Here is a 288,358-nt window from a genome sequence, read left to right on the forward strand (position 1 = left end):
AGGGAAGCAAAAGATTCTTAGGCAAAACAGTCTACTGTAAGTATCTTAATAATGTTTTTAGTTGCTGAAGTTCAAAAGATGACTAAGCATATTTCTACATTTTGTTTGCTGGCTAATCCAGAAAAAGAGATGGAAAACAAAGAAAACGAAGATAAAATATATAATGTCTTAGGCACTAAATTTTGTATGATTACAACTTCTTCCCATTGTTCCAAAGACACATATTAAAATTAATATCATTATTCATAGATTTATATAATGCAAAATGCAAATGAATAAAATTAAGGGGGAGGGAGAAAAGAAATGATTTCTGGAAAGCTTTTCTTGAAATTATGATATTTCTTCATTGTGTATCAGATTAATTTATTATACAGGTAATATAGTATTAATTTTAACTAAATTTGATTGAAGAAAATGCATAGCTTCATTTCCTCTCCTATGAATTCCTAAATGGTACAGGAAAATTAAATTAGTATGGACTCAAACAGGACACATATACAAACCAGTGGTGGGATTCAAATTTTTTTACTATTGGTTCTATGGGCATGGCTTGATGGGCGTGGCAGGGGAAGGATATTGTAAAATCTCCAGTCAGAGGTGGTATTTGCCAGTTCTCCGAACTACTCAAAATTTCCGCTACTGGTTCTCCAGAACTGGTCAGAACCTGCTGAATACCACCTCTGCTACAAACTGGGTAATGCTATAGGCCAAGAAATGTGTGCTGTCATGATGCTAAAAATGAAGGATAAGAATGCTTTTTGCTAGCATAATAACAGCAGAATATCTATGTATGACTTAAGTGTACATGATAAATGTGACTGATTAACTATCTTTTACATAGTAATATTCAAAGTGATAGTTAATCAGTTAATTTGAATAGCATTTAAGTACTGGTAAAGAATCAGTATCACTTTAAAGTCTTTTCTCTCAATTGAAACTGGATGCTGCTAGTATATTTTTTATGATAAATAAAATTGTATTCTGTCTCAAGGAGACCTTATAAATAATTACACTAGGATGGGGGAGAAATTTCTCTCCTCCACCCGGATTTTCTGTATGGAATCTCTAATCCATTTCTCTTTTTCTGGTATTCTTGCTTCTTCATCTCTCCCAATTTTTCCCTCTCCCAATCATGCTTTATTGATTCTTTTGTGGTACTAAAAGCTGCAGTAAGCTATATATACTCAAGAATTGAACTTTCCTTTGTCAGTCAAGCTGTTTTCATGTTATATCCTGCAAGACTAAGCTATGGCATCAGCCACTGTGAAGTGTACCGTCATCGGGTATTTAAAGCAAAACAGAGCAATTACAGTGTGTGTATAATCAAATTAAAAAATGATACTGTACATAGAGCCTGATATTGATTTTTCAGATTTTTGCCTTGCTCCTGTGTTACTTCTTGCACTGGAGTGGAAAGGTGATTTTTTTTTGGATGGAAGCTTCTCCTTTCTGAATAATTGCTTCACATTTGCATCCAGAGGGAATTGGCTAGAGGCAGAATGACAACTTGAAATGTGCTTATAGATTTCAGTTTCTTTATCATTGTGCTTAAATGTTAAATCTAGGATTTTCTGCAGGCCAGTTGAATGTTAACAGGTTCCAGATGATGGAAGCAGATTTGCCATTTATGTTAGGCAGAGAAGCAGGATGATGATAGGGATTTGCAAGTGACAAAGGTGAACAGAAGATTTGAATAAAGGATTGCACCATTAAAGTAGCAATGCCTTGGAAAACTTGGTAAATATACTTGATGATAATAAGTCAGCAAAGGAAAATACTGTTAATATAGTGTACCTGCTGTTTTGCATTTATTAGGGAATCTGCCTGTTTTTCTCCAAGAATAGAAACCGATAGAATATATATCTGTGAAAGATGAAAGACCAATAATTATTTGCTATTCCTTTATGATAGAAATCTGAGTGAACCCTCGATGCAACCAAATACAATTTCCACAATCAGTAAGAACTAATTTTCAAATATATATACCATCTCAATGGTCCATCTTAGATTCACTGGGTGCATCCATGACTTGATGCTAGCTTTGTTCTTTGTATCTCACTTTCATTTCTCACTGTTTTGTTAAACTTCTCCATTACTTTTGTTTGTGTTTGGGAAAAGAACAGAGCAAGAACAATAATTTGTACAGAAGAGATGCTTGCTTGTATTTTTGGTCCTCAGTTAATAATTGGAAGAGGACAAGGCTTAATTTGCTTACTTTCAATGAATACTTTCTTGGTAGTTTGTGGAAGCTGATGATTCCCTCAATTTGTCCATATCAGGGCTCAGTAAATTAATTCTTTCCTTTATTTCTGTTCCTTGGTTCTCCCCAGCAATTCTACTACTAGTCTGCATGCATATTAGGCTTAACCACATGAATGAAATACTGGAATTGCCCAGCATACTAAATTTGGATGGTTAATCTTGGGCTATTTCTTTTTGTGTAACCTGTTAATGCAAACCCAGGCCTTTTAGTGATTTCAACAACTTTTATCATGCATTTAAAGAAGTGAAGTGTGTTGGCAAAAGCAAAATACTTCTTAAAGTTGAGATAACTGCATTCTCTCCATATGGCTCTCCATGTGGCTGTTTTGGGGGCTTTTCTAAGTTGCTAGCATGTGCAGGCACAGACAAGTTTCCCCTGGGCCTTCACATACAACCTGTGAAACCTTCAGGCAGCCTTCTGGAGGATATAGCTGCCTCAGAGCTTCAAGAAGGGGACTCACTTACTCCAACATGCTTCACCAAGTACCTTTGCATGCTTATACAATCCTGCTCAGATTTTTATGTATGGCACACCCCAAAGAGTTACAAATATAACAAACAAATTGAGTAGGGAATAGCTGTGAATACAAGATGTCCTAGTGCATGGATTATTAATAATGAGCAAACAAGTCATTATTCCTATTTGAGCTCTGTATGTTCTTTTTCACGGGGGTTTTAAGTGTGTCTAAAGGGTACATTCTTTTTAAAGCCAGTGAAATTATATATTTTATTGCTCTTTCCTGGAAGCTTTCTTCTGTCAGAGTTATGGCTGAATTGTTAGTAGTCTTAACAGATTCCCAGAGTTTCTGATATAAAAGCATGATAGTAATTTACATATTGATACAATTTATTTATTCTCCTACAAAATACTTTTGTGGTATAATATAGATGAATATGAAAAATTCAATTGATTTCAGATATTGGAGAAATACCAAAAAAATCTTCCTTCTCTCAAATTCATCATCTTATATAGTTGTTATATACTTTCTATAATCTTTTTTTTTCAATACGTTTTTTATTTTTATATTTTAAAAAACATCTCTTTTGGTGAACAATGTGGTTCCGGGTTTTTACATTTCAGTACAAACATGACCATAGTTACATATTCATCTTTCATATTCAATTTCATATCGTATTATTACTTATTTCATTTTCTTTTAAATATTCTCAAATATTCTTATATTCATTGCACTTATTTTATCCAATTCATATCATAATGTATTTCATTTTTCTTTAAATATTCTCATATCTTCTTTTACAATATTATCTAAGATTCTTATTTCATTTCTATATTCATTACACATATTTACTTTTATCTGTCACATTTGCAATTTTATCACACTATTATTCCATTCAATAGGTTCCATCCTAATTCTAATAATCCAAAAGTTGTCTCCTTTAATTGTCAATTCGAGTTTGCAACCCTTTGCTTTGTACATTCCCCCAATTTATTCTCTTTAAATACTTATAAAGATTTACCATAATATGGTCACTTTCTAATTCTACATTAATAATAATAATCTCCTAACTACTAAATATATGCATATATATATTTGAGTCAGATTCTGCATAGTATTCTTTTACTTAATTACATTCTAAATAATCTATTTATTTCAAAAATATTACTCTATTCAATTAATTTTAGAAACTGATAATAGTCTTTCCATTACAATTCTCATAGTTCATTTTAACTTTATTCATCGCTTTATTAAATAATAATTAATATACTTATAATAAATTCCCATTACCATATCTATTTAAAATAAACCTATATCGGGTTTAACAATAATCCTTAAGAAAAAAAATCAGTTTCATTCTTTTATATTTTTAAATCTATGTTCTTATGTCACCACATCTTACCTTGCAGAATCCCCTTTCCTATTCTTCTTCTACCCATTGTCTCTCATCCTCCTGACTATATAATTTCTTTTCATTTTTGTTTGCTTTCTGCTTTTCATCATTTTCTGGTCCTTTCTCTTAATTCCTCTTTTTTTCCTTTATTATTTCCTTCCATTTCTTATTCCAATTATTTATTTTATTTCCCTCCCTCTCTTGATTTTTTTCTCTCTGTATTTCCCTCTTTGGCTGTTTCCTTTTCCTATGTTTAACTTTCCAACCAATTCTCCCTTTAAGTATCACATCAAACCTCAAACTTTTAGCTTTAATTCTTTCCCCCCCCATTATAATTTTTGTTGTTTCACTTGTTCTTTAAGGCTGATTTTCTCTTTATTTAACTCCTTCCCCTCTGGTTCTCTTTGTTCTTCTTCAATCTGAATAGCCATTTCTAATTTTTGTAGCACATTTCTAAGTTTTCTTTCATCAGTTCCTTCATATTTTGTAGTTCCAATTTTATTTCCACATTCTACAATCTTTCATTAAAAAATTCTTCATTTCTTAATTCCAGGGTACCTTAATTTCCATGTATTTCACCTGGTTCACACACTGCTCACAGCTTCAACAGTCCAGCACAATCTTAGTTTCCCAGATTGCTTCCCTTCTTCATGGTGGCCATTTTTGACCACTGCTGCAACTTGTCTTCAGAGGAGGTTTACCTTGTCAGGGAGGGAAGATGCAGCTCCCCTTGACCCACCAAGTGGTTCCCCCCTTTCTTCACCACCCCTCCAGGGTGGTTCTGGTCTCAATCGGGACCCTCCAACAAATGAGCACAGAGTGAAACCATGCAGGATCACGGATTCTGCTCCGATGCAATGGAAGCACAACCAGATTATACGTTCTATAATCTTATCCAACATAAAACTGCAGCTGAGGTTTTTAAGAAATATTTGGATTAGTTCAACATATTATTATTGTTGCTCAGTATTGGTATGCAAACTTCATTGAAATACAGAATAATTATATATGGAGCAAGAATATATTTTTCCTTGATTTTTTTGGGCATGTTCTAATAACTCTTTTCTGTGTTTTCATGCTAGGTTAATTACACACTAACAAATTATGATGGAGTGGGGCCACACATTCTGTAAACTAAAAGCTGTACTTTATAGACATGAGTAACTTGGCATGTTGGGCTATGTAATGTAATATTTACCCTGTTGCATAGATGGGAATGTTCATTTCTCATAATTCTGGGTCATGTAATCTCACCATTTGTCAAAGCCTTTTAAGGCTGGGATTTATTTTAAAGCAGTTAAACAATTTTACTGAGGAATGCTTCTGTCAGATTACAGATAGTCTTTACTTAATGACTGCTCATTCAGCAATGATTCAACCTTGCAACCGTATTGAACCAGTGATAGTTCCAACAAGTGTTCAAAATTCCAGCCATTGCAGAGTCTGTGATCACATGATCACAATCTGGATGCTCAGAACCCTACTTGTGATGATGGCAGCATCCCATGCATAGTCACACATGATATCGTCGCTTAATGGTGCATTGTGATTTGCTTAACAGATCAGTACTTTAAAATGTTGACATTTGTGGAGCATACAGATTATTTATAATTTTAGTTTTTCAGATAATAGGCATTTGAAAAAAAGTGGTCCAGATAATGAATGGCAATCAGGAATTAAAGCTTAGCCAACATCCTCTCTAACAGAAAAGAATAACAAGGGGTAAGTTTGCCCAAGAAATTTTGAATGGTATTTTATTCTGTTTCCAAACTGGGGGGAAAAATATCCTAATCCTTTGCCTCAGTGAGGTTAATGTTTCTGTAATGTTTGTACACCAATCAAAATCCATTTGTTATTGTACAGCAATAACAAAATTATTGGGGGTTGGTAGCCAATAATTTTTAATGAATAAATAAATGATATTTACTAATTATACAATGTTGTGATAAATAACAATAGCCCTGTAGGAAGGCAATCCTGAAATTTATAATACATTTCTTCAAGCAGATTTTTCCTGGTAGGTATATTTTTCGTTCTTGTAGTTGGTATCTAAGTATTCCCCCATTCTTTTATTATAATTTCATCTGAATCATACCTGTCATGACTGAGTCAAGGACTTGTTAATAAAACATGTTAGAAATATAATTTTAATTGACTGCTATCTCCCAAGACAAACAGAATAATTGTGCAGCTTCTTATACATTTATGATTCTATGATGTGCTGTTAAAAGCAGCAGTGTTGATGTTATTGTTCTTTTATTGTTCCTATTTTCCACATGTCATATTAATTCTGATATATACAGATTCTTAATTACATTTATCTTTCCATAGAATATTGTTTCTTGAAAGGGAACTGAGTAATATTAATTAGAAATCCTTTGCTTGTTCCAAGGAGAGCAATGTGTACATGGGACAAAATTTCTCTTATTCTTCTTGTGTGGTTCCTATACAATTTTGTGATTGTTGTTCTTGATGGTAATGATGATATTCCCAGGATTTCTTGAGCTAATGGTTTTGGATATTATTGGCAGTGGATATTATTAGAAATGCAGTTCTAGAAGCACCAACTTTATATCTTCTATTTTATTGATCTCTAGAGAATTAGCAGAACCACCAGCAAGCAATTACTATTTTAGCTCTTTTCATCTCTGATATGCTGTTTCCTGAATGGTAGGCAAATAGTTCTGTGGAAAAATATTTGACAACTTTGGGGTTTTCTGAATTTTCATGTCTTTTGATCATCATCGGAGTTTCATGTAGATCATAATGATGTATAAAGGGAATCTGAGTGCATAAATAATACTAAATTCTGGGATATGTTTTCTTTATATCAAACATCATCCAACATCCACAGCATTGATAACTATGAAAAAGTAATTGCTTCTTTAATTCAATCAATTCAATGAATGGACTAATTATATGAATACTCAATTAAATAAGCAAGGCTGATTTGAATCAGCCTTGTTGTGCTGTCCCAGCCAGTCTATGGGAATTGGATAGTTACTTAGGAATTATGAGCTGTCCCGCTAAGGGAATGCATCTTGGTAAATGTAGTTAAAGGTATCCTGGGAAATGTAGTCCATGTCACGTGACCACATCTATAATCCTGATTGGTCACTAGTTTGACCCTTGAGGGGTTGGGGGAAGTTTTCCTCTTTCTTTGTCTGAACTCTCTTACTCATGGGACCTTCTTTCTATCGCTACGAGATAGATTAGGAGATAACCATCTTTTACTACAAGGCTACAAGGCAGATATACAAAGGATTGGTCATAAAAGAAGAACTTCATCACAAACGTGAGTTATGAGGATACCTGATGAACCAATAAATGTAATTTGTTATGGACGTCTTGTTGAGTTATCTATCTGCATCTGTACAGCTTCAAATCCACCTCTGTACAGGATACAGAAAACTTGTCGTTTATACATTTCACAACCTTTGACTCTCCTCATCAGTGAAATTCTTTAGGCAAATTCTAGAGGCATATTATGCTTAAAAGAAATTCCTGGTGACTTATCAAATGTAATTTGATATCAGTTCAGTTCAGGAAGTCACAGAGAACCTCAGAAACATATTCATATACTTGCATGTCTCAAATCCGTGTTCATATTAGGAAAAATATCAACACGGCAAAAGCCATTTCTTGCTAAGAAGAATATTGATGTTCATCTCAAGCTTGCAAAAATATTGTGGCAGCCTGAAATGGATAGTTTATGCTAGAAAATGCACTGGGTGTTACTGGGTTGAAGCAATTCAGCATTGAAGCAATGGGCTCAAATTCTCACACAGTGATCACCCATTACAGGAAACATTTACTTTTAACTGAAGTTGTGGCCGAGATCTGGCTCAGTAGAGCAATCAAATCATTTTGAAGATGCAACATAGTTTTATTAGCGTGCATGCTATAATGCAGTACAGATTGGGCTCCAGGAAAGCATTGGCAATTTGTTGAGCAATGTTGAACAAAGACAGTTGTAGCTTATATTGTCTTGGCTGAAGGAAGGATTAAAACAAGGGTAGACAATGTAAATTATAGCACAAAGGAAAGATAAAAATAAATGTAGAGAATGTAAATTACAGCACACCATTGGAATACTTTTGATAAACCATCCATGTGACCCCCCCCCCCTCCTTTCTTAGATCAGCATGCTAGCCATACCATCTTTGAGATATGGCCAGTGAATATAAACAATTTACTTTACTGGATCACAGGTTCTTGACTGATTTTAATTTAGTTTGCTGTAAATATTTTCTTATAAGGACACTTTAGTTTACATGTAAGAAGGGGCATCTCAGAGGTTTGATAGTGAATATAGTTTATATTTTAGTTATATATAAACTAATATAATAGTGATAGTGAATATAGTTTATATATTAGTTATCAGTACATTTACTTCAAAGATGGTATAATCAATTACTGTATCTAAAGGTATGACTACTTTTCCACACTGTCACAAGTTAGATTATTTTTTACAGTAATAATTATACAGGAAAGTACTGAATATAAAGGGTATTTGATTACGGAGTCCCCTAAACTCTATATGGAGTTCTTGGTAACTTTCAGTGGCAAAGGTATGTTACATTCAGAAAATCCATAAGAGCTATAATAATTTACACAAATCTGTAGGTTTTCCCCTTCAACCTGTTTCTTACAATATTTCTAGAGTTTTCCATGTTTTCCTTTCCTCAGTCATGAAGAAAGAAAGTTTAAAAATGGTCAGTTTTTAAAGAAAGCTGACATAGTGACTAGCAAAGCACCAGATTCTGGCATCCTATTTTCTTGTAAGAAAGCCTTTATATTATTTCAATTATGTAGAGTAGAGCAAGAAATAAACTCCATGGAAGTCTAAAACTCAGCTTAGGTACCTCAGCTAAGATGGACTATAGTAACAGAATCTTGCAAGATTGATTATGCTTTATCTCCTTCCCCTCTTATACTGATGTGAATTAGAGGGCTATTTGTCTAAGATGTAGCTTTGGTAATGGAACTCTCCTATCTTGTCAAGGACATTTTCCTTTCCCTCTATACTTTGGCTAAGATAATAGTGTTCTCAGTCATCTAGATTACCTTTTGGTAACTGGATATTTTATGACTTGCCATATCCACTAGGGCAGCCATTTCGTAGACAGGTAAATGTCTCTTGCCATTTATTTTTAGAATGTACCTTTTACATGGTCTTAAATTGCAATATGCTTCCTAGCTGCAGAGTAATGAAGCCATTCTAGCCCCCACCCCCAAATAATATATACTCCAAGATGGGAAGGGAGGAGGATCAGTAGAACTTTAGTTTTATCAGTCCAGTGCAAATATACTTTACTTGCCCCAATCTGTTTTGGAAATTTGATTTTATCGTGGTAAAGAATTTTTTTGGGGGGGTAAAGAAATTTCTGTTTCTGTGATAATAATGTGTTTTTTGTCTTCAGAATGATAGACCACAAGATACTTGTGCCTTTTAGAAAAGTAAATATTCGACAAGAGTTGTATTCTTTACCTAAGCTGAATTCATGTATAAATCTAGATATTGGAGGCAATAAATCAACCATTTGCTCTTCGGTTCAGTATAACATTTTTCTATTACTGTAAGCTTTGGTCAATTTAGAACTATATCTGTAAAGTTTTAGAATAATACAAATGTAGCCAATTGTGTATATACTTTATTTTAATATTTCAAAAAATTAGGTTATTTGGTCCTTCTCTTCTACAAGAAGAAAATACCATGTAAAGCAAAATCAAGCATTTGTAATGCCAGCTGACTTGCATATATCTGTGCTTGGGATATATTAAAATGTATGTTATGCTCCTTCTTGGAGCAGGATGTAAATCTCCATTATTAATTTTGGCAGCTTCCATGTATTTAAATATCTGGAACTCTTGCAGATATACTCCCGATGATTATTTAGCTTACCAACTGCACTGTTGAAAGAGATGGTTTACTGTGGGAGAATATTGTGCTTATTCTGGGAAAGCTAGAGAGATCACTACAACATAACAGAATAACAGAGCTGGAAGGGACCTTCTAATCCAACCCCTGTTCAAACAGGAAACCATTTCAGACAAATAGTTGTTCCAATCTCTTCTTAAAAACCTGCAATGTTGGATCACCAACAACTTCTGGAGAAAAGTCTTTCCACTATATTATATTATATAATTAACAATATACTTATTATATTAATATATTAAATAAATTAATTTTAAAAATTAATAAAGGTATGTCATGATTGTTCACAGATGGCTTTATGGAACAGTAAACTAAAAACAATATTGTCAAGATTTAATGGGCTTTGAAAAAGTATGAATTACAGCTATGAGAAGAAAGAGATATATTTTTCCTCTCTCCCCCTCCAACTCTATTATTCTCCTGTACATTCTCAGTATTTTGAATGCAATTGTAAATACATCTTATGTATCTTATTTACTTATGGCCATGAGTGAGTTAAATCTTAGTTCTGTAACAATGACATTTCAAATTGCCTGTTTCTTTTGCACATTTGGACCAAAAATGGTAGAGAAACTCAAAAGTGACTTGCATAAAATTGTTTTGGCTATTGCTACACCAAAGTCAATGGCTTCCTGTTGTCATTTTGTCTTTTTTGTTTTCAGAAGTTCAAGATAGTTTTAAATCAAGGTCAACTTTTTGATATCTTTAATTTGAAGTTTTGAATTGTTAGCGTTCATGAGGGAGAATTCCTTGAAGAGCTATAAGCTTAAAGTTTTTGATTTGTTTCTGTTAAAAGAAGATTTTTTAAAAAATGCAAAAAAGGACACACCAGAGAACATATTAAGTAATTAATTTGTAAAGGTGTTCCAGAGGATAATCAGTACATTCATTTTTATTATTTTATGAAGCAATTTTCTTTAGGAAAGCTTAATGGGTCTTCAGTTGAATCTTTTTTGTTCTGTTTTACAAAGCAATTGGCCTCTCTTTTTAATAGAAAATCAATATGTGTTGTATGTTCCTTCAGTGGAACAGACTGCACTTCAATGGAACACCAAAAGTACCAGAATCAATATTTGGTATCTTTAACTAAAAAGACTGTCAGCAAAGGTCGGAACAGATAGTGGCCTTAACTATCAAAGTAGTGAGTCCCAGTTCAGTTTACTGATCTGAGACAAATGGGGACTTACACATTTCCTTTCCATGTTCTGTACGGTCTGCCTTTCACAAATTACTGCATATTTCAGGCACAGAAACACCTAATCTATGTCTCTGATTATTACCATGAGGCTTGAAACACTGTCACTGTGTAGTTGAACAGATAAGGGGAAATGACTTATGTCCACTAATCATATCTTTATGCCTCAGTGTTTCCAGATGAGGAAGAGGAGGAGAAGGAGGAGTAGGAGTAAGAAGACAGGATGTCACAGGCAATATACCTGGTAGCCATTACAATTGTGCAGAACTTCAAAGGAAAGCTTGCTTTGATGAAGACTTGAGCAAAATAACCTTTTGAAAGACTTCGATCCATCATTTGCAACACTTGAAAGTGACTAATTTCCACAATTTGGTTCCTCCTTCCAACATTTATTAAGAATAGAATAGAATAGAATAGAATAGAATAGAATAGAATAGAACAGAATAGAATAGAATAGAATCACTAGTTGATAAAAGAGGAAGTGATTTTTGTGGATGGATTTCCAATATAAAATCTTGTATCTCCAGTTCCAGATGAACCAGCTATTCCCCCCACCCCCCACCAATTTCATAGCTGTAGAAGAAATATCAGTTCATTCCCCAGGCCATTTTAACCAGTATCACAAGGCTGAGATGAAAATGCCTTTTTTTCTAGGCTTCCCTTTTTTTTCCAAATCATACTTTCTTTCCATCTTCATTTCCAGCTATTTACAGACATGAATTTTGGATTATTTGTTCATTATTTACAGCACTGCAAAAATCATTAAAAAAAACCTTTACGATAATATTTTCCCTTTCCCCTCCCTGAAATGCTAGAATTGAACCTTAGACCTTTTACAGGCAAGCTATATACTCTCTGATTGCATTGTGAGTACAAGATAGTGGCATTAATCATGGTAACTTTTTGATCATTCAGTGCTCCATATAATATTTATTTTGGGATAACTTTTTCCACTCTGGTGCCCTCCAAGCTTGAGAAATACTTTTTTAAAATACAACATCACTTTGTTATGCACTGTAGGTGAATTTATTTTGCAAATGATCCTTTGGGTGGCACTATTCAGTAAGAAGATAAAGGGCTGACTGCATTGAAGGTTTTGAAAAAGTCTGTTGGTTTGTTCAGTAAGTAGATTGTAAGGCTGTCTTTAAAACTTCCTCAAATGTCCTCTGTTTCTTTCCAAGCCTGATCAAAAATATGAACAATTTTCTCTGAATTTATATATATTGAGTATCACATATAATTTTATTAATTTTTATTTGTAAGGTATGCTTTTTTCATCAGCCTTACCTTGATGCATATGCTTTAGTATGTAAAGTACATGAATGACTCTGTGTGGGTGTGTACATATCATTTTTCAAAGCAGCCTTACCAACATTATGAAACATGCTTTTCTCTGATAAAGACTTTTAAAAAAAAATTACCCAGGGATGCTTTTGTCTTCTTAAGTTCCCAATGTTTTATGAAGTCCATATCATCTTTGGGTGAGTATGATCCATTAAATTCAGTGAGACCTCTCCTTTAGTAGACATATAAAGGGTTGTGTTATTGTGATTCCTGTCTGTTGTTTTTCATTATGTTTTACTTTATTTTCATTATATTATTTGAGTTTTTAATTTACTTTGAGGGTAGCTCTCTGTATAACCCCAAATCCCACAAAACATAGTATTTGTGATACAATAGAAGAGAATACATGTAGCTCAGGATTCAACTATGGAATCCTTGTGCTGTCTGAGCTTTGTTTTCCTGCAGATGTTTAATTACCTATTTAGGTGAGCAGGAAAAGCAACAGCCTAACCAAGGAACTACCAAGGAGAAAATAGCACTCCAATCAACACTGAGAAGGAAAGCTATTGTTATACAGAGAACAAAGCCTGCTCTTTTCTAGCACTGAAGGTGTTACCTAGATATTAATCTAGCACTGAAGGTGTTACCTTGGTAAAGAAATGTCTGCAGAAAACAAGCTCAGACAACACTATGGAGTCCACAGTATTTGTGTTCACACTGAATGCATTGAGAATGGAGAAAGTAGAGGAGAAAAGAAGTTGCAAGTGTTGGATGGTACAGTCTAAGAAGACAGTTGCCTATATAGTGATAATGGTGAGACATCTAAGGCATTTTTAAACTAAGACTTTCAGCTTGTAAGACAAGCTGTAAAACAAGTGAAAACCTGTGGAACTTGATTGTCTAATCCAAATATTGTGCCTGGCTCTTCTAGAATTATTCAGACAAAAATAATCAAAACCTGAGATGAGTGACCTGCTTAATTGAAGGAAGCAGGTCAAGTGTTACTTGACTTTAACCAAAGTGTTTTACAATAGTACCTTGGTTCTCAACTGCTTTGAAACTATCGAATTTGGTACTCAACGCATTTTGATGCAAAAAAATTATCTCGGTACTCATTGTTTGGTACTCAGTGCACAAGCTAGAACTTGTTGGTGTCGGCTGCCTTGGTGTTGATTCACTACACTATTCCTTATGGGAAAAAATTGTTTGGTACTCAGAGTTTTTGGTACTTATTGTTCTCTCCGGGACCAATTAATGATGAGTACCAAGGTGCCATTGTACTGTAAAATAATTTAAAGTATAAACTATTTTACAACAATAATATGGTACAATTAAATATACAAACAAATATTTATAATAACATATTAAAATTCTGTAAGGCTGAAATTATTTGGGATAACTGATAAAACTGATGGAAAAATGCCACAAACATATTTAATTGATGAGAGTATTCATTATTAAAAGTCTTCTAAATAACATCACATGGAGGATAACATCACACAGTGAATGCCACAACAGAGAATGACTTTCTCTGCATTTTTAGAAGTAAGTTGTGGCACAATAAGGCTTTTTTGTGTGTGCAATAACAACAGAATTGTTTTGAGGAAGATGGTTGCTTGAATAACTTGTAAGAACATGGACGTGTATTGTTGTCTAAATGCAGACTTCAAAACAGTGTTACAAGGTGTTCCATTGAGCAATCCAGCTTCTGTGTTAGGCAGTTGGCTACAGTTACTAAACAGCCAGTAACTATACAAAAAGGAATGGCTGAGAATGCTAAAATATTCGAGTATTGGAACATAGAATATTGGATCTTTTTCACCTTGTAGTAGTTTGCTTCTTTATGTCCACTTAAGACACAGTGGAGAAGAAATTTCATAGGAGCCTGAGTAAAAAAATCTATTTTGAAAAAAAAAATTAAAACAGATTTTTCTTCTCTGTGTCCATCTACACATAAAGTGTATAAATCATTCAAATAATTAACCAAACTATTAAATAGTAATGTTGTGTTTGTAATTCAACTACATATGCTTTGCATATATGACCTTTACATATTAAAAATTAAAAAGTATATAAAATCATGCTTTGTCATCCACACAAACTTGCAAAATACATTGGACTTTCCTTTTTTTGGTTTACAAACATTTTTACTGATTTTCCTGAGAATCATTTCTTTCTAAACAGGCTATTTTTGAAAGCATTTCCTCATCAGTCTTATTTTATCTGCATCACTTCTGCTGTCCATGATTCTGCCTTTGTTCATCTAATCATCTTTTTTTCTGTCTAGTTGCTTTAGTGATGCAAAATTAAAAACAAAATACCCAAATCTAAACAGAAATCAAGTTTGCAATAGTAAAAAAGAAAAAAAAATACATTGAAATCTGCCTGTTCAAAGGTTGCCATCATTGTTTGCATCTGTTTGAATATTGTGTGTAGAAATTGGAGTATTTTGTAATCCTGAAGTTCAAATTTTAATAAGATCAAAAGTAAGCTGCAGAACTATAAAGCAAGGCATGAACTCAGTTAAACAGTTCCAGATGGGTCTTGCAAGACAGACTTTTTTTTCCAGAGGGTAATGCATACATTCAGTTTCAAGAAAATTATATGTTCTGTGCCACATTCCACTTTTGTTGCTAGCTGAGGAAATAAAATCATGTTCCGTTATCCTGATGACATTCATTAATGAAATGCTAAAATATTTAGTCATCCACTCGCTCATCATTCTTCATCGTGATTTTAGATCCTGTTATTTCTAACCTAATTATATTCTGTTCATGTCTAGTTTGGTTGGCAATTTCTCCAATGAAACAAGTTAGAGCATCTGGAGCTTTTGATCTTCTTTTTCTTCTCTGGTGCATCCGGGATGGGTGGGAAGCTTGCCTTACATTTTAATTATACTATTGTATGTGGGTGCCTATGCACTGCGCATAACTAAGCGGTTGCAGAACATAATTTGGTCAAGGAATGGCCATATTGTATATTTAAATAGGGATTAGGAAACAAAATATTGAAAGATGTTTTTACATTTAGAGACTACAACCTGTATATAAAGAATATCAGGGACCTTTGCAAGTAGAATACAAATGGAATCAAAGACTGAGGGAGCTTTCAGGCTTGTGGTGATCACACCTGCTAAGCTAACTATCCACTGTTCTGCTATTAAGATCAGCCATCAGCCATGGTGGATAGTACAGAAGAGCTATCATAGTGTACTATAGTGTGTTTCCTCCTTAGAATTGTATGAATAGCCTCATTTTAGATTCAAACATGCACTTGTTACCCTTTTTTAATTGAATAGTTCATATTATGTTGCCTGTTGATAGATACGTTCAATCTCTAGCCTCTTGGGTTCAATTAAAATAGTTGGCAATATGTAATATTTATGAATATGTTTTTGATACAGTACTGCATTGTTGCAGGCTGCCATAGGAGGAGGATTGTCTTGAGTGACAGTTGAGTAATTTAGTGTCTAAACAAACAAAAAAATAAAAACAGTGTAAAAGAATAAATATAATAGGTGTGGTATGCGATTTGACGAATTCACACATTTTTCTAGTTCTTTATCCAGACCTTACATTTTCCCCACAAATTAAATATTTTTCAATACATTTGAAATATGAAGCTTAAAAAGTGTATCATTGAAATAGAGCTAGATTTGACTTTTCTCTAATTCTTATTTCACTTTAATTGCAGTTACCTTTTATGCCTTCTGAACTTGTATTGCGCTTTTGAGCTTTCATGGTCTTCCTTGCTTCTTTGAACATCTGAATTATATTCTCCCTCTGGGTTATACTTCTTCTCCAAGCCATATTAAAAATAAAAAAATAAAAACAAAAACAGAGGCTAGTGATTAGTAGCTTAATAGAGCATCCCTTTCCATTGTTCTTCATTAGGCAACAATGTATTTGCCTTGTGTTTCTCAAAATGCTTTAACAATGTCCTTCCAAGAGCAAGTATTTTCTCATTTGTGTTTCTAACACGATTAGTTTTCCTGACAAATATAATAAATGAAGGTTCAGAAAGGGCTTTCTCTATTTCAAATTCCCATTTTATTTTTCTCTTCACTAGTACCCTTGAGAATGCATTGAATTTGATTTCAGTGATTGATCTAACTTTTTTTATATAATTTACTTTGCCAAAAATGTTATGAGAACTGATTCCTGCCATTGTTAATCGACAACAGTAAGTATTTAATTAAGAATTAAGTACTTAATGTTGCTTTCACTACATGATTGGTTAAAATAAAAAAAATATCAAGGTTTTAATTTTATCCTTTTTTAGACTGTATCCACAATGGACAATTCCTCTATAATATTTTTTAATCCTAGGACATATTAGTCTATAAGTCATGCTATATCCTGTGGCAGTCTGACTTCTACTTCTAAGTTTCAATATTTTTTGGATGAGAAATATATAATAAACTATCTCTATAGTCATGCTTCGCTATGAAACTATGTGATCGGGCTTAGTTTCTGGGAAGGAAAATAAGGGGGAAAATTGTGTATCTGTCTACTAGCATCCATCGATATTCATCCGGCTAGCGTCCTGTCATTGTATGAGAGAGTTGACGGCTGTTTGAAAACTGAAACAGTATTTGCTGTGTGAGCAAAAAGGAGACAGCAGGGAGCCTAGGTTTGGCTTAGCTCATCTGTTCTATACTAGAGCTGGTTGCTGCTGTGAAAGTAAAACTGAAACTGAAACTCGTCTCCTCTATTTGTATTTTGCATTTGGAACATATTTCTTTTCAGGTGGGGAGGGGAATAGAACTCCTTAGCATCCGAATGTGTTAATAATAATATATGAAATGATGGTCATTTCAGAAAATCCTTTCTTAGTGAGCACCTAGAAGCCAAGAGGAACATGCGTGCCAAATTTCAAGTTAGTAGGCTTTACAGTTCTGGAGATTTTGTGATGATGCATGAGTTGTATTTTGTTTTTATATTTATAGATTGATTTAAGTGACAAGCTTCCAAGAGCACTTTTCAAGTATGACATCCCTTCTCTAGAAAACACTACTGAAAGAAAGCATGCCCTGTTTTTAATTACAGTTTATATACAAGTTTAAAGCATACCTTTGTATTTGAGACCTCATGACTCTGCAGCCAAACTAACTATAGACACCTTTATATTCTTTGTTCTTCTGTTATATGTTGCAAAATTTACATTGTTGTATTGCAATAAAATGTACTTTTACTTTGTCTAAAAATGCAATGTATGATTCAGAATTCATACATATTTTAAACATACAAACAAAAGACTACCATGAACCTTAAGGCATCATGGTTCATCTGGTGGCTTTTTCATTGTCTACTCTAGTCAATGTACCTTTTGGTACTATCCCACCTAAATTAGGAGTTTTAAAATAATTCTATTCTAAGCTTATCAGCTGGGTCTTTTTTTGTTGCCCTGCACAGGAGAACAGAACTGGAAAGCAGGTTAGTGGGGGGGGGGGAGGGAATGGGATTTTGCAGTATCCTTCCCCTGGAGTGGGGTGGGAATGGAGATTTTGCAGCATCCTTCCCTTGCCATGCCCACCAAGCCACGCCCACCACACCACACCACACCACATGCACCACGCCATACTCACAGAACCGATATTACAATTTTTTGAATCCCACCACTAAAAAGACTGATAGCTGTAGGACAGAGGTGTCAAACCCAAGGCCCATGAGCCAGATCTGGCCCATGGGGTGCTTAGATCTGGACCACAGGGCTGCCCTAGAAACACTGAAGGACTGGCCTATGATGCCTCTGCCGGCAAAAATGAAGCTGGTGATATCAGGCTGGTCACCCACAAGCTGGCCAGCCTCCCCGAGGTCAAACACAACCCTGGTATGACTCTCAATGAAATCAAGTTTGACACCGTTGCTGTAGGAGATGACTGAGCTGAGCCCAAGTGAGAGGTCAAACACATCAATGGCAAATGTAATTGTTTCAGGGTTCATTTTATTTGCATCAAATATAATTCATTTCAGAAATTGGAGAGCATATCCTGTACTGGTTGCAGATTCTAGTCTTTCTTCAAAGATATTTATGGTGGGATGTAATATGCTGAAGGCAACAGTGGCAATGGAATGCATTTGTGGCTCATGGGGACAACCAGAAAATAAAAATGTGTGAGTCAGAAAAGAATTTTTAACCCAGGTATGTTGTACATGCATAAAGTTGGACAAACTTTGGAGAAATCTCATCTCTTTTAAGTTTTATTTGGTATCATTCAATAGAGCAAAGTTTGAAAATCAATCTGTGTGCTACTGTAGGAGTCCAACAGTTTAGCAAATAAAACAGGAACTTAGTGTTCCAGGGAGATGAATTTAAACTGTATGGAGATGATGAAAGGCTGTGCAGATTTTCCTTTGGAGTGTCACAAAGGCATTTAGGGAGCGTGCTACAAACTGTGAGCAGTACAATATTTGTCAAATAATAGCTGGATAAAATGGTGGGGGAAAAAATAATTCCAACTTCAGTGAAAACTTCAGGTTGGCACAAACATTTTCTGGTGTGTATTGTGATTGAGATTAGCCTTCAGAGAAATGCACTGAATGAAAAAGTGAATTGAAACCCAGCATAAAATAACACTACATCTTTAGAGGTTACAAGCGGCAATCCTAGTTTCCCAAGAAAGACTATTAACTCTTCTAATGTAATCTTCAGTCAGAGTTCTCTCTCTGCAGGCATGGAAGCATTCATGGCATTCAATAATAGGAAGCTTTGTTACTATTGCACGTACTGTCTGTCTGTCTTCTATGCCACTTCCATCATTCCAATTCTGAGCAATTTACAGCAGATGTGATAAAATGAGATATTTCCAAAATATTGTCCTGATAACCTGAGACATCTGTGAATAACGTAAATCCAACTTGTCATAAGAATCAATAAAATATATCCATATCATAGACGCATCTTTCCCCATTCTAGCACCCCTAACACTTTTTTTAAAAAAAATTTTTTAACGACATTCTAAAAATCAAAAGCAACAGCACAAATCTTATTTTTGTTGGCAGAGAATTCAGCTGAAGGAAATTCCTGTATAAAAAGTTTGCCTTTCATGAAACTTATGTGGTTTCAGCAGGCATTCTCTGCAGGGGTGACTTGAAATAGATTCCATTTGCGTTAAGCAAGATTGTCAATTAATAGAACACAAGCCATGTAGGATTTTGTAACTTACCACCAGCATATTTGGGGTAAATATAAATCCACGTCATAGAGTTATGTTGCGTAAACAATTTTAAGTAAACTTTCTTGCGTGTAAGATTCCTTTTATAAGAATGTTTAATGCAGATTTCCAGAAGTTTTTTTTCAATTAGGTAACCTAATTAATTGTAAATGTTTACACAATTTTAAAAAATAACGTGGATTTTTAAGAACTTTTCTCAAGATATGCTGATTTTTGTGAACCCTTCCAGGAAAGAATGGCAGTCAGCAGCATACTCTATGCGGTCATTTATGCTGTAGCAGAATCCACTTTAGCAAATCACAACATTTCAGGCTAAAAGAAAGCTATGATGGATTCCCACCCACCCACCCCCAATATAATTCACAACTGCCATGATGCCATGATCCACATTCAAATATGGAGCAGTAGTCTGAGTTTGCGTACATACCCTAACAACTATACACACGTAGATATTGGATGCAAAAATGGACTTGGTGGCTTTCTCATACACGTTCCTTGCAGTTCTTTGAAATATTTGAGTTAAGAACTGTGATTATGAATAAACAGTTACTGGATCATTTCACACTGATGCGAGCTAGAAATTGTAGCAAAGATGCAAATCCAATTATAGTGACATAATTTGTGTTCCTTTGCCTTGTTTCGGTTTACTAAACTCATCTGTGTATACTTGATTATTTAATTATTTTTTAGCTGCTGCCATTGTCATATCTTTGAAATGCCAAGAAAAATTACTAATTTGTGGACTTTGAATTAATGCACTTCAGGCAGTAATTTTATATAATTATGTGTTTGTGTGCCAATTTCTGATTTTAAGCGATCTGGTTAATCACCACTATATTTTTTTTTGATGCTGTCATATTCTATTAAACTATTAATATGAAAACACCTGGAAATATTTTGTAGCTTTATTGTCGTGCATTGTGGCATCAGTAACACTTCTGATATTTCACAATGAATACATATCAGTTAAACATGTTTTCTTTTTAGTTCTTAAATTTTCGTCTCTGGTTTCCATTGTGTTTCATGTGTAAAGTACATTATCATAATTTCTCTCCTCCATACCTTTCTCTCTGTCTTATACTGACTCAGTTCATTGTTTAAATGAGTTTATTGTATAGTGTAGTTCTACGTTTCTTCTCCCTTTCTGCAGTTGTACAGATAGGGCCACAACCTGTCTATCCTTTGTTCAGGTAATTGCTTAAACCAAAGTGCTACTTATCTCACACTTTCGGTTGACAAAAATGTAATCTGTCTGAAATAATGAAATATTATAATTAGGAGTAATAAGATGGAAATATAATAACCTATACATCCATGTCTATAATTTTGAATAGCAAATATAAAAATCTGATATCAAGTTGGCAAATTCTTATAAGAGGGCAAAGCATGGGAAATATCAATGGCATTAGACTTTCTGTGCTTTAAATGATTCAGCTACCGTTCAAAATTATGATAGTGCTGAACAAAGGGTATTTCTGATGGGTTTTTATAGTGGTAACTGTCTCCGTAGTGGCCCCATGGTCACATGATAGCAATTTGGGCACTTGGCAGGCAGTTTGCAATTATGCTGTTGCAGCATCCCACAGTCAAAGATTCACCATTTGTGACGATCACTGCCAGCTTCCAACAAGCAAAGTCAGTTTACAACTGCCATTGTAAATTGACACAGTCATGTGACTGCATCGCTTAGCAATGGAATTGTTGGTCCAAATTACTATGTTAAGTGAGGATTAGCTGCACTTATTTCAGGATGGTACAGCATGACTTTTAATACGATGCTTACAGTTCTATGCAATGGAATTATACGCTTTTCTCTGGAACTTTCATGGCAAAATTGGTTTCAAACATTGTTCCAAGCAATTTGTAAGGAATGGAATCACCAACTGTTGGTCCCAACTGTTATTGTATACCAATGCAGATTCTTCGGCAAACCTGAAAAGGGAAACATTATTCTTGCACACTATTATTCATTACACACCGTCTGAGGGGTAGGTCCAGTGAGACTGCCAGTTCTAGAAGCCTTTGTGTGAAAGGATATGATCCCCAAACACAACGTGATCCCCATGAAATTAATGACCATTTTGATCAAGAGCATTTTCATGGAATATTTGAACCTTAGAGAGTAGACCGACCAGAAAGAATGAGGCTGGTAGAATGTTTTGCTGTGATGTGTACTTTGCCTTGATGGAATGAGTTTAATTGCTTTATAATAACAGATAAAGCTGCTGCCTTGTTTTTCCAATTAGTGGTGTCTGTCTCCGCATTCAAAAAATCCTCCTGGCAAGGTAAATAGGACCAGCAGTGAGCATTACTGAAAGCTGCAGCTGGCTGACAGTTGTAATTTTATGAAAACAATTTTTTTGCCCTTCAGTGTTTCTGGGAGGTGGAGTGGAGAAGAGGATATGAGCTTTGGTAGTAGCTGCCTGCAGCTTCCTTCAACTTCCCCTTTTAATTAAAAAGCTTAATTGGGAGTAATAAAAACTTCCAATTAAGCTTTTTAAATAAAAACTAAAAGCTTAAAATGGCTATGTAAGAAGATAGTTGCAGTTGAAATCCATAACTGGCAATTTCATTAGTAATAAGTGGTGCTTTACCAAGTGAAATGTAGTTTATGTTTCTTGACTGCCCACAATCAGAAAAGGGGATTATAAATCATCTAAGTAGGAGAGAGTGAGCCTGTCTCTTGGGGATATCCTAACCTATTAGAAAACAAGAGAATATTTTTCTTCTCTTTTAAATAATTTGGTTCCTTTTAAATTCATAATCTTATGATTTGTCATAGAAATGGGTTGATAAATTGCTAAGACTCATTAGACAACAAATTTCAGCCTGATATAATTGGAATTTGATCACAAGTACTTAGATATACTGCAGAGATTGTACAGACGTATATTTCTGCCTGTTTACAGTATCCTGCTTTGGAAGTTGAACCATTTTTAAATTTCAGCAACAAATTCAGCAATTTGTTCAGCAACTGTTTCCTTTTTTCCATTCTGTCAATACTAGCCTCCAAGACTGGAACTTTTCTCCACAATATCGGTCCTATAGTAGAAAAAAAAACAATAGTATGCACTGTGTAGTATCACACTCTCTGATAATTGCCTTTTTATTTTTCTCTTAACCTAAGTCAGATATATTGTTGGGAAACAAAATGATGGATGCCAGTTGGCTCATATCCACAGACGTTCTTCTCCTTAGAATTATTTTTAAAAAGTAAAGTGGTTGGGGGAAGTTTGTTTCTTTATTGGATGACCTAGCAAGAATTTGGGCACATACATATTAGATGGACCCTCTGGAAAGTACTTGACTCCCCTAAGGTTTTTGTTTATTTGTTTTGTTTCCCTACTGCAGTGCTGATGTTGTTTTTATGAGTGAATGCCAACAGCTCTATGCAGCAGTATCTTCTAATGCGCAAAATGGAGTTATTGATTAGTTTATATCACTTCACACACAATAATGTGCTACAGTGCATAAATTAGAAATTCTCCTGGCATTAATTTGGAACAACCTAATGTGATCTGCACTTTAATAATCTCTTAGCTGGATTGTAGCAATGCTGTCTACATATAGCAACCCTTTAAGATATTCTAGAATTGGGCAGAATGCAGCTAAATCGAATCTCATAACACTGTTTCTGAAAATGCCGTTGCTCTATTATGAATGTCTGTGAACTGATGGCTCAATTTAAGGTGATTTTATCAGACTATAAAGCCAGACCTAAAGCTTAGGCAAACATAGTTTGAGTGCTTTGAAAGTGGTGTCCTCGGTAACTATTCCCCTGAAGAAAAGATTTTCACTAGAAAAATGTCAGCTCTGAGACAGACATAATACGCACCATACTTTTTTATTTAGCATATTATGTGAACTTGGCCATCTGCAAAACTATGGTTAAATAAATTAAGATTTAGCATGATATATGAACCCATTCTTTTTTGCAAAATTTGAATAAAGTTATTTATTTTTAGATTTGGAGCATACATATTAATTATTTCCCTTGCATAGTTTTTGCCAGGAATAAAGATTGCAGTACTGGCAGGTGAAATGCTTTATAAAGAATTATAGAATTCCTTGCAGAAAGTTTAAGAGACACCATTTTGTGAGAGCCATAGAGCTCCTCAATTTATGTATCTTAATTGTCTCCTGGATTATAATGATACACTGTGACTTTTGCATTTGATTTTCTTTAGCTGTATCTGAGGAAGTCATGACTGTTTTTGAAAGATTGTGCTCTTTGGCATCATCTTCTCATGAAGTCAGCATTGCAGCTATTCATCAACTGAAATTCAATTCCCATTGTCCTTTGATGATACCACGGCCTTTATTTTCTGCTCTAGCTGTTTCTGACAGAAGTAGTTAGATCACTAGATTCTAAAAAAAGAATATTTAAAGCAAGGAAGTAATAAGTAAAAGATAACGGTTCCCCTGTACATACGTGCTAGTCGTTCCTGACTCTAGGGAGCGGTGCTCATCTCTGTTTCAAAGCCGAAGAGCCAGTGCTGTCCAAAGACATCTCTGTGGTCATGTGGCCAGCATGACTAAATGCCAAAGGCGCACAGAATGCTGTTACCTTCCCACCAAAGTGGTCCCTATTTTTCTAATTGCATTTTTACATGCTTTCAAACTGCTAGATTGGCAGAAACTTGGACAAGTAACAGGATCTCACTCCATTATGCATGCTAGGGATTCGAACCACTGAACTGCCCACCTTTCTGATCAACAAGCTCAGCGTCTTAGCCGCTGAGCCACCGCGTCCTTTCAAACAGAGATGGTATTCAGCAGATTCTGACCAGTTCTGGAAAACCGGTAGCAGAAATTTTGAGTAGCTCGGATAACCAGCAAATACCATAACTAACTAGAGATTTTACAGTATCCTTCCCCTGCCACGCCCACCAAGCCACGCCCACAGAACCAGTAGTAAAAAAAGATTGAATCCCACCACTGACTTCCAGTAATAAGTAGTTATTGGTTAATAAGCTAAGATTTTGAATATTAAAGGAACAGTACATATTTATTTATCAAATTTAAATGGCCTCCCTATCTTACAAGAAGTGACTCTGGGCAATGTAGTGAAAAAAGTATAAAAACAATGAATATCTCAAACAGAGTTATCTTTTTAAAAAAGTACATAGAAGATTGATCAGTAATGGAGTTTCATAAGTCTTCTGAAACCCCTCAGGTTTAATGACAAAGCCAGGTCTTTCAATTCATTTTCAGTTCATTTGGACAGGAAATTGTGTAAACAAGAGTGTGAGATATGTATCTATCATATAATAATGCAAAGCAGTTTGAGCAGTCTTTAATATCATTTCAGATATTACAATACTACAATTCTAGCTTTAAAGCATCCCAAGATATTCAGCTGAAAATTGTACAGTCTAAGGTTGAATAGTGTGCTGGGTATACTTCATGAAGTTTTATTTTCTCCTAGATAGTAAAAGCAGAGCTTCCCTTTCATTGCATCAGCTTTTGATGTATCTTTGAACCTTAATTCTGTCCGGAGCTTTCATTTCTGCTGTGCTGATATGTTAAATTACAAGAAAGGAAGAAACAGTCATTTTAAGACATGGCTTTTTCAGCGTGCTATGTTCCTTCTTATAAAGCTTATCCATAATAAAATAAATTTAACAACGGAGGGAGACTTTAAACTGATTTTTTAAAGTATCAAGGTCTTACTGAACAGTATTATCTTCTAGTTCAAATCCCCTTCAAGTCACAGACAAAGAATAATATCTATATTTAGCCTTCATGAGAAGTCTAGAGAGTTTGCTGACTTTCGGTTAATGAAAAGATTTTCCTGCTATCAGAGTTTAAGCTTCATTTCTCAGTCAGTCATTCCTGACAAGACCAAAATAAGGTGCTAATAGCGATCCATGTAAAAAGAGTTCTTTTCCCCATTGGATGCCCACTTTAAAGGGTTTGAAATAAAGTTAACAGGCCCCTAATAAATTTAGAATTCTTCACTGATTATCAGAAAGGCAATATATACTATAGATCCTTTTTCTTGGGAAATAAATTAGTCTAAGCAAATCCCTCTTTCTTTATAGCTTATGAAAATGCCTGCTCCTCCCACCTCCCAACTGATTGTTATGTTTTAAAGCTGCATAGCTTCAAGAATTTTGGAAAAGTTTGTTACTGTTGTTAATCAAGAACCCACAAGATTGCAATAAAATCAGTGGTAGGATTCAAATTGATTTCCCACCGGTTTGGTGGGTGTGGCTTGATGGGCATGTTATGCGTGCATACATGTGCTTTGCGCATGCACAGAGGCTTTCCTACAGACCTTCTCCTGCACTCTTGCACTCTCCCTGTCTCTTCAACAGCTGATGCATGGCAACCCGCTGTGCCGCACAATGTAGCTGAGCGTCAAAAGCAGGAATATAAAGGTCAGTATGGGGCCAGGGCGGGCAGGTGGATCCAGCAGCTGATTGTCAGAGCGAACCGATTCTCTCCTAGATGATCTTCGGAGATATCGGTTCGGCCGGGTTCGGCCGAACCGGTAGAATCCCACCCCTGAATAAAATGTTACTTAAATAGAGTGGTAGACCTTATTGTTTAGGGTTATTACTCATATAAAAATTAGCTTCTAATAGTTAGATAAAATATATAATATTTAATAATATTCTTACTGTATATTGTGATATTTATTCAGTCTGCTACAAGGTAGAGGTAGTATAAGCTACAGCTCTCCTATCTGTTGCCAAGGATCATATGTGATCCCCAGAGATTTTTGTATTGTTTACAGCTCTCTTCTCAATTGCCAGTAATTTTCAGTGTGCAAAATAAAATTAAACTTAATTGCTGTAAGAAAAGATAAGGAGAAAACATGATGAATATAAGTAGTCAATGCAATGTAATCTAAGAAAGTGAAATTCTGAATAACATTCTGTTTTGACCCTCCTCATTTTCCTTCCTTGTCTTGCCCTTACATACACGGTTCTCAACCTGAAAAAGGAGTCTGGACAATTACTATGGCATTTTTGTTACCATAAAAAGCTGCTCTTATGAGCATGACACAGTCTGAAATCCATTGCTCTGTTTAACAGTGTGTGGTTCACATGTGGTAGGGCATTGTATAAACCAGTTCTTTAGAAAACTATGGACAATGTATAGATTAGGATGCAAAATGGAAGTCTCTGCATTAGGGTTGTCAACTACTGGTTTTAAATCAATTATGCCATAAATAGATTTATAGTATCCTTTTCTATAATGGCCACATTCTAGCAGCAAAGAGATGATTAAAGAACCACTTTCCTTTTCTTGCCAAATATTTTCTTCTTGATTATGCAAACATTCAATAGACAAATATAGGAAGGAAGGAAGTGTGATGACCCAGGGCATGGCACAAAGGCAACACAGTAACATAAGTAAGAAAAGTTGGCGGTAGCCAACTTTGCCCCGAAAGTCTAGTTACCTTCGGCTGGAGAAAAAACTCTCTCAAGAACAGTCTTTAAGTGGAGTAAATTCAGTCTGAAAACAAAGTACATACAAACTGAAAATAAAAATCCCCACAAACCACACTGCAGCAATTAACTGGACAGGGCAGGATAAGGAATTGCAGACTTCAAAGGCCAACAAAACACATACAGTTGGGAAGATGCCAGGAACCCAGATAAGCCTCGACAAAACAAGATAATATATGATTTGTTTCCAACAAGTTGCTATGTGCAAACTCCTCTTTTAAACACTGTGTTCCCAGCTGTAGCTAATGAAGGGAATCAGGGCCCTTTCCTCCCCCATAAGCCATTCAACTCATGTTGCTCCCTTCTCTGTTCCTCCCTGCATGCCCTAGGATGAAGAGAGGATGGACCTGGATCTTCCTCTGAACTCTGCCTTGCTCTACCTCTCCTCTGCTCTGCCCAGCCGGACTATGCCCTTCTCCAGTTTCTTCCAAGCCAACAGAGCCACACTTCCACTCCCTGTCAGCTGTTCAGCCTCCCTCTTGGAATCAGATTCCAACAGGGGCATGACAGGAAGCTTGAGAATAACATACTACTTCAGAAGAAGGGCAATGGTACCCTTTTTAGTTGGGGGCAATTTGCTGACTCTGTAAATTGCTTAGAGAGGGCTGTAAAGCACTGTGAAGCAATATATAGGTCTAAGTGCTATTGCTATTTCACTTGCTTATGATTTCTCCACCTGGAGACTAAAAAGCCCAATAATGATTAGTTAGGATACTGAAGATTACAAAGAAGAAAGAGGGAAAGAATACTGCTTAAGTCAATCTTACTCCTGTCCAGCACATCTTTATTAGGGATAACAACAAAATTCCTCTGACACTGCAGAAACTACCCCATTTATGATGGAAATGTTTTCATAAACCATGAAAATTAATACTTATGATTATAAAAAAGATACAAGTTGAGAACATAATTCTCTTTATTTGGGAGTTCATTAGCTACTGATAGACAAGTTCTTTATGTTTATGCACCATGGATGCAAGAATACCATTAATTACCACTAAGCCTTCACCTATATGCAAAACTGAGCTTGAATATACTCCCTTCCTTTAAAAAACTTACTTGAATGCCCCTACTTAGGATTTGGAAACTTTGATCCAACTATATCAAGTGACCTCTTGGCAGTGATGAAAGTAGGATTAATGGGCTTCATGAACTCTTATACTCAAAACTAGCTTCTGTAAAAAGAAAAATGTTTTTGGTACTCACAATTGACAATTCATATGAAGACAGGTTGGGGAAAGCAATTGATACTTTATAGGTCTGTGCAATTGATATGTCAGATCCTGTTATGAAGAACATTGTAGTGTGTGCATATTGTAGTGTGTGTGTGTGTGTGTCCGATATTTTGACAAATAATCATTAGAGTTTGAACTGACAGAAGCAAACGAATGATAATATGCAGTTTTACCTAGCATAAACTTGGGAAGGGGACAACTAATTTTTTCTAATTCATATGTTTTTTACTATTCATTTTGTATGCACTTTTTAAAATTACAGACTCTAGTACAAAAAAGTTAAAGGTGTAAAAGCAACCTCCTATATCTGTGTTTGTTCATGGAAGTATGAATTAGATTAATTAATATTAAATGTAAACAAAACACTTGGTTCCTGTCTTTACTGTGTTCTACGTAAGAAAAAGACTTCTCAATTAGGTACATTGTAAGTATATGGAATCATGGGTGGATTCTGGATAATTTGTTTGAGGATCTAATATCTGTTGATACTCTTTAGGCACAATTATTGCTATGCTATAGGGATCTATCTACATATTTGATTTGATCCAACTATATCAAGCGACTTGGTGTCTCTAGACACCAAGTTATACAGAATTCCAATCTTTGCTGATTATTTTCAGGTGAACTCCAGTACTGACGATTGCTTGAAAGCTTATAAATATTCTTTCTATGTTACCTTGAAGAATGTTGATTTTTACATGATGTGATTTATTAAAATCATCAAACCAGGCTTGCCTACATTTTCATTACCCGATCTTTGGAATGGATTGTTTTCAGAAATAAAGACATTAATCACACAGCTGGCATTTTTTTTATTTCAGGTTGTCAGTCTCTTTCTTTGGCTGGCAAGATACAGTCTTCCTGTTTTCTGGCTGTCATATCACACCTCTTCTTCCTTCTGTGGGTCTTCAGATACCTTCCAGAGCCAATATGTCATAGAATCTATAACAATCTATTAACCATTATATTTCCTTCATCTCAGAAATCTTTCTTTTAGCCCCCAGCATTCACTTTTTCTTGCCAGGTCTGCTGCAACCATCTTTCCTAAGAGATTGTTATGAAAAACAGAACTATTTTTCCTTTCCTCAGGTTCTGCTATAAGATAAAAAGAAGAACATGCTTGGCTGGGTATATACATGAAAGATGCTAGAGAACCAAGGCCTTTTTCAATTGCGTGTAAATTCCAAACTGCCTTGAGATCTTTGGCAGGTAAAGAACAATAAATAGTTTAATAAATTAATCCATTAATTTTAAAAATCTGGTTCTTGTCCAAAGATGAATATATTCTCTCTATAAAATTCAGACATTCTTCCACAACATCACCAGCAACCAGTCTTGCCAATGACAAAATTACATTTTAGCTACAGTTATAGAAATGTATAATTTTAACGTTAAATTTCAAATAAGATTGGGTTTTGCCTCCACCATTTAGAATTCATATTCAAAGAATTAGAAGATTCCAGTGTCCTTAATTGTTCCCTTAACGTTCTTTCAGTTAAATCAGAAAGTGGTGGGCAGAAGTATTTAAGCCAGGAGTGGGATTCTACCAGTTCGCACCTATTCGCTAGAACTGGTTGTTAACATTCTAAGCAGTTCGGAGAACTGGTTGTTAGAAGAAATTACTGGCCTAATCCTGTAAGGAAGGCAGGAAGGAAACATTCTGGTGTTGCTTACAGAACCTGCCTCTCCATTAACCCTTATTACATTCTTGTCAGGACTAGACTTCCTGTCTCAGGAACATCTCTTGAGGTTTTTTTTCCCCTCCTTTGCTGGTACTTTGCTTGTGTGGAGTGACCATTCCAAATTACAATGGCACTGAAAAAAGTGACTTATGACCATTTTTCACACTTATGACTGTTGCAGCATCCTCACAGTCATGAGAGGCCAGGTGAAGAGATGCGTGCCTCAATGTGAGTGATATTGAGTTGGCCAGGCCCAGCCAATAACATGACCACCAAGCCACACCCACCACCTTAGCCACGCCCACAGAACCAGTTGTTAAAAAATTTGAATCCCACCCCTGATCTAAGCCATAATAAGCATACAGTTGTAATGACAAGAGATCTAGGTTAGCACATCTGCATCTATTATGTTGTCGTTTTACATTTCCCATGAGACAATGCAGTAAATATTAGAGCAGGCCTGGTTTGAACAATCTGCCTCTTTATGATCTTACTGAGGAAGCCAAGTCTTAGCAGAGGGCCTAATTCAATATGTGTTTCAGCCCTACAGATTAAGAAACACAACAATGTTTCCTTCTATTTGATTAAGTTGTGACATCTTTTGTGAACACTATAGATTTTCTTGCATAGAAAGCTTTGAGTGTGATTCCTTCAGAACAAGAGGTAAAAATATCTCCATTAAACTTGACAAACAAATATTCTGCCCATTGCCTGTGGGATACTCTTCCTGAAATGTATCAGCCACCTTTTTGTTTCATTTCTATTCTGTTTGTACTTGCTGACAGGGAAAAGGGGCATTATTCTATTTTAAATAGCCTTTCCACCAGCTGAAGTGAATTACATGCCTTCAGAGCAAATGTGGATTCATTGGCGCTGTTATACTCAGTCTTAATACAGCCACAACTTTTCAGCACTCAGTACTGATGAATGAATTGTAGCGTATTTTGATAAATACACTGCCTGGAGGCCAATGTTATTGGTGCAGATACTAACCCCCTAGTTATCTTGTAATATTTGTTCACAGAACTGGCCTTAGACATTTTGCAGCCTTGGGCAAAGGGCAAACTAGTGTCTCTCTTAAATTCCACCTACAGCTGCCCAGCTCTGCAGATGAATGCTGCTTCAACACTGAGAAAATATTATATTCAAGACAAATACTAAACAAGTTTTAAACCCATGTCCAAAATAGCCAAGCAGGATACTGTCCAGCACACTCAGCTTTCCTCTCAAAGAAAAGTTGCTTGCTTGGGTCATGGGGGAATGAAGGAAGGGGTATGTGTGTCCAAAAATTAATTTTTGAAATTGATTATATGGCATCAAGCTGTTGTCAAATCTTGGAGACTACATGGATAGATTTTCTTTTTGATGAACTATGTGTGATCGATCTTTCATGGAATTTCAATGTTGCACTCATTGCAGTGTAACTAAGTGTTTCCACCTTGTTGTCTTCTCTTTCCTTCCATGTTTCCCAGTATTAGCATCTTCTCTAGATGCATTTGAAATGCATACTGCATTTGAAGTAGGTGTTGTGGTTCACCAGCAGCGGGTATGGATGGCAGAGGTATCTGACAGTGAGGATGAAAGGGAACCAATCAGGGAGTCTGGTGAGGATTTTGATGAGGGTCCTGCATCTGATGCAGAGATGGGGCCAGGACTATCTGAGAGTGGGGTGCTGCCTTTGGAGTCTGGCAGCAGAGAAGCAGAGGACCCCGAGAGCCTGTTCCCAGTGTACCTGTGTGCAGGCTGTTAGAAGGAGAGAGCAGCTGAAGCAGCAGGGGCGACTCGGAAGTAAGGCTGGGAGATAATTGCCCCTCCCATAAGGGATAAAAAACCAGCTCTCGGAGATGTGCTCTTTGCAGGAAGCAAAGAAGTTCATTAGACTCTGATTCCTCATTGAAGCCCTGCGAACTCTGGTTTGTCTTTGCTGGAACTTCTGTCGGTTGATACTTCTTAGTAATGAGACTTCTGTTTTTTGGCAGCCATTTACAACCTTAAAAGGTATGCTCTTATCTCAGACAATTGTGTTTAATAAGTTTTGGCTGGGAATGCAAAGAATTCCCAGTGTTGCATTAAAAAAGGTTTGTTTTTGCACACAGTTCGTGTTTTCTTAATTTGAATGAAGCCTGGGTCAGAACAGTAGGATAATTCAAGCCAGGCCATTTGTGCCTTACATGAAAAAACACAGGATTGGTGTATTGGTTTGTTTTCTTGGTCGTTCATGGTATTATCCAAGTCTTGTCCAACGCCAAAGTTCAAAAGCATTAATGCTCTTGAAGTCTTCCTTTCAAAGTTCAATTTCACTTCCATAGAGTGTCATCAGGCTTGTATAATTCTGATCTACATAGGTATAGATAAATCATGTCTATAGTTTCCAAGGCCTTCATGGCTGCTCTATCAAGTATTAGTCTGTGGGATATGTTTTGACTGCTTGTTCTTTTACTCTTAATTTAGAAACCATCCATCACTTTAGTGTCTTCAGTTTTCAATTCTAACATTGGTTGTTCTACCTATTCTCATTACAGGTAGTTCTTGGGTTACAATCAGTCAGTCAGTGACTGAATACATGTATTTATGATTGGATCCTTCAAGTTCTGGATATTGCAGTGCTCCTGAAGTCATGTGAGCTTGCATTTATAAGTGGCAGCATTTTCCTGCTTTGAACAAACTGCATTGCTTCAACTTCCCTCATCTATCTATCTTCTTCCCACCACCTCTGTCCTTTTGGCTGCCTTGCATTCTGACACATAACCTTACTGCACCCCCCGCACTGCCAACCTCTTCCCATTGCTGTTTCAGGATCCAGACACTGAAAATGCAGCCCTGGAATACACGCAGCAAGCACAGCATGATGGTGGAGTCTTCTTGTCTGCCAAAGTGCCAACAGCTTCCATCTCTTCTCCCAATCTTTGCTGTTTTTTGCTTACCTCTGCCATTTCCTCACAGCCCTGCCCTGTTGTTATGCAAAGATCATGAGTTTTACGTGACTTATGACTTGCAATGTTCTTCTGACTTCCAGCAAGAAAAGTCAGTGAAGAAACCAGAAGGATGTTATATATCCTAGATGCAAGAAAACATTTCCTTAGGCAGCTTACAAGCAGGTTAATGGGAGAGTGAGTGCTGTAGAGCAGTGGTCGCCAATTGGTGGGCTGGGGAGCACTGGTGGTCCTTGAGAAAATTTTGGTGGTCCTCAGAGAAATGTCCCACCCCAAAGCACTCCCCGCAAAGCAATTAATCCAGGCTGTGTGGGAACACAAGGCTGTGCTGCCCACATGGCCTGCCCACCTGCTGGCCCCCACCCTTTGGCCGACTGCAAACCTTACCTTGAGTAGAGTCACACAGGCTGGAACTGGAAGGTAAGACCAACAGTGGGGAAGGGAAATCCGCCCCAGGGCAGCTTGCTGACGTTGGTGGGAAAGTTGGTCCCATATTCCAGACATGAAGTAATCACAAAACTGGCCCTTTGGTCATCCTGGAGCAGCTCCTCCAGTCCATGGCAGGCTAGTGCACCTGCATGAAGGAGCAGCTGCTCCAAGATGACCGAAGGGCCAGTCCTGTGACTACTGCAGCTATGGAATATGGGACTGACTTTCCCACCAATGTCAGCTAGCCACCGTCAGTCAAAATTCATATTAGTGGTCCGTGGGATTTAAAATTATGAGTTTGGTGGTCCCTGAGGTCCCAAAAGTTGGCGACCCCTGCCAACCTTTTGTTGGTGTATTTGTGTTTTTTGTTATAGAGGGCATGTGAGTATTGCAGTACTGCACAAATGCAGACAAGCAGGCAGCTGCTGGTTTCTCGCAGGCCTGCACTCACTCTTCCACCTGGGACTCCAAAAGAAAAAGCAGTGTGAATAAGAGCAGGGGTGGGATTCAATTTTTTAACAACCAGTTCTATGGGCATGGCTTAGTTGGTGGGTGTGGCTTGGTGGTCATGTGACTGGGTGGGTGTGGCCAACTCGACATCACTCATGTCAAGGAGAGCTTCTCCTCGCCTGGCCTCATGACAGTGGGGATGCTGCAATGGTCGTAAGTGTGAAAAATGGTCATGTCACTTTTTCAGTGCCATTGTAACTTTGAATGATCACGAAATGAACTGTTGTAAGTCAAGGATTACCTGTACAAAAATACAAAAAGCTTCTTTGCTTGCAAAAAGCTGCCCTAAATACCAATCATTAGATTAAAAATACCTGCAAGCCGGAGTTACAAATCAGGCAGGATGCCAGAGCACCTTGAGGAATTAAAATTGTTAAAATGCAATGATAACTATCAGCAGCCAACTCTTGCTCATAATGTGAAACCCTTTAGCAGAGAGGTCATTTAAGCTCTCCAGAAAGAGCACACTCAGGAGAAGCAATCCTTAGATCCATTTGCACTTCTTAAAAATACCAGCTGGTCTCACTCACCTCACAAGATATCCTAAGGAATTCATCCAGATTTAAAGAAAGGTCACATGTCCCCAAGAAAGGCAGTAAAAAAATCAATGCCAAGCTTGCATCCTGCCTCTTGGAAGTACACTCCAAAAGGACAGTGCCAGATACCACAGTGAAGGAAGACCCCCTCCCCAGATAAAAAAAGAAACCATGAGGCAGGAAAAAATTCAAACACAATACAAATAATTAAATCACAATAGTAGCTGTTGCTTGTTAAACCAGTTACCAAAACAAATAGACCAGGAACTAGCAGATTTCTCAAACCAGTTTCTTTTCAGGAACCAATATTAATCTTTTTCCTTCCAAACAAAGCTGAATAGGGAAAATTATCAATAAACACAGGATTAAATGTCACCAAGCACAGAATTAAACTTCACCAAAAACCAGTTTTAGACCAAAACTCAGAAAGAGTATGTAAACTCACGTTTGAATGTCAATCTTTGTAGGTAGCCAAGAAGTATTTGCAAGGGAGTATTTCTTCCCAATAGCAGTGTAAAAAACTTAAAATAACCCTTTCCCTTTAAGAAAAAAAAAACCTCCTTCAGTAAGTCTAGGCTGTCTGCCAAGAATGTAATAAGGGTGGAAAAAAACAAAAGATTTCTTCTAACTACCAGTTCTCAGAACTGTTTAGAAAGTTAACAAGGAGTTCTATAGAACCAGTCAGAACTGGTAGAATCCCACCCCTGAATAGGAGTGTCCAATCAGAGCCACTTCAGATTTTTCCACTAACTTTGTCTTTAGGAAGTTGCCAGGGAAAGTTGCAAAGGCTGATCACATGACTGGGGGTTGTTGCAATCATTGTAAATTTGATCTGATTACAAAGGCTTGAATCATGAACATGTAACTGTGGCTGCAGCTTCAAGGGCTACTTGTACGTTTCCCCTGTTTAGCACTGTTGTAACTTTGAGCAGTCACTGAATGAGTGATTGTAACCCAAGGACTTACCTGTAGAAGGAAATTAAGGACATTGGTTTTTATTCTATACTTCCAGCTTTGACCATAGTTGGCCTGCCTTTATGCAAATCTCTGTCCATTCTACAGGATTAGGAATGCCCAAGACTCAATTTTGGAAATTAAAAGGAAGACCAAAATGTAGGATGTATAACATCATATAATTGTTTTTGGTTGATTGAAATTCTGAGATGAAAATCAGAATTCAGAAATATCGTAATAACGATGTTTTAGTGTTGTCTGAAAAAAGCTACTAAGAGTTTTTGAGAAAATAAGTTTGTGAATATGAAAGACATGTTTGCTGTAGGAGTAATGGAAATAATATAAGAATGCTAACAGCATGTAATGGCTCATTAACAAAACCATATTCTGTTCCTTCGAAAAAGAGGCCAATTTACGTTTTGATGTATCATTTGAATAGGAGTACAGATTCACCCGTGAAATAGTAGTCTTCATAATAATACATGTGTGTTGGGTCTTTTTTTCTCTCTTTCCTTATCTGAGTTTTAATGTAGGTATATAGATAAAGATACATACACATACAAATATATTGTAAGACAATACTGGATAATTATTTATTTATTTAATAATCTGTGTTTATTGCCACCAGCGAAAACCTGCTACCTGTCACAATTCAGAAGAATATGTTCATTTTGTATTTTTAACTTTTATTTTCAAAAAATGAGCAGATTGCTTGCATTGTTTTTTTTTTTTAAAGAGTCCCATTTTATCTATCTTTTTGTAGTGTGCTCTTAATGAATCTGTGCCTGCTTGTACTTTTTTTAAAAAAAAGCAAAACACTGTTAGTGCTTCTTTAATGAGCCATTGAATACAAATGGAAGTTCAAATGCAAACCATAAATGGGTTGTTAATTGAGAAAAGTGGAATAGCAAGAACATATGTTATATAAGACAACTTAAGAAATTTAGACCAGGAGTCTCCAACCTTTTCGACCTCAGAGACCACCAAACTCATAATTTTAGATCTCAGGGACCACTAACTGGTTCTGTGGGTGTGGCCTAATTTGTGAGTGTGGCTTGGTGGTCATGTGACTGGCTGGGCATGGCTTGTGTGTAAATATTATAAATATTTATATAAATATTGATTTTTTTTATTAAAAAAGAGCAAGTTTTACCCAAAATCAGACAAAGCAGGCAGGCAGATTGAGTTGCTCACAGAATCACAGATTCATTCAGGGATCTATCTATCTGCCATTGGCTAGCTTCGTCTGTCACATAGTCTGTCACATTTGCAAGCAAACTCACAAAATTAACTCACAACATACCATGCATGTAAATATTAAATTTTTTATTTAAAAAGAAGAGCAACTTTTACTCAAAATCAGGCAAAGCAGGCAGGCAGATTGAGTTGATCAAAGAATCACATGTAGGCAGCGCAGCCTTGTGTTTCTGTGCAGCCTGGATTAATTGCTTTGGGGAGTGGTGGTCTGGGGGTGAGATTTCTCTGCGGCCCACCAAAATTTTCTCATGGCCCACCAGTGGGCCGCGGCTCACCGGTTGGAGACTGCTGATTTAGACAATAGCATTCTCAGATTGTGAGTGTTTATGTCCTTTGGCTGAAATATATTTTTAACATAATTGTATTAAACTGAACAACATACTTTTGCTATCAAAATGTAGCCTTTGCTTTATAGAAAAATTCAAACTCTTATCATTTATGATCTTTCAATTCCATTTTTTCCTAAAAAGTTATATAATAGAAAGACTTAGTAGCTCTGATTAAGAATGGTAAAAAAGACAAGAATGTTCAATACTTTCTCCACCTAGCAAAACACCCTCTTTTTTCTAGTTCCAGAAATAGTTTCTTTAGAGGTGGAACAATTTTGCATCCACTTAGTTACTGCCTTTTGCACTCTTTCTTAGTTACTGCCTTTTGAGACTGCTTTTGATTACCATATATTAAGAATGCTTGAGAAAAGAAGCAGAACTGCGTCACCTAAAATAGAAAAGATACATTTTTGAAGTTTGTATTATTACTTTGAAAAAATAACTACCCATTATTTTTTTCTAAAAAGTTGCTAGATGTAGGGTATGAAATAGTGAGAGAAGGTAAGTCAGGTTTTGCATGAATTGTAGATGTTGTGAACTAATTATGCAATTTGGAGATTCTGTGGACTTATGGCTCTTTTTGGAAGAGCAACTATGGCCTGGAGAGTTTTTGCATAGATCTATTTTGTGTATGAACTGTGTCTATTCTTAGACTGGTAGATCTTGTTCATGGTCTTTCATACTTTAGTGACCTGTTACTTCGATGATTGTAACATGTACTGTATTACGTTACTATATACTTGTACTTAATTTGGAGACTCTACAAGTGGCAGAGCCAAGGGGCATACTCACAGAGATCTGTAAAGCTGGTGGTCCAATATTTGGAGAGAAATTCACCCAGTTATTCCAGTCTTTTTTAAAACAAATATCCATCCCTCAGAAATGTAAAGCTTCATCCTTTGTACACTTCTACAATGGGAAGGATAAACACAAGTATTCAACAACCACTGAGGAATCTTGCTGTTCTCCATCAGAGGGACCACCTAGCATGAGTTCTGCTAAATCTGGTGACTTATCTAGAACTGGGTCTGTTATGAGGGCACAATATGGCTTCTGCAAAGATCATGAGACTATTGACATGATTTTTGCTATGGGCCAAATTCAGAAGAAGTGCCAAGAGCACTATGAATACTGTACAAGATTTGGTGACCTCATAGAGCGTTTGATACCGTCAGCCAAGAGACATGGGGAGATTGTGTCAAAGTTCAGGTCCCCTGCCAAATTCATTCAGATGACATGCCAGTTTTATGACGGCATGATGGTTAAAGTGCTGGATGGTAGTGAATCCTCTAAGGCAGGAGACCCCAACCCTTGGGCCACAGACCAGCTCCAGGCAATAGACTGTTAGGAACCACAACTGGAGGTGAGCAGGGGGCAAGTGAGTAAAGCTTCATCTGTATTTGCAGCTGCTTCCCAGAGCTAGCATCACTGCCTCAGCTCCACCTCAGATCATCAGACATTACAGTCTCACAGGAGCACAAATCCTACTGTAAACTGCCTAAGTAATGGATCTAGGTTCTGTGCTCCTTGTTCTCCCCCACTCCCCCCCACACCTGATCCATGGAAAAATTGTTTTCCACAAAACCAGTCCCTGATGTCAAAAAGTTTGTCATAGACCGCTATTCTATGACATTCTCAATCAGCATTAGTATTAAACAGGTGCTGTGTCCCGGCACCCACACTGGTCAGCAGGATGTTTATTGCCATGATGAATGATGATTTTCAAGACATTGATGATAGAATTAGTCTCAAGTACAGAGTGAATAGTGAATAGCTCTTCAATCTGAAGAGAGTTTAAACTTCACTTTAGTAACGTGAAGAACGTTGTTGTATTTGCCAATGACTGCTACCTGAATGCTATCTCAGAACCAAAGATGCAAGTCAATATGGACAAACTCTCCATGGTTTGTGGCAACTTTGGACTTACTATCAAGATTCAAAAGATTGAATTTATGCATCAGCCTGTTCCTCATGCTCTGTACACAGAACCCAAAATTACCAATTACTGTTACTGTCTTCACTTGCTCTTCAGCCTTGCTTATGCTTATGTTTATATCCCTAAGGCCTAATGATAAGTATTACATGTGTTTTAAATTTTTGTACTAAAATATGAAACCAGTATTATAGTTTTACCATATCAAAATAATGAGGTAAGAAAGCATAGAGATGATAGTAAATTTATTTAATTAAGTATTGCCATAACATGCTGCTTTAATCAGGACATGAGTGAACATCCTTATTGTTCATGTAAACACTGGAATAATTTTGAGAAGGGCAAGAAAGTTTTTTTTTTTTGCATATTATTAAGGAATTCTTTGAGTGAATTCAGAAGTGAAGAGTATATTAGTTGTTTTGGCATTTGCACTCCTTCTCCACTAACTATACAGAATACAGAATAACAGAATTGGAAGGGACCTTGTAGGTCTTCTAGTCCTAGTTAAAAAACCATATATCATTCTGGACAAATGGTTGTCCAATATCTTTAAAAAAATACCCAGTGATAGAGCACCCAAAACCACTGGAGGCAAGCCATTCCACATTTTCATTGTCAGGAAATTTCTCCTTAGTTCTAGGTTGAATCTCTCCTTGAACAGTTTCCATCTGTTACTTGTTGTCCTGCCCTTTGGTACTTTGGAGAATAAGTTGCCCCCTCTTCTCTATGACAACCCCTCAAATTAGCGGTGGGATTCAAATTTTTTTACTACCAGTTCTGTGGGCGTGGCTTGTGAGTGGCAAGGGGAGGATACTGTAAAATCTCCAGTCAGAGGTGGTATTTGCTAGTTCTCTGAACTGTTCAAAATGTCTGCTGCTGGTTCTGCAGACCTGGTCAGAACCTGCTGCTGAATACCACCTCTGACTCAAATATTGGAAGGCTGCTATCATGTCACCTCTAGTCCTTCTCTTCGTTAAAACAACTTCAGGTTTCTCTTGTTCAGATTTCTTCAGAAAGCAGCTTCACTGAGTTCAGTGGGGCAGATTCCAAATAGGTATATTTATGTGTCTTAAAATGACATTTCCCCCCAGAAACAAAAGTTATTATTTTGGCATGGCACACTGTCATCATTCTATCTAGCTAACACAGCACTTGAAACTGAGTTCATTAACGGTGTTGCACAAGAAAGGGCAATATTAGCCACATTTCACACATTTGAGAGAAGAAAAAATAGGATTCCAAAATTATATTCTCTTTCAGCACACTCTGATGAGATTTCAAAGGGGTAATTTCTAGCCCATGAAGCTTGCTAGCATTCTCAGTTTTCTGCAGCACTGTCATTTGGCCTGATTTCAAACATCCATCACAATTGTATCTGACACCTTTGATGAGAATTAAATTGGAATGGTTAAATTTCAACTTTAAGGTGAGAACATGGTGAAAGGCCAAGAAACAGCTCTCAATTATAGAACAAGATGCTGTATTTCTCAATGCCACTTTTTCCAATGCTACCTTCTCAACAGGGTTTTAAATCCTTGGAAATGGAGTGGCAGGTGAACACAGGAGGTATGAAAATGCATGGGAAAACAGGAACTTTCAATCTACTTTCCTAAGGCTAAGATAAATTAATATCTAACTTATCTCTCCATAAAATAGTGCAATGTCTTAGGAGATAAGAGCATACCATGCTAAACTAAGCAGCTACAAGGTCAAATGAACTGTAATAGTGCAAGATATATTTGCCCTTGAAAATATTATATTGGAGATAGTAGCAGAGAACAGATTTTTGGCAAGTAGTTTTCCACTTGGATATGGGCTTTAAAGTACAATAGTACTTTGCAAAAGTACACTATGCATACAATGGATCAGTCTTAATGGATGGACAATCCACAAAAATAGAGTGAGCATAGAATTTCTGCATCTTGAATAAGCTGTCAAGGATACATAGAACTATGAAATAGCTTGAAAGTTTTTTTTAAAAAAGTTAGCATTTCTTGTTTATTGTTTATTCTATTGCTAGCACCAGCACTTGAAGGAGTTTTACTGTCAGAAGCACATGCCCACACCTCTGTAACTAATACAGTCTTTGTGCATTTTGAAACTGGTTTTCATAATTTTTAAGGGAAATTATCTGAGGGAGGCAATGCAAAAGAATAATATAACAGTGGTTGGGAATGATCAACAGTCCAGATGTGCATAGCTTTTTTAAAATCTTAAGGGGAAGAAGGAAGCATTATTGAGTGAGATAACTGGAGTGACTGCTGACTTTTTCCTCAATTGCCTTAATGCAGTGCTGCTTTGGGATGATACAATGAGGTTATAATTAAATTGTTTTTGATAAAATTTCTATTTATTTATTTTTATCTCACTTTCAGTATTTTTTAAATTAATTTTTAATTAATAACTCGAGCCAGTGAACACACATAATATTCCTTCCTTTTCCCCACAACAACAATTTTGTGAAGTGGGTTGGATTGAGGGACAGTGACTGGTCCAAGGTCACCCAGCTAAATTTCATGCCTAAGGCAGAACTAGAACTCACATTCTCCTGGCTTTGAGCCCTGTACCTTAGCCACCAAACCAAATATAATATGGCATTGTTGTCAGCTGCACTGTAGGTTTCCAGGATTCTGGTCTAAACATCTCGGTTTCTTATACCATGACAAAAAATTAAAGACATTTTTGGTGTAATGGAATTAACTTATTTTTTCCTTTTCTAAAGCAGCTTTTTAAAAACTTAACTCTGTGGTGGGTACATATTTTTCTGCCCTATATCCGTACGTTCCATTTCCTCAAGTCCCTTTTTTTTAAACTCCCATGTCTCATACTCATCTATGTAACAACATACCCTGTAATAACAATGACCTACAATTCATAGTGCACAGTTTACACAAGCCTTGCATAGTGTTCCACAGCACAGATTTCTTTGTATTAAAATCAATAGCAGTTTAAGCTATTACTGCTTGATTCTTGATTCTGGTATGGCTGCACATCAATTTTAAATCTTCTATACATTTATATCTACTGTGAGTTCACTTTGTCAGCAGTTTTTGTAATTATGCTGTAAAATCCTGAATTAATATCAGACACTGGATGCAGAAGAGGCTGGTAAATGCAATTAATTAAGAATCATTTCTCTGAGTTCATGTTGGAAGTTTATTTTGTGGCCATTCCTATATCAGTTTGTCATTTGTATATTTCATTTCGGAAATATACCTGGTGAGAATCAAATGAACCACTTAAAAGGGTATTTATTAATACACTGAACTAAGGTGTGTTTAAACATGGCATTGTATTAAGATATTCAATCAATCTGATTCATTTCCTTTGAGGGACAATATATTGTATTTTTATCGATCTATTTATTTATTAAATTTACATGCTTTCCCATCTCACTGTCAAACAACTCTAGGCAGCTTATGACATCATAAAAACAGCAGTATAAGATATTCACACACACACACAGATGAATACTTTTAAGAACATAAATGGGACATTTAATTCTTTTTATCAGTCATTTCTCTGCCCAAAACACTACTTCCAATGTCCTTTTCTCAGGAGTCAAACATGATTAATAGTTGAAAGGTGAGGTCTATCTGGAATAAACAGACACTGAGAAGAAAAATGTTTTATATATCTTTCCCTTACTGATTCTCACATGGAAAATCACATTAAATACCTACAAAAAAGGTGGGGAAAGGAAAATACTGTTGCAAGCTGTCTGGAATCATTGGCTGTGTGGCACATAAATATGGTTTGTTTATAAATAAATGCAATTGAACATACTGTACATATAAAGTTAGCTCCTGAGTTAATTGCTAATATTGTAAGAGCTCATTTGCTTTGCTTGAGGACTAAGTATTAATGATTTCTGTCTTTGTGGAGCAGAACTTCCTAAGCCTTATTATTTTTCAGAAGTGTTTGCTGGCTTAAAAGTATTTGCTGAATGACACATTCAAGAAAAAGTGCCAGTTCTGCTTTGGTGTGCATTACATGAGATCTCGGATGGCTTAAGCATCTTTGTATTGGCTTATTTCAAGCACAAACAGAAATATTTTCTACAGTCTAATCCCACTCCTAAATCAGAGGGAAGTATTTAGAAAGTGGTATGAAGGCAATCTTCATTACACTTATTTGAAATGCGGGACTTGAATCAGGTTCCTTCAAACAGATTCAGATGTACTATTATTCATTTGCTTTACAAATGTAAACAGGATCTTGGGTGATTTACACATTCCTATGTGAATAGAAATGAGACATGGGTTCTTGAAACCACACCAGAGTATGGTAACGACTAATTCTAAATTTAATCACACATTTCCAAGGAATTCTAACAAAGCTATGGAAGACTCAATGTTTCCATACAGAAGTAGTGGGAGAAAATGTTTGTCGATGTGATAACCCGGGGCATGGCACAAAGACAACACAGTCAAATAAGCAAGAAGAACCCCTTTACAGATAAGCCACGACAATACCAGATAAATTCACAATTTGCTCCCAACAACTTGCTGTGCGCAGCTTTCCTTTTTAAATACTGTGTTCCCAGCTGCAGCTAATGAAGGGAATCAGGGCCCTTTCCTCCCCCGTAAGCCACGCAACTCATTAGAAACTTCTCCGTTCCTCCCTGCATGCTTTAGGATGAAGAGGGGGTGGGCCTGGGTCTTCCTCTTAATTCCCTCTCACTTGCTCTATCTCTTCCCTGCTCTGTCCAGCCGGATTTTGCCCTTCCCCAGTTTCTTCCACAGCCAATGGAGCCACACTCCCACTCTGTCAGCTGTTCGGCCTCCCCCTCCAAATCAGATTCCAACAGGGACATGACAGTCCACAAATGGCTATGTGTCTCCAATACCTTTTTGTAGTGGTGTACCAATCTTCCTGACCCACCTAAGTTTTTTTTAAATAAAAACACTTTAAAACGTAAGTAAAAATTAAACATAAGTAGTCCTTGACTTAGAACTGTAATGGAGACTGTCTATTATAGCTGTAAACCATGATGATTGTAAAATTATGCTACTGATTCAACTTTTAAACCTTCTTTTGCGGTGGTTGTCAAACAAACCTATTGTTTGTTATAGAGCGTTTTTGCCAAAAACTCAAAGTAAACACCAGTTTTCGGCAAAAATGTGGTAAGTTTCAGTTATGTGACTGTAAGTCACTGCAAATGTTTGTAAATGTAGCTTGTTTGCCAAGCGCCCAAATGCAGTCATTTGAATAAGAGGACAACTGTCTGAACTTTGAAACCAATTGTAAGTAGTTTTTAGGGGGTCCATCTTAACTTTGAACTGTCACTAAGTGACTGATTGTAAGTCCAGAACTACTAGAAGGAATCTAGTGGAATCTGTCATATTGCACAGCACACTAATATACATCATCATACTATCTGCAAGGATTGCGAGTCACAAGTAGCCATTTGGATGATAAAACATATCCTAGAAAAACTTGTTTGCATTCCAGTAATGGAATATTTAAGAGTGGCCATGCCACCCATGTTGGCCATTGATGAAGTAAAAGTAAGTGTTCTGTCTGCTGTTGGAAAATACCACTTTTCTCAGAATTTCAAAGTGCTTTTAATTCAAAAAGGTTGCCTTGTGCTGTACAACAAGGGATTCATAAAAGTAGCCACATAAGCATTGTAGAAATTATATTTGATATTATATTTTCATAATTTCTTAGCATGCATTGGCTATCAGCCTGCTTTCCCTCTTATGTTTTAATTTAATCATCGTGGGAATTAAAATTAATATTTCACTAACATTATCCTCACTCAATTGAACATGGCTTCCCACTTTAATAGAATAAGATATAATTTTCTGTTCAGATAATAAAAAGTAAAAGTCTTATTTTGAGCAAGTCCAAATGACCTGATTCTAAACTTAAGTCACAAATATGTGAGAAACCTAATACACTCTAATACATCTCTTGCTTTCAGGGATCATCTTCTAAGCAACTTATTAATAAGTCCATTTTTTCTTGCAGAAAAATTAGGTCTACTAATATTTCCACTATTATTTCCACCAGAGCTTTTCATACTCTTACTGTTATCAGGATACAGCATGCGCTTTGGTAAACTGACTGAATTTGTACTTTCTAGTTAAACGTAAACTGAATATTGAAATATAATTGCATAATTACCTAAGCAGTACTTGCATTTCAAAGAAACATGTATGATTGCCAAATGCTACAATTGCACATATTAGATAGACTCCTGAGATTTTCCTTATACTCTTTTCCCTGTTTGGTATTTTAGCTGTTATAGTTTATTTTGTTTCTTTCAACAGTGCTATTAATCACGATTTCTCATTTTCTTTCACAACTGGGATTTGATAGGGATTTTCTTTCACCTTGAAAATTTGTACATTGTCAAGACTTCCTATGTTATATTCTCATAGACTCAACATAACTTGCTGTTGGAAAGTCATAGTTTTCAGCCAGGCTGCTTTCCTCTGAAGGATTACTTTAAAATTAGATTTTTCTCTTGGTGCTGAAAGTTCATAAACAAAAATGCTTGCTAAATTATTATTACTTCTACCACAAGGCTTCATGATTCAATTCAAAACACACCTTGAGTTAATTCAATAAGCAGTAGACCAGGAAATAGTAAATGGAACTGCTGTTAATTTTTATCTCTGAAATTTATTTCCAGTAATACATTTTGAAATGTTATTTATATTTTTATAGTACACAATTTATAATCATGCTAGAATATTTTCAACATCCCTCACTGAGACTGTCTAGGTAATGCATGATACACAAAATATGATAGCAGAACCATGTGGAACAATTAAATTTGGAAGAAATCAATAATATTTATCTAAGAGAAATATTATCCATTGTTTAAGCTTTCTTGGGTGGAAAAGGAGGATAGACATTTCCATAGAAACAAAATACTGCAGCTAATTTGGTTTCTGGATCTATTATAATAAAGAAATAGTAGCACAAAAAGGAAAACTAATTTGTTTTGCCAGGACTAATATATTACTTGTGAAAAATCTGAAAACACTCATTCATTTGCAACAAATACATTATTTTGATTGCAAATGCACTAATTGATATAACTGTTTTATAAACCATTGTGCAAGTCACTGGACATTCATTACTATGATCATTCTGTTGGGTGATTGACCAATCTTTTGCTGATCTGTGACAAGTCCCAGACCTCAGAGTTGGTCTGGAGATAAACTTTTTGAGAAAGGTGGCTTCTTTCAGCATACAGAAGAACTAAATTGTTTCCTGTCCGCAACATATTTGAGATCAGCTTTAATATCCAAAAGGGGAGTAGCTCTTTGTGTTGTGAATAAGAGAGAATTATAGAATTAGAATTATAGGGCATTGTTACACATCATCCATTCATTACATTTGAATCACTGCCCACTTGCTATATGACTCTGACCTTGAGTTGATATAATGTTGGCTTCATATCTTGTTGTTCCATTGTCTCCAGGCTTGCTTTCAGTTCAATTATTTATCAAACTGTGCATACTGCTTTCTCTCACTTATTCCCAAAGGGATGTAAGAGGACATTGTAGTATGATATGTTTCTTCTACTAGCACTTCCTGTTTTCATCCCACTTCCCAACACTTTCTGGGTTTTTTTTCTGACATCTTGCTCAATTATACAATGGATGTGCAACATGAGATTCCCGCATGTTTCCATATGCAAAGTAAAATCAATAGCAAGTTTATGGAGAGATTTGTGTCTCTTGCAAGAAAGAGGACTCACCCTCTCCATAGCTCTTCATTTACCCAGGCACTAGTTAAGTATATCTGTAGAGGGTTTAAGCTGCTACTAAATTTTGGAATAATAAAAAAAGGACTGGGGACACACCAGACAATTCTGAGACCGTAGACCTTCTCCACCCACATTTTGAGAGAGAGATAGTTATAATGCAGAACATCTGAGCAAAGAATTACCAGTACTGTTTGGTGATTGGTCATATATATTATCATTTAGGCAGCTTATTGTTTGGCATAGAACAATTGTTTATGGCTGCTCACATCTTAAGAAAATTGCATGTTTTTGAGTGTGTGGAAAAGTAAGGAAAGACACTGCATGAATATTATATTATTGAGAAGCACATGTGGGAGAAGGACGCTACCTTCTATTATGGTGCTATGACAGTGTTACCTTATGGCTACTGATACGGTCTCCACAATTTACAAAATAACTCCATAGACTTGTTCATGAATGAAGAGAAGATAATTAGGAAATTACCTTGCTCTTTTTGCTAATGAAGGATGGCCTCAATACATTTTACTGGCACTTCTCTCAATATCTGGATTTTGGTTTTCTTTTATCTCCATCGCTATGCATCCTAATGATAAATCTTGGCATTATCGCTAATAGATTATGAATAGTTTGGAAGAATTGGTCTTCTAAGCTGCATCACCACCACTGACTGAAAGCACACTCCTATTTATGATCTATCTGATCAATGTCATGCATTTTATAACAGGAAAAAAAGTTATACTCTGCTGCAAGGCATGACTGATTGCTTAGGATGCTCCACTGATGTGGAACTTGGCTATAGCAGAATAACCACGCTGCATAATTTTCATTCTTTCACCCTCTGTCAAGTAGGGATTCCGGCCTTTTTTCATTTTTAATCCAAATATAACACTAGGAAATATTCGGGTGTCTTCACTTTTTCTTGTTAACATGGTATATAAGTTGTTGCTAAAACTTTTGGCAAGGAAAAGGTGAGTTGGATTTTTAATCCCTGCCACAACATGATGGAAAATGCAGTTAAGAAGGTAAGTGCCTCTTAAGGTAAGTAATTTGCCTCACAATAGGCAAATTAAAATATAATGGTTGCTATAAGTGTCTGCTTTTGCTAAATATCTATGAGAGCAGAGGCTGTGTTTGTTACCTTCTATTGCCCTTTGCGGCTAAGGAAAATTGTAATTCTCTCTCTTTACTGTAATACTTGAACTAGAGTTAGTGACTTTGGTGCCCCTTTGGGATGCCCAGGAGTAATTTTTGCCACTGAATATATTTGAGCTAGCTTGCAATCTAAATGAGGCACTAGCAACATGTACTATCCAATCTTGAATAGGCTATTATGTTGTATTAAAAATATCATATAAAATTTTAGTTTTGGTTTGACTTTGTCTTATTTCTTTAGATTTTTTTCCCTTTTAGTGAAGAGGGTTTGGGAGAATCTGGAACCATTTTTGGGCTGTTAGTATAAGGGGCCATATTAACTTGTTATTTGAGTTAATAGATATTCTTTGTAAACAATATGCTAGTAAAGTAAAAAAACCTATTGTGGAGACTTGATATCCTAGCACTCACTAAGATTCCCTCCAGAATCAATAGGTTGGGCCAGATCATCATCCATAGCATCCCTTTACCTAGTAGGCAAATGTCAGTCTAGAAAAATGCTGATATAGGGAGTTCCAGAAGTGATGACTAACACAAATCAAAATTCTGAAGTTTAAAGGCTGAGTTTCACTAAGTGAGGGAACCTTATCTGGATACTCCTGGGAGGAGCAATGGAACTACATGATTTGTGGGATGTTGTGAATTGTGAGGCACTACTGTATACAAGTATTGTATAATTCCAGCAGTTATGTTCCCATGTGTATTTTGTGCAAGGTGGCCGTTGTGAAGCATGAGGTACTTTGAAACCACATAAGGATTTTCTTCTATTGGCCTTCAGGATGTTGTCCGATATTTATTGTTGCTTTTGCTATTTCTGTTGTATCAAAGATGCAGAAAGACTAGCAGCTGTTGAAGGAGCAACATTGAAGGAGGAGGGTTCCTTCTGGAGAAAAAGAGGAAATATCATGAGTGATATGTGTTAGGAATTGATAGTCACCTATCAGTTGGGTTGGAAATATATAAATCAGGATAGACATTTAATACTGTTTCTTTAAGGGAATGCTAAAATTGTAATGGGGTGTGGTTCCTCAAATGGCCATAAGATGGAGCCAGAAACCTGGGTTGTTAGTTCTGTTGTTAGTTGCTAGTTGGTCGATGTTCTGTTTTTCACAGTTTTTGGTTCCTGCATTTTTCCCTATTGACTGTTGCTGATCGTTGTTCTTCTTGGATTTCTCTAAGTCTGTGACTGAACTGCATATGATACTGGACTTTGTTATTTGGATTAGCCCTGGCATGAATACTGACTGCTTTAACCATGTATGACTTGGACTGTTTGTTGGACTTTGCTTAACCGTTTACTGGAAGTAAAACCTACATTTTACTATTCAGTGTATCTGTGTGCTGGTCATGTGTTATTCAACATCACTCTCATTATGTCTCCCTATGTGCACTCATTCTTCTAACGGGGAATTACCTCAACAATATGCCAGCATGTTAACTGAGGAAGGAAATGGCAATGAGGAAGGGATGAGATATTGATAAAGAGGAAGCAGTACCTCAAACTGAGTAGATAGGTGAGAAAAGGAAGGTGGGTAGATTGAATGAATAATGCTAAGACATAAAGGAAGCTGCAAAGGAAGGAGAATAGACTGTGTGAATCTGCCTAACTTGGGGGATGTATCAGAGACAGAGCAGACTTTCCCAGAACAGCATGTGGTGCTTTGTGTTTTCTGTGCAAATTTTCCTGCCCTTTCTAGCATTCAAAAGAGATTGTAAGAAGACAGACAAACTGTGTTCCTTTGCTTTTAGTAGACTTCTTGATGTGAACATAGAGAAACAAGCTTGCTGGCATAGTATTAAGAGATCTGGCCAAAACAGTGTTGGGCTTGTCCTCACTCCCCTAATCTTGTACAAACATATTTCATTTTCTTTTAATGTGTCCTTGTGATGTTGCCTTCATATCATTCCCAGCCCATATCTGATGCAGCTTAGGGTTCTCCTTTGCTGTCCTTGATTTTAAATTACTGTTTTCCCTCTTATCCCAAAACAGTTTAGCCAGTGAGCATTTGGTTATGGGCATCTGCCCAGCTGTTGACTATTTGGTACTGTATTAGGCACACATCCTCTCATCTGAGCATTGCCTTCCAGTTTTATGTAAACAAGATAAGCAATTTCTGCCATAATATCTTTTTGGTGATATGCTGACCTGTCTCACAATAATAACAGAACAATATTCTTTCTGCTATATTGGATGCTAATTTTGTATCATACTACAGCTCCTTGGCAAACTAATCAGAGTGATCCTTCTTTTAGTTGCAAGCTCAGCTGAATGAACCTTGCAGATACAATTGCAAAGGTTTGGGGGGAAGAGAACTTCTCAGACCTGTGTCCTACATTTGAAATATTCTTGAGTTGTTGGTCAGTGTCCTGCTTTACATCTGGCTTCATATTTTCCATGCAAACTACAGAAATTCAGCCAGTACAGTATTTTCCCTGATGACTTTGCTTACTTCTTATTTCCTTTCTGCATATAATCTACTATACAGCTAAGAAAAATTAATGCTTCTGAGTATGGATGTTTTCATGAATCAGCAGTGCTTGCACTGAGTCGATGATACCTTGTCTACCCAAGGGAGCTGATATTCACAGCTTTATAGTGTTTTTTTCCTTTTCTTTCTCCCTGATCTTTTGCAGATTAGAGAGCAATAGATAAATGGCCCAATGAGTAGATTTGAAAACATTATATTGTGCTTGCATTTATGTAACTCGCAGTGCAAGAAAGAGCAAACATGAATGCTATCTATTAAAGGCATAAGGCAGGAGTAATCCCAGTACGTTGAGAATGTTGCCATTTCAGCTAGTATTAGCAGAAGCTCTTTAACCTTTTGCTTCCCCTTTAAAGCAGCAAATTTCTTCACGCTGAACTGAGTCTCCATTTGACCCAAAAAGGAATTGCCCCATGGAAGTGATCAGGAAAGAAGCCCCTTATCTCAAGCATTCCACTTACTGTAGATATCTTAGTGTTTCAGTTGAGTAGCTTTGCACAAATAAAACACTGATGAGAATTCAGTTTCTTGATGGTTTAAACTTACATTATAGCAATAGAAGAGGGTCTGAAGATAGCCTAGAAGCAAGTAACATGCCCTGCAGAATAATAGGAAAGTTTGGATAATATTTTCTTTCTAGTTCCATTTCTTTCATATTCTCTAATTGTAATGCATTGAGATGTTTAGAGATTGTGTTTTCACATGGAACTTTCTAGTGCTACCCAGAATATGTACATCGCTACAAGCACAGCCATTGTAGTGATTCAAAAGGGTGGAGAAGCAACACTATCTAATACAAAGACGAAGTAGGTTGGCTAATGACAACTCATTGTATGTTCTTTCTTGCCAGGAGCTGGACAATCCCCTCTTCCTGTTTCCTGTATTTATTTGGACAAGCAATAAAATCAAAGTATTTTATTGATACATGGATACATATTGGGCCATTGTACAAAGGACTAAACTGTATATTGACAAGAGAGAACAAGCACCTCAAACAAAGTGTCAGTAAACTTATATAGGAATAATGCAGTTTCCACTTTTTTGGACATCTTTTTACGTCTTTATCCTGCATTGTCTGATGGATTGAAAAGAATTCTGGTCTGTTAGGGCTGCAGGAACTGTGGCACAATTGAACTTCTCAATCCATTTGGAAGGAAGGAAGGAATGTAGGTTTAAATAACGCATTTTACTGCTTTTTCCATCCCCCAAATCATGCTACCATCCCCCCAAAATCAGTTATGTGCTATCAAATATTGGTAGTAAAACTGGGCCGTTTAGAAACTCCAAAAATGAGGCTGATGATCAAATGAATGCTGTAGGCTCTGGGTTACTCTGCTATAGGATGAAGACAAAAAACTTTCTTTGGGTTAATACCCTATGTTGAATCATAGTAGAGTTTATTTTGGGTTTGGTGGAATGCAGTGAAGTGAGCCATTATACATTATATAATATAGCTTAGCAAGATATATGATTGACATGATAATGGCTTGTTCAACAATGGCTTAAGGCAAAAAGAGCCTTTTTTTGACAATAAAAGGGCTTTGAATTTTACATTCTGCTCATTGACTGCTAAAGGGCAAACAAAGCCAAAAAAAAAAAAAAAATAACAACACCTTTTTATGTGAGATTGGAAGGGGGAAGTTTTTGAACTTTGGGCTATTCTTTCTATTCAAGAGACAGATTTACCCATTCATATTTGTCTTAACCATAACATGCTTTTCCATAGTTAACTGCATTTACATGATTACATTGACTATCAGATCTATAGTCTGATGTCATGCAGAAATACAAACTCACTTTCTCAAATTTTTACTAGAATATTTCCTTTCTTGTTTGCTCAACTACTAAAGGTAAGCTCTGCTGTCTAGGATTACTAGACAGATCTTACTAGATCTATTACTAACTCATCAGTTGCTATCAAACAATCATGCATGGCCTAAGACTAGTTGAAAGACAAAAACTTTCAAAACATTACAATACCTTATGTTGCCAGCCAACAGAAGAAATGCATACGTTTCCTGGCCAAATAGCTTTTTGCCAATAGTGAGACACATTGTACTCCTATTTAAATGATAAAATCCATATTATGGCCCTGTGTGTACTGTTGTAGAAGCCTAGAAGCAAGCAAGAAAAATAAAGGAGGATACTGGACAGTCTGGTGATCTTGGCACAAGAGCAAATTAAATGGAAAGTTTCAATTTGTGGTTTCCATATCTAAAAAAACTTGCATAAGAAAGTGATAGGCTGCAGTGAAAACATAACGGGAGCAGGAAGGAAAGCAAACTCTTCTATTTATCACATTCTAATCATTTCAAGGCTTAGCAAAACTACCTGCCATCCAAATGGAGGCCTAGTAGCTTGTCAAAAGGATGAAGAATTTGAAGTAGTGCGGCATTATCCTATCTGTATTGAAATATGGTTAGTTTTATCATGTCAAGTTCTTTGACATTCTGCTTTGTGTCTGTGTGCTGCCTGTCACTCAAAAAACCACCACATCAGGCAGGATCTTCATGATTCAGTGCATCAAAATGAGCAAACGTGAAAAAGATACAGACTACATTGACAGACCAAAAAAAAAAAAAGCCTCTTCGAATGGACTGGATTTCATTACAGCACAGCCCTATTTAAATGCAGATTGCAACAGGGGATATTTCTTTGTTGCAACCTCATCTGGAGAAGCTGTTCTTTGCATTTTCAGGCATGTAGTATTGAATAGGAAGGGGAAATATTAGGACAATTTTCATATAGCAATAGCACTTAGACTTATATACCACTTCACTGTGCTTTACAGCCCTCTCTAAGCAGTTTACAGAGTCGGCATATTGCCCTCAACAATCTGGGTCCTCATTTTACCGACCCCAGAAGGATGGAATGCTGAGTCAACCTTGAGCCTGGTGAGATTTGAACTGCCAAATTGCAGGCAGCCAGCAGGCAGCAGAAGTAGCCTGCAGTACTACATTGTAACCACTGCGCCACTGAGGCATGTCTTCTGCAAGGAGCAGCCACTGATTTGGTCGTAACATGACCATGTTCAATCATGGCCTTCCTTGGGTCAAACTAGGAATTTCAAATCTGATCTAGAAAGTTTTTCTTGTTGTCTTAAGTTATAAGTACTAATTTTATAATGTAGCTTTCTCTTTTCTTTTGCTGTCTTCACAAGGGTATGCATACTCAGGTTGCACATGTATATTAGATGCATGTCAGGCACTGCATTTTACAAGCGAATGAATGCAAAGTGGGTGGACCTGTTGTCCCTTATCACAGGGTAGATATTACTTCAGATACAGGATGCTTGAGGGATCCTCTCTCTTTTTAGTGCAAGACTTTTGGTGCAAGATTTTATGTTACTTCTCCTGCTAGTGCTGCTCCATAAGTTTAATGTGTTATAATACATTATTTAATTTTTCTGCATAGAGAAAATACAAACTGGGATCTGTTCCTTACATAACATGCATTTCAAGCTAGGTCCTTGAACCTCCAAAAGCTACTGTCCAATTCTTTTTGTTTCACATTGTGAAAATCTTTGTGTCTTCTGATTTGTGAATGCCTGAATGTTTTCTGAATAATGCCTTCTTGATCATCCTATTCAAATTTCCTAAGTTAAAAAAAAAGAAGAATGTTGGATGAAATGCAGTAGCATTCACCTTCCTTGGATTCTACATTTTTTGGCATCTGTGAACAGATGCATCTGTGGGCAATTGCAGTTTTGGAATATTTATTACTTGAAAATAATAAACAGAATGTTGCAATCATATTAAAAAATGTGCTATTCAAAAGGATTGTGGGTTACTGAAAGGTTGTGGTAACTTATGGTACCTTGATACTAGTTGCAAATCAAGTTGAAGAAGTATAATCGTATATGCAGTTTTTAATGTTTCTGAAAGTTGTCCAGAATTTATTTTCTTACATAGTATCCATCATGAAATTTTCTGCCTGCTCATAGGCACAAAATCAGTGGGTCTTTTACACCAGAATAAAAAAGTTACTCTTATTTCATTCCACAATCAAAAAGTAGCTGCCATAAAAGCTTTTGTAACTAGTTAACATATAGTATATGCTTTATGGATAGTTTACTGCTAAGTTTTGTCTCCTACTTGAAGTAAGAGGCCACAGACCACATCTGGAACAACAAAGAAAAATCTTGTTCTGGAATAATTATCTCTACAAAAATGACCAATTAGCTCCAAAGACGCTGAATTGCCATATTCCTGAAGAAAAAGTATGCTAGACTATCAAGAATGTTCCATTACTGGGCATATCAATACTTTGTAGATAATGTCTCATCAGAGGGTAGTACATGTTCATTCCTAGATGAGTTAGAAAGCTAAGCAAGGTTAGCTGGGGTTAGCACTAGGACAGAAAACTGGGAAAGTCAGATGTATAATTTACCCTAGAAATGAAAAAAAAAAAACCCTTATCATAATGAAAAAAGGTAATGGCAAATCAATTCCATATCACACTTAAGACAACTTCATGATTTTTTTCAAATAAGTCATCGCAAAATGTAGTCACTAAACCGGTAGTAACACCAGTTGAATCCCATGCCTGCCATAAATATTTGGAATGTATGTACAGGAAACTTTCAGTTTGCCTGAAATGCAAAGTCATGTTAGAACAGTTCCTTAAACAACTTATATTGCTTTTTTATTAGTTTAGTGATGGGCTTTCCATTATTTCCCAAAATTATTTATATGGGAAATTGGAATTTACAATATGGAAAGTAATGATAATTATTTTTATAGCCATCTGCTAATTGTCCATCTACCGTCCATGAGTTGTCAGAATTTTGTACCAGTGGCCTCATACTTCAACTAGGAGACAAAACTTAGCAATAAACTATTATTATTTAGCCTTGTTTATTTAAATCATAACCCGACCCATGTGTATTTGTAAAAAAATAAGCAAGTAATAAATCAGCTTCAATGCTGAAAGTTCTATATGTATTCATATATAGAATAGAATAGAATAGAATAGAATAGAATAGAATAGAATACTTTATTGGCCAAGTGTGATTGGACACACAAGGAATTTGTCTTGGTGTAAATGCTCTCAATATACATAAGAAAAGATACATATGTTAAGAATATATATATATTCTTAATACCACACACACACACACACACACACACACACACACACATGTGCATATCCTGATTTTATGTTTATAAATTGCTTAGACTACTTGATTCTATGCATATTATATATTCTTAATTTAATTAATTTAATGGAAGGTTTGATTTAATGAATGCATAGATTTGCAATTTATGAGGAAAAAGTACTTGATGTTTTCAGGAAATAGGAACATTTCAGGTGTTCTTGTGTTCTGAAAGCAAAAATAGCTGCATGCTATTTACAATAATTAAGAATTTGTTTTCCCCCCAGTTAGTATCCTTTCTTCTAAAATTTAGGCATATTATGTAATTGCGTTATAATTGAGCACAATTCACCAAATAGAATTAAGGATAAAGCTGGTAATCAGGGATCCTTCTCCCATCAGAGAAAAGTTAGTTGAGGTGCATTTTATAATTAGTTTACTGATATGCACTCAAGAACAAGTGAAACCAAATTAAAATGATATTTCCCTTTCATCACTTGGCAGGAGAACATTTGGAATTTATTTGCATCATGTAACAATAGTGATCATTACCATGATCATAGGGCAAGTCTTGGAAAATTGAATGTTTATAAGGAGATAAAAGAGAGGCAGATGAAAGAAAATGAAATAAATGTGACCCAATTTCAAGGTCAGCTTTGAAGCAAGCTCAAACCTATTGATTTTTGTTGTTGTTGTTTATATACAGTGGATATAATTGAACTGTCAACAGCTACCATATGAGCTTGTTAAATTGGTTGCACTATTTTTAATTTGTAGACAAGGAGCACAAATGTAAAATCAAATGACATACAGTAAGCAATGGAAATTATTGAAGTGAAACCAAGAATATGTAGAAGTATTGGCAGAGGTAATTCTGCTTTTTTTTTTAAACAAAAACATGTGTTTGTTATGACACGACTGATTAATAGCATACTTATGTAGTACTTTCTGAAATTACCAACTGGAGGGGGGCATATATTTATTCGTTCTTAACCTTTTAGTGCCATAGATAAAAAAACCGTCTGGTGATACTAATAGAACCTTTTCTGCTAGAAAGGTTAATAAAAATAAATTTGCTTTTTTTCTCTATCCAAATTCACAGAACCCCCGAAACCTATTCAAGAGCTACTGAGAGATCTATGGAGGCAAATTCTAAGGGCTGGAGTAGGGACTCTACTTTATGGGATAGCTCCTAAGGGCTGAGAGAATTATGATGATGACGTATTAACATCAGCAAAGTAAATGAGATTGACATAAGTGTCTTTAGTCTAATTTCTATCTCAGTTTATTTTATCAAATTACCATGACTTAACACTACTAAAATGAGTTTCTATTGATTTTGGAAATGCAACCTTGATAGAAATAGTCCGTGATCCACATGTACCATGAGAGAAGGCTGACTGTTTCCTAAGCTACCTTTATCTAGAATATTATTAATAAGGCTGTGGCATTAATGTTTCCCTAAGATCACTTAAGCAAGACAATTTGAGCATGATATGAAATGATGTGGTTTGCATGTAGCTAATCCCCAACTTACAACCACAATTAAACTCAAAATTTCCATTGCTAAGCAAGGCAGCTGTTAATTGAGTTTTTCCCCATTTATGACTTTTTGTCATAGTTGTTAAGTGAATCATGGAGTTAGGTTTCACCCATTAACTTTGTTTGTTGGAAGCTGGCTGAGAAAGTTACAAATGGGGATCACATGACCCAAGAACAATGCATCTGTTATAAATACATGCCAGTTGTCAAGTGCCCAAATTTTGATCACGGGACCAAAGGGATGCTGCAACGGTTGTAAGTGTGAAAACTGGTCATAAGCCATTTTTTTCAGTGCTTGAAAACTGCATGATCACTAAACAAATGGTTATAAGTAAAGGACTTCCTGTTATTGTTACAGCAAGACTGCTCACAGAAACACTTAATTGGGCCAATGGCAGGTTTAGTGGGTTGTGTGAACCCCAATACTCAATGAGCAATAAGCAGGAGAAGTGTTACTCAGCAAGTAAACAGGGAAACTCATAGTTTTCAGCTGAGGGAAGAAGAAAATATAGAAGGGAGCAGAAGAACTATGACGGGAGATTGCTGACTAATTGTTACTGCTGGCTGCTTTCTGAGTACCACTGATTTTCAAATGTGCTCCTGATTTTCTGCTGATTGTCCATTGTGAGTGATTGGAGCATTGCTTACTGCTGACCTAACTGAGGCAGTTTCAAGGGACATATAAGGAAGCCAGTTCTGAGTAAATATGAAAAGGTAAAGATACTCTCAATTTGACCTTGATCCTTGGTACCCAGCTCATGATTGCTTCATTTCCTGGTATTTTCCTGTCCAGGTATGATTTTTCCCTAGTTTACATAAACTTCACAAGAATGTGATTTGTTAAAAAAATAAATGTCATTACATAACAATTGAGCAAACATAACATTAAAACTATGCAATCTAAATTATTGCAAACAATTCAGACTGACAATCCTACGTGCAAAGATCATGCTTTCAACATTCTAGTCTATATAGTCTTTTAACTTTATAGTCAAGTACTCTAATTTCTTAGAACATAGGTGTCAAACTGGAGGCCTGAGGGCCAGATGCGTCATGCACAGGCCATGCCCATCCCAGCTCCATGAATGAGAAAAATCTTGTGAAATGTCATGTGATGGCAACATGACGTGGTGAGTTTGACACCCGTACCTTAGAATGCAGATAAATTCCAGACAATAGCATAATAATAACTGGCATGCCACAATTTTGAGCTCTGCAATAACAATGCAAATAAAAGTTTATACCAGAAGTACAAATATTAAGTCTCCAGCTCTTTATAATTGAACCATATATGTTTATTAATTTGGTTCACCTTATATACAGTGTTAAGAGGTCATAATGATTATTCGCAACAGAAGCATGACAACATTTGCACATACAGAACTTATCTTCAGTGGTAGCTTTGCTCTTATAGCAATGGTGGGATTCATTTTTTTTTTACTATCTGTTCTGTGGGCGTGGCTTGGCATGGGAAGAATACTGTAAAATCTCCAGTCAGAGGTGGTATTTGCCAGTGTTCCAAACTACTCAAAATTTCTGCTACCGGTTCTCCAGAACTGGTCAGAACCTACTGAATACCACCTCTGCCTTATAGGTTAAAGCAACTGGTTCCTAGGGATTACAGAACACCAAAACCCAATCAGCTGTGAATACTTTTCAAAACTTAGATCTGTAAGTAAATCCTCTAAGAATAAGAGTTCAAAACCATGAGCATTTGAAAAACAAATATTGCAGAATTCATGGCCAAGAGCTGCCAGTCCATTGATCCATTCCCAGTGTTGATTCTGCTATCTGTTCAGTAGGAAACAGCCAGTGATATCATTTAATATTTTCTAGTATCCTCCTGCTCATATGCTCATAAGTTATCATGGTAGGACTGGTAGGAATCCAGAGGGATTATGAATTATGATTATGAATTCCAATAATTGCAGATTTTGACTCAATTAGTGTGATTGTTGTGAAAAAAATGGGCAAAGAGAATAGATTAGGTTAAGTATATTGTGCAAACAGGGCCTAAGAAGAGTCATCAATTACCACATCTGCATAATTTAAGTTTCAGCCTTGAAGTATGATGGCATACACTTGAGTTTCTCCACCTGATATTCTTCAGGCTGGAAAAGAAGGATGTTTTAATGAATTTCATTAAATGCCCATGTTTATTGCTACCTGTTAATATAGGTCTGCTTATTTTTGAAGCTTTAAAGACGATGATACCACCGTCTCATTTAAACACAAAATCTTCCCTTGTGCAAAGACTTTGTTTTCCCTTATTCTTTGAAGTTATAAAAGTTGGCTTTTCTTGGCTTGGATTCCTTATTCTGTATTTCTGATGCAGATTTGAGAATAAATCTTGCTGATTTCATGATTTCAGAGACAAATTCTCAAATCTGCATCAGAAATACAGAATAAGGAATCCAAGCCAAGAAAAACCAACTTTTATCACTTATTTTCAATAACATATATCCCCAAATAATATGATAATTCTGTAGTTGCATTTTGGGGTGTAAGTTTCACTGATTCTGTGCTATTTCCTAGCAAATTACTAAAATAGTTATGTTTATTAGGACCAACCTAAATAGCTATCTCTAACGAGTTATATTTAATATAATTTGGAAAGTTCAAAGTACAAACCAACAGAAAATGATAGACTGTTAAAGTGGAATGGGTGCCTTATTCCTCTTGTTTTCTCTTTGAAACATTCTAAAATTTCCTTTGCCTGAAAACCCATCACCACCATCACTTTGGAAGTCTCATAGAGCTGCTCTGTTGGCCACAAAAATGCTAGGAGTTGCATAGCCTCAGTCAAACAGAGAATTTAGCAGGATTTACAGTAATATCATAGCTGTCCATGTGTCCCTTTTTTCTCCTACCTGGCATACTGGGAATTTTCAACTAGCATGGTGGAGGTCAAGCTTTGAGAACAAAGATAGAAAAACAGGGAGTAATGACACTGAGCACATAATCACTTCAAGAAGGTTCAGACAGTAATTTTAAGAACTCAAGTGGTCCATTGGCAATTTTGAAAAAAATCAGATTCACACTGAGTATTCCCTGATTTATATGACAAGCTCTAGATTCTTCTTCTGGAGGCTCTCTAATACCTCTCCATGTATTAGATGGGCTTGGAATAACAGAGTTGGTGTCCAAATCATTGGAGGACACCAGATTAGGGGAGGTTGTTATAAAAACCCTAAGCATTGACCCATTATCCAGGTAGCCTCTAGAATTCTGGAGCTGTCTAAATGTGTGCTACACTAAATTCCATTGAAAGTAATTAAACATGTATTCCTGAGTTTCCTTTTTTATATATTGAAATGAATTTCTGATGCAGGGAAAATTGTTTTCTGTAAAAATGTGGATTTTTCTCTTTTCTTACCATCTTTTCTTGATTTGCTGTCTACCAAGATCCTTGTTCATGCAATGCAATGCAATGCACGTTTCAGATGAAGTCAGTCAGAGCCTCCAAGGCTTTGAGAATATAATGTTTGAGAGAATATGTTTATTTATTATACCGTTCTCCTTGTATCTTTCTGCTTTTTGTTCTTTATTTAAAGGAGATTTTTTTTAAAGACCGGGACATTCTCCTGATCTCCCATTTGCTTGGTGTTACATCAGGATGTCAGACTCAACTTGTAACATTCAGATTGTGATAAAATTAGTTCTAGGACTATGAGGTTTTAAAAATCCCCTGCAGGGATGTTAGGTAAATAAGGAAAGAAGTAACTCTCCCCTTGTTTATAATTTCACTTTAAATAAACACTAATGGATGTGTCAGAAGTAGGCATGTTATGAAGAATAAGGAATTGGTGCTTTATATTTTCACACATAAATTCAGTTGTTTCTAAAAAAGGAGAATGCACAAATCCATTGAGTTTTCAGATGGATAATGTCAGATAGAAATGTAACACAGCATAAACAAGATTATACTTCTCAGTCTGGGAAATTCTTTTTATAAGAGCAGTGTGCAAATTTTGTGGAATTTTACCCTTCGGTGCTACTTTTGTGAGCATTCTTTACAAGGATATAAAACTGGTGAAAGTAACAGTGGAACTATGATGTTAGGGAGAAATTTGCTTCCCCCTTTCAGTTTGTGTTTTGATCTACTGAATAATAATTTTTAGATGATTGAATTGTTGTTAAATTTGCAGAGTTATCCTATTGCAAGTTGGCTATGGTGAGTTGGAAACAACCTGAAGAATTCATAACTATGATGATCTCTCAATTTGTGGAATTATCACTATGTCTCTGCCAAACCTGAGGACTAGCATGAGTAGATTACATATGTATTTACCCACAGATTCCATATGGAAAAGAAGATTAATGGTGATCATCAATCAAATCCTATGAAAATGAACACAGAGTAGAAAGCTTAATAAAGGCTTTGGTTAGTTTTCCCAATCTAGTGGCATCCACAGGTGTTGGGTTTGCATATCCTGCCCAACACATCCAGATTGTCAAAGACTGGTGACATGCAATTACTGGACACCTCAGATAATGTATTTGAAAGGAGGGATATTCGATTTTTGGAGATGTAAAAAAATTGAAGGGTCTTTTATTGTATGATTTGGTCTTGTGAATCACTAACATTCTTTTGGAATAACATTTTAATGTAGATAAATAGATTTATGGATAATTTTTCTAGGGTTAAAGATGTTACTAATGTATTTCTTGTAATTTTGGAATTTGATTGGAACTTTGAAAAGTTATGGTTTTATGGGGTCTGAGGTAAAGAAAATTATTTTCAGGAATTAGAGAAATTGGAAATATTCCTCATACTAAAGACTCCAGAAATCTGTAACTTTAAAAAAAATGTAATTGTACTAATCAAAATGACTTAATATACTTATATAAGGCACTGAATTTAATATATTTCAAAATGTTTGACAATTGTTTGTTTTTAAAATAGATTTCTATTTGACATTTGGTTAATGTGACATATATTGATAATTTCACCCTTATCTATTTTAGTTTGTTTGTTTGTTTCTGTAGGTTTCCATGTATTTCTTTCCTGTTTTTTTATATATCTACACACTTTTTACATTTCTTTCTGTAAAACATGTTAAGGAATAAATATTTTTTAAAATAAATGTAATTTATGAATATAAATTGTTTACTCAAAGATAGATCCCAGTGTGAAAACAAGACCAACTAGATACTGACTGATACCATTTTCCTATGCCTTTCCCTATAACAAAAAAATCCATGAGACAGGTCATTTCGATAGGGAATTTATTTATTTGTTTATTTATTCTTTACATTTACAATATGTCCGTCTCCCATCTTGGCAGTTCAATAGGTATGCTACAATGTCTACACTCTAAAACTTAAAACAAAATAAGCCCAGAAATCTGAAGAACTGATGGAGGACCCAAAGTTATCGAATACATTTGTCTGAGTCTCCCCAGTTAAAGATGAACATTTTAATTAATATACTCCACTGGCCTTTCGCTAACTTTACTGCTATCTTTAAAAGTTCTAGTATGCTGTATAACTCAGAAGATATATAGTAAATAATTAACCATACTAACTGACCCTACCCTAATTACTGCCTACCTCTGATTAGTAGACCTCAGAAATTCAAATTAAATACAGGGATTCCACAAAAAAACTGCCAAGCTCTGGCTTAAATATTAAAAATTTAAATATGTCAAGGTGAAATTTTAAGTGGTGGAAATCATCATTGAGGAAGCATGTCAGACTCTTTGGGAGAAGACAAGAAGAAATGTTAAGTGTTAGATCTTAAGATTGCTAAAAATCAACTGATGTCAATAGGAAGCAAGTGTACTTCAATAAATGGCACAGATGGTCTTTAGTCCTTGTGGAGGCAAAATGTTTATGGAGCTTTGATGACAGCTCCAGCCTCACTTTGAAGGATAATACAAATGCTATAGGGGAAAAAAATCTGATTGAAGAAGATTTTTGAAGATTGAAGTTAGAATTAATTCCTGTATCCACAGAATATAGCAGTGAAGAAACTTTTTCCTTTCTCCCTTCAATTTCAACTAACCATAACCATAAGTATTTTCAAAAGCACTCTTAACCAAACATCCATGAATGGACTTTCTGTAATAATAACTTGAATACATTCAGATATGATGAAGAAAGTTACAGCAGTTGGCCTTAGGGATCTATTTTTCTAGGGATTTCTATATTTCTGTAAGAATAAATTCTGCTTAGGTGTTGAATAAAACAAATTACTGTATATTTTGACTAGGACACAAAATATCGGATCTCCAGAGTTGAAGCAACCCTGGGACTTGTTGTTTGGCTCATTTCAGTACTACACGTAGTCTAGAAAAATGCTTAAATGCCCTTAAAATAAGAGATTTTTAATCCACAACAACCACAATGGTGCAGCTCAATGTTTTTCAATTCAATTGTTCTTATTTATATCAACCATTTTTGGAGTATAGGAACTATACAAGACAAACTGTATACCACAAACACAGTAGATAGTCTTTGGCAAGCCAGTCATCTTCAGTTCACCCTGGCCTCTGTCATCTGAATATTACCTGACAAGATTGTTTTAGGGATTGTAAATGCATGTAATATGCAATCTGAGTATCTTTTTGGACTCACAGCTACTACTGTACCCTACTTTATGAGCCAATGGCAGTTATGACCAGAAAGGCCTTTGCACAGCTTTATTTAGTGTGCCAGTTTCATCCTCTCCTAGATTGGGAGTCCTTCAGACCATCACTCATGCCCTGGTCACCTTGTAGCTTGACTAGTACAACACATTATACATAGAAGATTACCTACAACTTCAACGTGTCCAAAATGCAGCAATCTGGCAATGTTGGACATGACTCACCTGTGTAACACCTGTTGGATATGACTCACCTGTGTAACACCTATGCTTTATGACCTGCCCTGGTTTCTTTCTAGTTTGCTTCAGGTGTAGTTCAAGATGCTGGTTTTTACCTACAAAGCACAAATTATTTAAGGAACTACTTGTATTTCATAATATCTGCCTGCCTGGATAATTTGATTTGTCAAGGCTGGTGCATTTTGGTTTCCTTTGATTAAATACTGCCATCCATTGAGACTTTAAAAGCACTGTCCCTGTGCCTGTCTTTGGAATGAGTGAGATCAGGATGTCCCCTTCCTCTGCTGCTATTTTGGAGAGCCTTGAAGACCTGGCTCTTTGCCCAGTCCTTTGGTAAAGTTGGTTGAAGCCCACTTCTGAGTAAAGTGGGTATGCTCTGGCTGTTGTTTGGTTTGTGCCATCTTTTGTTCTTTGTTTTTATCATTGTTTTTTTAATTCATGTCTTTATCTGTGAACTGCCCAGAGTTGCTGAGAATTGGACCAGAATAAAAATAAAGTTTTTGAGTAATTTGAATTACTTTATAATTAAGTGCTTTGATTAAGGCATCTGTGTATCACTTATAACGAAACTGTGATTCAGCCTTGTCATTGTCTTCTTCAGGCTAATTTAAATATATGCCGACATTGCTTTAAGAGTCGTGTTAAAGGGGATTTTTTTTTTTGAAGCACTGCCACTTTTTTCCTGTGTCATGCAGAAGTCGGGAAAACCCAGCTGTGTTAATGAATAGCAGAGAAGTGCTTGCTTGTGAGTGGTCCAAAGCACTTATTCCAAATCATTTTCAAAGCATGCATTCACAGCCCTATTATTTATAATTCATTTATGTGATTATACTTTCAATGGTTACACAAAGTCACATGACAATTCCAAGAAGCTTAAGAAACAACAATTTCTGCTAAGAGTCCCTGCTATGAATTAATAAAGACTTTTTGCTGTGAAAAGAAAGAAAAATGAACCAGTTAATGTATAGTCAGGAAGTTTAATTAAAAAAAAAAAGACATAAAACTGACAGAAAGGAATCTGTCTTGGAAAGTGGGCTTTTAAATAAAACAGTTTTGTACTATCCTAACATCTAAAACTACCATCATTTTAATTAAAGGTCATATAATAGTCAAAAACCATCAAAGAGTACTGCCACCACGGAACTTGAAAGTCAGGTCCATATTTAAGATAATTGTCCAGTTTTAAAAAATTATTTGATAGTTTCAGCAGGTTCTCCAGATCTTTATGGTGCCCAGAAAGGGAGCCAGTTGGGTCTGATCAAAAGAGAATAAAGTAGAACAATTAGTTCCTGTTTAAAAACTAGGTGGCTACTGATACACTCTAAAATTATATTTTGCCATTACTCTGCTGACTCATACTCAGTTTGCAATCGAGTACTATTCCAAGAACTTTTTCATAATTACTACTACCCATAAAATCCATACCTGGATTTTATTTTTGTTTCCCACTGTAATATAAAGAACTTTGTACTGGTCTTTGGTAATTTTTTCACATTAAGTTTCAACCTGTTTTTCTAACCTATTAATTCTAGTTTGAATTTCATTGCTATCACCAGGAGTATAAACTGTTCTGTTCAATTTTCTCTCATCTGCCAACATGATAAACATCCTCTTGATCACTTCCTACAGATAATTTTGTATGGAAGTATAGAGAACTAAATATTGATCTTTGTGACACCACATTCAGTACACTTTTTCCAATTTCTCAGTAACCATTGAGGAGTACAATTTTGGACACAGCTATGTAGTCATTAAATATGCTATCCAGACCAATTTACTAATCAGTATTTAATCTAGCATTTTGTCAAAGGCTTTACAGAAGTACATTTTCCCCATTTCTAGGTCCATGTAGGAAGAATTGGCAAGTTGCAGGTTTAAGTGTTGTCACAGATCTGATACCTATTCAACCATAACTGTTATGTCCTTGGGGCTGACACCAGTTCCCCATCAGATCCGCAATTCCTGCGGGGGCGTTCTTAGTCCCCATTGACTGGCTCCCTTCGACAGTCGGCTATAAAAGCCGGCTGCTAGGTTGAGCCAGCTGCTGTTCGCTTGGTAGGTCTGCTGTTAGCTGCAGACGCGACAGCCCCCTTTATTCCCACGAATAAAGTGTGTTATGACTGAAGCTCTGGTGTGGCCTCCCTCCTTTCCAAACTTAACATTGGCGACGAGGATGGGATATGGCCAACCAGCAGCTATACAAGAGCTGAATATCACGAATCTGAAGCGCTGAACCGTAGCCGCGACGTTGAGAGCTCGGTCAGCCATTTGAGAAGGAAGCGAAGCGGAGCGTGTAGCCGCTCAAGAACACAAACTAGCTACAAGAGAATGGGCGCTGAGAGCCTCAGCCGCCCAACAGCAAACTTGCTGGAATTTCGTGTAGCGAAGCTCCAGCGCGACGCTCACGACCGCTAAATCTAGGCGCGAAATTCAAATCGCTGTCAGCGCGCAGCTGCAGCATCGCCGCCTCGCCCTTGTAAGGGCGCGAATTTCAAACAGATGTCAGTTATAGCGTCTGTCCCCAGCCGCCAAGGGCTGCAGAGAGCAAGAAAACCCAGAGAGATTCCACGAGCTGAATCACTAGACCGAAATTGCACTGCGAGCGCAGCTGCTACCTTGTACAACCCAGAGAGAACTCAGAAGCTGAACACCCGTTTAACAACACTACAAACTGTAGCTGCTACTGTTCCAGGGCCTGTATTCCCAGAGAGACTTGTTTTACCTGCCACAAGCTGAACCAGTCATGAATGCGAATCCAGCGTTCCAGCCATTTAAGCCAGACGAAGATAAATGGGACTCTTATAAAAACCGGTTTAACCATTATATTGATGCTGTGGGTCTGGCCGACGCTACGAACAACAAAAAGAAGTCCTTCTTCCTGAGCTACTGTGGGGCCACCGTATTTGACACAGCAACAGCACTGTTCGCCCCAAGAGAACTCAAGAATGTCCCATGGTCTGAGCTACTGGAGACCCTCTCCAATCATTATTCGCCGAAACCGTCACAGATCGCGAGACGCTTCACCTTTCGCATGAGGAAGCAAGCGGAGGGAGAAACCATAAACCAATATATGGCAGCCCTCAGAACCGCAGCCCTGCACTGTGAATTTAAAGGCTACCTTGATGATATGCTCCTGGACCAACTTGTCTGCAGAGTCAAGGATACAAGACTACAGAGACGGTTGTTGGCAAGGAAGGACCTCAACCTCGCACAAGCCATCGAGGAAGCCCTGGCTGCAGAATTGGCAATACAGTCAGCGGCTGAAATACAGGGAAGCACCCCCAAAGGTAATCCAGTCACTGTACATTCTGAGGAGGCAGTGAACGAAGAAGAGCCCATCGAGCAATCTGAGGTGCACCGTCTCAAACCATTCAAGCAGCCACAGGTAGGAACTAGACCGAGAGAAGAGGCAACGTACCTAGGCACACCCCGCTGTGCCTCTCCTGCAGGGGTCCCCATGCCAGAGCAACGTGCAGGTTCAAAAGTGCCACCTGCAACAACTGCAGCAGAAGAGGATACATCACTAGGGTGTGCCAGGCAGCGCACGTGGCTCCACAAAAGTCACCATCTTACGCCCCCTCGGGGCCATCCAGGCAAGTAGAAAATTGTTTTACATGCTATCAAGCTAACCACACCTTCTTAACACCCAATAAAATTAAACTCTCCATTCATTTAGAAGGTAGACCCTGCCTAATGGAGGTCGATACCGGGTCAGCGCTCTTGATTATTTCATGGAGCACGCTCAAAAAAATACGTCCCAGCCTGTCCAGGAAACAGCTGCAGAAGAGCCGCCTATCCTTGCGAGACTACCAAGGGAAGAACATTCCAGTAATCGGAACAGGCAAGTTCCTAGTCAAATTCAGAACCTTTAAAGGCCACCTGCCATTAGTGGTAGTTGATGGTGCCCTTCCTAGTCTTTTGGGGTTGGATTGGTTCCCCTCTCTTGGCCTTAGCTTAACGGGGGTTCATGCTGTCTCGTCCTCCGACACCGACTCACTGTTCTCTGATTACGCTGATGTTTTCAGGGATGAATTAGGGTGCTACAAGGGCACACCTATTTCCTTCTCAGTGGATCCCCAGGCAGTTCCCATCCGCTTGAAACCACGGAGAGTGCCATTCGCTCTGCGTTCTAAGCTGGATGCGGAACTAGACAAATTGTTAAAACAAGGGGTAATTGAACCCACGGATTTTGCTAAGTGGGAGACACCTATTGTCACACCCCTCAAAAAAGATGGTAGTATCAGGATGTGCTCAGACTACAAGACCACAATAAATCGCTATTTACAGACTAGCGCATACCCAGTGCCAGTAATCCAGCATTTACTGCACACATTCGAACCCGGAACGATATTCGCCAAATTGGATATGTCACAGGCTTACCAACAGTTTCCTGTGGACAACCAAACGGCCGAATTGCAAACCATTGTTACCCACAGAGGGGCCTTCCGATGCAAGCGCCTCCAATTTGGTGTGAGTGTCGCCCCGGGCATATTCCAGTCATTAATGGAATGGATCCTACAGGGCCTTCCTGGCGTGGTTCCGTACTTTGATGACATCTTGGTTTCCGCCCGGGACAGAACACAGCTTTTCCTCAGAGTTAGAGGGGTGTTGGACAGATTCAGACAGCATGGCCTCAAACTAAAAAAAGAAAAATGCACCATAGCCACTAAACAGGTGGACTTTCTCGGGTACCGAATAGACGCCTCTGGCATCCACCCGGTAGAATCAAAGGTTAAAGCCATTCACGAGGCACCCACGCCATCGTCCAAACCAGAACTACAAGCCTTCCTAGGCCTGCTGAATTTCTATGCGTCATTTCTGCCGCACAAGGCATCAGTGGCAGAACCACTGCATAGACTCTTAGATAAAAATGTTCCATGGCACTGGGGACCCAAAGAGGAATACGCCTTCAGGGCAGTCAAGTCACTTCTCACTTCAGACGCTATACTGATCCAATTCAACCAGAACCTACTGCTAGTTTTGGCAGCAGATGCCTCACCTTTCGGGATTGGGGCCGTATTAAGCCATAGACTACCCAACGGGTCCGAAGCTCCCATTGCGTTCTTCTCTAGAACATTTTCAACGACAGAACGCAACTATAGCCAAATCGACAAAGAGGCCCTAGCTGCCGTAGCCGCTGTTAAAAAATTTCATGAATTTCTGTTTGGGCACAACTTCGAACTGGTTACAGATCACAAACCGTTGTTGGGACTTCTCTCCGGAGAGAAGCAAACACCACAAGTCTTGTCTCCCCGAATGACAAGATGGACCTTATTCCTGGCAGCGTATTCATACAAGTTAGTTCACCGTCCAGGAAAAAATCTCAGCCATGCAGACGCCCTCAGCCGATGCCCGCTACCAACGCCCGTGGAGGATCCGGCCCCAGTCCACACCATTTTTGACACCAGTGAGTTCAGAATTCCAGTCACTGTGAGAGACATTGCCTTCCAATCCAGGAAGGACAGACTGATCACCCAGGTCCTGGACTGGGTACGGAGGGGGTGGCCGGGTAGTAACCCTTCTAACGAATTTTCACCCTTTAAAGTCCGCCAACAGGAACTTTCCAGTTTACAGGGTTGTCTGCTATGGGGGACCAGAGTTGTCATTCCGGAATCACTACGCAGACCCGTCCTGAAGGCATTACACGAGGGGCACCCCGGCATTGTACGAATGAAGGCGTTGGCACGGAGCTATGTATGGTGGCCGGGCATGGACGACGAAATTGCGAAATGGGTAAGCTCCTGCCGTCCCTGTCAAGAGTCCCGGCCAGCGCCCCCAGTCACCCCTCCCACCAAATGGGAAAGCGCCAATGCACCATGGTCTCGTCTACATGTTGACCTGGCCGGCCCATTCCATGGCAAAACATTCCTAATAGTAGTAGATTCATTTTCTAAATGGATCGATGTGGCACTCCTACTCTCAACCACCACACGAGCAATCGCCCAAGCACTGACTCGTTTGTTCGTCACACATGGTCTCCCGGACACTATTGTGTCGGATAATGGTCCTCAATTTACGTCCACAGACTTCAGCCGGTATGTCGCCAACCTAGGCATCCGGCACATCCTAACGGCTCCCTTTCACCCCTCGAGCAATGGGTTGGCTGAAAGAGCAGTCAGAGCAACCAAAGAGGCCCTCGCCAGGTTCACCCAAGATGACTGGCATTCCAGACTCTCTAGATTCCTTATAAGCCAACACTCGACCCCGTGCACGGTCACAAACAAGTCGCCGGCAGAGCTACTGATGGGCAGACGCTTAAGGACAATACTAGACAGGCTGCACCCTCACTATTGCCCAGACACACCCATTGGGTCTAACAGTAGGGTCAGGAGTTTTGTCTTACAGGATCAAGTCTTCACCAGAAATTACGTGGGAGACCCGTTGTGGGTACCTGGCAGGATCGTGGCCATCACGGGGCCCAGGTCGTACCACATCCAGTTAGAAGACGGGTGCATTTGGCGGAGACACCTAGACCAGTTGAAGAACCAGCACGCCGCCACCGACCCAGAGACCACAGCAACATTCCAGGCACCGCATCCGGCACCTAGCTGGGACACTCAGAGTAACCTGCCTCCACCAACTGAACCGAGGGAGCAGACGGCTGACCGTGACCATCCTACAGAACCAGCAATCATCCCCAGCAGTTCCTCTACCGCACCGGGAGACCGAAGCGACTCGACAACCCGGCCAGCGACCGGCGAGCAAGGTCGGGTGGCCGGACAGCTACCAAGGGACCACATCCCCGCTGTCCTGAACTCTGTGCCACCCGCTCCTACACCCGAACTAAGACGATCAGAGCGGCAACACAAACCGCCTTCATACCTTAAAGACTACTCATGTTCGTATCTGGGGGGAAGAGGTGTTATGTCCTTGGGGCTGACACCAGTTCCCCATCAGGTCCGCAATTCCTGCGGGGGCATTCTTAGTCCCCATTGGCTGGCTCCCTTCGACAGTCGGCTATAAAAGCCGGCTGCTAGGTTGAGCCAGCTGCTGTTCGCTTGGTAGGTCTGCTGTTAGCTGCAGATGCGACAGCCCCCTTTATTCCCACGAATAAAGTGTGTTATGACTGAAGCTCTGGTGTGGCCTCCCTCCTTTCCAAACTTAACAATAACTACATTGTTATTATGCACTGCCAGTACTCTTCATGAATTGAATAACACTCTGTCCAGCTAACCAGTAGGGAGGTATGATATCTGATTTTTACCCAACATCCCCATATTGGCTCCCAGTTATTATTTTTGCAGAGAGGACCACTCCCATCGCTCAGTTATAAAAAGAAGGTGAAATCATGGCTAATCACCATAGTATCCAGGTGTCAGCATAGAGAAGGGAGCCAGGAGATGAGATGAGTTCAGAGTTCTTGTCTTTGGAAAGCTATCTAGTTCGCAGCTTCAGCATTATGCTGCAGAGCTGTTTTTATAGTTTGTGAGTCACAGTTGAGCTGGAAATCAATTGGTTCAGCTGCAGTAGAGCTCAGAAGGCCAGCAACATCATGAAAACAGAGAAGATGTAGTGTCAATACTGGATCAATGCAAATGCAATTCTTAGCAATCTTAGAAGATTCAGAAATATTCCTGATGTCAGGAGTGGGTAAATAGAATCACTAGCTTATTATGTACCATAATATGATTTTCTTTTTTACAGAGAATCTCCAAATAGGGTGATACTGTCCCTTTTAATCTATTTTTCTGTGTAATTGTTATACTTTGACTGGTTATTAAATATCATTTAAATGATTTATTAATATTTTTTATGTATTTAGGCATTTGTAAGGCTGCCTAGTGCATGATTTACTTTGAGTGGAATAAAAAATTAAAATAGCCAAAAATCAACAAAAAATAATGTAATATCTGGAACATGTAGAAATCTAAAGTGGGACAGAACAGATACTCACTGTCCCAACAGAATGGACTCAGTTACCATCCTGACCCAATGCCTGGGAGAAAAGCCAGGTCTTCAAAAGGCTGATAGGGTTGAAGGCCAGTCAAAACACAGGGAGAAGTATGTTCCAAAGGATCAAGGAGAATGTGGGACCCAGGGGAAACAGGATTTGAGTCATAAATGCATGAATTTGAAGGACTCCGAATTGTGTCCAGTCCTGATCCAGAACTAAATATATACATTTTTATGTAACATTTACTCCACATCCAGTAGTCCTGCTAAAGTTAAAGCAAAGCCTTTAGGCATTAGAAAAGCACTGAATCATATTTGATCAGGGGCAGACTTGCACGATTGAGTGTCATCAGCATACAGATGATACTTAATTCTGTGCCAATGGATGATCTTACCCAGCAGCTTCATACAGATTTTGAAAAGGTTGAGAGAGAGTGGAAACATAACCCATTCTTCATAGCAGCAATCTAAGGCTAGATATCTTCATATTAACTCATATATCATATTAACCCATATTAAAAGTTACCTAAGAGAAAGAATGACCACAACTATGACCCCATTCCCACCTCCTTGAGGTGGACCAGAAGGGTATCATGGTTGATGAAATAGATGACAATGGTTGTTAAGAGATCAAGGGGGACTCCCTTCTTCTCCCTTCCTTCTCATTAGGTGGCACACCCTACCATATGCTAATTCAGTAGAGTTGGTACAATCATCCTCACCTATCTTTTTCTCTTCTGTTATCTTCTGACACAAAATTCTGTAGTATTTCTTTGAAGGTATTGGAGACCTATAGCCCAGACTAGATCTGCTAGTTCTGAACCATGATATATTTTGCAGCTTCTTGTTTTTTATTCCTAATGTGATTCTATCATAAATCCTTCAATGAAAGCCTTACTGAAATTTTGTCTACAATTAGCCAGTAGCCTCAGTAGCTTGTATGCCTGTAATATAAGATAAACATTGTTAGAAAGTACGGATAGAACAAATTGTAAAACCATGAATGTATTGTTTGTAAGTTGTCTGTAACTAGTTGTGACTTATTTGCAACAAGCAGAGCAGTGAATTTAGTTCCTCATGAGTGGCAATCACAATTCAGTTTAATTTGATAAGGAAGTGATATATATGTGCCAAATTAAAAAGAACATTGTTGCTGTTGATTTTAAAGCTCTGAAAATGGGCTTTCTATTCTTTTAAGGCGAAGTTAATTGCTTTTAGATTAACTATCACTTGTGCTTTCTTCTCTGATTATATCTCTCTCCTTTATATAGTTTCATGTTGTAAATGCATGATAATTTGCTGTGATTGTATCTGTAGTTCATGTTTTTAGTTGTAATCGTATGGTAATTTCTGCCTGTATATTTATCTGATAATGAAGTGCAATACCGGCTTTTTCCTGAATTTTTCTACATAAATAATTTAACTTAAAGAATTCACACCCTGTTTAAAAGAAGATTGTTTGAAAGCCTTTGGTTTGACTTAGTGGAAATTGGAATGTAGGATTAACCAATTTGATATCCCCAAATTTTTTGAGGCTACAATTCCATAATTTCTTGTCGTTGGTCAAGTCAGCCAGAATTGCCCCAATGAATAGAGAGATTGGAGTGCATTTTGCTTTTATTTTTATATTTCTACAAATGCTGGGACAATCATTTTCAGGGTAACATTCCAGTTAGAATGCGCTGGATTGTTGATCTCCTGATCCCATAACAAGTTGTGCATTAGATGGGAAGATGAATAAATAAAGGTATTGGGATCATTTGAATGCCTTTGGAAAAATCCTTCAGTTAAAAAAATGAAATAAATTGAAATCTATAAAGAAATAACTATGTTAACGCCCACAGAAATGTATATTTGAGAACAAGAATGACATTTTAATACAAATTGTTGCTACAATGTTGAATAATGCATCATTCCACATATGGAATGTTTTAAAAACTTCAGAAATAAAAGGTTACAGCTTATGAATGGATGTATTGCAAACCCGATTCAGGATAAATACCAGAGTTATCAACAGAATAATACAAAACATATTTTTCTAGGTTTCTTGTTTTTGCTTGAACAAAAGAAAATTTGCTCCATATTTTTTTTTATATTTTGATACATTATAAAGCTTTGTAAACATCCACTTTAACATATTATTTATTCAAAGAATATTAGAAATGTCAGGCACAAATTATGAATATAACTTGTTTTCTTTTCTTTTTATAAATTTTTCAACTATCTATTGGGTAGTGGGGGCACAGAGGGGTTTAATTTGAATATAGTTAGACTGTGTTGTTTGTAATTTTTATGAAAATATCAGCACAATAAAATGCTCCAGTGATTTTAAATGAGTTGAGAAAATACAATATATTTTGAAGTACACAAAAGGACTTTCAGTTTAATAAAACATGGAGAGTACAATATGAAGAAAAATGCAAATTGTTAACAAATACTTTGTAACTTGCTTTATTCTGTAATTAAATTGTGGAAGGTAATTTTGGTAACCTTGACTTTATATTGAGTAGAATGAATGTTTAAGAAACCTGTATTCAGGCACAACGAGTCATGAGGGCATGAAAATATTAAATAAAGCTTTCAAGTGTTTATTATAAAAATGTAATCATTCAAAGATTATTTAATATTATGATGTTTAACAAATATTTCTGCATAGAGTTTTAAAGCAGTTAAAATGCATGAGAGAGCCAGTTTGGTGTATTTGGTGCATCAGGCTAGAAACTGGGAATCCTTGAGTTCCCATCTTGGCACAAAACCAATTGGGTGACCTTGGGTCGGGCACTCTCTCTCAACCCTAGGAAGGATGAAATGGCAAACCATTTTTGCAATATTTCTGAGAAGTTGCCTAGAGTCAATGTTTACTTTAAGGCAAACATTAAAATAAAACTAAATAAAATAAAATGCATAAATCATGACCCATGATAACATTCATTTAATTCTTTTAGGTTGTACAAATTTAAAGGGAGATAATGATTTTACAACTTCATTGGGCAAGCAACCCCCAATCCAGGTCACTAATTTCCATAAGGAACATGTTCCCAATTGATGGTCTTTAAGTTATTGTAGAAGGGGACAGTGATAAAAGACCATGTTCTTCATGAGTTAGTCAGTGACAGAATGGAACATCAAATCTGGCCAGAATCAGATTAAACAAAATCCCAAATAATGCAAAAATTTCCATTATTCTAGAACTGGCTCTAACAGGATTATTCATTATTTCAAGGGCTCATTATAAATCAAGTAAGGCCTTCTTCCCATTCTGCATCAGGAGGCTGAAGCTTCATGCACAAAGATGGACTCATGTTTGATAGTCATATCTCAAATGTTGTTATGAGCAGAAAAGGAAGTGCAAGATTAAGTCCAGAATGCCAAGGAATTGAGAGTAGTATACAAAATATTATATGAAGGAAGTTAAGGAGAAATGGTGATTGACTACAGTTGTACAATAATTTGAAACTCAGAATGTCTAGAGCAGTGTTTCTCAAAATAACTTCATGGCAGACTGGGATTTTTAGGAATTGAAGTCTACACATCTTAAAGTTGCCAAGTTTGAACAACTTTAGTCTACACTTTGCAATATATTCAGTATTGAACAAACTAGTAAACAGGAACTCTAAATTCTAAAACTCTTAATGTTCTTTCTGATTTCCATGACTGAATGAAACATGTTGTGGTCTATTTTGTCAAATGTATTGTGAAAATACCTGAAGGTGGAAAACAAACACAAGAAAATCAAGTCAACATACAAAGAAAAACACGATATAATCTTTAATTGCTAAAATTGGTGTTCTTTTTACTAGTTGTAATAAATGTTATCAAATTCATTTGCTTCCCACCTCATGTTTTAGTGTACCATGTCATCAGCATAATTTTTCTTAGAGAATAGTAATATTACATGTCGCTTACTTGTGACAACCATTAATCATGGATATACTTGCAATACAAAAAGGCTTGATTTAATTGGGTGGAGTGCACAGAACACATTCTGCTACCTGACCAGAAAGAAAAGGGGGAGGCATAAGGAATTGTCCCAGTTAGTCAAAAATGTATAGAAAAGAAAAAGAACCCTTTGTTTTGTGTACATAGCAATAGTAATAGCACTTAGACTTATATAGTGCTTCACAGTGCTTTCCAGCTCTCTCGAAGAGGTTTACAGAGTCAGCATATTGCCCCCAACAATCTGGGCCCTCATTTTATCAACCTCAGAAGAATGGAAGGCTTGAATCAACCTTGAACCAGTTAGGATCTAACTCCTGGCAGTGAGCTCAGTTAGCTTATAATACTGCATTCTAACCATTGCGCCACCACGGCGCAATGCCATGTGTGCAAAACAGTTACTATTTATAAATTAGGGTTTGCATATAACAGTGGCTGGGTTTACACATTACTAAAGCAGAGGACGGGGGGGGGGGCACAGGGGTTTGACTATGTGAGTTGACCTGTTGTAAAATTTGACCTGATTCACTCATCCGTTTGATAGTTTCCTTAGATCCTGTTTCCTTAGTTTTAGCCTGAGGTGCTATGTATACTGTCATGATTTGTAAACCATGATTTATGATTTAATGCATTGTTTTCAATAAATCAAAGCTTACCAAGCCTCGGATTAATGTGATGATGCATGAATTCACTAAATGTGTTTTGTAAGCTAATATTATATCAGAACTGGGCTATGTTTGAAGACTTCAGTATCACTGTTAGAGATCCCTTTTTGTGTAATTTGGGAGTGTTAAAGGTGGGCAAATCCATCCTATTTAAAACAGCTGAAATATTGCCATTTTGGTGTTGCGATCCCACAATGCCCACCCCTGCAAATCCCAGGTTAAAAATGATGTATACTAATTATATAATCTTGTATAAAACAGTCAGATCCTACGGGTGCATACTTTTATAACAAAAACATTAAGAATAAAAACAAAGGTGGTTGTTAGAATTTGAAAATATAAAGAGAACACAATCATTTAAATCTTATTAATCAACCAAAATTTATTAGAAGACATTTGCAAATCCATATCCTATAGGATGAGCATTATTCAGAATAATTTTAGCTTCTTAATAGCAAACATAAAACTCACCTTATTTATTTATTTTTAATTACAGGGAAAAGTTGTGCAAATGTTTATATATTACAAATATTTTCTGACAGATATTTTTAAATAATTTGCATGAAATATATGTGTTAGCATATATTTTAATCATTATATTATGTTTGTCATGCATCTCTTCCTTGTTTAGTTTTTAAACATTCCTTCCTTTCAGTTCAAAGGAATTTAATGTTTCCTTGTTTCCTTTCTGATATTAAAGCTTGCTTTTTTTGGCTTAAGTGCCAGTGTAATTTAACTTACAGAATGCCTCAGAATATCAATAAGTAAATGACGTAGCCACTTGTTTATACCAGACAGAAAGAACACCATTTGAAAGCTGATGGCCTCTTAAAAGAAAATCTGTCAGACATATTTAAGGTTGTAAAATATTTGGCTTACATCTTCCCATCATACTCCCAGGGTTATTCACACACCTGTCTCTATCATTTACTCTGATAGGAGATGAAGAGGTGAGGTTTTTTTTATTTCGTGTTCAGATCAAACCTTAATCTTCCAATTGGCTATTGTTGGACAGAAACAAATCACTTTCGGTGCATTCTACTGGTAGTAATTAACAAATGGGCTGGACCAGAGGTGGGATTCAAATTTTTTTACTACCGGTTCTGTGGGCGTGGCTTGGTGGGTGTGGCAGGGGAAGGATACTGTAAAATCTCCAGTCAGAGGTGGTATTTGCTAGTTCTCTGAACTACTCAAAATTTCCGCTACCGGTTCTCCAGAACTGGTCAGAACCTGCTGAATACGACCACTGGGCTGGACTCTGTGTCTCTCCACATTCACACAGCATGTTCTTATTCACCACCAATCCCCACTTAAAGCATATTGGTCTTACACTTACTCACTCCCACCCTCAACCTATTCAGTGTCCTCCAAGTAACATGGGAGAGATCAGATCCCTCAACCATACTCTCTTCTGGGATCATTCCTTGCTCCATTAGTTCTTGCCTCCATCTTCTAATTCAGTTAATTTGCTCAACTCACAAATGGTCGTACCCTGGGCAATAGCAAGTTTCTTGTGGGCTAATCTTTCTCATACTAGATCAAACCAAGAAACTAAGAGGTGAGGTGCCAAGGGAGGAAAGGAGGGGGAGTCACTAAGCCTACTACAGTACCTCCTCATCTGCTACATCAGCCATCCCCTTGCTTACTTCACGAGTGATGAGAATTTGGGGGAGGCCCTCATGTGACAGCAGTGATGGCAGGGAAGAAGTGGCCATCAGACACGCTTCCTGTTCTCCTAACCAATCCCAGTCATGGTAGATCTGAGGCAGAGCCTTACATGTAAACTCTTTCAGGATTGTCGGGGCTACTGAGCTGCGGTGGCATGGTGGTTAGAATGCAGTACCGCAGGGTATTTCTGCTGACTTCCGGCTGCTTGCAATTTGCCAGTTCGAATCTCAACAGACTCAAGGTTGACTCAAGGTTGATTACTGGTTTTCTATTATACAGTTGAAAATGAACAGAGAGTATGCTTAGCATAACCAGCATAGGATAACAAAGATGCTAGCATCTGCGGTAGTGATGGTGGAGTTAAGCCTTGCACTGCAGGCCATATTTACTCAGCTGGACCAAATCTACAGTACATGATATCCAAATACAGTGTAAAGAATTATTGATTACATATTGGATGTTTAGAATTTCAGCTTGGTGAGTCGTAAGAGTTTCTCTTCTATAAAAGCCTAAAGACAGAACAATAGAGAGAAATGTTTTAGCTTTCTACTTATTTTTATTTATGGTTAGGGTTTAAATTATTTAATTTTCATCTTATTTTTATACATTCTTACCTGAAAAGTTATCTTTGATGGATATGCAATTGATTTATTTATTTTTTAAAAAAATTATAGATGCCAAAGGTGTGAGGTAATATCTAAACAAATGAAGTGAACAAAAAATTAAAAGCTCACTGATAGATTGTTTCACATTCAACAAATCCGTAAACAAATTGCATACTTATATGTTTCCAGTATGACTCTTTCTTTTCAAATTATAGAAATGTTAAGCATCAAGATTTTTGGAATATGAAAAAACAAGTGGGCTGAAGTCTTCTATTTAAAAGGAATTCTAAATGGGCTAGCAAGATGTATATTCCCATTTAAAGCTGACCTATTCCAACTAGTGTTATATGTGTGAACAATGACATATCTGGGGAAATTACATTTTCTTATACATTTTACTTTGTCTTGTTTCAAGTAGAAAAAAAGATTGTTCTATAAGCTTCAGCCTGAGAAAGTAAAGGTCTATGCCTGCCAGGGAAATAGAAGGCTTTTGGATATAGCAAATAGAAGCTTCTGTTGATGATTCCCTTCTAGTTGAAACTTCATGCTATGGAAGTCTCCATAGAAGCACTGATCTTTTCTACTACTAGTAGTCAGAAAAGAACTGATTCTACCAATTCTAATGCATAAGATTTAGGCATGTTGGGATTAGTGTCTATGGTCTGGAGAAGAAATTTCCTGACATTCTGCTGCTACTGTGACTGGCATCTTCAGAGGCAAATTGGCCTGAAAATTCCAGCCATAGTTTCCAGTGAAACATCAAGAAATATGTTATCTAGACCACAACCACTAAACCAGAGGTGGTATTCAGCAGGCTCTGACCAGTTCTGGAGAACCGGTAGTGGAAATTTTGAGTAGTTTGGGGAACCGGCAAATACCACCTCTGACTGGAGATTTTACAGTATCCTTCCCTTGCCACGCCCACCAAACCATACTCACAGAACCGGTAGTACAAAAATTTGAATCCCACCACTGCACTAAACCCTGAAGCCCAGCACTGCCCAACCAGCCATGAAAGCCTATCTCAGTATTTTTAAGCATTAGTTTCATTACTATTTAACCATCTTGTGATTTGTTCCCTAATGGTTTTCTAAATTTTGCAGTTCACATAGGGTCAACCAACTATAGGGAGAAAAGTTTGACATAAATCATATAAATACATAAGACAAATGTTTGAATGAGGTCACAAGTCTGGAATGATTTCTTGAGCTAGAGATATAAATCAGTTTATAAATAGGATTTCTCATCTGTTGTTGACTTAATATAATTTAGATGCCAGCATGCCTTTGTAAGGAATGGTAAATTTAGAAACATCAGCTAGCAATAATAATATTTTTTATTCTCAAGGATAGTTAATGCATTTTTTCTGATTGGCGTAATGTTTATGAATTCTGTCCAGTATTATGTAAGGAGGTGTTTGAAAAACCAACTTTTATCCATTCCCTGCTATAGTTTTTGTGATAGAAGCATGTTTTTTTAAATAAACTTTATAACTACAATGGTCGGCATTAATGTATTATGCAAATTGTATAAAAGAAGTAAAGATATAACATTAAATACTGAGCTTTTTTAAAAATACAGAATTGACTTGGATATTGATTGAGATTTTGGGTGGTGAAAAGTAATACATTTGAAAGGTATCAGTTTGGCATCAGCTGCAGAACATTATAATAATTTCATTTATCTATATTTAATATGTTTGTTAACAATGCTTAATCCAACTTGCTTCCCAAGATGAATTATGCTATAAATACCATGCCAGCCTTTATATTTAAGCAGTAAATTTAGAATAAGCCAGTTCCAAGTGAAATCCTATTTGAGGCAAAACAATCCAATATTTCAGTGAGCCAAGTAGCGGATCAGCATTTACAACCAAATCTTCAATTAAAGGCAAAGAAAACAAATATTTTAAAGCCTTAGTGGGCTTAGTGACTCTTCCTCCTTTCCTCCCTTGGCACCTCACCTCTTAGTTTCTTGGTTTGATCTAGTATGATATTAGATGGACCAGCCAAGAAATCTACAAAGTACTGTGTCCAATCTGTCAAGTACTAAATGGTTTTGGGCCAGGGCACTTGAAGGGTGCTCCGATATGAACTTGCTCGTGTCCTAAGGTGGATGGCATCGAAAGTTCCCTGATAGTGCAAGATTCTCATTGAAGGAAAACTCTTGGACTTTATACCTGCCCTTGAAAATGCAGTGGCAGGACAGGGAGAACGGAGGTGAAGAAGGCTGTCGCAGTCTTTGAACACCTTTTCCTGGTGCCAGGAGCGATCCCACAGGGATACACGAACCCCGGAGAGGTTCGTGTCAACGTGGAGAACCTCGAGCTGCAGAGGGGGGAAGGCAACCCCCCGACAGTGAAGAGGGAAGCTCCCGAGCCCGGCGCAAAACAGTAAGCTGTCATTCTATGGCGGCTTCAAGTCCGGTCTGCCACTTGAGTGAATAAGCAAAGCAGTGACAGCCTGCGAGGCCGAGAGTAACAGGAACAGAGAAACGGTTTATAACTTGGATCCTCTGAAGACTGAAGAGAGCAGAATGACAGAAGAATGACAGCATAAATTCTTCTCTCCTGGTTGTGATTAGCACCTCTCAGAAGTCGGGCAGAAAGCGGCCAGAAAAGCAGTTGGGAAAATGAAAGGATTATAGTGGAGAGCGGAAAAGCCTAAGCACAAAAGGAAAGCACAGATTTACCCTGTGAAAGGGAAGCGCTGGGGAAAGAGGGAGATTGCTAAAACCAGGAGATCGGAGGTCCGGAATTGGTGAGGGGCTTCATCTGATTTTTGGACTTTTCTTTTTGACTTTACTTGAGAAAAGGGAGGCGACGGAGGTGAAAGAATTCTGACATTGATTGAGTCTTATGAATCCTCAGATCTGAGCACAACATGACTATTACATCTATTTAATACTGTGGAGAAGACAAACTGAGCATTATATTGGACTTTGGAAGATTTGTATGTTGATTTAAAAGTTGGGAAGCAAAGAAAGAAGAAGTAGCAAGAGGAAGAAGGCAGAGGCGAACAGAAGGCTGGAAAAGACGCTTTTGGGACTGTAGATTAGTCAGCACATTACACCATTTGCTGATTGGAAGGCTGAAAAGAATTCTCTAGCTGGAAGATGGACTTTTAGTTCACCCAACTTGCTTTCTTTTACATGGTACTACTTAATATTACTAGTTTGGCACTACTTTCTCCTTAAGATGACTTCCTTGCTTTTTGTTTGTTGATTCTCTGAAGCTGTGGTAATCTCTCTCCTACCCTTTCTCTTATTGTTTTGCCCCCTGCCTCCCTATTGTATCTCCTAAATAGCTTACATAATTCTACTTATTTGGGGGAAAAAAAAAGAGGGGGGTATACTTATTATAGAGTTAAGAGATTACTGTTGTAAGTATTAATAGTAAAGAGGGATAAACTTTGTTGATATAAACTATTTATAAATTATTTAGACTACTTAAGACATTTAAGATTAATTCCTTAAAGTGTTATTTGATGTACTATTGCTGACCAATTTTCTTATTACATAGACTAGAATACTGTAGTAGATATCTATTTATGATATAGGGGAAAAGACTGTGGAGTGAGATATTAAATTGAAATACGCGAATAGACTTTCAAATACAAGACCCAAACACTGAATGGTGATTTGGGATAATATATCTAAAATTGTGCATCAACAAAAACAAATACTTAGAGAGATGACATCCACGACAACTATGGCCTTAAAAACAGGAAGGAAGGCTACCCCGACCCTATCGACTACGTTGACACCCACCCCACCAACAACTCAAAAAACTATTGAGGAGTCCTTAACAGGGGAAAAGCAGCCTAATGTCCCCAACATTAATATACAAACTTCCCTATTATCCTTGCAGGAAGCTATATCTAAAATGCAAGAAATGATGATTAAAAATCACAATGAAACTAGAGCAGATATAAGCAAATTGAAAGATGAGATGGGGAAACTAAAGGCTGAAATGAAAGCGGATATATCGAAGGTGGAGGGTAAGATAGGGTCTCTACAGCAGGCCATGGAGAAAAACGAAGTGAAAATAAAAGATATAGAGAGTAGAACAATACGCATGGAGACTAACTTTGAAAGGATGGATGAGGAATTTAAAAAGGTACTTAGAGAAATGGAAGACTCACTGGTCCACCTCGAGATGGACAAAGCAATGGCGTATTTAAGGTTCCAGAATGTGGCTGAAGCAAAAAATGAAGAATTAGAACATTTGATGGCAGAAATATTGGCTGAATGGTTAGGAAAGGAAAAAGATGATCTAATTAAAGAGTTTGATGAGGTATATAGGGTTAGCACAAGCTACGCCAGACGCAACAACTGTCCTAGAGAAATCCATATCCGCTTCTCTAGGAGATGTCTGAGGGATTTAATTTTGAAAATGTCTAGGGAGGAAACAATATCATATAAAGGCAGAGAAATTATGATTTTAAAACAAATTCCAAAGAAAGTGAGGATGATAAGACAAGATTATAAGTTTCTAGCTAATGATTTAAATAAAAAAGGAACCCAATTTAAATGGTTAATCCCAGAAGGGATGTTAATTACGTGGAAAGAGAGGAAAATCAAAATAGAATTGATAGAACAGGCCCAAGATTTTTATCAACAGCTCACGGATATGAATGGTCAATCCACTAAAGAAGAACTTAAAAGGAGACCACAGGAGGACCGATATCATCACAGAACCCAAAAGGAACGACTTTCTCCAATTTCAGGAAGTGATAAACCACAACCTGGGAGAGAAGAGCAAATCCCACAACAACAACAACAAGAGAACCAAATCATTATTAGGCAAAAATCTAAGCAGACGTAGATAAATGGTGGAGGGGAAGAAGTTGCTCTCCATCAATATAAATGGATTAAATTCAATATCAAAAAGAAAAAGGATATTTTCAAAACTTATTCAACATAATGCAGATATAATATGTCTTCAAGAAACACATATTTCAAAAAATGATGAAAGACATCTAATTTGTCCAAAATTAGGGAAACTTTTTACGGCACCGGCCGATAAACAAAAGAAAAAAGGAATTGCAATTTACGTAAAACAAGATGTAAGGGCAGAATTAACCTGGTTGGATCCCGAAGGAAGAACTCTGGTTATACAAGTTTGGATAAACCACATCACATTTTTACTTGTAGCAATCTATGCCCCAAATGAAGACCAAGGGAAATTTTTTTAAACACCTCCACCAAAAATAGTAGGCTTTGAAAAAGGAACATTTGCTTGATTGGCGATTTTAACTCCATTGCAGACTACCAAAAAGACCATAGTAATATGGGAAAAAACAAGAAGGGGAAAAGGGAACTTTCTCGGCATGTAAGGAAATGATGAAAGAGTTAAATTTAAAAGATTTATGGAGGGAACGGAATCTTGAAGAGAAACAATTTACATACTATTCTAATCCACATAAGACTTGGACTAGAATAGATATGGCTTGGATGGATTTGGATTTGGCTAATGAAATAAAAGAAATTAAAATCCTACCAAATGAATGGGCTGACCACAACCCAATACAGCTAATTTGGAGAGATAGGAGAGGAATAAAAAAAAGATGGACACTCAACACCCAAATAGTAAATGAAGAAGAGTATATTAATAAGCTGAAAGAGGAGCTAAACTATTTTCTAAAAGATAATAATAATGAAACAACTTCAAAACAGAATATTTGGGATACTATGAAAGCAATTATAAGAGGTACAACAATTTCCTATAATGCTATGAGAAACAAGAGAACTTATGCCCAACAAAACGTATTACAACAACAAATCAAAGATTTAGAAATACAATTACAAAAAACCCCTAAGATCCAAGGAATACAAAACCAGTTAATATTAGCCAAACATAAGCTGAATTTAATTGAACAAGATAAAATAGAAGTTAGCTTGAGAAGGTCCAAACAAAATTATTTTGAACACGCCAATAAACCAGGAAGATGGCTATCTTATAAACTTAAAAAAGAAAAAGAAAAGAGACTGATACACCAACTAATAGACGAGAAAGGCATACCACAACATGAGATTGAGAAGAAAAAAGATATTATATTAAACTATTTTCAAAGATTATATAAAAAAGAAGAAATCAATGAAGACAAAATAAGAACTTATCTGGAGAATACGAATACGAATGATAAAACAATAAGGGAAGGAGAGAAAGAATGATTAAATAAGGATATTACATGGTCTGAGTTGAAATCTGCAATGGAGAATCAAAGTAATAATAAATCCCCTGGTCCAGACGGGATTCCAGTAGAATTGTACAAAGCCACAATAGAGTTAGTAGGGCCACTGATGCTGGAAGTGTTTAACGAAGTACTTTTGGCAGCCAAAATGCCAGACTCATGGAGGGGGGCGTTGATTTCGTTAATTCCGAAGGAGGATGTAGATGCCAGATATATCAACAATTATAGACCAATCTCACTTTTAAACGCTGATTATAAATTATTTACCTCAATTATAGCGAATAGAGTAAAACAAGTTTTAAATTTATACATTCATGAAGACCAAAATGGTTTCCTTCCATCCCGCCAAATCAAAAATAATCTAAGAACCGTTATTGACGTCTTAGAATACTATGAAGTACATCCAGAGAAACAATTTGCACTCATGTTTTTAGATGCGGAGAAAGCATTCGATAATCTACATTGGCACTTTTTAATACAAAAAATCTATAACATGAGTCTGGGCACTAAATTCGAGAACATTATCACAACAATTTACAATACCCAACAGGCCAATATACTAATTAATGGTGAACAAACAGGCCCATTAAACATTGAAAAGGGCGTTAGACAGGGTTGCCCCCTCTCACCCCTCCTATTTATACTTGCTTTAGAATCACTGTTAACGCGGATAAGACAAAACTCTGAAATCCAAGGAGTTAGGGTCAAAGCAGAGGAATATAAACTACAGGCATTTGCAGACGATATGGTTTTCTTCCTAGAGGAACCCATGGAAAAAGGACATAACCTAATAAAAGAACTAGAACAATTTGGTTCAGTAGCAGGATTAAAGATTAATAGAAATAAGACAAAATTACTGACTAAAAATCTAACAGAGAATCAGAGGAAAGAATTAGAAAAAACCATGGGGATACAGGCAACAAAAAAGGTCAAATATTTAGGCATATGGTTAACACCACATAGTAAATCGCTCAAAGAGAATAATTATGATAAACTATTACAGCAAATTAAGAAAGACCTAGAATCTTGGAATAAGCTGCAGCTTTCTCTACTGGGCAGGATTGCCATGATCAAAATGAACATCTTACCAAAACTCCTTTACTTATTCCAGACAATCCCAATTAAATTACCCAAAATTTATTTGGCAAGGGAAAAAAGCTAGAATCAATATTAAGGCTTTACAAGATGCAAAAAGTAGAAGGGGGCTAGCGCTCCCAAATTGGGAACTATATTATTGGGCAGCCAACTTATTATGGTTAAAAGACTGGGTCAATTTACTCAATAAAAGAACTTTAGCCTTGGAAGGGCACGATCTTCAGAGAGGGTGGCACGCATTTCTATGGGATGTGGGGAAAACTAAACAGTCGTATTTTCATAGACACCTTATTAGAGATTCATTATTAACTAATTGGAAAAAAATTAATTATTTAAATTATTTAAAAAAACATTATTTAAAAATTCCGATTTGGCTTTCAACAATGGAGGAAATGGTTCATCCCAACAATTTGGATATAACAAAAACGACTAAATATAAAGATTTATTAGACCCTCTAGGAAAATTAAGAACTCGACAGGACTTACAGGAACAGGGATTTAAAATTGACCAGTGGTTATATATACAAATCCATAGCGAGATACAAACAAGATATCAAAGAGTTTGGAATCTATAGCAAATTACAATATTTAGATAAAATCTTATTAGGATCAAATAAAAAGAATATCTCCAAATTTTATAAATATTTATTAGAGGTAGAATTAGAGCAAGAGATAGTGAAAGGAACATGATAACGTGGAGTAGGAATATTGGAAGAAGCATTACATTAACAGAATGGGAAAAGATCTGGAATAGAAACATCAAGATTACGAAATTGCGGCGTACAAAGAAAATATGTATAAAATGTTATATAGATGGCACTTACCCCCTTCGAGGTTGGCGAAGATGAACCTAACATGAGCTCAAGGTGTTGGAAATGCAAAAGCACTGAAGGAACATTTTTCCACACGTGGTGGTCTTGTAAAACTACCCAAAAATTTTGGCAAAAAATTAGAAAATGGTTGGAGGAGATAACTAAAGAACAAATAGACTATAAACCAGAGTTCTTCCTGTTAGGGATCTCTGATAGATATTTATCCAAAAAGACAAAATATGTAATAATCCATATTCTAACCGCAGCTAGATTAGCGTTTGCTCAATGTTGGAAATTACCTCATACACCTTCAGAGCAAATGGTTATTCAGAAAATTTGTGAGTGTGCTGAAATGGATAAATTAACGATAGCATTAAAAAACAAAGAGTCCTCAACATTTTACAACAACTGGGACTCATGGTATAATTGGCTTACACAGAGACAAATTATGTAAATGATAAAAAGTAACTTAAACATAATGGAACAGAGGAGTAGATTGGATATGATGAAGAGAAATGATCCTTACAGACTGTCACAAAAAGATATCATTCGTTTTTAATTGTATTTCTACCCTATTCTCCCTCCCCTTCCCTTCCCTTCTCTCCCTCTATATCCTTTCTCTTTCCCCCAACCAGCCTTTATCCGATGTGCTAGGCCGGGTGTTTTCCTTCTTTCCCCCTACCCGTTTTTCTTTCTACTTTGTAAATGTATTGTCGATGTGTTTTTAAATTGTAAATTTAATAAAATCTATTAAAAAAATGCTTTCTAGATGCATGGAATTCAGTGTCATTGTACAAGATTCAGGAGAGTTATTTGCATGGCTTGGATATAGAGATAAGCTCTGTGATAGGTGAAAATAGCTACAGTGGAGGGACAACGTTTATTATTTTCTTTTTTTATATTTCCAACAGTGTTAGAAATAATCTAGACAATAGTCTGGACTGAAACATAACAAAATGCCACTTCTGTAGTTAAATAAGTCTGTGCTGTATTCACTGTCTGGTTTTGGTGTCTCCTGAGCATTGTATACATTGTTAGGAGTCCTTGACAGAAAGAACAAGGCATGTGAAATAAGTAAATATTAAGAACACTAAGAATTGTTACAGAGAGAAAATGAATACAGATTTCTAAACTAATATGTTTTTATGAAAGTTAATTCATCAGGCAATTATTTTGAAAGCTGGCAGTTGTTTATGATGAAATAGAATGGGAGATTGGCTAATATTTCTAGAAGAACCTTGCATCTCCTTTTTCCTCCTGAGAACAGTAATTATTTCCCCCATTTCTCATAGAGTTTCTCTCTATTCCATTTTATACCATGGCATACAAATGAATAAAACAAAACATGGTTATTTTGAGTTTCTTTCCTCACATTTTCCTTTCTCTTAGGAGAATAACAACAATAGCACTTAGACTTATATACTGTTCCATAATGCTTTACAGTATTCTCTGAACAGTTACAATGTCAACATATTACCCCCAACAATCTGAATCTTCATTTTATCTAAGTCAGAAGTACAGAAAGCTGAGTCAACCTTGAGCTGGTCATGATCAAAATCCTGGCTGTGGGCAGAGTTATCCTGCAGTACTGCCTTCCATCCATTGCACCACCATGCACCACCAAAAGGCCCTCCGCCCCCCAAATAAAGAGGTTCTACCTTTTAGGATTAAGTAAAGAAACAGTCAGTCAAGAAATATGCTGCAGACTAGCACTTGAAATATATTCAAATGCTATGATGTGTCTATGCATGCAAAGATTAGAATTGTGCAATCTATGGTATTCCCTGTGACATTCCATGGAAGCAAAAGTTAAGACTTTGAAAAACCAGGAGAGAACATATAGAATAGATGATTTTGAAGTGTGATGTTGGACTTCTGAAAATAAACAAATCTATCATCAAAAAGTAAACTGAGATTTTCATTTAAGGCACAAATGATCAGGCTCAAATTATCCTATTTTGGACACATTATGTAAAGACCAGAGGTGGTATTCAGCCAGTTCTGACCAGTTCTGGAGAACCGGTAGCGGAAATTTTGAGTAGTTCGGAGAACCGGCAAATGCCACCTCTGACAGAGATTTTACAGTATCCTTCCCCTGCCACGCCCACCAAGCCTCACCCACAGAAATGGTAGTAAAAAAATTTGAATCCCACCACTGGTAAAGATCTAATTTTCTGGGGAAAGCTCTAATGTTGAGGGAGATACTAGGAAAGAGAAGGGGAAGGCCAGCAGCAAGGTGGATGGATTCTGTTATAGTGGCTATGAGGGCACCATTGGAAGTTCAGAAAGACCAAGTCAGAGATCAATTGTCATGGAGAAAATCTACCTATCTAGTTTCTGAAAATTGACAATTTTTTGATGGCACACAATCAATAAATCAGTCAATCAGTCAATCACTATTTCAGACATGGAAGATTTTGATGCTCTAGTACCATGATGGTGAACCTATGGCATGCGTGCCACAGGTGCCATGCAGAGCCATTTGTGTGGGCATGTGAACCCCAGCCAAACTTAATACCGAAAGTGATGAAACAGGTCAGTTTTTTGGGCTTCCAAAGGTTGCAGAGGCTTCCCTCGAGCCCCCAGGAAGCCGAAAATCAGCTGGGAGGCACACACATGTGCAGTGCAGGTAAGCAGGTGTGGGAGGGTGTTGTATGCACATACATAGGGGGGCAGAGCACATTGCCTTCTGGTGCTGGCATGTGAGAACATGCGCATGAGCGCACGTGCAATTTTCGGCATGGAAGCCCAAAAAGGTTAGCGACCACTACTCTAGTACTTGTCTTGATTACTTTCCAGGGACTAAAAAGTCAAGATACAATGCCATAATCAAGTTGATGATTAAAATTGCAGAAATACCAAGGTATATTTAGATTTTTCTTTTGCTCAGGACTATCTAATTAACTGGGTTGAACAGGTGAAATAATCTAAATAAAAGCAACTATGCGCAGGAGAGTTCCTTCCAATGAACGGAACAAAAATACTTCTATGTGCCGGGGATACCTAGACATGAGCCAATGAATAGACTCAAATATTTAATGGCTTCATTTATGTCAAATAGAAATGTTGATAATAGTGGGGACTAGGCAATTCCAAAATGAATTGTAATGACATGGCATTGTCATATAGTATATAATATACAAGAAATCTTGTAAAGACCTGTAATAGATTATATTTCATTATATTATCTGATTTACATTTTACATTTTGGCAATATTCTAGGAATCTTATCCATAGTGTAAACTGGGACTTACAAGTGATCTGACTTAAGTACTTTTTAAAAAAATGATCCTTCAATTTTTACTTAATACAATAATTTAGTATAATCTGTCATGCATATATGGTACTTATCTGGACATCATGGTCTAATTATGAACATGATATCATGGCATAATAGATTTTTTTTCTTCCCAATCTGAGAATATAACTGTACAGTAGTTTAAGTTGTTTCTATCTTGTGTGGTTGTTGGCTCGCTTCTAAGATGGTTTAAGATTTTTTTTTTTGAATTTGGACACATTTGCTACATTCCTTCCTATCAGTACAGGACAGGGATCTCCAAACTCGGCGACTTTAAGACTTGTGGACTTCAACTCCCAGAATTGCCCAGCCAGCCTAGCTAGCTGTGGAATTCTGGGAGTTGAAATCTACAAGTCTTAAAGTCGCCGAGTTTGAGGACCCATGGTATAGGACATAGACTCTGTAAAAGTTGCTGCAGCTGAACCAGTAGAATATCAACTCAGGAAATACCAAGCTTGGAATAATCTGTGGGCACCTTCAGAACAGCTGGGTCATTCAGATAATTAGATAATTAGGTATGGCCACCAAGCTCTTGGACAACAGAACAAAGATGCTCAGTGCGATTTATTGACAAACAAGTAACTTTTAACTTGAATGAAGATAGCTGGCTGAAATTTGATTTAAAATTTAATCCTAACCCATGTTTCTCTGTTGGGATTAATAGTTTGATCTCCTGCCCTGGTGCATTGTTTCTTTACTTTTTTAAAGAGTTTTTTTTTAAACAAACATACACATACAAAACATAAAAACATAAAACCATCTTCGATTTTATATACATACAGTGTGTCAGTTGGTTATGAATCTTTTGTGCTATCCTTTTGTAGTCATTACTCACAGTTCATATCAATTTTCACATTGTCAAACTAACATATGCTTATATATTTATCAGTTATTAATCATCCATGACTAAACTATTTATTCCATCATTTTATATGAGATATTCCAAATTTTATCTTAAAATTCATGTTATACTTTCAGCCAATGGTTATGTATATCTATATTATGTTTTATATCAGTCTATTAAATTTCTATCACAGAATTGCCTAGTCTATTACATTACCATGTCTTTTTGTCCAACCATTGATAAAACAAATCCCGTGTCATATAAAATTGTTTATCTTCTTGTTCTTTAATTTCAAATGTCAATTTACTCATTTCAGCACAGTCCATAATTTCCTGGTGCATTGTTTCTGTGAATTCTACTTGTATAAAGACACTCTGAACTTTGATCTGGCTGACAAAACTGGGTCTGTGGACTGAATTTTGACTTCTCCTCCATGTGTTCGTGTTGAAAGGAAAACTACCCAGGAAAGCTTCCCCCCATCTGTTTTGATTTATGTTTCTTTTCTTGTCTGCAACTTGTCTACTTAGCTTTCAGTAAATTGCCATTCTCACATAGCAACTAATTCTCTCTCTCTCTCTCACTTTCTGTCTGTGTGTCTGTGTGTGTTTGTGTGTGAACTTGAAACCTGAAATAGGACATTCCTCCTCTTTCCTACATTTGTATTACTTGGTGCTTAGATGAAACTAAGTGCTTTACTGGAAAATATGAAATAGTCCTCGAGATCAGGGGTCCCCAACAACCGGTCCCTGGACCAGTCCCGGTCCGTGGAACAATTTCTACTGGGCTGCCGGTTTGCTGGGTGCCGCCATCTTGTTTTGATGAAAAAGTGCTTCCGGTGAGCTTTTCCGGGTAGAAAGCAGCGTTTGGGTGCTGAAAGAATCCTCGCGCCTTAGTTTCATCGAGGGGTGGTGGTGGCTTTGAACAAAACTAAGGCGCGAGGATTCTTTCAGCATGCATGGCAAGGCGAGCCGAGCGACCGTCCCGAAGCCGTCGCAAAGCCCATCGACACAGGTACAAAGGAGGAGTTGAAGGTGGTGGGGAGAAGCGGGGGATGGCTGGCTGGCCGGTCACTCGGCTCGCCTTGCCATGCGTGCTGATGCCAGTACCGGGCCGCAGATGATTTTGTGATGCCGGTACTGGACTGGGATGATTTTGTGATGCCGGTACTGGGCCCCGGCACAAAAAAGGTTGGGGACCACTGCTCTAGATGAATGGATGTGTGTAAATATACAAATATATACACACACACTCATGCACACATACCTGTAATCAAAAAAATAGGTAGTTTAGATACTTTTCTGAAAACGTATTTCTGCTAGTAGATCTAATTGGGGCAAAGCTTGGAAAATGATTAAGTGAAATTCCTGCCCCCATGCAATAGATAGTCAAGGTGCAAAAGTTTTCTGAAAGAAAATGCAATGTAGTAAGCAAACTGGACAAGAACACTTTAACTGGCTCAAGTTCAAGGGTGGAATTCAAATATTTTAACAACCGGTTCTGTGGGCATGGCTTAGCTGGTGGGCGTGGCTTGGTGATCATGTGACTGGGTGGACAAGGATTGGTGGTCATGTTACTGGCTGGGCGTGGCAAACTCAACATCACTCACATCGAGGCACGCTTCTCCTCACCTGGCCTCTCGTGACTGTGGGGATGCTGCAACAGTCATAAGTGTGAAAAACAGTCATAAGTCCCTTTTTTCAGTGCCATTGTAACTTTGAATCGTCACTACACACAAGCAAAGTACCAGCAAAGGAAGAAAAAAAAACTCCAGAGAAGCTCCGGAGACAGGAAGTCTAATCCTGCCAAGAATGTAATAAGGGTTAACGGAGAGGCAGTTTCTGTAAGCAACACCAGAATGTTTCCTTCCTGCCTTCTTTACAGGATTAGGCCAGTAATTTCTTCTAACAACCGGTTCTCCAAACTGCTTAGAATGTTAACAACTGGTTCTAGTGAATAGGTGCAAACCAGTAGAATCCCACCCCTGCTCAAGTTGTATAATATTACTTTCTATTGGAGCAGGAAAGGACATTTGCAGTGCAGTAGATACAAGTAGAAGCCAATGATGCCCACTTTTGCCCTCTAGAAATTTTATTATAGAAATTTTGTTTCGTTTTATTTTATTATTTGAAAATATGGATATGCTCTATGCTTATAACAATGCCTTTTCTGAGAATCTGAGCAAACAGAGCTGTTATTTGCCGAAGTGTCTGTATAGTCTGAACATTATAATAGATAATCAATTGTATCAATTGGGCACAGACTCCATTATCTTTTAAGGAGTGATCTAGTTCTCTCTATGCTGATTTGCAATCTGTATTCTTGTCCCCAGGATGCAGTCTTTCTGAACTTGATATGAGTTACTTGTGAATGTACATCTATAATATGCTATGTTCACATTTTAATTATGGGTTAAGTATTGCCTCGCATAACTTCTATCCTAATTAAAAAATAATTAACTAACTCTATATTCTTTATTCTTTCCTTGGTCTTTGGTGTATCCCAATAGTTCCAAATCAATGCTGGAGTGGTTTTGAGGCCTTCTGACAAAACAAAGTACAAAATAGCAAGAAGATAACTTCTATATCTTCCATTAAATCAATAGCTACTCATGTCAGACCAGATCTAATGCAAGCATAGTACTTGTGATTTTTTAATAGGATCCAAAGACCCTCAGAGTATTACAAATTGCCACATATTGAGGGAATATGTAATTTTTATATCTTTGTGGGAAAAATAGCCACTTCAGGCTAAAAATAAGAGGGTACATAACTGTATGTCCTGATGAAGAGGAATTAGCATTTGCTGATATACCATGATCTCAATCTGAATGTCTAATTAACCCCTCCACATGGGCATTGAGAAGCTCTGGCTCTTTGTAATTACAGAATTATAGGCATCAGAAAGAAAATCCTCTTGGGTTATCTAATTCATTTCCTTACAAGGGGTAATTTCTTAGTTTTCTTATTATCAGAATATTCAATTTCTTCCTTGAAAGTAAACAGACTTATTGCTACAGCAAGGAATGGTTCTGTTCCCAGATCTTTGCCACTATCTCGATGGATAGTTTGAAAGAAGGTGAATCAGCCAAAGAATGAGAGCTTCTGGAAGTAACAGCAGATCAATAGTAAGAAATAGCCACATAATACTGGTTCGGCTTTGTTGCATGGTATCTGCCTTTCCCATCTGGTCTTATTTAGATTTGCATTGAGATCTGCCAATCTTCTGGGTTTGATCTGGAAAGAACAAAGCAACTGCAGTTCTTTCAACTCTCTATACCCTTTATTAATAGACAATAGGGATTGGAGGTGGGATGTGGAAGATTAAGAGAAAGGAAGGCAGAAAAATAACTAAAATACATAGCTAGAAAAATCTGAGATCACAAGATGAGGCTCATTATTTTATCAATTTGTGGCAATCCCCCATGGGCTGGATAAACATTGAAAGTTTGGTACATAAGAAACTATTAGAGTATATTAAAAATTCATTTCAATGCTTCTGCTAACTCACTTTTTTACAACCCCGTAATCTCTTAATTCAGCATAGAGTGGGTTGACTGGATGGAGCTGAGCGTTTACTGGATGGATGCCTATCCTGATGTCTACATGGAGATTGCAGCAGATTTTTTTTTCTTTGTGCCCTAACAGAGAGAAACATCTACTGCTACCTAGGGCTGAACTCTCAAACTTCCAAGTGGGAGGTAAGCATTTTCACCACTAGGCCACCACACCAGTCATTCCAATGCTTCTGTTCTGGGTATAAATTTGGATACAATTTAATAGAGTTAACATTCTTGAAAGAATAGATTTTCTCTTTGGTTTTCATTCATGTTTTGATTGAGAAAGACCTTTTTAAAAAACTTTTCAACCACCTGAACTACTGTTGTAGTTCAGAAAATGATCAAACTTATCTTTTGCAAATCTTTTAAAGGATTGTATTTGGGTTGGTGATTTAAAATGCAGCAACATTATCTTCTGATTTATTTAATGGTTATTAGCAGTTCTATTCACAGACTCACTTAATTATTATTAATATTCCTCATTTCCAAATGAATGCCTTCACCTTAGAACTTAGAAAAAAGTCTAAAGGTTTTTTAGTTTTAATTTTTTGGGGTGAGATTGCTAATGTGTTTTAGACTACATTCCTGAGTTGCAGAATGTAAACAGAAGGTGCAGTCTGTCATCTGCTTTACAACTTCCCATCAAAATTTGTGTATATATAATAGTCTTTCAATCATAACTTCTATGGCTCTTTTCGAATTGACTGCCCATTATCCCATTAATAAAAGTTCTGGTGAAAGTTTGGTCAAACTTAGTGTCCTTTAAAAGGTTGCACGTTGCAAGTGCGAGCAAAATATCTTTCGCATGGTCCCCAACCACTTCATTCTTGAGAAAACCACAAGAGTTTCCTTCCATAGTTTCCCTCCCAATGAATAGTTATCCAGGGCAGGGGTTGTCAACCTTTTGGACCTCAGGGACCACCAAACTCATAATTTTAGATCCCAGGGACCACTAACCGGTTCTGTGGGTGTGGCCTAATTTGTGGCTGTGGCTTGGTGGTCATGTGACTGGCTGGCATGGCTTGTATGTAAATATTATAAATATTTATATAAATATTGAATTTTTTATAAAAAAGAGCAACTTTTACCCAAAATCAGGCAAGCAGGCAGATTGAGTTGCTCACAGAATCACAGATTCATTCAGAGATCTATCTGCCATTGTCATAGCTCAGACTGTCACATAAAATTTGCTTGCAAGCAAACTCACAAAATTAACTCACAAGACACCATGCATGTAAATATTGATTTTTTTTATTTTAAAAAAGAGCAACTTTTACCCAAAATCAGGCAATGCAGGCAGATTGAGTTGCTCACAGAATTATTCAGTCATCTATCTATCTGCCATCGGCTAGCTCAGTCTCTCAAATTTGTTTGCCGTGAGTGCACTGAATTTGCTTGCAAGCAAACCTTCAGTCCTAAGGGAGGTTCAGCTGTGCTGAGCCGAAAATCTAAAGACTAGCTAGAAAGCAAGAAATCCAACCATTTCCTGCTTCCTAGCTAATCTAAATCTCCCAGCACAGCAGAACAGATGATGGTCGGAAAAAGGAAAAATAGCAAGTTAGCAGGCAACTTTACTGTGTAAGGAGTGAGTGGGCGGGGAGGGTTCCTGCAGGCCATGTGGGCGGCGCAGCCTTGTGTTTCTGCGCAGCCTGGAATAATTGCTTTGTGGGGGTTCTGGGGATGAGATTTCTCTGCAGCCCACCAAAATTTTCTAATGGCCCACCGGTGGGCTACAGCTTGGCGACCGCTGATCCAGGGCACAGATGGGCAATTTCTTGGTTTCTCCTTTATCCAGAAAGACTTCACCAGCCAGAAATCACTGCTGGTCATTGTTCATACTGCAGAGCTATCACTGCTCCTTTGGAGATGTCTAATGCTCCATAGAACCTACCTTGGGAGCCCTCCCTTTGTATTTTTCCAATTCGTTATAAAGTACACATTGATCATTTAGGCTAATTTCATGAAGGGCTTTATTAGTGCTTTCCTTCTTCCAAACCTAGTTTATTTCAATAGTTTTCTGTCAGGTTTCCCCGATTTCTCTTTCCTGATTTAATCTAGATTAGGGCTGCTCACTTCCATGCTACTCTTATATCTCATTATGACAGGGTGCTGCTCATTGGCTGCCTGTTTAGAGCTGGAACTAAATTACTGGTGCTTGTGCTTGGAATATCAATCACTCCTTATTTCTCTGTATGGCTCTGATTGCTCTTTACTTTCCTAGGAGATGTTCCTGTGCTGAAGTCTCCAGGTTTCAGCTTGCTAAGGGACATGGATTCATGAAAGTGGAATCAGTTCTAATATTCCCTTCAACTCTGAAAACTTTTGTAATATATAAAATGGCTTTAAATATATCTTTATTTGCTGAATGGCTTAGTATAGGGGTGGTGCTAATATCTTTTCACTGGTTTGGGTTCACATCTGAGATGTGAATTAATTTTATTGTATGGAATTTCATAATTATTGTGATTTGCACTGCACCTTGCTGATGATAATTCATTATATCTATTACATTTTAAGAGGAGGTATGTATCAAAAGGGCTTCTGATAATTTTTTCCCATATATTTATACCCCATCATCTAAATTCCTAAAAGGTCATATATTTAGGCTATTTTGCATTTTATAGCCTTGTGGTTATGCAAAATATGATAAAATTAGAAGAGAGGCATTCCAATTGATACAGAATTCACCATGTTCAAATCATATTATAGAAAGATCTTATATAAGTATAAATTAAACACTCAGCTGAAAATGGATGCTGCTAATGCTATCCTTGCTTGAAACAAAATTCATTTGCATTACTTAAAATTTCAAAGTATTATATGACTTTCTGTAGATATAGTTGCTAGACATGGGATGACTAATCCTGGCCCAGAAGTTTCCACCTAGGAAGAACTCTAGCTTCCATTTTTCTTAAGTATGTACTTCTTTCCATACTGTCGTACAAGTTAGCTGAATGGTTCTGAATATTGATTTTTTTCTAAAAAATGAAAAGGATGTAGAGCTTTTCTGCTTCACCTCTTGGAAAGGGGCAGAATAGAAAGCCAAAGATGTCTTTTCATGCACAAAGAAGTTGATGACATGGCCAGGGACACTATGAGATAAGGTTATGTTAAGGGAAGCTGCAACATAAGATAAATAGACAACGGCTACTAAGGCAGAGAAACAAGGCAAACGTAGAGATCAGGATGAATTCAGCCCTCGAACTGTATGAATCAGAGAATGCATTAACTTCCTTTGAGAGGAGCTGCTCTGATGTAGTAACTGAAAAATGCTTGGTTTAAAAGCATATTTGTCATTATTCTTAATTTGGTATAATATGATGTATTGTTGGCAAAGGATCAAAACTACCACATGCCTTTCTTCTTCTAAAAACTGTATACATATTTTGGCACCAAAAGTTGAGAATTTTATTTGAATGCTAAGTACCAAGAGAAAAATGGATTAGTCTTTAGTAAATGAGTGGGGTGAAATTGCTGGTGCCCAGGGGGTTAATGGAAAGAAGTATGTCATATATATGATGTTCTCCATTTACTATCTCGGTCAGAACACCTGGGAAATGTGTTCTACATAAATTATAATTCCATCAATATGCTGAGAATCGAAACACTGGTTCTTTGAAAGGAAATGTCTGTTGTTAAAACTGGGCATCCAGTTAAGTATGCAGTTCCTGTTAGTCTTATCATTTATATTCCAGATGCAAAAAGTATAATATCTGCATTTTTAAAATTTCTTCAGGCCTTCTGAATATAATGATCAACTATCCATTTTCTCAATATGACATTTAAGAGACATCCCTGTGAGTTTCAAATTGTTCTTTAACTAGTTTTACAATACTGCTTTGCCAGAAATGCAGAAATATTTTATCTTAGTCTATAAACCGGAAAATTAAAAATATATTTCCTGCACCTATTTAAAGTTCTTTTGGCTCATAATTCAGTTTCAGTTGAAAAATATAATATGTTGTATACTTACCAGATAGCCATTATGTATTCATATTTTCAGTGCATAGATGTTGCTTTATCAATGGCACCGATGCAGTTTTGAAACTTTGTACTAAAAATGGGCAAGAAAAGCGTACTGACTGTTTCAGCTTCATAGAGCCAGAAAGAAATGATATCTGAATTCTGCTATTTCTTCATACCTTTCAGTTATTATGTATTGTCCTTGTTTCACGTATATGGCTAGATAGACAGAGAAGTCTGATTTGCGAGGAGTGAGAAGAGAGATGGGATATAGGAGTGAAGAATGTTTCAATATTACAGAATATTGTGGGATAAACATGAGCCCCAAAGAGACATTTTGATTGCTAGAGTCTCTGGATTTGAATTTTTTGGATGCCAATAGATTTCAGGTTCCCTATATATTAATTAAAACATCAGTCCTGGAGCACAGTCTTTTGCTAAAGCGTGACAGGCATAATATAGTCTAATAATAATATCAGTCTAGTCAGGGTTCATTAATTGTCATCTCTTCACCTGACCCACATCAGCATATTATCAATTAGGATTGTTATCTAAAATTTGATAGCCAATTACATCCTTTATTGAATGGGGAAAGACAGCATAATGTTATATAAATCTTGACAGTGAAATATTTTCACTGTTAAGTTCACACTTATTTCTCAATTTGCATAGGGCAGAGCTTTTGTTAAGTTGCTAACAGCCTTTGATGAGTAGGAAATGTAGCTAACCATTGATTAGAGATAAAGGAAGGACCTCCAGATCAGTGGTGGGATTAAAAAGTTCCCACCATCAGTTCTGTGGGCGTGCCTTGGTGGGTGTGGCTGTAGGGGGGTCACACAAGTTGTGCAAGTTGTGCAATGCACACTTGTGCTAAATGTGTGTTAAAACAGTAAAAAGTAAGCTACTGCGCCTCTTAGCTGTTTAGCACAGCAATCCGCTCTGCCACACCAAACAACTGAGAAGTTAAAAAGGACCTAGGAGCAGGGGCGGATGCAGAGCATCAGAGAGACTTGGAATGAACCAGTTCTCTGCCATCTGGTCTTCGGCACTACAGGTACACCAGAACCAGGCCGAACTGATAGAATACCACCACTGCTCCAGATGCTCTGAATTTATAATGTGTTCAAAAACCTTATCCTCTTTCTCGGTTTCAGAGAAGACCATTACAGCTGTGCATTGCTTTGATTTGATGGCAATTCCCAATATATTTGTCCCAGATATATTTTTCCAAATGGTGCCAGGAAAAGACATGGTTACTTTAGGAATTTTCAGACAGGTGTTAAATGTATGACTCATTTTTTCTTGCTCCTGAATAATGTAAAGTAATATTCAGCCCTACCATCTATTTTGAGGAGAAGGGGGAGAATCTTGTTATTTTCATGCATAACATTACTTCAGACTTGTAACTCAGACTTTATTTTATATTTGTAACTCAGATATTTTCAGTATAGTCTCCAATCTGTATTATAAACTCAAGTGCTCTCCAAATAGTGAGAATCAGAGTAATTCAGCATATTTTAACACCATGTCTGTTGTGTCCCTGACACCTGCAGTTCCCAGTCAGGTCCGCCATGACCCTAGCTAGGGGGAAGGGGTGTTGTGTCCCTGACACCTGCAGTCCTCAGTCTGGTCCGCACTTCAAGCGGGAGCACCAACCATTCCCATTGGTTGAGGCCGTTTGACAGCTGCTATAAAAGGGAGCTGTCAAACGGCATCAGCTGGCTCTCGCTCTCGCCCTCTGGGCTGCCAGCCCAGCCAGGGCAGCCGCAGCAACCTGTTATGCTTCAATAAAGAGATGTTAACCTTCGGCTCCGTGTCTGCCTCGTTGTGTCCTGCCGACAACATAACAATGTCCCTCTGTCTTTTGTTGTCAACCACTCAGAAAAATTAAAAAACCGACATAAATGAAAGCACATTGTCTGACTACAGGACAAGAGCAAAGGGAAAGGGAAAAAGTGAAATCGAACTACATTTGATTTTAGTAGAACTTTAAACATCCAGACCTTGTTTTAATTGTAGATTTAATTGTGAAAAAAATAGTATTTCTGCAGGAAAGAATAATATGTTTTAACTGTACATTATTTTTCAGCAGTAAATTATAGAGTTCACTATAAATTTCCACCACTGTTTTGTAATTTTGTAAAATATTGAAATGAAATTGAACCCTCTTTGTGATCTATTTAAATCTATAGTGGTGATTTTAACTGTGTATTGTAGAAGTTACATTAATTGTTAGCAATGCTTAGTGTGAAAAAATGTTTCTTTCTTAAACCTACCATTTAACATAACTGGACAATTCTTGGTCCACTATAGGAGACACACTCTTTGATTAGATTGGATTGGTATTGGTATCAGAGTAATGTGTTAGTTCTTGCCTAATATTGACCCAAGATGGGCCAGAGTTAGTGCAGAATCACATATCCCTTTCAGTTGCTCAGTTTGTTGGGGTTGGAGATGATTGTGTCTGAGGGAAACAGTGATATAGTTAGTGATAGAGGGGAGAAGAAAGGAGGACACGGCTTCCTTACATTTCTATTTTTATTTTGTGTACTTACTGTACAGTGATTCCTTATTCTTGTTTCCATGAAGTAAACTTATAAAAAGAAATTAAAAAGGTAAAGATTTCCCCTGTCAAGTCATGGTTGACTCTAGTGGGTGATGCTCTTCTCTGTTTCTTAGCTGAGGGAACCAGCGTTATCCGAACACATTTTCGTGATCATATGGCCAGCATGACTATGTGCCAAAGTGTTGGAATGCTGTTACTTTCCATCAAAGTGGTACCTGTTTATCTACTTGCATTTGCATGCTTTTGAACTGCTAGATGGGCAGGAGCTGGAGAAAGTAATAGGAGCTCACCCCATGGTGCAGTTCTCTGGTTTTAAACCTGGGCTGTCAACTTTCCAGATGAGAAACACAATGTCATTCACCACTGAGACAATGTGTCCTTAAAAATAAATTATTGCCTGCAAAATACTCCTTCCCCTAAATCATATTCTCCCACAAGGAGTAGAAAAAGTTCAAAGACATAGAGTTCAGTTTAAGGTAGTATTATTCTGAACCTCTCTTCATGAACCACCAATAGTACATTATGATCATTTAATATGCTATTTGATTCAGCACATTTATAATTTCAGGGAAGGATTCAGTCATGGAGCTGGGCTCATTTAGTCCAATCTCCTGCTCAGAGCAGGATCTACTAAAGCATTTCTGATAAACGAGCATCCAACCATTTGCCAGGGTTCCAAGTAATAAATCCATTTTGATTTGTCAATCACTTACAAGATACAGCTATAAGAATAAAAATAGTTTGGCCAAGTTTGCTATGTTAGTAAAGAGAAGAAGGAAATCATACGAGATTATTTTGGGAAACTATACACACAAGAATATTGATGAGGAAAGAGTTAAACAGTATTTACAGAATGCTAATTTACCCCAGATACCTAAAGAGATTGAAACAATGTTAGAAAGCAATATAATGATGATGGAGTTAACTGAAGTACTCAAGAAGCAAAATAATGGAAAGGCACCAGGCCCAGATGGACTTCCGGCAGAATTTTATAAAACACTACAAGAATCGTTGAATCTTCCATTGCTAGAAGTTATAAATGAAGTTATGTTAAAGAAGAAGATACCTAAATCATGGTCAGAAGCTTATATTACACTTGTCCCAAAAGAGGAAGGCGATCCATTACAAATCAATAACTACAGACCTATTTCCTTACTAAATGCAGATTATAACATTTTTGCTTCAATATTGGCAGAAAGACTTAAAAAATACTGAAACAATTTTATCTATCCTGATCAAAATGGATTTCTGACAGAGACAAATTAAAGATAATATGAGAGTAATCTTGGACACTTTGGAATACTACGAGGCACACCCTGAAAAACAAATGCCTTTGATATTTCTAGATGCACAGAAGGCATTTGATAATGTGAATTGGCAATTCATGTTATTACAGCTGGAACAGATGGGCTTTGCTAAAAAATGTATTCAAGCAATAGAAGCTATATATTATCAGCAAATGGCAAAGGTAATGATAGAGGGAGAACTGACAGACTCTATTGATATGAGAAAAGGAACAAGACAAGGGTGCCCACTATCACCTCTGTTGTTTGTGTTAACCTTGGAAATGCTAAATAGAAATATTAGAGAAAAGGATATAAAAGGGATGAAAATTAAAAAGGAAAAAAATTAAGTTGCAAGCATTTGCAGATGATCTGGTTTTCAGTTCAGAAGACCCACTAGAAACAGCATCAAAATTGATAAAAAAAGATAGAGATATATGGAAAGGTGGCTGGTTTGAAAATAAATAAAGATAAGACAAAGATTTTGACAAAGAATATGCTATCAAGACAAAAGGAAGAACTAGCAGATCCATTGAAAATTCAGGTCACGAATAAGATCAAGTACTTGGGGATACATTTGACAGCAAGATGCAGTACACTAAAGGAGAATAATTATATCAAACTTAAGCAGCAGATAGCGCTAGATTTGACGAATTGGGAAAATTTACAACTGTCATTAATAGGGAGAATATCAACAACCAAGATGAATATATTACCCAGAATTTTATATTTGTTCCAAACAATTCCAATTAGGCTTGGAACAGATTACTTTGAAGATTTAAATAAAATTGTGTTGAAATATATATATGGCAAGGTAAGAAAGTGAGAATAGTTTAAACTTTTGCAAGATGCCAGAATAAGAGGAGGATTTGTTGACATTAGAAGGACATGATCTGTTGTTGGGGTGGCATGCTTTTCTATGGTATAAAGGAACTAAAACACAGGGGTATTTTAGAAGACATTATATATGGGAGTCTCTGTGGTTAAACTGGGAGAAGACTAAAAGGCAATGTTATTTGAAAATTCCAGTCTGGCTATCGATTATTGAAGCTTTTTCCTATCCTATAATATACAAAAAGGAACAAAACAGTTAGATATGTGAAATATTGAATGAAAAGGGTGAACTTAAATCTATGCAAAAATTAGAAGAACACTAAAGATGAATTGGTTTTCATATGCACAAATACATTTAAGATATGGTAAAGACTCTAAAACAGAAAGTTTCTACAATAAACTGACTGATTTAGATAAGATTTTGACAGGTACTGATGAAAAGGTGATTAAAAAATTGTATGGATACTTATTAGAAATTAAACTAGAAGAACAAGTTAAAGAAACAATGATTGCTTGGGGGAAGAATTTTGGATATGGGATTTGTTATGTCCTTGGGGCTGACACCAGTTCCCCATCAGGTCCGCAATTCTTACGGGGGCGTTCTTAGTCCCCATTGGCTGGCTCCCTTCGACAGTCGGCTATAAAAGCCGACTGCTAGGTTGAGCCAGCTGCTGTTCGCTGGTAGGTCTGCTGTTAGCTGCAGACGCGACAGCCCCCTTTATTCCCATGAATAAAGTGTGTGTTATGACTGAAGCTCTGGTGTGGCCTCCCTTCTTTCCGAACTTAACATTGGCGACGAGGATGGGATCTGGCCAGCCAGCAGCTATACAAGAGCTGAAATCACGAATCTGAAGCGCTGAACCGTAGCCGCGACGTTGAGAGCTCGGTCAGCCATTTGAGAGGAAATCGAAGCGGAGCGTGTAGCCGCTCAAGATCACAAATCAGCTACAAGAGAGTGGGCACTGAGAGCCTCAGCCGCCCAGCTACAAACTTGCCAGAATTGCGTGTAGCGAAGCTCCAGCGCGACGCTCACGACCGCTGAATCCAGGCGCGAGATTTAAATCGCTGTCAGCGCGCAGCTGCAGCCTCGCCCTTGTAAGGGCGCGAAATTTAAACGGGCGTCAGTTATAGCGTCTGTTCCAGCCGCCAAGGCTGCGGAGAGCGAGAAAACCCAGAGAGATTGCACGAGCTGAATCACCAGGCCGAATTGCACTGCGAGCGCAGCTGCTACCTGTACAACCCAGAGAGAACTCAGAAGCTGAACACTCGTTAACAGCACTACAAACCGTAGCTGCTACCCTTCCAGGGCCTGTATTCCCAGTGAGACTTATTTTACCTGCCAAAAGCTGAACCAGTCATGAATGCGAATCCGGCGTTCCAGCCATTCAAACCTGACGAAGATAAATGGGACTCTTAAAAAAACCGTTTTAACCATTATATTGATGCTGTGGGCCTGGCTGACGCTACAGACAACAAAAAGAAATCTTTCTTACTGAGCTACTGCGGGGCCACCGTATTTGACACGGCAACAGCACTGTTCGCCCCAAGAGAACTCAAGAATGTCCCATGGTCTGAGCTACTGGAGACCCTCTCCAATCATTATTCGCCAAAACCGTCACAGATCTCGAGACGCTTCGCCTTTCGCATGAGGAAGCAAGCGGAGGGAGAAACCATAAACCAATATATGGCAGCCCTCAGAACCGCAGCCCTGCACTGTGAATTTAAAGGCTACCTTGATGACATGCTCCTGGACCAACTTGTCTGCGGGGTCAAGGATGCAAGACTACAGAGGCGGTTGTTGGCAAGGAAGGACCTCAATCTAGCACAAGCCATCGAGGAAGCCCTGGCTGCAGAATTGGCAATACAATCAGCGGCTGAAATACAGGGAAGCACCCCCAAAGGTAATCCAATCACTGTACATTCTGAGGAGGCAGTGATCGAAGAAGAGCCCATCGAGCAGTCTGAAGTGCACCGTCTCAAACCATTCAAGCAGCCACAGGTAGGAACTAGACCGAGAGAAGGCAACGCACCTAGGCACACCCCGCTGTGCCTCTCCTGTGGGGGTCCCCATGCCAGAGCAACGTGCAGGTTCAAAAGTGCCACCTGCAACAACTGCAGCAAAAGAGGACACATCACTAGGGTGTGCCAGGCAGCGCATGTGGCTCCACAAAAGCCACCATCTTACGCCCCCTCGGGGCCATCCAGGCAAGTAGAAAACTGTTTTACATGCTATCAAGCTAACCATACCTTCTTAACACCCAATAAAATTAAACTCTCCGTTCATTTAGAAGGTAAACCCTGCCTAATGGAGGTCGATACCGGGTCAGCGCTCTCGATTATTTCATGGAGCACGCTCAAGAAGATACGTCCCAGCCTGTCCAGGAAACAGCTGCAGAAGAGTCGCCTATCCTTACGAGACTACCAAGGGAAGAACATTCCAGTAATCGGAACAGGCAAGTTCCTAGTCAAATTCAGAACCTTTAAAGGACACCTGCCATTAGTGGTACTTGATGGTGCCCTTCCTAGTCTTTTGGGGTTGGATTGGTTCCCCTCTCTTGGCCTTAACTTAACGGGGGTCCATGCTGTCTCGTCCTCTGACACTGACTCACTATTCTCTGATTACGCTGACGTTTTGAGCGATGAATTGGGGTGCTACAAGGGCACACCTATTTCTTTCTCAGTGGACCCCCAGGCAGTTCCCATCTGTTTGAAACCGCGGAGAGTGCCATTCACTCTGCATTCTAAGCTGGATGCGGAACTAGACAAATTGTTAAAACAAGGGGTCATCGAACCCACCGATTTTGCTAAGTGGGAGACACCTATTGTCACACCCCTCAAAAAAGATGGTAGTATAAGGATGTGTTCAGATTACAAGACCACAATAAATCGCTATTTACAGACTAGCGCATACCCAGTGCCAGTAATCCAGCATTTACTGCACACATTCGAACCCGGAAAGATATTCGCCAAATTGGATATGTCTCAGGCTTACCAACAGTTTCCTGTAGACAACCAAATGGCTGAATTGCAAACCATTGTTACCCATAGAGGGGCCTTCCGATGCAAGCGCCTCCAATTTGGTGTGAGTGTCGCCCCGGGCATATTCCAGTCGTTAATGGAACGAATCCTACAGGGCCTCCCTGGCGTGGTTCCGTACTTTGATGACATCTTGGTTTCCACCCGGAACAGAACACAGCTTTTCCTCAGAGTTAGAGGGGTGTTGGACAGATTCAGACAGCATGGCCTCAAACTAAAAAAAGAAAAATGCACCATAACCACTAAGCAGGTGGACTTTCTCGGGTACCGAATAGACGCCTCTGGCATCCACCCGGTAGAGTCAAAGGTTAAAGCCATTCACGAAGCGCCCACACCGGCGTCCAAACCAGAACTACAAGCCTTCCTAGGCCTGCTGAACTTCTATGCATCATTTCTGCCGCACAAGGCATCAGTGGCAGAACCACTACATAGACTCTTAGATAAAAATGTTCCATGGCACTGGGGACCCAAAGAGGAATACGCTTTCAGGGCAGTCAAGTCACTCCTCACTTCAGACGCTGTACTGATCCAATTCAACCAGAACCTACCGCTAGTTTTGGCAGCAGATGCCTCGCCTTTCGGAATTGGGGCCGTATTAAGTCATAGACTACCCAACGGGTCTGAAGCCCCCATTGTGTTCTTCTCTAGAACATTTTCAACGACAGAACGCAACTATAGCTAAATCGACAAAGAGGCCCTAGCTGCTGTAGCAGCTGTCAAAAAATTTCATGAATTTCTATTTGGGCACAACTTCGAACTGGTTACAGACCACAAACCGTTGTTGGGACTTCTCTCCGGAGAAAAGCAAACACCACAAGTCTTGTCTCCCCGAATGACAAGATGGACTTTATTCCTGGCAGCATATTCATACAAGTTAGTGCACCGTCCAGGAAAGAATCTCAGCCATGCAGACGCCCTCAGCCGGTGCCCGCTACCAACGCCTGTGGAGGATCCGGCCCCAGTCCACACCATCTTTGACACCAGTGAGTTCAGAATTCCAATCACTGCACGAGACATTGCTTTCCAATCCAGGAAGGACAAACTGATCGCCCAGGTCCTGGACTGGGTACGGAGGGGGTGGCCGGGCAGTAACCCGTCTAACGAATTTTCATCCTTTAAAGTCCGCCAACAGGAACTTTCCAGTTTACAGGGTTGTCTGCTGTGGGGGACCAGAGTTGTCATTCCAGAGTCACTACGCAGACCCGTCCTGAAGGCATTACACGAAGGACACCCCGGCATTGTACGAATGAAGGCGTTGGCACGGAGCTATGTATGGTGGCCGGGCATGGACGACGAAATTGCAAAATGGGTAAGCTCCTGCCGTCCCTGTCAAGAATCCCGGCCAGCACCCCCAGTAACCCCTCCCACCAAATGGGAAAACGCCAACGCACCATGGTCCCGTCTACATGTCGACCTGGCCGGCCCATTCCATGGCAAGACATTCCTAATAGTAGTCGACTCATTTTCCTTCTCTCAACCACCATACGAGCAGTCGCCCAAGCACTGACTCGTTTGTTCGTCACACACGGCCTCCCAGACACCATTGTGTCGGATAACGGTCCTCAATTTACGTCCACAGACTTTAGCCGGTATGTCACCAACCTAGGCATCCGGCACATCCTAACGGCTCCCTTTCACCCCTCGAGCAATGGGTTGGCCGAACGAGCAGTCAGAACAACCAAAGAGGCCCTCGCCAGGTTCTCCCAAGATGACTGGCATTCCAGACGCTCTAGATTCCTTATAAATCAACACTCGACACCGTGCACAGTCACAAACAAGTCACCAGCAGAGCTACTGATGGGCAGACGCTTAAGGACAATACTAGACAGGCTGCACCCTCACTATTGCCCAGACACACCCCTTGGATCTAACAGTAGGGTCAGGAGTTTTGTCTTACAGGATCAAGTCTTCACCAGAAATTACGCGGGAGACCCATTGTGGGTACCTGGCAGGATCGTGGCCATCACGGGGCCCAGGTCGTACCATGTTCAGTTAGAAGACGGGCGCATTTGGCGAAGGCACCTGGATCAGTTGAGGAGCCGGCAGAACGAGCACGCCACCTCCGACCCAGAGACCACAGCAACATTCCAGGCACCGCATCCAGCACCTAGCTGGAACACTCAGAGTAACCTGCCTCCACCAACTGAACCAAGGGAGCAGACGGCTGACCACGACCATCCCACAGAATCAACATCCATTCCCAGCAGCTCCCCTACCGCACTGGGAGACCGCAGCGACTCGACAACCTGGCCGGCGACCGGCGAGCAAGGTCGGGTGGCTGGACAGGGACCAAATCCCCGCTGTCCCGAACTCTGTGCCACCCGCTCCTACGCCCGAACTAAGATGATCAGAGCGGCAACACAAACCGCCTTCATACCTTAAAGACTACTCATGTTCGTATCTGGGGGGAAGGGGTGTTATGTCCTTGGGGCTGACACCAGTTCCCCATCAGGTCCGCAATTCTTACGGGGGCGTTCTTAGTCCCCATTGGCTGGCTCCCTTCGACAGTCGGCTATAAAAGCCGACTGCTAGGTTGAGCCAGCTGCTGTTCGCTGGTAGGTCTGCTGTTAGCTGCAGACGCGACAGCCCCCTTTATTCCCATGAATAAAGTGTGTGTTATGACTGAAGCTCTGGTGTGGCCTCCCTTCTTTCCGAACTTAACAGGATTGATTTAGAGAAATGGCAAAAATTGTGGTCTCAAAATTATAAAATGACAATGTCAACAGCATATAAAGAAAATTTGTATAAAATGTTTTACAGGTGGCATTTCCCCCGATAAGAATAGCAAGAATGTTCAAGAACAAATCTGAAAAATGTTGGAAATGTCATCAGACACCTGGCTCATATTACCACATGTGGTGGACTTGTGTGGATGCTAAAAAATATTGGACTAAAATCCACATGTGGTTGGAAAAAATGACAAAAAAGCATATAGATTTGAAACCAGAGATATTTTTATTGGGAATTTTACCTGAAATATATAGTAAAGAATTGAAATACCTGATTGTAAATGTATTAACAGCGGCTAGGATCGTATTTGCTAAAAACTGGAAAAATCAGAAAATACCATCACAGAAGGAAATCATTAAGAAAATATTGGAATGTGCTAAAATGAGTAGATTGACATTTGAAATCAGAGAACAAGATGATAAGCAATATTATAAAATTTGGGATCTATTCTATCAATGGTTAGACAATAAAACATGGTAATAAAATATGTAGATTCTTAGAAAATAATAAATATATAAAGGTGTATTCTTTTCTTATGATATCTACAAAATGATTGTAGGATAGATTTGAGATGATAATATGAACTGTCATAAAACAAATTAAGTAAAATATGATTATTTCATGAATTAATAAAAGTATAGTCAAATGATTAACAATGATATTAATGTATTTAATACTTGATTGAAAATATGAGAATATATACAATGTAATTGTAATTGGAGACTACAAAATGGAAGCACAAAACAATTTGTAAACCAATCGGCACACTGTATGTATATATATGGAAGATGGCTTGATATTTTTATGTTTTGTTTGTCTATGTTCGTCTTAAAAACCAATAAAAATTTATATATCTCTATATAAAAAGAATAAATATAGTTTTGAATACATGAGATAGATACTTATAAGAAAAATAAAAAACAATAGGACAGGAACATTAGGCACGATTGGTGCGCTTATGCATGCCCCCTACAGGGCTCTTAGGAAAGGGGTGAGGTCAATAGTAGACAATCTAAGGTTAAAGTTTTTGGGGTTTGGGGAAGAAACCACAGAGTCAGGTAAGTATTCCAAACATTGACCACTCTGTTGCTGAAGTCGTATTTTCTGCAATCCAGTTTGGTGCGGTTAACCTTGAATTTGTATCTATTGTGTGATCTTGTATTGTTATGATTAAAGCTGAAGTATTCATTTGCAGGTAGGACATTGCAACGTATGATTTTACATACTATATTTAGATCGGACCGGAGGCAGCGTAGTTTTAGGTTTTCTAGGTCTAGAGTTTCAAGTCTGGTGGCATAAGGTATTCTGCAATGAGTAGAGGAGTGGAGAACTTTTCTCGTGAAATATTTCTGGACTTTTTCAATTGTGTTAATATCAGATACATGATATGGGTTCCAGACTGATGAGTTGTATTCAAGTATAGGTCTAGCAAATGTTTTATATGCTCTAGTTAGTAGTGTGATATTACCAGAGAAGAAGCTACGTAGATTAACAATTCTTAATGCCTTTTTGGCTATGTAGTTACAGTGGGCTTTAGCACTTAGATCATTTGAGATGAGTACTCCAAGATCCTTGACAAAGTTTGGATCATCAACAAGGTCTTGACTATTTAACCTGTATTTTATTTTCTGATTTTTTTTTTTGTCAATATGTAGGACAGAGCATTTATTTGTTGAGATTTGAAGTTGCCATTTGATTGACCATTCTGATACATAGTAAAGGTCTTTTTGGAGGGTAATAGTATTGTCTGTGGTGTTGAATAGCTTTACATCATCAGCGAAGAGAACACAGTTGCTCTTAATATGATCACAGAGGTCATTTATGTATAGTATGAAGAGAATTGGTCCTAAAACACTGCCTTGGGGGAACACCACTGTTGACAGGTACAGAATTTGATAGGACATTCCTAATTTTGACCATTTGTTGTCTATTTGACAGGAATGCTTCTATCCAATTATGTAGGTGTCCAGAGATACCATAAGATTTTAGTTTTAGGAGTAGTTTGCTGTGTACCACTGAATCAAAGGCTTTACAGAAGTCTATATAGATTGCGTCTATTGCTTTGCCCTGATTGAGTTGGGTAGTCCATATGTTTTTGCAGTGTAAGAGTTGCAGATTACAGGATAGTTTTTTTCCTGAAACCAAATTGTTTATTAGAGAGTAGGTTCTTTGTTTCTAAGTGGAGGATAATGGATTGCATAATATTTGATTCCATGACTTTACAGGTGATGCAACATAAGGAGACTGGTCTGTAATTTTCAACTAGACTGAGGTCTCCTTTTTTGAAGATAGGGATGACTGTGGCTTGTGACCATAGTTTTGGGAAGGAGCTGGTCCTGAAAGATTTTTCAAAGATTATGCTTAGAAGTTCGGCTATAGCAGTGGATAGTTTTTTTAAGAAGTAGGCACATATTCCATCTGGTCCAATAGATAGGGATGGTTTTTGATTGTGCAGTGCTTTTTCAACAAGGTCTTCTGTAAAACTGATATGTATTAGATCATTGTAGTTGTCTGTGGTTCGACTTGGAAGTACTAGGCTTGATTCATTGCTGTTTACAAATACTGAGCCAAAGAATGTGTTAAAGAGGTTTGCTTTGATGGTGTCGTTGTTGCAGTCTTTGCCATTAGGTCCTTTCAGGGGTGGGATGGACCTTGAGTCTTTTAGTTTGTTGTTTACAAAATTGTAGAAAGCACGGATGGAATTTGTGTGTAGAAGGTTTTCCTCTTGTTTAATGTGGTAATTGGTGCAGTCTTTATCTGATGGCATAGATTTTTGTATCAGCTTTTGAAGTTGGCAATGTGACCAGATTTGTTTTTTCACCAAAGTGATCTCTTTTTGGATTGAAGCTTCCTTATTGTTATGGGTAATCTGTTTTTCCTAGTTTTGGGAGTTGTTATTGGTACATATAGTTTGATGGCTCATTTGATTTCTAGTAAGAATATATTGTAATGGTCTTCAACAGTATTGCATCCAGTGAATAGAAATTGCCAATCAGGGGAAGAGAGATAGTTGATTATAACATCATAGCTGCCTTTTTTGAAGTTATAATTGGCGATTTTGTCATTGTGATGATTTTTGTGTGGACGTATGTTGAGACAAAAGTCAATCATGTTGTGGTCACTGTTGGAAAAGGGTTCTTTAATTTGTATTCCATAAAATGAATTCAAACTATTGCAGAAGATGAGATCGAGGCAGTTGTTAAGTCTAATATTGTTGGTTACTAGTTGTTCCAGTCCCAGATTTGTTACAACATTGTAGAAGGTTGCATGTATGGGTTCAGTTGTACATTCATTTAAGGTCCAGTTAATATGAGATAGATAGAAGTCACCAAGAAAGATAAAAGCGTGTGGGCAGGATGCTGCCCATGTTAGTAGTGAATTTAGCTTGTTTACATGTTCGATGTCATAATCAGGGGCTCTGTTACATAGTAAGAACTGAAATGTGACATTTAAGGTCAGTTCACAGATGATGGTCTCAGGAAGAGCAAGCTCCTGGGTAACTTGGATATTTTTTAGATGTAAGGACTTTTTATAGAAGATAGCAACATCACCTCCTCTACGGATTTCATGATCGGATCGGTAAACATGATAGTCTCTTACTGAGGTAATGGAGTCAGGGAGAGATTCGTTGAGCCATGTTTCACAGACAAATATAATGTCGAATTTAGCCGTATTTAGTAAGAGGAGAAATTCAGGTATTTTATTTACAAGGCTTCTTGCATTGAGCAGCTTGCATTTAAGGCCAGTTGTAGTTTGAATTGAGGTAGTTCAGGGTGTGAGTGCCTAGTCTTGGGTGATGGTGGATTGGTTGAAGAAGGTTTGGATGCTGAGTTGTGGATTGTGTGACTTTCTTTTGATACAGTCTGCATGGTAATCAATGTACAGATCCTTCTCTCCATTGTCTAGATGATTTTTGAGTTCTGTGCGTAGTATACGGGAGTGGGCATGTTGCTGTAAGTTAGGTCAGGATGAGATCTGAGGTTTTTATGGTTGGTGTTGTTTTTGGTGAGTGAATTTATAGTATAAATGAATTTACATTTGCTTAATTCATTTTTGCAAATGACTCTGCAGAAGCATGGGGCCACAGAGCTGTCTGTTTTTGACCTCTCCGCCAACAATGCGAGAAATGTCAAGTATTTCATCAGGGGAGATGGTTGATGCTTGATAGTCACTGATGATGTTCCGTACAATTGTGATATCATCATTGTTATTGATGTCCTCTAGACCAAATAAGATGGCATTAGAATGCTTTCGTTCACGCTCGACAGCTTCTCTGACAAGGATTGGGATATCATTATTTGTTGGATTTATGGTGTTTTGTGGATTAGGTTGCAGTTGTTGGCTTGTAGCTATTGGATTAGGTTGCAGTTGTTGGTTTGTAGCTATTGGATGTTCAGGTTTTTGTGTTATGTCTTCTTCTTTTTTTCTCAAGGTTAGTTAATCTTTCATTTAAAGTGTCCAGGGATGCTATTATGGTGTCAAGGGATGATATTCGCCTTTCTATAGAGTCAGCTCTTTCAAACAGGGCTATATGTTTGTCCAGTTTGGGTTTGCATGGTGGGCAAAAAAATGGAAATGCATAATTGGATGTTTCTAGGAATTGAGTCATTTACTTGGGTAATTCCAGGCAGTCATGATGAGCGTATTTATTCATTGCAAGCAAGAACTCTGACGCAGGTGAATTCCTCAAAGAAAAGCTTTATTGGAAATATCATATTGGTATATATCTGGTGAAAAACAGCTCTGAAGGGCCCCTTGGTATTCACTTAATTAAAAGTGCAAGTTTTCCCCTCAACCCTAAACAATCAGTCACATGGCCCAATCACTGCAGTATCCAGTTGTCTTGTGACATCACTTTTCATTCCTCCAACAAGGTGTGAGAATGTCCTTGGTTCCCAGGAGAAAGTTTTTTTTTTATTTTGACTACATAAGCCCAGCTATCTCTAATCCTCCCTCTCTATCCCTCACTACAATGTGGCAACACTGAAGCTCCAATATGGCTTCAGTCAGGTCAGCTTCAGGGTTGACACCATTGTTTGAAAATCCCCAGTGAAGAAGAACTACCCTTTTCACAGGACAGCTTGTTCTATGAGCTAATAGTTCCTATCATTAGTGTCAGTCCCAGTAGGTGGACCAGACCAGAAAGTTATCTCCATAGGAAAGCTAAACTAGTTTTATTGGAATTGGCTATAATAACAGAATCTTGCAAGTGTCCCTGTGCTGTACCTAGCCCTCATTCTTATAGTTCAATGTCTACCTGAGTTGCTTCTGAATGTTATTTCACAGTTGAAGACTTACTTCAGCCCCATTTTCATAGGCAACAGTTCCTGCATATCTCCATCAAGGTAGTCTTCCTTTCTCACTATAATTAGAATGCTTTTCCTATTGTGTAACCTGATCCTATTTCCTTGTAGGAGTTTCCATCTTTTCTGGATACATTTCTCCACCAGGATTTCATACATACATCACTGCATATATTTAGCATACCCTATTGGGGCAAAGGAAAGCATAATTGCAATGAGAATATTTTTCTATGTTTCCACTTATATTTTGATTACTTTCTAACATGTCACTTACTTTTTTTTTTACTGAAAGTGTTGAAATGGATTGATGGCTCGTTGAACAAATATGTCCTTTAGAAAGTACATGTGCCATAATGACACCATGGCAATAATGAAAAGTATTTTATTTATATAGTTTTCAACTTTGTCTGCTTTGACAACTGTCTGCACTAAGGTTTTCTGAGTAGCATGAAATTGGCAGAGACTCATAATTAATCTCTTTCAATCCGCAGACATATTTTGAAGTGACAGCATGGAAGTAAAGTCTTGGTTATTGTTGCCTGCTTGAATAGATTGTCAATAGTTATTTCAATTTCTAGCAGTTTTAAAAGTGCTTACTTAAAATACACTGAGAAACTGGAATATATTCCAGTAATATGCAACAGCTAACTTTTTAGAAACAGACATATATAAAATGTAAGATGAAAATTTTTGTATAAATTAGAAAAGAGACAACATAAATGCAACACTCATTAAATGTAGGAAGCAGATTAGAAATAGGCTGTTCATTCTGATGTTATCTCTAGTGATTTTCTTATGTTAAAGTAGCAAAGGAGATAACAATGCAGCATTAAGATAACAATATCTTAATACTGCATTTGCTGAAATGGCAGCCTTGTGTAGCCCAGTTTGGTAACAGCTGAACATGAATTAAAAATATTCTTTGAACAGTGTTAAGCAACTGTGCTAAAACAAATATTAATCATTTAAGAAAATAGTTGGCACTTCCATTTTGTATTCCTGTTTTAAATTCAATTTTTTTTCTTTCTTAATGGAATATTTCTTATCTTCTATGTCACTTGTCCCACCTTGATAAATGTGGCTTGCAAAAAGCATCCATCTGTTGGATATTATCCTCATCCACCAAATTGTTCTTTTATGGTGCAGAATAGCGAAGGGATCACCAATGCTCTATTTTCCACCTTTCTCCATTATTTATAGAAAAGTGTTATGTCTGAAAGCCACTCTCTTTGAGACTATGCAATGTTCCTACAATATTGTTTCCTGACCAGCTCTTAAAAGTTCTATATACTTTTATAAATAGATATACTGTAGCTAATACAATTTATTACTACTATGTTTGCAGTGCTCTGTCTCTTTCTCACTTTGGTTACTTTTTGTCCTACTTTTTCAACAAGTACACCTTGATGATTATTTATCAACAAACACTTTTTGACATGTATTGATAAATAATCATCATTGTATTTTTTCCTAAGCTGAAGTGAGTGATGTGTGTACTTTCTCTGATCTGGATGTAGGGATTGCCGGGGAGCAAACGAAACTGGAAATTAGCCACATTAATTTTTGAGCACACACTGGTTCTCATTTCAGCCAACCCTACCAAGTAGTGCAGATCCTGCTTTATAAAGAAGTTCAGGTTTGTGAAAGAGCTTTCCTGTTCAAAGTTGCCTCAGCCCTGGCTATTCTTAATGTTGCTATCTTGTTCTTTGATCCACAGCATGCTTTTCTTCATGAATATGAATCAAATGTTTGAATCCTGCCAAATGGGTTTTTCACAGCAGCTTTGGCCTCCATCAAAGATAATGTTGCTTTAATGACAAGGTCCTGGGGAAACATTTTGACACTTATCATGATTCCCTTACTTCGCCCCCCTTCCCCCCAGTTTTGAATGAAGCATACTGTAAACTCAGTTAGGGATATCAACACCCCCTTGTCCTTAGCTTCCCAGATCTGGGCCGGTAAGAAAATCCTTCTTAGAAGTTCCATTCAGTTCCAGTGCAATTATTCCTCAGAAATCTCGCTGAGTCCTTAAGTACACTTTTTCAAAGCTGAAAGATGGTTTTGGTTTTTATCTCCTTCAGCGACAACAAAAGCTATTTCCTTCCTCAGCTTAGAGCCTTCTTTTCCTCCTTCTTACACAATTCTACTCGTAAGGATTTTCAGGTCAATAAAATATGATAGCTCTGCCCCCATTTGCACTCAACCTTGTCCGCCTATCTATCAATTTCTCATAAAGTCTCTCCATAGCCATTCAAAATATTTTCTCTAAAGATTACCTGAAGTATGTTAGATTGCTTCAATGACTTCTTGACCATCTTTAACCACTGCTGCACCTGACCTGAAATGGAGATCTGGTAACATATTTCAATTTTTTTGGTATCTCCATCAATTGCTTTGGTTCAAAGGATTTCCTGGCCTTTTTAATAAAGATACAGACTTGTAACCCAAAGGGCAAAAACTAAACTATCAGAATTACAGTATATGTTACCATTTCTTCTCTTATTTTTCCTAATGCTACAAAGGGGAGAATTTCTGATTCTTTTATTTAACAGTGGTTAAAGATGGTCAATATGTCACTGAGGCAATCTAACATACTTCAGGTAATATTTAGAGAAAAAATGGCTATAGAGAGACTTTAGGAGAAATTGATAGACTCAGAAAAATCCCCAAAAGATAAAAAGAAAAGTGAAAATTTGGTTCTGTGAACCCCAATGTCAAGGAGTTTGGAAATTACTGTATATACAACATGTTGGCAGCCCTACTTTAGAAATGACTTTATCTTGTAAGTATGGAATGGATCAAAGATCTTTTTAGATCTGACTTACTAAATTCATTGCAAACAGATTTAGGTAATTCACTGAGAATATTAATAATATGTTGTAGGAGATATGTCTGAAAAGATGATTCATAAATGATGGCTTGGCTTCACTTCCTTTCATTTTCATTGATATAAATCAAAGAAAAAGACAACCAAACAACTGGTAAGCCAATGTCAAAGAGACACAAGTGATTTCTAAAGGCTATCCCCATGCATGTTAGGAATAACAAACTTATATACTGCTTCACAGTACTTTACAGCTTTCTCTAATTAGTTTACAGAGTCAGCATATTGCCCTCAACAATCTGGGTCCTCTTTTATTGACCTCAGAAGGATGGAGGGCTGCATCAATCTTGAGCCAGTGAGGATGTAACTCCTGGCAGTGAGCTCAGTTAGCTTGTAATACTGCATTCTAACCTTTGCACCATGTGCAAAACAGTTACTATTTATAAATTAGGGTTCGCATATAACAGTAGCTAGGTTTAGACATTACTAAAGCAGAAGGTTATTGGTGGGGGGGCATAGGGGTTTGATTATGTGAGTTGAGCTGTTGTAAAATTTGACCTGATTCACTCATCCGATTGATACCTGTTTCCTTAGTTTTGGCATGGGCTGCTATGTACACTGTCCTGATTTGTAGACTCCTCATTTTACCAACCTCAGAAGGATAGAAAGTTGAATCAACCTTGAGCTGGTGAGGATTGAACCCCTGGCAGCCAGCAGAATTATGCAATACTGCATTCTAACCACTGCGTCACCATGGCACCTTCAAATACTCCAAAACCCCAATAAAATCCCTAAATATGAGAACATTATGGGTCCCATATCAAATAGCATTATATGTCTGGCCAGAAGTTTATTTATTTAGAGTATGGCATATCATATATACATTAGCATTATATAATAACATTTCAAATAGATCAATAAAGCACAATAAAATAAAAGTTCCATATTCAAATACCAATGTCTAGGCCATCTAACCATTGAAGTGCAGCATTGTTTATATTAAAAATCCATTTACTGACTGTTATATGTCCTCAGCTTACAACTGTTTATGATGTCACCTACAGTTGTGGGACCCCATAGTCACACTGAAGAGGGGATTCTTGCCCCATTTATACCAAGATTGCTGGCAAATGCCTCTTTCTTCTGTGCTTTCTTAATATGTGTTGTGCTAAGTATACACTTTATACTTAGACTAGCTATTTGCAGAAAGCAGGGTATCTTTCCTTATTCAACTGAGTCTATCAATGGGGTAGTTTGGAAAGGGATTTTCCAGTCATGGAAAAGCATTATGCTCAAAGGAATACTGGGAGGAAAAGTTGAATACTTTTCTGCAAGTGAGGCACAGTGTGAAAAAATACTGTCCTGAAACATGGCTTTCATTTCCACTCCAGAAAACATTAGTTTTTTTGAAACAGTCTTTTGTTTTTTACTCCATCCACAGGTGTTTTAGGTCTTCTTTGATCATTTACTGTAGCAGTGCAGAGATGGAGGTGATAGTATAGCCATTACAGTTTTCAGTTACGTGTGTTCTCATAATTCTTCTGTTTCTGCTTTTCTGTGTGAAATAAAAAAAAGAACTTTTGTGACTTTCATTATTGCTAATCCTAATTTCGTGAGCACATTTGGGACCAGCAACTGGTCACTAAAGGAAGCAGTCGCTAAATGAAACCACCACAGTTTTTATGATCTTATTTCAGCTTTCTTTTGCTTTACAGACCTACCGAGGTCATTAATTTGAGGATTGGTCACAAAGTTAGTTCATGATGGTCATAACTGTGAATGGTAGCAAATGAGGCAGTTGATAAACAACTATAAAATGAAATGCTGGAAGCCCAAGACATAGGATGCTGTAAAAATAATACTTTGAAAAACAGGATATTTACACATCCATCTTGGCTGCTTGGTAATTTGGGCAAATAAAAGAACCATTTAATTTAGGGATACTGGAATCAGGAAATGGTAAGGCTTTTGATTTACACTTAGAACTAGCCAATGATGAGAGTATTTCACCAATGCAGGGGAGCACATCTCATGGAAAATGCCCTGTGGGGAAATTTGTACACCTTACAGTGAGAGACTTGAAGAATTTAGCAGGCAAATGCTGGTTCAAATTGAGCTGATTCTCTGCTCCTCAAGTAAGTAGCGTAATTACACTTTTTATTTTGTGACAAAGTTCTTGACTAAGAAATAATTTTAGTGGCATTAGTGCCTCTGAATCTGGAAATTACACCAAAGTCATTTAAATAGATTCAGGCCTGTGGGTGACTCATTTTGTATAGCTTGGAGATAGAGGGTAATGGGAACGGTATGAGCTTGTAGGATTACTTCCTTGTTTACCATTCTGAATTTCTATGAGATTTCAATGTACGCAGTATAAGAAAAGAATAATCTAGTATTCTTCAGTCTATTAAAAAAGCTATTTCTGGAGAGCTGCATTACATACAGTTATGTAAAAAGGGATTTCATCTAAAATTTCCTCAATATGGCAGTTTTTCTAAAAAAATCATTGTTCAGTCTAATCCAAAATTATGAAGACATAATCATGGCTTTCTGAACTGCAGAGAGAGAGTTTCTGAAAGATAGTTAAGTTACCCATTTGCATTTGTGCATTCTTTCTAGGTCTATTAAAAAGCATTTCTGAAAGGGGCCAAAGGAGAGATGGAAACTATTGTATGGCCAGATATGCAATTTAAACAGTGAAATTTTGAACTGGGGAGTTTCTGATTCATAGCTTCTTCACCACATTTCTTCTTACAAGATTTCAAAATGCAGTCAAGTAAAGTTGCATTGAGAAAAAATAATGCAGGAATTATTGCTGAACTGAGCCTTGTGACTACTGGCTATAAAATTCTAAGGGATTAAAAATATTGGTGCAAATTTTAAAATTTCTCCTCCCATACAAATAGAAATAGCAATAGCACTTAGACTTATATACTGCTTCACAGTGCTTTACAGCCCTCTCGAAGTGGTTTACAGAGTCAGCTTATTGCCCCCAACAATCTGGGTCCTCATTTTACCAACCTTGGAAGGATGGAAAGCTGAGTCAACCTTAAGCAGGTCAGGATCGAACTCCTTGTGGTGGGCAGAGTTAGCCTGCAACATTGCATTCTAATTATTGTGCCACCAGACCAGAAATAGCAGCATTGCTGTGTTAAGTTGTCAAGCAACACAGAACTATATGAAGGGTTAAATGCAATAGATTAGTTCTCTTGGATGCAGGGATATTGTTTTTGTTTTTGGCATAGTTGGTCAAAAATTTAAGACAGGCTGTATTTGATTTTTGCAGAATGTAATGCATTTTAATTGTAAAAGTATAAAACATCAGTTTGTGATTTCCATGTTGTACCCTATTTAATTAGAATGTTGCATCTTTAGGAATTTTGTTCCCAATAATGAATTGTTAGATTTGCCAGTGCTCCTGGGGATATGTGTGAATGTGTGTGTGGCTATACACATTTACATATACAACATAGAAATAGCGATATGATCTATCTCCACTCAGTTTCTCTGCCTAAAAATTTGGTGGAGAATTTTGAAAGGCCATTTGGCTCAGGGGTAAAACTGTAAGTCAAAAATAAATTAACTGCCATATAGCTTTACTTGATAGTTATGTAATGGCTGAGTGCTCTGGCTCCAGGATTTTAGTAAATACTAGTTATCTATCAGTTATTTAAAATGTCTAATGATATAGTTTGTATACTACTACAATCAATCCTTTTTTTGCAATTTACTTTCTGATTAGGCTTTTCAATGTTCTACAACTCTCCCCAGCACCCCATCAACCAATGCTTCATTGTCCACCAATATTACTGAAAGACAAAATTATATCCTGGGATGACATCCAAGTATTTCACTAAATTGCCTGGATTAGGCTCTGGCATGTGCAATTCAACCCATTTGTGTAAATATAACTATTTATTGTGGATGACATTGTTTCAATGGCACAAATCATTGTGGTTTATTTTCTATAATTAATTTTATAGGCATGTAAACTACTAACATGATGAATACCATTCAAAGTGCATGACAGAGAACAGTATTGTTTGTTAGCAAAGTTAATACAGTGCAAGAACAGAAAAAGCCTTGAGTTTAGTTATTGTGGAAAAAGAGAAAAAATGCCAAAAAACTGTATGGAAAATCATCATTACCAAAATAATTTAACATTTAGATTTGTACACATCCATATGACTTTAGAATTCAAACAATGAAGCACTTGCCACATAACACCCTGGACGTAACAATTGTCAATACAAAAAGAAAAAAATGAAAAGTCTGGATGTTGCAGTACTTGGAGATAACAGAGTAGAAGAGAAAGAACTGAAGAAAATCACAACATATAAAAACCTGCAAATAGAAATAGAACAATGCGGGCAAAAGGATGCAAAGATAGCATCATTAATGATAGGTGCCTTGGTTGAAAATCCAAAACATCTGGAGCATTGTTTGAATACCATCGACCTTAACAAAATCACCACCAGTCATTTGCAAAAGGCAGCTTTACTTAGAAAAGCTTACATCCTACAATGATATCTTTAACGCCATCAAACAAAAACATCTTCCTACCCCAGATCCTTGGGAAAGACTCCATAGGTGGGTAAAAATGCCAAATCCAGTCTAAACGATTAGCTGACTGTGCAAGCAATCATGAGGTTTTTTTAATAACTGTAAACTTCTTTGACATTTTTCAGAGTCTAAAAAACCAAAAATAAAACTTGAACCCTGAGGATGACATGTACATAACAAAACAACAACAACAACACCACATTGAAATGAATGAGCAACACACTGATTACTTCACACCCCCATTCTATAGGTCTTTTTGCTCCTGTTCCGGAGTCTAAAAAATAGAATATGTGTCTATTGCTCTTAGGATTTATGTTCTCAAACACAACAGAATTGTTCTGATTTATGCCTGATGAGTCATCTAAGCTCAAGCTGTATAAACTTCATAGAGTATTATGTTAATGCATAAGTGATATGATTTAATTGTGGCTCTCATTAGGAAACTGCTGAAGAATTAAGAAAGAAAAGAAAACATGTTGCTTTATTGAGATAAACAATTAAAAAGTCCTAGATTTAATCTGTATTACTTTGATAATAAACAACACTGAAAAGCAATACATTCCTATTAGTTTTGTCTTTTCTAGATTAAATGCTTAAGATCAAATTGCAGAGTATATTTTTGGTGGATATAAGTGTTTTTAGACTGGATACAGAAATATATATTTTGCTAGATACAAGTATTTTAATTACAAACATTAAAATTAAGGAAAAAAGCCTCAAATACAAGTCTCAGTTTCAGGACAGTACAAAAATTATGTTTCCACAGAAATTAAATTTGTAAGATTACAACAGACATAACATATGACATGTATCAATAGTATACTGAAAACAATATTTTCAGGATTATATGATATAAGTAGACAAATTATCCAATACTGTTATATTATTGGCTCATGAGGCTTAGAAGTGAATTCACAATTGTGAACCTTGCACATTGGGAGGGATTACTTGTCTTGTCATTGTGTCTTTGTTATTTCAAATATATAAAATGGAACAATGCCATTTTGATAGGCCTATCTATTCATTCCTTTGTCAGTTTGGCCTCATATTTGGCCTCACACCCAGGATAATGTCTTGAATTAAGAGAAAAAGAATGTCATCTATAAAAGAACCTGTAGTTTTTTGTACTACTTATATGTCTTGATTATTGTAAAATTAACATACTAAGAAACACACTTTTGAGAAACCAAATTTCAAAATAAGTATATTTGCCAAGCACCTGAATTTCTTGTTCTAGGGAAGTTCCACCATCATCCACATGAATATATCTTAGCCTGAATATGGGCAGGCCAGTAAGCCTGTGTAAATCAACTTTAATTTGAATTGAATTGGAGAACCAAGATTCAAACATGGAAAGATTAGCTTCAATTTTGTGATTTGGGATTCAGGAGCAATTTCACTCAGTTTAAGCCATTTTGAGATTAAATATTTACTTCTAAAAAGAATTTCTACATGGATGTAATTTCAAGACACATGAAATTGCTTCACTTTATACAGAAGTGAATAGCAGAAATGGTAGACCCCTTATAAAATGTTGATTTTGCCTGGTTTCTTCAAAGATATTATAATAAATGTTAAAATATCCTCTTCCCCACACTCACACCCCAACATTCTCTTTTAGGGATAGCAGAGATGAGGAAAGGTCAGCACAGAGGACCCTAAATTGCTTAGTGAAGAAGCCATGAGGAAGTTGGTTGAATCAATGCAGAAAATCACCTAGTATAAATTAAAAATACAATCTTTCAAAAATAGTATTAAAAAATAAGTGCTTACTTTTCCACTTACTTTTTAAAATTATTACAGGTTTGTATTATTTTGAGGTTTCTGATCACTAGATTTTCTGGGGCACTAAGAGGGAAAAGACCCACTTCGGTCTGCCTCAATGGCTTTGTGACCATACTCTATGTTAATTAAGAGAAGAAGCAGGCACAATGAGATGCAATGGCACAGAAATAAATTATTTCAGAGAAAGATTTGTAGTCTTGACCCCTTACTGTATAAAGCAGAAAAGCAATGGGGCAATCACACTGGCTTGGCGCTCATTTACTCCTTGTCAAAAGACTTCACTCTTTTCATTCAAGCAGAACTTAAAAGTAAGGGCAGCCTAAAGCCCATCTGTAGAATATTGAGTACTCCAGTGAGCTGCCTGCTGAATTTGCAGAAAGTGAAATGTTCCATGAATACAAGGCAAAGTTAGGACTTGTGCTTACCACATTAAAGAAGCTGAGAGTTGAAAAAATGTCCCAAACAATGTTAGCCTTGCCATATCAAAAGAGTTCTGATTGGCAGAAATTTCAGTGAGGTGATCAGTCTTATTGCTTAACACTTCTGTCAGTGTCAAAGAGCTTGTCATACTATTTGATCTCTTTTCCTGAATTTTCTGTATATGAAATAGAAATTGCAAAATTGTACACTGATTGTAAATATATAAGCAGAAGCCAACAGAAAAGCCATGAAGGTCCAACATACTTCAAAATAAATTGATTTGATTTTTTCAAAGCAAGTCCATGCTTTGCTTCATAAATCTGTTTGATGAAGGTGATTCAATTAATGTTGTCAAATTAAATGATTCAAAACTTCAGTTTGGATGTGTATAGGGCCCTTATTTGCAGAGCATGCAAAACACAAATTAGCATGAAAACCAAATTACTAATTTTATGAGCAAAACTAACAAGACAACTAAATAAACTTATTCTTAAGAAGGGTTAAATCAAAGCAGATTGAAAGCGGAGGTGGAGGAAGGCAATCAGAGACTCCACTGTAAAAAAAGCTTAGGTTTGATTCTCAGTCTGGGTTCAAAGATAAAGCTTAGAGCAGAGTATCTGAACCAAACAAACAGTTTGAATCCCATGTGTTAAGAATTTGGCAAATTTGCCTTAGCTCACAAGAACAACAATTTCATCATCTTCCAAAGGAATAATAATAATAAAAAAAAACAGAGAGAAGGACCCAGGTGGCAAGTACTATATACTGTACATCCAGACCAGATAAAGTATGCTATTCTGTACAGAACCTCATCTCATAAGTCTTTTGGCCTGAGAAAAGTTGTTAGAAGTTGTTCTTTTTGTTCTATATATTTTCATAGACCTTTCTTCTCTCTCTGTCTCTCTGTCTCTGTCTTTGTCTCTCTCTCTCTCTCTCTCTCTCTCTCTCTCTACACACACACACACACACACACACACACACACACACACTTGATTTAACTCCATTCAGCATTCAAGGTGACTTATGAGTGTTAAAGAAGGTACAGAATATAAAGTAAAACAATGCTATTTGAAATTGATAAAATCAATTAAACAAACAAACAAAAAGGCTAGGCACTCATTTCAATACCAGATTTCAGTGTTTTCTTTATTAATGGTCCCTCTTTTTGGTTGTCAATTTCAGCTTTTGTCCCACGCGGTCCATTAATTATGTTAGATAATATGCAAGAGCATTGATTGCTTTGTTAGAGTTGTAAGGTAAGCAATAAAGCTGAGTATTATCAGCATAGTCATGATGTCCACCTCCAAGGTTCTGGATGATTTCCTCCAGTGGTTTATCTATATGTTAAAAAGTTCAGAAAAATGGCCAAGATTTTGAGCTATAGCCTATAAAGTTCAGCCACCAAGGAAGTTAGTCATCTTTTTCAATGGGTATTTCACATACACAATACTGCTGCTTGTATTACAACATTCTTTTCACTTGCTACCATGCTTTATGTGCAAATAGGTGCTTTTCGAAGAAAAAGAAAAATGTGATGTTGTAAATTGAGACACAGATCATCCACAAAGTGTTGCCCTGAAGCTCAAAAATTTGGTTTCATATATTGTGTATTTGTTCATATAAAGCTCAATACATATTTGATTAGGGATCAAAAAGAGCATTAGAATGTATATCAATTTAGATTGCTGACAGGCATAGTTATGTATTCCAATACACACATTCTGATTTGATTCCTCTTTGTCTTTGACTCCATCTTCTGCCCTGGTTTGTGCAGAATTTCACATATTCAGCTTGTTTTTCCTTTTTCTAGGATGTCTCAATGGAACAAATATATTGATTTTAGGAATCATGTAGTGATATATCACAAAATAGAAAGATACATAATTATTGCCTCTGAAGAAAACTGTTATTAAATGTGCTGGTCTGTTGTACAATTAATAAGATTGCCGCCCCACATAAAGTTCTATTAATAATTTTATTGTAAATTTTCTGTAACAATAAGAATCTTAACTGAATATTAAAGACATTACAGTTTAAACACACACACACACACACATTCATAGTTGTAACAAACATTTACAATAAACCCTTTACACATTTGTCTTTTAAATGGTAAGAGTTAATAAATAGCCACAGGGAACCCATGTGTCAAATTTTCTTTATGACCCCACTATTTTGCTGACTAATGGTGGTACAACAAGATTTAGTCACTGCAAATTATTGTTGAGATTTTGATTTCAATTTCAGAAACTGAAAGTGCCTTCAGGTGTGATGGGCAGTTGGCAAATCTGAAAAATAATAGCATCTCCACAACATGTTTCAGAGAGCTATGCTTCCAAAGCTTGTAAAAAAGGCTACCTGTATGAAACAGTTATGAGCTTGCCTTATTTTTAAAACGGTTTGTAGCTAATGTTACTTGTTGGAGCTTTGTGACTATTCAAAAAGTTGACTACACCCCATAAAAGCCATTTTTTTAAATGGCTACCAGCAGAATTGCACCTGATGGTTTAGGCCTTCTAAGACATGGGGATCAGGACAATCAGGAAGGTTTGATTCAAAGTCTACATTAGTAGATTTCTTAGGAAGATTTTGAATGAGTGTACATTAGGCTGTACCACTTGTACTTTCTGTACAACTTTATTTCAAGGATGAAAAATCCAGGAGACTCTGACCCTAATAAAAAATGAGATAAATTTAGTCTGGCAAGATTTTTCCTTGATAAATCCATGCTGACATGCCTATTATTGCATTGTTCTCAAGTACTTTTAGATCAAATTCTATGTTTAGATTTCATTCTTCCTGTGTTCTAACTGCTTTTGTTCCATGGATCCTTTTTTTTGTCATTTTGAAGATAGGGACTGTTGTGGATCGAGGAAATGAGAGGCTTAGACCAGAGCATAAGTGGAACAGGCTTTATTCAGGGAATAAAGGGTCGTCGCGTCTGCTTACTAACAGGCAGACCTGGCTAGCGAACGACAACTGGCTCAGCCCGACAGCCGGCTTTTATAGCCGACTGTCAAACGGAGCCAGCCAATGGGAGCTGCTCGTGCTCCTGCTTAAAGAACGGACCTGGTTGGAAACCCCAACCGGTCCCCAAGACATAACACCCCCTCCCCCTAGATGGGAACACGTATAGTCCTTGAGATACGCCAGTGGTCTGTGTTGGCGACCGGAGCGACGTAACTCGGGAGAGTCATTGGGTGATGACAAGTTCATGGAGTCCTGGTCAGAGTACATAGGGTGGCGAGCTTGGCTCGGTGCAGGATCTGGACCCCGGGGAAAGTCTCTGCCTTCGGGCTGGGTTGGAGAATAGTCTTTGCCCGAATGGCGGATGCCATCGCTGGGGGAAAACGGTGGCGTCTCCGGCTGGCAGTCCCGGTCTACTGCCTGCTCCCTCTGCTCCGTTGGAGGCGGCTGGTCTCCCTGGGAGTTCTCGGCTGGACCTGGGTGCTGAACCTGAGGGCTGTCCAGTGGAGACGGATCTGGGGTGGTCAGGCTGCTTCGTCATCTCCGCAGCTGGTCCAGGTGCCTCCGCCATACACGACCGTCTTCTAGCTGGACCCGATAAGATCTCGGACCTGTGACAGCTACGACCTTCCCCGGCACCCACAGTGGGTCCCCCGCGTAGTTCCTGGCAAACACCAGGTCCTGTAATGCGAAATCCCTGGCCAGACTATCAGACCCCAAAGGGGTGCCCGGGCAGTAGTGGGGGTGTAGCCTGTCTAAAGTGGTCCTCAGGCGTCTGCCCATTAGCAGTTCGGCCGGGGATTTGTTCGTAACTGTGCACGGTGTGGTATGCTGGCTCAGGAGGAAACGAGACAATTTAGAGTGCCAGTCCTCTTGGCCGAACCGGGCCAGAGCCTCCTTAGCTGATCTGACTGCCCTCTCCGCCAGCCCGTTGCTAGAAGGGTGAAAGGGGGCCGTGAGGATGTGTCTGATGCCTAGATTGGTGACATACCTGCTAAATTCACTTGAAGTGAACTGGGGGCCGTTGTCGGAGACCAGGGTGTCAGGAAGTCCATGAGTCATGAAAAAACAAGTCAGTGCTTTGGCAACTGCTTGAGTGGTGGTCGTCGGAAGTAATGCCACATCGATCCACTTAGAGTATGAGTCTACGACCACTAAGAAGGTCTTGCCTTGCATAGGCCCGGCTAGGTCGATGTGAAGCCTTGACCATGGGGCATTGGCACTTTCCCACCTGGTGGGAGTGGCGGCTGGCGGGGCTGCCCTGGATTCCTGACAGGGACGACATGAGCTTACCCACTTGGCGATCTGGTCGTCCATGCCTGGCCACCAGACGTAACTGCGAACCAACGCCTTCATCCGCACGATGCCTGGGTGGCCCTCGTGCAGCACCTTCAGGATGGAAGTGCGAAGGGTGGTTGGGATGACGACTCTGGTACCCCACAACAGGCATCCCTGCAGCTTGGATAGCTCCTGCTGGCGAGTTTTAAATGGGGTGAAATCAACTGAATAGTTTCCAGCCACCCCCTCCCCACCCAGTCCAGAACCTGGGCGATTGTTTTGTCCGCTTTTGAATGGGCAGCGATGTCATCGGCAGTCACTGGCAGTTTGAGCTCGTTGATCTCGAAAATAGCATGTACGGGAGCTGGGTCCTCGACTGGTGCTGGCAAGGGGCAGCGGCTGAGGGCATCTGCATGGCTCAGATTTTTCCCAGGACGATAGACCAGTTTGTACGAGTAAGCCGCCAGGAACAAGGTCCATCTGGTCATCCTGGGGGACAACACCTGGGGGTTTGCTTGTCCCGGATAACAGGCCCAGAAGAGGCTTGTGGTCTGTTACTAGTTCGAAATGGTGTCCGAACAGAAATTCGTGGAATTTTTGACTGCTGCTACTGCAGCCAGGGCCTCCTTATCAATTTGGCCGTAATTACGCTCAGTCGCCGAGAGGGTTCGTGAAAAGAAGGCAATTGGAGCTTCGGAGCCATTGGGAAGTCTGTGGCTTAAGACAGCTCCTATCCCAAAAGGGGATGCGTCTGCAGCAAGTATGAGGGGAGGCGCTGGTCAAATTGAATTAAGACAGCCTCAGAGGTGAGTAGGGACTTTACTGCTTCGAATGCATGGTTTTCCTTATGTCCCCAATGCCATGGTGAGTTTTTATCTAAAAGCCTGTGCAGTGGTTCCGCGACTGAGGCTTTTTGTGGGAGGAACGAAGCATAGAAGTTCAATAAACCCAGGAAGGCTTGCAACTCGGCTTTGTTGGTGGGCGTGGGTGCCTCATGGATTGCCTTGACTTTAGATTCCACCGGGTGGATGCCTGAGGTGTCTAGCCTGTATCCTAGAAAGTCCACCTGTCTAGTGGCGATGGCACACTTCTCCCGTTTTAGTTTGAGGCCATGCTGCCTGAACTTCTCTAACACTGCTCTGACCCTCTGATGAGCTGGGGTCTGTCTCTGGCTGAGACCAAAATGTCATCGAAGTATGGCACTACACCAGGGAGGCCTTGGAGTAGACGCTCCATCAGCGATTGAAAAATACCTGGGGCTACACTTACGCCAAACTGGAGACGTTTACACCTGAATGCTCCTCTGTGTGTTACTATTGTCTGCAAGTCAGCTGTTTGATTGTCAACAGGAAACTGTTGGTACGCTTGTGACATGTCCAGTTTTGCGAAAATGTTGCCGGGTTCGAATGTGTGCAATAGGTGCTGAATAACTGGAACAGGATATGCACTAACCTGTAAATAACGGTTTATTGATGTCTTGTAATCAGCACAAATTCTCAAATTACCGTCTTTTTTAAGTGGGGTGACTATGGGGGTCTCCCATTTGGCGAAATCAGTGGGTTCAATCACCCCCTGTTCGAGGAGTTTGTCTAGTTCCGCGTCCAATTTTGGGCGGATGGCGAATGGTACTCTACGTGGTTTTAGGCGGATGGGAGTTGCCTGGGGGTCTACTGAGAAGGAAATGGGTGTGCCATTATAACAGCCTAACTCGCTACTAAAAACGTCAGCGTAGCCTGAGAACAAAGAGTCAGTATCGGAAGTTGAAACAGCATGGACCCCCGTTACGCTAAGGCCAAGAGAGGGGAACCAATCCAACCCCAAAAGACTAGGGAGGGCACCATTAACAACCACCAAAGGCAGATGGCCTTTAAAGGTTTTGAATTGGACTAGGAACTTGCCTTTCCCGAGGACAGGGATGTTCTTTCCTTGGTAGTCTCTCAGGGTGAGGCTGCACCTTTGTAGCTGCTTCCTAGCCAGCCTGGGCTGGATCTTCTTAAGCGTGTCCCAGGAGATGATTGAGAGCGCTGACCCCGTGTCCACCTCCATGCGGCAGGGTTTACCTTCTAAGGAAACAGAAAGTGTAATTTTATTGGGGGTATGAAACGTGTGATTCGCGTGGTAGCAAGTATAGCAGCTCTCTACTTGCCTGTGGGAACCAGGAGAAGAAGGAGATTTTTGTGGAAAAACACGCGCAGCTTGGCAGACTCTTGCGAGGTGACCTTTCTTGTGACAGTTGTGGCAGCTGGCGTTTTTGAACCTGCAAGATGCCCGGGCATGGGAACCTCCACAGGTCAGGCACAGAAGAGTTTGTTTCGGGCCGCTGTTGTTTCTCTGCCTGGTTCCTACCTGCGACTGTCTCAACTGCTTGAGGCGATGAATGTCAGAGTATTCAGTAGGGTCATCTACGCTCACCACTTCTTCAGAGTGTATGGAGGAAGTGCTGGGCTTGGGTGCGGTGCCCTGGATCTCGGCTGCTGACTGGGCTGAGAGTTCAGCAGCCAAAGCTTCCTCAATGGCCTGGGGAAGGTTTAAATCTTTCCTGGCCAACAGACGTCTTTGGAGCCTTAGATCTCTTACCCCACAAACGAGTTGATCGAGCAGCATGTCGTCCAGATAGTTCTTAAACTCACAGTGAAGAGCTGCTGTTCTCAGGGCGGCCATGTATTGGTTGATGGATTCCCCCTCGGCTTGCTTCCTCATTCTGAATGCGAAACGTCTAGCGATCTGGGACGGTTTCGGTGAATAGTGGTTGGAAAGTGTTTCCAGCAGCTCAGACCATGGAACATTCTTGATTTCTCGTGGTGCCAATAGTGCTGTGGCGGTATCGTAGACTGCAGCCCCACAGTAGCTGAGGAAGTATGATTTCTTCCTCTGCTATGTAGCATCAGCCAATCCAATGGCATCGATAAAATGGTTAAAGCGGTTCTTGTACGAATCCCATTTTTCTTCATCAGGTTTGAACGGTGGGAATGCCGAATTGACATACATTCTGGATCACTCAGTCTCTTGGCAGACTGGTTTGTCTCACTGGGTGTTCGTGGCCCTGTTTATTGCTAACCGTGAGCGTTGGCGGCTGTGGCTGCAGCACCCTTGACTTGCTCAGTGACTCCAGCCTCGAGGAGGCAGTTTGTATTTTTGCGCTCTCTGCGAGCGTTTGGCGGCTGTGGCTACAGCGCCGTAACTGACAGCAGTTCAAATTTCACGCTCCCTAGAGAGCGTTCGCGACTGTAGGCTACAGTGCCGAACTTCGCTTGAGTGGCTGAATTCAAACGACAGCGGTTTGAATTTGGCGCTCCTTCGCGAGCGCGGGCGGCTGCGGCTTCAGCACCCTACTTCACTAACTGTAGCGTTCTAACTCGAGCGGCTACAACGCTCGTGACTAAATTTGGCGCTCCTTTGTGAGCGTGGGCGGCTGCGGCTTCAGCGCCCGACTTTCACTTGCTGTAGCATTCTAATTCGAGCGGCTACAACGCTCGTGACTTTCTCTCTGGGGTGGCAGCGATCTGAGCCTGAGCTCCTTGTGAGCGATACGGCTGTGATTCAGCGCTTGTTATTCCGTGACTTCAGCTCTCTTTGAGTGCTTCTGGCTAGCCTTCCAATCCCACCTTCGTCGCCAGTGTTGTGGATCGAGGAAATGAGAGGCTTAGACCAGAGCATAAGTGGAACAGGCTTTATTCAGGGAATAAAGGGTCGTCGCGTCTGCTTACTAACAGGCAGACCTGGCTAGCGAACGACAACTGGCTCAGCCCGACAGCCGGCTTTTATAGCCGACTGTCAAACGGAGCCAGCCAATGGGAGCTGCTCGTGCTCCCGCTTAAAGAACGGACCTGGTTGGAAACCCCAACCAGTCCCCAAGACATAACAGGGACATTTTCCTCTTCCATTCATTTGGCTCTTCACCTGTTCTCTAATATTTTTCAAAAATAATATATAACAGTTTTCCCAGGCCATTGGCAAAATGTTTCAGGATCCTGGGATATAAGTCATATAGCCCAGGGGATTTTAATTCAATTAAATATTTATCTGAACATGTTTTTATCAGTGTCAGGCTTCAGTCGTACTTTTTCATTTTCTCTTCACAGTTCCCTTGTGAGACATGAATCTTCTTTTCAGATACTGAGCCAAAATAGGAATTCAAGTCCTCTTTCTTTGTTATCTGCTGGCACTTTGCTACCTTCTTCATGCAGTTGTATACTGATTCTGAAGTCCTTTATGTTTTTCTTCAAATTCTTCATCAACCTCAGTTCATTCTGAACTTATTTTTTTTTTAGTGGTGTGGCTGTCTTCTTAATCTCTTCGATATATGCCCTTTTTATTTTCAGATCTTCTAATCTTTTTATGTAGCAACAATAGTTTATTTTCTTCATTGAGCTGTTAGCAACCATAATGGTATGTAGGAATGACCTTGGGGAATAAAAGTAAAAGCCACAGGCAGACAATGATAAAATGGAATCTGATCCAGAAGGAAAAATGGGGTGAAGAAAGGATTGCAGAAAGAAATCTCCCTAATTTTCAGGAAAGTAAAAGTAAGGAAGGGGAGAGGTACTTTCAGATGCTACCTGCGGTATCTGATAGTTTAGATATCATCAAGAGGGAGCCCTGTAAAGCCATTATTTATTTATTTATTTGATTTGTCAATTGCTTACAAGATAATAGGTATAAGAATACACATGCGTATGAGTACAGGAAATAGGTACGAATAAATGGAGACAATAGGACAGGGCACGATTGTGCACTTATGCATTCCCCTTACAGACCTGTTAGGAATGGGGTGAGGTGAATAGTAGATAGTTTAAGGTTAAAGGAATGGGGGTTTGAGTATGCAACAACAGAGTCAGGTAGTGCATTCCAGGCATGACCACTCTGTTGCTGAAGTTGTACAATCAAGTTTGGAGCGGTTTACATTGAGTTTGCATCTGTTGTGTGCTCTTGTGTTGTTGCGATTGAAGCTGAAGTAATCATTGACTGGTAGGACATTGTAGCAGATAATTTTGTATACTACGCTTAAGTCCAACTGTAGGTGGCGTAGTTCTAGGTTGTCCAAGCCCCAAATTTTAAGTCTGGTGGTAGGGTATTCTGTTGCGAGCAGAGGAGTGCAGTACTCTTCTTGTGAAATATTTCTGAACTCGCTCAATTGTATTAATGTCCGATATATAGTGCAGATTCTTAAAACATTTTAAATTTAAATGTTTTAATTTTAAAACATTTAAAAATATAGAATATTAAATTTTTTGATTTCTATTACTGTGAGCATTAATAGCTAAGTAACAAGGGCACAAATTTTATGACCCTAATGTTCTGAGTTTTATTAAGCTTAATAGATCCATATAATTATTCCCACTTACTTCTACTCCCACTTTATTTTACTAAACACTTTGATGCCTCCTTAAGGTTGTTTTAACTGCTGTATAATTAAGTTGAAAATCTTTCTGATCAAGTTCTTCTTAACCCAGTCCTCATGAGGTACCTCCCATATTGTCCCAATAGGCCACCTAGCCATGATCCCATAAACCTGTCTTCAACTAACACCATCTGCATAATTAGTAATTCACTCTCAGTACTCTTTCTTTGTTCTTGTACTCTTCTATAAACTGGAAGGGTGGGGAGAGCACCAGCTGAGCCCTGATGTTCTTGAGCAGTTGTTTAAGGTATTATTTACCCTGCAAAAGTTAGATAACTCTGGATCCCTATACTTTTTACTGTATGCATTTCATTCTCTTCTAAATAAATACATAAAAATAAAATATTCAGATGAGTTCAGGCAAAGTCACTAGTCAAGTCAATATTGTGAACTGTAGCTAAACAATATGACAACAGCAGTAAAAATTAATGTTCTACATAATTGATTGGCACAACATTGCCATATACTTCATTAAGAGCAGAAGCTTTCAGCTTTTTTTATTCATGTTTTTCATCTGGATATGTTTTTTTTTATAAGTGTGAGCTGCTCTGGAAAAGGTCACTGAATGTTCCTGTGTTGAAAAATTACTATTCTTTTGGGGCATTGGATATCTAGGAGGATTGGCTTTCAGAGCTAACTTGCTATAGCCAAGGATAAATGAGAAGAGCTGGTCTAATCTTGTAATATAGGACTGCATGCAATTTCATCTGAAGAATAGCCCTTGATGGGTTCAGAAAGCTTGTCTTGTCAAGCTTTCATATCAGCTGTCACAACATTATGCATATAGCAGGAGTAAAACTCAATTGGCCTCAAAGGGCCAGTGGTTGTATAATTGAAAGAATAATGTCAGAACTTTGATGCTGGTAGGAAGGAACACAGAAAAATAAAACTATCCTGGTGCCAATGGGAACTGAGACATTTAATTTAACAGTTCATTTCAGTTAAAGGGATCTAGTAATGCCAAGGTAGCAGACACAATATTCAGTTAGAAAAGCCCATCTGTGCATAATTTGACATATAGATACAGTATAAATATTTACAATATGCTTTCCAATTTTAAGATTTAGAATCAGGCCTTAAAAACAAATTTGCTAGTAGATATATGTGAAAGTTGTTTATGTTGCAGTAAACTGTAAGAAGTTTATTAGATCATTAGTAATGAAGCAGAACCACCTTTGCCACAGTGGTTGTTTCAAATAACTTTTAAATTCCTATTTTACTGACATAATTTCCTTTATCCATCATATATTTTGCTAATTGAGCCAGATCATAGATTCATTGGGACATTTCATGACCAAATCCATTGTGCAGCATTTGACTAGATCCTCTGAGATACTAGTGTCAGGCTCAAAAAACCAAGATAGACATGCTGAATTATTTCAAAGTAATTTCCTTTATTGTTTGCTATCTCTAAAGAGAAATCTTACCAAACTAAAGCAAACTACTTGCATCAGTCTGAGAACTTCTGGGAAGGAGCTGCTTTGGTCCTTTTCCTCATAACCAACTGTGTAAATTTTAGTGTCTCTTGCTCCTGGGAATTCAGACTGAATCCTACCACATCTGGATTTCCTTGAAGACATATTGCTGATTGAGTAGCTATTGCCATCTTGTCCTGATCATGAAACAATGAGAAATGCAACTAAAAATAGATTTGGTCAAAGCCATCAAATTTCCCTCCCTCCCTTTGAAATTATTTCAGAGCAAATTAGTGTAGCTTTATGACAAGCATAAAGAAGAAAATTTACTGCAATAAAAAAGAGAATCGAGGAATCTTCTATAATGTAACAATCTTATTATAGGACTAAATCAATGCATAAATCATCTGGTCTTAAAAATTAAAACTCATTAAAATAATCAATGATAGATTGTGTTTCAAGATTCATTCTTGCTCCTTCCTCTGCTCTTCAGTTACTTATCAGAATATGCATTCTTCTGGCAGAAGATGTAAAATGGGAGTTGAATGATTCTTTATTTTGCCACTTGTAATCATTTTTTGCTGTCTTCATGTTTAATATATTTATTTTCTTCTTGTTTTTTCCTCATTTGGATATAACCAAAGAAGCCTTTTTGTTGTTCTTAGCATTCTTTCTGTATCCCAGCTATTTCTGACATTTAGCTTTGCCATACAATTCAGACTTCCTATATGTACACATGAACTCCCAAGAGTTATCCAGTTCATGGACAATTATCCCTTTCTGCCAATCTATGTGAAAATAAATAATCCTGCCAACAACAGCTACAAACACATCACCTTGGAAATCAAGGAGGTCAGGACCCTGGAAACATAGCAAAGACTCTTTTAGATTCATCTTTCTGAAAATCATTACTTTCCTTGCAATGGAAGGTTAGAAAAAGATCAGTTATATTTGACTTCATATTAACCAGGAGTGAAGACATAATTGAGGGATTGGAAGTAATAAGAATTCTGAGGAAAATGCTGATCATTCAGGCTGAAACTCTTGATGTTAAGAGAGAATAAAGCTGACTATAGATAAAAGTAAAGGTTCCCTTTGCACATACATGTAGCCATTTCCGGCTCTAGGGGGCGGTGCTCATCTCCGTTACAAAGCCGAAGAGCCAGGGCTGTCTGAAGATGTCTCCGTGGTCATGTGGCCAGCATGACTAAACGCTGAAGGTGCACAGAATGCTGTTACCTTCCCACCAAAGTAGTCCCTATTTTTCTACTTGCATTTTTACATGCTTTTGAACTGCTAGCTTGGCAGCATCTGGAACAAGTAACGGGAGCTCACTCCATTATGCGATACTAGGGATTTGAACCGTTCGAACCGCCGAACTTCTGATCGACAAGCTCAGTGTCTTAGCCACTGAGCCACTGTTGTCCCTAAAAGCTGAATATAGTCAAACACATATATTGGATTTCGGAAAAGTAGATCTTAAATTTAAAGCAATAATGAAATAGGACTGTTTTGTGGCAGCAAAAGACAGGGCATGTATCAATCAAATAAATAATTTAAAAGGGATTAGAGTAATTATTATTATCTTTATTGTCAGAGTGCAACATGTGTACAATGAGATTGTCTGAGCCTCCCTTCGTACACCCTTCCCCAAACACAACTCACAGTGAGGACAGAAATCCCTAACGCAGTCCCAATCTTATTACACTATGTGACCTTGTTGCATAACGTGCTGGCCCCACAAGTCTATCATACTATGTTGACATGAAGTTATTTTCTGTTCAGAAGTCTGATAGCTAATGAGTAAAAACTATTCTTCAGCCTGTTGGTGTGGCTGCTATGCTTTATATCTCCATCCAATGGTAGGAGAGTGAAGAAGGGCTGACCAGGGTGTGAGTCATCCTTGACAATTTTCCTCACTCTTTTAAGGCAGTGAGCCCTAATGATGTCATCCAGTGGTATCAGGAACAGCCCACAAAGTTTTGTGCTGTGCTCACCACCCTCTGTAATGTCTTTCTATCCACAGCTGTCCACACTGTAATGCAATATGTGAGGACAATTTCTGTTGTGGACTGGTAAAAGGAGATCATCAGTCATTGTTCCACTTTATTCTTTCGCAAGACCCTAAGGAAATGGAGACTTTGTTGGGCCTTTCTGGCCACCTGGGTTGTGTTGATTTTCCAGCTAAGATCTTCGCTGAGGTAGACTCCCAGGAATTTAAAAGAGGAAACTCTCTCCACACAGCCCTCCTCAATGTAAAGTGGGATGAGTTCCTCTCTCTTCTTCCAGAAGTCTAACACCATCTCCTTTGTCTTGCTGATGTTTAGGTGCAGGTTGTTTTCTAGGCACCATGAAGATAATTTTCGAACCTCCCCTTGTCTCCAACTGTAATGAGACCGAATACTGTAATGTCATCTGTGAACTTAATGATCACAGTGGGTGGATCAGACGATACACAATCATGTGTGTACAGTGAGTACAAGTAGGGACTGAACACACAGCCCTGTGGGGAGCCAGTGCTAAGCTTCAGGGAGGTGGATGTGACAGACCCAGCCCTCACGGTTTGTGGTCAGTCCCGCAGAAAGTATTTGATCCAGTTGCAGATGGAAGAGGGAAAATCCAAGTCAGTCAGCTTTTCAATAAGGATGCTCAGCAGGATAGTATTGAAGGCCGAACTGTAGTCAATGAAAAGTATCCTGCCATAGTTTCTGGGTTTCTCCAGGTGGCTGGCTACAGAATGTAAGGCAGTAGCTATGGCATCGTCTGTCGACCTGTTCCCCCTATAGGCAAACTGATGTTTGTCAACATCTGGTGGGAAGCATGTCCTAAAGTGTTGGAGAACCAGTCTTTCGAAGCATTTCATCACAAACTCATCACTAAGTGTGAATTTCTAAAAAAAGATAAGAAAAGGTCAGTTGTAAACAATTCTAATAGACTTAAGATTTTGTTTTTGTAATAATAAAGAATAGCTAAAAAAAAAGCCAACCAATCTCCACTAAAAGCCTGGCAATTACCTGAATCAGTAAGACACATTATCTCTCTTTCTACTAATGAGATCAATAAATTCTAGAACAAATTAACATTTTTCATAAACTCTTATGCAAGAATAGTATGTAGATTAGTATGTAGAAATGAAAAAAGGACAAAAAATGCAATTCATTGAGCACTGGGTATGCCAGTTGGAAGAGGTTTTTCATTCACTGACATTAATTGAGGGGGGGAAATTTCCAGGGAATCAGAGACACAGCCTTTAACCCATTTTAGTGCACAGTAAGGGGAAGCTGCAGGATTATTAACATTTAGAGCATCATGATTTATTGCCAGTTCCAGCACTGAAAGGGAATGTGGCATAATATTTTTGAAAGATAAATATGATTTTGATTTATAAAGTATAAGTTTGCGTGTTTGCATGTGTGCATGTGTTCGAGTCATCATGATGACTGCCAGGAGAAATATCTGCAGTTTTTTGGACAAGATTTCCCAAGTGGCTTGCTATAGCCTCCTTCCCAGAGATGAGAGTGACTGGTCCAAGGTCACCCAGTTAGTTCTGTGCCTAAGGTAAGTCTCCCAGTTTCTTTGATGCTGTCATCTTAATCCTAACTCTTTTACCAAAAGCCATGTTAACTACTGAGCCAAACAGGCTCCTCAGTATAATACATTTGGACAATTTTAAAAAAGGAACTGATGGAGTATATTCCTATTGTTTACCACCATGTGTTGAAATTCACTTAATGCATAATCTGTAAATATCCACGGACACTTTATTATTTACCCAAAGTTCTAATAAATGGTAGGAAAATATCTAAGTGGTTGCCATTCTTTTGAATTGCAGTAGAATTTTACTTGCATAACTCGGCTTATGACTCAGATCTTTTGTTAGTCTTGTAGTATCTGTCGTATTAAATGCAAATATGTTGTAACACATTTGCATTTATTACAACCTAAAAAATAAAATAAAAAGAGGCATTCAGAATAGAGCTATGGAAGGCAATTAAACAGCACTTTCCTAGCATGTTTCATTTTATTTATTTTTTCCTCAGGAAGGAAAGATAACGAAGTACGAAAACCATGGCAATTTCAAGTAAATGTTCCAAGGTTATTTTTTGTTAATGCCAAAGGAAATGTTTACAAATTGGTTTAAAAAATCAAAGGTATAAGTGTTTGCTACATATGCTTCATATTGCAGGCAGGAATCAAGAAGACAAGATACTTACCCTGTAAATAGCTGGGGGGGAAATATAAAATATATATATATATATATATTGCTCCATGCTAAATGGTGGATAGACCGATGGTCTGACTGCATCTTTTTATGTAGGATATTCGTATATATTTATTTAATTAATTTGACATAGTTTGGTTCAAAGAGAACACAGTATATAATTAAAAACATTTAAAAATACAGAATATTAAAATTTTAAAAAATCAGGGATTTTTAAAGAATATATATAATATAAATACACACACCATGAGGCAAGTGAGTCAAACACAACTTCTGATGAAATGCCTGTTGCAATTGAAGAAGACAACACTTTCTCCCACAGCTGATATGCCACTGAAAAGTATAAAAGTGGTTGAGAATGAGTGAGAACTATCATTCTTGCATTCATGAATTATATTATTTTTCCATTATAAAAATGGCATGCTGAATGCAAAACACACATATACAATTCAGATCCAGCTTTAAATTATTTTAAATCAGATGTTCATCCAAAATAAAAATGTCTAACTAAAACATTTTATACATATAAATTGAGTCATAGACCTTGGCCCTGAGTCAACACACTTTGAAAATCAGATAGTTAGATTGCACAGTTTTACACGCACTAGTCTATACAAGTCTTCCAATGAAGGCAACAGGGAAAATTTGTGCAACAGTTTTTCTCCTCTCTACATATACAATCATGCCTGCAAACATACTTGCAAGATGAAAAGGGGGCACATGAGAAATTTGCCTTAATAAATGTTTAAATGCAGAAGATCATAATGAATATATGTTCATGTCATCACAGATTTATATTTTTGTGACTTGATTATTAAGTTAGAAAACATCATTACATTTCTTGATTTCATATTCTAAGATGCTTCTACAAGGGACCATTCCATTTCCATATAGTTGGAATAGCTTAACAGCAAAAGGCAATCCATAAATACCACATGCACTTTCTCTTCCCTTTATTTGGAGATTGCACTGATCTTTAATGTTTGCATAAACTGTACCATGTCTGAGTCTTCCAATGGACAAGGGTTAATTGTTCTCCTTGTCCATAGGTACATTTAAAAATGTGTTTCATTAAAGTGATAGGTGCTGAAATGGCTTTACAATTGATCATCATTTGCAGCAGGTATTATCTGTCACAGAGTGAAACAATGATGAATGATGCAAGCTGAGTTGTCCCCATCTAAATGGTGAACCAGCACAAAGTAAAGAATGCTTTCCAATTGTAGCAAAGAAAGAGAGCTGATCAAAATTCTGAGCTCTTTACACCTTCCCCAAATTGTCTTGGAGCAGAACTCGGTGATCAGAGCCCAGTTCTATAGGGGATTGGTAAAGGATGGTCTTCCTTATAGATAAGCCAGCCCTCTATGAATTTTCAGACTTAAATATGTATGTAAGCCAGGTCTATCTCTGATTCTTCTTGTTGTGAAAATTTAAATACAAAAGCACAAAAGATGTTTCAGATCAGTCCCAGGAATTATGGGAAGAATGCTGAAAATCTGCTCTAAATCAATTTACTCAGTCTTGAAAGAGCTCATTAGGAATAAACAGGTTGTGGTGTTTATTTTGTAGATACAATTACGTTTTTTTGTCAGAAGCATGGCAGGACAAGCAGACCGTATCTCTCCATATGCTAAGATATCAAGGCAATTAGTAACACATTTAATTTGGCATATATTTATTTATTTTGTTCGCTTGTTTATGGGGATGTCCTTTCATTCTCCTCAAGTCAACAACCCTATGAGATGGGTTCAGCAAAGAGGGAGAGACTGACCCAAGTCATTCATTTTTCTCACCATTCTCACATATATTGGGAAAAAGAAATTTTATTTTTCCTCACAGGATCAGCAGCTCTGTGACATATTTGCCTGGGTGCTGTGTTCTTGGACATTCCTTAATTATGAAGCGACTGAGAGGTTTATATCAGCATGTTTCTTTCATTTCCCCAGGAATTGGCACCCTTTCTGATTTCTCAAACTTCTGTTCTTCTTTTTTTTAAATATATATTAATTTTTTTAAAAATATAATAATTCCATCTTCAATTGAACAGTGTGTCATCTGGGTACAAGCATCTTTGTAAAATAATAATCAAAATTTACAGCATTATTCATTACATGAGTAAACTTATGTTCTGATAAATTCCAATTCAAGTGAAAGATAATAGAGAAATAGACAGACAGACAACTCTAAGAATTAAAAATATAACACTCTAATGTAATGGTAGCAGCTACTGCTACCAATGTGTGATCAGATAAAGAAGTTTCAGAGTATTATGTATAACAATAATAATTACCAAAAACAGATATAGCTTTTTGTATAGATATAAAAAGAAAAACATCATTGTGTGAAATTCTAAAGAAAATTTCCAACAGTTTGAGAAATAAATATGGAAGAAAGCCGAAGCCTTTTCCACTGGAAAGAAAAATTAAAAGAACTGCAGGGTCCATTTTATCTTTACACCAAGTATGAGGTGTTTTTGTATGTGAACCTTTAGTGCACTTTCCCTTAATATACACTATTTTATTGTGTGCAATGAACCAAAGTGCCTTTGCGTACATTCTCACGAGAGAGCTGTTTCTAAAGCAGCCACGCAAGACTTGAAAAAGACAAGTGCTTTCATCATTTTTGCACTTTTTCCTACATCTATCACACATCTGTTTGAGTGATGTGCATGGTCCTAGTGTGGATGCGTGCCAATTTGTGCACAGCTTGGGAGCTGTGAATTGGGTTGCTTGTTCTCAGAATAAAGTGCCCATCCATTTCCAGTTTCCTACCCTTCTTTTTTTGCTAATGATATCTGCTCCATAAGATAATTCCTTGACTTGTATTTCAAACCCCATTTTCCTTTTACAAAATGGATATTATTGCAATCCCCCACATCCCGCTCGCTGTTGCTGTGAGAATAAAGGAAATCCGCATTTTAAATCATTTTTCTATAATAGCTCAACATTCTATTGAAGATTATGTTAGTTTGGCCAAAGCTGAAATAGGAATTTCAGAGTGTATGAAAACTTTTGAGGAAGCCTTGTGATCGTTTCAATTCTCCAAAGGGAATTGACATCAGTAGTAGAAGCTGGCATTTTTATCAGGGGATGGAGATGTATTATTATTTTTGAATTTATTCCAAAAATATTGCCCTAGGAAGACATGCTGACCTTGGGAGACAAGTATGCATGTTTCTGATATTTATATTCTCAGAGAAATAGTAATTCTTGTTAGGTTCAGGATAGTTGTTTTCTTTTCCGAAGCAGAAAGCTGAAATTGTAGCAGTTGCCTTTTACCTTAAGGCCACCACATTCTTATCAAATCTGCTTTCTCTCTCTCAGCAACCCAAAGGTATTATGGGGAAGCTGTCATCAAAAATGTATTCATATTGAAGATATTTCATTTTGCTGTGACATGTTACCAATGTGAAGTGATTTTTTAAAAACCTACAACGAAGAAAAGCAGACAACTCAGCCATCCTATGGCTATCTTTTCAGCACTTAGCGTGCCTACATGTGTGATCTTGTTTTATATTGGAAGTAGAAAATTGTGTTGGATTTTATTTCTCTCAGCATTCTCTCCTATTGCAACTGAAATTGGTTTACACACTATTGATAAGGATTTCCTGTATTCATTCCTTTCATACTTAGCACTTTGTGAGGAAAACTGCCTAACAAGGCAGTTTTGGAACTGTGGGTTGGCAGTTGAGCCATGGAAGGAAATCCCACCATCCTTTCTCCTTCTGATTCTGGCTTTGCCCACTCCTCCTCCAGCCAAAATGGTATGGCATTTTGTCTCACCCTCTGCAGTTATTCTGGTTGTAGTTTTAAATCATAGTTTTCCCTTTCCACAAAATAAATAGGACAGCAACTGTCACCCATGTTTTCAGTTTTCCCACTGGCTAGCTGAACCATAGGACATGACCATCCAGAGTAAGTCATTTTGTTAATTTTGCTTTCCAGGATGACCTAAACATTTGTCTACACAGAAAATAAATCTAATCAGCCACATAGACTTTTTGTTCATGAATTTCAACTTCTTAGATTTTGAAAAAATAAATGTTCTTTTATATATTACAATTATTTATATCCCTGCTTTTAGGATAAAAATTCAAAATGCATTTCCTGAAAAACCTGTTTGCTTTTCTTTTGATATTAGAAAACATGCAGAGCTAAAATGAATATAGTCATGTAAATTCTTTATGATGATGATGTTATCCATTCAGTCATGACTGACTTTTAGTGATTCTGTGGGCCAGATCTCTCCAGCTCTTCTGATCTTGTACTGCTTCTTTATGTTGTTTCATGCTCTGGTTGGTGTTAGCTTTGATAACGTCCAGCTACCATGGATTTTTTGGGTGGTGGTGGTGGTGGTTTCCTTTTACAACTAACTCTTCAAAGCATAATTGCTTTCTCCAAGAATTCCGCCACATGACATGGACAAAATAAGTGAGACACAGTTTTCTGATTTTGCCTTCCAGTGAAATTTCTGATGTTATGCATTCCAGGACTTGCATATCTATACATATATTTTACCATATGTAGGAAATGAAAAATAATTTGACTTTTCCTAGATTTCGGTTTTGTAGGTAAAAGCTATACATTGCAGAGGTATATTCAATATTTAGATCAACCTGTTTGTGCAAAAAACACCATTAAAATTAGACATTATTCAAAACTACCATTAAAAAATCATAGCTGAGTTTTTTTTTTCTATTGTATATATCCTTCTATTGTCATCTGAAAGAGAAAGCAAACTGATTAAAACCAAATAAGATCTAATTTGCAACAAATAATTTACTACATAACTTTTGACCTCTTTTTTCACCGCTTTCAGCTTGGCCTACAACAACATCTGGTTCCCACAGATATATTGGTTAAAATTGCCAACTATATTTGTCGGAATGTTTATAGTGTTTCTCAGTCTGGCCAAAAATAATTTGTTATATGTATTTGGTGTGCTAAAATAGGAATGAGATCTTTGGCCTTTAGTTCACAGTGGTATTATAAATCATGTAGGCTCCTTTCCTATTTTCAGAATAAAGTTCATTCTTACAAGCAAGAACAAAAAAGCACAATCTAAAATGAGAATTTAGACAGGATAAGCTAGAAGTTAATATGGTAAATATAGAGTTTGGAAAGTAGCACCTGGAAGTGTACTAGCTTTAATGGGTTCATTATTAATAATTTCACATTTCCACTAATTTAGCAATGCATCATTTAACTAGCTTTAGTTTAGAATTATGCTGTGTTCTGAATGCACAACAATGTTCACTAAAACCTGCTGCAGAAATAGAGATCTGGAAAATATTGCAGACAAACCCTCCAGACTGAAATACTAATTAGCGCACATCTTTATCATATCATTTATTTCTCTAACAGGGGACTCTGATACTTTTATATACAAACTGAGAGTTTTCCAATATAACAATAGAGTTATCAATTAACCAATAAAACACATTGATTGGGTTGCATTTGTTTAGTGTTCAAAAAGTAGAGGCCAAAAATGTGGCTTGAAAAATGGCTTATTGGAGAATTGAAAAGTCTTATTATTTTGCACTTCTGTTTCTCTAAATAGCATAATGGCACAGACACTTGGAGGAACCTCAAGGCCTGAGTTTGCTCAGGCATCAGTTCATCTGGCACCTCACTGGTCATTGTCAATCTTGTCATCAGAATCTAAGCTGGCCATGAAAATAGTTGTAGTCTGTATTTGGTTGTATCCTGCCCAAAATTCCAATATATATTTATTAATCATATTTGTACAGTTCACTGCACCAAAAGCAGTGGTAGGATTCAAAATTTTTTACTACCGGTTCTGCAGGAGTGACTTGGTGGGCATGGCTTGATGGGCATGGCAGCGGAAGGATACTGTAAAATCTCCATTCCCACCCCACTCCTGGGGGAAGCTTAATGCAAAATCCTATTTCCTCCCAACCCCACTAATCTGTTTCCAGCTCTGTTCTCCTACACAAGGCAACAAAGACCCAGCTGATCAGCTGGGACTCGGGAGGCAGAGAATAGATGAGGGCAGGGCCAGTCAGAGGTGGTATTTGCCAGTTCTCCAAACTATTCAAAATTTCCACTACCAGTTCTGCAGAACTGGTCAGAACCTGCTGAATATCTGACCAAAAGCAACTCTAGGCAACAATTGGATAAAAACCACAGATATAAAAACAAGATATACTGTAAGATAGATATAAAAGATATAAATATCTACACAAAGATGTATATGTATATGTATATGCATGTGTGTGTGTGTGTATGTATGTATGTATGTATGTATGTATATATGTATATTTATATAAAATATATTGCCCTCTAGGATAAAAATGGTCACGTCAACAATGAGTCATCCATGCATATCTCTGATTCCCTGGGAGCCCCAGGCCAGATAACATAATCAGATCTTGAGGGTCTTGAAATGTCAAAAGGGATGGAGCTAATCTAATTTCAGACGGAAGAGACCATCTTGTCACTCTAAAGATTATGATTAGAATAATCATAAAGATATGATATGTGAGTACACTCAATAAAATAAAAACGGGGAACCATATCATGTTTCTCATATAATAAGGCCGGGTCTTATTTTTTTTTGAGCCCCGAAAAAATGGCTAGGTCATCTTTTTGGGGGTGACTTAATTCCCTCCTTTGCATCTTCAGGCGGGTGGGTGGCGACAGCTTGGATGTTGACCCCGGCGTTGGTGGGGCACTTCATATCAGGGTCAATGCAGGCAGCACCATATCCGGGTGTGCAAACAAAGTACTTCCTAACGGCAAGCCCCCCCCACAATTCCCCCCATTTCACATGTTTTAATATAGGCCTTAATTTGGGGGGAGGGGCTTAATTTCATTTCATGCCTATAAAACATGCTGGGACTTCCTATTGAGGGAGGCCGTATTGTTGGAGAAACAGGGTATTTATTTTGACCTATTTCTAGAGGTAGAATGCTAATAAGCTATTACAAGAACATAACTCCTGACTGAATATCTGTATGGGGCCAGGTGTCACTACTGATACTAAAGAAAAAACCCTATTTTGTTATGGGTTAACACTCATATATCACATCCTTTAACCTCCAATGGATAAGAGTGGCTGTCTGGCCTTTTTTCTTTATTATAAATCTAGTCTTGGGCTACTCTAAATCCCAAATTTGCTAATAAGTCTATGGTTAGGATTATATTAATATTCTAGAATGTGTGAATGTCTAGGTTTGTTTTCATCATATGGAAAATCAATCTTTAATATTTCTGAGATTAGTCTCTTGAGCCCACATGTACCCATCACTAAATGACATAACTGGATAAATAAGGCCAGAGATAACTAATTTGTGGGTGAGATGGCACTGGTTTTTATGTGGTTTGGCATGCATAAATGTAAACTTTGCTATAATAAAAGTCAAATTTGATTTTCTTCATTTTCTGAATTCCACTTGCAACATGTGAAGTTTACAAAGACACAGAGAAATTATCTTCATTAGTAATGTTATCTGCTTTATCAAAGTATAGGCAAATCCTTTGAAAATTCTTTAAAGTTTGAGCTTCTCATTCACATGATAGAACAAGCTCATTCATCAAAATATTCCTATACTGAAATTATAGAAAATGCCTGCCTAATTTTGTTTTTGAAAGAATGATTTCCTAGAAAATCCATTGTAGAATTATGTTGTCCCTGCCACCTACTTCAAGATAAATTGAGGGACATTCTGATTGCTCATATGAATAATCTACTCTTGCTTATATCATTGATGCCTCTATCTACCTGGGAACTCCTCAGATGTTTGGAGACTATAAAAGTCGAAAAACATCCTCTAGGATGGCTAAATGAAACCTCTAGGTTGGGAAAAGATTAAATAAATTTTGGTCTCCTGCTAGAATTATTGGATTTTTAAAATCTGTGCCTTTTATTTTTCAAACATTAGGCAGGATGGGTTTCTCACTCAATTGCATTCATCGAAACGCTATCTTAAATATTTTTCTACTTCTTTGAGAAGAAATGCTGGCAGGAAATTTTGGAAGAATGGTTGACAAATGCCTTTGGCTCTGTGTATACATAGCAAGATTCAGAATTGATAATATGGAATAGTCTTCTTGTAAATCAGTGGCTTTCAGCTTGCAGACCCTGGGCTGTAATATCTACATTGTATATACTGCATCAATATATATCTACAATATCTATAATACCTACATTGTATATACTGCATCAATATGTATATATTCCTTGCCACACCCAAATCTTGTCCTAGTTCCACATTTTTAAAGAGATTTGTATCCCAGCTCACATTTATAGAATCAAGTATGAGTTGGTCTGCAAAATGTTTTGCAACTTGCCTGTTCATGAATAGGATCCCATTACAGGTTTTATTAAGTATTGTTTCAGTTATAAATATTACTATTACCTTATTGTTTAGTTGTTATAGATCTGGAGAATTCTGAATTATGAAAATGTACAAGGATTCTTATAAAATAGTATTTTGTGAATTGTGAATTTGAGGGTCAGAAATAATAAAACTAAAGCAAAGAAATATTTTTTTAAGTTGTGAAAAAGTTCAGAATATTGGTTTGTGAGGGTCAAGAGCAAATTATCCAAGCAAAAAATCTGTTCTGTCATGGGACGGAAGAATAATATAGTACGTGAATTGTGGCTGAATCTGATGGCTGAAGTGGTATTCATGCACTAACCTAAATGAATGCTTCAGTAAGGTACAGCTATAAAAATGGAACATCCTTTGTGCAAGAACAAATGCAAACTTGCCTGTTTGAGTTGTCTAGTGAAATAACATTTTTATTCCAGCAAGCCTTGTATAATTTGGATTGCAAGTGCTCTTTGTCATCCAAGCTAATTATTTTATTGCATTATAAAATACAAATAATACATTATAGAATACAATGGTATTTATGCAATAGAAACTAGAAATTGTTAACACTGTGAAAACTAAAATAGATCAAACCTTCAAAGATGAAGAAAAATGTGCATATAATATCAAAATGTTAATAACATAAGATTGCTTAATTATATAATTAATGCTAAATATGACATTGATAAACAATGCAAAGTGCACTCAAGTTATTTTACTGAAGACATTTTTGTTCATTTGTTCTCGTAGTGTATTTCAGTTTAGTTCCATTTATATTTTACTGTGTAATTAAATTGTTTGTGCAGTTGCTAGTTTTGATACAGAGTTGGATACAAATAAAACCAATCAATTGTTCAATATTTCTGGAAGTCATGCATAAGGCCATAATAGAAAAAGGAAACCATTTTGACTAATAACTTTAAAAGAATTCCTATACCCCTTGGTAAAATAGATCTGGAAGGTGAGGTCTCTAGGGAGTTTCTTCAACCAACAAATCCAAATTAATACATTGGCATTGGAAAGGGGAAAATCTATCTAACACCTCTCTAGATAAGTTCTAGTTACTAAATCAGCTGTGATGGAACTGTGGAATCCTTATTGCTTTGGCAGTGGTTTGTGCTGAATATGCAATAAGAGTGAAGTCTCACATGAGAAAATTAACCAATGAGTGAAGTCTTACATCAGGCTTCACTCTTATTGCATATTCAACAGTGCTTGTTTCAATTTAGTTTCAGAACATTTTGTTATCAGACGAGGTAATATCATTAACAGGATTTTCTTCTCCTATTCCTCTTTATATGCCTTGTGTGCCAGTGGTCAGTTGGTCATGTGATTGATTGTTCATTTGGAGCTATATTTAAATTCTGAGCAGGTGATTGGTTCTCTTTTTGATTGGTTGTTGGAATGGTCTGATTTCTTACGTATTCATATGCTGGATATAAACCAATATGCTTGTTAATTGCTCTTTTGGGAGAACACCAGGCTTCAATGCATTCATGTATGTTGGCATGGCCAGTGATTTTTGTCCCTTCCTAATTGAACAGGTGTTGTTCATTGTCAATGTGGCTCGAGATCAGGGATTTTTGGTCATGCCCTTAATTGCAAGTCTGTGTTCACATATCTTTGTTTTCAATTGCCTTTGTGTTCGTCCCACATAGAACTGGTTACAATTATTGCAATTGGTTTTGTGGCTGTTGCTGTTGTCTTCTTCTGTATTTTGTCTTTGACTTTAAATAACTCAAAATTATTTCAAAATCTTATTGCTCTCTGAGCTCAGTTGTTTTATTGCAGACATTACCCAACTAGATAAGGTCTTCAGTGCTAGAAGGAGTGGGGTTTATTTTCTGTTTACATAAAGTGGCTTGTCCTGTCAGTTTTGGGAATAGTATCATTTTCTTATTGGTAGTTCCTTGATTACACTGTTGTTTACTGCTTGATATTTTTGTCTGCGTTGTTAGTTCCTTGACTGGGGTATTGTTTACTGCTTGATTGTTGATCTTGTACTAATACTGGTATTAATTCCTGCTTATCTGAGTGTTGATTGCTGGTGAAATGGTGTTTTGGACTTTTTGTTTCTTTTGTTGTTGATTTTTATTGTCTCTTTTGAATGATACATTAATATTGTTTGTCTCTATATGCCTGTTGAGGGCTTATTTATCTGAATGCCAGGCTTCCAGGAATTCTCTGTTTGTTTGTTTTAACTTAGCTTCTCTAGGATGCTCACAGTTTCCCAGTTGAAACTATGGTTAAGTCTTTTCATGTGTTGTTAAATAATTTTCATCATGTCTTCTGACTGCTAATTGGTGTTAAGGGATGTGCTCCACTAATCTTATGTCTCTATTATATAGTGATTGTTATAGTCCTTATGCTATGTTGTATGTTGTAGATGACTGCTGTATTTTGGGGGGTGGGGGGGAGGGCCATGGAGTTGTTTAGTTTATTTAAGGGCTTTTTATTTAATCTTTTGGACGGCTTAAGTTAATACGGTTCATGTGCTACATAATGCTGTGTTGTTGTAATAGTCTTATTGGATGTTTATGAGGTGTTTTTGATGTGTGGCATCTTTTTTCATTGTTTGTGTTGGTTGTGTTGTAATGAATTGAGCACTTTTTGATCAAGTTATCCATTTTGTTGAAATATGTTTTTGGGAAGATGTAAGGTGATTTTTGTTGTAAATGTTGTATGTGAAGGAACCACTGATACTTATACTTACTTTGTTTTCTTCTATTTGTTATCCTTTAGATCTAAATTCTTCTTTCACCACTGACAGAAAAAACAATAATGATGTTGCAAAATAAGATTCAAAATTTTATCAAGGGTAAATCAAGGGTGCAATTTTTAAAAAAGCAACTGTGAAGATTTGGAAGAAAACAATGAATCAGTACTTCTGAAGGCTTTCAAAAATAGGTGAATTAAGCACATGTATATAAACATAAGCAGGTGACTAGTGGATTTGTAAAAAGCCTCATTGCATTGAGGACACGTCACTTAAGAAAGGATCTTTAATGAAGAGTGAAGGGTAGAATAATTGCATTCTTTCAAAAGCTGATGTGAACAGGAGGGAACAAATGTGGAATTAAAGCAATGGAACAGGATGTTGGAAAGTAAATAAAAAAAATCCACAGACTTTTGAGAAGTAGGAACTGATATAAACCAGCATTCTGCTGCCTTGATAGAATGGTGAATTGTTGGCTGTGCCATCTGCTGGCTGAAGAGACTTTTCTCCATCTAAATTAGTGCCAAATTACTGGTGTTAAAGTTAATACCTTACTGACTTAGTATGGCTAGAAGAACAAATACATAAATAAATACTGTATTTGAAAAAACAGAAGTGCCCCTGAAGGAGTTGGCATACTTTATGACTCTTTAAGGAAACAGGGTACTAAATTAAGTTTTAGATGGACTAGGTGAGGTTCAATAAAAAGGTTATTCAACTGAGGGACAAGACATCAGGAGAGTTTTATTACTGCTGTCATCAAAAAATATACTTTTTCTTCCTTTAATCTGAAGTGTGCATTCAAAGAAACTCCTAATTCCACATATTTCTTTGGCTACCGTTATTATAGATAAGTCTGCAACAGGGTTGTTTTTAAAGACCTGTTAAGAAATTATATATACATTAATAGGTTATATAGCTAGGCCAATTGGATCAGAGACAATTGAAATGATTAATTCAGTTCAATAAATTACTTCAGTTTGGGTGCTAAACAGGGGTGGGATTCAACCAGTGTCACTACTGGTTTCAGTGACTATGTTTTGCGTGTGCATGCGCACTTTGCGTGCTATGCATGCATGTAAAAAAAACTTCAGCTGTGCTGCCCGGACAGCTGAAAAGCGCTGCGCGCAGGTGCACAGAATTTGAAAAGCCTCTTTTTTCCTGCTTTTTCACCCTCAGCTGTGCCGCGCAAAGCAGCTGAGGTTGAAAAAGAAGGAAATAAAGGACAGGTAAGAGCCTTGGCGGGCAGGCGGGCTAAACAGCAGCAAACACAGAACCAGTTCGGTGTCTGCTACTCTTCAAGAGCTACCGGTTCTATAGAATTGGGCAGAACCAGTAGCATCCCTGGTGCTAAAGGTCCATAGATATTCAATTCAATTTGACTATTTGAATTCAGTCATCGCTTTGATTTAAAAACCTAATTAAATTTGGATATTTGATCAAATCACCATTGAGTTAAATCTCTGATTTAATGACATTATCATTTGGAATCTGATTAAGTAAACTATGGTCAGTACACAACACGGCTGAACATTTAATCTCAACATTTTGTGACATTTTGTCTGCCTATAGAAATTTGAATTGTAAAGATATGTGTTTAAAATTTTGAAGACTGGAGGGTACCTGTTTGATTTTGCCTGTGTGTGTATCATTCTCATTTTTTAAGCTGATTTGATGAAAGTGGGAGCAGCTTTTGATTCTCAGTGGAATAATAAATCCCTTATTTTCTCTCTAAGGTCATAACTGACATTTTGATTAGAATTGCAGAATATCCTAACCACCACCCCCCAGCCCCAACATTACATTAGTGCAGCTCCATCTATATTTAAAAGCAAGCACACGAGGATACATACATTTATTCAAACAGACTGCAGTCATTTGGCATTATCTGATTTACCCTATGCAATTAATTAAAACTTAATGCCCATTCACATTCATCATTTATCAGACACTCATTTGAATAACAAAGGAGATCAAATGAAAGACTGTACAGTGAGGCTGCATTTGCATTCGTTTCTGAAATGACAAATGCTCATTAGGACCACGTGAGTTCAGGGCTGGATAAATGGCATTGAAACATGCAGAATAAGACCACCCAGTAACAAATTGTTGTAGGCAGATCATTATATCTATTAATTTTTTGGGGGGGGAGGGGTGGCAATGAATGCCTTTGAAAGATGAAGTCATTCAAACAAAGAGAAAAGAATGTGGGCATGCATTTTTATTTATTTATGCAAGCTATTTTTTGGCTTATTTCTGAAGTGTTCTCTGAATACACTGAGTGGGATATTTTTATAGCTGTGCTTCATGCAGTGAAAACATTCTTCAGGACTGTACACTGATGGGTTGTGATGACCTGGGCCATGGCACAAAGGCAACACAGTCAGATAAGCAATAAGAGTCCTTTATTATTTCTATTTTCCCCCAATGTCCAGGTTACTTTCGGACTGGAGAAAAACTCTCCAGGAACAGCCTTTGAATGTAGAAAATTCAGTCCAAAACAAGGTACACACAAACTGTAACTTAAAATCCAAACAAACCAAACTGAAGTAATTAGTTTGGCAGGTCAGGAACACGAATTTCAAACTTGAAAGCACAGCAAAACTCACACAGTTGGAAGACGCCAGGAACACAGATAACCCACGATGATACAAGATAAAGTCACGTTTGCTTCCAACAGTTTACTGCCTGCAGCTGCCTTTTTTATACACTGTGTTACCAGCTGCAGCTAATGAAGGGAATCAGGTCCCTTTCCTTCCCCGTGAGCCATACAACCCATGTTGCTCTCTTCTCCGTTCCTCCCTGCATGCCCTAGGATGAAGAGGGGGTGGGCCTGGGTCTTCCTCTGAATTCCTTCTCCCTTGTTCTACCTCTTCCCTGTTCTGCCCAGCCAGACTTTGCCCTTCCCCAGTTTCTTCCACAGCCAACAGAGCCACATTCCCACTGCCTGTCAGCTGTTCAGCTTCCTTCTCCAAGTCATATTCCAACAGGAGCATGACATGGATCTTGCTAAAGAGAAAGCTTTATTCAGATATCATTGGAAGATGGATGTGGGTGCTAAGCTAATTGATAAACTTCCTAGTAAACTACAGTATGACTGATTCAATGCAGGTAGACCTTGACTTATGATCACAACTGGGACGAAAATTTCCATTGCTAAGCAAAATGGCTGTGAAGTGAGTCTTGCCCAGTTTAAGGATCTTCTTTTGCTATGGGTGTTAAGCACATCACTGCAGTTCTTAAGTGAATCATGTGGTTATTAAGCAAATCCATATTTCCCCATTTGATTTTGCTGGTCGGAAGCTGGCTGGGAGGATAGCAAATGGTAATCCCAGGACCCCAGGTGTGCCAAGGAAAAAGGAGGACAACTGATTCAGAAGTCTGTGAGAAGTTAAGAAATCATCCCTTGAAAAAAATGTTGACAGCTGATTCCCTGCCATGATTTTTGGCTAGTATTTCTTATCCAGTGATAAGCTTTTTCCCCAGTGAATTATTTTTGGCTATGAATAAGAGAATTATTTTTGGCTATGAATAAGAGAATTAAGTAGAGTTAGCATTCTCAATTAGTAGGTTAATCTTTTTCCTTTGTTTCAACTCTACGCATAGCACCTCTTGTTGATAGACTAATGTTTATTCCTCTCCTTTTCAGACAGATCTAAACATTTAACTTGTCCTACCCTATAAACAAATTGACAAAACATCATCATTTTAGTCCTAGTGTTTAGTCCTTTCTGATGACACTAGGACTAAAAAGATGACGTTTTATCGATTTGTTTATGGAGTAAGAAGGGTTTCAAGAATATCTTGTTTTAAATCAAACCAATTTTATAAATAAACTAGTTGTTTTCAACTTTTTCTTCACCATGAACTCTCTTTAAACACCTTTTTTGGAGATGGACCACTAAGAATAAATTCAGGATTGAAATCATAACATTTCTTCAAGTCTTCATGGAACCCCTGTGGCGACAATGTGACCGCTACTGGGGTTTGTGAACCACAGGTTGAGAACTGCTGAAATATTATATTTCTTCTTTTCTTAAGCTTTAATTCATTCAAATATTGTCACATAATTTTATTTCACTTCATTTTTTTTCTTCATCCCACCCCACAGAGTTCATTAAGGTTTTAACAAGCCCTTTTTGTAAATGGGAAAAAAATACCCAAGAAATTTTTGGATTTGTCATTTATATTTTATTTGTAATTTTAAAATTTCAGCCAATTTCTTTTGAAAATCCAGTGAAATATCATTTTCAAAGTAATTCCCTGGCCTGTCAGTTGTAAATCCATTTTTGCTACCATATCTAATGGCTAATAGCAATAGCATTTATACACTGCTTCACAGTGCTTTACAGCCCTCTCTAAGTGGTTTATGTAATGTCAGCATATTGGCCCTAATAATCTGGGTCCTAATTTTACCGATTTTGGAAGGCCAAGTCAACCTTGAGCCAAGGAGAATTGAACTGCCGAACTGTTGGCAATTGGCACTCAGCAGAAGTAGCCTGTAATATTGCATTCTAACCACTGCGCCACCATAGCTCATTCCATTATTATTAAATCCCATTACTTCTTGGTCCTCAAACCCATCAAAAACTGCTGTCTTGAGGTCTCCTCACAAGGAATAACTGTCCAGAGTGCATGTCTGCTTATCTGGTGAGATTCTGAAGAACTACTCACCAGTTCTTTGGTCTTTGTCATGGTCCTCAGCTTCACTTTTGTATAGAGCTGTCTTCAGTTCGGCATATCTCTCCCAGAACTCTTTAACCATTTTATTCTCAAACATTTTGGATATTCCTTTCTTAATATGCTTTCAGGCTTTATTTTAGGTGTTGGAAACAGTGCTGTTACTCTTCTTTATTTTGCAGATTCCCTGGCTGCCTCTCCTTTTGATCTAAAGAAATTATCTTAAATAGAGATTCAGCAGACAGGGAAGACAGGAAAATCACACATAGTTCTTAAGATTAATCATGGAATCCAGTTGAACTTATTGGATTGTGAAAAAACTAAGTGAGGTTGTATCATGTTAATGTTGAATGAAAAGAAATATAATGACTGCAGAAGGTAAAAATCTCAGAAGTAGGTAAAGGGAAACCATTTTTTTATTGCTATAAAAAAAAATGTGACATGTGCTGTGTGCTGCAACTGCCAAAAAAGCTAACACAGTCCTAGTCTGTATTAACAAGAATCAAGATCACATGAAGTGTTAGTACCGCTTATAATGCCTTGGTAAGACCACACTTGGAATACTGCATCCAGTTGTGGTTGCCACAATGTAAAAAAGATGTTGAATCTATAGAAAGAGTACAGAGAAGAACAACAGAGATTATTAGGGGACTGGAGGCTAAAACATATGAAAAACAAATGCAGGAATTGGGTATGTCTAGTTTAATGAAAAGAAGAACTAGAGGTGACATGATAACAGTGTTCCAATATCTAAAGGGCTGCCACAAAGAAGAGAAGGTCAACCTATTCTCCAAAGCAAAAGAAGGCAGGGCAAGAAGCAATGGATGGAAACTAATCAAGGAGAGAAGCAACCTAGAACTCAGGAGAAATTTCCTGACACTTAGAACAATTAATCACAGTGGAACAACTTGCCTCCAGACAGTGTGGGTACTCCAACACTGGAAGTTTTAAAGAAGAGATTAGACAACCATTTGTCTGAAATGGTATAGGAGTTCCTGCCTGATGGGTTGGACTTGAAGACCTCCAAGATCCCTACGAACTCTTTTTATTCTATGTTCTATGTCACCTTATAATGAAGTCAGGCATATTCCACTCAGTTTTTCCCTTCCTTCAAATCATTTCAAAAGCAGTTTCTTGGCCATCAAGCTAAATAAGAAGTTTTAAAATACAGTACGAATTTTGACATAGTATATTATATATGATGCACCTTCATTCTTAACACATTTATTAAAGTCAACAAATAGTGGAATTGTGAACAGTTAGCAATTGTGTTAATGCCTTTTTAAAAACTGCAGCCTGTAGGAAGAAATGGCTTAAAATCACTTTGTATGCCAAGGTCCTGATCCAGATAGGACATGGATAAAATATTCCTTGAAAATGGATTAATGACATTGTTAAGTGCTTGGAAATATCTCATCAGGTTTTGTGCTAATTCAGTATTCTGTGGCTGCATAAGAGCTCAATTAATGGTAGTGCCTATTATTCTCTGTACCTCCATCATCACTATCACTATTTCAAGATATCTTTTACTTACAGATAAACTATAAATACCACCACTGTCATAATCATATTCATCTAGATCAGTGCTTCTCACACTTGGGACACTTAAAAGATATGGACTTCAACTCCCAGAATTCCTCAGCTGGGAAACACTGGTCTTGACAGAGGCCAGTAATTTGGAACTCCAAGCTACCTGTGTCCCTTCCTTGGAGTTTTTGCTCTAATGCTAGTACTAATCCAAGAATGGATGGATTGTAATTTCAAACATAGTGTGTAGCATTATTAAACATATGGGAAATAATCATATTAGTAGTATTTAATTAATTAAATTTAACTTAGGTTTACATTTAAATTAAATCATAGTTAATTAAATCAAGTTTGAATTAAATGCATTTAAAGTAGCTTTGTGACAGACACTTTTTCTTTATTTGGAAGGAAAGGAAGGCTCTGGTGAAACCTTGGTTTGCTACTTATTGATCAAGTGCAACGCTAACCACAAAATAATCTAGATTCAGGTCTTTTTTTTTTTTTAAAGTTTATTTATAATATTGTATGCAAGCTACTTAAGAAGGGAATAGTCTGGCTGCTCAAGACCTTGAATAAAAATGGCAAAAAAAGTTGTTGATATAAGGAATGAAATATTTTGGTTCGTTATCTATTCTCTGTGTAGCGAGCATAATAAGAGATGGGAGAAGTCTATAAATATAGTACCACTTATCTGTGTTAAAAATTATATGCAGCATGACGATTAATATCCTGCATGATGCTGAGATCTGATAGGGAAAAGTTTATGAATGACAAAGATAGATTCTTTCCAAGAGAGCTCTGACTAATTTTTATGCTGCAATAAAAACTCCCATAGCAATTTCATATTTGCATCTGAACTATGGCCAATCACTCACACCAAAAGGCCTGTAAGGGATATATTTGGAATTTAGATGGTATTTGGCATGGACTCAATGCAAATGAATCAAACAATATGCAGTAAATTTCATGGATAGTTAAGTTTTAGTTTTGGCGGCATAAATCACAGGTGGGATCATATTATAGACAGCTATACAAGGAAACTGATGAAACAATAAAGCAAAGTCAGATCTGGACAGCCAGGCTTCAGTAATATGGGAACAGCCAGGCTTCCGTAATATGGGAAGCACATGAGTGAGATAGAATGGCAGGACAAAAAATGGGGTTTAAAAATTTTCTTGAAAATAAAGGCTTGTCTAACAACTGTGAAACCACCTTTTTGACCCAACTGCATGTTCAAAGCAAGACAGAGAATGAAATTAATCGATCAGAGTTCCGCAGCTGTAATCAAGCATACTGCAATATTAAAGCCAGATACATACATACATTCATACATACATACATATGCACTAGGGGAGAAATGAGTTGGGCAAATTAAAGTTTATTGTTTTAAATAAATCTTAGGGTGTTATGCATTCAGGAGTGGGATGCTGGGGGTTTGCAGGGGCTTGGGAGAGCCCCTAGCTAAGATTCTGTGCAGTTTGGAGAATCCCACTCCTGTCTGGCCCCACTCACCCCACCCTGCTTCTCCCAGGAGTCCCCATGTGGCCCATTTTGGATGCAGATAAGTACAGGGTATGTGTGGAGGCTCAGGGAAGGAAAAAATGGGTGTCCCAGAAGTTCAGGTAGGCCGGAAATGGACCCATTTCCAGGTTCCAGAGAGCCTCTGGAGCCTGGGGAGGCCGTTTTCACCTCTTGGAGGCTTGAGGAAAGTCTCTGGAGCCTGGGAAAGACAAAAAACTATCCATCATGGTGCAGGAGGCTGACTGGGCCACACCCACCATGGCCATGCCCACCCAACAACTGGGCAAAGAACTCATTGCTAAAATTTTTGAAGCCTACCCCTGTAGGCATTGAAAGAATATATGTTTCACTGTTTTTACTGTAAAACATTTGGAGATTTGTGGGAGTTTCAGTTCAGTTGTAGTGACGTTGTGCTGCATATCACAGTCCCAAATCCTCTGGCATCTCCAAGTAAGACCAGAACCAATGGTATAAGAAACCTTGGAAAGTTGATGCCATCCATATTAAGAAAGACACATTTTCATAAAAGGAGTATCTCCTGTGTAAAAAAGCTGAATTTCCTGCTCATTGTTAAAAATCGGAGCTCTTCACTATTGTTGTGAAGCTAAATTTGTCAACTGAGTGTAAATATAAAAGGGGGTAAGTCATAGTCTAATGAGAAAAAAAGAAGGAAGGGGGCTAATTATTGTACTGAATACCATTCCAAAATCTGTCTATTTTTATCTTCAGGATACCTTCCCATTAAAATAAATTTTTCTACCTTGTCAGGTTGCTAAAGACAGTCATAAGTATTTATTTTAATAGTGGCTTTAGGACATGCTGGAAACAGACAAGTGCCTGTCACTAATCATGAAGGCTTCCATTTTTCTTTATCTGGAAATTTGTTCTGTACCAACAGAACATCTTCTCTAGGGATTTAAGTGAACCATGGCATCAAGAAGAAACCTTTGGAAGACAAAAAAGAGACCATCAAAAGAGAATATGTGGCCACATTGCAACTCCTACCCACACAATAAGCTCCAGAAGTCAAATGAAGGAATATCACCAATCTTTTCTTCTTTCAACAAGCAAAACAAAACAAAACATTGAGAAGAATTCTCACTGTTCTAAAATTGAATTAAAATGGTGAAAAATGCAGAAGCAATATTGATATCATTCAAGCGTTGAACCTTCTATACCAAGCCTTAGATAATCTGTTGAGAACTTTTTGTTTTATCTAGTTTCATATGGGTATAAATTGATCGACCTGTTTTTGAACAAGTTGGTAAAATAAACATGTGTTTAGTATAGGAAGCGATCCTTTCTGTTTATAGAGATCTGAATTTTCTGTCTGTGGCTAATAGCCTGACTGATACCTCTTAATGTTTCAGGCCTCTGCTTGAGAAAGGCAAGATGGAAAATATATCTGAACATGCTTTTGAAAACTTTCTCTATATAAACGACCAAATTTATGTTGACTTCAAAATATCATTAAAGGAAATAAGTAAGTGTCAATTATTTTACTTATTGGTATATCTTGATATCACTACAATATATGACATTGGGAAAACAAGTAGATTTTAGTTTTCTGCCCAATGTTTTGAGCTGTTGACACTAATTTCATTTAATTTGATAGTATATTAAGTAACTTTTCCAAACTCATGTATAGATTTTTCATGCAATGGAGTGTGGAAGAGAGCCCAATCAACAGTGATTATTCATTTATTATTTATCTATCTCTATCTCTATCTCTATCTCTATCTCTATCTCCATTTCTATCTCCATCTCCATCTCCATCTTCCTATCTATCTATCTATCTATCTATCTATCTATCTATCTATCTATCTATCTATCTATCTATCTATCTATCTATCTATCTCCTGAGGTTTATAATAGGTTATACAGCTATTTTTCCTATTGTGGCTCTTCTGCCCAGTTCAATCCATTAAAGCGTACAGACTGCAATAACAAAATTGTATTGTGAATTTCTAATTTACCAGTTCACCAGTGCAGACTTCATGAACTCAACATCTTCTGAACTAATGGACTGATATTTAGGGAAGATTCTATGCCTTGTATTCTCTCTTAAAGTACTTCTGAGTATTTCTCTGTCACTATTTTGCAGGCACATAAAGAATCTTGGAAAGTCAGACTGAACAAAATAGAAAGTGAATAATCTTGAGTATATTCTTTCTATAGGTTTCTGTATAGAGTCACTTACTACTAGAGTGCTGTGTACATATTCTAAACAATGATACTTACTTAAGTTCTTACTTGGAGTGTTTAAAATTGGAATACTGCAACTCTCCAAAGTAATAACATTGGGCAAGAAGTAAATATATAATTTGTGTGTGTATGTGTGTATACGTTTTTTTAAAAATAAATTCAGTATGTGCTCTTTTTAGATTAAAAAATCCTGATTTACATATATGAGATGTTTGAACTACAAATGCTACCAACAGATTAGTTATGTTTAGCTTATTTTTCACTATCTGACAAAACTTTTCAGAGGCAGGAAATTTAAAACAATGATTAAAACAGTAAACTACATTAACACCTCCACTTCCAGATATTTTAGAGACGATGATAAAACACACACCAGTGGAGATATGTAATTCCAGGAAAAGCCAAACAAAATAATGTTTCATAATTAAAATTATAAATGATGCAATTTTGAAGGCTTTGCTTATGCTAAGAAAAAGAAGCAAGTGGAAAACTGATTTGTAAGCTTGAAAAATGCCCTGAACTATATATTCAACTGCTATCCCTAAGGATTTTTTTTAAAAAAAATTCCGATTCCCTCCAATTATTGGTAGCTCCCCAGGAAAACTATGACCCAGAGTCTGAGAATTTCTATCATAGATTCCATGCGAAACATGAATAATACAGACCTGAGGCTACTTTCTGATAGTGAGGAAAGGCTTTTGTGATTGGCTCTGTTCTTTTAGTATTAACAAAGATCAGAGACCTTGGAAGCAAATTATCATACTTCTATAAATGATTTGACTGAATAACCCTGATGCATGTCGTATTTCTTCTACCAACTACTTGCTATCTCAATGCTTACCTGTCCTACTGCTCTGAAGGTTGCTAGTAATTACAGTGTTTATGTATATGAAGTAATTATATATATGTATGCATGTATGTAATGTTTGTATGTATGCAACTATAGGAGGGTAATACTACCATCTGTTCAATTATTTACTTTTTAAAAGAAGTACCAGTTTTCTTTAGCTACTCTACTCATGACTCAAATTAACCTGGTTTATGAAGTTATTAATTGTTAAGGTCATTGTCTGGATCCCCTGTAAGGTGGACCTCTTTATCTTAACATAGCAGAGCTGCTTGCAGCTTAACCCTAGTCTCTTATTCCAGATCTAGGTTTCTTATGTACCTTTGCTAGTTTTCCTTCAGTGCTTCCCTCCATAATACCATTTTAGCAGATGTATGCTAAAGGTCTAAAGCTTTAGGCCTTTGTATGGTCCCCAGAGCTTATTTTCTGGTTCCAAATATCTCACCAACTACAAGTGATGAAAATGAATAGGATGGCCTGCCTGCACATGTCTCAAATGCAAGGGAAGATACAGAAAATCCTGCTCTTTCTCTTTCTCTTATTATGATTTAGCCCAAATTCCTTTGGATTAGTGCTGTCTGCCTGGAGCAATTCTTGCCTTGCCAAAACATTTTCCTTGGCCGGCTTTTTAGCTAGCTTGCAATCCTGTTATTATTATGTTATAGCTTATGTTGTAAGCTGCCCAGAGTCATTAGATTCAAGTTGGGTGGCAAATAAATTTCATAATAAATAAAAATAAATATTTGGGAAAGGAATTTTTGTTTTTGGATAAGGATCTAAAATTTGATAGATACAAGAGAATATTGTTATAATGGAGAAATCCATTAAACAAAACACCTTTCTCCTCCTCCCATCAAATTGGGTGAGTCAAACTTGGATTTCAGGGCACAAACAATCAAGAAAACTATATACTTTTTAAAAAAGTGTAGTCCTGAGAGGATTAATTTTATACAGAAGCTTAACACACTTTACTTTAAAACTCACATTCAACTTTAAAGAATGGGTATTAAGTGCCACACTAATGAAATAATAATAGCAGTCTGCTCCTCTGCTGTTATCCAATCCATCCAAAGTTTGGCCTTCAACCTCATCATTTATCCACTTGGCTTCATCATTATAAGCCCACATACCCACCAAGGGGGCTCTTACTGCACTAAATAAGCACACCTTATTAGCAATGTGTTTTGGAATATTATATCAAGATCTTTGGTGCTCAGTTTAAAAATTGCTATAGTAAATGAGATGGTTGCACCTTTATAATTAAAGCCAAGGGGATCTATAACAGTATGACATTTTCAGTTTCCTACCGATTTATTGGACTATTACATTCATTATTATATAATTACTGTTACCTGGTTTTATTAATGTGAATTACCCAATGAACTTCTTGAGCTGTGAGTGAGAGGGGTGTGGTAATTCAACATGGAAAATGTCCAAGGCTCTAATATGAAGGTGAGGCGAGAGACTTTTATAGCTTTTATTTCTATTTGATGACAAGTTCATTGAATAAAAGTTTCCATTTGAAAAGAGGTATGGTGTAGAGAGCAAGGGAGATGACCTTGGAAAACTATGCAGGAAGAATTACAAAAACAAAAGTATACTTTAAGCAGAAAACACAGGAAGAATGAGAAAGAATCTCAATCTGGCTTGAACCCAATACAACGAAGTATGAGAGAAAGGCAAGGCAAAATATCGTCAGGCTTTTATTATTGAGTTCATCTGTTTGTGTGCCGTCAAGTCTTTTTTGCCTCTTCACAACCCTGTAGATTGATTTTCTTTGTGACAATACCCTAACTAGGTATTCCAATCTTCAGATCACTGAATCCATTCACCTGGTCATCCAGTTCTTCTCTTTCATTCTACATTTCCCAACATTAGCACCCCCTAAAAAAGTCTAATATTTGTGTAAGATATCCAAAATAGATAGATCTGAGCTGGTTATTTGTACCTCAAATGAGAACTCTGGTTTTATTTGTTTGAAGATCCATTAGTTCATTTTCTTGGTTGCCCATGGCATTTGCAGGAATCTTCTCCAAAACAAAAGTTCAAAAACATTTAAGACTATAGAATTATAGCATATATGTTTCATACAGGCTGGCAATTCTGGGAGTTGAAGTCCTACATTTTGAAGTTGCAAAATTTGAAAATCATTTCAATAATACATAGTCCTAATGTAACTTGTGGAGCTAATCTGGTGTCTCTCCAAGGGCTGACATATATAAATACAACCATTCTTGACCTACAATTATTCAGTCATTGACTGTTGCCAGTTACCAGAATACTGACTGACTGGTGGTTATGTCTGGTCCTCAGAGTTCTGGCTGGCCCAGCACCTCTGTGGTTATGAGATAAAGATCTGGGTGCTTGACAACTGGTTGTCAAGTGCCCCATGATCAAGTTATCTCCATTTGCAACAGAAGACATAGTACATTTATACATACATACATACATACATACATACATACATACACATATACATATACATACATACATATAGACGAACACAATACACAAGCCTGATGATGGCAGATGAGATTCTGCCAAAGTTGCTACAACTTTAAAAGCACAACTATAATGACGTGGGAAAATACCCGAACAAAGCTGAATAACATACATATATACGTGTGTGTGTGTGTGTGTGTGTGTGTGTGTGTTTTCGTAGATTTTCACGGGTACAGGTATGCAGGCCTTGGCATGTTCAGGTCTTTTCCCGTGTAAGATTGAGAGCATCTTGGCAACATTTTGACGAGGTCCCACTTGCCATCTTCAGGCTGGTGCTTTCGGCTTTGTGCTTGTGCGAGCAAAGTGTGATCAGAGCTGCCGTCTCCCTATATATACTGGTAGGAAGGTTGGCTGTGTTGTCATTTCTTGGTTGATGGAGTTGATGTTTGCAGATTGTCTAGCTTTTTCATAAGCACATGTGTGGCTGAGGTATTGGCTGTGTGTCTATTAGCCTCCTGTGTTGTAATGACCTGGGTCATGGGCTGTGTGATGACCTTCTGAGTTCTATTGTTGTAGCATCCTGGGTCTTGTGCTGTAATCTCCTGGGTTGTTGGCTGTGTTGCAAAATACTGAGGTTTTGTGGTGTAATCTCCCGAGTTCTGTGATGTGATATCCTGAGCGGAAGGCTGTGATATGATGTTCTGGGTTTTGGTTTGGCTCCGAGTTTGAAGCCTGGATATGTGTTCAGGACGTGTGTCTGTTTTCTTGGTTTGAGGGTCGGGGTGTGTGGCAGCTGGTGATGCAGCTGTGGTCTGGTTTCTGGACGGTGATTGTCTTTTGTCTATGGGATGGGTTTGGGTTTGATTCTGGTGAGAATGGTGGTGGTGTCATGTGTTGTTTTGGGTCCAGTGTTGGTTTTTGTGGCTGGGACTCATTTGTTGATAAGGGCTAGTTTCCAGATGTCTGGTAGGTGGGAGGCATTGTCTCATGAATAAATGAAACCGAAAGCACCAACCTGAAGATGGTGAGTGGGATCTCGTCAAAACGTTGCCAAGACGCTCTCAATCTTACATGGGAAAAGACCTGAACACATCAAGACCTGCATACACACACACACACACACACACACACACACACACACACACACACATATGTATGGTATTCGGCTTTGTTCGGGTATTTTCCCACGTCATTCTAGTTGTGCTTTTAAAGTTGTAGCAATGTTTCGGCAGAATCTCATCTGCCATCATCAGGCTTCTGTACTGTGTGATGATGATGGCAGATGAGATTCTGCCGAAACATTGCTACAACTTTTAAGATATATATTATATATATATATATAACCTCAACATTAAATGGACTGAAAATCCAACTTTGCCCCTTATAACATTTAGCATAGGGGTTCACAAATTTGCAGGAAAGATGAGGATGGACATAGCTGGAACAAAAAATAAATTTGATTTCATTTACGTTTAATATTGTCAAAGTATATAAGAAGCTGTTTGGTGTTGTGATCATGGCATTTGTCTAGAAACTAGGAGACTGTGACTTCTAATTTCATCTTAGGCAAAAAGCTAGCTAGCTTGGGACAGTTACTTTCTCTCCGCTTTAAGAAAAAGGTAATGGCAAACCACTTCTAAAATCTTGCCAAGATAATTGCAGGGGATCAACACTGCAATTAACACTGACATAAAAGCACCTAAAAATGTGTGTAGAGATTGCTCACATATATTTAATAATCCCCTTGTTGTCAACCCGGAAGCTAACCTGACCAAGGCAATTTTGAGGTTTCAGTGTTGCCACATTGGAGCTGAGTGATAGGGAGGGACGAATGCTTGTTATGAATGTATTACTTGAACTCTGACACTTGTATTATACCAAAAAATACAAATTAATAACTTTTGGTGGTCCCTGTGGAGCACAACTATATTCTGGGACCACTGGCTGGGTACATCTTAGCAAATGCTAAGGCTATGAGTTGCAGATTGTAGTCAAGATCTCTCAAACTTGTTAAGCATGCCTGACAGGCATCTTAAATGTCAAAAAGCATATAAGCCTTTGAAATAAAACAGTGTATGCATAAACCCAGATAGATGTCTGAATTCCTCCAAAAAGGGCAAGATATAATTATCATTCATAAATGTATTAAAATAAATGAGTTGAATTTTCTGTATAAATGGTCAATTATTATTGATGTAATGTTTTGATGAATCTTGTCATCCATGAGAAGGTTATTTTTTTATTAATGAAAGATTTAATAATAATAGATAGGGAGATATTGATATTTAATAGAGTTTTTGAGACTTAATGAGAGAAAATGTCACGGCATGAAATCAGAAAGTGAAAAAACATCAAATTATGATTTTTAAAATGACAACTAATTTTGTTTGTTTTTTTGGAAGAAGCCTCTGTAGGACTTTAATAAGTAAACTTGCACAACATTTTGTTACAAAGTGTTTTTAACTTATTAAAGAGTATTGAAAGAAGCACAATATTTATATATTGTATTATATTATTTAGCCTTGGAAAAATAAGAAATATATTTCTGGAAACATGGATCTTATAAAGGTGAAGATATCAAATCTAAATAAAATAAAGCTAACACAGACATTTAAGAAAATGGTCACACAAGCAGCAGTAGGCATGTCTTGGAACTATAGCCAATAAGTTTTTGGAAGATGTGTGCTGTGCTTAGTATACAGCCTTTAGCAATGAGTTGTTTAATTGAAATATCTGCACTTTCATTTGCTCTGCAACTGAAATTATTTCTTGGAAAACTGTGATAATTTTGGAAGTTGCTCCACATCTGTTTAGCCTTTATGTGATATGACTGGGAAGGAGATGCCACTTTAAAGACTATTTCAGGCTATATTGAATTTAAACATATCTTTTCCAACTGTTGATAGAGTTTGGCTGTTTACATTTTATGCTAAACCTATCAGTATCGTAATTATGCACATTCAGTGACTTTCTCTATGAATAGGCATCTTCCTGGAAGGTAATTTAAGTGAACTCAGCTTCAACATTTAATTGACTATGTAGATAGAGGACCTAATTTGCTTTTGACGATGATTTTGTTTATCAAAATTGGCTTAGAATTCTTTTAAAGAGGTATTGTGGTTAGTGGCTAAGTGTAAGATTGGGACCAGGAAGAGCTAGGTTCAAATGCTTATCTGATAATGGAATCCATTGGGTGACCTTGGATAAGTCATTATCCCTTAGCCCACAACTTAGCTAACTATAAGAATAAAATGCTCAGTCCTTGAGTAACCAGAAGATAGGATTTAAATGTATTAATAAAATATACTTATAGTATAATGTAATCTGTAAGTAGCATGTAATAAACTGTTAGACTAAAACTTGTGTTATGATCTTCAGCTTGATAACCTTATCCTAAGTTATATTTTGCATTAAGACTTGATTTAGAGATTAATTCTCAAGGAAGAACTGCACATGGGTTGCAGCATAAACAGAGCAAATGAAGACTGATGAAAACTTTTCTTCTGATATGCCTGTACAACAGTAAACAGGAGGAATTGATCCTAGACAGAAAATATCCAATTTGAAGGTACTATTGGCAAGCCTGGAGAGAAAGTAGCCCCAATTAGTTCCAGTGCTATACAAGTTACACAAATAGGTATGAAAGAATCTATAAAATATCAGGGAAACTGTAATTTATCTTGTCTCAAAACACTTCCGTGGTTTTTGTTCTTGCTTTCTTTGACTTTCATTTTATGGCTAAAACATACTGTATTTTCCTCTAGTTCATAAGTGCTTTGTTTGTTTATTGATTTACTCTTTCCTATTTTGCTCCTCTACTTCCTAAGTTATCCTGACAATGATAAAATAGATACCATGTTTTGAAAGGAATTAATAATTAGCATTCTTAGTATACCAAAGACTTTATAAAAAGTTACTGCAGATAATTCAGAATTATTCAGAATAGCTTGTGGAGGCACAGAATATAAATGAAGAAATAATAGTCACAAATTCTTTTTTGAGTTCAGTGATAAACAACAAACCATGATACTAACTTGTATTTTATGAGCTGCAAATTATTTTTAGCGTGTTCTATATTTACATTTACTTTCTCTAACCTGGTTATCAATATTACAAATATAGTGAAGTCTTGATTTTGCAGACCTTGATGAAAAATATTTTTATTTCAATAAGTAAAATGTAGTTACATCATTTGTATAATTTACAATTAAATGCACGAAATAAGAATACATATAATTTCAGTGGTTGTTAGTGTAATCCATTTGGAATGAAATGTAACTTTGTTCTAGTCATTGAGTAAGATTATCACAGTTCTGTAGAATTCTGTTTTGAACATAAAATAAATGGTCGTTTAGCACCATTGGTTAAAATATAATTTTTATGGTTCAAGAAGGGTCGTTTAGCACCATTGGTTAAAATATAATTTTTATGGTTCAAGAAGGGTTCTATGACCTGTTTCTAAAGTGACTGGTTTAGCTAAGTACCAGTTGTATTACTACCTGAATTTTAAAGACTTGAATGGAGTAAATATTTTATGGATTTCAAATAAACAACACAAATTAAATTACATTACTGAGTATATTATGCTGATTAAAACATATCACGCTTATGATTTTGCAATATGTAAACTAGCACTAGATCAACTAATTTGGCTGTATACCTCAAATAACCTTTGTTGACTTTAATAGAGATTATCCAAGATACAGTAGTCCCATGAGGTTAAATTTTTCATAAATATTTAATATTTATTGTATAAAATTAGAAATCAAAATGGAAAAAAGTCCATTCTGTTTGTGGAGACTTTCAAAAATAGTCTGAAACTTTTCAATATATGTAAATTCAGCAATTTCATGCTTTTTTGGTTAACTTTTTTCTAAAATAACTTTTTTCATGCTTTTTTAATGGATTTTATTTTTATACTTCAGAATCATATGCAGATATGTTTCATAGCTTAGTGTGTAGATAAATATGGCCTATAGTTTTCATGAACACACTTGCAGTAAGCATCTCTGATCTGTGAAATCAAACTACTAATAACAACAGCAATAGCACTTAGACTTATATATCACTCCGCAATGCTTTACATACATCTCTAAGTGGTTTACACAGTCAGCATATGGTTCCCAATAATCTGGGTCCTCATTTTACTGACCACAGAGGGATTGGAACGCTAAATCAATCTTGTGCCTCTTAGGATCAAATTCCAGGCAGTGGGCAGAGTTATCCTGCAATACTCCATTTTAACCACAGCAACACTAGGGATCCTATTAAATGCAGGACAGGATTATTTGCAGGGAATGGTCAATGATGGAGTTGGGTGAAATGGCAAAATTGACTATTTTGATTAAAGAACTTTTGTTTCCACTTATTTATTTATTTTTTATTTATTTGATTTGTCAATCACTTACAAGATACAGGTATAAGAATAAACACAGTTTTGAATACATGAGGTGGATACTTATAAGAAAAATAAAAAGAAACAATAGGACAGGGACAGTAGGCACGATTGGTGCGCTTATGCATGCCCTCTACAGGCCTCTTAGGAAGGGGATGAGGTCAATAGTAGACAGTCTAAGGTTAAAGTTTTTGGGGTTTGGGGAAGAAACCACAGAGTCAGGTAGAGTATTCCAAACATTGACCACTCTGTTGCTGAAGTCGTATTTTCTGCAATCAAGTTTGGTGCGGTTAACCTTGAGTTTGTATTTATTGTGTGCTCTTGTATTGTTATAATTGAAGCTGAAGTATTCATTTGCAGGTAGCACATTGCAATGTATGATTTTATATACTATATTTAGATCAGACCGAAGGCAGCATATAGTTTTCTAGGTCTAGAGTTTCAAGTCTGGTGGCATAAGGTATTCTGCAATGCGTAGAGAAGCGGAGAACTCTTCTTGAGAAATATTTCTGGACTTGTCCATCAATTCCAGGACTAATCTTTTCCAGATAGCCTGTGGTATTGCTTGTATTTATATTTTTTTGTTATTTAGTTAAACAGCAAGCATTTATTTAAAATTATTTCTTACAACATGCTCTCAATGCTTTAAAAATACCCAAAAATATATTCTCCCTGCCCAAGAACCTTATGGAGGATGTTGCCTGGTTAGACACATATAGAGAAGTTTTTTTTCCTTTTATGAAAGTACAAAGGATAAATGATTTTGAATAGTTTACACAGCTGAAACCCTTGTATTTAGCAAGTAAAATTGGCAGTGTCAGCTACAGTGTCAGCCTGTCCTGAAAGGTATTATGCTAATTGTTAGCTCTGTTGCTACAAATCTATACTTCACATATCATTTATTTGAGATCATCCTGATCTGATGAAGATCTGAGACTATTCTACGAAACTATTGTTCAACAATAAATGATAAGTGCAAGTGAAGCATAAAAGGAATGAGATGATACATTGGATAAAAGATAGCAATCCTGCTTGGGGCTAAATATTATGCTAGGCTTCCACAAACCTATCCTTAGCTTCAAAGAGAGAGAGAGAGAGAGAGATGTGAAAAGATGGTACAAATCCAGAAATTAGTATGTCTGTTATTTTAAAATATCTTTTCAAATTCTGTTATTCTGCTTTTCAACTATGAAAGCAGGGAGTTAAATTTATCTCCCTATTTTTTTTTTCAAATTCATTAGCATAATTCCAATTTTTCCCCTCAATCCCAGATTGTTTCTTCAATTTTGATATATGGATCAGTCTTCCGTTAATGGGGTTCTATAAATCCCCACTGAAAAATATAAATCAGAACACCTGGTGAAATATCTGTTTTTGGAACAGATTTTCTAAAGTGGAATGCTTGCTGTGTTATTGGTAATGTAGCTTTATTGCTGCAATTCAAGATTTCGCTCCTAAACACGCTAATATAATTTTTTGTTTCATGAGATGATTCTTCCAGCATCTTTAACAATCAAAGAGGTGAAACTTTTTGTATTTCTTATAAGTTCAGATCCTTTTCAATTCTAGGTGAGCAGTATGTCTAAAATGCAAGACATTTTAGCTTTCCCAAGAGACAACAACTGTCATAGGAGATTACTTGGGAAAAGCTTTGAAACAGTCAGCACTGCTGATCTTTTAATGTAGGGATAAGGGCAATGTCTTCACAAAAGTGACCTACTAATAATCCTTACAGCAGCTTTGTATGACAGGGACAAAAGCAAAGTGCGCCCATCTGCTGATAATCTAGGCCCCAAAGCAAAACCCAATTCAATTGTTATTGGTTTTCTGCAACCATATTATATAGGGGAATGTGAAACACTTTATATACAGGCTACCAACTGCTGCATGCAATGAGCTGGAGAACACGGCTCTTACAGTTAGCTTTAGTTCTGTGCTTGTATCTTATCATTAATGTTAGTGTCTCTGTTAACATAATGTATGTCTCGTACGCCCACTGGAACACAAAATGGGAGTGAACCAGGTTGAATGTTTGCCTACCAGCAAGGATGGAAAAGATGAAGAACTAAAACACATCAAGGAAGTCTTAGAACGTGGTGCTAGCCCAACTGGGCCTTCCCAAAAGGAAAAAAAACAAAAGTCCAGTTGTCTTTTGAAGAGGCACATTTGGCACAACCTGGATTTCCATACACAAACGGAACTCCTCTTTCAGTATCTGAAATGATACATAAATTCTAACTAGGCATTGATGATACTTATTAGTTTGGTAATGAAATGTGTGCAAGAAAACAATCAAGCTGTTGTGGTTAGCCAGCAGCAGGTGTGGACAGCTGAGGAGAGCAAGGACTCAGATGAGGGGCCAGGACCATTAGGGAGTGGACTGCTGCCTTCAGAGATTTTGGGGGCTGGCAGCAGTGATGAGGAGGTTCCCGAGGAGCTTGTGCCAAGTGCGCGTGCATTCCAGATTGCTTGCACGAAAGAGCAGCTACAACAGCATGGGTGACTCGGGAGTAAGGCTGCAAGGTAATGGCCCCTCCTTCAAGAAGATAAAAGCCAGCTGTGAAATGAACGTTCTTTGCAGAAGGCAAAAACGTTTTGAAACTCCAACCTCGTGGACATTCCAGTATCCTAAGTTTGTATTAGAAGATTCTTGTATTGCAAATTATTTCTTGTCTGTTATCTTTTGGCAGTCTCGCACAGTTTGGCAAGGCTTGTGCTTATCACAGCTAATTATTTTGCAGAAGCATTAAAAGGTTTCTGTTTCCTTTGGATTGTGTTTGATTTGTTGGAAAAGGGTGTGGGTCAGAACACAAGCTCAGAAAGCATCAAGGTCCCCACAATTCAACCCTGAGAAACAAATACAGGTAGTCCTTACAATCATTTGTTTAGTGACCTTCAAAATTACAATGGCGCTGAAAAAAGTGATTTATGACTGTATTTTACACTTAAGACCATTGCAGCATCCCCATGATCATGTGAACAAAATTTGGGCACTTGGAGACCAGCATGTCTTTGTAACAATTGCACTGATCCCGGGATGGTGGTGATAATGTGATCACAATTTGTAACCTTCTCAGCTGGCTTCTGACAAGTAAAAACAATGAGGCTTAACAACCACATGATTCACTTAACAATGGGAGTTACAATTGCTTAACAATTGTGACTAAAAGGTCATAAAATGGGTCAAAACTCACTTAACAACTGTCTTGCTTAGCAGTGGAAATTTTGGGCTCAGTTGTGTCAAGAACTACTTGTATTTGCTATTGATTCCCGAATTATATTAGGGAAAGGCAAATGACAAATGTAATTGTTTGCAGAGTTTGTTTGAAGGAGGCTAGCAATTGACCAAAAGAATATATTTCTAATCTGTCAAAAAATGTTAATATGTATCCCTAAAACAAATTTCTGAGAACATTTATGCCAAAGAAGGCATGTTTTTTCTCACTGAGGTCCATTAGCCTCTCTCTTTAGGTCAAGTACCTTTCAGAATATTTATATCAAAAAAATCTCCATTTTATCTTTTAGTTGAAGATTTTCTTTAACGTGTCCACTTCAGAGGTGGTATTCAGCAGGTTCTGACCAGTTCTGGAGAACCGGTAGCAGAACTTTTGAGTAGTTTGGAGAACCGGCAAATACCACCTCTGACTGGAGACTTTACAGTATCCTTCCCCTACCATGCTCACCAAGCCACACCCACAGAAAAGGTAGTAAAAAAAATATGAATTCCACCACTGCTCCACTTCCATCTCTATTCACATAACTTCCTTAATATATTTCCCATCCCTATCATGTTAATGATTTTGTTCCTCTCCCCTTTCCCTCTGCTTCTGTCTTTAAGTACATACCATATTTTTTGCACTATAGGATGCTCCAGACCATAAGACTCACCTAGCTTTTGGGGAGGAAAACAAGAAAAAAAATCTGCCTGACAGCAATTTGCCTCCTTTCAGCAAACAGATAACATATAATCAGAGTTGTAAGGGACCTTATAGGTCATCTAGTCCAACCCCCCCACCCAAGCGGGAGATCCTACACCATTTCTGATAAACGGCAGTCCAATCTCTTCTTGAAAGTCTCAAGTGATGATAGCAAACAGTCTGGTCAGCTTCAGCACAGTCTGATTTAGTATGAGCAGCTGATTGGCAGTTGGATCGGCCTCCTGGAATACCGCCCATTAGCTGTTCCGGGCTGCAGAGATTCCACTGTTCATTGCTGTCGCCGCCTATTACCACCTCTGTGTGTCCCATTTTCAGCCTCCGTGCACCCCATTTTCAGTCCATTCCAGGTAGTGGGGATAGGCGGTGGTGGTGACAATCCCTGCTGCCTGGAATGGGGTGAAAGCGGGACACATGGAGGTAAAAAATGGGTCCCACAGAGGCAAAAAATGGGGCACGTGGAGGTGGTGATAAATGGCAGTGATTGGCGGCAAAAACAGCAATCAACAGTGGTGATCCCTACAGCCTGGAACAGCTGATATCGGCAATCAGCTGCTAAATCAGGCTATGCTTAAGCTATTTGCTGTTTGCTGCAAGGAGGCAAATTGCTGGCAGAGCCTGAAGGGAGGGGGCCGGCGGGTGGGTGGGGCTGTGGCAACATTCACTGTATAAGATGCACAGAATTTCCAGCCACTTTGCGTCTTATAGTGCGAAAAATATGATAATTCTGATTTTCAAGTTGAATTGAGTTTATATGCGTATCTGTTCATTTATTCAATCAAGTCTCTTTATTGATTCTATTTATAAAACATGAGTCTCTGCAAATAACCATAATGATTAAGAAGCAATTGTCAAGGTTCCAACTGACTAACCCAACCTAAGCAAGCACAATGGAGATAATCTGATCTTTTAATGCAAAACTTCATTGAATATATCACTTTGCCATGAATGAAGCAAAACCAGATCTAACAATTTCCTGCGCAAACCCATATAGTTAAAGTTCAGGTTCTCCCTCCCCACAATTAGATCAAGTCACATTGTCCAATGGAGACTCCTGGTGTTGTTGTGAGAAGGTTTTTTAGCTCTGGTAAACACCTGCCAAAACTTTCTTGGTTCTCACGCTGGCATCTCAATGTCTAGACTTGCTTTCTATCTCTCCCTTCCCTCCTCCCGTAGTTCATTGGCAAGCGGAGAAGCAATAATAGTTGCCACAGCACAAACACCTTTGAAGCATGACAGCAATGATATGCACGGAGTAATGACACAATGCAAATCCTGCCCTTTTCAATACCAGAACGTAAGGATTTGAATTGTGATGTCATAATAGCCATTTTGCCACTTGAGTGCAATGCTGTCAAGCCTCTTTGTTTTATTTAAATGCCATAGGATTCTTGATCAATCTAATCCAACATGGTCTCTCTGACTCTATGTAGACTGTCTCCAGTTAAGTATGATTTGTGGGATTTACCCAGATATGTTCATGTAATTTCCTTGAGAACAAATTCTGGATAATTGCCTTCTTTTACAGTATTTTTTTCAAGTTTCCATCTGAATTCCAGTCAGCTAGATTCTGCTAATGCCTGTGTCATACTCAAGAGTACTGCTTGCATTTTTATTACTTATACAAGATGGTTCACATTACTTCCTACATGATCCTTTTCTTGATATGCCAGAGTGGGATTTTTTTTACATGCAAATAGGAACCTCTATTAGGTGCGGTTTTATTCTCTGATAGGCAGAATAAGATCAAGGACACGTTTTCCTTTTTAGTATGTTTACTAAAATGAAACTATTGTGAATCCAGGCTCAAAATTAAAGTTATACGCAGCTGCAATACATCAGAGTTTAAACATATATTTCTGAGCATGAGGGAGATAATTATGGGGACCAGACCTCTTTTACAAACTTACTTTAGGAAAAATAATCACTTCCTCCATGCTGCAGTTGGGAATGTAAAAGTGCTCCCATTTGTGTGAAACAAAGCTGTTTTCTAAGTGTATGTGCCACCTAATGCGGGAGGGTCTTTATACAATAAAGTAGCTAATTTACTTCCTCTCTATGACCAGGGTTATATGATTTAATGCCATTCCATTAAATGCAATGTTTAGTTTGACACATAGCATAATTGTACTGTGGATCTTGTTAGTTGAGTTGCTCTTTGTCTATATGAATAATTCATATTGTCTATTCAGACAAATATTATTGTAACAGGGCAGTATTATGAAGATCATATAATCAAATTCTGAAAGTTAAATTTATTATTTTATATATGATTTTCTTTAACACTGAGTAGTGGTTTCAATTCATATTCAGGCCATTCTCCTCTTGTCTACATGCATAATGTCTACATCATAAATATCTACATTTATGATCTATTTTAACACTGTATCTAAAACTAGGAATTTTATTTCTGGTAATGAAGATGATATAAATAAATATTGAACTATTAAAAAACATTTTGTTTTGTAAATATCTGAAGGAAAGCTTCTTAAGAAGATACGTTCAGATTCTTGTCATTCTCCCATCACAATGTTTCCATTAACATTGTTAGCATTAATGTCAATGTGGATTGTTTGCTTGCAGACGTTTCATTACCCAGGATCATTATTTGTGTTGCCTAGTTGGGTAATGAAACATCTGCAAGCAAACAACCTGGTTCAAAGAGCATTGCAGACTTTGCAGTTCAGCCCTGAGCTAGATATATTCTCTTCTGTTATAACTGTTAACTATTTGGTAATTTCTCAGAGTTGGTAATCCATAGCTTAGCTCTTTTTGAAGAAGTCCTTTGAAAATCAATTTGCTTATCACTGCTTTTACAGTCAGAATTTCTTTTCATTGCAGTATTTCTCCCCAATGTTGGATCTATGATTTATTTCTCTGTCGACCACTGATCTTTTTCTTTTATTTTAGCTTTCATGTCTCATTAAAGTTGGATTTGCATTCTGTTCCCTTGATGAGATTGTGATTGAAGTTTATGATTACATTATTATAATCATTATGATTACAGATAACAATCATTACAGTTGTTGTTCCCATATATATTGCTATAACTCTCCAGTCCCAAGTTGAGAATCTCACTTAAGCTTCCATGTTTCATGAGAAGGTGGAAGAAGCAAGATTCGGACATTCTGGATACTGTCTGTAAATTATGTATATTTGATTTTATTTTCAGATATTGAAAGGTACACTGAAGAAACAAGAAAAAGGAGGAAAAGAAAGAAAAAGAGGTTTACAACCTGTATAAAATTAAATGACAATTTTTGAAGGATGATTAGAGTAGTACTATGTATAAAAGTGAATTTATAGCCATCTAGCACTTTAAAGCTTTTTAAAAAATCTTAGAAATAATAATAATCAAATAATAATCATTAATTAGAATAGATCACACTAAGAATAAAAATACCTATCTCATCATAAAAGTTTGTCCTTATTATAACTAATAGGTAAAATCTAATATCTAATAGTCCATGAATATTTTCCATGATTAATTAAAAAGTCTGTCATTTCTCTAAAAAAGAAATTGTTGCCATTTCCAGAAGAAAGTAAGAATTATCCTGACTGTTTATTATATATTTTATTGCTTTTAAACTGTTACTAGGGGCAATAATCACTGTGGCCTCTTGAGGGGAAAACGAAGAGTTGTCTTCCAAAGGATAATTCAATATTTAAAATGATGAAGCACATAAATTATTTTCTTTCTACGTAATTTCAGATATAACCTCAAGAATTATTGAGTATTATTGATTTGCCATACCAGGACATTAACATAAGACTGTCTACTGTTACACTGTCTACTGTTGACCCCATTCCTAATTGGTCTGTAAGGGGTATGCATAAGTGCAGCAACGTGCTTACCATCCAGTGGTGGGATTCAAATGCTTTTACTACCGGTTCTCTGGGTGTGGCATGGTTTGGTGGTCGTGGCAGAGGAAGGGTACTGTAAAATCTCCATTCCTTCTCCACTCCAGGGGGAAGGTTACTGCAAAATTCCATTCCCTCCTCATCCCACTAACCTGCTTTCCAGCTCCGTTCTCCTCTGCAGGGGAACAAAAGAAGACCCAGCCAATCAGCTGGGAGGCAGAGAATAGATGGGGGCAGGGCTAGTCAGAGGTGGTATTCGCCGGTTCTCCGAACCACTCAAAATTTCTGCTATCTGTTCTCCAGAACTGGTCAGAACCTGCTGAAGACCACCTCTGCTACCGTTCCTGTCCTAAAGTCCTCTTTTATTCATATCCATTTCATGTAGCATAATCATGTTCTAATTATATCTGTGATCTAATACATGCTTGACAAAAATAAATAAATAAATAAAATAAGGGGGGGACCCCCCCTCAGTCTGAAATATAACTAAACCTGAAGGACTGGAGCAGCAAAATAATATTTTTTTTTACTTTAATAATCAGAAGCAAAAATTGTTACTGATGTGTGTGTGTATGTGTGTGTGTGTGCATGCGTGTACATTAAATAACAAGAAAGAAGCTAACTTCTCAGATTCTTCTCATTCCATTCCTCGTCAAACCTCAGCCCCCAAATGCTTGAAAAAATAGGTCGGGCTCTTTTGGTGACTTCACCTGGGTAGCAGAACTGTCTGTTCCCCACAACAGGAGCTTCCTGGTCTCTTCAAACATTGCCCAGGCCTACTCTAGGTCAGGGTCTTGAGCCCAATGCATGTCTGAAGGTCTGTGGCCTGTCTCTCCTTCTATTGGGGGGCGATGGACATGCTACCATAGCTAGAAGCATTTTGTTTCAAAAATATCAATAGAGTATTATTTTTCTTCTGACTTCATTATCAACAACATGAGAAATTAGTTCTGAACTGATACTATTTTATGCACTTGAAATATTATGTACTTGCAAATCACTCTGAAATCTCCCAGAATCTCCTAATCTACTTTTGGCAGGACTGTTCTTCAACACTGAAAACACAGTTGCTTTCATCATTGCATCTGTGACTAAAGGAAAACACTTTGCCCTGAGTTATATATTTTGTGTTATTTACTTGTGTTGATTAATTTGTCCTTATGCTGTTATTCAGCATAAGGTGTTTTGAACAATTTTAACTGAATATTTAGTTTCAGTGGGCTCAAATACAGTGAAATACTGAGTTCAAAAATTTACATGCAGGTCTATATATATATTTATATCTATGAATAAATAAGCACTACTACTTTCAACAGGACTAATTTCCAGCTAAGTGTGAATAACATTGCTTTCTTACTGTATATTTTTAAACTATGTGTCTATTCTGTTTTTCACAAGAAGCATGATTATCTTATCATTTGAACTGTTCAGATTCTGAAAACAGTGTGGATGAAAGAAGATGAGAAATAAGAGTACAGTTAGTCAGAAAAAGAAGAGAGATGAATAAATCACAATGATGGATAACCCTATTATACCTGACAATTGTTGCTCAGCTTAACAAAAACAGCCTGCTAAAGAAAATTATCTCCTTTTTCAGTTACTCCTCATATAGTGAAACATTTCTACTGAGTGTACAATTGTAAATCATTTTATTAGTGGACAGACGTTTCTTTCAGTCTCAGAGAAAGAGTAGAAAGCTGATACCCATTTCTTTTCATTAAATCTCAGAGAATATAAGCTGATTGTAAAATGTTACATATTATTTAATAAAATTAGTGGTAGAACTAAGCTAACTGTATTGCTTAAGCATATGCAATGTAATGTTTCTTTAATGGTAGATTAATGGAAATAAGAGTCACAATGTTCTCTACCTGGGACCTAGAAAAATGTAAAAAATTGTTTAATTGACTCTGAAGTTTGGTTGAGTAAGAAAGGCTAATAATCTTGGATGTGATCTAAGATGAAAAACAAAGTAAAAATCCAACCTTTCAGTTCTTCTACATTGCTGATAGTCATGAGGGTTAACAGTGACCTATACATCTAATTCAAAAACAAGTTCACATAATTCTTTATTTCAGGCATAAGTATAAGGTTTCATACCAAAATTGTGGGTCTCTTTCATAGTTCCCCTCTTATCTCTTAAAACTATGCAGGGATAGGAGTTGCACACATATGCTTCTTTGTATACTTGCCTTTTTAGATGTGACTGGTAGAGGCTATAGTGATGTCTCTTGCATCACAACAGCAATACACAAATATCATAATGCCCAATATCATGGTGGCCTATTTGATCCCATAGAGAATGTCCATATTCCTAGTTTCTGCCAATTTTTAAATGTGTTTTTTAAATTAAAAAAATAAACGAAGGAAACTACAGGTAGTCTTTGATTACAATCATAATTGACCCCAAAATTTCTGTTGCTAAGTGAGACAATTTTAAAGTGAATTCTCTTATTTCAAGTAAGCTCCATAAACTTTCTTGGAAGATAAACCTGTGATAAGTACCTGTGATAATACTTCGTTTGGATCAGGAACTCCCTTCAAGCCAATTGGAAATGAAATATATTGAATGAATAATTTACAGAAACGTGTTGTATTTATATGCTATGACAGCTTGGAAAATGTGCACCGTAGCCCAAATGTGTATTTTCATCTCTTGGAATATTGTTCCCATTTTCTTTGCAGTCCATTCTATCCCCCTCATTCTTAGAAAATCAGAGGCTTAAGAACCTTTGATACGGTGGAAAAGCAAGAATTCTAGAATAATGTTTCTGCTTCTTTTTACTGGCAAAATTCTGCATGAGACCCAAAATATTCTGTAGATCGAAGAAGCTTGTTCATTCATGGATGGCTAAGTGACAGTCCAACTTATTATCTGGAAGCAGGCAAGGCATTTTTTTGACATCAGACAAGGGCAAAATGTTATGTGTTTGAAAATAGTCTAATTATCTGATTGAAAGTTATAGGAACATGTCTGTGGGTTTGGATGTGAGAACAGTATGAAATAACACAATAATTTAATTTGATAAATTGCTACAATTTAAAAAGAACTTTAATAATTAGCAGGAGTAATGGAAACAGGTAGTTTATATTATTTGGAATAATAACTTAAGAAGCGGCTTTTTTAGATCAGTTATTTATCTTGGAATTCAGTGCACAATCACTACATCCAGGAAGGTCATAAAAAGCAATCTTCCTTTTCTGTTTCATAGCAACTAATATTTAGGTTGCCTGCAATTCAGGAGATATTATATTGTTATAAGAACTAGTAAATACTTATAGCTCTTAGCACCATAAATTGGCTTTATAAAACCACCTGAGTGAGTGGCCATAATCACATCTCATGGTCGTCTGTGATTTAGCCATGAGTAATATAAAGAACTTCCTTTTATTTTATGCTTCCTTTTATTTTTCTGCATTTAGTTTCAGCTTAGATGACATTGAAATCTAATATTGTAAGATAAAGGGAACAAATTTTTATTGTCCACAGTTTTCATATAATGCATAATAATTAACTCTGTTAGTTATGTACTAGAATATGTAATCTCTTCTCCAGACCAAACCAAGCTGGCTCTCGGGGGGGAGGGGATTGTATCAGTTCTTTCAAAGTTCATCTTCTTTGTGATGCTCTAAAAAGGGGGCTATGAATCATGTAAAAAAAAAAAACATGTTCAGAATACAATAAATCACACTTACGAATACATTCCTGTTATTCAAAGGAATTCCTGAAGATCAATGAATACTCCACTTCCAGATTAGTAGGGTTTCTTTTTGTAAATTCCTTAGAATATATCTCCAGTTATGTGTCTTCTTTGTAACTTTTAAAAAAATCCCTTCCAAAGCTTAGAGTTTCCATGCAGTGAAGCCATACAACCCATAAAAATCTTGGTTTCCTCCCCCTGGGACCTATTGTATCTCTCAAATAGCATATCAGAAGTATGAAGATCAGAACTGTATACAATAGACCAAAACAATATAAATAACTTTGATACAATAAACACAAGAAGGAATAAACAGAGAAGGATTATTTAAATATGTTGTCCATGGATATGCTCACTTATACAGGTCATGGTTGTCCCATAGGTGCTTTTTTCAAAAGGCAATTGGACTTTGTTTTTCCTGGAAGACCTTTTGCTTCTCATCCAAGAAGCTCCTTCAGTTTTGACAGTCAAGGAAAATGGAAAAAAAACAAAAACAAAATCTAGTTGCTTTTGAAAAAAGCACCATTGGGACATTTAAATAAGTTATGTGAGTAAAAAAAAAAAGAATTAAATATACATGGCTGAACATACATGACTAAACAAGTATTATATTGTCTGCCTGTCTGCCTGTTTGTTATTTATCTAACCAAGAAAAAATCAAGGTTAAGATTACTTGTTTTACTATAAATTAGTCTAGAAGTTAGTCTAGCAAAAGAGCATTAAGAAGACAAATGAAGAAGTTATTCATATTATCCAATCATGAGGGAAATAGATTGATATACAGTAACTTCTTCCCCATCTCTTCATAAGAGTAAAACAAAGTAATATTTCCTTAAAAAGTCAGTGTGTAATATGAGCTCTAGTTTCCCATAATATACTATGAAATATATTAATTATTATGTTAAAATAAATATTTATAATCCTTCATATTCATAGAGTTAAGATTTATAGAATGAGAGAACAGATGGGTTATTTTCCACATTTGAAGAAGAAATCCCACCCACCTTGTCAGATCCCCATAATTTGAAATTGTAGGACATGTGAGCCCCGTAAAAAGATCCTACAATGTCCAAGGAAAACAACAATGAAATAAATGACTGTATATTAATTATATTTGGTATGGTCAACTAAAGATAATATTGGCAAACCAATGGCATAATATTGGCAAACATTGAGGAGTATGATTGGAAAAGGTTCCAGAATGAAGGTTTAAGCTGTTCATGCTCAAAACTGATAATGAGGTACTTTCTGACCTTCTTGCTCTTGGGAAAAAAATATGTAATTCCTACACATACTTGTATCATTGCTTCAGGGATGGTAGTAGTACTCCCTGCTCTTGTCTAAGCTTAGAAGCTAAGAAGGGTAATCTGATTACATTTGGATGGAAGACTACTTGAAAATCTTAAGGCTATAGGCTAAACTTGAACGTACCAACAAAACAAAAAACTGGACTGCTTTTTGTTTTTATTTGCATTCGGTTGATGGCCAAATCTATTATGCTTATCCATATGTTAATTGCTGTTCAACAATGCAAAAGTTTCTCTAGGACACCATGAGCTTTTTCACAATTTGAATCTCTCTTCTCACAAGGAGACTTGTTCACCAGCAAGATTTTCACAGTTCACAGATAATGACCCAATCTAGAATAGGTCTAGATCAGCAGTGCGATTCAACCAGTGCAACAACCAATTCGGTGAGTGCACAGCATTTAGAAAAGACCATTTTTAGCTATAATACTTAGCTTCTGCTGCAGCCCCAGGGAGTAAAACAGCTGATGCGCAGCAAACCGCTCTGCCACGCGAATCAGCTGTGCTCAAAAACAAGGAAATAAAGCACAGGAAAAGGACAGGGATAGGTGAGCAGGGCCAAATGATCACTGGAACTACCCGTTCACCCGAACTAGTCTGAACCAGTAGAATCCCACCCCTGGTCTAGATGCTTTCTCCAAAGTAAAAGAGACCAGAACATTGAAATACAGATGACTCAAACACTTTTGGTGTTTGAAAAAAAAAGTGAACACCTGATTCCCCACCCACAGGCACTGGGACCAGGAGGTTGATGAAACTGACATGGTATGGTTAGTGAAGACATACACATTTTTGTCAGGGTCTCAGTGTAGTTCAGTGTTTTAAATAGTAGTTTATGCTGTATTTTTACTTTTTATATTGCCCAGAATTCCTTTTGGTGGCTATATAAATTTGCTTAATAAATAAACAAAACAATACGTTAAAATAATTTGCAGCGTATCATGTAATTCAGAAAGATGATAGATGATAGATAGATAGATGATAAATAGAAATAGATGTTATTAAGACAAACATCAAAAAAGTATCATATAATTTGTAGCACAGTCTGTCATGATTATCACAAACCATTTGAAACAAAGTATTTCATTTTATTTGCATTGTAAAATGACCAGCTTCAAGAAAAGGTTTTTTAAAAACAAAAAAAACCTAGGTCGAATAGAGGCAGTAATGCCAAGGCCATTTTATCAGTATTCTTTGAATTGTATCATGACAGTCCTTGAGATATTTTGTGTGTGTGCTTGTGTATGTAGCATGCATGTGTGTGTGTGTCTGGGATGCTCAATCCTCTGTGTGTCTGCAGTGGAAATGAATTGAAAATTCTCCATTTGCTGAGAGGCTGACAAAAGAACCAGGCACTGAACATATTTTCAGTGTCTCCTTGAATAATCTATTTATATCTCAAAAAAGAATAAATAGCTCATGTCATTTTACAGCAAAGATGGTTTTGATGCTCAGACTTGTCAACCTTAATGGAACCTTTTGATAAAACCATTGAAAGCTAAGCCTCCATAACATTACTTTTAAAACCTTGCTTACTTCATGCTACAGTGCACCATTGTTTTATTAGTTCATCCTGTCAGATAACCAATCTTTTGTTTCATAAAAGAACTCAGTCATAGTTTTGTAAGATTTATTTATTTATTTATTGCTGTGGCTCAGGCAATATCCTCCATAAGGTTATCTTCCTGTTTAAATTACAGAGGTGAATCAATATTATTTTTAAGGATTAGTGGATTATATGTGTTCTGTTCTTTAACCAACAGAGAGATTGTTACATACAAAATTCTGCCCCCCCCAGTGTAAACTTCTATGAAATATTTTTTAAAAGCTTTTATCAAAAAGGAAGGTATGCACATGTTATTTTAAAGAAATTACCACAAATACAACACACACACACACACACACACACACACACACACACACACGATCCACATATCAATTTCAGACCTAGTGGCTGATTTATATAACATGCAATGAGTAGCTTATTATGGGTTTATATGTAGTTCACGTCCAGGTCTTTTGCTTACCTATATTTCAGGCTAAGACAGGGTTATCAAACTTGTAGCCCACTGGCTGGATGTGTCATGTGCTGGCCCTGCCCTTCCCCATTTAGCGAAGGGGGAAAATGTCCTGATACATAACGTGATACCACATGACACTGCAAGTTTGACACACCTGGTCTAAGAAAAGAGACATCTTAGTCTACTGTAGCCAAAAATCAATCAGCTGGTAGCTCCTTTGAAGATTAACACCTGTTATAAGATATAAGATTTTGTTTGGTACAGTTCATGAAAGCCATTTTATAATAAAATGTGTTAGTTTTAAAATAGGCTACCAGACTCTTTCTAATTTACAGGTTCATGTATTATGCAAATGGCTTACCCAGTAACAGGTGCATTGTGCAATGCAGCTGTAAAGCCAGTATATCATTATAACAAGATTTACTGTGAATAATGTAACTGAACTGGAATACCAGATTTAAATTATATTTGTTCCTTAGACTAAAAGAAAATTCATGGATATCCAGGATCCATAAAACAATCCACATCATTTTGTTGATTAAAGGCATGAATGCATTCCCACTGATTTGCTGATTAAAAAAAGCAAATGCTGATTCTTCAATAATGTTTCTACTCGTGAGAATATGGGGAGAAGAAATAAAGAGTTTTTACACAAAGTCTTAGACTTCCTACCACAAACATTCCCTATAAAATCTCATGCATGACCATTCAGAAATAGCTTTCACTGATTTCAGTGGGACATATACCCAAGATATAATATGGCAACCTTAACTTTTAGTACAAAGCTACAATATTCATTTTTAATTTTTTTTTAGCAATCTTTTCTCTGGTATCTGATAATTACATTACATTGATATGGCACAATCACATGGAACTACATTAGAATTAGAATTAGAATTACATGTCTACATTGTTTATATACATCCGTTGGATTATCTTTATTTCCCTAATATGCACCAAATTTCTCTAGTGCATTGTTGTGCTGCTTAAATTAATAGAATATGCTTGACAACGCTAATTGAAATGTTCTGGAAAACAGACATTAGGAAAGTGATCTTTGAAACTTCAAACAACAAATAAAAACAAAATCCTTACTGCTTATAAATGTAATAGGAAAATTCTATTAAACTGCACTAGAAAGAATACATTTTAATGAATCTCATAAATTAGTGAATATCCTTTCATTAGTATCAATGGAGACTTTGTCATAACCTGACAATGTACATAACTGATTGTAGAACAGCAGTGGTTCAGTGGCTTAATGACGCTAGGGATGGACCCTTTCACAAATTATAAGATCATAGAGATTGGCACAGCTCCAAGTATAAGGGTTTTCTACAACCTTCTTCCAAGTGCCTCACTCTATGGTTTATATTTCTCTAATCTCTCTCTCTAGATATAGTGGAACCATTCCTTTCATTTATTCCTTTGAATGTTTAGAGAACTTGAATGGTTACTTTTCCCAATGTCTTCATTTCTCTAGCTAGTGTCTATGTTGAATTGACAGAATCTCTGACTGTGGGATCAGAGATATGCCCTAGAGATCCAACCTTGGGAGCACTATTGCCAGCTCTCCCCTCTTCTATTCATGAAGAATTCTATTAGATCAAAGTTCATTTTTCTCAAGGGGGAAGCATGAATGGAAATTTTTGAATAATTTGGAACCTAATTCTATGGGGGTAGTTTAGTCCATTCTAAAATTGAGAAAGGAACAGCAGTATAGAAACTGCATAGCAGAGAACATGAAAAAGAATACATTTTAGTGCTTACCTTTTAATCATGAATAGGAAAATCAATAGGGAAGAAACAGTCTAGGGTAAAGTTCTGGCTTTTTTTTCCTGTGCCAAGGAAAACTGGTACATTAAAAGATTGAAAGAGGGGCAGAGGAAATGAAGAATATTTTAGGGAATATATCCATAAAGAAAAACCCTTTCTGTATCTCAGAATATATAATGAGAAACTTTGGTGAAGTTTTAGAAAAGCAATTTCAGTGCTTTTCACATACCCAGAAAGGGAGAGCCAGATAGAATGACAGAATATTTAAAAAATACAGACCCAGGAAAATTAAGTTGTATTGGGCTTGCTTGTACTAGTACTATTAAAAAAATAACAAAAACTGACATGCCCCTTTTCAATTGGATTCCACAGCATATTCCCCCCACCTTTAATAAGAGTTATCAGTATCTATGTTACCCTATTTTCTAAATATTTTTAATTGCAGAAATATTCTTATTACCCCTTGTCATCCTGCAAAATCCCCTTTTTAATTCATCAGCCATTATCTCTGAAAAAAACAATTTCTTTTCAGCATTTTACTAGTTCTGCATTTCTTTCTTTCACATGCCTGTTTCTTACTGCTTCTCCTCCCCTTCTTTTCCCCATATGGTTTATTGGGAATTAAGATGAGGGAATAACAGTATATTCTAATCATTAAGGTGTCACACTCAAAATAGTAAAAGGGGGGAAACCTATACTTTTTCTTTTTTCTTTTTGTGTGTGTGTGTTAAAATTTGTATTAATTTAGAATTCATAAAAAAAAGTGAAATGGAAAGGGAATATGACAAAGTAAAGAACCAGATAAATTAATAAGTTTAATATAGACTATTAAAAGCAAGGAGAGACTTTGGTAACTTCATTATTACTATTATTAGGCAAATATATATTGTTTATTTTTATTTTTAAAATAAATATTAAAGGATTATATTTGAAATAATTGAAATGAAATAAAAAGATGTTTAGATTGAGATTAATGAAAGAATTTAGAATTAAACTTTATTATTATTATTATTAGGCAAACACATATAGTTTATCTTTATTTTCAAAAATAAATATTAAAGGATTATATTTGAAATAATTGAAATGAAACAAAAAGATGTTTCGATTGAGATTAATGAAAGAGGCTAGAATTAATGTGTTTGTTTCTCTCCTTACTGAAAATTTGGAATGGAAAAGGTAATAATAGAATTAAGTATGCATATATGAATGTATAATTGCTGTCATATTTGTATGTAAAGCTGATGACCCAGAAATATGTTGTCCACTAAAAAGAGATTTTTGTTTTTAATGTGAAAAACTGAATAAAGTTTGTTAAAAAAAAAACAACTGACATGCCCCTGGTGGAGACTGACTCTGAGGGAGAAGAGGAACAGCCGACAGGGAGCGGAAGTGTGGCACTGGAGGTTGTGGAGGAGGCTGGGGAAGGGCAGAGGCTGGCTGAGCAGTCAGAGGAGGACCCAGGCCCATCCCCTCTCCATCCTAGGGCACACAGGGAGGAGAGGATAAGGGAGAGACATGGTCTACTCGGGAGAAGAGGGCCTTGATCCTCTTCATGGGCTACAGCTGTGACAACTGAATAAGAGTATGGTCCTGCGTACTGGCAAATGCTGGAAACAAAGTGTGTAAATATCTCTAGTTTATCGTTCCTCTCTGAGTTTGGTGTCCTTCCCAGTGTGGGTTATCTGTGGACATCCTCCAGCCCTTATCTTGCCTGGTTTGTGTTGCTTTTTTCCTTCTCCATGTATCAGTGTGCGAATTTTTTTGTCTTCTGTCAAAGATATTTGGAGCTTGGAAGCAAAGTAAAGGAATAAAAGGGCCTTCACCTGTTTTCTGTGGCTGTGTTTGTTTTGTATTCCACCCTGGGTCATCACAAAAACATACTTTTTTGATGGTGTCACTAAAATTTTTTGTTACAAATCCCACCCACTTTTGCCTCCCCATATGGCAACAGTGATACATTATTCTTATAAAAGAGTTAGGCAAATTGTAAATAGTAGTAAATTACATTTTAAAGTCTCTCTCCCTCCCTCATCCCCTCTGTTACTTGTCGGTCAGTGGAATAATTTGGAATCAACCCAGAATACCTTCTGTTAATCCTTATTAATAAGAAAATGAAACATTGACAGAAACAATAATAACAAAAAAGCTGTTGGGCAGGAATATGATTCAAAAAGCTTCTATTATCTGCTGGGGATTATTTCCTTAATTTTTTGTGGTCCAGTTTATTTTTCATTTAAAAAAATCATCAGCTCCAAGTTAGAAAACATATATAAGACATTTTGGTTTATAAGTATTATTTGTATTATTGTGTAACATCATTCAAGCCAAGCCAAAAGGCATTTGTGAGAAATGGTGACCTTGCCATTAATCAAACAAACTCTTTTTCTTTGTTTATAGTTAGCACTAGTTATCAACTGTTGCTGAGGGCAGTTGAAAAATGTGCAAAAATCAATATTTCTACCAGTCAATGAAATCTTGTAAATGGTAGAGTAAGCATGGCAAGTTATTAGGGCTAATGGATGTGACTATGATCCTAATTGGGAAGATTAATACAAATTTAGTACCTACGATATCCTTTGCTCACATGCATTTATATGTTTGTGTATTGTGTGACCAGCAGTAACAATTACCCACTTCTATTATGACAGTGCCAAAGAACAAATTTCCTAGCAGCAGATGATATAGTACAAGAAATAATACAGAATTTAAACCACTGCTACATAAACTCTTATACTGATCAAACTCTTATAGGTCTGATAATATACCAATGAATGGTTCACATTGAATTCAATCATTCTTTAAAATAGGCACCCATGTAAAAATACAGTGCCTTTTTAATTCACAGATTCACAGATTAAATTTCACCTGGGTAATTCAGGAAAAATTCTTGATGAGCTGTGGGTGATGGGGGTTAATATCTAGCTCACAGGAGAATGGGAACAATTTAAGCCTCGCCATTGTGGAAAGTGAAATCGAGTCTTACAAATTAAGGCAAGTATATGTGTGCCAAGATAACATTGCAGGATCCATTTTGGGTTGGTCACCACGACTGGAGTTTTACTCTTCTGAGCTTTCAGACTTGTGCTGGAACCAATCCTTGGGAACTTCTCTCTAGCAGAATGTTTTAGAGGAAAGTTCCCAAAGGATGGCTTTCTATTTATATAATAAACCCAAGAATCATTTTCTATATAATACTCTAAAATGTTCTCTAATATAATAGAAAACTCAAAAGCAGGTGAGACACTGAAAAACCTTAAAAAGTGACTTCCACCACTTAGTTAAAAACAAACAAGCATGTTTATTAAACAAAATAGTAATTATCTGAAAAGAAACATAACCTTTGACATATCATCTGTTCAAATTTTTCAGACTTCAAGTTTGAAGACCAAAGATGACAGCATCCCTGATAAGCTGTCAACCTGAGTTAACCATAAATGATTTGTCTATAATAAATTGATGGGCTGTTTACAAGTTTCAAATCTATACAAGATCAAGGCAGATTAGAACCTTGTACCAATTATGTATGCTGTTTATCTAATCATAGTCTTTCACCGTTATGCTGAAATATGTTTATAAGGTACATATGCTACAATTCACAGTATCTAAATAGTTCTCAATTGGTTATGAATAGCTACTGTGCATACTGATGCTGAACAGCAGACCTGTGCTATAAAATCCTATCAGTATATAAATATCCACCCATCTGTCTATGCATCTGTGCATTTGTCTTCTTACTAAGACCTTGTAATAATAAAATACCCTGGCCTTGGATTTTAGAGTGCATAATCCCAGAAAAGACAATGAAGATTTCATATTTCTATTTAGAGATATCAGAATAAATATGTCTTTGATTTCTATGTCAATCCTCTCCTAGGCTGCTTTACAAACATACGGGGAAAAGGGATGTGTTTTAAGTTCTACTAACTTAATTTAATTTTATACAAAATTTGAAATAGAATAATTGCTAAAAGCTTAACTCAGCTCTACAATATGGAACACATATGTTTATGTTTGTTGGCAAGTTTAAATAAAATGCATAATTCAACCTCCACAATTAACTTTTTATTTTAATGGCAAATATTTAGAAGGAAAATATTATTCTTTTTAGCTATTTCAGAAAATACTTTCTACATAGAACATAACATACAAGTTAGCAGTGAGTGGTCCTACACAAATCAGTTGTACTGCAGTGATATCCCTAAAGATACAGTCCATATGGGTAAAACATGACTGTCCTTTCATATATATAAATACTTATCTTTTTAAAATTATTTTTATTAAAGAAATATATTGCAAAATTAAATAATAAGTACATAAATTTAAAGAAAAGGGAAAGACAATAAAAGTCAAAGGTAAGTAAGACAAGAAAAAAGAAAGAGAAAATAAAAATATATAAAGAAATGGATTCCAATCCTCCAATTGAAATGGCTTCCAATCCTTCCAATTATAATGGTGCTTAGCAGCCCTTTCTAAGCAGTTTGCAAAGTCAACATATTGCCCCCAACCAACTGGTTCCTCATTTTACTACCTTGGAAAGATGGAAGGCCGAGTCAACCTTGAGCTAGTGGGAATCAAACTGCCGAACTGCTGACAGCCGGCAGTCAGCAGAAGTACCTGCAGTACTGCATTCTAATCACTGCATCACCCTGGCTCATATGTTATCCTTCTTTCCATATTCTGCCCTTTCTATATGTATAAAAACTTCTATCTGAGCTGGGATTCTGATTATTGCTTGTTTTGTTTCCTACTTGCCCCTCCTTTATTACAATTCTCAATTAATGCTGTAAATTTTCAATATTTATCAATTAATTAAACAAACTCAGTAGAGTATTTGACCAATCTATTTAAATGTGGCTATATGAGCATAGATTAATAAAACTCCATTCCATGAAAAGTGAAAGGCTGGAGATCTAAAAACTTCTCTTATAGAAACCCTTTGGGTCTTCCTGCCCTTGCTCTACCTTCCCCTTGGTGCAGCAATTTGGTAGTTAATGCTGCTATCACTTATCATCTAGGAAGTACCTCACCAAGTGTCCTTTTCCTAATGCCAACATGTGAGAGTTAGACACACCATGTGTTACATTCGGGTAAATTTCCTTCCTTCTTTCCTTCCTCCATGTGTATGTCAGTAAAAATCCGCAAAAGATTTTCTAGAACAGACAAATCTTGTTGGCTTTTTTAAACATCACCAGGTGGGATAGGCCTCAATTTTCTTCTTCAGTTCAGTTCAGTATTTTACGTTATAAAACTTGAGCCCCAGTTCACCCCCTCAACTTGCTCTTATTTCTCTTTTAAGTTGCTTCTCTTTCCTTCTTACAATTTAGACTAGAAGTCTCCAGGCAAGCATAACTCCTTTTATGTAGCACTTAGTGCCTTCTATGCCTTTTTAGTAATTACAATTGCACAATAAGAGACCGTACCAACTACCTTTTAATTCAGCACATAATGATGTGTCTAGCTCTCAATGTCAATATCCCATGTATATCACCAACAATAGGCAATATACTAGAAAATTATGTATGATAGCTAATAATTTCTAAAATGTTTTAATATAATATATATATATGGCATTAAAGTTGTAGCAACGTTTCGGCAAAATCTCATCTGCCATCATCAGGCTTCTGATCATACCGGAACGAAGCTGAATGCCATACATACATATATATATATATATATATATATATATATATATATATATATATATATATATATATATATATATATATACATACACATATACATATACATATACATATACATATACATATACATACATACATACATACATATATATATATATATATATATATATATATTTGTTTTCTGAGGTTCTGCGGGTATTTATATGTGGACCTTTGGTTGTTCGGGTTTTCTCCGCGTAAGATTCAAGTATCTAGGCAACGTTTCGATGAAGTCTCATTCATCATCTTCAGGCTTCTGTCTCCGGCTCTGTGCTTTTCAGAGTAATGTGAGATTGCAGCTGCTTCCTCCTTTCTCCTAGACCAAATCAACAAAGATCTCCTCACACTCCACCTCAGACTCAGCAACAAGATTCACCTCTACTTTGGGACAAATCCAAACAACTTGCTGTCTGGAGAGCCAAACACAGACCACCCTCAAGACAGATACTCACACCAACAAACTCAGGAAACTACAACAATGCCAGAAACCAATTCCCCCTCCCCCACAGCCACACATGAAACAAACATTGCACAACATCTCAGACAAGATCCTCACTGAAGCTGAAACCAAGGTCCTTTCAAAAGGATTCAACTTTGCTGTCGCTCCCAAACACATCCCCACAGAAACCATCATATGTGGAGTTGAAACCAGCCTGACCAAAACCAACCCTGATGATGCTAACAAAATCAGACTCGAAATCACCAACATCCTCTGCACTAGCAAACCACCCAAAAGCAACTTATCCAAAGAAGAACAAACTGCACTACTTAACCTGAAAGAAGACACCAGCATAATAATCCTACCAGCAGACAAGGGCAATGCGACAGTGGTTATGAACACATCTGACTACCAAACCAAGCTAACCAACCTACTCCAAGACCCCACATACAAACCCCTAAAGACAGACCCCACCACCTACCTAGAAAAAACTACCAAATCCAAAATAAAAAGCCTCCCCCATCAGTGAAGAAATCCAGCAACGAATCATACCCAGAGAAAAATCATCCAGATGCCCCAAGCTTTATGGTCTCCCCAAAATACACAAAGAAGGAACCCCACTCAGACCAATAGTCAGCTCCATAGGCTCACCTCTACAAAACCTAGCCAAATTTCTCGCCAAACAACTACAACCTTATGCAGAATCCATCAACTCACACGTAAGAAACTCATTCCAGTTCATCGAGATCATAAAGAAACAAAACTTACAACCTAGCGACCTACTAGTAAGCTTCGATGTCATATCCCTCTTCACCCAAGTGCCAATAAAAGAAGCCTTGACAGCCATCCAAAACAAATACAACCCCCAAGCACATCCTAGATCTAACCAACCACTGCCTATCCAATACATACTTCACCTACAATGGACAAAAATACAAACAAATAGAAGGAGCACCCATGGGATCACCCCTCTCACCTGTCATCGCTAACCTCTACATGGAACACTTTGAAACACAAGCTCTAGAAAAATACGACCACAAACCCAAACTCTGGCTCAGATACGTAGATGACACCTTCATAATCTGGCCACATGGGAAAGAAAAACTGAACAACTTCCTCACACACCTCAACAGCCTACACCCCAAAATACAATTCACCATGGAAACAGAAGCCAACAACCAACTTCCCTTCCTAGATGTCTTGGTATACAAAAGATCCAATGGCTCCCTAGGACACACCATCTACCAGAAGAAAACACACACTAACCGCTATCTACATGCACTCTCACACCACCACCCAGCACAGATCAATTCCGTAGCCAAGACACTCATCTCCAGAACAAAATGCTTAGCCGATGAACAACACCAAAAAACCGAACTACACACTCTCACCAACGTACTTACAGCCAATGGATTCCAAAGAAAGAAGATTACCCACCTAATCCAAAAAGAAACCCCAACCAAAATCCAAGACAGAGAACAAGAAAACGGCAAAGCCCTCCTCCCATATATAAAAGGCACTACAGACAAAATCAGCAAGATCCTCCAAAAACACAACATCAAAACAGCATTCTGCACAAACAGAAAAATATCCACCATCCTAAGAAACCCAAAGACAAAATCGAATTAGAAAACCAAGGAGTATACGAAATCCCCTGCACTGCCTGCCCTACCACATACATTGGACAAACTAACAGAAGAATAAATGCACGCATTGAAGAACATAAGAACTCAATCAAAAAGAAGAAACGACCTCTTCCCTGGTCCAACACCTCAAAGCCACAGGACATGAAATTAATTTTAAAAATACCAGAACTATCGCCAAAACCGAACACTTCAACAGCAGAATAATCAGAGAAGCCATAGAGATAGAAAAACGCCCACACAGCATGAACAAACGAGATGACACCTCCCGCCTTCCAGCCATTTGAAACCCGCCTCATGAACAGACGAGTACCTAACATGAAGAAGGACACCAGACCCACACCCATGAGAGCCACACAAGATGCCACCACCACACTTCCATGTAGAAAACAGACTCTCACCCACTCAGAAGATGAGACACGACCATGGACCAGAAGCTGCACTACAGCTGCATCACTACCCACTTCAAACCCCTCCGAGCCATACATGAAGCAAACCGACACCCACTATGAAGATGCAACAGGACCACGAACTAGAAGCCAAACAGCAAGATCACAACTCACCAGCTCAAATCCCCCAGCAACTAAGACTAACCGGAGCACAGCCAAGCCCCCACCTGAACAGAACACGCTCCAACCAATCAGAACACGGCTAACCCCCAACCAATCAGAACACAACCAAACCCCTACCAATGAGAACACACCCCCACCCAATCAGAACACAGCCAAGCCCCCACCCAATCAAGTCCCACCCCCACTGGCAGTTAAAAGGAGGAAGCAGCTGCAATCTCACATTACTCTGAAAAGCACAGAGCCGGAGACAGAAGCCTGAAGATGATGAATGAGACTTCATCGAAACGTTGCCTAGATACTTGAATCTTACGCGGGAGAAAACCGAACAACCAAAGATCCACATATAAATACCCATGAGAACCTCAGAAAACATATATATATATATATATATATAATTCTAGAATACCCTTTTTATCACATTAGTGTGGACAACAGAGAGGAAAATGACAATTTCCTGCAGAAAAGTTTATCTGACAGATCAACTGTATTCTTCATAGACATTTGTTCCACTGTGAAGTATGGTTGCAGTTCCTTGGCAGCATTGCTTGTAAATCATTTTCAAACCCATCAAGGTTACTGCTTACCTATAAGGAAATTAATATGCAGAATTGAAAGGGGTAGCTGGAAGGAAACATCTGCAAATGATATCATTAGATATGGGATAGATTCAAGAAGTGAATATGCTTCTCCACATGCATTGGACTTTCCTAAAATGCATCAAATTACAGGAAGAGATAAATGGCTGCTGGAAATGCCAATGTAAATGGAGAAGGCGCATAATGACTGGAGTCACGGGAAGCCAGAATTTATTCTAGATTAGGATTTCTTTGATTTGCTGATTTGTTTGATTAATTGATTGATTGATTTTTATCTTGTCTTTATGATTTATAGGTAAGGTCACCTAGCTGGTTTTCATGCCTAAGGCAGGACTACAAGTCAGTCTCCTGGTTTCTAGGCAATGGTGGGATTCAAAAAAATGTACTACTGGTTCTGTGGGCATGGCTTGGTGGGTATGGCTTGGTGGGAGTGTCTTGGTGGAGTGGCAGGGAAGGATACTGCAAAATCTCCATTCCCTCCCCACTCCTGGGGGAAAGTTACTGCAAAATCCCCTTTCCTTCCCACCCCACTAACCTGCTTTCCAGCTCCGTTCTCCTGTGCAGGGCAACAAAAGAAGACCCAGCCGATCAGCTGGGACTCAGGAGGATGGGGGTGGGTATTTGCTGGTTTGCTGAACTACTCTAAATTTCTGCTATCGGTTCTCCAGAACTGGTCAGAACCCACTAAATATCACCTTCTGTTTTTAGGCCAGCACGTTAATCACTACACCAGCATTACAGGTAGCCCTCAACTTATAGCACTTCATTTAGTGACTGTTCAAAGTTACAACAGCACTGGAAAAAGTGACATATGACTGTAGCTCCCAATGTAACTCTGCAAAACCCTGAATATTTTGTTTCAATTGAACCCTCAACAATGCACTTCTGCAACATGGCTCCCTGATCCTAGATGCTGCATTAGCAATGTTGCTCCACCTTATTTTAAACGTTAACTTAATAATATATTAACTATTAATTAGTGTATTCATTATGATTAAAGCAATTTTAATAATTTAATAAATGAGAGAAATGTGATTTGTGTTAAGTCCATGTGGAAAAGGAAAGATGAGAAATGTTTATAGAACAAAATGCTCTGCTGGATAAATATTAGTTAGGCTCTATTTAAAATGCTTCACACAACAGTGTTAGTACTATTCCATATATGAGGACCATCCATTCAATCTCACATTTTTAACCTAGTTATAACTTCTTAATACAGACATTCTAGATTTTATGACCAGCATATAGTGTCACATTTTCTTTCTAAGCAGAGCATTGCTTTTTTATTTCTGAACATGCTCTGATCAGACATCAGAGACTTCAGGGAAAAAAAGATTTTCTTATATTAAGCAGCAATAGATTTCCTCCCAATCCCATTGCAGTGCTGTCTTCCTCTGATTTACAGATAAAACAATCTGAGCAATTAATTTTGTTTGAAGCATAATGGCATGAATTAAAGGCCTTGCAGTCTATCTACTTTGTACAATGACTCTGTTAAAGATGCAGCTATGCGTTCATCTGTTGTACATGTGCTTTTTAAAACAAAACATTTCTTGTAGTTGATGATTTTGAATTATATCAATCATCAGAAGAAATAAAATCTGATGATATTCAGAATAGCTTTATAATTCAATGGTACCTGCATTATTTGTACCCATTATTTCAAGGTTTAAGGGATAGCAAGAGTGAATAAGTAAGTCAAATTATTTAAAACTGATGACAATAGGTTTAATCTATATACCACACTTTTTCTCTTCAGTCTTTTGAAGTAGTTCAGGCAAAAAGCACCAATCATCAGTACTATACTGCCATTTTAAGGTTACAGTATAAGACTCTACCAAGCCTGACATTAACCTCTCTCCATCCTTATTTTAATCTGTCAAAAACTACGAGAGTAAGATTTTTTTCTCCATACCTTCTCCTTCTGACTCATATTTTCTTTTTAATTAGGCTGTTGTCTAGGACAGGGATCCCCAACCTCTGGGCCGTGGCCAACTAGTGGGCTATTTGCAACCAGACCAAGGAAACAATGGGAGAAGGTGCATGCACACATCCCCACTTGTATGTTTAGAGGGTGAGTGCGTGCATCCGTACTCCATTTGCGTAAGTGGTGGGTGCATGTGCATGCCGCTCATGCAAATGGAGCTGCGCACTCATGCGCTTACCAGCCGCTCATGTAGAACTCTCCCCTCTCTTCCTGGCTGCCAGTCTGCAAAGCCAAAAAGGTTGGGAACTCTAGCCTAGGCTATGACTCTTTTTCCTGTTTTCCAAGGCCATACCCATATAACCATTAGATTCTTGATCAGAAACATCTTTATGTTGCCTGTTTATTATTTCATCTGTTTGCTGATCTAGAATGCCAAAACTGTCTTAAGAAAGGGAAAGCGGGAAATAAAGTTTCTTAGAGGTAGTCACACACTTTTCAGGACCACTTCTCTTGGTGGGTATCTGCCTATCGTTCTTGGTTAGATAAAGTGGGTATGGTATAGGTCCCACTCTTAAACATTGCTATCTGATAGGATCTTGGAAGCATACCTTTCTGGTGGCCACCAGGTGAGGGGGCAGAAGGGGAACTCACCAGGCTAAAGGCAATAGCCAAAACTTTGGAAAATAAATTCAAGATTCCAAAGGATCTTGACAGTTAGAACAATTAACCAGTGGAAAAACCTGCCTCCAGAAGTTGTGAATTCTCCAACATTGGAAGTTTTAAAGAACAGATTGGACAACAATTTGTCTGAAATGGTATAGGTTTCCTGCCTAAGCAGGGGGTTGTACTAGAAGACCTCCAAGGTCCCTTCCAACTCAGTTATTCTATTCTATTCTATTCTATTCTATTCTATTCTATGCGATGCTATGCCATGCCATGCCATGCCATGCCATTACATTTTGATAGACTAGGACACTGGGCCCTATAAAAATGCAATTTAGTAATGAAAAAAATAAGATTCTATACTTAGGCAAGAAAAGCCAAATGGGTAGGGATATGTCTGAATAGGTGGTACCTGGCTCAACAGTAGTAACTGTGAGAGGGAACTCAGTGTCCTAGTGGACACTGAGTTCCTACCGAGTTCCTGGACACCTAGTGGGCTATACAAGAAAAAGTAAGGATACATCATTCTTTAAATAAATGTAGCAAACAGTGGCAGGCAGTGAGACATTATCTGGAATGGAAAATACTTCATGTATTCATCTGTCATAAAAGCTCAGTTTTTCCTACTTGGGATTCTTTTAAAATGCAATGTTGGATTGTATTTATTGTTTTTGGAACAAAAGCATTCTGCCTAGAAAACAATATTTTCCCCTTTTGCATTTTCATGTCGATTGATTTTAGACATGTTCTTTTTCTGAGAGAAAAAAATTCTCTCTCAGTCCTCAGAAATTTTAAAACTGAAATGCAAATATAGATAGCTATTAACATCATATTTAGAAATAGCTTCATATTAAGAGAAAAAAACAATTTGTAAACTCTAAGAACTTATTAATATGATTTGTAACAACTGGTTCAGTTAGCAAAATGCCACAACAGATTAAGAAACATAGTCAAATAATTCAATTTCGCTAGATTTAAGCTGCAGATGGCCTCAAGCTATTATTAATGAAATGCAATGCATGTTAGTTGAATGCTTGTGTAGTCAGTACTACTAAACATAGTGTTTCTGGTACAGTATAATATTTGCTTGACAAACATGGGAAAAAATATTCAGGACTAATAAGAATGGATATGTAAAACACTTGGGAACAGCGTAAAATGTGAACATATATACAGTATATGAGAATAACATAGTATTAAATTTAGGACAATATGTGACCTATTTTATTGACCATATGCATAGTATAGAATATGAGCAGATTGGACAAAAATATGCAGTAATCATTTCACAATGAAAAATTCAGACATCAGTACTTTTGATTGATCATTGCAGCATATGAAAACAGTATAGTATAGTAAAATAAATGTCCTCCATTGTTATTTCTAAGATGCAGGTATGATGCATGCAGTTTTCATTTTCTATCCATTAATCTTATTGCAGGAGTTTCCTTTTGGCTAGAAACCAAAGCCTTCATTATGCATGTTTTGCAACTCGTGCTATAGGATGATAATGTAGTTGTGTTATTTGAAACTGACTGTAGTATTCTCCAATTCTTCCCACCCACCCAATATAAATTTTAAATGGACTAACCACTTCTCTGAGCATAAAGGGATATAGTTGATACTTTGGAAATGTCTGGATACAGACAAAATATCGCTATAACAAGACTTAAAACATATTTTACCACAATCTACAGCTGTGGTTGCTGGTCCAGGGAAGGTTCTTCTGGAATGTTTGACCCAGCTGCTCCTTGAGAAGCAGGTGGCTGTTGTAGAAAGCACAGCCCTTGTGCACTTATGCTTTGTGCACCAGTTACACCCTTTCCTGGACCCACAATCCCTGTTCAAAGTACTCAATCCCTAGTCACTACCCAATTGTAACATGCTCAACATGGGGCTGCCCTTGAAAAGCACCCGGAAGCTCCAACTGATTTAAAAGTAGCAGCTGCATCATTTTGTGCAGACCTACTGTGAGAGGTGCATTGGCTGCCATTTTCCTTCTGGGAGCAATTCAAGTAGAGGTGGTATTCAGCAGGTTCTGACCAGTTCTGGAGAAATTTTGAGTAGTTCGGAAAACCGGCAATTACCACCTCTGACTGGAGATTTTAAAGTATCCTTCCCCCGCCAAGCCCACCAAGCCACGCCCACAGAACCGGTTGTAAAAAAAATTGAATCCCACATTTGAAACTTTCAATGGTCTGGGAGCAGGTTATCTGAAGGATTATTTCTTCCAGGTTACATCAACCTCACCCATGAGGAGGCAGGGAATGTTGCAATTTCCCTTCTCCTAAGGAGGTACATCTGGCAGGACCTAGAAAAAGGCCCTTCTCTGTGGTGGCTTCCTCCCTTTGGGACATCATTCCTGTGGCAATTAGACCGACTCCCACTTTGATACTCTTTTACAAGCCCTGAAGACCTGGTTTTGTCAAAGAGTCTAGGAAGGAGTGTTTGATTGCTTGTCAGTGCCAGAGGATGGGTTATTGTTTTTATTCTTTGTATATTGGTTTTTTTATTTTTTGTAAGCCACCTAGAGTCACTTAAAGTGAGTGTGAGCAGCCATATAAAATTCTTTAAACAAACAAACAAACAAACAAACAAGCAAACAAATAAATAAATACCAGTATATACAAAAACTTTGTAGAAAGAAATTGCTCCTCCTTTTAATGTTTATAGCAACTTTATCTATTTCAAGTACTAATAGATATCCCCAGTTGGAGAGACTCTGGGCAATGAACAAAGAAGCAGAATTAAAAATAAAAGAGCATAAGGAATTAGTCATGCATACTCAAGCCAAGTGTCTAGCCTCAAATCCCTAGCTATATCCCTTCTTCTAGAAACTTTAATGCACAGTTGCTAGCACCAATGAACTCCTTAGAAAATGTTGTGTGCTCCCAAATAAGCTAAATAAAGCTAAAAAGAAACTTGATTGCCTCCTGACTCAACAACATTTTAATATTGCTTTGATATTCTGATTTAAATACTTAAAGAAAGATATTGGATTGAAATTTTCCCTGCAGTTTTCTGATAGAGTTTTGCAGAGTTTATTAATCTAGCAAAGTTCCTGATGAGAAATAATTATTTCTTATTCTTAATAATGGCTCTCCTTCATAATGACCATGTCTTCCTCTTTATTTATAGATGATATGTTATCTTTTAAATTTGTTATTTTTATACTTAATTCTTTTCTGCTCTTGTAAAACTAAGTTTCTTTCAACAGCACAACTTTGCAATGCAACTGGCCAATAGATTTCTCAAATTGTTCTTCCAGTTTTTCACCCCAGAAACTTCTTGACTGTTTGGAGGCATTTATCCTCTTCTTCAGTTCTTTACCTTGGTCACTCTTCAAGTCCTGCCCCTGAAAATGCATGCTGATTTGAGGAAAATGACCCACTTAAGTCCAATATTAAAATAACAGCTTCCTATTGCAATCAGCTTCAGTCATAATGTCAGACTATTTTGCTGATTTCACAGCAATTATGCAATTTGACCATACTTTACTCTCAGTTATTTCTCCAGTAGGGCTCCCATCTTTCCTGAGTGTAGGTAGTAATTTCTAATACATTTCTCCCCCTTGAACTTTCCCATCTTCAAGTTTTATTTGGCCAGCAATTATTTTATCACTATCTCTGTTTCTGCACATCCAGTTCATGGGATAAGTCTTCTGGTAATTAGGCCATTTTTCATTTTTGTGACATCCTACATCTTATGAGGTTGACTGGTTTACAGTATTGTAAACACTGCATTCTCCTTCTCCATTATCTTTTAAAATAGTGCACCACTTTTTTTTTCTTTTGTACCTCTTTGGTGAATTATTAAAGCTAGTCCAGCCTTGCAAGCTGCTGGTGAGTTTTCCAGCGCTCAACTATTTAAGAAATCATCTGCCTTTATACACTTGGATTTGTGTGTGTGAGAGAGAGTGCCATATTTAGTTAAGTTGGCAGGGGAAAAACTTTCAGAAATAAGCCATAACATACGTCTTAAGATATTCAGAGTTTAGACGTTGAGATATTTTTCTTATTACTGCTTCACAATACTGTGAGAAGGAGAACTAGCCATCTGAAAGGCTACCCAACAATTCAGAGGAGATATTGAGCAACATCTTCAAAGACAATAGTGGTACCAAAATCATGACATGTGTGAGAAAGTAAATATGCAAAGGCTTCAATTTGATCAGAACATCTGAAATAGTGACATAAAATTTATATGCCTTATCACATTCATGATGTTATATGCCTTCTCCTGTGGATGCCATGATGGAAGGCAAGGAGGAAATGAGGACATATATATTGCAATATTGTGACTCTCTGATCTAAATACTGATGCAAGTAGAAAAAAACAGGGATTGTATCAAGGCATCATGAAACATGTTTTTTTAAAAAAAATAATTTATTGAAGTTTATACTATGTAAATATTTTATAATCTTTTTAACAAATAATCACTCATATCTAAAGCATTATACTGCAAAATATTTTCTCCACAGAAGAGAGAAAGTGGAGTTTCTCTAACCCTAATTTAATTTGGGTTATTATAATGTGCTTTTGTTCAGGTCTTCCAATGAAAAAGGCAAAACTACAAATGTTCAAACGCAGTTGCCTGCATGTTAATGCATGACAGCTGATTCAGGAGGAGAGCACTTCTATTGTGGGCACTGCATTGTCCACCAGTATATTGCCAGATATAATTCAAAATCTTGGTGTGACTATGAGAGATTGTGAGGAAGCTGAAAAAGAAATAGGAAGATCTCTAGATATATATAACCAACAGATGCAAGAAGAGTTTGTTAATAGCTTATGTCCTAAATACAACTAAGCCTAGACTGTAGACGGCTCTGGAAGAAGCTGTTCAAAATATTTTTAAAAAATCTACCTTAATGATCTCACTGATAAATGAGGACCAAAAATCCCTTTCTGATTTCAAACACTGTAGTTTCCCACAAACTATTACACTCCTCATTATATTCTACCTTAGTCTTGATTCCTTGATCATGCCCGTCCCTAAGGCGCTTGACAATTGCCTATAAAGTTATTTACAGCTCAGGTCCTTGGCATCTGTGGAATCTCTTCTCCACATGACTATGTATGTATGTATGTATGTATATTTTATTTATTTATTTATTTTATTTATTTGTCAATTGTTTACGAGATAATAAGTAAAAGTGTATACATAATTATGGATACATGAAATGAGTACATATAAGAAAAATGAAAGAAAAATAAAAGAAACAATAGGACAGGGACGGTAGGCACATTGGTGCGCTTATGCACGCCCCCTACAGACCTCTTAGGAAAGGGGTGAGGTCAATAATAGACAGTCTAAGGTTAAAGTTTTTGGGGTTTGGGGAAGAAACTACAGAGTCGGGTAGAGTATTCCAGACATTGACCACTCTGTTGCTGAAGTCGTATTTCCTGCAATCAAGCTTGGTGCGGTTAACCTTGAGTTTGTATCTGTTGTGTGCTCTTGTGTTGTTATGGTTGAAGCTGAAGTATTCATTGACAGGTAGGACATTGCAATGTATGATTTTATATACCATGCTTAAATCAAACCAAAGACGGCGTAATTCAAGGTTTTCTAGTTCTAGAATTTCAAGTCTGGTGGCATAAGCTATTCTACAACGAGTAGAGGAGTGGAGAACTCTTCTTGTGAAATATTTCTGGACTTTCTCAATTGTGCTAATATCAGATACGTAATGTGGGTTCCAGACTGATGAGCTGTATTCAAGTATTGGTCTAGCAAATGTTTTGTATGCTCTAGTTAGTAGTGTGATATTACCAGAGAAAAAGCTACGTAAGATTAGGTTAACAACTCTTAATGCCTTTTTGGCTATGTAGTTGCAGTGGGCACTAGCACTTAGATCATTAGAGGTGAGTATTCCAAGGTCCTTTACAGAGCTTGGATCATCAACAAGATCTTGACTATTCAGCTTGTATTTTATTTTCAGACTTTTTTTGCCAATATGTAAGACAGAGCATTTATTTGTTGAGATTTGAAGTTGCCATTTGTTTGACCATTCTGATACACAGTCAAGATCTTTTTGAAGGGTAGCAGTATTGTCTGTGGTATTGAACAGCTTTACATCATCAGCGAAAAGAACGCAGTTGCTCTTAATATGATCACAGAGGTCATTTATGTAGAGTATGAAGAGAGTTGGTCCTAGAACACTGCCTTGGGGGACACCACTATTGACAGGTACAGAATTTGATAGGACACTCCCAATTTTGAGCATTTGTTGTCTGTTTGACAGGAATGCTTCTATCCAGTTATGCAGTTGTCCAGAGATACCATAGGATTTTATTTTTAGTAGTAGTTTGTCATGTACCACTGAATCAAAGGTTTTACAGAAGTCTATGTAGATTGCATCTATTGTTTTGCCCTGATCAAGTTGTGTAGTCCATACGTTTTTGCAGTGTAAGAGTTGCAGATTACAGGATAGTTTTTTTCTGAAACCAAATTGTTTATTGGAGAGTAGGTTGTTTGTCTCTAAGTGGAGGATGATGGATTGGTTAATAATTGATTCCATGACTTTACAGGTGACGCAGCATAAGGAGATTGGTCTGTAATTTTCAACTAGGCAAGGGTCTCCCTTTTTGAAGATGGGGATGACTGTGGCTTGTGACCATAGGTTAGGCAAGGAACTGGTCCTGAAAGATTTTTCAAAGATTATGCTTAGAGGTTTGGCTATGGCAGTGGATAACTTTTTTAAGAAATAGGCACATATATGTGTGTGTGTGTGTGTGTGTGTGTGTGTGTGTGTGTACTGTATATGTATGTATATAGCACGTGTATATGTTTGTTACATATGTGTGCGTGACACACACACACACAGACACACACTTTGTTTTGAGGACAACAAAATTTCATTTTTAATGTGTGTCAGTGTGCTCACAGTAAAAAATGACAATAAAAGTTTATTTATTTACTTATTTAGTGTATGACATGTGTTAGCCAGGGATCACTAAGGTGATGGGCTGCCTCTGTGAAAGGAATTTTTTTGGCATTGTTATTTACCCATGGATATATATATATTTTAGTCACAGGACACCTGAACGCCAGTAGGCATTCGGGGGAGGCTCCTTTCTTGTCCCTGCACAGTTTATTTGCTCATGGGAATCGAATCCCCGAGCTGCTGACCTCAGCTGTGCACAGGCCCAGAATCTTACCACATGAGTCACCACGGCCCCTTTTTGTATCTTATCATACAGTATCTTATCTTTTATCTTATTTTATTTTTATCTTATCTTTTATCTTATTTTTCATCTTTCCTTGCCTTATCTTATCACTTGGAGCAATAGCATTTAGACTTATATACTGCTTTACAGTGCTTTACAGTCCGCTCTAAGCCATTTACAAAGTCAGCATATTGCCCCAACAATTTGAGTTCTCATTTTACCCACCTCAGAAGGATGGAAAGCTGAGTCAACCTTGAGCCTGGTGAGATTTGAACTGATGAATTGAGCCTGGTGTGATCTGAATTTGAACCAAATTGCAGTCAGCTGGCAGTCAGCAGAAGTAGCTTGCAATACTACACTCTAGCCACTGCGCACCATGGCTCTCTTCTCTTCTCTTCTCTTCTCTTCTCTTCTCTTCTCTTCTCTTCTCTTCTCTTCTCTTCCCCTCCCTCCCCTCTCCTTCCCTCCCTTCCCTTCCCTTCCCTTCCCTTCCTTTCCCTTCCCTTCTCTTCTCTTGTGTCTTGCCTTGCCTTGTGTCTGGCTTTGCCTCGCCTTGCTCCACATTATCTTATATCTTATATCCTATCATCCTATCTTATCCTATCTTATTCCAATGTATGCAAAGTAAGATTGAGATCTCTCCATCTGGAAAGTCATGAGTAATCATATGGAAAGAGACCTTTTCTGTAGCTCTCTTGACCTTATGGACTACTCTTCTGAAGTCAGGATTGAAGTCAGGTTATCTTTAAAAAAAGATGAAGGCTATTCTTCGCTGCCAGTATTTTAAAGTGGAACTTATTGGGTCTGGTCAATGATAAACATATCCTAGTTACTGAAATTTTTGCTCTTAGTTTTATGTTGTGTTTTTATTATTTGATTTTATTTTAGATTACCATGAGCTGCCCACAGTTTATTCTTTGGGTGACATATACATTTAAAGTAAATAAATGGAGTGTATCAGGGATGCTTTGCAAGTTGACATAGAGAGGAAAGCTGCTTTTATCAAAGGAACTGTATTTTTTTTTACAAATCAAAGTAACAGAACAAAATAAATATTTAAATGTTGGGTACCTTATTACATTTTGTTGGCATGGAATATTATGAGGGAAATCCTTTTGATACATTGAGCCAGTTAGCAGTTTTGCAAAATCTCTCTCCCCCCCAATTAAGATTTTTGGAGATAAAAAACCTTTTTGGTTTTTTGCTAAACCAAGTCTTTTTAAAACTTTTTGTAATCAGACCTCCCTAATGTGCATATGTCCCCTAAAATTTCAATTACCAAAGTGAACACAAATGACCAATGAAGACAATACAATGAAACTTTGAAAAGGTGGGCTTATTTTTACAGTATATAAAAAAAGGTGTTTCTCACTATTTCTGGACTCGTCTGCATCTCCTCAAAGGAGATACAACTGAGAGTTTAGGAAATCCTGTTCTACAGCAATATTTTGAATTCCATTGAGCCATTCAGTTTGGAACTGCTCATATTTGTTCCACTACATGGATATGCTGTTCTTTTTACCCAGTTATAAAAGTTACCTCTAAATCATTCATATTAGCATTTTTCAATAATGCATGAAGAACTTTCTATTATTCACTAGTGTCCTATTATTTCATTTTGTATTATAATATTTATTTCTAAAGTAAACTATTTCAGAATGCTGGGTCATTTGATATTTAGTATGAATAAAAAAAAGATGAGCTTGGGAGAAAGTCATAGTAATAATATATAGTACAATAAATTGTCTGATATAGTACAGCAGAGAGAATTATTTTAAGGACCTTTTGAAGGCAGAAATGGCAAGATAGAATATGGTATCCATTAAATGTACTATATGGATCATCAAAATAGTTCACTGTTATGTATCTCTATTAGTCACTTTATAGAAGCCATGATTCTGTTTGGAGTTGTATAGAAACAAGATATCCATAAGATAGAAATTTAATTTTAATCTGCTTCCCCATTTCAAACATTAGCAGAAAGTTTGTGTCATAATCTTTGGCAATCATGGCCAGAAGGTGGTAATCCAAGGTTCTATATCACAGTAGGGTGCAGGGTGACCACCCCTGTCCTAAAGCAGATCTAGAGCATTCAGAACACCACAAGTAGAGCAATAATTCCATGACATTTGTGGTGTCCTAGTACATAAAGTTTTATTTCAAACTTCCTCCCACATTCACACCAATCTACATTCCTTGGTCTTTGAAATGCTATGGATCCTGTAGCCAAATGGTTCGAGATTCTCTGTGTGTTTATAAAAGGTGTGCTTAGGAATGATAGGAGGTTTATGTGCCTAATTGGTACTGACTTCCACCATTTTTGTATCTCTTTATAAAGGTTAAAATACAGGAATGGTCAACAGCAGCAAAAAATGTAGCTTTCCAGGCCTTTCATCTCCAACACTTATAGTTTAGAACATCTAAGAGGCACTTGGTTGGGAAGGTTAATTTAATATTTCATCTCTCTCATTTAAACTGAAGAAAATTCATATGAACCTTGAGCTTATATCATGTTTTATTATCCTGTGTTGGCCTATAAAAGTTTTTCAGTTTCTCTTTTATATGTCTGTCCTTTTTCTTTATTTTCCCCTTGTAAGATATTGATTCTGATGACTCACCCTGAAAAAGAGAAAGGAAATAAGGAGATTAGTAAGCACAGCGCTTCAGTCTTCTATCTGTTTAGCATTTAATTCAGACCACATTTTTCCTCTTGAACTTTGAAAGTGTTTTTCAGAAATATAATTCACTACTGACTAAAACAGGAGTGTCAGTAGTTATATTGGCCCAATACAATGAAAAACTGAGATTAAATATGGCAACTTTTAAACACCAATAATAAGCTCTTGAACTTACACATTCTTTATAAGATAGAACATGTTCAGAATTCTTAATGATTGGCTATCACAGGAAACATACACAAAGGCACATGCATTAAATTGTATCCTTAGGGAATATGATGTGATATTTCTATTGCATTAACAATACAGATAGTCCTCAACCTATGACTATAACTGAGCTCAAAATTTCTATTGTTAAATGAGATATTTGCTAAGTGAGTTTTGCCCTATTTTTTATTTTTCTTGGCACAGTTGTTAAGCGAATCACTGCAGTTGATAAGTTAGTAACCTGGTTGTTAAGTGAACTGCCGTCCCCATTGACTTTGCTTGTCAGAAGGTTGGGACACAGCAACAGTCATAAATATGAACCAGTTGTCAAGCATCTGAATTTTGGTCACATGATCATGGAGATGCTGCAAAGGTTGTAATTATAAAAACCAGTCATAAGACACATTGTAACTTTGAACAGTTGCTAAATGAACTTTTGTAAGTCAAGGACTATCTGTATTATGAGCAAATCAAAGAATGAAGAACTTCAAAGGAGGTTGCTAATGAAGAGATAATTTGTCATCCAGAATAATTATTAAAAACTCACGATTACTTTTAATTCTTTAATTCTTTTTAAAGAATTAACTTGTAGTAACAAACCAGTGAGAACTTTTGAATGCTTTCACTCATATATCTCTTAGTGCATGTTTCTCTGAGAAACAGTCAAAATAAAATATTCTGAATATATTGTGAATAAAAGTCACATATCAGGTTTTAAACTGGAAAGGCACTGAAAAAAGAAAAGAAAATCAGTCCTAGTACTATAACATTTGCAGCCTCCTCACAGCATCCTCCTAAGACTCTGAGTTTGTTGAACAGAGAGGTCAGCAGTTTGGTGGTTCGAATCCCTAGCACCACACAACAGAGTGAGTTCCTGTTACCAGTCCCAGATTCTGCCAATCTAGCAGTTCAAAAGCATGTAAAAATGCAAATCAAAAAATAGGGACCACTTGGTGGGAAGGTAACAGCGTTCTGTGCGCCTTCGACATTTAGTCATGCTGGTCACATGGCTACGGAGATATCTTCAGATAGCTCTGGCTGTTCGGCTTTGTAACGGAGATGAGCACCACCCCCTAGAGCCAGAAACGACTAGCATGTATGTGTGAGGGGAACCTTTACATTTACACTTAAGAGTTGCCTTGCTTAACAATGGAAATTATGATCCTAATTGTGGTTGCATATTAAGGACTATCTGTAATTCAGATACAATATAGGTCCTAATAGTAGCAAAATTAAGCAGCTCTCAGAGGGAGGGGTTTCAAAATCTGCAAGAAGTGGACAGTTGTGATCAAAATCCTATCCCTTCATATGTGTTACTGCAGATAATTAATTCTGCTCCCTGAAGTAGATTTTTTAAAAAAGAGATATATCTGAACTTGAGATTGTTTCCAGCATTTCAAAGATGATGACATGAACAAACCTATTCCATCTTCTGGAATCAGAAGAACAGAAACTTATATTCCTTCCTCATTACAATCATGAGGTATCCATTTTCTTTGATACACATTGGCTGGCAAAAGTTAAAAACAAAATAATATCAAAAAGTAAAAACTACAGATAAAAGTTAATAATAACTAACTCATGAAATTATTGATCAATAGCAAAAAAAAAAGATGTGTCTTAAAAATCATTTTACATGCTTCATTCAAAAATAAAGAGGGAAAAGGTACAAAAAGTTAAAATGGAAAGAATAAAAAAGGACCAAAACAACGCATATAGAAAAACAGTTCAATGTTTAATACATCATCAATCCTTGGCCATACAGAGTAATATTGATCAGTCCTTTCATTATGTTGAAATAGTTAGAACTAGTTCATAAGCAGAAAGCAAACACCTATCAATCCACAACTGTAAATCCAGAGCAAACATGTCTTCCATCAAAATAAAGTAATTTCATTTTCTGCACAGCCCAGTCAATAAAGCTAAAGTTCTTCACACGTTGCTCAGTTCAAAATGTTGAGCATATAATTCACCTTAACATTTTGCAATTTTACTGCTCTTCTCAAAGCCATATAAATAAACTCAAATTAACTGGCTGTCCAAACTTTAAATAACCCAAACTCCTAAAGGTGCTTTTTCAAAAGACAACTGGACTTCGAAGTTTACAGAAAACTCATACACACCGATCAATACTTACATTTTGATTCTCACCACTCACTGGAACACAAAATGGGATGATCTGAACCTTACACAACTGAGCTGCAAATTTGCCTACTAGCAAGGATGAAAATAAGAACTAAAACATATCAATGAAGCCTTAGAACTAGTGGCTATCCCAATAGGGCCTTCACAAAAGGACAAACAAAATTCACTTGCCTTTTGAAGAAGCACCTTTGGCACAACCAGGACCTGGATGATTGATAAACTCCATAAACTGCTCTTTGGATATCTGAAATGATACAGAGATTTTAACTATTCACTGTGTATTGATGATATTTCTTAGTTTGGTAATGAAATGTCTGCAAGAAAACAACCAAGCTCAAAGAGCACCAAGGTCCTCACAATTCAACCCTGAGAGACAAATGCAGGTAGTCCTTAACTTAAAACAGTTCATTTAGTGACCATTCAAAATCACGATGGCACTGGAAAAAGTGACTTATGACCATTTTTCACATTTACCACCATTGCGGCATCCCTATGATCAAACTATCAAAATTCAGATTCTTGGCAATTGATTGATATTTCTGATGTTCACAGCTCCCTGGGATCATGTGAACACTCCACAGCTTGGAGCTTTTAAGATCAGAGATTAAATTGCAATAAAACTTCCAAAAAATTACCTTGAAATGGTGTAATTGAATTCTACCCCAGGAAGAGAAAGTATTAAAAGAAGAAAGTGCTAAATGAAACAGTTTGTGCTGACTTTGATTGCTTGATGACTTTGGGACTTTTGTAAACTATCTTTTGAAAGACTAAAAAAACATTTGGATTGTTTAAAAAAAATTTTTCACAATGGTATCTGTTGAAGAATTGAAAATGGAATTTGAAAAGTTAAAAGAAGAGGAAGAAGAAGGCAAGGGCTCTTTTGGATCTATTTTTCGCTTCTTAGAAATGGTGATTTCTACTTATCAGGAAATTCAACAACAAGAAGGTTGGGATGAAGAAGAAGAAGAAGAAGCCATCTTTAATGGACATATAATTTTAATTGAGGAAGAAACGGGTAAAAAGGAAAAGAAAATGGAGAATTTAAGTTCTAAAAAAACAACCAAGAAAGGGAAAAATAAGGTGAAAAATCGATATAATGTCAGAAAGCAACAGAAAAGAGGAATACAACAGAGAGGGGAGATTAAGAGGCTGAGATTGAGAGGTGGTGGGGTAAAAAGGCTAGACTTGACAAGGAAGGAAGGGAAAAAGTGAAGAGAAGTTATAAAGGCTTAAAACAAGATGTTAAAAAACAGGTTTTTTTCAGAGAAAAAGGGTAAAATATAATCTAAAAAGAGATTCTGCAAAAGTACATAAGATTGTATTGTAGCATTTGTATTTGAAATAGAGTTAGAAAATTGGAATAACATATGTGTTAATAGAACATTGTAGGGAATGTGTAAAATGTCTAAAAATTAACTAATAGAGTTTAATTAATTTGTTATGGAACATTTTTTTTACCATACTATAAGCTCATTATGTTTTTTATTTTAAAATGTTATGTAGAATGTACTAAGCAGAATCAGAATGGAAATTATGTATTATTTTAAGTGTTAAATTTGGGGGAAAGATAGAAAGGTGTCATACTTCAACCAGTGATTACAGAAAAAGTTTGTATTAAAGAGAAAAGTTAAATAGATAATTGAAAAAGAACGGACAAAAGATACAAGTATAATGATTTAAATTTAGATTAAATAAATAAAATAGAATTAAGAGAGTGAAAAGAGAGGAGAAGACATATGGAAAATATAGAATGTTAAATAAGATATGAAATAGTATATAAGGTGAGCATGAATTTGATTTATGTCTGTACAAAAAGGTGTAACCCGGGGTTAAGTCGCTTTCTAAAAAGAAGTTTTATGTCTTTATGTTATGTATTTTGTTTGTTTATGTTTGTTTATTGAGAATTAATAATGTTGGATAAGAGCATATGAAACAGTAATAATATGAAATATAGTAATATGAAATAGATGAAAGTATAAGTTTAATGAATAAAATTGAACAGAAGTAAACGAAGAAACAGTGAGAAGTTGGAAAAAGAGTAATAAGATATGAAGTTGAATACATAAGATGCATATTAAATTGTGTTTGTATGGAAATGTGATAATTTAGAATTATGTTGTACTTAAATAAGATGTTTTATTTGTTTTGTTAAGTAGTTCTTAGAAAAGATGGTCTATGTTCTTACGGTTTATGTTTTGTTTGTGTATTGTCTTTAAAAATTAATAAAATTTGTTTTAATAAAAAAAAGTGATCACATGATCTTTGTCAATTCTCTAACAAGCAAAGTCATTGGGGAAGCCAGATTAACTTAACAACCATGTTACTACTGGTAACTTAACAACTGCAATGATTCACCTTAACAACAGTGGCAAGAAAGGTCATAAAATGACGCAAAGCTCACTTAACAAATGTCTCAGTTAACAACAGAAATTATAGGCTTGTTATTATCATAAGTCAAGGACTACTTCTATTCTCCTCTGTAGATTCTAACTGCCCCTGCTTTGCCTGACTTTAAATGAGTTTTGAAACCCTTCTTAGGGCCTTGGATTAGGGTGTTTTTCAGACCTTTTAGACTGGATATTGTCTGGCGTACTTTTATTATTTTCTTTGGGCAGCTGCCATTATTTTCTCCCCTTTTTAATTTGTAAGCTGCCCAGAGTTGTTCTGGATTCAGGCAACTCAGGAAACGTGTTTTATCAATCAATCCAAAATTGGCAACAAGAAGATCTAAAGTATTAATACTCTTACTCACCTTGATTTCTCCAGTCTTCCTCCCAAAAGACCTACATGCAATTCAAATTTACCAAAAACAGTAAATTTCTTTTGGCTAAAATATATATTTTCACCTTTGAAATTTATCTTGGAAGTTTTAGTGCAGGAAATATAAATACATTTTCACTGAAAAGAGAATTAGGTTTCTGCCCAGATATCAGATAGGTGACTTATAAATGAGCCTATAATGTCTCTTGAAATTGATTTCTTAGATAATATACTGTAAGGAGATAATAATAAAAACATTTGCCTGTGCTATATCTGAAAGCAAAGAAAGTTGAAATTCATCATTGTATGAAAGTAATTATTTAGATAAATATAAATTAATGTAATTTTAAAAGATTGATTAATATTAAGCCATATTAATCAATAATATTAATCAATCTCTTTAAATTACATTAATGTGATCTTAATATAAGGTCATATATCTGTCTTGAAGCAATATTTAATTTTATATCTATTTTTTCTTTAATTTCATTGGAAATTTTAACTAGCTATTTATGCATTTGTCAACATTAATATCTGTATCAATTTATTATTATGGTTGGTTGCACAATCGACCATCTATTTAGATTAGATTTGACTAATCTAGTACCACTTCAGTGAGAAGGTAACAGTTTCCTTGTGCCTCAGCATATAGTCATTCTGGCCTCAGGACCACAAAAGTGCCTTTTGACAATGCTAGCTCCCTCAGGTAAGAAACAGAGATGAGCACTGTATCCTAGATATGGATACAACTGGACTCCTTTACCTTTATCCTCATTGAGTTCTTTTCAAGGATTTGGGATAGGCAGATGTTGTTTGACGATGTTAAAACTATTGTCACAGGATGTAAATTGCTTCAAATAAAGTTTCCTTTTGCAATTGACTGATGATGCTTTTGTCCATGGCAATGGTGTTCAAGCAAATTGCACCTCAGGTACAATCCCAAAACATGGGATACTATGGGTACTATCCTTGCTTGATTTTGAGATTACAAGAAGGTAATTAAGTCCTTCCTCCTAACATGCTTACCACTATAAACAGGACAAAAGCTTCAAACTCAAAAATTAGAATAAGTTCTAGACAAACTTTAAAATGCAACAGGAAACATCAACAATAGGGCAGTCATTCCTCTCATTTTGAGCTTGGCCTGGTCTCTTTAATAAAATAAAGAAAAAAGTTCTTTCCCCTGAAGAAATTTCTGTTTTCAATCAACAAATGCTAAACAAGCAGGAACTGCAACTCACAGAGTGCCTAACTGCAAACCACTTTCTCTTGGAGTGCTGGCTAAGTACACTTTTGTGGATTCCTAAAGGGCACACTTCACCTGCTTTCCAGGAACAAAGGCCAGGTTTGTCTGTATAAGGAGGTCTTAGAAAAGACTTTAGTGACTCTGCTTTTTACTGCCCGTTATGTACACTGCACTCTTAGAAATAAACTTCACCACTGGTTTAAGTAACTGTCTGTGTTTTATATTCCTGGCTCAGAAATGAATATAATGAGATTTCTTGCTAAAGTAGTAGAAATACTAGTAGAAAACGTTGAAGTAATAGTAGTAGTAGTAGTAGTAGTAGTAGTAGTAGTAGTGCCTATGTTTTGTATCCTGGCTCAGTAATTCTGAAATGATCTGGATAAGATTTCTTTCTAAAGTAGTAGTAGAAGTAGTAGTAGTAGTAGTAGTAATAGTAGTAGCATGCCACTATATCATTTTGACTCCTAGCAGGTTAAAACAAAATACATTAAAACATCATATAAAATACCTACCCACATGCACACATACAATTATTAAAAGAAATCCATAATAAGGAGAAAATATTCACAATGAATTCAAAATTGGTCTTACAGGCCATCATATCATGAGAGTTCAAAGCAACTCAAAACCAAGACCAACAATAGAAAGAAAATACATGAAATCGCATGAAGATAAAATGGCAATTGCATTCCAAACAGATTCGGCTATGAGCAATTCTGACTGTATATGTACAGTGTATTTAATTGCATATGTAACCCACAAGTACAATTCGAGATGTTTTTCCTCACTGATAAAAAAAAAAAAAAATAAGTGGAGGGCTTTTGCATATAGATATATATAAGACTATTACTTAAAATAAAAACTAAAATTTCAGGAAGATGGCATAGATTATTATTTAAAATTTATCCAGCCATTAAAGGTTTTGTTGTGCTGTACACATTTATAAACTGTATGTAACTGCTTTCACGACCCAGATTTAAGAACTATTTGGGGGAAAAACATCAGCTATTCTTTCTATTCTATCATACTGTTGGAACTAGTAGCTAGTTCAATACCTTTATCCCCCTGATAGCATGTCTTGTTTTCAATAGCTTTCCCCTGCAAAGTGATGGCTTTGATATTGCTTTCTAAGGTATTCTCTTCCTTTTTTATTTGCACTGTCAGACTAAATCTACTGCACAGCAAAAGGTAACCTGGACTCTGTGACATAGCAATCAATTAATTCTGCTTAGCTTTCACGCTCATCTTCCCATTGGTTAAGTCATTAACATGGGGAGGTCAAGAGGCTGGCTTTCAGAAGATCTGTAAGCATGTCCAGCAATTCATTCATTAGTTTACAAACACAATCTATTAGTATCACCTTTCGGTTGGCTTAGAGTGTGAAACAGAGACAAGACAAAGCAGGATGATAGACACCTTATGAGAATTCTGTCAAAACAAAATCTTTATGTTGCATCTTTAATGATACTGGCTTTGCAGACTAAAAGATCTCCTCCTGGACATGAATTTTTCCTTTGTATGTTACTCTCATGTGTACCATTTCAGGTGGCCACCTGAACTATTATTTTCCAGATAAGGAAAGCAAAGGAGCAATGGAGATAGGACCTAGAATGACCTTGGGTCATCACATCTCTCAGACCTAGGAAAAAAGGTATTGGGAAATTAGTTCTGAAACATTGCAAAGAAAACTGCAGGGACTTCTCCAGGGACTTCTCCAAGAATCAAGACTAACTTGAAGACATAAAAAAAATCAATACAATAATTCAATATCGACAATTATAAATCAAGTAGAAATATGATTCTATTGGAAAGAAACTGAAATCTCTGATATGGCAGAAAATCATATATAACTTTATAATCCAAGAATGGTTTCCAAATAGAATTACATCAGGTTTACTTTGTAAGTCAACATTATATTGGACGTACTCTCATAATTTGATTAGGTCTTTCCCAATAAAAATAAAATATGAATTCTGAATTATATTTCAATAGCAGTTTATAAATTATACCTAACTGATTCTCAGTAGTATGCATTATAAGATTTTCAAATTCACTCAAATCCCTCAGTATTGTCCTGCAGTTCTTTTGTAATATATTACAATTAATAAAATGCAGTAAATTTTTAATCTGTCCCATTAAGAAAAAGGCTTGCAATTTAAAGAAAATTGTCTTTCCACCGACTTTCTTAGTAAAAGTAATCTTCATAAAAGTAATACCAAAGCATGGAAGGAAATAGAGAAACAGGGGTGGGGGGGAAATCCACCCACAATAGTTAAGAAAAATAAATCAATTTAAGACCAATTTAGGAAAGTAGGTTTGGTTTGGTGATATAATTCACTATTCTCACACAATACTAAACAATTTTAAATACCAATTATTTTGTAAATAACTTGTTAATAAAATTGGTTGCTCCACCAGTTGATTTGCATGCAAAACTTGAGTTTATTGCCATCACTCAAGATTTGAACTTGTGACAAATACATATGTTCAGAATGGTGCTTCCTCTGGCTGATTATGTTTTAAGAAGGAAGGATTCACTGTGAGTTGCAATTATTGTAGAGAAGGACACATTTGATAGGGTCAATTATTTTTAAACAGGTTTCAAGGTAAGCATCTCAGACCAAATACGGGAAGCCTGAGATTTTATAGCAATGCCTCATGCAAAACAGTTTCTTGATATATTCTAAACAATGCTCATAAAAAGTGTCGATAATGCCCTCCGTTTCCCTTCCAATAAAAATAAAATACTTTGAATAAGGGCAGTGTTATTTTTCACACAGAGTCCACATAGGTTTATGTGCATTTCGTTTTCAGAATAATCCAAGGTATACCAAGGAGTGCAAAACCCTTTTTTGTGATTAATTGATTTATTGTAGTTTCAGTTTGGAGGGAGAAAGTCTATTCCATCAGGTTGATGAACTGGATTAAGAAGATATGGATACATAAAGGCAAGGGCTTAGAGCCCTGTGGAGGCTACTGTTTGAAGAAGAGGAGATCATGGAGCTATCAGCTTGATAGGTATGAGATGCTATATTTTATGGCATAGCAGAACAACACAAATAATGAAAAAGTGATACAGTGGAAGGGTTTTTAGTTTTGTAACTTCAAGGAAAGTGTATAAATCAAATGATGACTATGATCTTTCCACTTTAAAGTAACTATATCAGGCAAAAAAAATGTGGTCTTCAAAGTTTCATGATACTTCCACTGAAATGCCCCAGGCAGAAATAGTACTCTGTGAAATTCAAAGCCCAAGATTTTGACACGCTTGGACATATATGAGACTTGTATTCCTATAAATCAAACATTTTAGATTTTGTGTTTTAGAATGATAAATTGCAGGCTCTAGAGATGCATATCTGGTCTAGGCCAAAACCCAGTTGTGAAACAGAGAAGGGAATAAACCCTGCTTCATTTTAGTTGAGGGTTGAGCTATGATCCTGATTTGTTTCTTCAGAGTTCTATAGAATAATTTATAAAAAAACTGCTTGTTCTGTGAAAGAATGCTTAAGAGGCTATTTGGCAACAGCTGTGGAAAAACAAAAGGAAAATGTTTAGCATAAAATATGGGGAGGTGAATGGGGTTAAATGAAAGAGAAATCTTCCTAAAATGAGAATTTCTCCAGTTGTAATATTTTGTGAGGATTCTAAGGATCTTGAACATTCACCTGATGTTGCCCAATCACATGATGTGAAAAAAATCAGGGATGCTATTTTGTTATCTGTATGAACTAGATGATTTGACTTACTATTGACAAACACCAAAGGGATCATCAGTTACACTGGTATTCCTTCAGCAAAAATGTATTATTATACCTTGAAATAATCCTTTCAATTTGCACAAAATTCTCTGAATATATACATCTGAAATTTGGTAAGCATGTTCTTTGTTGTAGGAATTATTATCACTAATAATTCCATCAAATTCTATCTAAAGAAGAAAATTTGTTTCCTTCCTTCTGAAAAAACAGATTTTTCAGAAGATGTGCCTAAAAGCTGCAATTAATCTCTCCTACAATTTGTATGTAAATTTGATCCAGTCCACTGGAAAACAAAATATTGAAGCTTGTATGCCAGATTGTGGGAGACAGAATTATGTATCAGACTTCAAATCTGGGCACTGACCTAGACTGGAATGAGTCAACATTGACCAGGCCATTTTGGGAAATGACCATTTTGAAATCCTAGCTCACCCCCAAATTACTTTAGACATCGCCATACATTTCTACCAGAAATCAGAATAAAATAATATAGAGGTGAATCAAAATCACATTAACACCTTTATAAATACATCATAAGAATAAAAAATTATGTCAATGTCAAGTTTCTTTATTATTATTTTATACCTTATTCCTCTTAACTTGTTAATAATCTTTCTGATCTAATAGAGAACAGGAAATTCAGCTTCATCTCACAGGTAAAATTCTATATGATTCTTAATCATTATTCTGCACAATCTGTCATAATAGCACAATCTATTTCATGAAGTCACAGTTGTGAAGAAAAATTAAGGAGTGAGTCTGGAGTTCTGAGAGGAAAGAACATAGTACAAAATTAAGAAAGAAATAATAAAATATGTGACACATGTTTTATCACTGTAATAGTTTTCATAGACAAGCTTTTTCCTTTTGAGATTCTCTGTGTATATGCAGGCTGTAAATCTTAAGAGTTCCCAGTCATTATTATAACATTCTGGGAATTGTAGACCCAACTCAGTTGGAGAGCACATAACTTGAAAGATATTAAGCATTGTTTCCTTTTCACAATATTCGTTGCATTAATGTATGAGAGAGAGAGAGTGAGAGAGTTGTGCGCATTTTAAAACAATACAACAAATACTGAAAAAAAAGAAAACAAAGCTCAATATCTTTCAAGTATATATTGTTATGGGGCTCAGCACTTGAGCTGGCTTGTCAGTTGGAAAGTTGACAGCCTCCATTAGAAACCTGAGTTCTGTGTGACAGGGTGGGTTTCCATTACTTGCCTGAGCTGCTACCTATTTAGCAGTTTGAAAGCATGCAAATGTGAGTAGATAAATAGATACCCCTTTGGTAGGTAGGTAACAGTGTCTTGTCAGTCTTAGCATACAGTCACACTGGCCATATGACCATAGAAGTGTCTTAGGACATTGCTGCCTCCCTTGGTCAAGAAATGGAGATGAGCTCTGCCCCCTAAAGTCAGACAAGATTGGACATGGAAACCATATATGTTTTAGGAATGTACATACAATATATATACAATTGTCTCCTACTGGATTGATTCCAATGTGTTGAACTTTATTTTATGTATTTTTAGGCAACCATGGCAATACTAGATGGGACTATAAACTGACATTTGACCCACCAGGAGATGATCTGCCTCAATGAGGTGCTTTGTCATGTACTGTAGAAGAGGTTTGCTGAACCGTGGCCATGTGTGATCCTTGAAGAGTCAGGTTGTTCCACCGTGATAAAAAGTTGAGATGGGGACAATATGTCTTGATTAGCTGCAGCTTCTGAGCATGCAATGCACATGCACAAAAGCTGTTGTGGCTCTTCTGCTCCACTGATTAGAAATGAGATGTCTCTTTGCTTCAAAGAGTGCTTCATAGGGGTACCTCACCTGAATCTCTGTCAAAATGAAGCACTCTTTCAAAGATATGTACTTTATGCCAGATTAGTGCTTTAACTTATTTTTCATACAATGCTCATAATTGATTCAGATTTATTTTTGGGGAATTGTTTAAATAAATTGGCCAATAAAGAATTCTATTCTATTCTATTCTGTTCTGTTCTGTTCTGTTCTGTTCTGTTCTAAAAGAAAACAAATCAGAGTAATGTTATGTTGGGGAAAGAGAGAAAAACTTGCTTATACATCTTTTTAAAAAAATGATAATGGACCATAGATGGTCCATATGGCATAAAGAATAATTTTAATCTTGAAAGAAAATATTTTTCTTCTTTTCTGTGAACAAAAATCAATAATTTTAAAGGTTAAAGCTTAACTTTTCACATAGTAGCAGAAGTCCAATTTCCTAACAATTTATCAAAATCAATACTAATATTGGAAAGCTTCTGGTACATCTGATTCCAGAGCATTATATAAGATAATGGTACAAAATTGATTTATATGATCCAGATCACAATGCTGCATAAAATTATGACCACTGTAGCTCTAAAAATAAATAGATGCTTCAGATTATAATGCTCTTGGTTTTGTGGACCATGATTGATTGTTGTTTGTTGTCTACACTTTATTATTGTTTCATGGAGTTCTTGGCAATATTGCATGTTAATTAATATTTCTATTCCATCACAAAAAAGCTCTTTATCTCAGAAAGAGAACATTATTGTTTATATAATGTTTCACACAGGCAGCCAATATTTTAATAGTTCCTATGGATTCTTGAAAGAGTTGCAGACGTATTTGATTAAGGTCTGGCTGACAAAAAAGGAGGTGCTTTACATGAACCAAAAGTAATAGTGTCTACTAACAAATGCAAAAGATGCTTTTTTTTTCCTCAAAATTTTATTAATTTTCAATAAACAAAGATACACAAACAAAACACAAAACATGAAAACATAAAACTTCTTTTTGGAAAGCAGCTTAGTCCCGGGTTACATCTTTTTGTAGTCATAAATTCAAATTCATGCTCACTTTTGTATACCATTTCATATCTTATTTACCATTCTGTATTTTCTATATAGCTTCTCCCCTCTTTTCACTCTCTTAATTCTATTTTATTTATTTCATCTCAATTTGAATCATTATACTTATATCTTTTGTCTGTTCTGTTTCAGCTATCTATTATCTTTTCTCATTAACACAAAATTTCTCCTGTAATCACTGATTGGAGTATGACGCCTTTATATCTTTCCCCTAAATTTAACACTTAAAGTAATACATAATTTTCATTCAGATTCTGCTTAGTACATTCTAAAGCTACATACTATATTTTAAAATAAGAAAAAATAATAAGTTTATAATGTAATTAAAACAATAATCCATAGCAATTAAACTCTATCGTTAAAATTAATATTCATTTAAGTCTTAAACATTTTACACATTCCTTTTAATATTTTATCCCATTTTATAGTCATATAATGTTCCAATTTTCTAACATTATTTCAAATACAAATACAATAATGCAGTCTTATGTACTTTTGCAGAATCTCTTTTTTAGTTATATTTTTACCCATTATCTCTAAATAAATCCTGTTTCTTTACTTCTTGTTTCAAACCTTTATAGCTTCTCTTCCCTTTTTTCCTTCCTTGCTTCTCCAGTCTAGCCTTTTTACCCCCTTGTTTCTTGATCTCTTCTGTATTCCTCTTTTCTGTTGCTTTCTAACATTGTATCAACTTTTCACCTTATTTTTCCCTTTTTTGGTTGTTTTTCTAAGTCTTAAGTTCTCCATTCTCTTTCCCCCCTTTGCCTTTTCTTCCCCAGTTAAGGTTGCTTGTTCATTAAAGATGGCTTCTTCTTCATCCCAATTTTCTTGTTCTTGTAGTTTCTGATAAGTAGAAATCACCATTTCTAAGAAATGAAAAATGGAGCCAAAAGAGCCCTTCCCTTCTTGTTCCTCTTTATACTTTTTAAATTCCATTTTCAGTTCATCAACAAGTAATGCCATTGTAGAAAATTTTTAAACAACCCAAATGTTTTTAATCTTTCAAATAGTAATTTCCAAAAGTCCCAAAGTCACCAGACATTCCAAATACACACAGACTGTTTCTTTTAACACTTTCTTCTTTTTACACTTTCTCTTTCTGGGGTTACAATTCAGTTGCAAAGTTCCAATTAAAATGTATCTTTTAGAAGTCTTGTTACAATTTAGCTCTAGTCTTGTAAATTCCAAGCAGCCTCCCCCAGCAAAATCTTAATATTAATTATTTTCCTCTCCCTTCCCACTTACAGCGAAAAAAAGGTTTTTTTCCCCAATGTTCAGAAATCTTTATTGTCCCCTTGGCTTTAATTTTCCGGTAATTACCTGGTGATGCCAAAGCGGGTTTCTCCAATTTCTCAATCATCTGCTGTCACCATAAGAAAGGAGAGTGAGAAAAAAAACTTTCCCTTCTCACTTTCATTTGCTGCTTTTCCAAATCTCTTTGGGAACGATGTATCTTTGATAAAATTTAAATTCCAGGGTATTTTAAATGTTGCTTGTTATCCCGGTCAGCCAAAACTTTCACTTTCTCAGCTTCCTCCTGCACATTCTTATCTGGATGAGAGCTCCATTGCTGACCGCCACTCCACTGCTTTCAGAAAAGGGAGTTAAGCCAGCTGAGGGGGTGGGTTGTGATTGTCCCAGACCCCTGCCGGATCTCCCCTATCTTCAGTTACCTCTATGGGGTAACTATAGCCCCAAATCTGACTGGATCGGGGCACTCCAGTGACGAGCGCAGCAGAAACCGCGCACGATCGTGGATTCCTGCCGCTGCCGAAGCCCTACAAACCAGAAGCTCTTACTCAAATGCAAAAGACGCTTGGATGTGCTGAGCATGTAAATGCCTTGAAGACAAGCAAGGGAATGTTAGAGGCATATAACTGAGACAGAGAGAGAATGTAAGAACATCAATAGTGGATCCAACCAACCAACTGCAGAAGGAAGCACATGGGTCTTCTAACAGATGGCCATCAGAGGCAGTGCAGCTATTGATCACTATGATTTCCATTGCCATCTTAAAAACAATTGTACAACAATATTTCTCTCTCCCCCCCGTCTCTCTCTGAGAGAGAGAGAGACAGAGAGAGACAGAGAGAGAGAGAGATGATATCTAATTGTCAAATCAAATCAATTACCTTTATTACGGTCTTTGACTAGTTTTTATGATAAAAAAGAGAAATAATTGAATACAACAATTTACGATTAGGAAAAAAAGAGAGGACAATAAAATAACATATCTGATTAAAGGTTTTGCACAGTTGTGTCATAACTTGTAGGGTTTGAATCCTTTACAAAGTTATAAAATAGTGTGACACTCAAATCTGGAGATGACTGGGGAGACCAGAGCATTTCCTGATGCATCATAAAAAGAATACCTTCTGAGGGCATGAATGCCCTTTAAATGTCAAATATTTAAATAATTTACCCAATTTCCAGACAAATCATCATTTAAAATGTTTAATTTTCCCTTTCTGTACTGCCAGGAAGGCCCTGCATTAAGATGGGATGATATTTTCACTGCAATTTTAGCAAACACTGCATATGTCAGATTGTGCCATAAATCTCTAGAGAGTGATTCAGTCATGGGAGAAAATTCCAGAGCAGTCATTCACATTAGAATCTATCATGCATCAAGCAATTGAAGATTTATAACTTGAGAGTGCATTTTGAATTAAAAAAATGCTTTTAATACATGCTTCCCTTAGGAAGCGTTTCCAAAACAAACTCCTTAACCTGGAAAGGTTGAAGTCTTCAAAGACATTAAAATGTTCTTCATGCCTATTCAAAATAAAACCCCACTGAGTCTGGTGGGAAGTTCAATATCAGTAATGTTTATGAATCTCTTCCAGCGATTTAAATAAATGTTGATTCTTTATATGAGAAACTTGTATAATTCCCCCTTTGAATAAAAGTTTTTGCTTTATCAAAATCAAAGACTGCAAAGACACTGTAATAATACCAACTGTACCTTCTCACCACCAATTTTTGTTCCATCTGGCTAATAACATCTTTATAATTCAGCAAAAATATGCTTTCAAAGACAATTTATAAAATGGTTGTAAATTATTGTCGAGACTCATAATATATTTTCACATGACATTTTTATGTGATGGCTCCTGTATTGTGCATAATATTTTGATGCCAGTTATTTTCCAAGTCAGCATTGTCATTTTTAATTGATTGCTCCTATGGGAAAGATGCCTCTGGGTTGACTGGTACAAAGCAGGCTCCAAGTCCCAAAGCACCAGATTTTCTTACTAAATTGTAACTCTTTATTCGACATTAGGGAAACATTACAAAATACCTGACTGCTTAGCAATCATATTAAATATACATTTCAATTGCATGTAAATAAAATGAAATTAAATTCTTATAGTCCCATGACACCATTCCAAGGCCAAATGTGTGGCTCCCAATTAAAAAAAGGGGGAAAGGAATTTTGCAAATATATCTACAATGAATGTCAATCATTAAGTGAAATAAACTATTAGCAGAAAAATATACTCAATAGGCACATTGTAAAATAAACTATTAACAGAAAAATATACTCAATAGGCACATTGTAAAGCTATATCAATGATAAGTGACGTCAGTAGGTTATAAATACATATCAACTGGTAATTATTCTTGATTGGGTGCAAAATTGGCTTATGAAGGAAAAAAAACATATACAACATAGCACGTGTAAATCATGGGTTGTGAAGGAGCCTCTTGGTATCACATGCTGCATTTTTAAACAGGAATCATTCTGCTCAATCTTTTTGTACACCAAACTGAAATGTTAATATATTAAATATATCTTATCTTGTCCCATTTCAGTTAAGCATAGCATATTTTCCACCCACTGAGAGAATATCATGTCTTTATGGACACTTCCAAAAATGTTAAAATCTGCAAAAATTCAGTGGTGGTCTGGGAGGAATATTAATTTTTCAAAATTGATTCCTGAATAAAAGGGTAAAATGTCCACCCAGGACACCAAAATTATGGGTTTAAATTCCAGACCAATAAAAAGTTCAAGAGTTTAAAGCAAGCAGAGTGTCACCCTTACCACCCAAATTTGTTTAATGAGCACATTTAAATAATGTGCTCTTTCACCTGAATAAGTTAATTACTTAAGTTCAAGAATAAAAATTAATTCCTTGGGATATTAGTATATGAACATGTCCAAGTGTGGACTGTCTGTTCATTATTTTTCTTTTCTTTTGAGTATGGTGACAATAAAACCAAGTATTTGTATGCATTTTGCCATTTGCCTCATGGTAATATTGCGTATAGAATATGAATCTTGAACTTGGTAGAACAATATTTATTAAAAAGAGAGAGGAATCAGTGGATTTAGTGCACATAGTACATTTTACATATTGCAAAGAGTATGCTGAGACAAAATTGGACCTTTCTGATATCCCTAACAGTTGACACCAAATAGTGCCACACAACTCACAAAACCATATAACATTGTCAAACATTTTTGACATTTTAGGTAGCAGAGAAATTTCCTGACAGTATTTTTGAGCCCAAATCATTGATAAAGAGAAGACAATTCTTTCTTTATACACTGTATCCTGAAAACTGTCTTCCTAGCATTTATGACATCAGCGCTGCTTTTTCCTGTTGATTAGAGACCTTCAGATCAATTTCATCCCCCACTCCCATCAGAGTTTTCTTGGAATAATGCTGCATTTTCATGAAACCACATTGCACAGTTGTTTTCAGATAAACAACCTGGCAAACTACAAGCAATAGCATTGACTTAGGAATTTTTTTCCCTTAAGCTCTGGAAAGACCCTGCTACTTGTAGTTATGGATCATCTAAGAAAGAATCAATGATTCGAACACTTATAGTTCAAAGTGGAAATCTACTGGATTCCTGAACCAAATATCATTTATCTTTCATCCTGACTCCCAACTTACTTTTTAAACCTTTCTTCTGGACTGATTCTGCTTCATTTCATCTTGAAAGCAACTAACAGACACTTACCATCAAATAGCATCACCATAAAACAAATCAAAGCTTCTGAAACAACTTAAATAAATCAAATCAGTAGCCAAGAGGAACAAACAGAAGGCATCTACAACATACTGTGTAAGGACTATAACAGTCACTTTGATAACAGACAGGATATAGGAGATGACCAGGCTGAGATCAAGGGGGAGGGGTCAAGCAAATTATCAGTTTTGAGTCCCTTCGCACTAAATCCAGCTCACCTTGAATTCCATTGACTTTTATCTACTGCCAATTTACTTGCCCATTAGTAGTTCAGATTCTTGTAGAAAGCTCAAGCTTGCAATAAACCTTTATACTCATTTGAATTTTCTGAATTTTCTGATTTCCCTGGTACTTGACACAGAATAAATCTAGAAAAGCTTGTCTTATGAACACCAACTAGCATTCAGAAGATATGATGAAAACTCCTTCATTTATGGACACACTTAACTATAGTTTCAGCATCCTGGACCAAACTAAATCCAAAAACACTTGCTAATTTCTGAAAGCTTGGACTTCAGACAAACCAGCCATCAGCGGGCACACAGAAATAAACAATATTTACAAGATATAAGAGATGACCAGGCAGAACCCCAAAGCGGGATCATATACCTATCAGTTTGGAATCCTTATACAGCCGCAAAAGATCTAAGCCCAGTCCCTCCCCCATGAATTCCACTGATTCTTATCAAGTGCCAGTTTGACTTGACCATTAGTAGATCATATACTTGTGTATAAGTAGCATGTAATCAACTTTTAGTGCTTTGAACACAATTCCTGTTCCTCATTATTTGTGCCAGATATAAATCATTAAAAAGAAAGACAATAAAAAAGCTAAAAAGAAAATTAAAAAACAGAGCACCTTGCCAGCAATCATCAATACTCAAGTAGGCAGGGGTTTACATGAGGGGCAATACTAGACAAACAATCCAGCAGTAAAAATCATCCTAATCAAGGAACTACCAAAGAGAAAACAATAGCCCACCAACACTGACAGGGAGATCTATTGTATATAAACAAAGCAAATACTACTCCCTTCTAGCACGTTACCTAGTCAAGTTATGAAAAATCTGCAAGTAAGCAACCGAGGTATCCATATTCTATTTTATTCTTAATTCTCATTATTATAATCTTGATCTGTATTCTTAACTCTTCTATTATATTGATATTTGGTTTTAACTTATAGTTCTTATATTTTGGACACCTAGCTCTTTAGCACTGACTGAAATATACTTTTCTTGGAGGGCCTTCAGAATGTGATTGCAGCATTGTGTTATTCCAGGGACACTTGGTAAAAGAAAAAGGAGAATTAAAGAAGAAAAAAAGTTGAATTCTATGGCCTTCTGAAATATTACCTTTTCTTTTTTTTATCTGTCCCCAGATTTCTGAGTTATAAGTCCAAAATTTTTAAAGCACCTCTTACAGAATGCCTTTAACCTTCTAATACAGGAAAATTTGGGCTTATTCCCTGTGTCATTTTAGCAATACTATCCAAATGTTACATTGTTTAATTGACAGTCCATAAGATTTTTTTAGAAATGGTATAAGTTGCTCTAGCAATAAAATAAGAGATGAGAAAAATGATGGGATGAAATGGAACAAAGAGCAAGACATATTTTTGTACTGTCACAGGGGTAGGAAAATCCTCAGCCCTGAAAGTAATATCAATGTGATTTATTTCTTAATAAACGAGTACATTAAATAAGTAACATAGCAGCAGGATTATGACCTTCAGCGGCATTACACACTTCATTGATGAAATGAGGCATTCTCTGTTGCCTCACTGCTCCCAGCCATCTTATAAGTGTCATTTTTACTAATCTTCTTTGATAACGTAATTGATGGTAGTCACCTGAGGAGCCAGGTCCTTAGGCCAAAATCAAACACTACAGAGCAATGTACTGCTCAGTCAATTCTAGGTTTCCTATTGTCTTGAACTGATAAACAGTTCCATCACAGATAGGATTTAACTGTAGGACCAGATGAACAACCTGCATATAACACAGCTAATTAGAGCAGTTGGGAAGGCCTCAGGAAGCTTTTGTAAAAGAGAGTTTCCATTGTGACTGCTTCCATTTTTATTTGTCAGACCCTACAAAGGGGGGAAAAAACCCAGCCCCCTGCATTTCTGGAAACTTTCCACGGATTGTTTGTCCCCATTGGAATTATAAGGATGATCCAAATGCCAGAGTCACAGTAAAATGTTAATATTTACTAAGAAGCATGAATACCGAGAAGTGAAATCAATGAGCAGCATATAAGATTCTCACGCATCTATTTTTTCCAAACAACAGTTCAATATTGTGAGTGGATCTTTTTTGAGGAATGTTATCCATTTTATATTTCTATACAACACAATCGTTGAAGTCTGATTTAAAAAGAATGAACAAGGGAATGCCATGATTTCGATTTGTGTACGTCTTGTAACTGAGCTAAGAAAGCTCAGAGGAAAACTGGTCTGACTATTCCCACTATGGGAAGAAATAAATTGTAATTTAATTTTAGTTACAATAATTATTTTTAAATATGCATCTGGGCAAATAAATTTGCATAAGGAAACTCAATGCAAATTGCGTGGCCTCATTCTTGCTGTTTTATTTCCTCTGTTCTGATGATGTATAAGAGTTGATTCTATGTAAATATGTCATCTTTTTTTCTAGCAGTAACTGTGCTATCTCCTAAAAAGAAGAGCAGGGGAAGGAGAAAAGGCTGCCAAAGGTAAAAGATAGATATGAAGTGCACGATGATGTGAACTAAGATGTTCGCATTACACAAAGATATGAACTAACTATATGTAGATGTGAACAAAGGGCCAGACTTGAAATATATAGAAATATATGACTAGGGTCTCACATTTTTTTCCTCTCCTTTTACGTCTATCTCTTCTTTTATTTAGCCATTGCAAACTCAAATACTAACTCTGAGATAATAACAACAGTTAATAATATTTTGAATCTGCACATATATTATCCTAATATATTATGGTTCCCTAGGATATTGAGAAGAACTTGTTGTATATGATAGCCAGCACCAACTAAGGAAGTGGTAGCGATGGTTTTATATTTTTATGTAAATAATAATAATAATAATAATAATAATAATAATAATAATAATAATAATAATAATAATTCTACTCTATTTTGTGTCAACAGCTTTTCACTGCTCTGTAACAGGAGTTATAATAGGCAAGATAATAAAGTCAGAGTGTGACCTTAAAAGCAATTGAACAACCCAGACAATGAATGAAGAAATGTGGACAGTATTAAAGCAAGTGATGGAGACAGAAGAAAATAAGACATTCTTTAGGGCTGAAAATATTTTGATGACCCTAACAATATGGGTGCATCCAAGGTGCTTCTCTTCTTTTCATATCATATTATAAATTGCTTTCAAAACTCTCCTTGAACACGTAGCAGAAATAATTGTATGGTTCACTGACCATTGCAATAAATCTGGCATGACTCAGAAAATAAACCAATAATGCAATATGCTGTTTCTTGGTGTGTGTATATATGTTGTGTTTATTGCCTTTTTAATAAGATTGCCTTTATTATTAGGAAAGACAACCATGCTTTATATGTTATGCTGTATAGAAATAACAATGGTGTGGTCAAGAGGTCCTTGTGTTCAGCTAAACATGCAACAGATCTTGTTATGTATAACAATATCTGGGCTTCCTTATTATTGTAAATTATGCAGTTGACAATGCTCACTTCAATTATTTTTCTATCTAAACTTCTTTTACATTTTCCACAAAACATGCAGATGCATAGGGCTCACAATGTATAAGGAGTGTGTAGAGAAAAAAAACTAGTGAAAAGAAACATTTAACCTTAAATATATCATTTATTGAAGGATAAATGTTGTTTCCATCTACATTTAGAACTTACAAGGTGGGCATTAATTGAGAAACTGACACAAAGTATGGAAGGAATGTTCTCTACTACTCAAAATAGCAGCTCAAGGAAGCCTGAAAAAAATTGGTCTGCTTTTGTAAATAGCAGAGAGGGCGCAGTGCTGTGCCTACATGAGATCCAAAGTACTTCTGAATCATTTTCCAAACTAGGTCAGTCTAGTATCTGAGCTACAATTGTAATTGATCTATAATGCATTTTAAATGGATGCTAAAATATTCTGTCTTTAAATTTCTTTCTTATTTGAGAGTTTTTGTAACTCCATTATGGCTTTTATTTGTATCTTGGGTACCTGTGTGGAAAAAAGAGCATTAAAAAAGTTGTTTTAAGAAAAGATCGCAGGATCAGGAGTTTGTCATAAATACCAAACTGCATAATGCATATAATAACAATAGTTTTTTAAAAAAATATCCAACTTGTATTTTCAAGTTGACCAGCTTTTACTTTTTGTAAAATTTCCCTTATTAAACCCAATGGAGTTTTTAAAAAGGCAACTGGAGTTTCTTGGTTTTCTTCCTTGAAAACATTTCTCTTATCCAAGAAGCTTCTTGAAGAAGTAAAAATCATAAAGTAGCATTAGCTATTAGAGCTATATACTTTATAGCCATATTTTAATGGTATTTGTGTGATAGACAATTGTGATTACACACACACAGCCCATATATATGTATTGTATGTATGTATGCATGTATGTAATCTCAACACTAACATGATGGCACATCATCCATCCATCCTTCCATCCATCCTCCATCCATCCATCATTCAACTTTTTCAATTTCCCCCTCCCAATTTTCAGTACACTCATCTTTCAGAGCTTCCAATAATGTCAATTTCTATTTCTATGAAGCAGCACAGATGGACCTTGAAGGGGGGGAATTGAAAAACTAATAGCACGTATAATATTCACATACCATTTTTTTCCAGCTTTAAATTTATCCTGGATTAAATAGACTTTCAAATAATAAACTCATAAAGGAAACCATTGCCCCCTTCTTGAGGAAAATGCTCTACAGAGTTGTCCATTTATTTATTTGAACATTTCCATATGAATTTAAATAGAAACATTACATTAATAACTATAATAAATTTGAAGAAATAAAAAGAAACCAAAAATTGCATTATGGGAGGTGACATGATTTACATCTGTTGTAATTTTTTTAAAAAATGAAACCTGTCAACAAGTGAAAAAATCTCTAATATCTTTCTTAAGACTTCACATTCAGGCTCAGCTTTTTCTATCAAAATAGCAACAGGGCATCTTTACAGTAAAGATCTCTTTATAGAGAAAATCGAGAGATTCAACTTAATTGCAATATTACCAAAAAGGTCATATTTATTAAACAGCAGGTCATCTTTCAAAAATGTTGGCATGGCTATTCATACTATTAAGCCATTTTATACTATTTTTCCCAGTGGAAAAAAGTTCATTACAGGTTTTGTTAGCTTATCTTTCTCACACACTTGGTTGTAACACCAAGTACATAGTTTGTTTTGTATTTTTCATAAAGTCAGTTTTTTTTACATAATTGAATGAAATAGAAAGGAAATGCAAGGTGGTTTAAATGTAATTGTTACAGAGCACCCACCACATGAAAGTCATTTTACTGTTTTACCACATGGAATTTTTACATATTGATAAATTCTTAGGATCAGTGCAAAGCAACTATAGAACTATTGATCAAAGCTCCAGCACAGTAATGTAAAAGAACTACTTTCATTTAATTCGATAGAAAAGAAATTAAAATTTGCATGGGTATTCTGCTTATTTTAAAAGGAGAGAAACCACATGTGATGTCCTATCTTTTATTGTATTGTCATCTTTTCTTGTTTCCTCATGCTTTAGTTAACTGCTTTTTCAAATCTGGAACATGGGCAGAGAGATAATAAGGAATGACAATTGGGTAACCTAATAGTAACATAAGATGAAAACCAAAAGAATTGTAAGCATCTTGATGGTGATTAGAAAACTAGAAGACATGTTTATTTCCTATTTATTGATTGATTTATTATAACAGTTTATATCCTGCCCATCACTGGGGCTCTAGGCAGCTTATACTTCTAACAACATCAAAATATGATCCATAACATAATCAGTGAAGTCCAATAGAATTCATATCCTCCTTCAGGATTGTCAGTTATCCAGAAATCCCATGAAAGTTGAGTTGGTTAGTTTCAGTCAGCAAGTGAGCATTTTGTTCAGTACTGAATGCTCTTGTAAGTCCTAACAGAAATAGGAGCGGTGGACCACTCCATCCAGGTCCTATCATAGATTATTCTCAAAAATCACCCACCTGGTTTCTCTACTGGAAGGGATCTAGATAATCTGTTTCATCCATGCCATCCAGCCAGATGTGTAGTTATTTCCCAACCACTTTCTTTATAACCTCATCTAAAAAAGGAATGTTTGTTGACTTTTTAATTTTAAATACATTGGAAGTCAATTAATTATCTAAATTATTATGACAAGAAGGAAAATATTCTAGTCCTGCAGATGAATGCATGAAAAATGTTATCTAAGTGTTTAAAACTGGGCTTCTTTTCAAGTAATGCTTGAGCCTATAAATATCTCTCACAAATGTTTTCCCTCTGCAAAAGGAGGAGATCCATGGGAATGACTAAACGCTGGCATAAGCTTAAGAGGAAGCCTACCCAGTAGGAACAATGAAACATCACTATAAGTTTATTGTAGCTATTGCAGAGGTGGTGTTCAGCAGGTTCTGACCAGTTCTGGAGAACCAGTAGTGGAAATTTTGAGTAGTTCAGAGAACCGGCGTGGCTTGGTGGCATGGCAGGGCAAGGGTATATAAAATATTCAATCAGTTTTAAGCACTTAGATAACATTTTTCATGCATTAATCTGCAGGCAAAAATATAAACAGGAGGTCTAGCAGACTTGAAGTAAGTGAGTATCAACATGGCTTCCAAATATTCACTCTCCTTCCCCATTCTTACAGTAGCTTCCTTTGGTTTTTTTGTGGGTTTTTTTTTTTTGACAAAAGGTTTTCTATAACTCCCCAAATGCCAATATTAATATTCAAACTGCAGGTGGCTATTTTGAATCATAACACTTCCATACAGATTAAACAGTCTGAAAATGAAACTAGTGTTGTTTAAGACCAGTTAATAAGAATGTAAAGAAGTAAACAAGTCAAATTCTTCAGTAGATTTCACTAGATGTTAATGCAATTCTACCCTGAATTAAGAGATGACAGGGTCATAAAAAGAGAGGAAGTTAATGTTATACACAAACAGAGAAAGTCACAGATCAAGAAGGATACAATTATATATCATACTTAATATGCAGATCAGGTTTTATTATGTTGATACAAAGAAAGAACTCTAAGAATACTTACAGAAAAAACGTTTTTTTGTTGCTAAGATATAGAAACCATAAATTGTACTAATCTTTCCCTACTCAAGTCCCCACTTGTTTTTCTGATTTCCTCTCCCGCCAGTACCTATTATTTCTAACCAACAAATAGAATGTTAATTCTGTCAGAAACACAATGAACTGTTGGCAAATACCCGGTTTATTCAGGCAGTAATTTATGGAAGATCCAGCAAATAAAAGGATTAACTTGCTAATTTTCAGAAGCTGGGTAGCCCACTCATTTCTGCACTGATTCCTTTTCCCCAAACAAATACTGAACATAACTAGTCCAATCAGATGTATCACTAGGACATTGGGGATTCTAAAGAATAGATTATAATAGAAATTGAAGATTATATTAAGATTAGGTTCCACAGATTTAATTGTGCTAATTAGTTGTGCAATTGGAACCAGGAGTCTTGTAACACTTTAAGGACTTGTTACCTGATGAAATGAGTTGTAATTCAATAAAAATTATGCATTATGTTTCCCTTTTTAAAAGTATTGTAGGAGCCACAAGACATCATTATATTTTGATTAGGATGAATTTGATAAATTATGTCCTCTTTTTACCTCTTATTGTTAAACTGCACGCATGAATCAGAAACAGGATTTAACACTGTAGGAGGGGAATAGAATGAGTCTATAGTAACAAAAAATCAAAAGTAGATTTTTATCTTTATGACTAACCAATTTTATTAAAAGGCATAAGCTTCTGTGAGCTGGAACATCAGAGGCATAGATTGGTTAAGCTGATGTAGGATATAAATTGGGATGAGAAAGGGAGAGGAAAAGAAGAAAAACCAGAATAATTACATAAATTAATATGAGACATATTACAAGTTCCTTATGAATTAACATTGTTGTGTTTTAAATAAAACATTGTATTTGTAGAGGCCCTTTCAGATAGCCTGTTATTTTTTATTTATGTGTGTTTGGCTATCCCTCACAGAGGTCTTGTTAGCCTCTTATTTTTCCAAAATGATTACTTTGAGATCTGCTATGGAGTATCCCATGAATTTTAAATGTTCTGATATTACTTTGCCCTTGTTTTGAGCCCTGAGTCAATAAATATGTGGCCCTTGCATTTTGAACCAACTGCTGTCTTCAAAATTCTTTAACTTTCAGCTGTTGCAGTGTCATGACACCATGATTCAGAGTCTTGGGAATTGGTTCACCATTACAGTGGTTGCAGCTTCCCACTGTCATACAATTGTTATTTGTAACCTCCCCTGATGGCTTCCCACAAGCAAAATTAATGGGAAAACTTACACCCACCCACAATACCTGCCTATCCACACTCCATAGCACACACTTGTAGCACCTATCCACTTGTCCCCATTCTGTAGTACTTGGGTCTAGCACCTATTCATCTGCCAGCCTGCTTGCCTGAAATTCCTACCTCTTCCCATGGCATGGACATGTGGAATCTTTGCTTAACAGTTTGCATCATCCTCAATTTACAACAGCAACCAGAATTATTGGGATTGCTGTCACTAAATGATGTGATAATATGATGTCACACATTATAGCTACATTGCTTAGAGAGAAATTTGGGAAATTCTAATCCCAATAGCCATCATAACCTGAGGACTAGAGAGCCAGTCTGATGTAATGGTTAAGGCATCAGGCTTGAAACTGGGAATCAGTGAGTTCTGGTCCTGTTTGGGCTAGTTGCCCTGTCTCAGTTCTAGGAAGAATGGAATGGCAAACCACTTTTGAAAAACCTTGCCAAGAAAACTGCAGAGACAAGCTCAGTAGTTGACAGCACTCAAAATCATTTAATAGATTGATCAATCAATCAACCAATCAAGCTAGATAAAGTGGTGAGTGATCCTAAGTGATTGCTTAGTTCTTATGTCTCAGGAAATGTCTCAACTGTTGCACCTATAGAAGTTGGGTATAGACCCCTCTGCCCATGCCTTGCATTTGATTGTCCAGCAGGAAACATGAATTTCCTTAAGTAGTCCTAATTTTTTTGACAAAAATGTGCATGATGATGCAATAGAACAAAAAACCAGCAGTGAGATGTACCAAAATTTTGAACAAAAAATTATAGTCTGAAATTGTATTGATACAGTTTAAAAAGTAAAAACTTTAAAATTCCCTTTCCTAGGAAAAAATAAGATACGGGTAGGAAATCCCAGTTGTACCCTTATGTGGGATATTGTGCCAATATTTTGCATTCCTATTTGATTCACTGCAGCTGCTTATCTCACATAATCCTTGTATGCAGAGAAGGCTTCAGGAGACAATCTCCATCCTTGATATATTAATTGAATGAATGAATGATTTTGATGAGTATGTGTGTGTGTATGTATTGCAGTGAGAGTTCATATTTTTGCTCCATTCAGGTCCAAAATATGTCCCTCTAGGCAGAGGAGCACTTTACTCATATTGCAGGTACATAAAATAATCAAACATTCAGTCATTAGACATTTGTATGAATACATTTCATTCCTTAATTAAATATATTCAGAATTAGTTCTAAAACTTTTGTGCTCTCTGATCTACAGAATTCTCCAAGGTAATAAGACTAGACCATGTTTAAAATATTTCATTGGTTTTCTTGACCTTGGTTTCTGACATTGATTCAAAGACTGATTGACTACCCACCTTGATAGGAAAAATGCAATGAGGATGGAGATTCAGTGTTTGGAAATGAGTTTGAGTTTTGTCCTTTCAAATGAATTTTAAATTAATCTCTTGTCACATTGTGAAAAATATCTTCAGACAGCAGGTATTTCAAATACAGTTACTGAATTGCTGTCAAAATGTATTAAGCTAAATACTCAGAGATCTTAATATACAACATGCAGATAATTTATTTTAAAAAAACAAGAAATTTCAGTGAGGAAGTCCACTTTGATTATAAACTTTATGGCACCAATAATTAATTCAACATAGCATTAAAATTTATAGTCTCGGCCTAACATCTGCTTTGCCTTCTGTTAAGTTTTGAAGAATTGTTTTCCCCAGATATTCTTAGGTATGAAATGCACCCAGTTTGACATTTTTATGCAAGCCTGACAGTAAAATAAAATAAATTGGATTTTAAAATATTCCACCTTTTTTTCCTTACATAACTCATGGGAATATAATTTTTATCCAGCAGCTTGGTTGAGTTGTAAAAGATTAAGTTCAACCCCCTTGGAATAATACCTGCACAGACATTTTATCTATACTGTTTATGAAAATCTGTAATCCAGAGAGAGTCTGATTATTTTGAACTCTACACACAAACTGTAACTAAAAATCCAAATAAACTGGGAGCTTCTTTGGCGATGGATCGAAATCCACGATGGTGCACGGTTTCAATCTGTGCTCGCCACTGGAGCACCCCGAACCAGCTGGATTCAGGGCTAAGTCATCCTGTAGAGGTGGTGAAGAGGGGGGAGACCGCTAGCAGGGTCTAGGAGAGCCGCATCTCTCCTCCTCTGCTGGCCATTACTCCCTTTCTCGAAGGCAGTTGCAGCGGTGGTCAGAAATGGCCAGCTCAAAGAAGAACTCGACAGGAAAAGTATGTGCAGGAGGAAGATAAGAAGAGAAAGTTTTGGTTGACCGGGTTAAACTGAAGAGGCAACAATATAAGGTACCCTGGAATTTGAACTATAAAAAATAACATTGTTCCCAAAGAAGACTTTGAAGCAGCGAAGGAGAGAGGGAAGGGAACGGATTTGGCTTTTTTTTCTTCTTCCCTTCCTTATACTGACAGCTAAGAGATTTAAGTAAGAAATTGACAAAAATCCACTTTGACATCAATAGGCATTTAAGCTGAAAATAAAATGTCAAAGGGATAATAAAGACTTTTGGATACTCAAAAACCTTTAAAAGCAGGAAAGGAGAGAAAAGGAAAGAATAAAAGGGTGGGATATGGAAAAATGACTGCCTGGAGACTGCCTGGAACTAAAAGGAACTAAAAGGATATACAGAAACAGGGAAAATGTATAAGGATTGAAAGTATAAGCCTATTTAGAGATAATGAGTGAAAATTTAATTGAAAAGGGGATTCTGCAAAGGTACATAAGATAGTATTGTTATATTAGAAATATAAATAATTTTAGAAAATATGAAACAATGTATGATTAAAATGATGGATAAAATACTTATTGTAATGCAGTGGAATGTTTGTTAATAAATAAATGAAATAAAATGAATGAGAGAATGAAATTAGGAAAGGATGGGAACATTTTAATTATTATTAATGATTTATAAAAATATAAGTGAAGAGAAATATTAAATTAATTAATATTAAATTAAAAATTAATTATGGAAAGTTTATAAGTGTTCATAAGGAAGTATGCTATTCAATTGAAAATAAATGTTAAAGATGTTAAGATTCTAACTAATATTAATGATAGAATTGAATTGGAAAGGAATGAGTCTTTTATTTACTATATATATATATATATATATATATATGGATCTTTGGTTGTTCGGGTTTTCTCCAGCGTAAGATTCAAAGTGTCTAGGCAACGTTTCGATGAAGTCTCATTCATCATCATCAGGCCTCTGTCTTTGGCTCTTGCTTTTCAGAGTGATGTGAGGTTGCAGCTGCTTTTTTCTTTCTAACTGTCAGTGGGGTGGGATTTGAATGGGTGGGGGCTTGGCTGTGTTCTGATTGGGTGGGGTGTCTTCTCATTGGTGGGGGCCTGGCTGTGTTTTGATTGGTTGGGGGTTGGCCGTGTTCTGATTGGCTGGATTTCTTGCTGCCCGGCTTCGAGTTCGAGGTCGCGCTGCATCTCCATAGTTGGTGTCGGCTTGCTTCATGTATGGCTCGGAGGGGTTTGGAGTGGGCAGTGGTGAGGTTGCAGGTATTCGTCTGTTCATGAGGGCGGGTTTCCAAATGGCTGGGAGGCGGGAGGTGTCATCTCGTTTGTTCATGCTGTGTGGGCGTTTTTCTATTTCTATGGCTTCTCTGATTATTCTGCTGTTGAAGTGTTCGGTTTTGGCAATAGTTCTGGTATTTTTAAAGTTAATTTTATGTCCTGTGGCTTTGAGGTGTTGGACCAGGGAAGAGGTCGTTTCTTCTTTTTTGATTGAGTTCTTATGTTCTTCAATGCGTGCACTAATTCTTCTGTTAGTCTGTCCAATGTATGTGGCAGGGCAGGCAGTGCAGGGGATTTCGTATACATTTTCTACATTTCGTAGAAAACCCGAACAACCAAAGATCCACATACAAATACCCGCGAGAACCTCAGAAAACAAATATTACACCTCTACGGGGAGGAAACCCACCATCTGATCAGGACTTATGAAAAACTTGAAGTCCAAAGAGCTTCCATTTTATGTGACTTTGCATTCCTATGCAACTGCCGAGATCAAAATTTAATTCCCACAAGCTTCCAACTGAAATTCCACACCAACACAGCAGCCACCAAACGCATCCTAAAAAGAACAGAATTGGCCCTAATCAGAAATGAACTTCACACAAAAAGGTTTCTCCTAGACCAAATCAACAAAGATCTCCTCACACTCCACCTGAAACTCAGCAACAAGATTCACCCCCTACTTTGGGACAAATCCAAACAACTTGCTGTCTGGAGAGCCGAAACACAGACCTCCCTCAAGACAAACACACACACCAACAAACTCAAGAAACTACAACAACGCCAGAAACCAACTCCTCCCCCCACAGCCACACATGAAACAAACAGTGCACAACATCTCAGACAAGATCCTCACTGAAGCTGAAACCAAGGTCCTTTCAAAAGGATTCAACTTTGCTGTCGCCCCCAAACACATCCCCACAGAAACCATCATATGTGGAGTTGAAACCAGCCTGACCAAAACCAACCCTGATGACGCTAACAAAATCAGACTTGAAATCACCAACATCCTCTGCACTAGTAAACCACCCAAAAGCAACTTATCCAAAGAAGAACAAACTGCACTACTTAACCTGAAAGAAGACACCAGCATAATAATCCTACCAGCAGACAAAGGCAACGCGACAGTGGTTATGAACACATCTGATTACCAAACCAAGTTAACCAACCTACTCCAAGACCCCGCATACAAACCCCTAAAGACAGACCCCACCACCTACCTAGAAAAAACTACCAAATCCAAAATAAAAACCTCCCCATCAGTGAAGAAATCCAGCAAAGAATCATACCCAGAGAAAAATCATCCAGATGCCCCAAGCTTTATGGTCTCCCCAAGATACACAAAGAAGGAACCCCACTCAGACCAATAGTCAGCTCCATAGGCTCACCTCTACAAAACCTGGCCAAATTCTCGCCAAACAACTACAACCCTATGCAGAATCCATCAACTCACATGTAAGAAACTCATTCCAGTTCATCGAAATCATAAAGAAACAAAACTTACAACCCAGCGACCTACTAGTAAGCTTCGATGTCATATCCCTCTTCACCCAAATACCAATAAAAGAAGCCTTGACAGCCATCCAAAACAAATACAACCCCCAAGCACATCCTAGATCTGACCAACCACTGCCTATCCAATACATACTTCACCTACAATGGACAAAAATACAAACAAATAGAAGGAGCACCCATGGGATCACCCCTCTCACCTGTCATCGCAAACCTCTACATGGAACACTTTGAAACACAAGCTCTAGAAAAATACGACCACAAACCCAAACTCTGGCTCAGATACGTAGATGACACCTTCATAATCTGGCCACATGGGAAAGAAAAACTAAACAAGTTCCTCACACACCTCAACAGCCTACACCCCAAGATACAATTCACCATGGAAACAGAAACCAACAATCAACTTCCCTTCCTAGATGTCTTGGTATACAAAAGATCCAATGGCTCCCTAGGACACACCATCTACCAAAAGAAAACACATACAAACCGCTATCTACATGCACTCTCACACCACCACCCAGCACAGATCAATTCCGTAGCCAAAACACTCATCTCCAGAACAAAATGCTTAGCCGATGAACAACACCAAAAAGCCGAACTACACACCCTCACCAACGTACTTACAGCCAATGGATTCCAAAGACACAAGATTACCCACCTAATCCAAAAAGAAACCCCAACCAAAATCCAAGACAAAGAACAAGAAAACGGCAAAGCCCTCCTCCCATATATAAAAGGCACTACAGACAGAATCAGCAAGATCCTCCAAAAACACAATATTAAAACAGCATTCTGCACAAACAGAAAAATATCCACCATCCTAAGAAACCCCAAAGACAGAGTCGAATTAGAAAACCAAGGAGTATACGAAATCCCTGCACTGCCTGCCCTGCCACATACATTGGACAGACTAACAGAAGAATTAGTGCACGCATTGAAGAACATAAGAACTCAATCAAAAAAGAAGAAACGACCTCTTCCTGGTCCAACACCTCAAAGCCACAGGACATAAAATTAACTTTAAAAATACCAGAACTATTGCCAAAACCGAACACTTCAACAGCAGAATAATCAGAGAAGCCATAGAAATAGAAAACGCCCACACAGCATGAACAAACGAGATGACACCTCCCGCCTCCCAGCCATTTGGAAACCCGCCCTCATGAACAGACGAATACCTGCAACCTCACCACTGCCCACTCCAAACCCCTCCGAGCCATACATGAAGCAAGCCAACACCAACTATGGAGATGCAGCGCGACCTCGAACTCGAAGCCGGGCAGCAAGAAATCCAGCCAATCAGAACACGGCCAACCCCCAACCAATCAAAACACAGCCAGGCCCCCACCAATGAGAAGACACCCCCACCCAATCAGAACACAGCCAAGCCCCCACCCATTCAAATCCCACCCCACTGACAGTTAGAAAGAAAAAGCAGCTGCAACCTCACATCACTCTGAAAAGCAAGAGCCAAAGACAGAGGCCTGATGATGATGAATGAGACTTCATCGAAACGTTGCCTAGACACTTTGAATCTTACGCGGAGAAAACCCGAACAACCAAAGATCCACATACAAATACCCGCAGAACCTCAGAAAACAAATATTACACCTCTACGGGAGGAAACCCACCATCTGATCAGGACTTATGAAAAACTTGAAGTCCAAAGAGCTTCCATTTTATGTGACCTTGCATTCCTATGCAACTGCCGAGATCAAAAATTTAATTCCCACAAGCTTCCAACTGAAATTCCACACCAACACAGCAGCCACCAAACGCATCCTAAAAAGAACAGAATTGGCCCTAATCAGAAATGAACTTCACACAAAAAGGTTTCTCCTAGACCAAATCAACAAAGATCTCCTCACACTCCACCTGAAACTCAGCAACAAGATTCACCCCTACTTTGGGACAAATCCAAACAACTTGCTGTCTGGAGAGCCGAAACACAGACCTCCCTCAAGACAAACACACACACCAACAAACTCAAGAAACTACAACAACGCCAGAAACCAACTCCTCCCCCCACAGCCACACATGAAACAAACAGTGCACAACATCTCAGACAAGATCCTCACTGAAGCTGAAACCAAGGTCCTTTCAAAAGGATTCAACTTTGCTGTCGCCCCCAAACACATCCCCACAGAAACCATCATATGTGGAGTTGAAACCAGCCTGACCAAAACCAACCCTGATGACGCTAACAAAATCAGACTTGAAATCACCAACATCCTCTGCACTAGTAAACCACCCAAAAGCAACTTATCCAAAGAAGAACAAACTGCACTACTTAACCTGAAAGAAGACACCAGCATAATAATCCTACCAGCAGACAAAGGCAACGCGACAGTGGTTATGAACACATCTGATTACCAAACCAAGTTAACCAACCTACTCCAAGACCCCGCATACAAACCCCTAAAGACAGACCCCACCACCTACCTAGAAAAACTACCAAATCCAAAATAAAAACCTCCCCCATCAGTGAAGAAATCCAGCAAAGAATCATACCCAGAGAAAAATCATCCAGATGCCCCAAGCTTTATGGTCTCCCCAAGATACACAAAGAAGGAACCCCACTCAGACCAATAGTCAGCTCCATAGGCTCACCTCTACAAAACCTGGCCAAATTTCTCGCCAAACAACTACAACCCTATGCAGAATCCATCAACTCACATGTAAGAAACTCATTCCAGTTCATCGAAATCATAAAGAAACAAAACTTACAACCCAGCGACCTACTAGTAAGCTTCGATGTCATATCCCTCTTCACCCAAATACCAATAAAAGAAGCCTTGACAGCCATCCAAAACAAATACAACCCCCCAAGCACATCCTAGATCTGACCAACCACTGCCTATCCAATACATACTTCACCTACAATGGACAAAAATACAAACAAATAGAAGGAGCACCCATGGGATCACCCCTCTCACCTGTCATCGCAAACCTCTACATGGAACACTTTGAAACACAAGCTCTAGAAAAATACGACCACAACCCAAACTCTGGCTCAGATACGTAGATGACACCTTCATAATCTGGCCACATGGGAAAGAAAAACTAAACAAGTTCCTCACACACCTCAACAGCCTACACCCCAAGATACAATTCACCATGGAAACAGAAACCAACAATCAACTTCCCTTCCTAGATGTCTTGGTATACAAAAGATCCAATGGCTCCCTAGGACACACCATCTACCAAAAGAAAACACATACAAACCGCTATCTACATGCACTCTCACACCACCACCCAGCACAGATCAATTCCGTAGCCAAAACACTCATCTCCAGAACAAAATGCTTAGCCGATGAACAACACCAAAAAGCCGAACTACACACCCTCACCAACGTACTTACAGCCAATGGATTCCAAAGACACAAGATTACCCACCTAATCCAAAAAGAAACCCCAACCAAAATCCAAGACAGAGAACAAGAAAACGGCAAAGCCCTCCTCCCATATATAAAAGGCACTACAGACAGAATCAGCAAGATCCTCCAAAAACACAATATTAAAACAGCATTCTGCACAAACAGAAAAATATCCACCATCCTAAGAAACCCCAAAGACAGAGTCGAATTAGAAAACCAAGGAGTATACGAAATCCCTGCACTGCCTGCCCTGCCACATACATTGGACAGACTAACAGAAGAATTAGTGCACGCATTGAAGAACATAAGAACTCAATCAAAAAAGAAGAAACGACCTCTTCCCTGGTCCAACACCTCAAAGCCACAGGACATAAAATTAACTTTAAAAATACCAGAACTATTGCCAAAACCGAACACTTCAACAGCAGAATAATCAGAGAAGCCATAGAAATAGAAAAACGCCCACACAGCATGAACAAACGAGATGACACCTCCCGCCTCCCAGCCATTTGGAAACCCGCCCTCATGAACAGACGAATACCTGCAACCTCACCACTGCCCACTCCAAACCCCTCCGAGCCATACATGAAGCAAGCCGACACCAACTATGGAGATGCAGCGCGACCTCGAACTCGAAGCCGGGCAGCAAGAAATCCAGCCAATCAGAACACGGCCAACCCCCAACCAATCAAAACACAGCCAGGCCCCCACCAATGAGAAGACACCCCACCCAATCAGAACACAGCCAAGCCCCCACCCATTCAAATCCCACCCCACTGACAGTTAGAAAGAAAAAGCAGCTGCAACCTCACATCACTCTGAAAAGCAAGAGCCAAAGACAGAGGCCTGATGATGATGAATGAGACTTCATCGAACGTTGCCTAGACACTTTGAATCTTACGCGGAGAAAACCCGAACAACCAAAGATCCACATACAAATACCATGAGAACCTCAGAAAACATATATATATATATATATATATATATATATATGTATATGTATATGTATATGTATATGTATATGTATATGTATATGTATATGTATATGTGGATCTTTGGTTGTTCGGTTTTCTCCCGCATAATTTTCGAAGTATCTAGGCAACGTTTCGATGAAGTCTCATTCATCATCTTCAGGCTTCTGTCTTGGGCTCTTGCTTCTCAGAGTGAATCACTCTGAGAAGCAAGAGCCCAAGACAGAAGCCTGTGTCTAGGTGTGTCTAGGTGTGTCTAGGTGTGTTCGGGTCTTTTCCCTTGTAAGATTAAGAGTATCTTGGTGATGTTTCGGTGAGGTCCCACTCGCCATCCTCAGGCTGGTGATTTCGGCTTCCTGCCAGTGCAAGCAGTGTGTGATCGGAGCTGCCGTCTTTCTATATATACTGGTGGTGGAAGCTGGTGTGCTGAGCTGGTTGGCTGCGCTGCTGCCTCTTGATTGGTTTATGGAGTTGATGTTCGTATAATGGGCTGTGTGATGGCCTTGTGAGTTTTGTTGTGGAGATATCCTGGATCTTGTGCTGTAATCTCCTGGGTCATTTGTTTTGTAGTGATTTTTTTTCCATTAGCCTCTCATGTTTTAACGGCTTGGGTAATGGGTTGTGTGATGGGCTTGCAAGTTCTTTTGTTGTGGTATCCTTGGTCCTGCGTTGTAATCTCCTGGGTCGTTTGTGTTTTGATTTCTTTTCCATTAGCCTCCTGTGTAGTGAACACCAATCAAGAAGAACACAACAAACTCCAAGGCCAATAAACACAGACCAAGACTCCCAACCAATCAGAATGATTGGCTGTCCCACAGGACATGAGATTGACTTTAAAAATACCAGAACTATCACCAAAACCGAACACTTCAACAGCAGAATAATCAGAGAAGCCATAGAGATAGAAAAATGCCCACACAGCATGAATAAACGAGATGACACCTCCCGCCTTCCAGCCATTTGGAAACCTGCCCTCATGAACAGACGAGTACCTAACATGAAGAATGACACCAGACCCACACCCATGAGGGCCACACAAGATGCCACCACCACACTTCCACGCAGAAAGCAGACTCACACCCACACAAAAGATGAGACACGATCACGGACCAGAAGCCGCACTGCAGCTGCATCCCTACCCACTTCAAACCCCTCCGAGCCATACATGAAGCAAACTGACACCCACCATGAAGATGCAGCACGACCACGAACTCGAAGCCAAACAGCAGGATCACAGCTCACCAGCTCAAATCCCCCAGCAACTAAGACTAACCTGAGCATAACGAAGCCCCCACCTGAACAGAACATGCCTCCAGCCAATCAGAACATGGCCAACCCCCCAACCAATCAGAACACAGCCAAACCCCCTACCAATGAGAACACACCCCCACCCAATCAGAACACAGCCAAGCTCCACCCAATCAAGTCACATCCCCACTAGCAGTTAAAAGGAAGAAGCAGCTCAAGCTCTCATCACTCTGAGAAGCACAGAGCCGAACACACAAGCCTGAAGATGATGAATGAGACTTCATCGAAACGTTGCCTAGATACTTCGAATCTTACGCGTGAGAAAACCCAAATAACCAAAGATCCACATACAAATACCCGTGAGAACCTCAGAAATATATATATGCTTTTCATATATATGTATGTATGTATGTATGTATGTATGTATGTATGTATGTATGTATATGTATATGTATATCTATATCTATATCTATATCTATATTTTTAAGAACATGGTGTGTATTTTAAGAATGTACAAGCAGAATTCAATTGGAAGTTATGTACTATATTGAATGTTATAATTTTAAAGGCATAAATTGAAGTTTAAATAAGAGTTGAATGGATAAAATTAAAATATATAAAGGTGTCATATTCCAATTAGTAACTACAGAGGAAAATTTGTTTAATGAGAAAAAATAATATGAAATTGAAACAGGACAGACAAAAGTATAAATATAATGATTGGAAAGACGTTGAAACTTAGAAAAAGATATATAATTGAATTTAGATATGAGATAATTAAAAATAAAGTTGAGAAAACCAAGGGAGGGGAAAAATTATGGAGAAAATGTTAGAATAGTAATAAGATATGGAATAGAACACAAAGATCAATATGGAATTGAGTTTGTGTCTGTTGAAGAAGTGATAACCCGGGATCATGCTATTCTCAAAAAAAGACGTTTTATTTGTGTTCTGTTTTTGTGGAAACCCAAATAAAATTTATATTTAAAAAAATCCAAATAAACTGAAAGTAACTAGTTTGACTGGGCAGAAAAAGAAATTTCAGACTTTTGCCAAAGCATGGCAAAACTCACACAGTTGGGAAGACACCAGGAGCTCAGATAAGCCAGGATGATACAAGATAAAGTCACATTTATTCCCAACAGCTTGCTGCATGCAGTTTGCCTTTTTTATACACTGTGTTCCCAGCTGCAGCTAATGAAGGGAATAAGGGCCCTTTCCTCCCCTGTAACCCACACAACCCACATTGCTCTCTTCTCCATTCCTCCCTGTGTGCTCCAGGATGAAGAGGGAGTGGGCCTGGGCCTTCCTCTGAATTCCCTCTCCCTTATTCTACCTCTCCAGGCTTTGCCCAGCCGGACTTTGCCCTTCCCCAGTTTCTTCCACAGCCACCAGAGCCACATTCCCATTCCCTGTCAGCTGTTCAGCTTCCTCCTCTGAGTCAGATTCCAACAGGAGTATGACATCTGCACAATCAGACTTGTAGATAATGTATCCCCCATCCTCTTACTTTACTGCTTTGTTAATTGCATAATAAGCATTCCAACGCATTCAATATTTGCAAAGTCTCAGAATAAGCCACTGCTCAGAGGTAGTCATGTAAAAAAAAATTAAAATGACAATGACATTTTAAAGTAAACATTTCAAAGGCCTTTTAAAGCATACAAAGTGTCATTCTCTTCCACTACAACCTAGGGGCCTTTTTAAGAGGCTCAGGAAGCTACAGAGACGTTTTTCTGAGTTCAGTGGATACCTTGCCCACAATGTCTGTCAGTGGAAGGACTTTTGGGATCATAAGGCTCTATGAACTCTTCAGAGAGTCAAGGCAGCCATCGTTTACCTGTAGAGATGAATGATGCATGAAAAAAAAGGTTGCAATTCTCTGTGTCAAGTGTGTGATGCCTTGGGCTAGGGACTTCCCCTGAGTGTATCCTCAGCTAGAGAACAGGCTGATGCTTCCTTCTCACTGAGAGCCCAATAAGCTGTAGCAATAGCTCTCTGCTCCAGGTACTATTAATTGTCTGTGTTCTCAGCTATCAACAATTGTAGGTACAAAAACTCAGTCCAGTGCTGCTGGCCATGGTGGCTCTTGAGACTGTAGATATTTGAACACAATTTCACTTGAAACGTTCAGGATTATCAAAAGTCCATTGGAGCTGGGTGTCTGATAAATTCAAATAAATAATAAAAGTAATTTTATGGTTGATGTCCTATTGCTCTTAGTCTCACTTCTAATATTCTTTTTCTTTCCGGTGGCTATACTTTAAATTTTAAGTCAGTTTTCTGTTAATGGAATTTGATCATCCCAAGCCTTTCGGGTGAAAATATAGCATACATTATACAGGGACTGAGGTATTATAGATTTGCACATTGATGGCAAGGATAGACCTGAAGCTCTGGTAACACAAGGACATATTCTTGCTGGAATATCTTGCTGCTGGTATCCCCTGAAGGTCTCGGCTTAGCTTCTCTAAACTTTATGCTTTGCATCATCATTCTTATGAAAGAAAGAAAGAAAAACACCTCGTTCAATAAGAATCAGCTTATAAAAGGATTAAATGACTTCCTAGTCAGACCTACACTTGAGAGAGTACTTCTTTTTAGTTTAACAATTCTATACCCTGGTCAGAAATGTGTTCCAGCGCTTTTCTTTTCACTGCACAGTAGGACATAATAGCTCTTCAAAGAAGAGAATTTTATAGCTTTCAACTTACTGAAAATTGTTCTCCTGTACAACATCTCCTTTAAGGAATGTTAAATGTCATTGTTAAGAAATTAGAAAAGTTAAAATAAAACTTGCCACATTGATGATAGCATGTAGACTAATTTTAAGGAGTCATATTTGATTACTGGGACTTGAGTTTTGAAGCAAACATGACATCTGGGATGTGTGAAACGCTAACAATCATTAATTCTTATTTGAAAAATTCCTGGCTATTAACACTGCAGAAAAAGAGCCTGAAGATCTTTCAGCTGATAATTTTATACCAAGGCTACCAAATAAAGATACATAAATCTAGCATTTTTAAAAAAATGTGAAATTATTAAGAGACACACTATTTAATAAAAAAGGAAAATACAAGAGTGAATATTTTTTTTTGCCATATAAATACACATTATTCATTATTTGAGGCAGCATTAAGGCTCATGAGACATAGTTATATTGCTGCTTTATATGTCATGGAAAAAAGAAAAATCAAAAGTTAAATAACAGCACTTAGGAAAAAGGTTAAAGATCTTTTGGGAGCATATATAATGTGATCTACATCAAAATTACATAAAACTTTTACAATTGCTAAACAAGAAGCCAATTCCCTTTATCTCTTTTGAACAGAATGTTCACTGAACCACATAAACCAAATATATTAGGAGCGAGGTGCAAAACCTGTTAAATAACTAGCATTTTGGCTGAAACACTTATAGCAATTTCTACTTTAAGTGACACCCAGAGTAAAATATATCATGTTTGTGACTCAATGAATTTACATTTAATTCCCCCTCCCCCTACACTTTAGTATACTGAGTCAAATATAACCAAGAAAGACATTTCTGAAATAACAGAATAACAGAGTCAGAAGAGATCTTGGAGGTCTTCTAATTTAGTCCAACCCTCTTTTCAAGCAGGAGACCCTATACCAGTGACGGCGAACCTTTTTGTTGTGGTGTGCCAAAAACGTGCATGCGCGTGCTGGCACCCACAATGCAATGTGCCCCCCTGCGCATGCATGCACAACACCACCACCACCCTGCCCCCTTATGTGCACTGCTCATGCACGTACCTCCCAGCTGATTTTCAGCCTGTTTGAGGCCGTTCTCGGCTGGCCCTCCCAGAGGCTCAAGGGAAACCTCTGTAGCATTTGGAGGCCAAAAAATGGGCCCGTTTCGGCACTTCCGTATTTCCGGAAGGCCCTTTTTTTGGCCTACCGAGGCTGCAGAGGCTTCCGAAAAAGGCCTCAAATGGGCCGGAAATCAGCTGGGAGGCAAGTACATATGCAGTGCAGGTAAGTTTGGCTGGGGCTCATGTGCCCACACAAATGGCTTTGCATGCCACTTGTGGCATGCGTGCTATAGGTTTGCCATCACGGCCCTATACTATTCTAGACAAATAGCTATTTAATCTCTTCTTAAAAATCTCCAGTGGAGGAGCACCCACAACCTATAGGGGCAATCCAAAAAACTGACAGGAAATTTTTTCTTAATTCTGGGTTGGATTACTCCTTGATAAGCTTCCATCCATTACTTCTTGTCCTAGTACTTTACTTTGTTAGATAAGACATATCCAGTTCCCACAACTGTTCATCATATGCTTTAGCCCCCCCACTTTACTAATCATTTTTTCTTGCCTACATATCTTGTTTTTCCCCCCACTGAAATGCATTTTGTTGGAAAGGACCCAGTATTCAAGTCTGTCAAGGTCCTTCTGAATCTTGAGCCTATCTTTTAAGGTGTTTACTATTCCCCTCAACTTGATGTATGTGCAAATTTGATTGGTTTCCCTTCTATCCTATCCAAATCATTTATGAAGATGTTGAAGAGCATTGGACCTAAGACAGAACCTTAGGGTACCCCACTGCATGCTTTCCTCCATGTAGATGTAGTTCCAAGATTATACTATTTAAATAAAAATAAACTAAACTTTAAATAAACTAAAAATAAACTTTAAATAACCTAAATAAAAGTTTATATTTCCTTTCAAAATGCATTTATTATAAGCTACTAAAAATCTGTTTTGAACAAAAAATGACAGAGTAATAAACTTTAGATTACATAGCACACTAGTTTCAGTATCTGTTAACGTGTGTACTTAATTGTTACTTTGTTAAACTGTTTTCTTTCAAATGCAATTATTTTAATAATATATGCTTAGTGATGACATATACATACAAAAATAATTATTACAATATAGTTCCACTATTTTAAGGAAAGAATGAAAATTAATTTGTCATCTAGATTGACAGAATTAACTCTTCAGAGTTCAAGAATATGAAAACTGTTTTAGTTATTTATAGTGTTATCATTGTCATAGATAGTAGATAGAACTACTGTATTTCACATTTGTATATGTAAATGGTGCACATTTTTAACTTATCCAGATCAGAAGAAAATGTTCAGTTATGGTTCATTGTTTTCCTTTTGATTTTCAAATATAACTAAGAAAGATTTTCACCAGATTCCTGGAAGCAAAATTACTTCCAGAAAAAAATTCAATTACTTTTTAAGTTCCTCAGTTGTTTCGATTAGTTCATAAAGAGTAGTAAAAAGTACAAGATATGAACTATACTTTTATCTGTTGTGGATTTAACTGTAAATGTGTAGTTCAAGCATATCAACAGTGCAATCGCATATTGGGAAATAATATTTTCTCTAACTCAGGCAAAAACTGAAGGGTTATTAGAGCACCAAAGATCTGGGTTCTCTCAATTCTTTCAATCCAGTTTGAATTTTGCTATAATATTTACCTCACTACAAATAGCTTTTACAAACTCTGTATATCATAGCATACCTGTAGACCACTGATGAGTTTGATCACTGATCTTGTCAGGTACTTCTTAGAGTTCTATGTAAAAATGAAATCAAATTTTATGTGGTGATTATGATAATCAGCAGGTTAGATAATCTTTGCAATAACACTAAGTTTTTGATGAATCTGGTACAGTATACAGAGATACTTTGGTACTCATTCTTAATTGGCTCCCGGATGAGTAACAAACAAATATTTCCCATGACATTGGGACATAGCAATGGTCATAAGTATGAACCAGTTGCCAAGCATCTGAATTTTGATCACATGATTATGGGGATGCTGCAAAGGTTGTAACTGTGAAAAAATGGTCATAAGTCACTTTTTTAGGGCCGTTGAATGGTCACTAAATGAACTGTTGTAACTTGAGGACTACCTGTACTCCACTACTTGTGCATATGTGACTGGTAGTAAATAGTATTTGCAGGTTTAGAACTGATTGATACTGATAGCAAATATTTACTTTTACTCTTATAAAAACTGCATCATTAAATGGGCTAGTTAAGGTGTTGTATGTTAATCCCCAACAGATTTCACAAAATCATCTTCTTAAACCTTTATAAATCACTTTTATAATTTAAAATAACTTAACTGTATAATTAAAAAGTTCATTTTTATGATTATTATCTAATATGAAACAATGTTCTTGCCCCAAACAGCTTTATGTATATAATAAATATAAGAAATCTACAATGAAATATGATTAAAAAAACCAACAGGAAATCAGATGTCATGAATAATAATTATGCCATAAAAAGGAAGAGCATTGCTCCTGATTTGATTTTTTTTTTAAATTAAATGCATTCTGTAGTAGGCTTAAGGTATGATAGTTTGTTTTAATGAATTCAGTGTGAATTACAATTATCTCTTTCCTCTTTATAAAAGCTACAAGAAATAATTGCATTTTTGAATGAAATATTTTTTAAAGAATCAAAATGTTATTACAACATTCCTTCTCTTCCTCCCTCATTATTCATAAAAATAATTAGATTAGTAGGATGTGTGGTTCAATTGCATTAAATAACCTTAAATAAGTCAATCTGTCTACAAAGAAGCAACATTTATTGGATTGGACTATGATTCTAAAAGCAACATCCTTTATATAGTTTATTCATTATAATGGTGGCAGAAAAAAATATGTATCATCTGAAAGCATAAGAAGGAGCGTATTTCTAGGCTGCTTCCCTAAGGAAGAAAAACATACTAGTACAGCTCTCTCTCTGGTCTCTCTCTCTCTCTCTCTCTCTCTCTCTCATCTATCTACACAAACACACATACATGCATACATACATATATCTACCTTTAGATTGGTGTCATCATATTTTTTGGAGTATGAGTTTAAACAATTTCTTTCTTCAAATTATCTCTGCACTCAAAGAGAATTGAATTTGGGATAGAAAAAAGAGTTTGCATATGAACATTTCAATCACAAAATCGACACTTAAAGTATGCTGTGCTTAGAACAAAACACATGCTTCACCGTTTCTGTTTCATGTACAGTTCAAAGCCTATTGTTTTAATTCAAGAATGAAACAATGGATGCCTGTTTCTATGAATGCTCCAGACTGCTCTAAAAGATGATTGGAGCTCTATTTTGCCTCTTGCAAATGGAATATTGCCTTTTAAAACTGCCTGCATGAAGCATTGTCAGCAGCAGGAACCACCATATCCCTGCTGTTCTTGATTTAGGCTGGGCAGGGTAAGTTTGGGTGTTCAGTTTGGAGCAAAAGGATATACATTTCAGGGAGAATGTTGCCTATTATATTTAGATCTTGCTATCCGTGATAAAGAAACCATGCTTACTCTATAATTTCCCAGACTGACAGCCCTCAACTATGCATTTAATGGCTACACTCATTTCATTTATGTAAAGAACCATGTCCTGGAGTCTAATGTGAAGACGTATCACATATGCTTAGATCTTGCATATGAAATGCCCAGAGAAGTAGAGATAGACATCACTTTGGTCTTCTCCCATCACCAGAAATGTTTTGCCATGAGAGAAAGATAAAATGTGTACATTTCACCTCAATTGTCTGAGGTAGTGGTCATAATTGACAGATGGGGACTAATCGATGCCTGGTCTTCTGTGAAGGAGCAGAGATAGCACCATAGCAGAGTTTTTTCTTTCTTTATTTGTGTCAGTAGCATCATTATTAAGATTTTTACATGTGGGCAAAGATAAGTACAAATATAAGACATAAAATTTAAAATATATAAAAGCCTATTTTGCCAAGAAGCATGCAACATTGATGGAATCTGTTGCACAATCATAAGGCTCTCAAGAGTGCATCGGACAGGGCACATGGGACAAATGTATATATGTGTGGAAGCTGCAGATCTTCACATTTGCAGTAGGCAGAAATCACCAAGAATCCCCATATATTCAAGGTACCTCTTATTTTGCTGAACCCATGCGCAGTCTATTTAGCAATTTCAAACTTCCCAGTTTTTCATGGCCAGGTGCCAACTCCTTAGCAGGTTCCATCCAATGTTGATATTTTATAGATTTTCATCAGCCCACTCTACTTTTAAATTTATCAGTCTTCCATCAGAGTTCAGGGTCCAGATACACTAATTTATGTGTCTCTTTGACCACTGGGTATGGAAATTCATGCTGAGCAAATTCTGTACATGACAAACTAGTAAACAATATCCTGCTATATTAATCTCTTGGCTTTTTTAAAAAAAAATCTGGGTGCACTCTAGGAAAAAAAATAATTCTGAACGTAACAAAACCTTGGCAGTCTGATTTCACACTGGAATAGTGGGTAGACAAAGCCCTTGCATACAAAGAATGAATTTGTGCTTGTCAGCCTGCATGACACAAGGATGAAGAGACTGTCATCATTTCCCCATGGATGTGGCCCATGTAGAAGAGAAGAAATGAAGCTAACTCCCAGGAGACAGGGCTTAGTAGTCCAATGGGTGCTATATTCCAGTAACAAGAGTCATCAGGGCTCTAATTCTAGCATATGAATTATTGGCGTGTTCAAGAATATATTGGAGCCATGTGCTTCGTATATCATCAAAGAGAAAAGAGTTGATATCTGTGGACTCAGGTCACAGTACTAAATGTTCCATTCTGTGCTATGAATCTGCTTCAGTTTTGGGCAACCAATGCCAAGGTCTGCCAGATTTGTCCACCATTACTATTTTGAGCAAGAAGTTACAACACTGTTCAAAATCTTGAAATACCTCGGGATGACTTTTAGTTGTACATTTTAATTTAAAACCAGTATAGATAAAGTAAGAAGCAAAGTCATTGCCTAGAATATAATTATCTCAAATTTTACCGATTCCCATGGTACCTATCTATCAACCATCATAGGCTCTGTTCTGCAGTTCTGAATATATATGTCTACTGTGTGAATTGTCCTTTTATGATCAAAATTGATCCTTTGTTGAATAACATCACATGACCAAGTATAGCTAAAATCCCCTAAACCAGACAATTATATACATAAAATAAGAGAGGGAGGGAGGGAGGAAAAGAATTTCAGGGAGAAGATGCTAGACATCTTCTATATAATTACACTGTGGTAATGTCTGAGATAATGCAAAAGCTTTCCTGTGCCAATAAAAGCATTTTATTCCCAATCAGCTTTTCCAGGAAGTAATACAGCAGACATGATGAAGAAAATTTACTTTGGTATGAATATGAAAAATAATCCTATGCTGGAATTGGCAAGGGTATTTCAAATGTCTATCATTGTGCTATGCTAAGGTCAAAAGACTTGGATGGAATACTTGGAGGCTTTTGAGTTTTGCTCCAGCAAGGACAAATTATTTAAGCTGATCTGAATTTTGTTTCTTTGGAACACAGCTATTTACTAATAGAATATGGGTGTCTATTTTAGACACTGAGCATGATTTGAATTTTGTTTATAGAACTGCACATATTTTTCTGTATAAACTCTCACAACCTTTTTTTTTTAATATAAATTTTATTTGGGTTTTCACAAAAACATAATACAAATAAAATGTCTTTTTTTGAGAATAGCATGATCCCGGGTTATCACTTCTCCATACAGTCACAAACTCAATTTCATATTCATCTTTGTGTTCTATTCCATATCTTATTACTATTTTAACATTTTCTCCATAATTTTTCCCCTCGGTTTCCTCAACTTTATTTTTAATTATCTCATATCTAAATTCAATTGTATATCTTTTTCCAAGTTTCAATGTCTTTCTAATCATTATATTTATACTTTTGTCTGTCCTGTTTCAATTTCATATTATCTTTTCTCATTAAACAAATTTTCCCCTGTAGTTACTAATTGGAGTATGACACCTTTATATCTTTTAATTTTATCCATTCAATTCTTATTTAAACTTCAATTTATGCCTTTAAAATTATAACATTCAATATAGTACATAACTTCCAATCTAATTCTGCGGCTGGGCTTCTATTATCATACTTTTTAGAATTTCCCAAGATTCTTGAGTTGTTTTCCCCTTTAGGATTTTCATCCATGGAATCTTTCCCAAGTTCTCTCTGAGTTTATTGAAATCAGCTCTTTTAAAATCCAAGACTCTGGTGTCATTATGTTCTGTTGCTTGTGTTTGTGTTATGTTGAATTCTAGTATGTTATGGTCACTCTCACCCAAGGGTCCTGGAGTTTCAACTCCCTCTATCACTTCCTCTCTGTAAGAGTTAAATCCAGTATGGCTGTCCCTCTAGTTTCACCCTCTACCTTTTGGATAACGAAGTTGTCAGCTAGGTTGGTTAGGAACTTATTTGATTTTTCACTTGATGCAGAATTAGTTTCCGAATTCATATCAGGATAATTGAAGTCTCCCATTACTATTGTTGTGTGTTTCCTGCATATGTTTGTTAGTTGGCTGGCAAAAAGGACATCTATATTTTCTGCTTGATTGGGTGGCCTATAACATACACCTATGGCCATGTCATTCTTTTTTTCTTTTATATTGTCCCATATGCATTCTAGGAGGTTTTCATCTTTGGTTTCATGCATTTCTGTAGCAATATAGTGGTTCTTTACATACAGTGCAACTCCACCTCCTCTTTTATGGGGTCTGTTTGTTTTGAATAGTTTGTATCCTTCTACCAGTATGTTCCAGTCATGGGTTTCATCCCACCAAGTTTCTGTTATTCCAACTATATCATATTTACCTTCATGTATTCGTAGTTCAGTTCACCCTGTTTGTTCCCCAGACTTTGTGAATTTGTATATAGGCACTTGAGATCTTTATGTCTGACATTGTGTTTACTGTCTACATAACCTGTGTTGTGCCTGCCTGCCCCTACTTTCTTGCCACCTGTTTGATTAGTGCACCTGGTATGGCACTCACTATTAAATGCTTGGTTTTGGTTGGCATCAAGGTTGATAATCTTACCTGCACAAACATCTATTTTGCATGCACTGATATCCTTATTAGTTTTAGGTTGCTGGGAACAGAAATGTTCTGAATCCATTAATTCTCTGTCCCCGCTGTTCAGTTTAAATATTTATCCAGGAAATCTGTGAATTTAATGCCAAGTAACTCAGTCGCTTTCTTTGATGGATGCAAACCATCTCTTTTGTACAGTTTTTCATTGGACCATCTGCAGACATCATGACTAATAAAACCAAAGCCTTCCCTTTTACACCACTCCTTTAGCTACACATTAAACTCTCCTACACGCTGCCCTTTCCCTTTTTGTTCCTTGTATACTGGTAGAACTTTTGAAAAGATAATCCTACAGCCCATATTACTAAGTTCATAACCCAAGCTCTGGAAATCTTGCTGAACAGAAAGTACATCCTTCTGGGATAGATCATTTGTACCAAGTTGTATAATAGCATCAACATCATAGTCCTTGCTGGCATTCTTGACTGTCTTACGAATACGCTTCTTGTCTGTGCTGGCAGTAGCACCTGGTAGATACCTGACCTCTTTCAAAACCTCAGTATTCTTTCCTAAATTTACATCCCTTACAATTGAGTCCCCAACCAGAAGGTGGCTTCTCTTTTTGGATGTCTTGCTCTTTTTGTGTGACTGGTGCGTAATACCTGATTCACACTTTCTCCTTTCCAAAGTAAGTTCTTCTTTTAGGATTAGAGTAATAATTCACTCTGAGTGAAAAAAAATCTCCTCACTTTGATTTGGCTTTATGCTTTCATGTTGTTTCATGTTCAAAAGTTGTCTTCTTCTTTCAGGCCATCTTAAGTCCTACAAATAAAATTATAAATACTCTTTTCTTCTGTTCTCTTTGGCTCTTCTCTTGAAAACTTATCATCCTTGTCCAAATCCATGTAATTTCTATGAAGTGGGTAAATCTCTTATATTTCAATTTAAAGGGTAGTCCACATCATTCTTTTGATACAATGTCCTTTCCAATTTTTAATCATTCATTGAATTGCATTTATAAATCCGGTATCTTCATTTTTTTCCTTATAAACTGTAATTTTTAAATCTATGTTAGAATCCAGAAAAATTTTCTACAGAGGAATTTGTTCATCTTCATTAGTAACTTTTTGTTCAAGTAAAGAGTTAAAAACTTCAAGCACTTCACCAGCTAAATCACCAGCCACATTTACTTTAAAGTAGGTATTGTGGGCTCTAGTAATCGACCTTTATTTTTATTATTTATTTATTTTGTCAAAAGTTTACAGTACAATAGAAACAAGAATAAACGTAAGTTTAAATATAAGAAATAGGAACTAATAAATGGGGACAATAGGACAGGGATGGTAGGCACGATTGTGTGCTTATACCTTCAAAGTGTGGTTTTGCAACTGATATGTAAACACAGATTATTTTCCACACAAAAGGCTCTTTCTAATTCAAAGTTGTTCTTTAAGTCAATTTCACAAAGCCTTAGCATTTATAAAGCTTTCCAGAAACTTTTAAATCACCTCTTTTCTGTGTATTACAAGAAATTTCAACAAATACAGATCTTACAAAGCTGGAAAGCATGATTTTCTTTTTAAAAAACTGAGTTGAAGAGAATCCCACCCAGGGACTGGTAGATTTGTGGCTTCAAAGGTTTTTCAATCTCAAACAATTACAAAGTAAAACTCCAAAGTGTTGAAAATGTGAGGTTTGGTTAAACTTTAGTCGTTGAAAAACTGCATTTATGGCTCAGAGTGTAGTGGAACCAGCAACTGCCAGCTGATCACAAGTGGTTACAAAAATAATAATTTCTGTATTTCCTCACAAAAAAATCAGCTGTCTGGTTTGTGTATGTTTGTGTGTGTGTCTGTCTCTCTCTCTCTCTCTCTCTCTCTCTCTCTCTCTCTCTGTATCCCAATAAAGGAGAAAACGCTTCTATAGGGTTATGTAACCTTTGATAATTCAGTAGTCACAAGGCTGTCAAATAATAATAGACCAACACCTGCAGTACATCCAGCTTTAGTAGAGATTTATTCTCTGAGCTTGTGGGTTGATTTCCAAATGATTCATTACCAGGCAAGGTAACATCTTCAGCAGAGTTTAGGCAATGTCAGTGTCAATGTTCCTCTGGTTTATAAGGAATTAGAAATCAGTAGAAATATAGAAATATAAAAATTTGGAAATCAATCGATAAGGTTGGAGAAGGAACTTCCATCTTCATCCTATACCCGAGCTAGAGATATTCTCCACCATTGCAAGGCTTTTGTATGTTAAAGAAAACACTATCTTAGGATTTTGTATCTCTCAAATTGTTTTTCTATTCAGTATTTTAGATTATTAATTGATTATTAACTGTAGCTAATCTACATATTCTATTGGTACTATTTCTATTATATCTAAGTAAATAATAGGGTATATAAAATAATTAGTTTTAATTAATTAGTTAATATTACATTTATTTTAAATCTATTTATATAGAGGTATTAATTTTATTGATGTAATGCTCATAATTGTATGTCATATTACTGTATTTCTAGTTGTATAGGATGCCCTATTGCATCCTACTATATTTTATATTTTATTTTACTGTTTGCTGACTATTGACTGAAATAAAGTTCCTTTCTCTTATAAGAGGACACAGTAATATTCATCATCTTGGTACAGGTTCATTTTCACTGTAGAACTTCTTGAGCAGTTTTAGCTGTTTTAATGGAAAACTCAACACATCTTAAATATATCTTCACACTTCCTGGTTTATGGTACAAAATATTGCCAGTCACTGTATATATCTTTTGAAAATGATCACTTAGGAAACCAGCAGTTATCTCAGTCAGGTAATGACTTGCACTAGCTATTCTAACTCCCTGCAGTGTCAAATGTGAATCCAATTTTAAAATAAAAGCAATAACTAGCAGGAGATGCCATTCTTTTCCTTTTTAAGGATAGTATTATAATCCCAAATATCTTTCCCAATAAGGGATCTGAATTGATCTTAGTGTGACTATTGAGCTGTGAACTAAGGAGTGTAGACATTATATTAAAGAAAATGCATACCAAATATAAAACAGAAAGAACTGTTCTCACAGTAGCCCACCAAATGCCAATGAGAAACTCACAAATGCAGAAGTGGAGTATAGCATAGTGATTAAGATGGACATGGATGGAAGATACAGAAGTGAAAATTTCTATGACCTTGGAACTTAAAAGGATATTTCAGAATCACAAGCCCTCAGCCACAAACTGCCATTCAGTAAAGGTGTCCAAATTAAACTTTCCTTGACAGATATCCATCTGGTTGTATTTTGGATTAATTACTGTTTCAGTCTAATTCACTTTATGGAGCTCTTTATTTATTTTAAAAAAGAAAATGGAACAAACAAAAACTGATACAGAGATACGGCATCTATAAGCAGACAAAAGAATGATCAAACGTATACAGTTCGTGCTCAATATGCTGTTGCTGATTAATCTCTGAGAAATTAATCTCCAAAGTCCAAATGGCTTTAAAGTATTTTAACGTTGCGAATAAGGATTTGAATCTCAGAGCTAAATGCCAAAACCACCCTTTTAAGTGGTCCTCATGTAATAACCACTCATTCAGTGTCCAGAGTTATGATGACACTGAACAAGAAGTTATGACGAATCCTCAGAGTTGTTGTTACTGTAGTATTCCTGCAGTCTCATAGACATGATTTGAATGTTTGGTACCCAGGATGCAATCAGGACAGTTGCAGCATCCCATCTCCACATGCTTTGTGATCTTAATTGCCAGCTTCGGACAAGCATAGTCAATAAGGAAGCTGGTAGAAAGGCACAAATCACAGTCAAGTGGCATCATGCTCACAACTAGGCATGATTTGCTTAATGACTGAAAACAGAACTGCCACTGTAACTGCCACATGGTTGTGTGATTTTATGACCACATCACTTAATAACAGAGTACCCAGCCCCAATTATGGCTGTTAACTCAAAATCTATATCTTCTATTCTTCGATATATGTTTTTATTTTATATAGAATGCCTCCAGCAATTTCAACCAAACTTGGTACACAGATGACTTATCCTCTGGAAACATACTGTTGGGGGGTAAGATACCCCAACACCCCTCAGAGTCTCTGTGTGCACCTTAAAATGGCTTCTGCCATGGTAATGACTTTACAGGGCTCCCTTTTGTGGAGGAATAGAAGAATTGCAGACAGACAGTACAACAACATGAGTCCCGACTACAGGATTTTCCTGTCTAATACAGGATTGGGATAAATAAATACCTGGGCAACGCCATGTTATTGGCTATATTTGTTTTAAATTTAAAACATTAAAGAATTCAGAAAAACTACCAAAAACATCCCAAAGGTGTTTTTTCAAAAAGCAACTTGACTTTGTTTTTTCTTGAAGACGTTCTCCTTCTCATTCAATAAGTTTCTTCAGTTCTGATTGAATGATGGAGGATGGAAGGATTTATATTCCATGCAGTTATCTGGTAATTAGCATTCCATCTGAAGTCATTGAGGAGACTTGGAAGTTTATCTGTGCCCTTATTATTTAAATTGCTACACTTTAATCTTTCCAATAATCCTCATTTTCAGATTGGTCTGTAGTATCAGAGGGAGTCAATAACTCAAAAGGCTACTCAGGGACCATGTTGCGAAGATTCTCTTAAATGTTGGACTTTTAAAATGAACTTGACAGCAAATTCAATTTTCAGAGTCTATTCTAATGGATATTATTTTCTATGTGTTTTCTGTTCTTTCAAAAAAGCTTGGATTGAACTAAAACACTATTTCACTAAATGGTTTGATGAATTCAGGTAACAAAGTTAACATTGGAGAGCAAGATGGGCAGCATACACAGTAAATTTATGAACAATATAAATTTAGTGAATAACTTATTATGCAATCCAAGGCCTACAAGGTATCTCATTTACCTATGTTTTATTAAGCATACTGTGATAGTTTAATTCAGTTATATTAATCTATATACCTTTGGTAAAAGGTAGTAATAAAATAGAGAAGGGACAAATCGTATATTATCCACACACTATTACTGATAAATTTAATCCCACATAAAGACACTTTAGAACATCTGTAGTATCATTTGACATTTCTTTGGTACTATTCACTTGCTTTATCACAACTATCCCAGGTTTAGATTTACTATCTGCAAAAATAATCACTCTCTATGTCCTGTAATACTGAAGCTTACATGTTTAGCCTCTGATCTCCTTGCAGTAATTTGAAAGACATTGAATGAGCATGTGTTAGAAGAGAAAAAGAAGAATATTATCTTTATGTATAGACCTTCAAGAAAGACATTACTGTAATATCTACAGTGTGCTTCTGTTTGAAAGAGAAAAGCATCTAACCTTTAATTTGCTGCTATATTCTCCTCAGGCAAAACCAACAAACTTCATGTAGATATGTATGAATGGTTGAAGGTAAATAGATAAATAATATGAGCTTCTTCAAGAGCTCAAGGCAACATACAGTATAAGGAGATCTCTATTTTATTTCCAGAACAACAACACTATAAGACTGTTGCTCAGGTTTTGTCAACATGGCACTCTCCAACTCTATTGGGTATGTTTGATAATCCTAGTCAGAAAAACCACTGGATATGTTTAAGACTAGAGCTTAAGCAATCCAATATGTTTGGCTCTTTCCTTATGTAAAAATTAGAAAAACAAAATACAGTTTTAATTCATCATGGAATCATTTTGAAATTGATTATAATTTCATTTTTGGTACCTTTACTAATATGTATTATTATGTGCTTGTTTTGCTCTGCATTCTATTCCCATTTAAATTTTAACATGAATTTCCACAGCTAAACTGTTTGGAAGAAGCATTCCATTGCAGAAATAGCCTAGCTGCAAATATCCTCTTCCTTTGGAATTGTCTATCTCACTTTGGACTCTCTACTAAAGAAATATGGATATTTCACTTTCTTAGAGAGGGACATGGTGGCTCAGAGATTAAAACACTGGGCTTGTTGACTGAAAAGCCAGCAGCCCGGGTTTGAGATCCAAGCACCACACAATGGAGTGAGCTTCCGTCCTCGGCCCAGCCCCTGCCAACCTAGCAGTTCCAAAGCATACAAATGTGAGTAGATAAATAGGTAACACTTTGGTGGGAAGATAACAGTGCTCTAAGACTGGCTCTATGCTGGCTACATGACCATGGAAATTTCTTTGGATAGTACTGGCTCAATGGCTTGAAATGGAGATGAGCACCATCTCATAAAATCCACAATGACCAGCAGAGTAAAATATACAGGGACTTCTTTACCTTTTCTACTCTTTTAGTGGCAGCCCCTATAGGACACTATCCCCTGTTATCCAGAAGGCCTCATAGCCTTCTGGTAAGCCTCAAACATCTGGATTTTCTCCTGAGCATTGAAATAGGGTGAGACTCAGCCCAGGGATTGCAATATTGTGTGCTGACAAATGCTAGGTCTGTTTTCAACACATAATTTTCAGCCTGTTGAATATTCAACACATTGAAAATTATGTTCAATTATAACATGGAATGTAATTTTTAAATGGATGTTTCTTGTATTCTCTTCAAAATAAATATTTTCAAACAATGCATCATTTATATCTATAATACTTTTTCATTGGAAGGACATATTTATGACAATTAAAACTATAGGTAGTCCTCGACATCCTCCAGTAATAGAGCCTATCCATTATAGTCATATGTCATGATTGTGGTAAAAAAACACTGTCACAGTCACATGACTGCTCTGATTCTATGACATTTTTTGAAGTAATCATTAAATAGACAAGGCAGTTGTAAAGCAGATATTAAGCAAATACAATGGTCATTAGGTAAAGCAATGGTGTTGTTTGCTGTGGTGTGGTTTTTCTGAAAACCAGAAATAAGTGTAGATTTTTTGGCAAAAAAATGTTGTATGACTGCCGGATGTTGCAAGCACCATAAATGAAATTGTGTTGCCAAGCACCTGAAGTTCAGTCATGTGACTGTAGAGAGAGTAGGACTGTCAAACTTTGAAACTGGGTTATTTGTTCTCTTTTCCAAACTGGTTATAACTTTGGGGACAACCTATATATCATACTTTATACTTCATACCTTTTCTGTTTTTCCTTGCTACTATCAACATACGAACTTAAACCACTGTTTCATCAAAAATCCTTTACAAATAAAACCAAATACGTAGGTATATTACACTCAATCAGTTAAATGCTATTTGACCATGAACTTCACATTACAGGGCAAACTCCACTGAAATATTCAAGACATCCTGTCAGGCACATCTGTTTAGTATCCAGAATTCTTGGGTCACAAAACAGTATTAATAACAAAGTTTGCCTCTGGCACAGGCAAGCAAGACTTATGATAAATTCAGGTTCAGTTTGAGCTGATATCCTTGTGAGTTCAACAAAGAACTATCTCAGTAGGGAATTGAAAATGCTGAAAAGGTTTTAGCTGATATTATTTTTCCCTGACTTCAACACCTTCAATACTTGCTGAACAGTCTTCAGAACATAACTGATGCAATCCTCTAATTAGCACTGCCCAGAAATGAAATGACCTTTTATTACTTTTTGTGTGATTGAAAAAGAAAATGTTTTTAATATGGTTTTAAAAAAGATTTTTGTTGTTGAAATTTTCATATGATTGAAACAATGTATTTTTATTAATTCATGCATGAATTCATGGTAATTTGTAGAGTCAGTGCATGTTTAAACTATCTTGGCACTTATATCCACTTATGTAAAACTCTTCCAAGAAGAACTGCCTTTTTAATGAATTGATGGTGATTTGATCAAAGTTGATTGTGACTATTTTATCTTGGTTCTGTCTTGTATTTTTCCACAAAAAGAAATCTTGCTAAGAGCACGTATACAGCAGGAAAGCACTGACAGGAAGTGAGTTAATAAAAGATTAACCTCAGACAATTCAAAGAAGATTTGCTTATCTATAGTTGTTACAAAGTATCACCTACAGAGTATGTGGCTCATGTCAGGTAGACTGGTCTAAAAAGATTAACATTGTATCTCTTTACCTTCCTGTAAATTTCCTCTCTCACCTCCTCCCTTGAATTAGCACAATAAAAGAGGACAGCAAAAAGCCTGGGGGAGGAGAAAGGAGGAGAAGAAGCAGAGAAGCCCGGACATTTCCATCTGTTCCAGGGCAGCCAGGGAATCCCATCTCCCCCAGGCTCAAAGTGCTGCCTCATTTTGAAGATCTCTTGTGTTTTGTGTGTTTTATTTCTTGTGCTTGCTTGGCAATCACTCTTGCGAGAGTCTTGCCTAGCCTCACCCTTGCGAGGGTCCCACTCTATCTCGCCCTTGCGAGGGCTATTTTCTCACCCTTGCGAGGGTTACTTTAAACTTCGTCCTTGCGAGGACTAATTCACCCTTGCGAGGGTTATTCTCTGAGAGGAATTCAGCAATCAACCAGAAAGCCGAAACAACAGACCGGTCGCTCAACGCGACAGTTGATGGTGTTCAAGTGATGCTCCAGATGTTTTGGAATTGCATTCAAATGCCTATTACTATTGATATTATATTTGCTAGATGTCTGAAATTATTACATAACAGTACTTGTATGATGATGTTATCACACTATTTTATTATTATCTTAACAACACAAAGCTATGGGCCCAGGATTCTGTTAATAGAAGCCAAGCACTTATTATTTTATATTTTATATCACTCAGTAACACTGATAACTGTCCACTCTCCTGTCCACTATTTATTTTATGAAAATTTCTAATGGAAGTTAAAGTCATCTGTAACTTATTTATTTGTACTATAGATGCACAGTAATTTCCTATTCAGGAACCTACAGCAGTCCATAGACTTGAAGCTAATTAATTTTCCTGAGAAAAGTATAATTTACAAGGCATTCAATGAATTTGCTAAATCCTAAATTAAGACTATTTTGAAATCCCATAGTTGAATTTTCACTTCTTTTCTTTTGCTAGCTGATAATGCTAATTAAAATTCTTCCCTTTTCTCTGCTGATATGAAGTCAAATAGATAATAGCATGGTTATATTTAAGAATTATAAATAGAATAAAATCATGTGGGGATTTGAAAGTCTTTCAAGATGAAAGGGATGCATAATCAACATTTTTTTCCTAACGAAAACAATGCAAATAGAAACATTTAAAAGCGATTAAATGGGGCTGTTCTTAAACATCTATTGAAAACCACTCATTTTTACTTTTACAAATTGTACTATATTATAAATACCAGGGTTCCTATAAGGATTTAGATGCAGATATATGAACTTTCTTGTAACTGATTATTTTTAGTAATAAAGACATCTTAGGTCCACCACCTAAACACATCCTATGTGACATTTTAATTGTAACATGATACTATTTATCATTCAAACAACTTGTTGGCTGGGTTCACACATTGCACTAAGCATTAATAAAATCTGCCGGCCCTCTACAAAATCAGATTGTTTTGCATGAAAAAAAAAATGCCCTGCAAGTGACCATATAATAAAACAATTCATTCAAATGTAATGTTTAACCCTTGACTCACAGCCTTGACGTGATCCCTCACCATTGCTGTTTCAGTATCTCTTATCAATAGCTTATAGATCACTCCATGAGGTTAATTGTACTTAGCAATCTATAATAACACTTGTGGCATAGAGGCTGCTGGATATATTTGTGCCACCTCTTCTTAAGGCCATACTGGAGATTGATGATTTCTTCATCCTGCAAGTTCCTCAACAGGGAATATTTCATATCAATATGGTGTGAGAATGAATAATTTCTGTCTGTATCCACTTTAGGCTCTCCTGATTGCAGTAATGACTCAGAATCTGGTGCAATTAATGCCTAATGTGAAAGTAGCTGATTTAGATAAACTGCTTCTTGATATGTGTTATCTGCTATTAAGACTGAGCCCCTGTGGATCAAACATGCCCCGGAAAATTTACCTAAAGGTAAATCTTTTTTGCTTCCTTTAGTCTTTATTAGTTTGCATTTGTTTTTATGTTCATTGTAAAACTTTTGATTAAAAAAAAATAATTTTTTTCTAAAAGGGATAATAGTTCAGGTAATCTGCAACACCAATTTCATTTTAGAAGTATATTATTAATGAGGAGTTAATAATATACTTATTATAATATTATAATATTATTATATTTTTTTCTTATTTGTTCTTTGAAGTGACTACAGTGATTGATTCTGCCCACCCAAATGACAACTTGTCTTCTATTATAGACAGCATATTTGATATTGGATTTGCTGCTGTGTTTCCTGCCCAATCTGTCCCTACTTCCATCTTTAAGCGATCATATTCCATGTTTATAGAAGAAACCTGTTATTTCCTGCTTTGCCTTTGTCCATTTGTCAACTTTCTTTCGTATTTTTGAGCAATAGCCTACAGAGTTTGTATTATGAACCATGCATGTAATATCTCAAAGGTGCTTTTTCAAAAGGCAACTGGACAGGTTTTTTCCCCCTTAGGAAGAAGAGCAAAATGTTTTATTTCTCATCCAAGAAAATTCATCAGTTGTGATACCAGTGGAAGGGAGGAAGGAAGGATAGGGTCTGACCAGATGGTGGTGGTGGTGGAGAATGGAAGGACTGTATTTCTTTGCAGTCATCTGGTGATTAGTACTCTCCCTGAGAGCTAACTTTTATTCACATAGTAGAATAATCTGTAGCATGGTATTCTATTTATTGTGTTTCTTAATATAAATGCCTAGATACCCATTTATTGCTTTCTGATGATGGGCCATTCATTCATAGTTCTTCCTTAATCTCTTACTTATGTATTGATCTATTTATTTGCATTCATTTATTCATTAGATTTGCATTCTAAAGGCAACTTCAGGGCAGAGTTACCTATGTCTTTAACCATTTTATGTCAGCTGTTGTATTTCTGCATTGATCTTCAGTTTGTATGGTCTTTATGGTTTTTAATCTGGGGTCTTATTGGAGGGAACACTGATTTATGATAGTTTTGTACATCTTGAACTCACCCTACCTCTAACTCTAACCCTTCTTAAAATTGTGAAATGGTGTTGAACATGGTTAAAAAGAAAATGTATTCCAGAAAGGAAAGCTTTCCCTGTATGTCTGACAAATGGGATTTAAAAAACGTAAAGGCTTCTTTTCCTGAAGTTTGAAGTAACTCCAGCAGAGTTTTAATAAGAGAAGATCCATCAAATGGTCAAGCTCTAATTAGTTTAGGTTTTAAAGCTTAGAACCAATATACTCAATTGTGTCAAGAAAGGCATTAGTAATCACTGCAGACATTTCAACAAGAAAGATATCTTGCAAACAAACTACTTGACTACTGCACTATTTTGTATCAATCAAGTTTCCAACTAAGCCTCATCTAGTTTATTGCAGTAATCAAATTACAATATAACACAAGCATGGCTATTTGCAGACAGAACTGGCCAGAGAGCACAATTACACAATATTTTTGCATTTTTGTTCCTTGCTTATTATTTATTTATTTATTCTGCTTTTAAAATTATGAAAGAAAAAAACAAAAAAACCACAAAGATAAAAATACATGCATTGTCAAAGAAAAGAAAAAACACACATATAATGAATGTTTATTCATAAAAGTGAAAAAAATGCAACACCAAAATTATGTCATTCTATATGTAGCTATGTTATGTGTGTGTGTGTGTGTGTGTGTGTGTGTGTGTGTGTAATGTTTTTAACCTACTGTATTTTGCATAAATGTGACCCATATTTTATAATATTTGTCTATACAGAGTCTATATCTATAGACAATCCTCTTCTTACTTACCTCAAAATTCAGAGAAAGATTTGAAATAAGGTATATTGTTGTATTGCAGACCAGCCTTTCCAGGGGAGGGGTAGTACATATGGAGGATGGGGTCATACAGGATGACCCCAGTCCTGTACACCTGATTTACAAGTAACTAATATATTACTCTTGTCTGAAAATATATTCTTTAGTAGATATTTTGGCCTGGAAAAATATCCATCAGTCTTATTTCAAAAAGATGTAATATAGTTAGATAGTGCATTAAAAGCCTTTGAATGCAAATGTATCCCACAGTTAAAAGCTTAATGATGTTGTGATGACCATGCTTTCTTTTAAGGAAGAGGGTTGTTAATAAGTGTGTATGAAAACTGCATCTAGAGTGGAATAATGCTATTAATGTTGTGGAGAAGCTCTTGTGTGAGGGAAAGCACAGATAAAGACTGTCAGCCTTGGCAGATGGAACATTATTATATGCAGCAATGGGTTTATCTTAGCTGCCTGTTTCATCTTGTGGCATTTCAATAATGTGCCACCAAGAGAAAGCTTTGCTATGCATATCTTCACCCAGACATGTTCACGATATCCAGAGCAGTAAGTCTTCAGCCTGCTGACTCCCTCTTTTTTTTCTCCCCAGCTGATATTTCAAAGCATGAGTTATTTGACATCCCCAAATGGGCGGTAAAAAACAAAGGCAATATTTCCATACCATCTTTTCAGCTTGCCTGATCATGGCATATTACAGAACTATTAGCTATAAAGACACAATAGCATTTTCAACTTGAGAGGGTTGCCATTGATATCACCCAGCTAGCAGGATTCAGGTCTCAGTCGTGTAGCCAAAATGATTTGGAGCAATTGTGATGCAAATACTTTCAGAATGAAAGAAGACAAGGAGGAATTATAATGGAAATGACAATGCATTGATTGCATGAAAAGATGATTGTTTATATTAATTTAATAATCACTTGCCCAAATGCTGGTTGAAACACATAATTCCAGTAACTGTTATTTCAATGTAAATTTTAAAAGGTGCTTTTTTTTCTGCTGCACAATTCATTGTGACAAAAAAAAAATCAGTGCTCAACCAAGCAAATATACAAATACAAAGCTCTGGTTCTTATTTACTTTCAGATAGTGAAATATAATTAGCCAACTGAAATAATAAACAGTTTTAATATGTCATAGCTTCTTTCCACACTAGGGAAACTGAGTAATTCCTGCTTCATATTTTGTTCAGTATACTCTCAATCATCACAGAGTTGCCATAGAAAATATGGAAATCACCCAAATGCATCTTTTGATTAATACAATAAATAAGACTTTGGAATATTCTTCCAAAATGAGGTTGAGTAGAACAGCAGCAATTTAAGAGCTCGAGTTGATTATCAATTAATTTACTTATCTCTATAATATAAAGTTTTAAACATTGATTTTTTTTTAAAAAAAAGCTGGACTCTGTATTGTCATTTTCAGTTAAATTTGGTAGACTTCCCAATAATATTTAAACTATTATCTCAAGCTCTATTTTAAGGAGAGGATAGAAGACTGACATTTTAAAGTGGTTTTATCAAGAAAACGAAAAAGAATAAACCTTTAATATAATACAACTTCTATGTGAATTTTTTAAAAAAGTCTTGCAAGTAGATTATCTTGATGTCAAGGTTGACAGAAGAAGTAGCTATTAAAAATGAAACAAAAACTGAATTGCAGAAAATCTTCTGAACACTTTCTGTGCAAAATAAGGCTAATGCTGAATGGTAGCTCCATTATTAGACTTAAATCCAGAAGTTTACACAATGCTCATTCAATAATCTGTTTCTAAGCTCAGTTATGGTCTACTAAATTCAAAGGTTTATTGATTGATTTAATTGTGGCAAGAAATATAATTTTAGGTCAACAAAACTTTGGGCATTGTTATATCTGGGAGGACGGTTCAAGAACGGAGGCAAGACTCAGATAGTAACTAAAGCTCTTTATTTGTGACTTCAGATCTGAGCAACTAAACCCAGCCACAGCAGCCCCTTTTATAGGGCTGGCTGCGGCTAGGCAGCCAATGAAGGCGATTTGAGTTTGCTGCTCTTGGCAGGGCCAATCGCGGCAGCCCGTTTACTGGCCAATCGCATCAGTCTATGGCGACCAATCACAATCGGCTTTCAGCGGTCCAATCAGATTTGCAGGCTACGAGCCTGCTAGTCCGGAACACCCCTCCCCTCTCGGTTTCATTTAAGGGGTGGAGTAATATAGTCTCGCAGGTAAGCAGGTCTTCGCACCTGTCTGCCTGACTTACGCAGTTCTGCTTGACCCTGTTCAAACCCGGGTTCAGATGGACTGCTTGCTGGATCAAACGGGAACGGTGAACCGGTGTCATGGTCAGGGCTCTCCTCTGGTGCCTCCGGAGTGATGAATTCCTCAGCCTCGCTGTTACTGTTCTGGCTCCCGGGGCTCGCTGAACCTGCCTGGATGCTGCTTCCTGGTGAAGCGTTCGACTGTCCAGTCTCAGTTGCAGCTGGTGAGTGTTGCCAACCATGGTGCGGTGATCTCGGTGATAGCTCGGAATAGACAGGTGTTGGTTCTAATTCTGAGTTCACTGCTTCCCCTCCCCCCCTAGTGTCAAAGTTAGGGTCAGGGTTGGAAGATGTGGTTAGTCTGGAGCGTAGTTGGTCAATATGGCGTTTCCATGGTCTGCCATCAGTGGTGAGTAGACGGTAGGAGCGGGGGCCCGTAACTTGAGTTACCTGGGCAGGAATCCAAAGGGGATCCCCAGAAAATTTTTTTGCGAAAACAAGGTCTCCTACCTTGAAAACACGGTGCTTGCTGCTGGAACCCAGGGGCTTTTCCGGGGTGTAGGCAGGGTGCAAACGATCTAGAGGTGATCTGAGTTTCCTGGCCATCAGGAGTTCAGCTGGGCACTTGTTGGTCATGCTGTTTGGTGTGATGTGTTGCAGGTGCAGCATTCTAGTGACTTTGTCGTGGATGTTGCCTTGATCCAGTTTCTGCAGGGTTTTCTTTGTAAACTGAACCATTCGTTCAGCCCTACCATTCGCCGCAGGATGAGCCGGTGATGTGAGTGCGTGTCGGATGCCCTGTTCCGCTAAATACTGTTCAAAGGCTAAGGCAGTAAATTGGGGCCCATTGTCAGAGACCAGGACATCTGGTAACCCGTGTGTGGCGAAGAGTCTGTTCAGTTTTTAATGACCGCCTCAGTAGTGGTTGCTTTCATTTTATTGACCTCAAGCCAGTTTGAGTAGGCATCAACAGTTATTAAGAAGGTGTGGCCTCTCGTAGGTCCTGCAAAGTCAATATGAATGCGAGACCAAGGACCCCTGGGTGTTTCCCATTCTGTTGGTGGGGCTTTAGGTGGAGCTGAGTGGTTTTCCTGGCATTTGTTACAAGAGGCAACCCAGGTTTCGATTTGTTTATCTATACCTGGCCACCAGGCGTAACTTCTTGCCAGCACTTTCATACGAACGATGCCCGGGTGTCCATCATGTAGCATTTGCAAGACCCTTTTTTGTAACTTAGTTGGTACAACAACTCGGTCTCCCCACAAAATGCACCCTTTTTGTGAAAAAAGTTCCATTTGTCTGTTTTTAAATGGCTTAAACATTTCCTTAGTGTCGTAATCTGGCCATCCCCTCTCCACCCAGCCAAGAACTCGTGCCAAACAAGAGTCTCTTTTGGTTTCAAAAGCGATGTCTTGAGCCGTTAGTGGAGGTGATGGCATTGTCTCTATTTGCAGTACGGGGAGTGTGGGAGCTGGGTCTTCCTGTGGCTCGGGTAGTGGTAAGCGGCTCAAGGCATCTGCGTGGGGAATAGATTTCCCCGGGCGGTACTTTAATTGATAGTCGTAGGCAGCGAGAAATTCCGACCATCGCGTCATTCTGGGGGAGAGAATTTGTGGAGTAGGTTTGTTGCCCGCCAGGATCCCAAGTAGTGGCTTATGATCCGTTATAATAGAAAACGGTCTCCCATAAACATATTCATGAAATCGTTTTATTGAAGAGACAATTGCAAGGGCTTCCTTATCTAATTGGCTATAGTTTCTTTCTGTTTTTGATAGAGTTCGTGAAAAAAATGCAATTGGTGCTTCTGAGCCGTTTGGTAGGACGTGGCTCAGGATGGCCCCTACCCCAAATGGTGAGGCATCACACGTGACAGTCAAAGGTAGTGTCTCATTATACTGAATTAGTACTGCCTTTGAGGTAAGGAGGTCTTTTACTTGCTGGAAGGAGTGTTCCTCCCGATGTCCCCAATTCCAGGATGCCCTTTTATCGAGTAGTCTATGAAGGGGCTCAGCAACAGTCGCCTTCTGGGGTAGGAAGATGTTATAAAAGTTAATAAGTCCCAGGAAGGCTTGGAGGTCGGTTTTGTTTTTAGGTCTTGGGGCGTTTTTGATAGCTGCCAATTTTTTTTTCTGTGGGGTGGATTCCTTGCTTGTCAAGGAGGTAGCCAAGAAACTCCACCCTTTCTGTGCAAAGCTGGCACTTTTCCTTCTTAACCTTGAGGCCAGCATTTTTGAACCTCTGTAGGACTGTTCTGAGACGTTTTTCTAATTGGTTTTTTGTGGGTGCTGCTATTAATACATCATCAAAATAGGGCACGACCCCTTTTATCCCTTGTAATAGTCTCTCCATCAGGCTTTGAAAGATGCCTGGGGCTACGCTTACACCAAACTGGAGCCTGTTGCATTTGAATGCACCACGATGTGTGACTATAGTTTTGGCTTCTGCAGTCTCGGGATCAACTGGTAGCTGTTGATACGCTTGGGCCAGATCTAATTTTGCGAATATTTTGCCACCCTCCAAGTGAATGCAGGAGATGTTGAACAACTGGCACTGGGTAGGCGCTCTGCTGTAGCGCATGGTTGAGGGTGGCCTTGTAGTCACCGCAGATTCTTATGGACCCGTCAGGTTTTATGGGGGTGACAATTGGTGTCTCCCATCGGGCATGGTCAATAGGTTCTAACACGCCTTGCACGATTAATTTGTCCAGTTGCTCGTCAATTTTGGCTTTAAGAGCAAAGGGAACTCGGCGTGGCTTTAGACGAATGGGTGCTATGTCAGGGCGAAGATTAAATGAAATGGGGGACCCCTTGTACTTGCCTAGGCTTTCGTTGAACACTTCTCGGAAGTCGTGGACGAAGGCCGCCTCCCAGTCATTGTCTTCAGTGTGATGGATGCCAGCCATTCCGATTCCTAATGGCGCGAACCACTGAAGACCCAATAGACTTGGCCAGTCTCGGTCTACAATGGTGAGTGGTAGAATTGCCTTATGTCCCTTGAACGAGACCTGCACATGGCGGGTACCTGCGACTGGAATCCGGTTGCCTTGATAGTCTTTTAGTATGAGTCTCTGACTGCTGAGGTCTTGGCGTCAGATGTTGGGGACTAGCTGCTTGAGTGTTCTCCAGGATACCATGGATAGTGATGACCCAGAGTCGACTTCCATGTTGCACGGTTTGTTTTCAATCGTGACCTCTACTCGGATCTTTTTAGCGTCAAGTGATGAAGCGTGGCCGATGGTGATGGTTTGACGAGCCTCCTCTCATCTGGGGGCGTCGTTAAACCTTCGGGGTCTGCTGTACTGGTTCCACTGGTTGCTAGGGCGGTCCCTCTGCGTGGTGGCGTTGCCATCGTTTCTCTTTGGGCTGCTCCCTCTCCGTCTGGGGCTGGAATTTCTCTTGTTTCTGCATACCTTCGTGATGTGTCCCCGTTTCTTGCAAAAACGGCATATGGCATCTAAGAATCTGCATTCGGATCGGGGGTGGTTTCCCCCGCATCCGGCGCATTGATAATTGGCTTTGCAACCCCGCTGGTCCCGTTGCTCACGTTCTGACCGGAGCCTGTGGACTTCTTCTTCCTCGCTGTCTGAGGATGACTCGACGTCTTCGTGATGGGTGGTTGATGTGTATTTGTCTGAAGGTTTCCCAGCATCGTTGGTGGGTTGGCGGTTGGTCCCACTGGTTCAACGCATTTGTGCTGCCGATTTACGAGTGGCTTCGGCTGCTGTGGCATCTGCTATGGCATCTGCAAGCGAGATGTCTCCCTTGGCCATAATCTTGCTCTGGACGGTTGGGTCTCTGAGGCCAAGGACGATGCGATCTCTCATGGCTTCTTCGAGGTTGGCGAAGCCACAAAAACCACCCAGGTTCCTCAGGTCTGCCACAAAATCCCCAACGCTCTCACCTTCACGTTGGTCTCTCTGGTAGAACTCATGCCTGCGAATGAGAGTTGGCATGGCTGGGGCATAATGGTTGCGCAGGATGGGAGCAAGGGTGTCCCAATCCATGGTCTTAACTTCAGCTGGCTTGGCTAAGGCTTTAGCCATCTAAAAAACGGCTGGTCCACAATGGGTTAGAAAAACGGCTCGTTTCTTGCTGGGCGTGGCATCTTTGAGGTTGTTGGACTCCAGGAACATTTGAAATCTGTCCATGTATGAGTCCCAATCTTCGCTAGCTGGATCAAATGGTGCAGGTGGTATAGCGCTGCTGGCCATGTTGCCATCGTTGCGCTCTGTCAGCCACGTGCTCCTTCGGCTAGCTCAATTTCAATAGCTTTCGTTGCCTCCGCATCCCATCCTTGTCGCCAGTGTTATATCTGGGAGGACGGTTCAAGAACGGAGGCAAGACTCAGATAGTAACTAAAGCTCTTTATTTGTGACTTCAGATCTGAGCAACTAAACCCAGCCGCAGCAGCCCCTTTTATAGGGCTGGCTGTGGCTAGGCAGCCAATGAAGGCGATTTGAGTTTGCCGCTCTTGGCAGGGCCAATCGCGGCAGCCCGTTTACTGGCCAATCGCATCAGTCTATGGCGACCAATCACGATCGGCTTTCAGCGGTCCAATCAGATTTGCAGGCTACGAGCCTGCTAGTCCGGAACAGGCATAGTAGTGATCCTCACTTCTACACCAACAACCTATAGCTAGAGTGTCAAACCGGTTTCCTTTAAGCCTTTTTCAGGTTTTTAGCAGATTATCAGAGTTGGAAGGGACTTTGTAGATCATTTAGTCCAACCCCACACCCAAGCAGGAGACCCTACACCATTTCTGACATATAACAGTCCAGTATCTTCTTGAAAGCTTGCAGGGAAGAAACTCCCACAACTTCTGAAGGCAAGCTGTTCTATTAGTTGACTGCTCTCACTGTCAGAAAATTTGTCCCTATTTCCAGGTTGAATATCTCCTTGTTCAGTTTCCATCCATTTGAAAATAGCTTTCAAAAATAGCTTGACCCCCTCCTCTCATTGGCAGCCCATCAAATATTGCCCAGTTCCTGCAACTGTTCATCATATGTTTTAGCCTCCAGCTACCTAATCTTGGTTGCTCTTTTCTGCACTCTTTCTAGAGTCTCAACATCTTTTTTATGGTGTGGTGATCAACACTGGATGCAGCATTCTAGATGTGATCTTACTAAGGTTTTATAGAGTGGTATTAGTACCTCACTTGTTCTTAATTATAAGGTTGTTCATGCAGAAGTTAGTTTCAAATGCATCATTCTACTTGCCCCTCTGGGTTCTTATCTTTAGTTAACATGTGTGTGTATTGGGGAGGATGACAATTTTCCAGTTTTGGACTAAGAAGCAAATATCAGAAGTCAGAAACTAGAGATCTTTACTTAATTAAAGATGATTTATTTAATCTTAAAATAAATGTCCAGCAAGCAATCCTAAATAGATATGTTTGAACTATAATAAATTACCAGAAAAATAGCATTAAAGAAAGTAACTTCATTCTCAAAGTGTAAGAGAATTACTAAGATGCAGGATCAAGTTAGGTCTTCTGAACACTTGTTGAAATGATTTGTAAATGTAGGTACAGGAAAAAAAAGAAAAGAAATGGATAGCGCTGAGAGGGGAATGTGTTCATGTAGCAATATGAAGAAAATCTACAAATACTCTCACTGGCAGTTCTTTATTCTCCTGATGTCCAGTCTGCCATTCACTTAATTTTCTGACTGGTTCTTACTCTGCATGTTTTTCAGATTGATCACTTTGCAGGGCTAGCCAGTAGTCCTATCTCAGGATTGATTAATGAATGTTTTGCAGTTTGTGAACATCCCAGGCAAATGTACAGCATCTAAGAACAATGGTAAAGTTCTTCACTCTTTACCATCTGTTTCCTGCATTTAGGTATTTTATAGACTTGTTATTATTTGTTTCCCCATCTTTCATCAGGTAGAAAGGAGGTATAAACATATCCTATGACCTACTTAGCTCTGCAGTTTTCAAGATGGCCTAGTTTCAGCTCCAAAATGCTAATACAAGGAGCAGAAAATGAAAAATATATTTTGCAAGAGATAGATCATTCAAATAAAGGGATTTTTTATCAGAAAGAATAAATAAATAAAATCATACCCAATGCTATATTCCACTATTTAATTATATTATAAAACTGAAATAATAGCCAATAGTTAGCATAAGGCATTTTTTTCATCCATAAGGAAGGAAATAAATCAGATCATTATATGCTAATTAGCCTGATGTCCATTGTGGGCGAACTTTATGCCTGCTATCATTGCATCAAGTTTGGAGTAAAAAGAGCATAATATTTTGAGAGATTTAAACAGATGGAATTTTGAACAGGCTGATCTGCAATAAATCATAGTTCTGTATTGACACATTGAACAGATAAATACGTAGCTTTAGTTAAGAAAAAGGTTTATGTTTCTCTTGAACCAGTTTTCTGATTTTAATCCCAGGGAGACATCCAAATTAACCACCATATTTACCACTCTAAACCAGCTAGATTCTGAATCCTCTGAATTAAATGTATCAAATCTCATTGCATGTGTCATCAGATAAAACAGGAATGTATCATAATAGCTTTAATTTTTTTTATTTGTTCATTAATATCTTGGTTATTTCCATTAAGTAAACTGTGGGATGCTACAAATGGCTATATGAATGTGGATCAGTTGCCAAGTGCCCAATTTGTATCTATAGGACTGCGGTGTTGGGAGGCAGCCATCAGAAGTTCAAACCTTGACTATAAGAAGCCCTGAGGAGGCCTGCCATAATTCTGAACAGCTAGTAAGTGAATGGCAATAAGCTGAAGACTGCTTCTAGGAGCATATGTCCTTTCCTTCTTAATGTAAACCTCATGCATATTCAAAAAGAAATGCTCCAAGTAGTTTTTAAATCTATTTGGATAAAGCTCTGGTCTATGATATGTTAAAGCAGCCAGGCCTTGGGGGGCGTTATATAGTTGAATTCTGAATCACCTTTTTTGTCTTCAGATTCAAAGAGTTATACTATACAGCTTTAATGAATATATTTCTTCTTTTTGATAAAACAAGGGAGAAACAAGGAGAGCTGCAGAGATAAAAATGAAGTACATCCTGCTTCATAAATTGAAGTAATATACGGATGCTTCAGGTGACCGATGATCCATCTTGTACCTATTCTATTACTTTAGTAGGCTTTAAAATTAAAGAGTAGAATAAAAGGTCATTAACAATTTTTGAACTAAGATGTGACCAGCTACGAATTAGCTGTTTAATGTGCCACACCAGAGAAGAGTTATAAACCTCTCTTCTTAATTAAAACTAAATGGTAATGTTGAGACATTAAGCATAATCTTCTATATTTTAGTGGTTCTATCAGATGCTAGACCCAAATTCTTTGGTAAACAAAACTTATTAAGATCAAGAAAGAAGAGGAGAGTCTGTAGAATAGGTAGGTAGGTAACTAGGTAGGTAGGTAGTCTTTGTTTACTGATAGTAATTGTGAATTGGATTCCATTGCTAAGCAATACACTTGTGTGATATCACATGTCACAACATGATCATGCTGACTTACAACCTGATTACAGGGTGATGTGTCACACCATAATTGCAAGCCCAGTGCCCAAATCACAATCGTGTGATTAGGGGATGCTGCAATCACCATAACTATGAGGATTTATTGCAAGTACCATTGTTCAGCATTGTTGCAATTTTGAATGCTGAATGAGTGGGATCCTTTCTGGCAGTCAAACTATTTATCACCTATCATTAAACCGTGTGTGTGTGTGTGTGTGTGTGTGTGTGTCTGTGTGTGTGTGTGGATGATTATGTATACCTATAATCTATCTAATCATCCATGTATATTGTACTATTTAATGGAACTTTGTTTATAATTAATAAGTATTGCTCTACTGACTGACTGGTTTAATTAATTATATTTTATGTTAACGTTTGAAGACAATTGAGTATTTACCAATACAAGGAGTCCTCAACTTATGAACTTGAGCCCAAAATTTCTGGTGCTAAGTGAGATATTTGTTAAGTGAGTTTTCCCTATTTTACGATTTTTTTTTGCCACAGTTGTTAAGTGAATCACTGCAGTTGTTTAAGTAATACTACAGTTGTTAAATGAATCTGGCTTCCCCATTGACATTGCTTGTCAGAAGTTCATTGTCAGCATTCCAGAAAACCACAACTCCAATAAGTAACTCCAAGATAGACATGTTCTCAAAGTTTCCTTTTATTAGAGTGGTAAACTGGCACATCTGGGAAATCCTGAATGTGAAAGTTCCGGGTTCCCTCCAATAAGTAAAAAATTACAAATCCACGCCCTGCACCCATCATTGCATTACACACCCTAATTACCATCCATCCCAACTTGAGATCCCCTCAACCATTCCTCAGCCAGGTGCAGGAATAACATGATCTTGACTTTAAAGAACAGCATTCCATGAAATTCCCCCCTCCCATTTTCCCAGGGTATGGTATCTTCTGGTGCTAATATGGCTTCCAAAGCTGAGAGTCATAAAAAATGATCACGTGACCCCGGGACCCTGCAATCATCAATAAGTATGAATCAGTTGTGAAGCATCCAATTTTGATCACATGACCATGGGAATCTTGCAATTGTTGTAAATGTGAAAAATGCTCATAGGTCTCAATGACGTTGTAACTTTGAATGGTCACTAAATGAACAGTTGTAAGTCAAGGACTACCTGTAATAAAATATAACCAAGTACATTACTGAACCTCCTTTCCCCCATGATAGAATAGAATAGAATAACAGAGTTGGAAGGAATCTTGTAGATCAGGGGTGTCCAACCTTGGCAACTTTAAGACTTGTGGACTTCAACTCCCAGAATTCCTCAGCCAGCTAAGCTGGCTGAGGAATTCTGGGAGTTGAAGTCCACAAGTCTTAAAGTTGCCAAGGTTGGACACCCCTGTTGTAGATCTTCTAGTCCAACCTCCTGCTTAGACAGGAAACCCTGTATCACTTCAGACAAATGGTTATCCAATCTCTTCCTACAAACTTCCAGTGTTGGGGCATTTACAACTTCTGGAGGCCAGTTGTTCTACTGATTAATTGTTCTAACTGTCAGGAAATTTCTCCTTAGTTCTAAGTTGCTTCTCTCCTTGATTGTGGTTTCCATCCATTGCTTCTTATCCTGCCCTAAGGTGCTTTGATTCCATTTTCTTGGCAATCCCTTAGATATTGGAACACTGCTATCATGTCACCCCTAGTTTTTACTAGGGAAACCAGACATACCCAGTTCCAGCAACCATTCTTCATATGTTTTAGCTTCCAGTCTTTTAAACATCTTTGTTGCTCTTCTATGCACTCTTTCTAGAGCCTCAACATATTTTTAACAAAATATATAATATATTTTGTGAAGTATATAAATATTGGCTTCCTAGAAAGCTAGTTTTCATTCCAGATGAAAATGGTGTTATTAAACATAAGCACTGAGCTCACCATTTGAGGAGCACATTGTTTTTAAAATATGAAATTAAATTTGTGCTGTGTGAGACACAATTGGAGGGAAGAAGAGAAGAACCTTTGACCTTTCAGAATGGCTTTGCTGCTCTCATAAGCAGAGTGCTCTTTCATTATTTCCTTCTCTCTTATATTCTTATTTATGGAAAACAAGAGGCAGAATGCATTCTATTCTGGCAGAGAATCTTCAAACAAAGGCACACAGATTGCATTATAAACAGCTGCTTGTTTTTTTCAGAAGATTGTGAATGATTCATTTCAACTCATTCCCTATAAAATGCCTATAAAATCCCTACAACATGCCTGGTTTTATGAGAATCTAGACATAGATTTTATTTAATAACACAGCAATTTTTTATTTACACATCATATGCTGTTTACATGTATGGCTGTGCAGTATGCAAAAATTTAGGCACCCCATCAAATTGTATGTTTCAATGAATCCCTACAACAATAGGGACTGACACAATCCATAACATGTATGAAGTTAAAAGCTATGCCATCTTTCTGCAAATGTGCAAACATTTATGAGCAGTTGTTTAAAGATTCAAAATAAGAAAACACTGGATACCATTGGTAGGTGCAGAAATCTGGATATTCTTTCAGTCTTCACTGTGATAACTCATTTGGCAAAAAAAGAGCACCTACTTCTGAACATTTCTTGCAATTTGCTATAAGTCTTCCTATTATTGCTTTTGGAAGCTTCTCCAGCTTACAGGTTATACAGCTCAGAAATATTCCTCCTTGCACATATGTTTAAGTTCCGCCTCTCATATATTTCAGCAATATTTAAGTTTGGAAACTATCCTGTTATATTGTTATCTTAATAAATCTGGAAAGAATTAGATGGGAGAAGATGGACAGTTTGTTTAATGATGAAATTAAATAAGTTTTTTTTAAGTGTTGTAGAAATGTTTCATTTTATCATTACAAAACTACATTTAGGAGTGGTGGGAACAGTTTTTCAACTGGGTATCACTGGCATATAAAGAAGAGTCTTTCTTCAACCCTTTATTAATGTTAGTATAAATGTTTATCACAGGTTAACTATACCCAGTTTTGTGGCCTCCAAACACAAAAGAACCAACAAAAACACAGGTCCTAGACAACGCACACAAATAAGCTTTCACAAGCTTTCTACTCACCATCATTTTCCCACCTAGTTCTTTTGAGATTTATTGAGACAACAGTTCTACAAGATAGCAATTCATAAATGGTTTTTTTGTCTGAAATTCTTTTAACAAAGAAACTGAAGAGCAAACCCAAATTTTATAGCATATACATTAACATTAAAACACAGTAATGATGTTTATAAAATTGCTTAGCTTTTCAAATAATGCAAGGAATAATAAACAGACTTTAATTTTGGTGTGTTTGCTAACACACTATATTTTGAAGCATTAGTGCTCTAAAATTTGCATTGAAATATTAGATGTTGCCCAGTGGCATCAAATCAATGAAGAATGTTTTACTGACCCATAAGAATTACATTGGATGTGCAGTGATCTGTGATAAGTCAAAAAATAGAGAAATACTTGCCGAAATATGATTGCCATGAATACTACACTGTATAACCGAAACCAAAGCTGTAAGCTACTTCATAATAACCATGTGTCACATAGCTATTTCTATGACCAATATATTTCCATAAGTAATTTAATAACTTACTGTAATATAGCATTGGAAACTTTCTCTATTCATATAGATTTATGACAATATAAAAAGTATCAATCTACACATTGCAACTTTTTCCTATCTGTCTATCCTATAAATATCTATGGAGATACATTTACATCCGTAAATGTTATAGCGGACATTTTGCAAAGTCATGTAAATAGATCATTCCAATCAGTAAATTTTACTAGTCCTCACTCACATTGCATTATGCATTCAGCAATATAAATACGAGTTCTTCACAATCAGAAGGTCTAATAGTTAACATTTATGTTCTAACAATTTCATACTGCTTATTTTCATGTTAAAGTATATCGCTTTAACTTTTCTTTCCAACAATCTGGCAAACATGTTAATTTATATTTATTAATGTGCACTTCATATTTATAGTGAAAGATTATAATTTTATACCCGTTTCCGGAAAAAATGCCTTGAACCTTATTTCTAAGTAAACTCATAAAGGTGTCAACTTTCTTGAAATCTTTCTTCCTCCTCAACTTATTATTAATTCATGTTGTGATAACTTTTTTGGGTGGGGCGGACTGTTGCAATGTCCTCCACATAGGGGATACTCTTGAATACTCTCCAGGAGCTGCAGCAGTTATAGATATACCAGTCCGTTCAACATCACTATTTTGTGAGCTGCAGAAGGCTAGGCTATTTGTAGGACCACTTGATTTTGCTTCTATTCATTCCATGAGATACAGCAGGCAGGCTACCACCTAGGGGTTAGAACCACCTAACTGGTCCTAGGAGCCAATTGCTTCATGTCAGTGTCTACCTTATGAAATAGCATTCAACCCAAGATTAGATAATTCCAGTCCTGGGAGTTTTCAGGATAAGATCCTGAAAACCTGGTCTTTCTCTTGGGCCATTGGAGCAGATTGCTGAATAAGTGCATTCCGAAATGGAATGGCAATATACTGGCTTGCCATCCTGTATTATATGTTTGTTCTGTTTTTTATTTTTATTTATATTATTTTTCTATCTTATGCATTTAACCATATGTAAATGACCTAGATTTGTTATTAAAGCAAGTGCCATAAACATGATTAAATCAATCAATCAATCAATCCAAATGATTACTTTTTAATTCAAGCTGCTAAAAATGAAATAGATAGAATGATGGTATAGATTTAAATATAAATAATTCAAAATATCACACATAGGCACAGTGTAAAGCAAGGCATTCGATACAGAAATGATATTTCAGGAATACATTTAGAGAAGGGTGGTTTGTATAATCATACATATCAAAATTGATAAAACATTTAATTAATAATGCATTGTTGAGATTTGATGTGCATATAAGAGAAACCAAACACATCCAAAGCAGAATATTTAAGCTCTTTCTATTTGAAACATAATTCATGAAATCAGCTTCATATAAACAACGTGATCTGTCTTACAGAGTAAGCCAATGTACAGATGAGGTGAAAGATTGCGGTAGTTTCAATTTCTAATTTTGAAGGTAATCCCTGCAGCTTTAGGAACTTGAATCATGCACTGAAAATGGCTCTTCCTCCTCCTCCTTCTCTTCTTCCTCCTTTCAAATGACAGTGGCATTTAAAAATATGCTAAATTTACAAATTGAATTTACAAGAATAAGTATGGCTCAAATGTGGTTTACAGGTTTAGTACACTAAGGAGAATCTTAACAATTATCAAAGAAAAGAAAAAATTAATCTGTAGTGGATAATTGGATTAGACTTATTTTGATACGGCAGCATCTGAAAAACTGTTGCAAATTATATTACCTATTATTTAAACTATTTTAAAGTTGCCCTCCACTCAAATTTTCAGAAATTTCCAAAAATTATTTAAACATTTATTTAAAAAATATGTACCATCAAGTTAAATCAAGTTTAATGTAGAATTTATTTAACAATAAGAGTATTTTTACATTAAAAGTTAAAGAAAATAAAAAAGGGAGGGAGGCTGCAATCAACCATTTGGTTGATGTGAGAAAGTAAAGGAGCTTTAGAGTAAAGAAGCTTTAGCTTTCGGTTAATTCATATTCCTGCTGATTTGAGAAAACAGCTTTCTTTGTAGAACAAGAAATGCTTGGATTTTAGTTCCAGATTAAGCTACTTTGGAGGAGATTATTTGAGCTGGCGGAGTAGGGGAAATGTCCTGGAGCAGTGAGATCACCATCAGATGGGACTATGAAATGTTCTCTTTAGGGAGGTGTCTTTGATTCCCACTTTTCCAGTACTTAGCAACAGGCAGAAACACATCTCTTTTGCCAAGCTTTTAATTGGTTTTTAATATAATTGGTTTTAATACTATGTTTAAACTTTTAAACAGCAGAATAAAAGAGAAAGAACTGGAGAAAAGTCACAAAATACAAAGACTTGAAAAAAGAAATAGAACAGCCATGGTGAAAGAAAGTGGAGATAGGTTGCTTAAGTGCAATTGTAAAACATCTGGATCACCACTTAAACATCACCAGCATTTACAAAATCATCATCAGTTAATTGCCAAAAGCAACTTTACTTGGAACTGGTTACATACTATAATAATATCTTTAATATTATAAACAACAGATTATTTCTATTGTAGGTCCTTGGGAAAGACTGGATAGGTAGACAAAAGTCCCAAATCCAGATTAAATATCTGGCTCACTGTGTGATCAACAATAATAATGGCAATAATAGATGTTGCTGCTGGCAGCTGACCATTCAACCCTAGTTAACACGTTAACCCTTTTACCATTAGCTGCCTTACTTTCACAATTAGGGACAGAGAGCCCAAAAGATTAATTAATCCCAATCAACCTTTCATCATTTATCAACCCTTGAACAGTTCCATTGAATCTTCAGGAACCATGATTCTTATTTCCCTTCTTCTGCATAAGTACATGTATGTTTTAGTCCATATAAAATGTGTGACCATTATAGACAGCAAGTCTTTAAACAAGATCTGCCTGGTATGGAAGGAGCTAGTTCTCACATGTTATCAGCACTTTCACTTGTGCTCTAAACAACCAGTCAGCCAGTATAATTTTCAACAGTGCCTCTGGGTTATCTTCAAGGACAATTCTAGTAGCATTCTGCATTAAATATGTTTAAGAAAGCTGATGAAAAGCATTTCATTTTGTTAAACCAATAGTGACTTTAAGAGAAAATGCTGGATCATATTGCATTCCAATTATTTACTTCTTTAGAGACCTAGCTCCTTCATACAAAATGGTTTTAAACGTATATCCAAGAATCATATCTGTTTTGTCGGGATACGGCTTCAGTTTATTGACCTTTATCCAGCCTGTTAACAAATCCATTCTTATGTATGACCAAGGCTAAAAACAAAATTGTAAACTATAAAAATAATCCCAACTGGCCTTTGCTAGGCAAATAATGAATGAGTGTTATCTAAATAATGTGAGAGAGAATAAAGATTAATGGTACCTTTAATTGAACAGAATAATACTCACTGTGATTCAGCACCATCAGGTCAACTCTTGGTGAGCACAAAGAATTTCTTTATGATGATCTGTCTCTAAGCTGAACCCTTCAGCTCTTCCAACAATGCCCCTATCACCATTATAACTGAGTTCACCTACCTTGCTGCTGGTCCTATTATCTTCCCTTCCAACTTTCCCAAGATTAGAGCCTTCCCCAGGAGCTAAATCTTCACATAATGTGTCCAAAATAGGATAATAGCAAGTGAGAATTCCCAGTTGATTTGTTCAGTGAGCCAATGGTTTGGATGGATTTTTTTCCCCTGTAAATGGTATTCTCAAGTGTCTTCTCTAACAGTAAATAATATTAGTAGCATTAAAATGTGTAAAGTGTCTCTTTTGCCTCTAAAAATATTAGTGTAATTCCAAATGGAGAATACAGAATCACAGTTCTTTTGTTATATCTTTTGGCCTTCAAACAATGCAGGCTATGACATCTATACAACAATGCCCACTATACAGAAAAGTTTATTGCTGTAATATCCCTAATGTATTTGAAATAAAAGGAAGACATTTAGCTGCTTTCACTAAAATGAATGCTTTGTGTTGAAAGCATTTCTCCTGTTAAGCATTGTGGTAAGTGCCAACATCTTTTATATCTGAAAGATAAAATAAGAGCAGATGCTGTTGCTTGCTGGGAAATAAGGAGCAGGTAAACAATATAGTACTGGACTCATACACATTCATTTTGATTAATCAATAGGATTGAGCTTTGTGCAAATGCGCATAAATTGTAATTGTTGCCTGAATTGAATTAACTGTTTTATGTCCTGGATTTTGTGTCTCCCTCCTTCGAAACAATGAAAGAGCATTAAATTTCCCTTTCCTTACCGTCCTTGAGTAGTTTGTGTCTTTCACTTCTATTTGTTTCTCTTTTTCCCCTGAAGTGGGGGGGAAAAAAAAGAAGGGCTAATACTTCAACAATTCATCTTTCAGGTCTGCTGCTACAATCTTATTAACATTACAACTTTTTCTTCTATGATTTATGTCTTGACTATTCATTAATTCTTCAGGGCAAAATCTATTCATCTGTACACACAAAAAGGTCTTGTTTAACTGGTCTCTTTACTTTTTCTTTTAATAATGTACATGTATGGATATAAATAGTAAAGCCAGTGATGCATTCAGAAAAGCAATGCACCACTTGGCAAAGCAAATACAGCTAAGAAGTTCAATTTACTGTAAAGACACTGAGAATTATTCATCTGAAACAACCTACAGACAGGTTTAGCTCATTGCTTATAACTTAGAAAACAACTTAAGAAAAATGCATCAAAATCTGCATCTGTAACAAAGGTATCTAAACAAGGATTGATGTTATGGATGGATTAACATGTTGTATTTAATGTAATCCATTTCAGAAGTAATTGTTTGTTCTAAAATGGGGGGAAAGATTCATTTTATATATGAGTTGGTATACACACTTTTTATTTCTCTATAATTAAGACAACTTTGTAACAATACTGGATAAATCCTGCTATGGAGTGTATATGTGGCCTCCAAGCTTGTCTTCTGAGGTCCTAAAGTCTGCTCAACACAAAACTGCCAAAATTTATCCTAGGTCTTCAGTAAGCATTGTGAACCCTTAAAAGAAATATTTCACAAGAGTTCTCCATTCCTCAACTTGTTGCAGAATACCTTATGCTACCAAAGTTGAAATTCTAGACCTAGAAAATCTAGAACTACTGCCTTCGGTCCGATATAAGTATAGCATATAAAATCATACATTGCAACGTCCTTCCTGTCAATGAATACTTCAGCTTCAACCATAATGATACAAGAGCAAGCAATAGATACAAACTCAAGGTTAATCACACCAAACTTGATTGCAGGAAATACAACTTCAGCAACAGAGTGGTAATGTCTGGAATACTCTACCTGACTCTGTAGTTTCTTCCCCAAACCCCAAAATCTTTAACCTTAGACTGTCTACTATTGACCTCATCCCTTTCCTAAGAGGTCTGTAGGGGACGTGAATAAGCGCACCAACGTGGCTACCGTCCCTGTCCTATTGTTTCTTTTATTTTTCTTATATGTACCCATGTATTCATAACTAAGTTTTTACTTATACCTATTTTCTTATAAACAAACCAAATAAAATAAAAAAGCTAAAAAAAAACCCAAACTTTGTCAAAGTATAAAAATAGTGCTGAATCCCATTGTCCCCCCTCACCTCCCATGATATGATTCACTGTAAATTTTAGCTACTGAAATGTTGCTGTTTCTTTTCCTATGAAAAGTATAACATATCTATACTTCTAATTTTGTTATAATTTGTATTTAATAAATTTTATAATCATTTCCACATCAAAAGCACAAATAAAGAGGTTTTTACATTTTTAAAAAATACTGTTTGATATTAATGCTGTAATTTTAAGTTGTATGTTGTAGGATATTGTTTAATTTTTCATTTGGGTTAACTTTTGTAAGACATTATGGAAGACCAAAGGTTGGCACAAAAATACATTATAATGTACATTATAGTGTAAGAAATATTCTTCAAGAAACTCAGAACCCATCTCCACAACTTAAAAATCAATCTGGTATCAGCTGGTTTGAGCCAATTTTTACAGTTTAGTAGAATAAAAAAAAAGTGGGATTTCTTTGTACTTTGATATTAGATGTGGCAAGCCGAAGTCAATTTTTATTCCGCTATATCATTACAAAATTTAACAAATTCATTGTTAAATTAAACAATAACACTTGATGACAATCTGTGGAAAAAAAGTGAGATATACAGATGAGTCTTTGGAGTTGTGGACTATTCAAATTGAATAAAATAAATAAATAAACGACATTGAGGGGGTGAAGGATCATTCTCTGATTGTCAACCCTGAAGCTAGCCTGACAAAGGCCATTTTGAGACTTCAGCGCTGACACACTGGAGAAGAAAGACAGGGTAGGGAATAGAGATAGTTGGGAATGTTATGATATGTACAGAATAAGCCTTGAGTAACAAGGATATGCACATGGAAATGTTTATGAGAATAGTTATGAATAATTATTCAGCCATACACAGATACACTAAATTGAGTTAAAGTTTACTTTAAGAAATAGCACAGTCCAATAAATGGTCCAGGTCACATATGTTTAACAGTCCAAAGAATATCCAATTACAAAGTCTTACCTGTTGCCTTTGTCATGTACAGTAAAACAAAAATATCAAAGCACAGCATAAATACAACAGAGAACCTTAGATAGCAACAGAATGTCAGAGAGACATAATGTCGGAGAGAGCAAGCTATGATCTCTGGCTCCCTCTTATGGTAATTTGCAATATAATCAGCCAATCAGAATATAGTATAAATCAATACAGTGATTTCGTCTTAAAGCTACAAACATACATTGTTGGTTTATATATTGCCAACCCAACTAATTGGTGGACAGATTCCTAACAGGCATGTTGTAGTCAAAATAAATATTTTCTCTTGGGAACCAAGGACATTCCTGCAGGTGCTCAGAAGGAGGGGACTGGAGTCACCTAGCAACTGGACAATATCCTGATTGGACCATGTAACTGATTGTTTTAAGAAAGTGAAAAACTTTTACTTTTAATTAAGTGAAAATTGTGGAAGTACTCAGAGCTGGTTTTCACCAACCTGTGCCAATATAATATAACCAATAAACCTTTTATTTGAGAAATCTACCTGCCTCAGAGTTTTGTTTGCTACAGGTATGTTACTTGGAACCCTGACATCAAGCTTGCGGGTTGGCTCTGACAAGATGTTACCTAGCTGGTAATGAAACATTCAAGAACCAGTCCATAAGATTGGAGAACAAACCTTCACCCTCATCCTACGCCCAAGCTACAGATATTTGCCAGTATTGCAAAGATTTATTTAGTGCAGTAAAAGCAAATAAAGTCTTCTAAAATGGATGATAATTTCTAATTCTTTCTTAGCCCAAACTAGGGTGATGCATAGGGCCATCAACTTACACTATGCTAACTTATTAAGATAGGACCAAAAAACCTGTCTAATGATGCCTAATTATCACATATTTTTCTATTTCAGTCTTATAAAATTCAATGGTTGAACAAAATAACTTTAGGTTGTTTGTCAAGAGAAGACATTGTTCTTTGGCTGCTGCAAGCTTTTAAAAAATAAATCTATTCATGAAAAAGCAAAATAATATTTCTAATACATTTTAAATAAAAGCTATAGTTGTACAAAACTCAATATCATCTAATTACTGCAAATTAATACAGTTTTATCATATTTGGAAGTGTGATATATTAGTGCAGAATAGGCAATTTGTCTAAAAAACAATGTCAATTTAATAATGAAAAAGTATGTAACTATATAATTGCAAAAGAGCAACATCAAATATTTGGCCCATTATAATATTCCTCAGAGAAAATAAATGAAATCAAATTATTAAGAAATTTGCAACTTGATAGAAAAATGCAAAGCTTCCAAACTGCCCCTGAATTCAAACTGTATAATTTTTAATGCATTTTAGCTCTACATGTATTCAAAACAGCAATGAAACTCATCACCTGCAGCAATTTTTACTGGCATTAAAAAAAACAATTGGCCCTTTCAGCTTGGGTTTGTCCAGATAAGTGGACCTCAACTCTCAGAATTCTCTTGACATCACAATCATTGCCAAAATGAATATATACTTTGATATAGCACATGTGTATCTTCCCACTTGAAATCTTAACACAGCTATGGTTAAGCATATTCATTGGGCAACTGGGGAATGTTATGGAATAATATACTGTATATAATCATGGGGAATCATTTAAGGATAAAGGAATGAATGAATGAATGAATGAATGAATGAATGAATGAATGAATGTAGGTAGGTAGGTAGGTAAGTAGTAAAGAAGGAAGGAAGGAAGGAAGGAAGGAAGGAAGGAAGGAAGGAAGGAAGGAAGGAAGGAAGGAAGGAAGGAAGGAAGGAAGGGATTCCAAATTACAATACGTTGTTTCAAGACCGCACTTGGGTATAATCTGTCTCCAACTTTCCTGTTGAAGTGCTCAGATTAACACATACATTGTTTTCAAATAATTTCCCATAAAGTGTCCCTGTTCAGAAAGGTGTTTCTTCATGTATTTTCAGTTTATATCTCTGTTATACAATATTGGATCCCAACAC

At 37.0% G+C, this 288,358-nt stretch overlaps 1 long non-coding RNA gene across 1 annotated transcript; it reads left to right on the top strand.

Moving 5' to 3' along the window:
• Positions 1–12,700: 12,700 nt before the first annotated feature.
• LOC148126415 (uncharacterized) lies at positions 12,701–175,775 on the top strand. The gene is made up of 3 exons (XR_015743249.1): positions 12,701–12,727; positions 94,347–94,505; positions 175,733–175,775. It is a non-coding gene; the product is annotated as an uncharacterized LOC148126415 (long non-coding RNA).
• The last annotated feature ends 112,583 nt before the right edge of the window (positions 175,776–288,358 follow it).

This window comes from Pseudonaja textilis, chromosome 3, assembly GCF_049901715.1.
Source record: "Pseudonaja textilis isolate UNSWEBS1 chromosome 3, rPseTex1.2, whole genome shotgun sequence".
Classification (NCBI taxonomy): domain Eukaryota; kingdom Metazoa; phylum Chordata; class Lepidosauria; order Squamata; family Elapidae; genus Pseudonaja; species Pseudonaja textilis.